The 267,270-nt window shown below is 39.0% G+C and overlaps 10 protein-coding genes, 1 long non-coding RNA gene and 1 pseudogene across 12 annotated transcripts; 9 read left to right on the top strand and 3 right to left on the bottom strand.

The window, feature by feature from the left end:
• The first annotated feature begins 24,106 nt into the window (after positions 1 to 24,106).
• Positions 24,107 to 28,039, top strand: LOC147218511 (arrestin domain-containing protein 3-like). The gene is made up of 6 exons (XM_086173942.1): positions 24,107 to 24,492; positions 24,793 to 24,850; positions 24,975 to 25,122; positions 25,995 to 26,091; positions 26,327 to 26,583; positions 26,854 to 28,039. Exons 1-6 carry the CDS (start codon positions 24,246 to 24,248, stop codon positions 27,436 to 27,438), a joined length of 1,392 nt encoding a protein of 463 aa, XP_086030068.1. The 5' UTR covers positions 24,107 to 24,245; the 3' UTR covers positions 27,439 to 28,039.
• Positions 28,040 to 28,490: 451 nt separating this feature from the next.
• On the top strand, positions 28,491 to 31,491 carry LOC147218510 (arrestin domain-containing protein 3-like). Its single transcript, XM_086174255.1, has 6 exons — positions 28,491 to 28,914; positions 29,329 to 29,386; positions 29,466 to 29,610; positions 29,923 to 30,019; positions 30,111 to 30,367; positions 30,784 to 31,491. Exons 1-6 carry the CDS (start codon positions 28,659 to 28,661, stop codon positions 31,207 to 31,209), a joined length of 1,239 nt encoding a protein of 412 aa, XP_086030381.1. The 5' UTR covers positions 28,491 to 28,658; the 3' UTR covers positions 31,210 to 31,491.
• Positions 31,492 to 32,050: 559 nt separating this feature from the next.
• LOC147218509 (uncharacterized) lies at positions 32,051 to 37,520 on the top strand. The gene is made up of 6 exons (XM_086174109.1): positions 32,051 to 32,176; positions 32,747 to 33,150; positions 33,997 to 34,156; positions 35,248 to 35,367; positions 36,264 to 36,354; positions 36,537 to 37,520. The coding sequence occupies exons 1-6, from the start codon at positions 32,128 to 32,130 to the stop codon at positions 36,733 to 36,735; spliced, it is 1,023 nt and encodes a 340-aa protein (XP_086030235.1). The 5' UTR covers positions 32,051 to 32,127; the 3' UTR covers positions 36,736 to 37,520.
• A 4,318-nt stretch (positions 37,521 to 41,838) lies between these two features.
• LOC147218508 (aquaporin-3-like) lies at positions 41,839 to 46,993 on the bottom strand. Its single transcript, XM_086173837.1, has 6 exons — positions 46,832 to 46,993; positions 44,791 to 44,917; positions 44,515 to 44,652; positions 44,240 to 44,355; positions 43,911 to 44,128; positions 41,839 to 43,827 (listed from the first exon to the last, which is right to left on the bottom strand). Exons 1-6 carry the CDS (start codon positions 46,937 to 46,939, stop codon positions 43,626 to 43,628), a joined length of 909 nt encoding a protein of 302 aa, XP_086029963.1. The 5' UTR covers positions 46,940 to 46,993; the 3' UTR covers positions 41,839 to 43,625.
• Positions 46,994 to 50,250: 3,257 nt separating this feature from the next.
• On the bottom strand, positions 50,251 to 64,804 carry nol6 (nucleolar protein 6 (RNA-associated)). Its single transcript, XM_086173836.1, has 26 exons — positions 64,657 to 64,804; positions 64,256 to 64,465; positions 64,043 to 64,159; positions 63,760 to 63,939; positions 62,895 to 63,063; positions 62,673 to 62,807; positions 62,381 to 62,544; positions 62,159 to 62,279; positions 61,968 to 62,026; positions 61,785 to 61,886; positions 61,581 to 61,696; positions 61,240 to 61,417; positions 60,241 to 60,363; positions 59,881 to 60,029; positions 57,343 to 57,418; positions 56,991 to 57,131; positions 56,729 to 56,846; positions 56,162 to 56,316; positions 55,874 to 56,037; positions 55,532 to 55,684; positions 55,305 to 55,402; positions 55,015 to 55,139; positions 51,780 to 51,869; positions 51,483 to 51,683; positions 50,740 to 50,841; positions 50,251 to 50,589 (listed from the first exon to the last, which is right to left on the bottom strand). The coding sequence occupies exons 1-26, from the start codon at positions 64,687 to 64,689 to the stop codon at positions 50,440 to 50,442; spliced, it is 3,429 nt and encodes a 1,142-aa protein (XP_086029962.1). The 5' UTR covers positions 64,690 to 64,804; the 3' UTR covers positions 50,251 to 50,439.
• LOC147218507 (cocaine- and amphetamine-regulated transcript protein-like) lies at positions 54,214 to 54,965 on the top strand. The gene is made up of 3 exons (XM_086174147.1): positions 54,214 to 54,437; positions 54,574 to 54,657; positions 54,753 to 54,965. Exons 1-3 carry the CDS (start codon positions 54,291 to 54,293, stop codon positions 54,858 to 54,860), a joined length of 339 nt encoding a protein of 112 aa, XP_086030273.1. The 5' UTR covers positions 54,214 to 54,290; the 3' UTR covers positions 54,861 to 54,965.
• Positions 64,805 to 66,472: 1,668 nt separating the features above from the next.
• Positions 66,473 to 69,236, bottom strand: c20h2orf81 (chromosome 20 C2orf81 homolog). The gene is made up of 4 exons (XM_086174157.1): positions 69,190 to 69,236; positions 68,535 to 68,794; positions 68,228 to 68,434; positions 66,473 to 68,148 (listed from the first exon to the last, which is right to left on the bottom strand). The coding sequence occupies exons 2-4, from the start codon at positions 68,787 to 68,789 to the stop codon at positions 67,381 to 67,383; spliced, it is 1,230 nt and encodes a 409-aa protein (XP_086030283.1). The 5' UTR covers positions 68,790 to 68,794; positions 69,190 to 69,236; the 3' UTR covers positions 66,473 to 67,380.
• Positions 69,237 to 69,296: 60 nt separating this feature from the next.
• Positions 69,297 to 74,002, top strand: wdr54 (WD repeat domain 54). Its single transcript, XM_086173708.1, has 9 exons — positions 69,297 to 69,884; positions 70,493 to 70,555; positions 70,684 to 70,750; positions 71,461 to 71,517; positions 72,448 to 72,575; positions 72,711 to 72,811; positions 73,139 to 73,301; positions 73,414 to 73,488; positions 73,572 to 74,002. The coding sequence occupies exons 1-9, from the start codon at positions 69,660 to 69,662 to the stop codon at positions 73,698 to 73,700; spliced, it is 1,008 nt and encodes a 335-aa protein (XP_086029834.1). The 5' UTR covers positions 69,297 to 69,659; the 3' UTR covers positions 73,701 to 74,002.
• A 3,196-nt stretch (positions 74,003 to 77,198) lies between these two features.
• Positions 77,199 to 85,403, top strand: LOC147218503 (uncharacterized; annotated as a pseudogene).
• Positions 85,404 to 88,653: 3,250 nt separating this feature from the next.
• On the top strand, positions 88,654 to 127,205 carry rhobtb4 (Rho related BTB domain containing 4). Of its 2 annotated transcripts, XM_086173707.1 has the most exons (12): positions 88,654 to 88,670; positions 89,273 to 89,382; positions 111,547 to 111,748; positions 111,992 to 112,095; positions 116,673 to 116,858; positions 117,061 to 117,880; positions 118,040 to 118,259; positions 119,124 to 119,242; positions 122,022 to 122,172; positions 122,319 to 122,407; positions 122,539 to 122,644; positions 124,028 to 127,205. In XM_086173707.1, exons 3-12 carry the CDS (start codon positions 111,557 to 111,559, stop codon positions 124,204 to 124,206), a joined length of 2,166 nt encoding a protein of 721 aa, XP_086029833.1. In that variant the 5' UTR covers positions 88,654 to 88,670; positions 89,273 to 89,382; positions 111,547 to 111,556; the 3' UTR covers positions 124,207 to 127,205. The 2 variants fall into 2 exon arrangements, with proteins under 2 accessions (XP_086029833.1, XP_086029832.1); XM_086173706.1 differs by lacking the exons at positions 88,654 to 88,670; positions 89,273 to 89,382 and adding an exon at positions 106,094 to 106,436.
• A 7,862-nt stretch (positions 127,206 to 135,067) lies between these two features.
• LOC147218501 (uncharacterized) lies at positions 135,068 to 137,026 on the top strand. The gene is made up of 3 exons (XR_015108785.1): positions 135,068 to 135,091; positions 136,705 to 136,794; positions 136,888 to 137,026. It is a non-coding gene; the product is annotated as an uncharacterized LOC147218501 (long non-coding RNA).
• Positions 137,027 to 137,154: 128 nt separating this feature from the next.
• LOC147218500 (uncharacterized) lies at positions 137,155 to 167,681 on the top strand. The gene is made up of 16 exons (XM_086173629.1): positions 137,155 to 137,411; positions 154,517 to 154,572; positions 154,780 to 154,892; positions 155,496 to 155,570; positions 158,826 to 158,969; positions 161,721 to 161,798; positions 161,917 to 162,068; positions 162,245 to 162,299; positions 163,281 to 163,355; positions 163,529 to 163,634; positions 164,394 to 164,921; positions 165,970 to 166,359; positions 166,441 to 166,539; positions 166,662 to 166,795; positions 167,230 to 167,281; positions 167,395 to 167,681. Exons 1-16 carry the CDS (start codon positions 137,317 to 137,319, stop codon positions 167,529 to 167,531), a joined length of 2,289 nt encoding a protein of 762 aa, XP_086029755.1. The 5' UTR covers positions 137,155 to 137,316; the 3' UTR covers positions 167,532 to 167,681.
• Positions 167,682 to 267,270: the final 99,589 nt, after the last annotated feature.

Below are 267,270 nucleotides of genomic sequence, written 5' to 3'. Positions count from 1 at the left end.
TTGTGGATGCAAAATGTTTATCTACAAGATGCGTGTGTGTGTGTGTGTGTGTGCGCGTGTGTGTGCGTGTGTGTGTGCGTGTGTGTGTGCGTGTGTGTGTGCGTGTGTGTGTGCGTGTGTGTGTGTGTGTGTGTGGGGCAGGAAAAAGTAAACACTGCTCCGATGACAAAACACTGATCACCCAGGAGAACTAGACCTTCCCTCCCTCCCTTTCTCCATCATTCTTTGTGACCTTTTCCACCTTAGCCTGCAGCCACAATCAGGTCCACAGTTTTGACCCACTGGGTCTCTGTGTCCTTCCCTGCGGTTGCATTAAGTTAAGCAGGACCAATAATAAATCTATGCATTTGGAGACATTTATACTTGTGGAAATTTAAGCTGAATCCTGCAGCATTGTGAAAGGAAGGGTTAAGGGAACATAAGCATCTAAGCAAGTGTTTAATATCAAGTGTGTGCGATGGAGTTTAATCAATACCAGGCCTCTTTTGTTCCCAGCCTGCTGAGGAGAGCAGCGGCCATTCACACCAGAAAGGTTAATGCTTGAGGTCAAGTGATTTCACACCCACACCAGGATCCTCCATGTCACCACAGCTACCACGCCTATAGCCGCCATGACAACAGCATCCTGATTTATGGGTTGTGAGAGGGTGATGGGAAGGAGTTGGGGGGGGCAAAGGAGAGGGAGGGAGGGAGACACAGCAGTGATAATGCTGTCCCCCCTGTATTCCCACAAATGAGAGGAATGAGAGAGGCAAGGGAAGAGAGCAAACGCAAACTTGCACTCCTCTTTTTCTCCTCTGTCTTCTCTTTGACGTGGTCCTTTAGTTACAGCCAACTGGCACTACATGCAGACAGAATGGTAATCTTTATGGTAATAATTGCTCTAAATTTGCGTGTCCGCTTGTAAAAGGGCAGTGACGCTTGGAGCAACAGCAGTAAGTCGTGATGGATTAGAATATCAATAATACCATTAGCAGAAGATTAAAAATCTGTGAGAACTGTTTATAATGCTTATCAACAAATCAGATGACACATTTTTGCTATTTGCCTTTGAATTAGGTGTGAAAAGAGAGGCTGTAAATATAAAATCTGAAGTCTCTTGCTCTGTGCGGCTAAATTCATATAATGGGGATGGCTTGGTTAAGAGGGTGCCAGCGAAGGAAGGGAGGCACAAGAAGAATTAACATAAGGACTTATCTCACATGGGCCATTATTTAAACCCTCACTATTCTAAACACACCACCCCTCCAATGAGAAGGACAATAAATAATCCTTGCAAATAAAATATATTCTCTGCAAATTCTCCAGGATACAGCCCATCATTATCAGTAGGAGGGGACAGACAGCAATTAATAACACAGCCACCCATCTCTCAGAGAGCATCCATCTTATTTTCATTTGGTCTATTGCTGCATGCATTCTTGTGCTTGCTGGCATGAGAGTGGTCTTATGCATGCAACTGTGTGTGAATTTGTTGCTGACTGATTATGCTCCACCATATAGCCCCTCCTCTGTAGTCAAGCCTTTGCTCTGTGAGCCTCCGTGCATGCTGTTTGAGATTTTTTTTTTTGTGATCCTTTAATATTTCCTAATACCTTATTAATGCTTTATCAGAGCTACCTTTGATATTCTTCTCTGGATTCCTTGCATTTTTATCACATGTTTGGAGGCAGTATTCTTTCCAAAAGGGCAAATGCACTGGGTCTCTAGGGTTGACAATAGCAATTAGCTTCAATGACGGAGCAATATGAGAGCCAGTTGATTGACAGTTCCCCCCAGAGAAGCGGCTGACTGAGGTGACAGCTGGGCTCTCAACTCTCCCTGGCTGCCCCAGGCTGTGGCCTGTGTCATCCCATGCACCAGCCAAACCCTTCCTCAGCACACAGTCACATGTCGAGTTACATCCTGTGTGGTGGCCAAACCCTTCCCCATCACTCAAGCTCATGCCTTGTTATATCCTGTGTGTCAGCTAAACCCTTCCCCCTTGGTCCATGCCTGTTTCTTGTTATTCTAACACTGCAGGTTGCGACACTACCCACTGACCTTTGGGTTTCCTATTCCTCCATCAGATTGTACATGCACATCCACAGTGTGTGCATCTGTAAGAGTGTATGTGTATGTTTCAGTCTTTTTTTATCATACAGTACAGCAAGATGGTTTGGTATCTCCTCCATGTCAAAGCAACAACTGCAGCAGCCCTGACACATCAGACAGTCTTTCTTCAGTAAAAGCCTTAGGAAATGAAGGGCTCTACATCTATTGATCCCCCTACACTCCACTGTGCATCAGGGAGACTTTGTTTTCACTGCCTAACAGAAACACAGCTCCATCAATACTGTACTGTTCAACTCAGCACAAGCTCCTCTCCAAACACAGTAGTGTCCCAGGAGGCCTGTGATAGACTCCACAAACTGTACACAAACTGTAAAGAGAGAGAGAGAACACAATATGTTTATCTGTGTTGTGATGCATTTGTCAAAGCACAGAGGGGGCCCTGGGATGGCAACAGCAATTTAAGGAGTATAAAAGACATATTGGCAAAAATGCTTTGTGAATGATGTATTATGTAATCTGCCCCAGGAGTATATGTCTTCTAGTCCATCTCCCCTTCTGTCGTTCTAGATGTTTTTCCCATTTTTATCTTCTCTGTTCTATGCGTGTGTGTGTGTATGTGTATGTGTGTGTGTGTGTGAGTGTGCAAGTTTGTGTTTGTGGGAGGCTTTTAAGACTCACTTCCACATGCATCAAAATAAGTGCCAATAAACAAATCACTGCACTAAACTGCATCAAGGTCACATCAATCTGACACCTACTATGTTGACTGGTTTCAGCAGAGTCGATTAGAAAACAAGCAAGTGCCGGCCTATTGTGTGTGTGTGTGTGTGTTTGTCTGTGTGGGTCTCTGCTCGTGTGCAGGAGACCCCTGTCACCACTGATAGAGCCTTCCCTTTCTTATTTATGGCCTGCCGGACTCCATGTTCAGCATTCAGCTTGTAAATGGGACACTGGAGTGGAGCTTTGCCAAAAACAGATGGGGATTGAGAACTGGTTCAATTTGTAAAACGTTTCCAAATTGGCCAATCCATCAGAATTGTGTGCTTCAAGTTCACATGTTTCAATTCTCCTTTATTTTTATCTATTATACTTTATTAATCCCTTGCGGGGAAATTCCTTCTCTGCATTTAACCCATCATGGGTGAACCATGAGCAGCTGGCTGCCATCTAGCGGCACCAGGGGAGCAGTTAGGGGTTCAGTGTCTTGCTCAACAACACTTCGACACACTAGGAGGAGCTGGGAATCAAACCAGGACTGTTCAGTTCTAAGGACAATCACTCTAGCCCCTGCGCCATGCCGCCCCTGGAAAAAAAGGTGGTGCCTCCCAATCGGGGGATCTTCTTATAAATTGCATCAATGCATCTATGATATTATCACAAAAAACCTTTGACAAAGAAATAAGCAATGCAAGAAATTATATGGTGGTGTGCAAGTGTGTGTGTGTGTGTGTGTGTGTGTGTGTGTGTGTGTGTGTGTGTGTGTTTATCACAGACACTCTGACCCTGGACAACACAGCAGGAGATCTAAAACTTTGACACCAGAGAAAATATCCAAAACACAGCTTTCATTTTTCAGAGGGATTAAGGTTGAGAATGAGTTGTGGCAAAAAAGTGGAAATAAAAATCTGTGCAAGGGTGAGATGGGAGTAAAAAAAAAGGACCTTATGAAAGGACAAGCTTATCCAGGGATTGCGCTAATTGTGCACTGCAAGTGACTGCTAATTTGCTGGGAAAAAATGCATCCCCAAAGCAAAGCAGACTCCTGCTTGAACTTTGCCTCAGAAGCACCTACCGGTAATTCATCGGTGACTCCAGCTGTGCCCCTCTTCTGGACTGCAACACTATTAAATTACAGTGCCTCGACCATCAGTTTAATAAGCACTGGAGCAGATCATTTGAATAAGGACAGTATTAGTATTCTAGTGGAGCACAACTAAGAGCAGCTGACCTTTTTCTACCAGCGAGAAGATCCTTGAACACATCCAGCTGAATCAGAGAACATGGTGATAAACCAGTCAATGTTTAACAGTGTCAAAGGGAAGTCTTTTTTTTAACGCTATTCTCCAGACCGTCACCGACATCCTCATGTGAAAGTAAAGTAACTATTGTGATCCATCAAGTCCACAATTTACAGTGTAAGGGTGGTCCAGAGGAAAGTAAGGAAGAGATAAAAACACATTTACAATATAAGGAGAGAGATTTATGATTAAATGCTCTGTGGTCTGAACATGGGTCCCATTTGTGCGTGTGTGCACTCATACACCCTTTTAACCCCATGTATACCTTCTTTCTTGATGCTCAATTGATTTATGTTTATGTTTGGGTGCGGAATTGATCAGTACACATCAAAATTCACCATGAACTCCCCCATAACAAATCAGATCCTGACCTTTGGCCTCTGCATCTTTAGCTGCTGATGCACACCTGGTGACAGCCTGTTAGGTATTATTTTCACACATACTGTAGGTGTTTTGAACAGTATCAGGGTGACATGGCAGAATAATGAAACTTGAACTTTAACAGTGCACTGTGTTGTGACACCAATCTGCAGAGTGGTAACAGGTCCTGTCAGACAAAATTAACCACTTTCTATGTAAAGTACCAACCTTTTTGGTGATATTTAAGAAACACTCAAATGGAGCACCCAGGTTCATTATTAGTTTGTGGACATTTCAATTGGAAACAAATATAGAAATTATTTCTTGCTTTTCCATTGAAAAATAAGCTACCAAGCATTTTACATAATCAATATAGAACAAAGAGTAAAACATACCAGGCGCCAGGGGTAACATGGTAAACAAGGTTGGGACCGGTCTGCTACTTGGACTTTTTCCATACCCATAAATAAACAAAATGGCATGTTGTTGAATCACCAATCTGCACTTAAATGCTCAGGACAGTAAGGATCCATAAATAATGTGGAAATTAGAAGATGGCAGATATAGCTTTGAGCTGGGAAACTGACTTCTGGTTAATGGCAATAGTTGCAATGTTGATGAATATTTGCCACTTTGGAATCATAGCTTAATGTCGAACCACAATTTGCAGCAATTTGTCAGTTGATTTATAGGAATACCCAAGCCAAGTGTATGGTAACAATTAACACAGTGTTCTGTAGGCTTTTTATTAATGGAGTGTCACATGAGGGGAAGGTTTCAACCAATGCAAACACATTTGTCGACCACTCGGTGTGTGGCTCCATCAGCAGCAGAGACGGAAGACAGACTAACACAGGCGAACCAGGCCAACCATGTGGAGGCGCTTTTAATGTGGGTGTTACATTGTACATGCAGCTCACGTACTGTACTTGATCTATCAACAACATTTCACATTTGCACTCTTTAAAGTAATATGAATAATATATGTTCAGGTTGTCAAATGCCTCGTGGTTTTCCCAGTCAAAGAAATCAATCCAAAAATGTTTGTGTGACCTACCAAAATGCATTTCCTTAACATAGTCAAAATCAATTAATTTTCTTATCAAATGTCATGAATTATTCATTCCCAAAAAATAATTTATACTTTTTAATAAGCAACATTTGGCCTTTGAATAGTTTTTACACTATGCAGTGAGACAAACAGTTAAAAAGGAACCAAACAGATGTTCTGTCTGGCAATAACAGGGTTCAAGTGGAGCGATGTGCCCCTAAACGGCTAATAAACGGCACAAAATGAGCCTGCAATTAAATTTATACACTTGATTGCACTGCTGTCATGTCCACTACAGGCTTATCGAACACCTGGGATCTATTTCCTAATAGAACCTTGGGGAGGGTGGGGAAGAGAGAAACAGAGGGGAAAGAAATGAACAAAGCAATCTCTTTTTCCTTGGTATTTTTGGAAGCACACTCGAATGTTTGTAGAGGATCCTCCTCACTGTTGCAGAGGTTTTGAGGTTTTGACAAAGATAGGCAAAATAAGACTTGCTTTATTGGGTGGTGTTTCATGGTATCAACAATGTTAAACAGAAAAATTATTTTATATAGCTAACAATACTTATGTCATCCCACACCATAGCTCATTTTATTATTTGGAAAGAAAATTGTCATAAATCAATCATTTTGTACCGCATTTAGAAATCTTACATAACACACAACTTTTTAATTTTCCTGGTTTTGAGCATTTTTCGCTTGGTAGGCACCAAGCATAAATGTCCGCACATTTGCAGCCTGTCTCGTCAACTTACAACCAGTGTCATAATCATAAATAATGTTGTTGCAAATTTAATAAAATGGAATATTCTCTACTGACAACAGACTCCATAAGTGCTGTCAAAGAATATATATTCTAAAATAGAGGGTCGGCTCAGCCAATTTTACAGACTTTTCTTGTGTCTTTTTTTAGATCCTAACTTATCTCCGAGCACCTTGCAGACTGAAAAGAGAAGGGAACAAACTTCTTACTTTGTAGAATGTATATCAATCCATTGCCTAAAATTGCTGGCTATGATTACGTAAAAAAAAACATAGCTGTGTTTACTTTATACTCGACTGGAGACAACAAATGAAAGAGCAGATACTCAGCCCTACTAGGTTTTACAATTGCGATTAAGCCGCATTTAAAAAAAGAATAAATAAGAAATACAACTGATGCATACAGGAATACTTGCATGTATAAACTCTGTGTTATTAAGTAAGTAAAAGCTTTAAAGATCTAATGATGTTGTTTACTCAGCCTGTGCTCATTCGTTTACAAGATGGCTCCATCTATATCACTTTTATATAATATTGTTTGCAACTGAGGAGCACAGTGTTTTCCAAAAAACTGTTTTGGATACTCTTGAACGACGGCCTATCGCTGCTTCATTACATAAAGTATGTGGAAGGAAGTACCCAAAATAATTTTGCCCCCTTCCCCCCCAACACATATTTAAAATTGTGGGAGGATAATTCACGATGCCCAGCAGAGGATATTAGCAACTGAACCGCAACTGATAAGGGCGGCTTCCTCACCAACAAGAGGCACCTTGCAAGCAGTCTGAGACAGCACAAAACAAAACACTTATAAGGATGCTATATTAAAAACATCTGATAGTGTAACCTGTCACTGCTTGTACAAATAGATTTTTTTTTATTTTACTACATGCATAATTAAAAGGAGGATATCTCATGCAGTCTCACGTGTACTATTTCAGGATGGGAAAAAAAAACATATCTGTATTTATAGTATTTTTGGTTGTTTGTTTGTTCTTAGCTTGGCTACTTGCCTGACCTTGTCAAGTCATCATTTAGCAATCTCTGCCTATCTCTCTACTTACCTGGTTCACTGAGTCGCTAATGGTGTTTAAACCTGACCATATTAGGTAAGCTCCTTTGAAGTAGAAGCATCGTCATTGGTTCAACATGTTCCAGAGTCTGAAACTATACAAATCATTCTTTTAAGGAATTGTTAATTCATTCACAAGGTTTTATCACCAATGCATGCATTTAATACATATTCTCTGCTCTCTTACTCTTGCTTTAAATTGTCCATTTGACAGCTGACTAACAATCATCATTAGGGCTCAAAGTTACCTGTGAGAATGGCCATAAATCTTGTTAAAATAACCAAAACTGTCTCTTGTGCACCCTCCCAACCCCCCACAAGAAGCAACCTGCCTGTAAGTACACACCATCTGTACATAGTTAGAGTCGTATGCACACAGATGGTAGCCAAATACTCCCATAGTTGCTCCGTCCACGCGTCTAACCTTACAAAGCAAACTAATTAACAGTAAAATGGAGAGAAGGAAGGAGCAGTTTAAAAGAATTTGCAATGACTCTAATGAGGAGAGAGAGAGAGACAAAGAACAGTTATCTATATAGTAACGCTAGAGGGATGTAGGGACTACAACCCGGGCTCAAGGTTTATTGCCATCTTTAAAATCCACAGTAAATGAATGCTTCTCTGTCTCGAAACACACACGTTTAACAGCATGGTGCAGGGCATAGGGAACATCTTAAATGAGCATGGTGAAAGATGGTGGAGCTAAGGAAGGGGCATCAGTTCAAGATCTTGCCAGAGGCACGCTGTCATGTGAAAATACAGTGTGACAGAAAGCTCGGGACTGATCATTTTATTCTGTGTTCAGCAATGCAAAAGTTAGGCATATACTATTCTCCTTGAGGCTCTAACCTTTTTGTTAGTTTAAAGGCCAATTACCACTATTTCATGCTTTAATCCACCTGTTGTTGCCAAAATAAATATCTCTGTGCTGGTACAATTAAATCAACTATTTCTACTTCAAGCCACCAGTGAGGACTTGTGTATTGTTCTGGTTGTTGTGTTTTCACAAGTCTGTGCCCCTCACTTTCAGTGGCCCGTCATACTAATGAAAATCACTTGGTGAAAAGGAGGACAATTCCTTGGAAAGTTAATTAGTAGGAAACAAGTAGAGGAAAAAGCAGGAAACGAGAAATGACCTAGCTGCCAAAAGTAATAACATTTTCATTATTTATTTCATAATTCATTTATGGATGTGTTCAGACAGAATTAATAATAGAAATCCCTGAGAGAAAATATTTGCTCTGGAACCCCATTATGAGCAGGCCAAGTCCAGTGGCACAGTTAGTTAACATGCACAAATGTACTGCCCCCAACAAATAACATATCAAGTGGATCCCTGAATTATTTTGTGCCTCTCTCTTTCAATACTCTGCTTTTCATTTAATTATTTCGGTCAGGGTTAAGGTTGGATTTAAAGTACAACTCTGCTGCTACCTTCATACAAAATTAATACAAGTTAAGAAAAAGTTAAAGCAATAAAGCGCCTCCACATTTTGTCAGCACTGCATTTCAATAATCATCGTGGTAACCATTTAAATGTCCATTGCTCTGTTTTCATATCAAAGTGAGCTGTCTATTTCTCCAGGAGAAAACTAGAATGAAGCACAGAATCAATTAGAGGCCCCTTCGGAGAGCTGAAATTGTGCTGTTCCATTACACATTTGATCCTTTTACTACGAGCATTACTCTGCACTGTAGTCCCTGGCCTGTGTTTGCTTTTTCTCACTGTTTACTGCAACACTTTCAGGCCAACTCGCATTTGGTTTTCCCCACTGAGATCCCCAAACTCACTCCCAATACACGCTCTGGAGAAAATGAGGCCGGAAAGGAGTAGTGGCGAATCATTCAAGGCTGTCCAAAGATCTCTATAACAAAAGCAGGTTTTATTTTCCGCTTCCAACACAGACATCTCTTATAAAAAGCATGTCAAAGGCAATTGGGATGACTGTTTTTTCTCTTGGCATATTATTTTTCACTTATCAAATGTGCTTCCTTTACCAGCCGCCCAACCACAACCTACCCACCCAACTCCTGGCTTTACTATATAAAGGAAAATTGAGAACGGATGGCGAGGGACAGAGTATCTCATTGGATCAATCCATCTATCTTTAGAAGATAGGGTCGAGTTGGCGGTTGGGGGAGATGAGAGGTATAAAGAAAAAATAATGTTTAAATAAAAGAGAAGACGATCTTGGCTCCATGTCAGTTGAGCATTTTTACATTTGCCATATGGCAAAAGAATTTCTGTTTTTAATTTCTTTTCGCAGTTTAAAAACACCAGGGCCATGGCCATGTGTGAATAATCACACAAAAGGGCCTCGGCAGTGCCCTCACCGTCTTATAAGAGGTTGGGTGCAAGGGCAGATAGGGGAGGCACCAATTGAAGTAGTCTAGAGATGGGGGTTGTCATAAACGTTAACACATTTAGGATTTGGATATCCTCACAAGCTTGTCTCATTAGCTGCTAATTGGCAAGACTTTCCCCCATCTTTTGTTCTGCATAACTTTTGTCTTGGTGGTGGTGGTGGTAGAGGGGATTTAGGGGAGGAGAAGCAACAAATGCAAGGGAGATAGCAAACTGCATTTTTCAAGCACTGCATGCTATGTTTACAGCTCGAGAGAAACAAAAAAAAAAAAAACATTTAAAAAGCAGATGTGCAAAACTGGACCAGTTTGTCCAAGTAAATGACAAGATCAAGAGCATAAGAAGGATTGCTGTAATGTGACATGAATGAGGGCAAGAGGCAAGGATAGGTGTATTTTTACAGTCTTTCTGCTCCCAGTACCTTTAACAGGGGGCATTTTATAAAAACATTACCTGAACACCAGGGAATTACCAAAGCACTTTGAATTCCTAGTCCATAGAAGAATTATTTGAGTTGTCATGCAAGGGGATGGTCAGTAGTTTCCCAGAATTATTGCTTGGTCTGACAAACATTAAAGGAGACAATAAAATTCATAGGCAAATATACATTTGGCAACAAGCAAAAAAGGCTTGAAGCAGAGACAGGAAGAAAAAAATAAACTGAGGATGTAGTTATCTATATCAACAGCACAGTGGTGGATTATACATCAGCGAGGTAGCCACTTAAGTCGGCATGAACCCCATCTTTACAGCAGATCCTGCCAATAACTGTTGTTTCAAAGGGAAAATTGCGTGTGCATTTTTCTTTTCCGTTATCGTGACTACCTGTTTCTGACGCCATCTTACTAAAATGTCTTAATCTTTTTTTTTTTCCCTAAATTCATTCTATAGAAGTATAACTAGGTCCTGAAGGCGATTAATGTTTAACTAAATTGCAGGTCACTTTTGCATTCCTGTGAGTTTCAAAGGACTTTTTTTTTCTTTTTCTAAAAAGTTTCTTTGTCATTTAATTCAGGTACTGCTGTCTGTTCTTAAATGGATATCATTAAGCATGATGGATAATTACAGTACTTTATTGTGGAGGTACTTTTATGATAAATTGCAGATATCTATACTTTCTGAATGACAAACTGAATAACATCCACTTCCATTACTGATTCAGCTTCCATTACTGATGTCATTACATCAGTAAACCTAAATTGCTTCAGGTTGAGGAATGAGGGGGAATATTTAACTTATAAATGCTGGCATGCTTATCAATAGTATGCAGGAGGAATTTGCAAGGAAAATGTAGAAAAGTAACATGATGGTTAAAATTACGGCGAGAGAGGGGGGCTGTTTTACATTAAGAGAGATGTCAGAGGGTTGGGAGGCTGGGTCATGGACCTCATATGCTTTTTAACACCTAACACCACGCGCATATTCAAGGTTTATAACTCATGGAAAGAAGTGGCCAACTTCCACCAAACAAAACTGCAGTCAAAATTAAAAAAAATATATAAAAATATTTTTCAGTTAAATTAAAGCTATCATTTCTAGCCAAAGGCATCTGACTCTGAAGACTGTCCCTTGACTTAGTTTGAAAGAACGTTCAAGTAGAAAATCGCAGAAGGTCACAACCAGCCAGCACATGGCTTGCTTGGCTTATTCCAACATCCAGCAGATCAAGGGCCTTGAACTAAAGCAGTACTGACACTGACCTCAGTGAGACCCAGCAACTGAAACAGCCCTAACAAGGTATTAGCAGGCACCTCAGTATACCTTCCAACTCTCAGCCCCGGTCTAAAGAAACACAGCTGCACAGGGTGTTTTTCAGGGTGGAGGGCAAACCTGCAAGCAACATGGTGCCCCCGGCTAAGCTCAAGGGTGCAGCTGGAAGGTCAAGAATTTAAAGCAATGGGGGCCAAAGTTTACTGAGAATATTTTTTATGACATTTCTCTCTCAGGCATATAACTTACTTCACTAAATTCTTCTTATGAATTTTTGCTGTGTAAAAAAAGACCTTTTCATTCATGGGATTATATTAATGAATTTATATGATAGATTATATACATTTCCTGCAATAGCGTGCGAGTATAGTTTCCCCTTTTAAAGTGTGTTAAAACTGGTGTGTGTGTGTGTGTGTGTGTGTGTGTGTGTGTGTAGGCAAGTGTGGCAATTGTCTCTATGGGACTGTGGTCGTCTAGAGGAGAGAGAAGCCTCATCTGTTACCAGCCCAGCCTGCCCGGCCCGCCACATGAAGTAGAGCGACAGGGTGTCACCGTTGACGACAGTGATGGATGCCCTAAATTCAGTAGGCAACTTGGGCAATTGGACACATTAACAACAGGCACCTGTTTTCCCCCGTACAAATCTATTAAAAGATAACGGCAATGGCAGCTTCTGCACTATTAGTAAATTATAGCTCTGTCTGAGTGTGAGGTGAGTACTGTGTTCCCTTCTTCCATCTCCCACTTCGCTTTGCGCCACATTGTCATAGGTAGTCTCACAGTGCCACCCAGTGGCCAGAATTAAATGTTTTTCCTCCAAAAAGTCTTTGAAAAATGACGGGGAATGTATATATATTAATTTTCACAATGTAAAAAAATTGGTATTTAAGTTTAAAAAAAAAAAAAAGGACCCATCCCCTATCCTGGGTTTACTAGTTACATTTCAACAAGAATAAATAGTCGCCTAAAAGTTTGCATTTACCAAAGTATATCCCCTTTTAGCTCAATTCAAAAGTGAATTATGCAGTGTTACAAAGATAGTTGCTAATAAGCCAAAAACATAAATTTTTCCTGCTTCCCCAAAATATAATGATCACGTGTTGGGGGGGAAAAAGTAAATGAAAATAAAAACAAAAGGTCTCTAAAAAGAGCAAGCCATTAAGCCAGTCTTATTGTGTGATAATGATTGTCTTCTTAAGCATATACCTATTGAAACTCTCTTGTAAGCTACTTTTACACAAACAAGGTTTACCTTGCCTGACAGAATCCAGTGGGCAGTTAGTGCTGACAAAGTGGCAGATATGAAACAATTATGTTGTTCTCAAGACCTCCTCTATTAAAACGTTAATAGCAGACTAGCACTCTCAACACAACATCTTCAGGTAGGGCTCAGGTATGCCACATAAATGTGTATCACATAAATTCACCATGGATAAATATTTCTGTGGGGTCTTGAAGCATAGGGGGTTATGTGTTTGCAAGCTTGCTGAGAATAAAGGGAGGACAAGACCAGTAAATACTTTTACAGCAGGCAATTTGTCAGGATGTGTAAATGTCTCCAATTCCCACCAGGACTGGAGTAAAATTTACAGTCACTCAGGAAGTGACAATGTACAAAAAAGGACCACTTTTTACCCTCTCTCATCTCCCTCGGACCACTAAAACCTTCCAATAAATCTCCTCTGGTCCCCCCAGAACTCTGCTGTTGTCAAATATCATGCCTTGACAATGCCTTCTACTGTCATTGTCTTGACAGAAATATGATATGTGAAACTGCAATGTCACATCACTTAACATGATTTAGGCCAAGCTAGTCCGTACCATTTTAATCAATCAAAAATGTCAGCTTTTCCCTGTAATGATGGTAGAAGTATAGGATTCCTGTGTTAGCGGTGATCCATAAGACTTATCTAGCCTACTGATTTATGTCCCCTACCAGCTAATGTACTAAACGTGTCTGGTCTCTTCCTGTATTTAGGTTTGTTTGTTTTTTTGTTTTTTATATTAAATTAGAGAGCCAAGTAGCAAGAAAGAAGAATATAGATATAATGAATCTGCCCTGATGTGTAATAAACCTTTGCATTTTGACCAACAATTGATGTGTTTCTAGGCTCTTCATGTGGTCCATACAATGCAATTGGTTCAATAAATATGACAATATGTAGTTTTTGCAATCAGCTTTGTTTGATTATTCTTTGATTGACGGCCCCATAACCACATTTTTCCTGTTAAGATAGTCAAGATATGGTGAAATTATGTTGCCTTCAGAAAATCGACAGTGTGAATGTTAAGGCTAGAACAGAGTTGTTTTTATGGTTTACGCCAGTAACTCTAAACATTGGAAGACATAACAAGGTTTACCATTCTGGAAATTCACAAAATGCACAAGGAATGAATGCACAATGATGCAGAGTGATGAACTGCAAAAGCTATTAAGGTGAGCTGACAAAGAGGGACAAATGTGTCCTCTGTATTGAGGATATAACACATGCAGGCATTTTCTCCTAAACTCCTTGTTCAAGAACCAAGCCAAACGACCAAATTAAGATAAAATGCCTTCTTTTATTTTCAGCATAATAAAAGAATATAAGACATCTACTTAGTTCTAAATATATAACATTATTTAGGTGGACTGGAAACCATACCTGTGACCACAGTGGAGTGACTTGCTCAACATGCTGTTTTCACTCTGTCAAGCTACACTGCCAAACCCTGGCCTCCAGAAAGTCATTCAAATAGGCCTCCGCTGGGCCGTTGTTCACTGGGTTATCATGTACAGTTTGGCCCAGATCCCCAGATCCTGAGCAAAGAGAAGATACTGCTTTCCATGGTGCACGGCATGGTCTTAAACCTGAGCAGTTGGATTATTTATGCAACCTCAAAAGAGGAAGGCATTGGCCAGGGCTCTATAAACTTGAGCACTGGTTTATGCAAAAACAGGGGATGTGCAAACAGGGGATGTGCAAAATGTTCAATACCCTACAAATATTATATGTGTGACTAATATGATGATGTGTATGTAAGATCTGACGTCAAGCATTTTGTTAAAAAAACATTTTTTTTTTTTTAAATTAAAAACACCAATTTCATAATGCACAGAGCTTTCATCAAGCAAGTGTGGGGTACCTTGCCCTGTTAGTATGACCCATGAATCTGATTCAATTCACTAATATTCTTTTCAACATCTTCATATAAAATCTGCCTGCCGTGCACACACTAGCAACCATGCGCGCAGTCAAGGAGTTGACTGCATGCACATATTCCCATACACAAACATTCACACACCCCAAAGCAATATTACCAACACAGTTCCATCCGACTGATATTGGTATTTTCCGAAAGAGCAAACCAATAGATAACCCCTTACAAAACTATGAGAGATCAATACCTAATTTCTTTGCATTGATTACCACTTGGACATTTAACATTCACTCTGTGGCCACAATGTGTGTTCCACAAGCTTAGATCCCCATTGGCCCTCATGAGTATTAAAATTATCGATTCAGACAGAGGACTAAAAATGTCAAGCTGTTCATTAATCTTAATAAAGACTGGACTTGACCAAGGAACCCTTTCTCCCACTGCAGGGATACAACCTATCCAACCAGGAGCACATACATAGCATAGATTAATGAGCTTTTACTATGGGATGTGATTTAAGTCTTTTCGATAAATGAATAAATCGAAAAACAACAAGCATTCTATAATACTACTTCCTTACGCTGCCAAATGCAGCCTAAACATCTTGCCCTTTTTCTTGATTGTCCAAGATAAGATGAACCATGAATAAAAAAAGTCTAGGAAACAAAAAGCAGTTAATAATAATAAGGTCCTTTCTGTTATATAAAACAGAAATCGCTGACCCTGGAAGTGTTGCCGGGGTCTGTCAGTCCATGTCATATTCCGGTGACATTAAAAGCGTGCAAGTCTGTGCTTTGCTTAATGTTATGCCCCTTGCAAAGATTCTTTTGTACGTTTTGTACGTTTTTGGGGAATTCTGCAAACAGAAATCATGTAATGTCAAATTTAGATCTATAAATATCATTTGACTATCTTGCTGTATATAAGTTCCCAGGATAAGTACCAAATAAAGATAATATTCCTTAAAAAAAATAGCATAGCTGTTAGACATGGACATCCTTTCAACTGGACCTTCATTCTTGTCAACAGAAACAACATGTTCAATTAATTCATGCACAATTCATTCATTAATTTATTTATATGGCTTATTCTACGCTGCTGGGAAAGTTCTCTTTCAAAAAATCCATCATGAAAATATTTTTATTTCCATAATCTCAAAGAAAAATGTAAAGTAGATTGACATGTATAGTAGAAAACTGACACTGGTCTGTACAAAAATGACAATAAAAGAAATCAAACATTGCATTGTCTAGAATGGCTGACCCATATCTATAACCTATGATATTGAAACTTCCCTGTCAACCACAGGGGAAAATCCTAAATTACAAGAAACCAAACAGGAAACCAACACAACTAGCCTTTCACAAAGTTGGAAACCACTTTGTTGCAGATTTGTTTTATCTTGATGTCAGGTAAGCACGACTGCATATTGCAGTTGCTTTAGTCCCATTACACATGTGTGTCATAATATAATAATAATCCTGACAACAGTTTTCCCTCCACTACCTTTTCACGTTGACAGGGTAACTCCAACAGAATTTTCCACTAATAGGGCACAGTTGATAGAGCCAACATTTCTCCAACAGGGGGGTTGGCAGTCCAATTCCTCTTTAAACTCCTGTCTAAATGCTGAACTGCCCTCAAAGATGATGTGCAGAATTGTGGTAACTATAAAGGGATAAAGTCGATGAGCCACACAATGAACTTATTGGAAAGAGAAGTGGAAACTAGACTGGGTTGGATTGAGAGGGTTGATTCACTGTGGCAACCCCTTAAGGCAAAAGCAAAAAGAAAAAGAAGAGGTTGTATGTGAATTAGCACATGAAGTATGTGGATTAGTACATTCATGTTGCTAAGGTTCATGTTATGAGTCAAATTTAAACTACAAATGCCCCAAAAGTGACAATCAGCTTATTAATGACTGTACAAACATTTACAACCCCACAGTGCCAAGAACAATAGCCGAGAACAAGCCTAGCATTCCAGTAGGTTCGATTTGGGAATGTGGGAGCAAGTATCTCTTCAAGTAGAAGAAAACACCATTGTTAATCCTATATTGATGATTGACCCAAAATATTGGCAATGGCTGTTCAAGAAGTTAAAATCTTCTTCATAAAAATGTGCTTAAATCACCGTTACTATGAAATGTCAAATTGCCTCCACTTAAAAAGTACTTTCACCCATTCACACACACACACCAAAATTGGGAGTATTTTTTGGGTTCAGTGTCCTTGCCCAACAACACTTCAACATGCAGACAAGAGGAGCCAGTAGTCCAACCAACAACATTCTGATTGGAGACATTCCCACTCTACCAACTGAGATGCAGCCAACACCACCAGTTAGAATGCTGCAGTCTTGAGATGTTGTAAATGCTGATAAATCAGATGTCCGTGGCAGCTAAACTCCTGTGATTTGCACTCTTTCATTTCTCACTGCTATCTTCCTTAATAACTATGATGTGAATTCTTGTGCCGATTAGGATTAAATTGATAAATGTGATGCAACGTCAAAGGAGCAATATCTGAGATGAATAAAATGTGTTGTTTGAGCATAGCGATTAGAAACTGCTTCTATTTAAAACAAGCAGCGCTTAAGACAGAAACATGCCAAGAATTTGCCAGACCATGTCTTGTGTTCAGAAGAAATATAGCCGGCAGCACAGAGATGCATGTTAGGTTTGTTGATGGTGAAAGGGTTGGTTGAAAAGAACTTCCCTCGTTGAAACTGGTAATGCTACTTGAACTTCCTTGCCCCTGGCCGGAATGGGAGCATTCACTACTTATCGTAGTACAATGGTGAAATCCTCAACCCTGACTGCAATAAAAAGCCTTCTGTATAAATTGAGACTTCATGGATTATCAAGTTTGCTGATGAGTATCCTTGACAATCTGATAAGCCGGCCACAAGCAATATCTAAACACAGCCACAAATTCAAGTATAACTGTACTGGATGTTGGCTGAAGTGACTAATTCTTGAATACCTTCAGGGGAAGCCTAAACCCAACAATCTAACAGAAGATCAAGAGGATAAACCTGAAAAATTGCACACAGAATACTTTGAAAATAAATGAACAAGTGTCTCCAAAATTGCAGTTTGTACTCAACATAGTCTTAAAAAATGAGACTTATGAAACTATCTAGAATATATTAGGCTTTATGATCTTTAAAGGGCCAGAGAGCCTCAGGAAACCAGTTGACGCACATTACCTTTCTGAGTTTTAAATTAGGGTTAGAGCAAACACTGTCAATCGTCTCTTTAGAAAGGCATTCTTTAAGAACTGGCAAAATGCTGCAGGGGTTGTTCATTAGGTTTCCTTGCCAAATGAAAGCCTACAAGGAAGGGCCAAAAGTCAACCAGTTCTTTGGCCTTTAAAAAGTAGATCATGAAATTAGGCCTCCATGTGTCCAGCTAATGGTGTCCTGTGACCAAAGCCTTGCATCACTTTCTGACAGACTTGTTGCAAGCTCCTCTTCTATGGAGACATCTTACAAGCTTGATCTAGGGGGACAGACACACTCTCTTTGATTAAGAATAGAATGAAAATCTTTCTTTTTGAGAAAGTTTATATTTTAGGCTGGACTTGCCCTAGTTATGCAACCATAAACTTACTCTGCTGAGGGTTATATTTGTAAGACATCATTTGTGCCTGTCTCTCCTGGCCAACACACCGCCCTCTGTCTCTTTCACGCTCTTGCTTTCTATCCCTCCATCCTTCTCTCTTCCTCTCTCTCTCAACTGGTCGAGACAGAAGGCAGCCCCCATCTGTCCAAGGTTTCTCTCCAGTAAAAGGCAGGATTTCATTGTTGCCTGCTCATCAGGGGAATGTTGGGTTTCTGGAAATTATTTTAAAGGAGTGTGGTCCATATCTGCTCTATGTGTAAAGTGTCATGAAACAAGGGTGTCGTGATCCAGCGCTACATAAATGAAATTGTACTTGACAAAATGCAGCTTTAAGCGGCATAGCTAACAAATATTCAGTCACATTGGTGCAGCATTTGCTTGATCGGTTTCACCAATTTCCTGCGGTGGGTTCATGGATAACGGTAAAGTGAGAACACTGTTCCTTCCTGTAGATAAATGCACAAAGGAAAACTGAGCCTTGTAACATCCTCAGACTTCATTTTCTTTCCTAAATTGGACAATTTAAGAGGTCCTAAAATTTCACTCACCTAAAAAATTGATATGTGACAGTTATTTGCACATCACAGACTGCATTGTCAATACAGGTTGAGCAGCTTAGCACATATGTAGTGTTGGCTCAGAGCTATCTAAAGTGAGTTTGTAGTGTTAGTTGGGATATCACAGATGCTTAAAGAACCACTCAGCTGCCGTTGGGCAGGGACATGCGTTTTAATATACAAAGCAGTGACTCACAACAAGTATCACTGTTTTTTCAACACTGACAGTTTCACACAGGTAACAGTGAATCATTCACATGGGACACAGAAAGAAGAAGGATTTACACAATTGTGCCTTTAAATATATGTTCAGTGGTTTGTTCTACTGTGAGGAGCAATATAATATAGAAAAAAAAAACATTGTCATCCAATCATAAAATCAATTTGGAGTCAGAAAGCAAAAAACACTCACAAAATGCAGTGCGTGTGAGCGTGTGTGTGTCCTGTGAACTGCAAATAAAGTACTTTTCATCTTGTTTTCTAGGTGAAAACAGGAGTTTAATTCCAGTGTGTTGTCCAGGTAAGACGCACCGAAGAGTCAGTGACGTGCGGTGAGCTTCATGGCTGGTGAGGCACTGACGTCATCACAGTCAGATTTACAAACATATGAACCTTACAAAGTGGCTTATTCACCATTTTATCGGCAGCATTTAACGTGTTAGGTTTAAAATATCATATCAATATATTTTACATATACAAATTCTTGCGTAGAAAAAAAGCACATGAAAAAAACGTTATTATATCTTACCTTTACTTATATATGAAGTCCATGCGCCGCTCCTTCTGAAGAAAAGCACCGATAACTTGCTGATAGAAGTCTTCCTTATCTTTCTTCAGTTTTAAAAGTCTGTCAGTGAAATCACTGTCAGTGAAGACAGTCGTCCTTGATCACTCCTGTTCCGACTGTATGTTTTGAGTCTTTTCAGTGGTGAGAATGACAGCTCCACCGATGCTGGAACAGTGACCACCAGCTGGAGCAACTTGGTCGCTTCAGGAACCGTTTGAATAAAATCCTTCTGGGCCAAAAAGTTTAGAAGCTGCCCAGAAGATTTACATTCATCCCTCACCGTTTGTGAGCTATACAGCCCGACGAGATCGGGGAAAATTAACAGGATGGCTGCATTTGACTTGCTAACTGTTTACTGTAGCGTCCTATTGCTAATTCTACTATTCTGTAGCCGAGTAGTAAGAGGCATCCCTGGGATCAGCGGCGTCCCCCCCCAAGAGGCACTGTTACTGCGTGCCTCACTTAATGTCTCTTCGCAGTCGTTTTATGATAACAAGAAACACGTTACAGTTGTTGAACAAAATCATTATACACATATGTTTAAAGTGTTTGTAAATTTTTATAGTGACATACACAGAGACAGCAATACGGTAACAGTGCATAGCATGCCATCACAGTTAGCATAATCATTGTGCAATCCATAGTAGGCTCAGCTGGTTGCTGTGTCACTGCACATCTCTTCTTCATAGTTGAACGATAAGTGTACATTTTTTCAGCGATTTTGAAAAAAAAAAAAAAACTAAAAATGGTGTAGTTAAGTGGAAAATAACTTTATAGTACAAATCACTGAATAATATAACCATTGAATTTATGTTTTCATTTTATATTTTTTTCTTTTCATGATGACAGGTGAGGCTCGGCCTCCCCTGCCTCTACTGACTCCACGTTACTCCTAACCGTCATGTCTCAGTGTCAATAGCTGAAATACAGCTGACAAAGGTGGATGATGGCTGCATGTGATTAGGCTTCTGCTAGACAGGACTTCTGCCAAGCTTGTCAACTTCTGTTTTTTTCCCCAACATTGACTTTTTAATTCATGGACCTCGGCATTTTTCCATTTCTCCTCCCTTTCACTATTTGAGAGTTCTTTACTTTCAGTAAACTACCCTCTCCCTACTCCTAATGAACTGTTACCTGGCAGATAGTTCCAGGGCAAAAAAAGCATTTAGTCAGCCACTAATTGTGCAAGTTTTCCCAATTATAAAGATGAGACAGGCCTGTAATTTTTAGCATAGGTGCACTTCAACTATGAGACAGAATGCAAAAAAAAAATTCAGAAAAAAAAATCACATTATCTGATTTTTAAAGAATTTGCAAATTATGGTGGAAAATAAGTATTTGGTCAAGACCAAAAGTTCATCTCAGTACTTTGTTATATACCCTTTGCTGGCAATGACAGAGGTCAAGCATTTTCTTTAAGTCTTCACAAGGTTTTGCTGGTATTTTGACCCATTCCTCCATGCAGATCTCCTCTAGAGCAGTGCTATTTTTGGGCTGTTACTGGGCAACATGGACTTTCAACTCCCTCCAAAGATTTTCTATGTTCAGGAGACTTTCTAGGCCACTCCAGGACCTTGAAATGCTTCTTACGAAGCCACTCCTTCATTGCCCAGGCAGTGTGTTTGGGATCATTGTCATGTTTAAAGACCCAGCCACATTTCATCTTCAGTGCCCTTGCTGATGGGAGAAGGTTTTCACTCAAAATCTCATGATACATGGCCCCATTCATGCTTTCCTTTACACAGATCAGTCGTCCTGGTCCCTTTGCAGAAAAACAGCCCCAAAGCTTGTAGTTTCCACCGCCGTGCTTCACCATAGGTATGGTGTTATTTGGAACTCTGCATTCCTTCTCCTACAAACGCGACAAGTTTAGTTTTTACCAAAAAGTTCTATTTTGGGTTCATCTGACCATAAGACATTCTCCCAATCCTCCTCTGGATCATCCAAATGCTGCCTAGATAACTTCAGAGGGGCCTGGACACGTACTGGCACTGCAGGATTTGAGTCCCTGGCGCGTAGTGTGTTACTGATGGCAGCCTTTGTTACTTTGGTCCCAGCTCTCTGCAGGTCATTCACTAGGTCCACCCGTGTGGTTCTGGGATGTTTTGCTCACCGTTCTTGTGATCATTGTGACCCCACGGGGTGAGATCTTGTGTGGAGCCTCATATCAAGGGAGATTATTAGTGGTCTTGTATATCTGCCATTTTCTGATAATTGCTCCTCCCACAGTTGATTTCTTCACACTAAGCAGCTTACCTATTGCAAATTCAGTCTTCCCTGGCTGGTGCTGGTGTACAATTTTGTTTCTGGTGTCCTTTGACAGCTCTTTGGTCTTGGCCATTGTGGAGTTTGGAGTGTGACTGTTTGAGGTTTTGGACAGGTGTCTTTTATACTGATAACCAGTTCAAACAGTTGCCATTAATACAGGTAACATGTGGAGGACTAAAGCACCTCTTACAAAAGAAGTTACATGTCTGTGAGAAACAGAAATCTTGCTTGTTTGTAGGTGACCAAATACTTATTTTCCACCATAATTGGCAAATAAAATCTTTAACAATCAGATAATGTGATTTTCTGGATTTTTTTTTTTTTTGCATTCTGTCTCTCATAGTTGAGGTGCACCTATGATGAAAATTATAGGCCTCTCTCATATTTTTAAGTGGGAGAACTTACAAAATTTGTGGCTTACTAAAAACTTTTTTGGCCCCACTGTATCTATATCCAACATGCAGTTCGATGCCAGGATAGACCTCCTCTCATAAAGTAAAATGGAGTGGAAAAGCTTGATTTATATAGAACTCCCTCAGTTCCATGTGAAGTACCTGCAATAGTACGGCTCAAAAAAAATGATTATGCCCCTTTCAAAGTCCTACATGGCTGGTGAGGTTGGTCTACCCTGGTGGTTCAGAGTGGGTCAAATACCATCCACCGGTAGATCATCTTTGCCTTCAATAAGCATATTGAGCTTTAACTTGAGCTTTAAATTCCAAAACCCAGCAAACTAATGTCTATCCAAGTACGCTTTATTTTCAGGTGTCTCATACTTAGACATTTGAATTCACTCCTTCCCTCTCCATTTCACTGTGCAATGAATGCTTAAGGTATCTTGGGATAAATGTTAGACCAAAATCGGGTCTACATAATTCGCAATGGTGTAACTCGTGCATGAAATGGGATTTTCAGTGAGCACAAAGAGGGACTCCGCTTCCGGCAGATGACTGTGAAAACAGACGTTTAGTGTCAAACTCCCAAAAGACTGAACAGTGAAGCTAGAATACTAAACTGTAACTTCAAGAACATCAAAATACAACCTGCCAATACTTTAGCAGAGCATATGCTGATGCTAGTTCAGAGACATACTTTGAATCAGGTTTACCTTTTTCTTTTTTTCTTGGTAGTAAATCCTGAATGATTTGAAGCCGCTGTTTGGAGGACAGGATAGTAAAAAAGGAATTAAATGCTTTATCAAGGGCAACCAAATAAAAAGGATACCAGTGAAATTTCAAACTATTAGTGTCAGCTTTCATTATGACGCTATATTTTTCTAATTCTGATTGTGACATATTGAAAATGAAAATATGACCATTGTAGAGGAGATTGTGGCTGACTGCAAAATACAGAATATACAGTTTGGAAGAGCCAGTAACAATTAAATGCACACTGACTCAATACTCAAAGAAAAGCAGAAGTCAATATCTTACTTTTAGCACTTAAGGATTAATTAATTTGACCATAAAAATGGGGGTAAAAGGTTGAATTGAAAACGGAAGAATTTTGTGACCCTCCCCTGTGATCCAACAGATGATTTTCTTCAGGAAACCACTGGTTCAAAGCAGTTCTTGAAATGATTCTGTTTTGCAAGGCTTGGGCAAAGTTACGCCCTCATGCTTCTCTTCAAGTCATTCAATTTATCACTATTTTTTTTTTCATTTTAATTATTTCAAAATAAAAGGGCTGAACATTAAGGATTTTATAAAAGACATTACACAAAGTCTCCCTTTCTAGAACTTTATGTCTAATGAGAAGAGTTTTAATTCTATGATTGAGATATAGAAGCATCAATTTGGAGAACACAGAAGACATGCAATACAAAGGAACTTTGGAGTTTGGTTTGCTTCATTTGTTGAATTTGTTTGTTTATTTGTTGTTGTTTTTCCTTTCCCCTTTTATGCCGGAAAATAGTAAAAGGATTACAGGTCAAACTATCATTCCACAGCAGTTATCCAAAAGTTTAACATTTTGGCATGGTGAAAATGCTCCTTCAAAGATGTAATGTAAATGATTCAAACATTCAAACAAACAGCAACACTAAAATGAAAATAAATACGTAATCTCATCGCTGGTGATTCCCAACGCGTCCACCACACCAGTCGATGTGAAAGCTGCCACGTGGAAAAAAAAGAATCATTAGCGCAATGCAGATTCTAAATAATCTGTAATTAAACCAAAAAAGTAATGACTAATAAATAAAACTAACATTGGATTTGTGTTGTGCTCTTTCCAAGAGCATCTGCAATTCTCAATGTCAGCCGCCAGGATTCGCTGTCGGTCAGCGTCCAGCAGGATTCTCCCTCTGAACACCTGGCGGCGGCAGAGAGCTTCTAGGAAGCCCCTTCAGGGCGTGTCCTTCCCGGCAATCCAAGGAGTCCCGCTGTTTGTGGGTCATGATGCGACACTGGGGGACGTGAATTTGTTCCCCGCCCCACTCCAATCATCTGGTTTCCACGCGTCTCCGCGAAAATGCCCGCGATCAGAAGCTTCACGATCACTTACCATACGCTTAATGAGAGGGGGACGTTTTCAGAGGGGGATACGGTGACGGGTCAAATAATACTGGATCTTATAAAAGAAGTCACGGTTGAGAGTTTTTATCTGAAATTCAAAGGGGATGCAAACGTGCGTTGGAAGCTGTGGACCGGCAGAGGTGATGCCACGATATCCTCAGACCGGAGATACTTCAAATCCAAAACCATCCTAATGGAACGTGGTAGGCGGTACAGGTCTTGAGTATAACGCTGTTGCGTGTGTGTGTTGGTGTGTGGATGTGTGGGTGTGGGTGGGTGTGTGTGTGGGTGTGTGTAAGTGTGTGGGGGGGCGGGGGGTATAATAACAACTACCAGTAAATTATTTTTTTTATTTTTGTTTCTTTCTTTTTAACTGCTGTTGACCAGTGTGTTGCAGCTGCAGCGTGAATAAAGTAATGCCAATGTGAAATAACAGAAAGGTTACATGATCAGTGAGAACAGATGTCAACTGTTAATCTGATGAACATTCCTGTCTCTTACAGACACTGAAATTCCAGAAGGTTTCCATATCTATGACTTCAGTTTTACTTTGCCGCAAACGTGAGTAAGAAAAATCACCAGAACGTAATGTTGATTATCTGTAGCCTCCTCTTGTGCTCCCTTTCCCTCAGTAAATTGAGATTACAGAGTGCATCGGCATAAATCTTCTCCTCGTCCATTACAGGCGGATGCCCTCGTCCTTCACGGGAGATCTTGGAAGCATAGTCTACAAGCTGGAAGCCAAATTGACCAGGATTTGGAGATTAGACCGCATTATAGAAAAAGAGATACCCTTTGTCTCTAAGTATTTCTCAAACCCATATTCTCTGAGGGTGAGTGAGACGAATCGACTACTTCTAATGTGCCACTTTACTTTAAATGCACTCCATTTTTTTGCTTTCTGAGAAAATTGCATTTTGCTATGTAGCATCTTTCTACTGTGGATGGAAGTACGGCCCCTGCAATTTAAACTAAGACAGAACAGGACTATTGAAAAGTTATCAACACATGACATTATTTTCACTCTATTTTCATAAAATTAATTGCCAGTGTACAAAAATCATTCAAGTCCTTTAATTTCACCCTTTTTTTGGATTTGGTTTTGTGTGGGTTTTTTTTTTCCAGATTCACCATGAGCATAGTACTCTCCATATACATTTGTAAAACCCCTGAACTCAAAATGCCTCTTTTTTTAGACCAATGCAAATCTCAGTGATTCATTTGCTCAGGATATATTATAAAGATCCTTCAACTGCTATATTACCTAAAGAAAATACATGTCAAAGCACAGCAGATGAGATAAGAGTTAAGCAATAACCAATAATTAAGCAAATCACAAGCTCAACAGATGATAACATGAGACCATCATCTTTTTATGGCTCTGCCTCGTGGGCCCTCGTTCGATGATGTCAGCTTATCCCGGTATTGCTGGCTAACATTTAATCTATTCATATTTCCAGTCCTTTTTAGTACACGCTTATTCAAAGTCCATCTGCGCCCTGAAACCATTGTCAATCTCAACTCAGTGATTATATTAGTATATAAGCAGGATGGGCTGCGTGCCAGTTCAGTGAGTGAGTGGCTCTTTGGGGGAGTCATACAATGGCTTAACACAATTACCTAGTTTGAATTTTGTGATGGCGCTGCTGCATGGTCTCCCATCACTGCAAGGTAATTGCTGTGTCTTTGCTTCATTTTTTTCTAGTCACGTCATGTTGGCTCAAAAAACAAAGAGATGGGCTTCATCTCGAAAGGAAATGTGCACATGGGAGCAATGATTGAGAAGAAAGTTTATGTCCCAGGTAGCAAAATTCCCTTTTTCTAACATGGTTCATTCATATCTTGCGCTAAGTGTAATTAGTAAAAAAGTCATATATCTTTTTTGTTCTTGCGTTGGCACATATCGGTAAATACTGAAGTATTGGTGTTCGGTCTTCCCCAACGCACATTAATTTCCAATGTAATTTCCAATTGAATGTGAAAAAGTGCGGAGTGATGTTTGTTGATAACACTCAATTGTCTTTGTTCCTCACTTAGGAGAAACAATAGTGATAGTTGTAAAAATCACCAATTCTTCATCCAATGACCTGGTACCAAAGTTCGCTTTGGTCCAGAATGTGGTGTACCGTGCCCAGAGTCAAAGCAAAGAAGAGAGAAACATTATCCAAACTTTCATTGCAAAGCGCATCGGCCCAAAAACCGAGATGGATGTCAAGGGTGTAATAAACATCTCCCGTGATCAGGTGGCCACAATCCAGAACTGTGACATTATCTTGGTGGAGTACCATATAAAGGTATGTAATCAGGTGTCTTCATGATAACACTCAGTAAGTTGATAAGTAACTGATTCATTGTATTTTAGCAACAAAAAAATGTTAACCATTAATATGGAAAATTTTATGTTAGCCCTGAATAATCCGGCTTATAGAGGGGCGGCTGGCACAATGGGTAGAGCCTGCCATCTGCTCATAGTTCATCCATAATGGGTTAAATGCAGAGATCAATTTCCTGCAAGGGATTAATAAGGCACAATAAAATTAATTAGGTTTCTGTATTTTCCCCAGGTGTTCGCAGACACTGGCTCTTCTGTCAATCCTGCAATCACATTCCCTGTGATCATTATTCCACCTCAACTTGATCCTGGACTGCAGCCTTCTGCATCCAGAGCGCCTGAGGGTTCAAGTAGCGGTGCCTCGACACTGCCCACGCGTTCTTATCCTGCATCCCCTCGTTCATCCAGTCCTAGATCTCTGGAATTCCATCAAGCATTCCCTCCTGCATGCCCAGATTTTCAAACCATGTTAGCCCACCTTTCTGCCAGGACTAATTCTCATTACACAAATGTCAGAGGTTTTTACAGTAATCCTGTATCACTGCAGTCTTCTCCGCATGTGTCTCCATTCTCTTCCTCACCGTCTTCACCTGTGCTCCACCCTGATTCAAATTGCCTGTCATTTCATCCAATCCCTCAAGTAATTCCCCCATCCCCCTCTGCTCCACCACTTGACATATTACTGACTGATCCAGCAAACAACCTGCCATCCGCACCAGATATTGACACAAACTTCCTTGCCCAATCCGACGAAGCTCCTCCATCTTATTCATTTCTTTTCCCGTCTTCTCTTAATGAAAACCCTGATGCAGATTAGTGCATTGTTTATGACTGTCTTACTTAATAACCATGAAGTAAGTTTTAACAAGATACTACTGAAATGACCACATGTATATTTGAGCGGAAATATGAAATGCAATTATAATTGTCTGTGGGCATCTAAGCATTAATGAACTAAAGAAGGCCCCTGTGTCATGTCGGTTTTGTTTTCAAAAACAGCTTTGTTACTTAAGTCTGTCACTGTTGCTGTGTGTGTATGAATGGGTCAATGTCATCCAATGTAATGCATTTTGAAACTGCAAGGTGACGAAAGCGGTATTTAAGTGGAGACCATTTGCAGAAGCCTTGTAAGGTAACTGCTTTTTCTTATTTATTTTAGTACTTCTGTTTGCACTATTTTTAAAGCCATACATTCAATATGTATTCACTGTATCCGACTTTACCTCCCGGGTTCCACAATGCAATCAAAGGAAGTATGTGTGTATTTATTTGTTTGTTTATTTATTTACTTATTTATTTGTTTGTTTGTTTAAACTTTGCTTTGTGGATTCTTATATGGTGCTGCTGTTTATTTCATAACACAATAAACTGGTCTTTTTGCTAAATTCAGAAATGGTCTGTTTTGACTGGGCTGTGCATTTGAATCAAACACTGGCACTTATATTGATATAAACCTACATTGTTGAATTAGTGTTATTACGCCAAAAGGCAATGCTTTGGGACACCAACCCCCGTCCTTTAGCCTGGTATCTAATTTTGTAAACTTTACTGGCCCTGGTGCTTTTTTTGTTTCTACCCTGCTCGAGTTTATGGTCACGCAAGCGCAATCGGTGCGCACCCCGCCTCAAGAGGAAGTGTTATACGGAAATCGATAACTAGTTGTTGCGTAACGCGCGTTGCACGGTATCGTGCCCGATGCTTAGGTTTGCTCCGAGTGACTCACCAAAGTGAACTTTCACTAGCCGACCGGGGCGATTGTTGAAAATTTCCTGCGATCGAATACGACGGCGCTTTAAGAACTTGGAGCCAACACTCGTGGTTGGAGGTCGTTGGCCAAGGCGCACTTACTGGATTCGGGCTTTGTTCGGGGGGCTTGGGGAGGGGAGGGGGCGCAAAAAAGTAAATGTGGATTTGCCGAGGAATAGCAGCTCGACGGACTGGGATCTTCTGAGAAGTGATACGGGAACCTTTTTCCTGCTTTTGGGGTCCGTTCTTGTCAGCCGGAAAACCGCGGCTGTCAATCCAACCAAAGATCCAATGTCTCCCATAAAGGATTTGAACATATCAGTGGACGCTGTCAACGAGGAGCAGACTTTCTTCAACGGGGATCCGGTTGCCGGGACCGTTACCCTCTCTCTGAAAAAGAGCACCAAAATCAAGAGCTTTGTGGTGAAACTAAAAGGAGACGCGAACGTTCGCTGGACTCAAGGAACCGGGGACAACAAGAAGACCTACAGCGCCCACAGGAGATTCTTCAAAATCAAACATGACATCATCGCGGAGGGAGCTAATGGTGTGCACATAATTCGGTGCGGGGGAGGGAGGGAGTATCTCTGTCTCTCTTTATTGTTCCTCATAAAAATGCATGGTTTAAAATCTTGATTTGTGCTGAGTTGGAATGTGGTCACGTGATTTTTCGAAAGCCCCCATGTTTTGAGTGCATGACCTGCCCAGCCCTGCGCGGCGTCTCCGCCATCACTGCTTTTGGAAAGTCTCAAACATAATGATTGCTGGATGACAGACAGACAGATGGATGGATGAAAATCTTGTGTACTTTAGTCTTACTTTGTATTTTTAAATGTCGTGCACTTTTGTCTTACTTTGTATTTTTAAGCTTGGTACCTGTACAATACAGTGTTTTGTCAGTCACTGCCTGTGACCAGACATCTGTTTTTTTTTTTTAATGTGTATGCTTATATTTCTCCAGAAACTGAACTTCCCCAAGGGATACATGTATTCAAATTCCGCCTTACGATCCCTCAGGAGTAAGTGGCACTCAAGGCTCAAGTGTCAATGTTACACCTGTTACTTCTACAAAAAAGTTGACGTCTTGTCTTTTGACAGGGATATGCCATCATCGTTCAGGGCCTTACATGGAAAGATTGTCTACTTGGTGGAAGCAAAGGTGTCCAGAAGCTGGCACTTGCCCGATACAGTGTCAAGTGAAATCACATTTGTTTCAAATTCTTATCCCCGAGTTGGAAACACGGTAAGTAGGAGACTAAACATGGTCACGATGACATGTGTGAACCAGATAGTTAAGGTTTGGACTCCTGTTCAGTCTGAAGACTAAGTAACATAATAAACTTTCCATATTTATGTTGAAAATGAGTGGTGATGGTCAGAAGAATAGTCTTGTTAAATTTGAATATCATACTTATATTATTATGTTAATCATGCACAATTCTTGCTTGATAGAAAGGCATAGACTTCCATGCAATATTTTTTTTCCTGGAAATTGAATTTTGGATGAATACTTGAGATCATATGAAATAATGATAGCTGTTGGAATGTGTTCAAGACTCCACAGGTTGCCTCAGTGGATAAAGCATTAGGGTTATTTTCAAAAAAACAGGTCCACATGTCAGCCACCATTAACAGAAAATGCTGCAGTCCAGGTAAAGTCAGTACAATGCGCCCTTAAGATAACATCTAATCTGTATCGGATTTTGAAAAGAATTCAAATGTTATGATTGCATTTCTTTGTAGGTGAAACTTTATCTGTAGTTGCCAACATCAACAACTCATCTTCAAAAGAAATGAAGCCAAAATTCTGCTTGCACCAGAAAATAGTATACAGTGCCAACACCTCCAAGAAAACTTCTGACCTAAGTGTTTACAAAGTGGCCGGGGATACCATCTCACCAAAAACAGATAAACAAGTCTCCTGCCAATTCGAGGTTCCTCGAGGCACCAGCTGTACACTCCACAACTGTGATATTCTGTCAGTCACCTATTATGTTAAGGTATGTAATATTATAAACACTACATTGCAACATATAAACATGTATTGCTCTATAATGCTGGCAGATAAGGTAATCACAGCCAATTCGAGGTTCCTCGAGGCACCAGCTGTACACTCCACAATTGTGATATTCTGTCAGTCACCTATTATGTTAAGGTATGTAATAATATAAACACTACATTGCAACATATAAACATGTATTGCTCTATAATGCTGGCAGATAAGGTAATTACAGCATATTTGCATTTTAATTCAGGACGATTAATCTACGAACAGCAACAATACACATTCTAAAACCTATCCAAGCTAGTTCTCTGGTGCTGAAATTTTATGGAAAATCATTAAATAGTTCCATATATGGAGATCTGATTGTTTTTTATTATTCAACATACCTCTCAATTCTCGTGGTTTTCTTAGGTGTATCTGGACATCAGCTTCTCCTTTGACCCAGAGGTGGTGTTTCCACTGGTCATTCTTCCTCCGAGCTTTGCAGCTCATTTTAATGACGGGAACCTGGGACCCTACCCTTTCCAAGCTTCAGGGGCCCCTAACTACAGTGACTTCTCATCTGCTGCTTTTCCTCCTCCTGGAACCTCAGGAGCTGGTGCTTATGGATACCCAGCACCAGGTCCTGCTCAATATATGAACATTTCAGGAGGCTATGCAAGTCAGTTTACACAGCCAACAGCTCCATATGAATTTGAAAACACGGCTTTCTATCCTCCTCCTGTGCAGCATCAAACTCCCTCTGCTCCGCCTATGTTTCAAAGTGAAGAAGAACCTCCATCATATACGTCCCTTTTTCCAACCACTGAGAACAACCAGAGTAGCTCCAAGTTTTGAGATTCAAAAATACCAAATGCAAAAATTATTTTCTTTTCTTTTTGCTTCGGGTTTTATGCTTTCTAAGTATTTATTTATTGTGTTCCTTTTTAAACAAATTTCCTAAACATATAAGAAGGAATTCATAGACGTCTTTTATTGATTGGTGTGGAAAATGGATTGGAAATGGAAAACAAAACCACCTCTTTTGGTTGCTTTATTCCTGGCAGGCATGTAACATGGGAATTATGTTATTTGTTGCTTGAATATATAAAAATAAAACATGAATATGTATTTTACAAAGCCTCTCACATTCTTTGGTATTATCATGATAGGGAAAAACATCATGTGATCACTAAAGCCTTGAAAAACGGTCTCATTTATCACCAGAGTGAGAGGCCAGTCCCATTCATCCTGGATCACTGTTTTCTTGTAGTAGCAGATTTATGCTCTTTAAATCTAATTGGTAGTCCATGGACTTATCCACACTGTACTTGCCCTACCATGGAAGTAAACATGTGTATGGGTTGTAGGCATCATCAGCAAAGTATCCTGAGTAAGGAAAGACACAAACAGAAGCCATACAGTCAGAGGTAGAGCTTATTATTTATCCAATGCTGTCGAGTGATCAGACAGAATATGGGATCTTAATAGTTTTCGAAATACCAATAGCGGATCTTCCCAAAGCAATATATTTATTAATAAGTATACAGTAAACCATCAACACTGGTCAATTCCAAAACTTCCTCTTTAAAAATTATTCGACACTTTTGCAACCGTGCACGTACCCCTAGAGTTCTGAGCAGGAATGCAAGCCCACCCCCCTCCACCCATTCAAGTAATGAATGCAGGAGGGGGAATAGAGGGGGTCTGTACACTGTTCCAATCCACATACACTTGCTGTAGTTCCTGACACAGGAGAGCCAAACTATCATCGCAATGAGGAGAAGGCTGTCTGGTCTTTATTTTTTTGGCCTTATCTTGATGGGTGAGATAAATTGAAGTTTCTTTCTTTATCTAATTTTACCTCAAGCTTTGTCATTTTCAGATTTGACAGTTTAAAATATAGTCAAATTTCTGTTTAACTGCGACTGGTGGTTCTGGGCCAGCGAGAACAGTGACTGACCATTGTGAATTTGAAAATAACTCCAAAGTAGCCTTGACCGATTTACTGCTAGCTGCCCTAGAAGAGACCGAAGTGGTGTTTTCAGTAACTTTTGTTGATTTGGGATTTTCTGTCTCGTAAAACAATACATTAATGTATCATAACTCAACAGTCAGCTTAAGATCACAGTTCTTTAGTACTCGCTCAAGTTTTCAGCATCTTCTGCCTGAATCATGGCACTAACTTGGCTAACTTCTCAGCTGCAGGCACTCAGAAAGGGCTGTCATATTCTCCCTGATGAAATGGCCCCAAAAAGACTGAAGTCATCAGTTGACTAATTTGAAGGAACAAGAATTTATGGAATTGTATGGGTTATTACCCTTCAGTGGTGCGGATTTGTGACTTTTTTTTTTTTTTTTTTTCGGAAAAAATAACATCTTCTCCTTTGAACAGAGGTCTCTGGCTTCCAGGTTCGAAACAAGTTGCTGGGCAAATGTCTGCAAGGGCAGGAAGGAGCCTCTGGAGGAAGAGTCTCTCTGCAGGAGTGCGACCTGTATTTACCCTCACAAGAGTGGCTTTGGCTTCCAGGGAGCCAGGCTCTCAGCAGTGGCCTCACTGGAGATTGTCTGACCGCGCCAGGGGAGCTGTTCGAGGGTGTACACCTCCAACCCTGCACCTTTAACACAGACAGTGGCGGAACTGGGGCCGTGTCAGGATCGGTTGAGAAAGGCAGAGAGGCAAGGAACCAGAAGTGGTCCTGCTCCAAGAAAGGTCATCTGACTGTGGTAGGAAGGGGACTGCACCTTAGTGCTACACAAGAATCCAGTTTGGTCTTTCTGTCCAATGAACATAAACAGGTAAGAGGATATTTAAGGTTCCTTAAGGTTCATAAATGAAAACAAAGTGGGATACTTGAGTTTTCACTCAAGCATGCAACTTCTGTGCTAGCTAACATAACTTGCTTGAGTTAACTTTGCCAGATTGTCACACTGATTACTTAAATATTCTTGTCGTAATTTTCTTGTCTTGGCAACTGGACTTGAAGAAATTCAATTCATCATAACCTGGATGACTGAGAACCTCCACAGACATGTTACTAAAATATTGTTTTGTTTTTTATCAATTCAGCGTGACAGCTTTGAGATGAATAATTCTATTGAAGCAGTTATGGAAACTGGCCATAATAAAGTGCTGTGAGTCTTGACACCAGAAATTGGAAACCTGTTTACTCCTATATGTGAAATATGGTTTTAATCAAATGCAGAGTTGAAAATAGTCAGGAGGATGTTGACTGGAGGTTGAAACTATTCAAATGCAAAGTGGTTTGCTCACTGTATGATAGCTTAAGAATAAAACACACAGAGGTAGGCCCTCCTCTGACATCATAAAAATAGCTTGGAACACACAAGGCCTGGCAATGTTTGTTTTAGGACTGCTGACTGATGTGAAATGTACACAATGAAAGGAAAAAGTTGAACATGATTAATTTGAATTTGCAATATTAGTTTGGTTAGTGGTTCTAAGTTTGTATTCCCATTTCTTTTCAGTTAATGGCCCAACGGTAAACATTTATTTAACTGTAATTAATCTTGGATTCACATAAACAATTGTAAAAAGCCTTGAAATGAAAATTAATTGGTTTCTGAACTGATGCATTGCCACAAAACTCTGACCACCACTGTGATAGTCGATTCTTTTAACAGGGCAGCAGGTGGTGGACACTGGACAACCAGACACTGTGCAATGGGAAAGAAAGCACACACACACACCACCGAGATCAGCCTCACCCCTATCTCAAGAAATCGTTGGAACCTGCAGTTTTCCCAAATGCCTTCTCTAATATGGACAAAGGAGTGAAATCATGTAAGGATCACTTATTAGTGATATTTTACTGAAATGTGACCTTTCTACAATACATGATTGAAATGATTATTGTTTCACTTATAGAGGTGCTGAAGAGAAACCCGCTGACTTTGAAGATCAGCCAGCCATTCAGTTATTTAAAATCCTTTCCCATAGTTCTCCCTCTGCTGGTTATTATATTGGCCCTGATAGTGCACGGGTACCCTCTTGGTTCACCGAAATCCTTCTACAAACTAAAAACATCAAAAGATGGCTTTCAATTGTCTCTAGGTGTAAATGAGAGATTTTGTATGTCCTTGCAAATCTTAAAATTGTAGATAGAATATATGATGACGTTTTTTTATTGTAAATGAATTACCATGAAAATACTCGTCGGGGAAAACACCCACAAACACTTTTGACAGTACCTGCATTGAGAAATTTCTCAATTTTTTTTGCAATTTTTACATTTTTGTACTTGTGTCTGTTGAGGTTTGATCTATTAAGTTAGTGCTGGAATAGAATAACAATCATGGGTACACACACACACACACACACACACACACACACACACACACACACACACACACACACACACACACACACACACACACACACACACACATACACACATACACACACACACACACACACACACATACATACACATCTTCAGTTGAGTGGAATAAGTGGTTTGCACACCCATCCATGGTTTCTGATATTAGTTACAAACCACATTTTCCATGGCCTACAAATGGAATTATAAGATTACAATCCTTGGCTGGAGACTGGATCTAATTAACTTAAAGTGCCGTGATCAATTTTCCTCATGCCAGAAGCTAGAAAACTAGCCATAAAACACATTCACTGAATGTTGTCATGTAACCTTAATGTTTTTTCTTTGTATCAAGCAATGCTTTTTGTAAATACAGATACATTCCCTTTACAGGAAAAGAGATGGGAAAATACAAATATCTCTGTCCTTTGAACCTTAGTTTTCATTAAATAGTCAAGAGTCAGAGAAAAAAAATGTCATGTCAAAAAAATAACATGATAAAAACATGTTTTGGTACTCATGATGTGATTGTACCATTTTTCTTTCCTCCACTCAGTTGAAGGAATTATGGGCATAGATGTCACTGAATCCTATCCTGAAATAAATGGCTCTGATTCATCCTTGACCACTAAGTCTCCTGCAGACCCTACAATGATATTCTACAGTTTGGACTATGGTAAATATGAGAAACTTCAATCATTAAAATCCTCAATTATGACTGTATTCCACAACATATTGGCATGCTAAATGTTACTTTTTTGCCACACGAACGTTGTACCTCTGGTACCACTAGGTGGGGATCCATGAAAGGGAAGTTAGTGTTATTGGTAGATGTGTGTGTGTGTGTGTGTGTGTGTGTGTGTGTGTGTGTGTGTGTGTGTGTGTGTGTGTGTGTGTGTGCCCGTAAACCGTTACATGTGCATGCATGTCTGTGCTTTTGTGACATTTCAGTTTTTAGATTGAGAGGGGAATTGAGAGGTGAACAATTTTGGAAAAGAGAACTTTTATTAATCAACATGTGTAATTTAATATCAGTTTAATGGCAGTTTGAATTTCACTAATGAAAACAACTATATCGCCAATACATGCCATTACTTTAATGCGCAGATCACCGTAAGTTTGAATCAAACTTATTTAACTTAAGTCACTAATTGGTACCTGTTTCTATTCTAAAACAAGACCGGGAAACTGAGTAACCCTGATTGAGATGAATAACTAATAGTGTTTTAAGTGTTTAAGTTTTCCAGTGCTTCCATGAGATCCTGATATCAACTTTGTGAACCCCTTGTCTATTGTTTTGCAGGCTTTCGGCGAATGCCCTTCCCACTTTGGCTAAACTACTCAACTAGTTTACCAATAGCTTGTAGACACCACATGGATTTTTGTGTCACAATATCCACACAGCTTGTGTACTTAGTGACATGGACACACTTTGCGTTTAAAACAAAATGTTAAAAATAAAAAGGAAAAAAAAAAGAAAACAGTCTATCACACATGTGCACTTTATTTTACAAAAACAATTAAAAGGATGTTTTTGTGAATGTAATGATGTTTTGGTACCTTTGCCTGTAGGAATGAGCTGGAAAATAACCATGCTGGTGTTAAGCTCTTTGGCACTTGTCCTGGGAACTGTGATTCTTATTCTCAATGTTTATTCCAATAGGTGAGTATCTAAATGCAACCCACATGCTGACTTAGATTCGCACAACAATAGCCAAGGATTCCTCTCCAAAAGGGCATTTTGAGGCAACACAAAAAAATCTAAATATATTTTAATGTTTGAGATTGTTTGTTTTCATTAAATTAAAGTATGGTGTCTTGTCATTGTGCATGTTTCTATTTCAGAAGGAAGAAGGTGGTGTGTGTTCTGAAGTCATACAGTCCTAGGTCAGAGATGAGAGTTCCAGGGTCCCCAGTGCCCAGTGAAAGAGCCCCACTAACAGAACATGCCATGCGCCTCCCGCACTCCACCCCTACTTTGCAGCGAGGTGAAATACTCATTGAATGGAAGGATGGCACTGTTACACCTCTCTATGAAGCCTAAAGGTTTTTCCTGAGCAGTTCAAGGCTTTGATGGTTTTGTGAAAACATGCGTGTTGTCTGTCTTTGCTGCATCATCATCTGAGTGTATCGGGAAAGGAAATCAAAATTTAAGTGGAAAAGTATAGCTTGGGTTTTCTATGTTAGTATTATAAAAGTATGAAACAGTCCCTGTAAGAAAATTAAAAACAAAGAAAATGCTGAGTAGCTTTATTGTGAGTCTTTAGTGGATGTATCCTAATCTCAGGAACTAATCTTTGTATTTTTCTCAACTAATGCAAATATTTAATGTTTGTTTTTTACAAACATTAAATATTTGATGTTTGTTTTCAAGCACTGATTAGTATTAATAATGTATGAAGTAAAATTATAGTCCTACAGTCATTTTGTAGTTTAATTTTTGTTCAGTAGACAAAAGTAGAGTATGAGGAAATTAAGAAATTAAGACGTTTAAGATGTTTCAGAATAAAATAACCTCTAGTTTACATCTAAAGTTTTATGTTGATTGTCTTTTGTAATGCATTTTCTGATTTTTCTAACTTTCTAGTTTTACTTACATGTAGTATTTATGTAAAAAATGGTATGTTTTCTCACTATTTCTCACTGATATCTAGATATTAAAATTGGAGCACCATTACTGACTTGCTTTTCTGTGTTCATTGAAGAGGGATATATGTCTGTAATTAACAACCACTTTTACATGTTTCAGTGTGAGCAATAATAATGGTATGATCGGTATGCAATAATTGTTATGAATTCAATTTTCTCTGTTTCGTATTGATGGTGATTAAAAAAAAACAACAGATTTTAAGCTGTTACATGGAAAAACCTCAGTAGAACAAGTAATCTACTTTAGCTTGGATTTTGGTAATGTTTCTTTGAAAATAAAAGATTGTGTTTGGACACTGCCAGAAGAAAAGATATACGTCAAATACGTATTTAAGATCATTGTTTATCTATGCTCCTAACAGATGTTGTTGTTGTTGTTGTTGTTGTTTTCTGGCAACAGTAACCCCCCGGAAGCGTTTATTCTAATAACAAGGCACATGTAATGAGCAAGGTATGGCATCTCACACCCTTCAAAACCACATCCACATGCTATATAAGTAAACAAAAAACAAATTTTCTAAAATCCAGCATGCTTTTAGTCAAATAAATTTTCACATGTCGATTTCCAATTTTTTTAACAACAATGCATTTTATTTGTACAGACATGTCTTGGTACAGGGTGGGGGTGAAACAATAAGAGGTGTGTTTATAAAAATGCTGACTCACTCGACTGAGCCTATATCCAGTTTCGGTCTCCGTCAGGGGAGTTATGCTGGTTTACCATTCAGTCTCTTCTTGAGACAATTGTAATAGTAATCACTTATAAGCTCATCAAAAAGCATAAAAACAGACAGCATGAAACAAACACAGCAACTGATTTTCAACTCCAAGCACTGCCATGAGAAGAAAAATTAGTTTTCGCCCAACATGGTGCAGAAACAGTTCAAAAGATTAAATTTGAATGCTGGCATGCCAGAATATTTCTTATATTTGTAGTAGGCATGTAACAACACAGTCCAGTCTGGATTTGTTGAGAGAACAGAAGGTTTACAGAGACACATTCTACATTCTATTTCAACATTCAAGGAAGAAAATGGCAAAAAATTATAATCCTGTAGTTTTTATGTCTTTCTTTAAATGGGAGCAGTCATTTCTCCTTCAATCAGGGTATACATCCTAATGTTCTATACAAAATAATTCATTGATTATTTTTGTCATTGCCTTTTAAGAAACAATTACCCTATTCTATCATGAGACATGCTTTTCAGCTTCACAGTACCTATTTGCATATTTTTTAGCTTAATAAGGTAACAAATGAAAACTCTTTCTAGTTGTTGGTTTCAGGAACTTTTATAAAAAAGCATATTCAGGCTAAATGTAAATATCTGAAAGAAACTCAAAATGCTAGTTAGTCGGTAAACTAGACCAGGTCATATTTCTTATTTTTGTAGATGCATGTTGACTGTAGTTGTTTATATGTTTTTTCTAATTGTTTGACACTTTGCTAACTTTCCAAAACATTTAATTATCAGGGAAATCGGGCAATCGTTAGTTTGTAGTTTTGTCAATATTGATGAAAAAACAGTGACTGAGGAAGAAAAATAATTTCTCATTGTGAAGTTAAGAAGGAAATATAAGCGCTGTGATTCTGTGAAAAGCAGAGTAGACAAAAAGTGGGATTTGAAGTTACAATAAACAGATGTGCACTTTGGGCATCCTCTATTTTCCCCTCAGCGATGTACGATGGTGCCTCTTCAATGTAATTCCAAATTCCTGAAAGAAAACATGCCAACATCTTGTGAGCACCTGTTGTTGTTGAGAAATGTATCCTTAAGGCTGTCATTGTTTGATATGTTTAGAATTAAGGAAAACCCTACTTAAGGAAAAGTAGATTTTCAAAAGCACAAAAAATGGCAAAACATCTGCTGCAATTGTAGATATAACAGTCAAATATTTTGTCGATTAGTTTAAAAAAGGTCTTTGGGAGATTGCTGGCTGATTCACAGTGAACTTTCTTTGAAATTATTTTATATGATATTACTTATATTATATATATTGTTTAAATTATAATGCAAAACGTATTAAAGGTTTTATGGGTGATTTATGGTATTGGTTTTGAGTCTAGTCCTTTTAAGCATTGAATAATTGCGTGTACTGAATATATATAGAGCAACATTTTACTTGTATTCACCCTGGCCCCAGAACTTCATGGGTGATGCAGTTTTCATCACACACAGTCTGCAACGTCTTCCGCATTAGATTGCTCAATTCCCCTCAGTGCTTCATAACACCTTCATTGTAAACTTATTTTTCCCCTTTTACTGTTCTTTTCTTTTCATCATTGCCTCAGTTACCACAACTAATACAATGTTATGACCCACTGATGATCTGTCCAGGTTCAAATGCTTTGGAGTCAAAAAAATGAATAAAAAAATAGCCTGAGGGATACAATGGAGATTGGACAGGTATATAACCAGTACCAGGTTTTGAGAAAAGAATATAGTTGGTATGTAAGTTCCTATATTGAAGGTATTATACAGTTTGACCATGAAAGCATTCTATTTTCAGTGGAGGTGTTTTTGCTTTGGAGATGTGATCTCCTTTCAGCAGATCTATTGTTCGAAGTTCATGTGATTTGTGATAACGATCAACTTCATTGTGTTTCTTGTCAACTTGAAGACTGGCTTTAACATGGTTTTTACGATTACTAAGAAGTGGTTGACATGTCTTGGCATGGCATATCTGCGGTAATATTTAATACTCAATCTTACACAGGCTAAAGACAAATACCAATTCCAATGAAGTTGATTAAGTTCAGATATTGTGTAAAGTGTGAATAAAAACAGAATACAATAGTTTGCAAATCCTTTTTGACCTTTATTCAATTAAATGAACTGAGGCTAAAAACCAACATACTTCGATCTCTCAGGCATCACTGCGTTAAAACCAACATAGTTCTGCAAAGGACATTACCACATTTCAGCTAAAGCATTGTCAGCTAATATAGTTTGTCTTTACATCGATAACTGCAGGTTAAAACTCTACCACATAAAGGGGTAACCAAAGACGATTCACCAGTCTATTCACCATCCCTCCTCTGTACATGCCCAAACCTTCTCTCCAAAACATCTAACATGTGCTGTCCCTCTGATAGACTCATTCTATACATCTTTGTCACTTCCAAAGAGAATCTCAACATCTTCATCTCTGCTACCTCCAGCTCTGCTTTCTGTCTTTTCTTAAATGTCACTTTTTCCAAACAATACATTATTGCTGGTCTCACAACTGCTTTTGTACCTTTCCTTTCATTCTTGCTGATATTCTTCTATTGCATAGTACCCCTGACCCTTTTCTCCACCTGTGCCAGATGCTTGAACCAGTTTCTTCACCTCTATCTCCCACTCAAAGTGTGTGGCCCATTATGAATCACAATCTATGGCAACAGATATCTGTTGAGCAACAAAGTTGCACATTAAGCAAGAATGGGAAAGAATAATGCCTACAAAGCTAGAAAATGTATTGCCCTAGGGTCCCGAACACTTGTGTGTAGATCAAGGGAAAGGTGATGTAACACAGTGGTAAAAATGCCTGAATCCCAGCTTTTTGGGACATGTTGGAAGGCATTATTTTCAAATTCTAATCACAATTTGGCAGTTGCCTGTTTATCAGTACGGATATACTTTCCTGTGCGGTTAAAAGTTATGACCATTTTATTGACTGATATCTGCAGACAGTATCAAGCTTGACCTGGCTTCAGTCCTTGAGTGGGGACAATTTTCCTGCTGACCTCCAAGTTAAATAAACAATATAAATCAGAGACACATAGCAACAGAAACAATTCCACACAGCCAGAAATTGAACCCCTTAGATGTGAAACACATTTTTATCTCTTTGAATGGAGTCAAAGTGGCTTGCCTCCTGGCCATCACAAAATAGAGAAGAAAAACACCATGTTTATATCTTCATTGGCTTTTAAGAAATTAATAAAAACAGACAAATTGGTGTTGTTTATTGACCTTACAGAATGTTAGTCATTTTCAAACATCACAAAAGCAAGTTCTTAAATGTAAGGGTTGGGACTGCTGCCCGTGAAGTTTTGACTTGAAAGCAATGGTGATGCACAATGGGTGTGAGAGGAGAAAATAATGATGTACAACCCTGAGGGAGGGTTGGGTCATAATTCTTCATGGAGAAAACACCCCAGTTATATCCAAGTCATCCTTTGAGAGGACAATAGCATTATAAATAGGGGTTTTAACCAGTATGTTCCAACTTGATTCTCAATTTCTTGTACCTTTTTATGTTTTGCCAAAATGCCAGGACTAGGAACTGTAATGCTTTCCGTGCAGAACCTATTGTGACTTGACGGGAATAATTCCATCATACTCCTAGCTCCCCTTTGGCCTGGCAAAATCTGAACCCTGCCGGAACAAGTTAGCTTTCGCCTATGTCTCTTGAAAAGAATAAAAAGGGAAAAAAGGACAAAGGGTCACTTTCTCCATTATCATTTATAATAATCCATTCAATCTGTCATTCAAACTTTATTTGCAAAGCCATTTTCATACTATAATAACCATGTGGGTTAAAGTGCTTGACACAATAAAAACAAGTAAAATAAACCAGAAGCAAAATCCAAAGCCACCCACACCAACATGCACATACTCATACATTCACACCCACATGTGCGCTCTTTCTCTTACACATAACACATAAATCCTTCAGGGAAAGTAACTAAAGTACTCTCCTAACCACAGGGAGAACACACCAGACAGGACCAAACCTATTTTACAGAAGCTAAGTAATTAAGAAGGTAAATAAAATACATTGTTCACCAGAGAAAATAATGATTACAACTATAATAATGACAATTGAAAGGAATGACGACTTTATCAAAAAATCTGTTAATACCATTATTGAAGCACCTGCATTAATATGAGGATAATATCATTTATACAAAAAATCAGCATGAATGGTCAGAGCTTACCATGTTTGTGAAAATTATAAAGCCTTTAAAAAACTTTTAAATACAGCTTAGGATTACTCAACGGAGTAGTTGGTTTTCATTTTTGGAATCTAAAATTATGTTTGATTTTTGTTACACTTTGGAAAATTCCACATCCTTATTTCTGGACTGGTCTTATGAAATAAAGGTCACAAGTCAGTGGGGTTGAATTATGAAGTGTTGTGATGATGCAACAATAAAAACATATCTTTATTGTATTGATACAAAAGCATTTCTCCTCAGCATACATCCATAAAATCAAAAACAGCTCACAGTCTTATAGCACCTAGAAACAGATGATTTTCAAGCAATGTCACCCTCTATGTGCTGGTATGATTGAGATATACAGTAGCAGGAATCAAACCTCTAAAAAAAAAACATTTATTTCATTCCACAGAGAAAATCAAATGTAGTTAATTATTCTCTCTATGAATAGATAATGTTCCTAAAATTAAAAAGAAACCTTTTGGCAGGAGAAAATATTGTGGAACCAGGAGTTTTTGGGAGTCTGTTGACAGAGTGTCTTCACCAATCAAATTGTAGATTGTTTTGTCTCAAAGCAGTAACGGTCCCCAGTGAGAACAACTAAGGGAGGAGGCATTTGTTAAATTATTATCTATTGATCTGACAGTGATGTAATTGGTTTATTAATTCAGAAGAATTATATGTAAGTAAAAAACAAATTTTACATGCCATGGATGTCATGACAACAGCTCAACTGAACTCAACTTAACTCGTTTCTTAAGCTGCCAGTTGCAGCACACACTATTACAGTGAAATGGAAGACTGAGTCTTGGCCTGAATATAAACCGTCAACACCCAAGCTCCCAGATTATGGCCTTTCCTCCAATAGGCCTTTCTTGTAATATGGATCCTGTGAATTAATTATTTTTTATAATACAGAGCATATATAAAACACATTTGAACAACATAATCATAGTTAAGTTCACATACTAAAGTATATCACTCACACCTTAACTTTGAAACAGTTTGGACTGTACAGAAACCTTCTGAGGAAGAGATCACTGTCTGGGTGAATGTATAGAAAATATATATACTATAATAAGCTAAAACAACTACATATAATACTGTTTAATGTCATGACTACACACACAAAAAGAATTAATGTAATTCTGTTTCTGATGTTGTGTTTCTCTTCTCTACACAGTCATTCCTCTGATGTTGAATGGACACGTTAAAAAACATGGTCCGATTCTATAAACACAATAAAAATTGGGTGTAAGCCAAAGAGAAAGTTATAGAGATAGTTTACAAAAAATGCCTTGGCAGAAAAAAGTTAGGTTGGTATTTTCGAATGCATATGATACGTAACCCTAACTCAATCACTGCATTTCTTTGCCGCCCTCTTTAGAATTGTCTTTGGTAGTGACATTGGTGAGTCGTGTATTCTCCATTTCTGTCCCCATTTGGTCACGGACTTCTCCCTCCACATGGAAGCCAACCATCAACTGGTAGATAATCACACCAATGATGGTGCCAAGAAATGGGGCGCAAACAGGCACCAGGAACCAGCAATTACGCGCACTGGGGAGAATTTTTTTTTTTTTTTAATTTGACAAAAGAGATAAACAAATAATTGATCAGAATTCCTTGAAATCTGTACTTACGTGAAAACTTCAAAGCCCCATCCAGCCATAGCCGTAAAAATTCGTGGGCCAAGGTCTCTCGCAGGATTTACAGCATAGCCAGAGTTAAAGCCCATTGACAGTCCAATGACCAGAACCACAAACCCAACAGTGAAGGCCTCAAGGCCTTGAGGAATAGGATTGTTGTGTGGATCAACAATGGCCAAAATACAAACAATCAGGGCTGCTGTGCCAATTATCTACAGTAGAGAGAGATAGTTGGGAGAGTGGGTTAACACCTGAATTGTCAAACATGTAATCAAAACAATTACATTCTGTGAATTGAAACTGTTCTAACATCATAAAAGTACCTGATCAAAGAAGCCATTGACAAGAGTGAGGTGTTTCCCAGGATATGTGGCAAAGATTCTAGCGGTGGTATTTGGCCCAGTGACATTGAAACATCCCGGAGTGTCCCACAGGGCATCTAAAGATTGTCACATAGTTTCTTGTTAGATTTATCAAAGCACTGCACTCAGAATAGTCTGAAACCATCTGAAATAATCTAAAAGTTTCAAATTAAATCATTTTGGTTGAAACAAAAAACAAACCAAAACTTTGATCCACATCTGCATACATCACTTACCATAGTACATGCCAAATATGATAGCAGAACCAAAGAAAGCGCCTATTGTCTGAAAGAGGAAGTACGTAGGGAACTTTCTCCAGCGTTCACGACCAAGCAAACACAGGGCAAAGGTCACAGCAGGGTTCAGATGGCCTCCTGTGAGAGTGCATGATTAAAATGTTATAAACCACTGAACAAAGAGTAATGGTAATACCTCATATAGACAAATTTTCAAAATACACTCTTGGGGAAAACATTTTAACCTTGGCTTTATATGATATTGTAATTGTGTACCTGACACCTGGCCGCAGACCAGGATGCCCAAGGTAGCTGCGAAACCAAAGGCAAAGTTGACTGTTAGAAACAAGCCATGGGATCCCCCGCTCAACACCAACTGGGCCACAGCACCACATCCAAACATCTGGAGAAAGAAGTGGGAAAAATACACTTGATACTATTGCCATATTTGTCTGTCTTGAAAATAAAAACAACTAAACCAGAACCAACGCAGTGTCTAAGATTGCTGTAATGGCTGTGGAACTACGGAAGTCAGATTAACAATGTTCGTTCAAGAGGGGTTTAGTTATTATCTCAATGAATTAATCCACGGAATACAAGAAAAATGATGACCAAGGTAAGGGACAAAGGAAACTGTAGTGTGATTATGTTGAAAAAAACCCTGCTCAGCACATGCTTTGCTATAAACTCTAACATGCAAATATCTGGTTTAATGCATGTCTCCTAGACTCCTGTTTTTAAGGCTGATTTAAGAGGTGTGTGGTCCTCACTTGAAGCATTACTGCCAGATACAGAAGCTGAGGTTAGCTTCAAATGTCTAAACTTGGGAAATGGCACATGTCATCAGTGGGCTCAGTTTAAACTCCTTCTCACCCCATAATAAGACCAGACTTTACAAGGAGAACACCATTTAAATAATGTCACATGTTGGCACTAGATTGGGCTGGTCTGTCACTGTTTTTCGACATTTTCCAGGATGTGCTGTGATGAAAAATTCTTTGATGACCTTTCTCTCAAACATTATACTGGAATGACATTATAGAGTGATGGAAGGATGGATGCTTAGTTTTAATGCATAAATCTAGTTTGGTAAAGCATAGTGAAGCTACCCGGGGCCATCTGGTTAGGTACTGCCAGTTTATAGCACAGTCAAAGTCAGGAGGATAAGAAAAAACAAAATTATATTACACATTCAAACAAATTTAAACATAAATTCAGTATAAACCATTAACAATAAAATATTAAAAAACAATTGTAGAACTTAAATTTCGTATAATCTCCATCTTGAAACAAACAATAATCATTAATTGATTGGCATAAAACACACACACACATATATATATATGTGTATAAAATAAAGCTAAGGGAGACATAATAGGGAATTTACTGTGTGTGCTGATAAATACCATCACCACCAATATGCGTCATCATTACATCAAGCTCCACCACACCTTTTAGTGTCATCCATCATGAAAAAGCATGTGAAATATTTCTACTCTGTGCGATCAGTGGTTGTAAACTGTATTACTCAATGGCTTCATAATTCTGTACCCAAGGTCTTCATATTCAATTCATATTCCATAAATTGTTTGCGTTACGTTTCAATGTATTCAAAAATGAACAAACGCAGTAAATGATCTGCTCAAATGTTATGTGCGATACCAAAAAATGGCACTCTTCCCTCTGGCTCAGATCCTTTGTATCTGTGTGTGGATTCTGACAGGTTTCAATCTAGAACACCTGACTGGAGCTGGATGAAGAGAACTATTTCAAGCAGTTTTTCTCTTGGCCTGTTGCAGTGCGGCAAGTGCTTACTGATGTTTTTAAAAAATGGACCATATGCTGATAATGCAGGAATCGTTTGGCATCTGTAACCCCACAAAGAATTGTTTTTTTTATGTCTCCAGGGCAGTTAAGCCTCAAGATCCTAGATCCCATCTTTAAGTGAAAATACAATGTACGCAAGATGTAACTCCCACAAAAACACAATGGAGTTATTTTTCCCCGGTATGTTGATATGAACATAAGTGGGAAACAAATGTATGAATGAATATTTGATTTCACTGTGGTCTAAATTAAGCAATCTTGTTCCTTTATCTCTGGAAAGTATTGAGATTGTTAATGTGATTTAATGTCTGGAGCATCACAGTACCTTATGAGGCGTCATACTTTACCCTTACCAAAAATCTGCAATTCCTGCAACTTTGATGTTAAAGGTCAGACACAGTATACAGTGAGATAACCCATAGGTTTCAATCAGTTGCTTCCAAATATAGTGCATATTCATGCATAAACACTCACAAAAACCAGCACTTACCACAAGAATGAGGGTGCCAAGACATTCTGCCAGAGCTTGCCGGAGCAGCAGGTTACGGATCTGGAAGGTCTGTGATAGTTTGTCCAAATATGTCTTTTGTCTGCCCATTTTTTTATTGCAAGAGGCTTGACTCACAGACAAAGGCACAGAGGGCAGTTAAGTTTAAATCTATTATGAAACTGGGAGAACTGGAGCCTACTTATAGAGGCACGATGGAGCTCTGCTCCACCCACTGCACCCGCAGATTCCTGTTCATCGAGATGTGATTCTTACACTCTCCTTTCTTTAGGATTTACTGAAATGAGATTCTCTCTGTAGATTATTTTTCAAAGTTGAGATTTTGAGTGCTTCTATAAAACCTTTATGAAAGTAGTAACTTTTAAAATTATAATGATCTTGAATTGCTATTTTTCTGATGGGTATATGCTGTCATTTAAAGTAAATTTGAACTCATGTTTACAGCCCACAACAAATACCTATGGCTCACAAAAACAACCTAATGTAAATTGTAAATGACAAACACCATAGCACATGTTTAAGATATAGACGTCATAGATAAAACTTCATGAACAGAAAGAAGCACTGTAACACCTTCCCACGTGTTACATAAATCTCTGTGTATTGGATGATACATGCCAGCACAACTCTAATGATACATTTAATAGGACGAGTATTCATTCTAATGTAACCTAATGTGATTGCCATAAAATGTCCCTAAACAATTTAGGTTTTTCACCCATTACCCACTAATTCCCACCCCTCCTCACAGATCTTACTTGTCTCTCACCTCATTCTTTTGTTCCTCCTCTGAAATTCCATCACCATCTATTGTGTTCTTTTTGTCTCCTTTCAATAGAGCTGTGAGAATATTTCCATTTTAAAAGCCCACAGCCGCAGCTCTATCAGTGGCAATCAGTGTACCATTTCTGTACTTGGTGTAGAATTCTTGCGTATCAACTATGACCATTTCGTCATGATAGTGTAAAATATTCACTTACATTACATGAATATTAGACTACAATACAGTATTGTGGTAAAATCTTCACCTCGTAACATTAGTTTATAGCAGATTTGCATTACTATCAATTTGTGACCCATGACTCTGAAACACAGCTTTGAGACAATTATATAAGACAGGTATTTATAACTGTATACAAGGAACTGCTGTACTAAAGAACATCTTGTGATTCAAGTGGGAACAAGCCAGGTGGATATTAGATATCAGTAGTTTTGGATGAAACCATATACCCACTACTTTTGAGAAAGCATGTCAGTGTTGTAGAGTGACCTCTATTATTCTTGAAGGGTCAGTTCAAACAAGTTCATACCATAACATTATTCCTGCAAACAGATAGTTCCCTTCATTTTTACACTACAGACACAGATATAAGGTTCCACATGAATAAATGGGAAATATGCTTAGGATGTTTGGCATTACAAAGGTTATTATACAGTGTATTAATAAGAGCAGAGGAGCTGTTCCATAAGACAACAGATTTATTCTGTGTTAATTCCAATTTAAAGGACACCTCAGTGTATGATTTGTTTTTGCTATTACTGCGAATGCATGTGCCTACTTCCTCTTTATTCAGTCAACAATGCCTGAGACAATCACCTACTGCAAAAAGTGATGGGGAGCTCTGGTGTTAAGAATGTGGTCAGCTCCATCTTTTTTAAATATCAGACAGCACTTTGCCTTTGCAAGGAAACCAGGGGTGCATAGGAGTTCCACACTTTCCTTCCTACAATAATATAATAAATATAAAAAATTGTACAATGTATCTATTTTCATAGTGAAAGTACAAACTTTTTTTTTCAAATCCATAAACTATATTTTAATATTACCAATATTTAGGCATGATGAACATTTCCAGTTTGGTGTCAGAACAAGTATTACTTTCGTCCTAGAGTTTTACTCTGTGATGAGGCAGGATTTCATAAACTATTACTCCTTTCATGAAATTACATTGGTGCTTCCTCAGCATTTCTGAAGAAAAGGGTGTTGTTTACGAGTATTCCCAATACTCCTAATTCCCTAATGTTAATGTATTCACATGGAGAAGGAGACTATTGGTCTTGGTGGTGTTAAACTCTTCAATGCAATTTTTTCATGTATCTGGTTTGGCAGAAGAGACACATTTTTAGCCAAAATGGTTTTATGATAATATTCTTGGAATAAAAACAGAACAGTGAAAGGCAAAGATGGAAAAGTGTAATACTTATAAATAATAAAGAAAGCTGTTGAAACCAGACACTTGTGTCAGCGTCAAACATGTCCAAACAATCAACTGTTCCTGTTTGACGTATAGTGTTTTTTCATGTAAGGAATGGAATCAAGCACTGTTTATGGCTGGTGGCCATATTTATCATATGTCTACCAGATGTGTTTGTCTGCAAGTTGTTTTCCATTAACTTCTCGTAGACAGGATAGACGGCACAGGTTGGCACACAGCCTGAAGCCCAGAGGCAGAGGTAGTGTATAAGGAACACATTATTAGTTTAGTTTGGTCTACATGTCAATGGTTCTTACACAACAGCTGCAAACTTCCTGAGAATGTGGAGGTGACAGCAGTCTAAACTATGAAAAGGTGAAATCCACGGTATGATAACTGTGATTCATTATGTGTTGTCATCAGACTGCAGAGTCACAGTCATAGAGAGCCTACAGGTATATTCCTCACTAACGTTGTACACCTGGTTCTACGTACGATTATGAGACATTGATATGCTATTATCCCCAGGTTTGGGATAATGTTGCGGATTCAGATCCCTCCCATTATACAAACATTGCTTTAACTTTATATTCCAGACCCTTGTTACTTTCTTACTTGTATACAATTAACAACATCTTTTATGTGTTTACTTCTGTTTATAGCCAATAAACTTTGTGTCTGGTACATGTCCGCTTTCTCTATAATTATGCTGAGCCAAATCATGCTTTCCCTTTTAACAGCTGCAGACATTTACTCCTGACAGCATGGAAGAGTGTCAGTTTGGAGAGCTGGAAGTACAATTTTTCGATGCGGCAAACTTCAATCAGTAATGCTCCTTTTTCCTAATTTCTTCTAAAAATTAAATAAAATTAAATTACATGGAATGTTATTGGACGAAGCCAGCTATGTTCACTTTATATAAATACAACTCAAATGTAAATCCATGCATGAAAAAAGAAGAGTATTCTCTTGCATTTGGCCTATGAAGTAAAGGGTATACAACAAGGCAGCAAAGCTCACTCTGTGACTCATTGAAATTCTTCATTTCATAAAACATGTGCTTATCACAAAACCGAAATGTTGCACTTATTTTTACTACTAAATCAGTTGCACAACACTGACGTGATGAGATTTCCCAAAAACTAGGAGTCATCTTTCTTCATATAGGCTGATAAGGGACATTTTTGAGTTGAAAAAAGGTTGATAAAAAAGTACCTCCTTTATTAGAAATCATACAGCATTATGAAGACAAATGCAGAGCTCTACTACCAAAACAATGTATGAAATTCCACACTTCTGAATAATGTTTTTTTGAGTTCGGTCATAACGACACATATGTTCATACTAGGGATAAGCCAAATCTGTTGAAATTAGGATTACTGTACATTTCTGTAGCTAAAAAGACCATTTTTCAGTTCTGGCCTCTATAGATTTTACCAGGCCTCTCCCAATGATCCGGAAGTCCTCCAGTATTGCTTCAACATTAGGAAAAGTAGTTGCCTGTTCACTAATGACCTCCACCCTCCTTGCAGACATCTGTGACGTCTGTTGGACAAATGAGAAACATCAGAGCAGGTCAGTGGATCTAAAGAAATTACAAGTATTTAAGGAGACACATTACTGCTTTTTCAAATATTGATCATTTAACTGGTTTTTGTCTTGACATTTATACTAAGAATAACTTTCAGGCTTGACCTTGAAGGGCACTGGGGTGAATGCCTTTGGCTTCCATAGAACTGCAATTACTGTTCCACCATAAGGATCACAGAAGAAGAGGGCCAGGTCTCCAAACGACTCCTGAAAAATAAAGGGAAGAACCCGAGCATAAGTAACAAATTTGACTACGTAAACCAAAGCTCAGAGGGGTAACAACACAAAAACTCTGGTGCCATCTATATTTCTTAGCACAATGATTTACTTGATCCTACAGTTACGGTTCACTACCAAGAGCCTCTAGCAATTTATGTCAAAGAAAGACATGTTAAAACATGTTATGATCATATGAACTACATTATACTATAACCAATCTCAAGAGTAGATTACAAATCTTTACAACCCCTTATTAACTCCTTGTTAAGTTTTGGATTGTTGTTGAGGTGTTTGGCATGCACATGTATCACCAACATGTCACAACACCAGTATCTTTCACTGTATCCATGGAACAAAAAAGGCATGACATTCACCATCAAAGTTGAAATGTCAGATTTTGTATAAAGTTTATATTGAAAAGACCTCAACCTTTGAGGAGTGTTTTTTCTACACTTAGTTTTCTAAGTACTTGTCTTCTCAGTAGCGCTTTTTATTGTTGCTCATTTATTGCTTGTGTAAGTTGTATCAATTGACCTTACTTGCTACAGTTTCAATGCATTATTTCCTTTACAGTTATAGATTACTCCAAATATTTTAGTCAAATATTTAATGGATTCCTGAAGACTCACTCTGAGTTCTGTTAGATAGAGGGACACTGGGTTGTAGTCTATGACAGGCAGGAGGCCTCCAATTTGGGGTACGTAGCCAGCTGTGATACCCCTGCTGAATATGACAGAGGGAGGGTCCACTGCCTGGCTGTGCAGCGGAACTTGCTTGGGGTTCAAGTGGATCAACACATCATAAACATCCAGAGGAGGACGCATGGCCACCTACATGTACCAAAAATAAATATGAAACACAAAAGGCAGTACATCAGATATCAATCAGATAGTAGAAATAGCATTCAATTGCTTCTTTATGCTTACCCTAACATCTTGATTCTGACTGCCATCAGTGAGCTGACATTCCAGTGCCTTGAGGCTCTCTGCAGCCACAATCACAACTCGCTGCAGCATCTAAAACACAAAACACACACAAGCAACATAAGTTCATGAATGTTGTGTAACTCCTGGCCAACTGCTGGCACAATGGGGCAAAAAATGCCACTTACAAAATTAAAGAGCAGAAAGTTCTTTTGCAGACAGGCAATACTTTTGGCCATATAGTGTATCCAAAAGTATTCGCTCACCTGCCTTGACTTGCATGTAAACTTAAGTGACATCCCATTCCTAATCCATCCCTTTGTAGCGATAACAGCTTTAATTCTTCTTGGAAGGGTGACCACAAGGTTCTGGAGTGCATTGATCGGAATTTTTTACCATTCTTCCAGAACCGCATTTGTGAGGTCACACACTGATGTTGGACAAGAGGGCCCGCCTCTCAGTCTCCGCTCTAGTTCCTTCTAAAGGTGTTCTATCGGGTTGAGGTCAGGACTCTGTGCAGGTCAGTCAAGTTCATCCACACCAGACTGTCATCCATGTCTTATGGACCTTGCTTTGTGCACTGGTGCAGTCATGTTAGAAAAGGAAGGGGCCAGCTCCAAACTGTTCCCACAAAATTGGGAGCATGGAATTGTCCAAGATGTGTTGGTATGCTGAAGCTTTCAGAGTTCCTTTCACTGGAACTAAGGGGCCAGGCCCAGCTTCTGAAAAACAACCTCACACCATAATCCCCCCTCCACAAACTTCACACTCACACAATGCAGTCAGACAAGTACCGTTCTCTTAGCAACTGCCACACCCAGAACTGGCCATCAGATTGCCAGATGGAGAAGCGTGATTCGTCACTCGAGAGAATGCATCTCCACTGTCCTGTAGCGGCGTGCTTCAATTGACACCATTTCATCCGAAACTTTGCATTGCACTTAGAGATGTGTGGCTTGGATGCAGCTGCTCAGCTATAGAAACTCATTCTATGAAGCTCTCTGCGATTAGCAAAGACCTTCATAGATTAGTTCTGTTCTCGAGCTAATCTGAAGGCCACATGAAGTTTGGAGGTCTGTAGTGATGGACTCTGCAGAAAGCTGGCGACCTCTGTGCACTATGCACCTCAGCTTTTGCTGACCACACTCCAGCCTACCACTTCGTGGCTGAGTTGCTGTCGTTCCAAAACACTTCCATGTTCTTATAAGACAGCTGACAGTTGACTGTAGAATATTTAGGAGCGAGGACATTTCACGACTGGAATTGTTACACAGGTGGCATCCTATCACAGTTCCATGCTGGGATTCACTGAGCTCCTGAGAGCATCCAATTCCTTCACAAATGTTTGTAAAAACAGTCTGCATGCCTAGGTGCTTGATTTTATACACCTGAGGCCATGAAAGTGATTGGAACACCTGATCCCAATTATCTGGAAGGTTGAGCAAATACTTTTGGCCATATAGTATATTTTAAGTCCATCAATGATTCACAAACTTCTTTTCTTTCCTTTAAGATTACAGATGAACGAAAACTTTCAAGATGACTCAATTTTCAATTATCGCGAATTGTAGTGGCTTGATTTGAGTTCTGTACCAAACTGAAAACTTATAATGTATTTTGTAAATTACTTTTTGAATCCTCCCTGTAATTTATTATTGTACGGCAGTGTATGGAGGTTACAACTATAGGCTTTAATCCTACTCAAAAAAACGAACTAACTAACAAAAAACCCTAGAATAGAAAACATGATAGCAGTGTTTTTCTTGAAATTATACAAAGCCAATTCAAGCATACATTTAGTGTCGCTTCAGTCATATTTTACGATTAGTTAGGCCTGCATATCATTTGTTTTTTCACTGTTACACAGATAGAAAATAGTTTTGTTTTGATACGCTTTTAAAAATAGCCAGCTTTAGTGAAATAACTATTTGAGTGAAATAAATTACTGAAAAGGATGGAGAATTATTTGGTTTCAAGAGCTGACTGATGTTCTTCCCTCATTTGTAAACAAGGACTGCATAGTGAGAAATTTGCCACAATGATGCACGGGCTGCTGAGAGAATCATCAACTTTAGAGGTTTTCTTGGTAGAAAGCACTGTGTTTGTCTAATGATCGTCTTAGAATATTAAATTGCTCATTGCTCATATGAAACATCCTATCACAGTCTACTCCTGAGCTGTCATACAGTCATGTTGAGGTCAATGCAAAAAGTAAACAATGATCATTCAAATTTGGTTGTTATTTACAGATCGGAGGCTGGCATGGGAAAATAAAAATCAATTGGTATTTGATCAATATAATGATGAGGCAAAATGGAATTTATTCTGAAATCTATTTGGCGATATTGATCAAGCCCGTGATGACGTCCCTATCAGGACGTCACAGAGCATTAGATCCTGCCCTCTGCCAATGTTATAAAAGGAGGATGCTGGGAGACTTGGTGTTGTTAACACCGGGCTACTTGGGGGGAGTGAGGTGGAGTACAGGAAGCTAATCTGGGTCAGCGAGGCACCATGGGAAGCTGGTGTGTGTACTTTTTCTTTACACTTATGTTTGCCACTGGAGGCCTCTACTGCTATGGTTACGTCCACACCGAGGAATACCAGTCTAAATACTTACGATATTTCAGTGCGGCAGAGGACAGCAACGAAAAACAATTGGTGAGCTGCATGCAATGATGTAGATGTAATTATACAAGTAAATATTTTTGTAAGGTAAAATTCTTTCATGTGGTTTGATACGGTCATTGCACATTAATGTTTATTAAAGTTAAAAAGAAATATCTTAAATTTCCAGATCAATGATTTGCACGAGGTTTTGGAGAGGCTCCAGAAAAATCAATTTTCAGCACTGAGAAAAAAGCACGGTCATCTGCCTTTGGTATGTGGTGAAGCAACCCAGTCCATTTGGAAGCATCTCCATTTACAAATATCAGTATATAAATTGTATTATTAATCAAAACTTTATGTTTTCAGTGTGATCCAGGCGATCAATGTGCACTTAGGAAAGGCTCCAGGATTGGTAAACTGTGTGACTGCTCACTGCCAAGGACATGCAACTCTTTTCTACATCGCTGTTTATGACTGTTAGTGTAACAATTGAGAAGTGTGAAGCTGTAAAACTTTTATATATGTATAAGATATTTTTTCCATGTTATTTGAATGAATTTCATTTTGTTTTTTGTAACAAACTAATGTGCAAACATTTTGAATACTATTAAGTCACTTAACCACTGACCTGTACACTTGGGGCTCGCTTGGTCCAGATAGATCGTTTTTTGTCCTTAGGCGTAGCTATAAACATGACAGGCAGAGACTCTCTAGAGGCCATGAAGTCATTCTTGATCTCTGTGTAGTCGGCAGCTACACGTGACAAGAGGAGAATAACAATCAGACTTGGGATTGAAAACAGAAATTCAACGAGCAGGATGTTAAAGTATGTCAGGTGTGTAAATAGAAAGAGGTCATGGGGGATTTGTTTGTGGGACACAGGGAGGAAAAGGAATGTGTGTGTGAGAGAGGGCTTGCCTGTGAGCTGGTTGTTGAAGTTGACAATCAGCGGGTTGTTCCTCCAGTCAAAGAAGGAAAGCAGATGAAGGAACCGAAGGAAGCCCACCTGAGGAGAACTGAGGAAGACCAAAAAAAAAAAAAAAAGTATTAACATTATCTTCTGAAGAACACGAGAGGGGTTAAACAGAAACTCAAATAGGACTCATGGAATTGGTAAGCTACTATAAATTGAAGGCAGAATTTACCCAGGAGGAGTGAAAGGTGCAGGCTGCAGGAAGATTGATGCCACAAGGAGGTCAGCTGTGTCCTCTGTGATTTCTTCACTAAAGAGCTGAGCGCCCAGCCAACGTTTGGCCAAGCGACAAACAGCCCCAAAACATGAGTACTGCTGCTGGAGCCTGAAAATAATTAAATAAAATGCTGAAACGAAAAATATAGAGGGAAGTACAAAAAAACAAAACAAACAAAAAAAAAAAAAAAACTGAAATGTTGACAAATAAATTAAATTTCCCTGGTATTTACTTTGTCAGTATATGTCTAAAAAGACAGAGAGAAATGCTTCAAACACAAAGTCTTTGTGTTTTTACCCATGCAGCGTGCTTGTAAGCAGAGGCTTGTGTATGGTTGCCATCTCTAGGGTCTGAGCCTCCTCGTTGTCCCTTACAACAAGTAGCCCCTCATTGTTGACACTCTCCCTCAGTATTTGGGGTTCGCGATGGTAGGCCACTTGGATACGAAATAAGAACCCATCCTAGGACATTAAGTAAAATAAAATGAATAATTTGAATACCAACATACAAGAAAAAAAATGTTTTATGGCACCCATAACACAGTAAAAATAACAGTCGTGTGTCAATGTGTATAGTTAAATATACCTTCCAGACATCTAGGTGGGTGGGACTAGGCCTGCTTATATAATTATGATGTTTGTTAAGCAACTCTCCAAGGCGAATATGGAAGGCAGCACGAATGTGACAGATGGCAAGAAGGTCAGTAGGCCACTGCCCACTCCCCTCCATGTGACAGATAACTGCAAGAAATTAGACAGTTTCTTCATAAATACACTTTATTAACTACTATAGGACATTCAAGTGAAATTTAGGTAATTCTGCTTAGAAAAGTAAAAGCAGACAGCTCAATGTCTAAACAAAGGCAAAGATGGCTGGTCGAATATGGACTACATTGTTTCTTTTCTGGAAGACTATTTGTATTTTAAATTATAAGCTTCTCTCTTCTCCCTCTGTATTCTTTGGCAAAATAGACAGGACTTTTTATTTTTGGAATCTAAAAAAAAAAAAAACATGTTGTTTCTATTTTATGTAAGAAAATGATTCAACAGTTAGTGTGGCATTTCTGATCAAGACTGTGCCCTTTCAATTACATTTTCGAACTTCTTTTCAAAATAATATAGCCTTTCAAAAAGCTGCACATTGGCAACAAACCTGTGATAGGATTGATGTAAGCAGGGCAGGGTTTATCCTCCTTTGGCACTAGTGAACGGGACTGCTTGTCTTTGTCAAAGAAGGAGTAGTCGAACGTCAGCTGCTGTGGGGGGAAAACCTGCCGAACATAGTCCACAGTTCTGTAAAACTGAAATTATCACCTCAATTCACAACATTTTCAGCACTAAATAATAGAACCTAGAATCAAAGTTTAGCAGAACGTACACCTACTCTTACCATAGTTTATAACTAGGGAGTCTACCTGAGTGTAGCAGAGCGCAGGGTGGGCTCCTTGCACTGATGTGATGGAAAGAGGAAGACCCTCCAGTGCCCAAAGTTTTCTGCTCAGGTCATCGTAGGACTGGACCACCTGTAAACTCTGCTCCTCTCCAGTGCCCCTCAACTAAACAGTTTGGTTAAAACAGGTATGTGTTAGCTTAATCTGAGTCATTGTTTCAGCAATAAATAAACACCAACACCTATATCTTTATCAGTTAACCCTGAGAGCGTTTTATAAATGTTTTTTTAAAACGCTTAAGAAAATGAATTGCCTTTTTTTTTTAAAGACATCGACCAACACAAAACAACAAATTAATAAGAACAATCAAACACACCTTTTTTCCCATTTTGATGACATCATCCACCATCGTCCCCACATATCGCACACAGGATTCGGGGATACCTGCGTGCCTGTTGGGGGGGACATATTCAAAATTTGAAATACCTATCTTTGAAAAGCCAGTAGTGCATTTTTACCAGGAATGAAGCCGGCACGGGTTGGCTTTTTAAGTTCCTTCACAAACATATTTAGCACAGTCGGCGTGAAAAATCTTTGCTAGCGTATCAGCAAACGCGGGGGACTGGGAGACGAAGCACCGCTTGACGAGGACAGCTGTGTGTAAAATTTGATGTACAGTGAATAACAGTATCGTAGTTCCAACATCGTGCCAGTTGCTGTAACGTCGCCCGAGACGAATACCAGCCCCTCTGACTTCGGGGGGGGGGGAAGGAAAGCACTTTTAGCGCTACTTTGTTTGGGACACGCTGTTCAAATTGGACGACCAGGTTCACTGCAGGAGGTATCGTGAAGCTACCGCACTGCGTCAAGCATCCGCACTGTGCGCCTCGCGACAGCACTGGGCTGCCAGACCTGGCGCACTAAGTGGTGACTGGACGTATTACTAGAACGATGGAGAAGGACCGTTGCCTATCACTGGGTAACTAAGGGTGGGGGTGGAATTTCGTCAGTTCCTTGCATACACTGAATAACTCTAAAATGCCACCTAGTGGCGATATAGTGCACCATATTGAGGACAAGGCAGAGATTATGACACGGATGAGTTCAGTGGAAAAGGTAATTTCTGGACAGCTCTACCATTTCAAAAGGGACGTTGAATTTTCCTTTTGAGTGCTACAGAGGTAGCATTTTCTTTAAAAATGCTGATAGAGAAGTACAGAGGAAGTCAGGGAGCTGCATTATGCATTTGTAGACCTAGAAAAATCAAACACCAGGGTACCAAGAGAAGCTATGGTACTGTATGAGGAAGTCTGGGGTGACAGGGAAGTATGTCAAGACTTGTGCAGGACATGTATGCAAGCTGTGAGACAGTTGGAGGTGGTACTACATCAGGGGTTAGCTCGGAGCCACTTGTTTGCTGTGGTAATGGACAGGTGTGGTTGCACAGGAATCTTGATTGGACCATGACGTTTGATAGATGTCATTGTGATCTCTAGTGAGAGTGGGCAGGAGGGGAAGGAAAATCTAGAAAGGTGGAGGTATGCCTTTTAAAGGAGAAGAATGAAGGAATGAAGCAATGAAGAATGTGGAAAAGAGGAGAAGAAACATGTTCAACCAGGTTGGAACCGGAGAACGGAAAAGGTATACAGAGCAGTGGCAAGCCCAGCATTGTTTTATGATTTAGAGACACTGGCATTGATGAAAAGACAGGAATCAGAGTTTGAGGTTGCAGAGATGAAGATGTTGAGGCCCTCCGGGAGTGACGAGGATTGGGTAAGATTAAGAATGAGTCCACCAGCACTACGTGTTAGATGTTTTGCAGATAAGGTCAGAGAGGCTAGACAGACATGGTTTGGTCATGTACAGAGGAGTGTTAGTGAATATATTGGAAGAAGAATGCTGAGGCTAGAACTAGGCAGGAGGCCTAGAAGAAGAACAAACACAAGATTTATGAATGTTGTGACAGAGGACATGACATTAGTTGGTGTGAGCATAGAGGATAGAGAGAATAGGGTTAGATAGAGGAGGTGGATTCAACGTGGTGACCCCAGAAGGGAGCAGTCGAATGGAAAAGAAAATTTAATAGAGGACTGGCAGGATAAATCTGCTGTGCTGCAGATGCTCAAGCTATCATCAAACAGCAAGGCTGCACCACATCATTCAACTGCGGGGTATTGCTGGGAAAGTGAAGGAATGTGTCCAGCACTCAGAACATATCAGAAGGTCATGCATGCCTGAACACCACCCAGGATTATGCCATTTGTTTTGCAAGAATTTTGTAGATGGCTGTTCATGATGGGCTGGGTGATGACCTTTGTATCATTGCTGCTGTGTGGAAAATGGTCAAACATTTAAATCACAAGGTGCTGGGTATGTTGTAGGAGCAATTCAGATGTGCTTGCCACGGCACTAACAAGATCAGATCAGAAAAAAAAAAACTATTTATCCCCCAGGGGCAATTGGGAATCCAGTTAAACAAAACAAAACTAATCCAGTCAAACAAAACTAAATGTTTGAAATGCTTCATGAGCAATGGTTGGCAATTATGACACTCACTTATGCTATTGGATGCAACAATCACAACTAGACAAGAGGCCCAGAATCTCAATTTCCAAGACTACTAAAGGCAAATAATTTAGACTTTTTCCCCAGTGCTGGCAACTTATAAATGGGCAACAAGAACTATATCACGTACTCCTGAGGTGTCTATTTCAAATATCTACCCAATTACTTCCAGGCTTATTCAGATACAACTTTTATCAAAAGTGGATGATGTAACACATTTGTGATTTCAAGCTGAGTACAGAAGTCACTTGGCCATAAAATGGAATTGCTGTTTGGAGAATACTGATTATTTGAGAAAAATAATTTAATCCTGTTTTATCTTTATGATATAAAGAGATTCTATACGTACAGTTGTAGGAGGTATGTAATGATCTGTTGGGGTATTTGGCGTTTTTGGAACACACTCTCTCCATCCCACAGGACAGCCTCAGTGATCGCACCATCCTGGAAGCGACGCAGCTCAGAGCGTGGACCCCACAGCTGACGAAACTCTGCTGCCTAAGGGTGGACATGTTACGTTCTTATTTGCATGCTCAAAAAAGCTTAACCAAGAGGCATGCATTTTTCGATAACATATTAAAATCAGATTTGATGAACTGAAGTATATTTGTGTATTGAATATACTTATTTTTGTGTTTTGTGGAACATGCACATGTACACTTACTGAGTAAAATAAACCTTGTATGGCAGAGTAGACAGGTAATATTACCTCAGGGCTATCTGCAGGTGGCCCTCTTTCCAGGGCAGAGGCTGCAAGCTCTGGCCTCAACAGCAAACCAAAGGAGAGTGGATTTTGGGCCTTATGCTTTGGGACATCACTGTCAAGGGACCACTGTCATAAGAAAAAAAAAAAAAAAAAAAAAAAAAAAATATATATATATATATATATATATATATATATATATATATACTTGCGATACACCAAATCAATTTGGGGAGCATTGGCCACTTAAACATCACAGTTAATTATTGTGTTAGTTGGAGTCTACAGTTTTAATAATTGTGTTAGTTGGAGTCAGCACCAGACTCCTTGTCTGCCTATGTCAGCTCTGTGGGTTATAATCTTGGAAAAAGATGTTTGTAAGGCTTGCTCGTTACAGATATTGCATTATGGTATTTGAGAAGCCAAATCTCCTCTGTGCATGTGCCCTTCCTCATCACCTGACATAGACCTTGGACAGTTATAATTATAAGTTATAAATAGAACTTCAGACAATGTTGTGTTTAAGATTTTCAGTTAAGTTTTAGTTTTCTTTTACTTTCCATCCCTAAACTCTGGTCAATGGCTCTCCCATTACCTTACTATGTTTACAGTAAGTAATTATAGATGTTTGTTTTTTTTTTTGCATCACTGAATGTCCTTATGCATAGACAAAGACATTATGTTGCGGAACTGCTTCGCAAAACATAATAAAAGATAACCGCACATCATGGGAACAATTTGAAAGGAAGGGAACTCAGTTAAGATCTGACAGAAAAAAGTTAAACATTCTGACCCATCTGAAGAGTTAGTTGGATGTGATTGGCTGCAGGTAAAATGGGATATAATTAAACAACAGAAGTCTGTAAAGAGCTTTTTTGCTCAGTGTTTTTGAAATATGTCCAAAAACAAATGTGTCCATCAAAAATTGGTCAGTGAGGACTGCATTGAAACATCAGTGAGCAGATAATAAGAGGTATACAGTTTTTGAATGGATATTTTACCCACCTCAGTGTCTTGAGAAAGGGAATGTGTGAGAAGACTGATCCTTTGGCCCAGGCCACGCTGAAGCAGTAACAGAATAAAGGGAAGTACTGTGTGGACATAATCTCCACTGTGATCCATCAGCTCACTGAGGAGATTCAGTTTCTTACAGGTGGACTGAAGCTTTGCAAGCTCGCATAGTCTGAGTGTGGGAGCATTGAAAGAAAGATTGAATTGTTAGAAGTCATTACATTGCAGCTACTTGCATGGCAAGTACAGGATATGCAAGTTGGTATAAGTGCTGCATATGTAGTGAATAGACTGATGGATTTGTCTGTTGCATTAGATGTTAAAAAGAAACCTACTGGAAAAAGTGGTCACTTGTCCTTATCATAGGTTTTGGGGTCATAAGGAGGCTGTGGAACCCATCCACTGTAGGGTCATCCCAGAATTGCATTGACACAGATGCTTCATGCTGCAGCTGCAAAAGCAATTCAGAAGGTAAGATCCTGTAGTAAAATCCCACCTTATAAAACTGCAGAAAGAGGTGACGGTTTTCCAGTATGTACCTGTTTGTAGGTAAAAGCAGTCATGTCTGAACATATATTTAGGTGTCCAGAAGGGTCAACAAATACCACTTGAAAAACATTGTGAAATTCTGCAAGCGAAGGCTGTAAGATGACAGAAAAAGGCGTGAACTGGTGAACTGTATCTTGAGCATTATGCTTTTAAATTTGAGCAAAATTACATACAGCTGTTGAGTCAGGTTCTCTGGCAAGGGTTATTCCGTTCACGGTTAGGTCTGTAGATGCTGTTAGATTGAATCAAAGGTGTATGTCAAGTTGCAAGAAAGCCAAATACACTCCCTCAACATTTTATATATTATGATATTTGTGTATAACCCCTTTTTAAAATATTGTTTTGGAGGATATTATTTGCTTACACAGAAAGTTCAAGGTGTTTCGAAGCAACTGGTAGGCTGTCATCGTGTTACTGATTCTGTGACTGGTCAGCAGAAATGCCAGAAGCATTGAAGCCATAAAGCCATTAAAACATCCAGTGCCCTAAATTGAAAGACAGCAGAAGTCTTGTGAGATAAATCTGAGAAAGGACTTAATATAGATTGCAAAAACCTGAACAGCCCAAACCCATTAGTGTGTCCTACCTGACCAAGCTCTCGCTGTCGGAGCCAGACTTTAAACAGAGCCACCCCGTCTGCAAAAGCTGGGCACTGAGAGCTGATCGCAGACAGGAACTGATGATGGGCCCTCGGCAGAAGATCTCCAAGGAGAGAGGTATTGTAGTGTGGAGTTGGAGGTTCACTGCCCTCTGTTACAAATCAGTGAAGAAAAACATGATCAATAAAGGTGCTGAGGTTGAAGAAAACATGATCAATAAAGGTGCTGAGGTTGAAGAATTTAACAACAGTAATAAGCAATGCAAATTAGCTATTTTACCAGGCACTGGATTCTGCAACCCTGTGTACCATTGTGTCCTGATGTTGTTTCTCTCAGGGTGAAATCTGCCAGGCTTGAAATATCCAGGGGGTGGACAGGCATGAACTTGCACTTTGAAGTTGGAAGAATCTTTACCTAGGTGATGTGCAAGGTCTATATTTAAAATCAATACCAATTATTACGCTGTTGATGCTTTTGTATAGCATGAACAAAGTTGCAGACCTGGGGGGCTCAGCTGGAGAACTGGGCGTAGACGATTCCCATGCAAACAAGAATAGGACATGGCCCCAATGTCAGAAGATGCTGCCAGATGTTGAGCCAGACCTGCCAGATAAAGAGCTCTTTTTCGAGGATACCTCTGGTTCAAGAAGTCTTTGGGGTGAAGTATATCCTAAAAAAAGGGGAAAGACAAATGGAGCTGTTGTGGAATTGTCAGGATTATCACACTGAAGTAATGCTATGGGTTGTGTTCATTTGGTAATTTGGTTTATTTTGTCAATAGGTAGATAGAACTTTTTTAAAGTTTAGAAACAACTTTTTTTTTTTAAATTAACCACTTGGCAGTCGTTTATTTTGTATATTTGCTTTTTCCCTTTTTGAGACATTTTATCTGATTTACGGTAATATCTGCAGAACTTACCACGAAGAAAGCGTGCTATGTAATGCTAGAGAAATTTGCCACAATCCTGTTTGTCAGACAAACTTGTTGATGTGGACAGTATCTTGGGAAAGAAATTCTATGTAATGGATTTGATCGCGCACGCACACACACACACACACAAAATCAAGCCCGGTCTTCATGTTGCCCTGTTTTTAAGTGCTATTATTGTTGCTCTTGAATATACTAAAATCAAACTAGACCAAAAAAAGGAAGATGTAAAAACAAAGGACACAAAGCTCTTAACCAATTTGGCATCATTTAAGTAATAACAGACAAAACTGACAAGGATTTGTGTTGATATTTTCAAGTTAAAATCAAGCACACAGAAATCTACATTTTTAACAACTGTTGTTATATTATTCTTTTTAATCTCCTAATATACTACTAGGCTCTGCTTTTGAGACAAAAAAAAAAAACTGAACTTACAGCTGGAATAGTGACAGCCAGGTCAATCTTGATGGACGGTTTGGTGCAGGTACCAAGAGGAAAGCTCCCAATCAGATCGATAGATGCAGGAGGCGCCATGTGAAACTTGCCTTTTTGGGTTTCAGGTACTAGGAGAATTGGGATCTTTATTCCTGCAGACATCCGAGACAGGTCCTTTACCTGTGCAATGAAAGGGTAGACTTCAAAATTAGTTTTTTATTTGTGACTCAACGGAGATCAAAATAGGAAAGAGTTGAGTCATTCACCATCAAGGACTACATACCTCAACCTCCAGGGTCTTCGGGACACTCTGGAGCAGCTTGGTGACTGTTTGAATGAACGATTCTATCTGCTTTTTAGTACGTTCATTCAAGGCCACTTCTTTCAGCAGCTCTTCCATCTGATGTTGGTGACAGAGTGACTTGTCAACATACAGTTTACTTTTCTGCTCGGTCTCCTCTGTCATGCTCGTGTAGCCAGCCTAACAAAGTCTTACCTGCATTTTGAGGAGGCTGCAATGAAACAAGCTCTCGGCTTCCTTGAGCTGGTTGAGTTCTTCGGCAGTAGGAGGTCTGTAGAGATCACTTCGGGACATCTTAACCGGATGAAAAAAAGCCTCGTCCTGAGCAGTTTCTTCTGGTCTGGTCCTTTTTTCGATTTTGGAGGCAGCATTACGCTCTTCATCTTGGGATGCGTCCGGTATCATCTGCATATTAATATTCAAAACAAAATATCAACGACGGGGTAATTCGGCGGGGAATATGAACTCTTGTGATTTGCTCCAAATTATCATTTGACGGTTGGAAGAACGTGTCCCACAGATATTCTCCGCTGGATAAAAGCTTACTAAATATCAAAACCGACAGGCAACGCAGCATTTGATACCACCGTTCTTACCTCTGCTTCTGTAATCTTTTTTTTCGTTTTCATTTCCTAAATTAAAGTGACCCTTAAATTTGATATATCAAATAAAATGAGAACATTTAGCACAACCTCGTTTCCACATGGACACAGGGTTAGTTAAGCATGCTAGCAAAAAATGTTTCTGATCGGTCAGTAGGAAGTGAGCGTGAGTGATGATTGGTTAGTTGGTTCTGTAATTTTCATCAAGATAGGTTGAGCAGTCAGACGAATTGTGCGGGTTTGGTGCTATAGCGCCGCTTATGGATCAGGAGTTTTCAGTTGTGCGTTCTCTCTTTCACGCGTATTCATGTGGAGTAGAGCACAATATACTCACCATCGCTCTTTTCCATTCCTTAGGCATCTTCTCACTCTCTAAGATCCTTTTGAATAATCTAACCTGAAACTCTCTTAGACACTTCCATTCCTCCACGGGTATATCATCAGGACTAACTAACTTTCCACTCTTCATCCTCTTCAATGCCTTCTTAGATTTGATTCGCATATTTGGTTTGGGCACAAATTTTACGCCGGATGCCCTTCCTGACGCAACCCTCTGCATTTATCCGGGCTTGGGACTGGCTCAGAGAGATACAGGTTTGTGCCCCCCTGAGGCTGCATTAGACAATATACATATGCACTAACTCACAGTTTTCTATTTGTAAATGTAGCTTTCCTGTCTCAATATTTATCTTTCCCTCTATCTTTTATATATTTTTTTTAACATTTTTATAGTTGATCTCAACTGTACTGTTATGCTGTTGCAACCACAATTTCCTTGAGGGAGTCTCCCAAGAGATCAATAAAGTGCAAACCTATGCTCCCCTATCCTTAAACCGGCATTTGATTTTGTATGACCACAAGCCCTTCATTAGACATTTATTCAGCAGGAATCCCTTGTGGCTACAGTGTCTTCCTTAACCCTCTTATTATGTTAAGGGTCAATTTGACCCATTTCACCCATTGACCCAATGGGTCAAATTGACCCTTAACATAATATGAGGGTTAATTTGAGTTTCAAGGTTCTGTGCTGTAACTCTCATGGACAAACTTATCTGATGTTTTTCATGGTATTTGCTGGAGCCACTCTCCCAGTTAGGGGATCACAGCTCTCACTGTCCCAATCCAAACCCTGGCAGAGGGTCTGCCTGGGTGGTCGGACTCTCCCTCAGAGAAATGGTGTAAAGTTTGGCCATCCAGGAGGGGCTCAGAGGGGCTGCAGCTCTGCATAGAGAGAAGTCAGATGAGTTGGCTCGGGTATCTGGTCCGGATGCCTCCTGGATGCCTCCTGAGGGAAGTAGTCCGGGCATCTCCATTTGGGAGATCACGGGGAAGACCCAGGACACGCTGGAAAGACTACGTCTTTAGGCTGGCCTGGGAACGCCCTGGGATCCCGCCAGAAGAGCTGGACCATGTGGCTGGGGAGAGGGAAGTCTGCTCCAGCTGCTGTCCCAGTGACGCAACCTCGGGTTAAGCGGCGGAAGATGGATGGATAGAAATTCAGACCTGAAATCTATCAAATGTTATAAATATTCATAGGCCAGGTTGAAAGCTGGGTTTTATTTGAGTATGAGTACAAACTGGTTTGGACATTCACATATCACAGGGGGAAAGGGCAGAAATCATCCTTTATACTAGATTGCTGGAATACAATCTAATATGAGACCATTATTATGAGACCATTCACTAAGTGAATGAATTGTTAAAACAGATGGAAGAAGCAAAGGAAGGGTGGGTGATTTTTTTAAATGCTAAAACTGCTTATCTCATGAATAATGTACAACATATCCATGTTATAAATGTCCACAAAAATCTTTGAAATACCATTGCAAAAAAAAAAATCCCTGTATTATTTATTATTATCATTATTTATTATTATTCATTATTATTCCATCTATTATTTCATCATATGCTAATATTTGTGATTCCACAAGTACAACTGAGGGTTACAAGATGCCTCCTACATCAATAAAGTTTCTCTGCAATTACTCAATATTCCAGAGTATATTCTTATCAAAATGTTCTTGTCATGACAAGTGGACTTGGATTTCTTCATCCCTTATCCAAGTGGCTTCTTCAGTACTGAGTATATTCCAGACTATAAGCTTCCAAATGAAATGTGATGTCACAGATGTTGTCGTAGTTTTGACTCTCAAACTATACAATCATTATACTGGAAAGGAGACTTTCAGTGTCAAAGGTCTGCAGAAAATCCTCTGCACAATTAACCTCAAAGATGTGACTTAGGAATAAGAGGAAACTTGTTTTGAATGCACAGGGCCTTTAATAATTTCAAATAGAAAACAAAATTTGATTTAAATCTACGGAGAAATAATAATAAATAAAACAGAAATTTACTTTTGATATTCTCTATTTTTTGTAAAAGTTGTGACATCCATGCTGCAGTTTTGGACAATTTCTGACTGTTATATATGTTTAGATGTACATGAGAACAAGTACTTTAATTATTCATTAATTACCAGTCACCAGCTGATCACAGAGCCACATATAGAGACATAAAACTATTCACTCTCATTCAAATGTCTGTACTATTTAGGGTATCAAATAATACTATTGCACATTTTTTGGCTGTGATTGGAGATTAGAAATTTGGAGGAAACCTACTGCGGACCAGGGGGGAACCCGCAAACCCAACATAGAGAGAACGAAACCAGGGACTTTCCTGCTGCCAGGCATAGTCTCTATAATCAGTAATTGGTATTATAACTGAAATAATGGGGTGGCTGGTGGCTGAGGAGCTGTTAGGAGCCGATCCACAGAAAATGTTGGCACAGCTCCCTCACTTTTTATGGGCTTCAGTTTGGTAGACTGAGCATGGGGTTTAAATTTGAGTGTATTCCTTTCCATGGCTTGATAATCCAGGTGAGAAATTCCTTGGGTTGAACTTGCAGAAGAAGATGTTGTATCCCAGCTTCTGTATTTGGATGGGAATGATCTCCTCAGCCAAAAATCTGCCTCATTTCTCATTTGATCCCTATAGCTGGATAACGGCTGCAATGAAGTTAATGAAATCACTGCCCCCTCTGTTTGCTGTTTGGGTTGGGTTCCACTTGGTTTCTTCAACATAACTTTTGCGTAACTGTCGTTTAAAATCTCAAAGTGGGGAATGACCCAGTTTTTAGGCAAGAGGGTGGAATCAAGTTTTGGCAAGAAATGATTGTCCTTTGGTACGTTAGAAATTTCGGTTTTATGGCCAGAAACAGAACGGGTTCTCTTCACACTCTGTTTTTGTGTTTTCTCCTCCAAACACAAAGAAGGTGGCAATTTTTTTTCTGTTATTAGCTTCAGAGGAACATCCTGTTTAATTTTCTTACGACTCGTGTTTGGTGGGGTGGGATGACAGAGGGGTCTTCCGAGACTTGTTTCGATTTCAGTTTGCTTTTGAGAGATATTTTTGCTTGCCTTAACATTGCATTTCCGGTTGACTCTTGTCTGTGTTTGGTCGTGCACCATGTCCTTTTCAGCCTCCTGTTAAAAGCAAATGCAGATATATGAACATACAATATATTGATAATCTGATAAATGCAAACAGATAATTAAACAGCACCTGTGGTGCAAAAGGTCCAGGAGACAGGTTAGCATGTACAACACTAAAACACCCCTGAGCCCACACATCTGGATTTGCTGGCATTGGCTCTGAGTCTTCTGTTTTAAATGCTTCCTCTGGATATGTAACCTCATCTTTGCACAGGAAATGCTGCTCCACAATCCTCACAAGGTGTCTTTTGGCCCAGGATGTAGTAAAATAAATTACCTCAAAAGAGAAAGACAATTAAAAATCAATCGCAATTGTATATCAGTAATATTACATACACTGAAGGGAAATTATATTCAGGTTTTGACTTACAATTTACCTGTTTTTTATTGAAAATGTCAAGGCAGATATTCATGATGCGATCCATCAGGTCCTCCATAATCTGACCCACCACCCCTTCTACTTCCTCCTGTCTCAACATGTCTGTCCATTGGAACAGAGTTAAATGACCAGGAATTATATCTGAATCGTTTGTGTCATAGTCTTGAGGCGTGTTTCCTCTGGGTGTTGTTACGTGTATGGAGGGCCTTCGCCCTCCTTTGTCAGCTTGGAACCTCGCTGCAGATCGGGACATCTTGCCTTATTGTAAAATAAGATATATAATCCCACAAGAATGAGAGACATTATATTCAGATGGAAAACATTAAAAGAATAAAGACAAACAAGGCATGATGTAAACATTAGCACACTCTGTTGGATACGTTCAAACTGACAGCATGTACGTTTTGTGCAGCGACTAACGAGAAAGAGAACGCGTGTTTTACAAGACTTCCTTAAATCAATTTTCAATAAAAAGGGAAGAGAATCTGTGACATGATACCATTCCAGCGTAACATTAGTATGCTTTACGTTTCATGTAAGGCCAAGCAACACACGCGTTCTCTAACTTTAAAATAACCAATTCAACTAATAACATAATTACAGGTGTATCCGTTTTGTATAACTTAACAATAAAAACAAAACAAAACTCTTACCTAAAATTGTCGGACAGAAGCGAGTAAAAAATTAAGTGCGGTTCTCTGCATCCCCTGGCTCATGTGGACATCGGTTGCTCGGCAACCAAGTACGCATGAACGACGTAGTACGTCGCTTTAGCGGTAGCGTTGTCTCTATGGCTGCGGCGGACGCGAGGCAATCCTGTCGCTAATTCCGGCCAGGAGCTTCGTCCATGGTAATAACAGTGATATTGTCAGAGTCAGTTTTTTCGTGTCTAATACTTATCAATTGAATACATGCGCGTTTTGTATTACAACAGCCACGGTGCCACTTTTCTGTTTGTTATCATTTGTCTTCGTAACCGCATAGGGCTCCTCGCTAACATAGCTTGTGGCTAACATTGAATGATAACCATATGCTGTGTGGGAAAGATATTCGATTTGACGACATTTGTAATTAAACCCAAGCAGGAGTTCATAATTCATCTACAACCTCTGAAAACTGCTCAATGTATCACAAAGAAAAAAACATCCAGATCAAAAACAGTGCGTCTGCACTGTACAATAATCTAAGCGTGCTGCGCATCGCCCCGCGCCGCCTCACCTACTTTACGGTAGTCCATGCTAATGTGGTCAACATTGTCAGCGCGTCCTGGGACGGCCTCAACTACTCCCATCGCCAGCTGCAGTCCAAGGAGCCCAATGTGGCAACGAGCCCATCGCTTATTATGCAGGTTAGGTAAACTCCTGTTTTAACAATATAACTTTCAAAATGATGTCTGTCCAATTTTCTTCACATTTTCATGCACATACGTTTTTTCAACTCAATAAAATTGATGAATCTAATGAGCTGGAATTAGATGAAAGTACAGGAAATCCCGCTACATAAAGTGTATCTCACCTCATCACATGGTAGCTATACAATATATATATATTCCTTTAATACCTTGCTTTGCTGATTTGCAATGACAAATATTTTCTGTTTAAACAAATTAGTATCCACTTTAGTTGCCTTTTCAACTTTAAATGATTGTCCTTCTGTTCAGTTAAATTTTAGATGCAACAAAATCACTTAGTATGCCTGTCAACAGAACAAAGTTGGCCATAATTTTTGTATGAGTTGTTGTCCAAGTAGCAGTCCAAGTAGTAGTACAGAATTAAGTACTGCACTGTACTACGTACAGTAATAATATCTACAACACAGGCAAAAAAAACAAAAACAAATTGCAATTTGGTACTTAAAAAATATTGAAGGTTTAATTTTAAACATCTAACATGCCACACACGAGCTTGGCTGCTTATGGAGGGTGTAAAGTAGTATGTGTTTTTTTTTTGGCAATAGGCTGCTTTTTGTGTTTTGCCAAACCGTGACCTGCTGGTGGTGACTTCTCAGAAAGGCATCCAGGTAAGTGTCTGGACTTTTTTCTGTCTCTTTTCATGTGGATTTGCAATACCAACATTGTGTTGCTCAGTAAGTGTAAAAAAAGATGGATTAAACCAGCAGTTGTGTGTTGCTCATCTTGTTTTTTTTAGATGTATGAATCTGATGGTTCCATCATGGTGTATTGGCATGCACTGGATACTGCAGAAACTCCTACAGGTAAAAAGAAAACAAAATAACTATTGGTTTAGCTAATGAAATTCTCAGATATGTTCTTGTATGATGCAGTATCATTAGATTCTATATCAATGTGATATTAGATAAGATAACATTTTATTAATCATGGAAATTAATCGGGGAAATTCATGTGTGGCAGCAGCACAGGGCAGAGGATAGGTAACACGAGACATTAAACAACAACAATAAATAAAAATCACATTAAAAGCGACATAGACAAAAAAGTAGAGGGATAAAAATATATAAACTGCTATATACGCACGGGAGTAAAGTGACATGAGTGACAGTTGCAGGTAGTGACTAGTGGTACAGATGCAACTCCGGACGGTTAGAGTTGTATGCTGTCCAGACTGCTGTTGCACAGTCTAATAGCCAGGGGCACAAAGAAATGTCTGATATGAAACATATACAGATGTATGATATCTATGTTAGTTATTTAATTGACTATGAATATACAGAATTTATATAATAATGTATAAAAGTAGTGTAGATAATCCATTACAAATATTACTGTATGCATCTACAGTATTTGCTTTTTCAACTTGTGAATAATGTTTCTGGCCCTCTAATTGATAGTTGTGCAGGGTTTTATCTATGGAACACAAATAATTCACAATGATAACATGACTATAGCTGGTTCAGTTATTCATTCAGTGTTGTGTACGTCTCACTAAACCTTCTTGTGTTGACAGCTCAGGCCAAGTTTGCACGTGGGATAGCAGCTGTGTGGGAGAATTACATATGTGTGGGTGAGTACAATACTAATTAGATGCTAATATTTTTAAATGCTTGCCACGGTGTCCAAAGGGAGAGCCTAGGAAAGTCCTGAATGAGATTGTTTTATGTCATGATACATAATACATAATTATAATTCATAAGTTTGTCTCTATCTGGGATTCAGGTGATTTAAACGTAATTAGCGTGGCTGTTTCTCACAAAAGTTATATCTGATGAAAACCAACAGGATTTCGCATTTAGACTGCAAATACAATGTTTGATGTCTGACATACTGAATATTTTTTTGTGTGGCAAAGTAATTGGATTTTTTCTAATTCTGAAAAAAATCATGATATTCATGGCTGTTCCACATCATGAAAACAAACAAACCAAAAAAGATGATAGTTATTGCCTAAATGTGATTTAAGAAAAATAAATTGGTAAAATGTTATTTATTAATAAATGTTACCAAAAATGTTTTGCATTTTTTTTCCATAAAATCTACCGCAAATTCTAAAAAGCCAAAAGATATCACATTTGATATGTTTACACTCAATACAAAAATGTATAAAAATTTGAAGGATTAACAAATGTTTAGAAGAAATGATCAGCACAGTAACAAAAACAGCAACATTAAAAAATAAAAAGTCAAACATTACATGGCCTACAATAAACAGTTATAATAAACATTTCACCTTCATTTTGAAGAAACATAGGCATTTGAATAAAAATTGGGGGACACTGAGCTAATTCTGGCATATGGAAAGCACTTACTTGGATTTTTTTTGATAAAACATAGCTTCTGTGCCCTCCAAATGAAGAACCTGATCTGAGATATACCACTCGTACAGTGGCTTCTATTCTTCAATTCATTCCTGAATCTTTTTTTCCAATATTGGTTTGTTATCCTTGTAAAGCTGGCTTGAGTTAAAATGTAATAATTTCCAATACTATAATTTCAGGGGTGTCCTCTTGTGGGATTCTCATATTTGATGTACCTGGTAAAGGCAGTAATATTACCCTGTCAGAAGTTCTGGAGGAACACAAGGAATCTATCACTGACATGGCCTCAGAGTGCTCCGGCAGCCAGGTTGGCTGTTTGTTTGTGCAATCTGCATTCAGTGTATAATGTGACGCTTATGATCGAAATAAACTATCAATAAGTGCAATTTTTGCATAAAAATGTCCACCCCGTCCGAGTCAGCTGATGTAACTCTTCCCTCAGGAGTGCATAGCTGATCTGGTCAGTGCAGATGATGGTGGTAACCTATGTATATGGAAAGCTGGAGAGGAATTTCAGCTTCTGAACAAGATCACTGGATTTGAGTAAGCCATTAGTGTACCCTAGAGTAATAATACCACTCTTTACCTTTTATTGTATGGGGTTCATAGAAAACTTTCCTGTAATGGCTGTTAAGATTTGTCCTGCTCAATGTTCATCTGCAGGACAGCCCATCGCTTAGCTCATATTTCCTTTTTATTTCTTACCTGCCATATTCCTCCTGTTTCTTATGCAGAGCATTGTTTTTGTCTGTACTTATCTGTGTTCCTCTTTTTTCCATCCCAAAGTAACCCCCTCACTGTAATATATTCTCATTTCCTCTCTTCATATTTGTAAAGTTCCTCTGTAACGATCCTCTATCCCTCTCCTAGTATGAGCTGCTCATCTGTTAAGCTGTGGAAAGGCACAGTGGCAGCAGGTTATGGAACAGGCCAGATTAGACTCTTTGAGGCAGTAACTGGAATTCTACATGCAGAGATCAATGCTCATGCCCGCTGGATCTACTCACTGGACATTGCTCCTTTTTCTGGACTGGTTAGTTACATAAGATATAGAATTAAAAAAACTTCTTTCCTCGCTCTTCACTTTTAAGCATTTACTGATTTGTCTTAGCAAAGACCCTTAACACACTGTTAATGTGCTTTAGCTTTTGTCTGCTGCTGAGGACTCTTTTGTCAGGGTCTGGCACCTGACAGTAACCCCAGAGACCAACAGTGTGGAGGTAAACAACAAAGCCACCGCAAGTCCTGAATTTCAGAAGAGATTTTTGTTTTCTAATATATGTCATTGTTTACTTCCCCATAGGTTGCTCATTTGCACAACGAGTGTGTGACAGACACACAAATATGTGGTGCAAAGTTCTGTGATGGAGATGGCTATGCTTTCGCTGTAACAGGCTATGACCTGAATGAAATTATTCGTTACTCACAGTAATAGGAGATTGCCTACACTAATGCTGAGGGATTACATGTTCTTATATTGGTAGTATTTTTATAAAAATGATCTAATGCAGCTGTAACAGAGACAACAATTCTAATGACGAAATTGTTTTAGAATCTCTCTGTTAAAGGTATATCTGTTTTTTGATCTGAAAAGTCTAGAGGCAGGCTATTATGAATATCAGAGTATTACAAATTTATCTTGCATATTTCCATGACTTTTAAATCAGAATGTGTACATGTTTGTGGAAGTAACTTCTATACGTAAATAAATGGTCTATTTTTCTCTGGCATGGACTTCTTTTGAAGCGCTACAACTCCTTATGCACCTCATTGATACAACAGCAGATGGCGCTTGCTGTTAATTTATTTTCTGTCTGAAAATATCCGCTTAGTACAAAAAGAGTCACTAGCGAGAGGAATAGCTTTGCCTAAACTGTTGCTCACACATCATGAAGTATTCAAATCAAATATTTGTAGTAACCACAGAAAATGCCTGCTGGTCAATAAACAGCCTTATTTAGAATTAATACAACATGGACACTTTGCAGAGAGAGTTTTTAAAGCTTTGTGACATTTGTTGATTTTGAGGTGTCAAAGCTGTGATTGTAACTTGAAAATATTCATAATTTTCCCAACTGTTTACCTTTACAGCCCAACATCACATTGAGTGTAAGAGTTTTTTTGTCTTTTTTTCAAGTTTGTCTATGACACATTGCTTATCTCCTTTTTTGGTCTTGATTTTTTAAAATTTGTTTCCTTTTTTATTTCTTTACTATTGACAGATATTTAAGATGTGGTTATGATAGTTGTTCAGTCAAGGAATAATGCAAGTATCTCTTTTTCCTTTATTGAACACAAGCGACACCAAATTATTTTTCTCAAAATGTAATCCTGTGCAAGTGTAGCTATGACAAGATATAGCAAATATTTTACTTTTTTATTTTCCAATTTATTATTATTATTATTATTATTATTTATTATTAGGATTAGCTCAAAACTGATTTTTTATTTATTGTAAAACAGGTTTGGCCAACTCAATATTTATTGGGCATCTATTCCTGCATATATACCATCTGAGGTTTTCTTTCCTTCTTTCTTTTTTACCAAGAAGCCAGGTATCAGTAATCATCAGTAACCAGCTCAAAGTGATAAGATAAGAGAAATCAGGTCAGTGAGGAATTGTGTGCTGTGTGTCAGTCTTGGCATGAGTGTGCACTAAATCCCTAAGCTGAAGTCTGTTCTGGTTTGCAGTCAACACTGATCACATAACATCAAGTGACAAGACTGTTTTGAACCCGCACACATGACATATTATGTAACTTAAATTAGATAGGTGCCAGTCATGTTAGTGCTGATGGCTGGACAACATATAAATCCAGCATGCACTGCAGTGACACGAACACATATTTTGTTTTGAAAAGAATTAATACATTTTTATATGTCAGTTTGTCTCATATGTCCCAGCCGGGGTGGGGGTGGAGGGGCTAACTGCAGTGGCTGGAGAGGGACAGTAGAGGACTTAACGGTCAATATGAGGTCCCCAGTGACACAGACAGATTACATAACTAATTGGAACAGTGCAGAGGAAGGGACAGGTTGGTAAGAGGTGATACATTAAATAAGAGAAGGATTAAAGATCAGGGAATATTTCAATCTGATTAAAAAAGAATTTGCTTAACAGGATTGCGAAAAGAGATTATATATATTTAAAACAGAAAAATATATCAATTTGAAAGAAAAAGTGTGGAGACAAACAACTTTTGTCATTTAGTCCCTGTCTACTGAGTAAACAGTGCTGTACTCTTGTCCAGTACAAAACCCTGGGGCGAGTCATGCTGTGCACTGCTTGAGTACATGTCAATAGTTGATTCCTAGGTATTACACAAAGCTGGGCAGATATTCGACTGTTATGGATATCAATCATATGTATGGAATTGTCTTCAGTGGGTGATATGCCCTTTTTGCACAATAGGTTCTTTCATACCTTCATTTGGTAGAGAAACAAGAAAACCTTGATGCTGCAAGACTTACACTGGTTCTTGTGCAGTGATTTCTTAGTGTTACGGTAATCACAGTGAAATACAGTTAACATGATTGAATATTTGTAATGGTTGGAAGCATCTTGATTCCACCCGCCTATCCCGGATTTAAAGACTTTTGCCCTCAGTTTAATAATTCAATTATGACTGACAGGACAGGTTTGTTCAGTGTATCGCCCAAACTCGATAAAAATATCAGTATAATTTTCATGATGCATCACTGATGATCATGTCCAAGAGCAATGTCAACTTCTGTGTCATCACGTGTGGTAGCATGTACAGTATGTGAGTGTTCAGCTGTGAAAATCTGCAACATGCTTATGTTGTTCCGGTGGAGAAGGTACAATTCATCTCATGCTCATCTGGCCGTGTGGCAGCTTCCAGACCTATGTTACTATGACTGCTGGGATAGAGCCTCACCATGGGGGATGAAGAGCCTGAACCTTTTATGGCCTGCTGCTAAGTAACCAGGAAACATGCTCTTGTAGATATTCCCTTTCACAGAGATCTTTCAATTTCAAAAAATTACACTGGAAGGGTGGATTGTAGTTGTATCATAGTATTACCCTGGCATATTAGATCAAAATTGTAATGCAAATAAATTTTATTGTTAGAAATCCAGAACCTTTTTTTGCTGGTTAAATATGACTTTGAGAACACTGACGTCAAACTGCTCAGACTGATTACAAGCGCAATTTACTCACAACACCAGGATTTTCTGTGTTGCTTTAAACAATTTTTGTGTTGAAGATTATGTCAACCATTACACACATGAAAAAGTTTAATGGTGAACACATGGACACGTACAACTCTGAGATTTAATCATGGTAGCAATGATAATGTGAAGTAAATGACATGGCTTTAAGTCTTCTCAAGCCCATCCAGTCTGCAATTGTGCACTCATGACCAAAAATGGGCAGTTTGTGGTGTAGATCTGCCTCACTGTTGGCCAGGAGATTAAATTTAGCCTAGCCAGGCCACCCGCCTCCGTAGCCACAGCTGCTGTACGATGGAAAGCCACACCCACACATGTCCTGCTAGGACAATCCACCCTTCCTGCCTATGTGGGCTGGCCTTTAATTCAGAGGAAATATTTACTCATGATTGACTGACTCACTAAATCCTTTGAATTGTGTCTGAAGGGAAGATGGGTTTAGTCTAGATGGATGCGTAAAAAACATGTTTTTGCATACTGTTATGGAAAGATCTTTTAGTTGTCTTAACAATTGACATTGACTAAGCTCTTAACATATAGATCACTTGCAGCAGTATGTATGAGTTCGTCTGACATATATTGCCTGATTTTGAGAAATTGTAGAAATTATTTCATTAGTGTTGACTTTATGTCAGGTTTCTAAGAAAGGATGAGAGGAACAGCCTCCAGGGAGGAGCTCAAGGTAGAGGAGCTGCTCTTCCAAATCAAGAGGAGCTAGATAAGGGATGCCACCTCGATGCCACACTGGAGGGACTATGTCTCTCAGCTAGCTTGGGAATGCCTTGGGATTATCCTGGAAGAGCTGGATGAAGTGGCCAGGGTGAGGGAGGTCTAGGCTGCTCTGTTTAGGCTGCTGTCCCTATGACTCCAAGATTTTGTAAAATAACTTACATTTCAATTGTATCCTCACTCAATCTTGCCTCCTGCCCATTAAATTGCTGCTGGCAAAAGAGCTCAAATCATGATATGGATCATTCTCCAGCTCAAACAACATTACCAATAGTGACAACAAGAACTGGGTTAGGAACGTATCCAGCTGCCATCTTAACCCTGACAGGGTAGGCGTCAGAAACAGAAACAGCTATACGCAACAACCACATCTCCAATACAGAAGCTGAGCAAATCCGACTCAAGGCCTCAACAGCACTCTCCAGTGCCAAACCACCTTTGTCGAATCTGATACCTGAAGAGAAGACAGGGCTCTCCTCACTCCAGAAAGATGAGAGCATCACCATCCTCCCAGCCGACAAAGGTAGATGTACAGTGGTTCGGGATAAAAAGGATTACCAAGGAAAGATGGACAATTTCCTTGGGGACACAAAAATGTATGAAACCCTGAAATGGGACCCAACCAACGCATACAAGAAGAAAGTAATGATTTGTCTACAGCATCTAGAAAAGGATCCGGCCATAGACAAATCACTTTATTATCAACTATACCCAAGGAAAAACCATGCCTTGCATCTATGGACTCCCGAAGATTCACAAGGTTGGAGCTTCTCTCAGACTCATCGTCAACAGCATCAACTCCGTTACATGTAACATCGCCAAACGCACGGCTAAGATTTTTCACCTTTGGTTGGCAACACCAAACACCATATCTAGAATTTGCAGGACTTTGCCAGTAAGGTCAAGCAGATCAGGCTGGACCCGGATGAAACCATGGTGTCGTATGATGTAACATCACTGTTCACATGTATCCCTACATTGGGTGCGATCACAGCAGTGAGGGAAAGCCTCGTGAGGGACAGCACCTAAATAAACAGAACAAAACTCTCCACAGATCACATCTGCAGCCTACTGGACCTGTGTCTACAGACCACCTATTTCCAGTCCCAACACTGGTTTCTACCGGCAGAAAAATTGATGCACCTTGGGCTTACGTGTATCCCCCATAGTGGCGAGGAGGTTGAGACCAAGGCCCTTGCTTCGTTCAGGAGAATGCTGCCAACCCACTGTTTAGGTATGTAGATGACACATGGGTCAAGATGAAGAAGAATGAAGTAGAAGCGTTCACCACCCACCTCAACACGACTGATGCCCACATCAAATTCACACGGGAGGACATCATTGCTGACCTCATTTGACTTCTTGCACATCAAGATTTACAAGAAACCAACATACACTGACCAATATCTGCTTTTTTACTCACACCATCCCCTTTAGCACAAACTGGTGGTATTTAGAACTCTACACCACTGGGCTAAGAACATCCCATCAACCACTGAAGGAAGCAAGACCAAGGTACAACATGTTAGGAAAGCCTTGAGATCCCTTGGCTATCCCAATTGGTCCTTCAAATCAGAAACCACCAGATGCAGCAACGTGGAACAGGAGAAGACTACAACCAGCGAAATGACATCATTATACCGTATGTTGCTCATGTTTCTTTTTTGAAACTCCAAAGGGTGTTCAACAAACACCATGTAGTGATACATTTCAAACCCCACAACATCCTGAGGCAAAAACTGGTGCACCCCAAGGACAAAACACCCAGGCACAGGATAGAGAATGTGGTGTATGCTATCACTTGCACTGAGGATTGTGATGTCATCTACAGTGGAGAGACCAAAGAACCTCTGCACAAACAGAGCAGAACCTCTCCACTTCAGGACAGGACTCCGCAGTCCGCCCACACCTGAAGGACAAGGACCATTTGTTTGAAGACAGCATTCTTGCCAGAGAGGACAGATAGTTCGAGAGCGGAGTCAAAGAAGCCCTCTTTGTCAAAACAGAAAAATCATCTCTGAACAGAGGTGGGGGCCTCAGACACAACCCCTCACAAACATACAATGCCGTACTGGGATCAATACCAAGAAGGATTTGCACACACGGACCAGGCCCATCTGCACCCTCCAAACAACCAGGAAAGACCCACCACCAGAACCAGCCCCCCAGCAATGTCCACATGAGCTTCAGTTCATATAATCCAGCATGTTTCTCTCTTGTGTTTAGCTTTACGTGTCCACGTTCCAATCCAGGTAATCTCACTAAATTGGCCTTTTGTTCCAACGAATGAAATCACCATTAGCATAACAACCCCCCTCACAGCTAGTTTCTGTAGATCAACTCCTCCACTTACACAATAAGCCACCATAACTTAAACCCACCCAAAAACCTGGCACTTATATTCGGATACTCCTCATAGGTCATTAGAACTGAAGAAGCCTCTCGGATAAGAGGTATAACGTCTTCAAGTGAAGAAATTCAAGTCCAATTGCCAAGACAAGAATATTTCGACAAGAATTCTTTGGCTATGAATTAGCAGATGGAATGATATCCTATATTGAAAATTTGGGTATATTGACCTCTAATGGTTGGTATGACCGAACATCATTAAGCAGAAGCAGACCTAGAGAATGTAGTGAGCCATAAACAGCTAAGCTAGCTTTGGTTAAGGCAGAGTGTGCTTGGCTACTTGCGTCTACAAGGAGCTTTTTTCATGCAATTGTCTTCACTACAAAGAAGTGGATAGGGAAGGGTTGAAATATTCTATTCTTACACTGTAGCTGTAATAGAATAAATATAAGGGAATAACTATGTGCAGACACAAAACAGATAAAGCATCCTGGCACCAGAAGCAGCAATATTGTGCTGATATTCACAGACATGGCCAGTGTATAAGGTAGTGTTGCAGCAGAAAGTATCCTCAATGCATTAAGTTGCTTTAAACACAATTGAAATTTGATCAGGCTAAATCGGCAAATCCCATATTGAAAAGTTTCATTAATTACTCATCAACTTTGTGAATTTGCTGTGACCTCTGCACATACTCACACAAATGCTCTTAAATATTCAATTGACAATTCTCAATTATGTAATTTAGGCGGTAGGGTTAGGAAATGGGCTCTAAGTTTATCAGATTGGAGCAAAATAAACATGATCAGATCCTACCATCTGGGATGGTATGGTTGCCTAGCACCAAATACTGTTTACATTGTTCATGGTTGATGTACTGATAGTGTGGTGTACTTTGAGTGTGTTTATGGATAATTGCTTACGTGGCCATATGTGCAGTTGGCTGTATTCAAATGATGATGGATTCATGCTTTAGACAGTCTTCTAAATTTTAATCTTATCGTGTCAGATTTAAATTAGTATGTTTGTGTAACCCAGTGTTGGAGACATTACATTACATTACATTACATTACAGTCATTTAAATTAGCAGACACTTTTATCCAAAGTGACTTACAAAAATTGCAATTCAATAACCAAAGATCCAAAGCACCAGTAGCCGTTATTCAGAAGTCACCACTCTGCCAAATAGCCATCTCAAAACCATATACATACATACATTCATTTATTTTTTTGGGGGGGTGGGGGTGGGGGGCTAAGTGCGATTAGTGGGGTAGTGCTTGGTGAAGAGGTACGTTTTCAGCTCATGGCGGAAGATGGGCAGCAACCCCGCTGTTCTGACCTTTTCCGGGAGTTCATTCCACCACTGAGGAGCCAAGGCCGAGAAGAGAGAGAATGTTCCAAAAAGTTGTGTGGTTGTTTTTACATTTTACATTTCACATTTTACATTTTACATTTAGAATATGTGTTTCTTCCTCTTTTTTCAAAATTTCCTTTCTTTCTTCCGTGGAAACCCGAATTGTGTGATGTCAAGAAGACTGTTAATATGGTTAGTTTGAAAGGGATAAGTAAATGATCTCGGGACACAGTCCGAATTAATAAACATCACAGGTAAATATCAAGTTACGTGTCAGTTGTTTGCTCTTTCTTGGGGTTGGTTAGTGGGTTTTAGAGGATTAACTTGACATTCACCTCAGCACAAATACCATTTCTAATTAGCAGCTATGGATACGGCTCTTGCAAAGTAACACTGCAGCCATAAAAATCACATTGGTTACCCAGTGCACTGTTTGAAATGTTACCCTTAAAATGAATTAGTTTAATTATTTCAGTGTCGCTTGAATCAATAAGCATGCAGCCTTATATATGTGTCTGGGACAGACAAAAATCTGAACTTCTTTAAAACTTTTATTCTTATTATGTTGGGGTGCACATTGCCCTTAACCATAGCAATGTAGAGTCCTATTTCATATTGCACCTGCTACATTTCAACAGAGTCTTTGTTCTATTTATCTGTCATAGAAGCAGCGATGAGTTTACTGAAGTGGTTTCAGAGGGCTATCAATCACTGCAGGGTCTGTCTACACACTTAAGTTAAAACTCTTTAAAAGTGGAAGACAAAGACAGTCGTTCAAGTCAGAGCATAACAAATACGCCAGAATAGTCACATTGTTTTTTTGTACTTAGGCTATGGTTTCTTTAACTTCCCAACATTCAGAAGCCCTGATATATGGGAAAAAAGCATAAAAATTAGGAGGCACTCACACCAGTGGTCAGTATTAACAAATTGTTGTGCCAAAGGAATAAATAAATGAAATTCCAGAAGAGTTAGCACAACTTTATTTCTCAGTACTTGTTCAAACTGTACTCATTGGCTTTGTGATGTGACAAGTAATAAAACTCATCCCTATGATATAGACCAATATTCATGATTTTCTCAGAATTATTCCCCCATCAATGTACAAAGTCTCTCACCATGCTGTTTCAATTGACAAATTCTGTTTTCTACAAACACACGATCATATTCAAATGAGCTATGTTTTGATCATAAGGCAGAAAACACTGATTTACTTCAACTTTGAGAGATACTGTAACAGAAAACAGAATTTTCAAATCAGACAAGTTGCGGAGGTGTTGTGCTCCGCGAGTCCTATTTACACAAAACAAATGAGCACATTCCCAAGATGTTCTGTCACTCAACATTACTGGGAAAAATGAGCATTTACCTCCTCATAACCAGACAACAAGGTAAGAAGAGGCAGAGTGAAATGGAACTTGAGCTATGTCTGTTGTATGGTATGTCTGTTGAGGTTATCAGTCATCCAGGTCATGGTAAATTCTTCTCAAAATCTTCTTTTCGTGGAAACTGGAAACTCCCTGCAGGCCATTAGAACTGAAAAAGCTATTCGGATGAGAGGTGAAACATCCTAAAGTGAAGAAAATCAAGTCCAGTTGCCAAAACAAGAAGATTTTGACAAGGAGCTACTTTATGTTATTTACCGTACAAGCTTTATTTCACCTGACATCTTGAAATGAATGTCTACAGAAAATTTATATGATATGTCTCTGGACAATATATAAGGAACCCCTTAAAAAAGTGTCACTATATCATGGTACCAAACTCTACACTATATGAGGTAATGTGGCACTTTAAACAAGATGAGACTAATTTCTTCTCTTTCATTAGTCTTCACTCTATTTTTTCGTGTCAGTACTTCCTTGCACTCATGCTTTTCACTTTAAATTTTGTCATACATGATGCCATTGTATTTCCCTGTGACTGGCTATTCTGAACAACAGACACCCAAATAAATGGTGGGAAAGTTAATTTGTTGCATGTTGTGTACGGTAGGTTATGGTGGGAGTTTATAGCTGAGAAGTGATTTTATTTACTGATACATATTGGATATTTTCTTTCGCAATGTGTCAATGGAAAGAAGTTTGATGGCTACTAGTTGATGTCTTTAATGTTAGTTTTGGTTTGTTTAAGAAGAGCAAAGATGAGTTCTTTATTGAGACCTGTAGTTCCAAGGTAATGTACCACGTGGCATTCTAAATCTATTCTTGGGGCACAGAGGACAATCTAAATTTCCAGGTGGCACTTTTCACAGAACCTTTTCCATTCACCTTCATTACCCAACTTGCACCAGCCCTCCCAGCAGATCAGACAACCTGAGTGGGAGCTGTGTTTATCTTGGTAAGTGCCATTTCGTACACCTTAAACAGGAGTGCCAGTCTGTCTTTGTGTAATCTTCCTGTTGTTTTTTTCCCCCCTTTTTTCATCTCCAGGAGTGACCTGTAACACTAGCCAAATGTCAGATTGTCTCAGGTAATGAAAAACTTGGAAAGATGAAGAAACAGCGAGTATAACATCTGACCTTTGGTACAATTTTGTTTACTCTGTTGGTTTCTTTCCCCCATTTGGCTTTCTGCCTTCCCATTAAGATGCTGTAAATCACACGTGATTAAGCACTAAGAAGTAAATGGAGCATAAGAACAAACACTGCTTTTTTTCCAGAGAGAGGGGGAAATTGCAAATTTAAAAAGGAGTTAGAAGGGGTGACAGTCCTATTGCAATTGGAAGACAATAGAAACTCTGCTTTTGTTATTTGCTCATCAGTCAGGAAAACATGTGTACACGCAGACAGATACAGATTTCCCCAGCACCTTCTGCATATAAAACTTGCAAACCCTGACAAAAGTCAACAATTGATCCGTTCATTGGTGTATATATGTTCATTCTAATGATAAATAAAAATGATTTAATTGCTAATAGTCTAAGAGTTTGTTGGAATGAGTCACAAGTCGGCAGTTCCCCACTGAGCATCATATCTAATGTGAACAAGAAGCTGAAAAGGAAAGCGGAATTTGGAGAAGAAAGAACTGCGGGGAGAGATAAAACTAAAGAGAGAGAGAGGGCATGGTATCCGTGCTCTCCCTGTTTCCATGGCAACTTGAATGTGCTGTCAGTGCAGCGACGCCAGTCAGGAGCATTGCGCTGCGACCGTGCTGAAATGAGCCACACGTGCCAATGCCCAGCTGACAGCACTGAGCATACGCCAATGTCTATTCATAGCACATTGGTGACGCCTAACAGGGACACAGGCAGCATGTGGGTGGTTCAAGGAGGAAAGTCTCCCAAACCTGGGTGAGACCAGAACTGATACCATCGGACAAAGAAAGGAGAACTCATGCTCATGTTACCCTCCTTCTAAATCTTTGCCCAGAATTAAAAAGTGACACCTGGCACTGAAATAACAACAAATAACAATACAAATCCCCGTTTGTTGAAGCCACTTGCACAAAAGTTCACATCCTAGATTCCTGCTGAGTCAGGAACTGATGGGGTTGCAAGAACAACACAACTTGATATAGGTTAAGCAAATAGAAAAAATCAGGATTGTTAATATATGCTTAAGGAACAATTTGTGTTCGTGCACAGGAATAATTCATTGTGCAATTTTTGCACATAATTTGTATCTTATTCCCGGTATACCTGGTATCCCGGTATTACAGCTCACAAAAGAAAATGCATAACTTTTTGTTGGATGTCTTTGAGATCAGATTTCTAACTGTCCTGACCTTGACACAAATATACATGAATTAATTCCCCGAAATAATATTGTTGCTATTTTGATACATAGTCCGGTAAATATCTTAACTGTACGGTACATATCAATTTAAATGGTCAGGACACAATTTTTATAAAACTCACATACATTATCATTACTAATCTTACTAGAGATCTCTCTCTGTGATACCAGTGAGTCTCTGCAAACTACAGGCCAGAATTTTTTTAAAGTTGGCAAGTCACTGGAGACGTCAAGTCAGGGCCTCCATTATGAGCCATTGCTCAAGCTCAATTGGAACTTTAGTGATGCTTCTTTGTCCAAGAGATCAGTGGGAAGAATAGACGAGGCTCTGAGGCAAAGAGAGCCCCATTGTGCTCCATCAGCCCCAAAAGTTAGTTGCCATTGTAGTCATTTGGTGGCTTGTGTTAAAGACCATTGAGGCATCTGTCATCCGAAATTGGAGTTACTGTGTGAAATTGATCTAATTTGGACAATGGTCAGCCCTCTGTTCAGGTGCAATACGTGTTTTTGTATTATTTGTTTATGTGTGTGCATATATGTTTTGTGTCAGTCTGTGCTGACTGTGCAGCACACAGGCCAACTGTTTGTTTGTGGAAAGTCAGCAGACACAGGCCTTTTACACTCATGGTATCAGCAGTTTGCACACTCAGAAGAGAGACTAACAGGGAGAGGGGTGAACCGTGTGGACACCCCCATTATGCCCCTATTGTGCCAATGTGGCTGCATCAGTAGTGCTATAGCAGGGGTCATTGGCAATGGAAAAGTGCTGTAGAAGACACTTTGAGATAAAGGTGCAGTACACCTGTGTGTGCCATGAAGTAGGCACCAGACAAAGAGCTTAATGAGAGAGAAGTCATGCGCACACAGTCATATACCCTTTAGTGTCTCGTAAGTCAGCAGAACCAATGGAACATTGCATGTAGCACAAAAATGAGGATAATCAACAAAACAAATTTCAGCGTTAAATGCCAAAGTACGTATTATTATAATGGTAAGAGTGTGTATGTGTTTGTGTGTGTGAGCTTGTTGATTGGTATCCAGGACTTGAATGCACTCTGTGATAGGAGGAGCGTGTCTGGACAGGTCTCGCTATTCTCTTGATAGGACAAAGGCTGTTTCAGCTACTTGGCTGAACCAGAGTCTTGGAGGAATTTCGAGACTATCATTGCCCCTTTGTCAGTAGACATTTATGCTCAGTTCAATAGAACATCATTGTGGTTGTCATTTGTTGGTTCCTTTGTCCGTCATTATGCAAAAGTACTTGTCCCAGTTTTATAGTCGCTTTATTGGAAGGGTGAATTAAAGGTCAGGAACGAAGCCCTTAAATTGTGAAGGGAATTCAAATCAGAGGGGCGATTTTGTGCAGTGCCATTAACTTATTGATACAGAGGGGTACTGGAGGATTCAGCAGAAAGATCAAGTCACATCTTATGAAATTTGAGTTTTAACTTGCCACACTAAGGTCAAATTTGCACAAACATACTGCATGTGGTCACATGTGAATCAGGTGCCCATGATGTGCACATGGGCAGTGTGGTGTGCAATCATACAATGCAATCACATGGGAAAATGTTGAGAATTCATTTTTTAAGGTCATGCTTCCAGACATGTAATTTCAATATAACTTGAAACCACAAAATTCAGCCTTTCAGTCCCATCATGGTCATCATGTAATATTTTCAGCAATAGGCTGTTCTGGCTGTTCTGTGCTATGTTGGGTCCACAAGACATTGGAAAAAAGTGGGTTATGATATGTTGATCAAAACAATAAACAAAAATAATCTTTATATATTTTGTTTTTTTCTTTTTTGATGAGATTGTCTCAACTCAGTTCAGTGAAACATAACTGACTATGAGCCTCTCCACAAATGTGTTCCCTGCAGGTGACACCTGAACGAAGGGGTCATTTAAAAAGGACCATGATTAAATGTTCTTATTCATGTCAGCAAAATGCCAGGGGTACATAAATTCATTTCTAGAGTTAATTCAAAAGGGCCAGAGCTGACGAAAGAGCTGAATAAAAAGCAAAGTTTGAAACCCCAAAATAAAATATTCAATGAGGAAAAGAAGAGAATGCAATCAGACATACCATGACAAAAATAAACCAACAGCAATAGGAAGAGTGCCAAGTGTGATGACTGTTCCCTCCATGTCTCAAACTGAACACTGGCCATAGCAGCATCCTCCCTACGATGACTCACTGTGTACATACATATTCTACCAGCTTGTCAACAAGTGAATATGGGTGGGTACTCAATTTTGATAACTAAAAACAAAGGTGCAGAGAAGTAGCACAGTTCTATTTTAAACCCCAGAGGTATTTACTCTGTTCTTTTTTTAACTCTTTGTGTAAGAAGCCTAGATTGCCTCTCTTGTGTTTCAGGTTGGCCCAACCTAAAGTGTTTTCTCCTCTGTCTTAACCAGAGCCTAACAATGTTTTTTTCAAAACTTGTCTAAGGCAAAACACAATTATTTTATTTATCTATTTCAGAATTCAGATCATATTCATTTATTAATAGATGTCTAGGGAAATAATTTCATGACAATTCTGATTTTACTTTGGCAGTTGTGGTTCAACTGGTAGACTCAGTGCCCCTCCATTCAGAAAGATGGCAGTTTAATTCCTGACTCCTCCTTTCTGCATGTTGAAGTCACCGAACCCCAATTTACTTGAAATGGCCTGGTTAGCATGATGTACGGCTGCTTTACCATTGATGTGTTAGTGTGTGCATGAATCTGCTTTTTAGTGTAAAGTGCTATGTAAGTGAAGACCATTTACCTTGATTCTTGGTTTCCTGGGTAGGTGCTGCACCAGCTTGACTGTCAGTGTGGCCCCTTTTTGCATCTCCTCTGATAAGTGAGTAAAAATATAAAAAGTATTTAAGAGGTCTTAGCATTGCTGTCATCGCTTTAAAGCTCATTAGCTGCTGCACCTAGGGCACCTTAATGTAAGTCAGATATATAATTCAGCACAGTGGAAACAAGAGGCAACGCTTAGAAAGTAGGTACCATGAATTTGGGAGGAATTGTGGTTTTGTGGCAACAGTACAGAGCAAAAGAACATGTGGAAAAGGGGTGAAGAATCACATTCAAGCAGGTTGGAACAGGTGAAGAAAAGTACAAGGGGTAATGTGTGATAAAAAAAGTTATCAGCCAAAATGAAGCAAAAAGTTTAAAAAAAGAGTGGTGAAACCAGCAATGCTGTATTGTTTAGAGACAGAGGCACTGAAGTGAAGAGTGGGGGTAGCAGAGATGAAAATACTGTGGTTCTATTTAGGAGTGAAAGCATGGATAGGATCAGGAAAAAGTCCCCCAGAGGGACAACACATGTTTGATGTTTCGGAGATAAGGTCAGAGAAGCCAGACTGAGATGGTTTGGACAAGTACAGAGGAGGTATAGTGAATATATTGGTAGAAAGAGGTTGCATCTGCAAACAGGAGGCCAAGACCAGAAAAATTACTAATATAGTGAAAAGGGACATGAAGTTAGATTGTGTGAGAGAAGATGATACAAAAAGAAAAGAAGAATAAAGACATTCAAAACAGTGTCAATTTATCAACATTTCAACTGGTGCAGCTTGTCGAAGCGCACATGCCAGTGTGGTCACATGATCCGGAATCGTCGAGCACATGTTCATTTCCCCAGAACCACGACTCATGATCATGGACTGTAAACACACTGCAAAGTGTGGGGCCAAACAAGAATTCATGTGACCAAAACCCTTTACACTGACAGACCCGGAGGCCCGCGTCTGCTCGCTCCTGCGGCGCACTGCGCGCACGGAGGCTGGCACTCCGGACTTTATGAATGGATGGGTGTGGCGCCAGTGACTGACTGGCGGTGAGGCTGGCGGCTTAGAGCGCGTTGATAGGCGCTGGCGTGCCGCTGGTGAAGGCTGGTCCGGATAGAAACATAACTAGGCTCACCACCGCTGGGGAGAGAGAACGGACCAGCGAGGGGAAAAGAGAGGGAGGAGAGACACAGCTGTGTGAGACCCCCACCCACCCACCCCCACTCCCTGCGAGGACGAAACTTCTGGTGAGAGCAAGGACAAAACAATGAGAACAACAACGCGCAAAGGGACTAAAGTGATATTGTTTTTTTTTTGGAATGCAGCTTGAATCTTTCTTAAGAAAATAACCGAAAAAAGCGCAAGTGACATCAGACGGGATGAGACAGACGCGCCGGTGATGAAATCCACGCGCGCTCCCGCGGGAAATCCGTGTGCTTGTGATATAGAAGTCGGGAGGATACCAGACGTGCACAGAAGCACATGTTTGCAAACAGACAAAAGAAAGTCGAGGCTACCCCCACTCCACGCACTCTCCCTCCCACCTTTGCCTTGCCTCTTGCGCTTGCCTCCTTGTAGGTGTGACAGAGACAAAGGGATCGCGAAAAAAAAAAAAAACTCGCATCAGGACCACAGGCGGACGGCAGTCCACACAGATCACAGACAGAGCATGTCTACGAAACAACCTCCACGTAGCTACATCCCCCGCGGCTCCAGGCGGGAGCTTTCCTCAACCGAAGGGACGGCGAGGTCCAGTCCGGAGCGGAGCGGCTGCTGAAAGACGCGAACGCTATTCGATATTGTTGTCATCCAGTCTGAAAGGGCCGGCGTGTGCTTTGTGCGTTTGCAGACGCAGGACTTGCAAGACGGGCGAGGCGCGGACCGAGAGACGAAGGAGAAAGAGGGGAGGGGAGCGACGCAGAGCTGAAAAGAAGTGGAAGAAAGTGGGTCTTTGCGAAGGTGAGAGTCCGCTCCAAGCTGCTGCCTTGCGAACTTGAAAGATTTGCCAGTTGTGCGCAGATGGAGGTTGCGTAACAGTTCGGGTACTTTTTTTTTTTTTTGCGTCGTATGAAATCATGAGCTTTTAGACAAACCTGAGGGTGAACTTCAACTTAAGCTTCTTAAGCGTTTGTCAAACTTCCTTTGGGGGGTTCAAGAATGTCGATGAGTAACTCCTTTATTACACTATTACAATTACTGAACGCATGAATTTTAATGAGGAAAAAAAATCTGACCAGGGTAAAACTTCACTAAAAAATACGTGATGTTTCAGTCACTTAGAATCCACCTAAGATTGAACATTTCAAGACATTTTGCTATCCTAAACTGAACTTTTGCTGTTGCATTTATTAATTGGGAAAACATGCATGCAATACAAAATATGTAAAATGCACTGACTGAAATGGCAAACTGTCCATCTGTGACACACATTTACTGTATGGAAACTGATTATGGATTTGGACTCAAAGCTCTATTTGAATTGCAGCGTCATTATCAGCTACCTATTGACTCCACATATTCATGCACTGGATTTTGAATTACTTGATATTCTACCAAGAGACAGGCAAGACCAGTGTGTTTTGCTGAGCTTGAAATACTAGATCGAATCCCTTCACCACCTGCAGCCTGTTTGCGCGAGTCCAACTTGAAGAAATAGTTGAGGAGTGGCGTCACTGAACTGTAGTGTACTGTATGGGCTAAAGCACCCCCTCCACACACGCAGAGGCCAGAGGAGGGAAGGATTTTATAAAAAATTTGAGACCACAGTTACCATTTCATTCCTTACATTGTATATTTCCCAGATAGCAGATAGGCATGGCATTTTTTTCTTTGCTCTGTCCCACTTCTATGTTTTTCTATTAGCTGTGGAATTTGAACCACTCTTCCTCTGGGTTGAGGCTGTTCCTCTGTCTGCCTCTGCTCAGAGGAATAGGTTGTCTCCCGGGATTGTGTGTGTGTGTGTGTGTGTGTGTGTGTGTGTGTGTGTATGTATGGGTTAATGGGGGTTTCCAGTAGGGCTGCACATTGAACATTCCTGGCTGCTGGATTGCTGACTTGAGGGAGAAATGAAACATGTTGTTTTGATGTGCTAGTCAGGCTTTATTGTAGACGGTTACATATTGTACAGTTACATGGACTCACACATACACACACACACACACACACACACACACACACACACATACTCATACTGACAAATGCTTGACTTGAGAGCCCTCTATGGTATGATAGCTGAACGAGTGTTTGTGTATGTTTACGTGCATAGGTATGTGCTTGCAAGAGTGGAACACGATGAAAACTTTGTAACACAGAATAATTAAGTTGTAAAAGTTTCACACTGATGTGAATAATCTAGGAAAACCACTCAAATGCATGAACATGCATGGTGATATTAAACCCTAAGATAATAGCGATTTCACTCGAAAACAGAAGTGATCACTGCATGTGAGCCAGGGGCTGAGAGATAGATATGCAAGTGGTGGCGATTGCAGCACTTCAGTTTGTCTCCCTCTCATTGGCTGTCTACTGGGTTGAGGCTGAAACAAATGACTGTGAGTATGAGGGCAAAAGAGAAAGTGAGACAGTGTGGAAAAGCTTAGGGAAAAACAAGAGCAGAGAGGAGGTGTTGATGAAAATTATTTTGTGCGTAGTCGAAAGAAGTGGGACTTTCAAGGAAGACGGGCACTTAGTTTTGGCAGAGGGGGGGAGTTGCGTGTTAGGCAATAGTTTGCATATGGCAGTCACCAAGATAAAACTGAGGGCAAAACATTCTGCTCAAAACCTCTTTCACTCTCGGTCCTTCTCCACAGCCAATAAAAATAATTAAAAAAAACAAAAAAACAAACAAGAATAGAATACACTAAGAGGAGGAAATGCACAGCAAAAAAAAAAGCTTATTTCCAGATAATGTTCTGAGGGGTCTTGACATAACTTCTTGTTATGTAGCAAGCTGCTGTCCTACCTTTATGCGTGATAAGAAGTGCATTTATTTTTAGTTTGATCTGCCAGAGATAACACAGAGCAAAGTCATCATTCTTGTCTGATTATCAATTATAAAAAAAATGAAAATAAAATAGATCCCTACATGAAGAGATAAAAATACATGTACCCACATTATAGGGCCAAACATATTATGTATTAGAAAATTAGCTGTATGAGTGTCTATCTGTCTGTCTGCATGGTGAGAGACCTTAGATAAGAAAGTGTTGCCAGCGACGACAGGAAAGGGCAGGGTAGGATCAAGAGGTGAGGGAAGATAAGAGAGTCAGTTGGGGTAAAAGTGGAATCGTTCATCCGCTGGCCTGTCCTGGAGTGTGGCCAGAGTCTGACAGGGGGTTGTATCTAGAGACACATGGCCATGACTGAGAGGAAAACATATTACGCAATTTTGCTGTTGAAAGAATATGGTGGACGAGAGTTCTCAGGGCAAAGTCTATGTGCAGTTTGAAATGTTCAATGTTTTCTTGTGATCCAGATCCCTTTACCAATACTGGAAGAATACAGTTTCTTTGATTCAAAATCACAAAAAAATGATATTTCTATTTCAGCCAGAATTGTGCTCCTTTTTTCAGTACACCATCACCTTTAGGGATATTTACTTTAGTACATGCTTGACATTGCCCAGCTTCAAATGACAGACAAGCCATAGGCAAGACCAGGCCAGGGTCAAGTACAATACCAACTTCAGTGTGAAGAACCCCCCCCCCGAAAAAAAAATCCGGAGAAAAGAAGGACAACAAAAAAACAAAAAGCAGCTGGTGCATAATGCACATATTTTGTTGTCTCTTTTGATTCATGTGTTTACATTGCTGTAGGCCTGTCTTAAGCCCTCTTGTTGTTTTTATTTCTTTGCATGTTTTGCAAAGAAGACCTTGCTTGTGACTACATAACTCCACATATCAACTAAACCATCCAAATATCCTTGTGTTATTAAACATTACTATTTTGGTTGGGGAGAAAAGCTATGAGAAAATTGATCCATTCTCTTCCAGTTTTCTGTGGAAAAGCTGATCCTCATGAGTAGATCCGTTTTAATTCATGAAAACAGATATCCCAGATAAATGTTCTGCTGTACATGATAGGTCACCTGTATGTTTTACACACATTTCTGCTACTTGGTAGGCCTTAAATTTTCAATGTGTCTTTTGGTGTCCGCCCTTTATTATATATTATATCTCAATTGCCAGTGTATCCACCTGCCTTCTTGTAATGATAACATCACCATGCCATTTAACTTCTATGGTTTCTATTAATTTGGAACCATCAAGGCCAAATTCGTACATTCAGCTGTAGGGATTTGGTTTGATTCAGTGAGAGAGAATGCAACAGAATTCAGGGAGAGGTCATTCACTTTATTTTATCCCCATCTGTTAACAAGAGAGTGAATAAAAGTGCCACAGTTTTTTCTGTAGAAATTCACCACATATCATTTTAGTAGCACTGTCAAAGAATAGCCAATGTATTGATGAATTAAATGTAGCCTGAACCACCTAGCCATTACATCAGGGCATATTAAGTGTGTAGTTTTTGTCAAGACGTTTTCTTTGCCCAAGACTCTGTTGTGGAATTCAGTTCCTAATTGTATATTCAGAAATCATTTGATTTGCACAGAGTATCTTCTCTTCAGAGTTTTCTTACCAGATTACGTTCCCCCATGGGTTTCCTTTGCACAAAACAGCACCACTTAGAATTTGTAAATAACTATAAGAAGGCATATGCAGAAATGAAATCTCTTGCAGAAAAGTATATGAATGCCTATCATCTTTACAAAATATATATTTTTTAATGGACATAAAAATATTGGTTCACATGTGTTTATCCCCTAAGCCTGGCCAAGTTTCACTCAGAGAAACTGCTCTATTCATCCCGTAAGCTTTAGCCTGATCTGTAGTGAAAGAAAAACCCTAGGCAGGGTGTTATTACCACTAATCAGGGTCAGACCGAATTAATTATTAGCTAAGTCATTCATGATTTTGTTCATTCACTTGTAAGATTACGTTTCTTCTCACATACAGTTCAACAGATACACATTGCTGTGTTTTTGGGTTACACCATTATTGTCGGCTGGTGGACAGGTGGACATAACCTGACATCCTTGGTGGTCTCCCTGACACACACACACACACACACACACACACACACACACACACACACACACACACACACACACACACACACACACACACACACACACACACAGATGAATCACACATGATAACTAAGGGTGGCAACTTGCAAATGACATCTATATCTCTGACTCCAGTGTCTATAGTTTTATCCCACATCGAAATCTGAAAATGGACTCACAAAGCAACATTGAATGGTTTGATTGGCCTTTTTTCATTTAATCATTGCCTTCCCCTCCATAAACACAATCAGAGGACAAAGATGCATAATTTGAATTCAAATTTCTTTTTTGTTTTCACTCAATTTGCAAACAAAACAGTGTGCATCATGCAAACACAAAAGGATAATGCAGTATGAATCACATTTGATCAGTGTACAAGTTGCTGTTTACTTCTGAAGCTGATATCCAGTTAAATTACTGGATACAGTATTTCCTGCAAGGCATCCTCACAGGACAGATCAATGGAACAATCGCATTTGCCCCCCCCCCCCCCCCCATCTCTGTATCTCTCAGTATTACATCATTCTCATTTTGCTCTAAATATTTTATCAGTTGCATCAGTATCGCTTCTATTTATGAACTGAATGCTGTTGGACTTTTAGAGAGGTCACTTTATGCAGACTTATTGAGTTCCTGTGTGTTTTATGATCCATTATTGTTGTAATGGTTTTCTGTCCAATTGCCTTTTACTTTCACCATGATACAATGATTAGTAATACAGTAGGGACAAAATGTTCAGTGAAGCTCAATAGTAACTAAATTGTCCTTTTGAAATGAGTAAGTTTTACTTTGCTTACATAGTATTGGTTCTTAAGAACATTAAAATGGCTTGTATAACATCTGTTCACAAACACTAGATATTTACCAAGAGCAATAGTAATGTCCCATGCAAAACAGTTTGAAGTTTTCTATTTGAACTTATTTTAATCATAAACACTTGTGAGGCCATGCTGTAGCTTGGTAAGGAAAAGACATGTGATCATAGCTGTGACTGTATGCCACTTGTATCACCAGGCTGCAGTGCAGCAGTGTGGAAATAACTGAACACCAGTATAGATTTTTCCATCTCACTATTTTAGGATGCCTACAGTGCATAGCTGCATCAGCTGCGTGTGTGTGTGTAAATACATGTGCCATCTTATTTCATGATATTTCTGCAAATAGAGTTCTGCGGTAACCTCCATTTCAGAAGATTTAAGCAGTATTTAGGATATTGTATTTCACTGGTGTCATATAAAAATTATATTCTTAAATTATGGTGATATTTTTGTTTTCAGGCCAGCTGAAGGATTATACTCTCATTCTGCTGCCTGAATTGACCTCTCAGTCTCAACACTGTGTGTGATTGAATAAAACTGGCAATCCCAGGGAGGTAATGCCTTTTTTTCCTCTCCCAAAACACCCAAACACCCCAAAACAAACAAACAAGATCTTCACAGAAGAGTATTGTGGTTTATGCAACTGAAATACAATGTCAGGAACTCCAGCAGAACATTACCAGAGTATGAAGAACATGCGAGCAATTTGAAGTAAACACGACCGAGGAACTTCCTCTTGTGTATTGTTCCCGATGGTTCGTTGCTTTTACTTTCACTCCTGTTCATTGCCTCCTCTCTATTTCTGCATATATGAGTAATAGCATATTGTAAATCCTGATTGACAACTCCCTGTTCCAACTTGATAGAACAACAAGATGCAAAATGTAGGGGCCTGGTTAGACAAGAAAAATATATGCTATCTAGATTTCATTTTGACACACAGCAGCAGGAGTTGGGACCCCTTGAGGAATCATAGAAAAAAAATTCAGGGGTCATTGTGTTATGACCCTTGCTGATAGTGCTTTTATGATATTCTAAATACAGCACTCATCATTTTCTAACTTTATAAGGACGGAAGTTTTAAACTTCGTGAGAAGCAATTTTTGTAAGTCGCTTTGGATAAAAGCGTCTGCTAAATGACTGTAATCTAATCTAAAAGTACAAGTGGCACAGGTATTTCTTATTTCTTGACATTTTGTCAAAAATTTTGAAATCATGGTTAGTACCCTTTACAAGCATGCTGACTTTCTGAATTAGCAGAGCACACTGATCTTCCTATTTTTTCACTTGGCTCAGACAAACACAACCGTAATGATAAATCAAATTTTCACTTCATTTAATTGGGTTTTTCCCCAACAGATGATGGGCAGGGTTCTGAAAAAGAAAAAAAAAAAAAAAAAAAAAAAAAACGAAAAGAAAAAAAACAACTGCTTGAAGGAATTTATGGCTCGGTTGATAGAGTGAGCACCTCTACTATCGCAAGCTCGGTGGTTTGAGTCTTCGGGCCGTCTGTCTTAATGCTGAATTGTCCATGGACAAGACACTGAACCCCTGGGTGCTCCTGATAGCCTGCTTAGTGCCTTGCATGGCAAGTCTGCCACCAGGCGTGGTGTGTGAATGGGTGAATGTAATCCAACGATTTCAAACATCAAGGGTGTGAAAGCGTTGTATGAATAGAGACTATTTACATGTTTTGAGCATATGAAGTTAGCTATTGTAGGAGAGGAAGTTACAGAGAATCGGGTTAGATGGAGGGAGATGACTTGCAGTTGCAACCCCTGAAAGGAGCAGCTGAAAGGAAAAAAACATTTAAATGTTCAGAGTGAGGCAAGTGTTACCAGTGAGGTACTCCTGAAACTGACCCATACGTGAAGACTCACACTGGAACAACATATGGGAGACTGTTAAATAGTAATATCAAGCAACTCATTGTCAAATCAAAAATGGAAGACATATGTTGGGTTTAAATGGGGCATACTTTCATTCCTGTTCCTTAACTTGTAATGGCAAAAAAAGAAAAATGCTTTGCTTTGAAATTAAAATACCACAAACCAAATATTAAAAAAAAAAACTTTGTACTGATGAAAATAAATATATAAATAAATACAAAATTAAGTGTGAAGATGAGTTGAACATAATTTTTAACACCTCTCCCACTCTGTGATTTCATTCTCTCAAAATACTTTGTATTCTGCTAATGTCCTGCCTCTCAGTATTGATAAAAATGAAAATCTTTGCATCCAACCTGTGATGTAGATGTGCTCAAGCATGAAAGGGGTGCCAATGCTTCATTTTTTTAACCAAATTTAAATGTGAAAAAAGAGCCATAATTATGCTAAGGGATAGACAAACCCCTGAATAAAGCAAATCTTAAAGCAAACAAATGCATGTAGTAAATGTTTTAGTTAAAAACACCACTTCTGGGGTTAAAGATCAAAATTGTTTCAACATTGCACAGCAAAAATCCAAGAGATTTGGCCAAATGTTGCATATGTTGCATCAATGTATTAGACTGTACGCAGTGCGACCATGGCAGAACTGCTGCTCTGCTTCCCCGTGCCAGACTGAAGTCCAGAGGTGTTTTACTTGGCTTCACACTGTTTGATCAGGCTGTTTCTGGAATTTTGACTGTATTGAGACCATTGCAGTCTGCAAAGCTTTCTCATGGTTGTGTTTTTATTTTATTTCATTTTATGCGTATTTCAGTGTTGATGCAATGCCAGATGAATACAATACCGAATTAAACCGCCTACATTATCTTTATGACCTATTTTAACGTGTATTCTACCTATCTTGGATCCCTGTTAGTTAACTATGAGTAGACAGCAGTGTTTAAGCAACCACTGTTCTAAGTTTAGGTAAGATTTTAACTTTAACCAGGAACACCACAGGAAGCAGTCAGATGTCAGTGGCCTTAGAAATGTGCTCCTTTCACAAATACAGTATAAATCTGTGATCATTTAGGCTTCCTCCAGATTGGCTTGATGTATGAAAGAAAATGTCAGAATCAGTTGTACTGGACATAAAACAGTTAACCAACCATATCCCCTGAGCAAAGTCTGAGATTCAGCCCATGTATGATACATCAACCCTCTCCAGTGGATTGACAGCAGAGTGAGAGTGTGTTGATGAATTTGTGACAGAACTGGAGTGAACGTTTTTTAAAGCTGCTGCTGTGAAAGTGAAATTCAAAAGGCAGAGGATGCCAGAGTTGGGGTATAAATTCTTTACATTCAACAACACTTCAACACACTAGGAGGAGCAGGCAATTTAACAAGGAATGTTCAGTTCCAGGAATGACCGCGCTATCCCCTGTGCCATGCCACCCACTTTTTTTTTTTTCATAATTACAAAGGACACGAAACATTTTAATGGGTAAAACTACAAAAACTACAAATTCATAATCTGAGGACATCATCAAGCAGATTACCAGAAAAGCAAGACTTGGATTATGAACAAATTATAGCTGGGTACAAAAGGCCGTTATTTTGGTAACATAGGGCACTGCATTGGGCATGACCTTCCCCACCTGAGAGATTAAGAATGAAGTATTGTTTACGTATTTCATGTGTTTGGTCGTATAAAATCTTGTAAGTTTGGAAGACTTGTATGATTAACTCATACATGATTGCATGATTACATCATTTTATTACTGTAAGTGTAGCTGAGTGTTAATCCCACTTTACACTGTTTCCAATACTTAGTATACTTTTAACATTTTCTTCAACCCATCCTACTCTGAAAAAAACAAATCAATGATGCCTTTTGAATAACTGATGTGTAATATGTCCACAGGACTGTCTCAGAAAATTAGAATATTGAGTTCTTTATCTTCTGTAATGTTAAAAAACAAAAATTACTTTTTCATTATATTCTAATATTTTGAGATAGGATTTTTTAGTTTTCTTAAGATGTGAGCCATAATCAGCGATATAAAAATAATAAAAGGCTTGCAATATTTCAGTTGATTTGTAATGAATCCAGAATGTATGACATTTTTGTTTTTGCAATTGCATTACAGTAGATAAAGAACTTTATCACAATATTCTATTTTTTCTGATACAGTCCTTTATATGCTGTCACTGATTGATATATGGCTACCCCCTGTCTGATTACTCCATTTTAATACCTTTAACCCAACAAAGAACTCAATCTTGCAGAGAAATAGAATTAGATGTTTAATTAACTTAGCATGAACAGTTGTCTTCATCTGCACCCATTAGATGTGCAATTCTGTTATTCTGCTTAATCCTTAAGTACTCCCAAGTCTAGACATGGATTTTCTAAAACCCATATGTTTAAGCAATACCACTGTTGCACCAAACTCCTCATTTTATCTGCAGTCTCTCAGCTACATGTTTCAACTTACTCCCTCCATGTTCGAGTGGATGCATACATGCCAAGAAGTGGAAAAAAACTCAATGTAGTAAGTTATTTTCATTTTTAAATTTTAGATGATCTTTGACTTTCATTTTCATAAAAAATGTTAGCCTTTGTTTTTATGACTAAAACTACCCCATCTCTCTCTGAAGCCAGAAATAGGTTCTACGGGATGTGATCCTACATAACATATCCCAAAAAAGGAGAAATACTGGCAAAAATGGGGAAGATGCAGGCATTGCTCTCAAAACATGCATATTTTGCTGAGATAAAGCATTTCTGAGAAAGTGGTCTGTAACACAGGGCCTGTGAGGAACTGTTGTGTGGGCTCAAATATGTTATACAGGACGTGACTCGACATGAATTGCCTGACTGTGTTTAAGAACACTACAACAGCTCATGCTTCTACTTACATGAGCTTTTCAGATTTTTTATCCAACAGACACATCACTAATCCCACAAAAATCTTTTTTGTCAAAGAGTACATCTCTCATTCATCATTTTTTTCATGAATTAACTAATATGTAGTATTTAAGCAATCACTCAAATTCCCAGGCCTGCTTGTATGTTTGACAGGTTCTCTTCATAGAACAACTACTTGCTCCTTCAAGCATTCACTGAATTACTGGAGTGATGTATCTTCACAACATTGCTTGCCATTAACTTTGTTACAGTATTGTCTTGTCTATCAGACAGCTCTGGATTGTTCCATTATCTATTGTCCTTTCATTATCAAATCGCACCGTCTGTCTAAAGTGTCTCTATTTTCCTCTGCTATACTGGCAGAGCTTGCTTATATTGAATTATGTGTTGAAAAGTTCAAGTGCTTTTGCGAAGTGTAAGTGCCTCGCTTCTATTTTCTCCTTTTTAGACACTTACCATTTCACCATAGCCTTTTTTCTTTTCCATCTGTGTTGCCCTTTCATTTTGCAATTGCTTTTTTTTTTTCGACAATAATACGGCTTGTTTTATTTTACCAGTAAGTGTTTTCTTTGTGAGTTTCTGGTTTCTTCCCACAATCCAAAAACATGGGATAAGTTAACTGAAAGTTATTTATTGCCCAAACACATGAATAACAGGGTGCATGGTTGTATGCCAAACATGTGGCCCTGTGATCAACCGGCCTCTGGTTCCTCTTGCTGGGATTGGCCATGCTGACCCTGTGGGATAAGAGGAATGAATTAAAGTATGACTAATCCACATCCATCAGTCTTGTTCAAACTGTCAGAACTCAATGATGTTAAAATACGGTTGTCTTCCTCTGTGCAGTTTTATGATGGTTGTTATCCAAACGATGGCGTTATGATCTCTTTTGACTCTCTAAATGTGCAAGCAATTTATCAAGTTCGATTGTCCTTAATAACTCAAAATGAATTGCCTTAAAATATTTATCCTAAACCTTACTAATCACTCTTGATCATTCCAGCCTTGCACATTCCTATTCCTACATGACACATAAGAGCACACACACAGACACACACATACAATACTTCAAACTATTAATATTGTTACTGAAGACAATGCTTCATCTAAGCTGTGAAAGAAAGACTGTAATTTTGGAAATTCCACAAAAGCGGTGGCACAATCTGATTTCACTGGCAATGAGATCTAAATCAGTTGTAGTAAAACTGTAAAAAAAATGGATCGTCAGTTGTAATTCAATGCCATACACTGTAGTTAAAACCACATATAAGGAAAATGTAGACAAATATAATTTCAAGTTACCTTTAACCAAAACAAAGGTGTCCCTACACTGGCAAAGCCAGTCAATCCAGCTAAACCCTCCCCATCTCAGTACCCATGTAACAATTAAATAAAGATGATTGGTTACTTAGTCCCACATGAGTTCCAATGAGTAAACAGTCCAAGTAATTATAAAGAACCATTAAGATTTGTAAATGTTAAAGTTCTTTTAAAAAGAAATGACTATTTTCCATTTACTATTCCAGTCACAAAGACCGGCCGGAGTGAACTGCACTCAAATGTAACGATATCTCCACCATCAAAAGGGAAACTCTCTGGCCCCCTAAAGACATGCTTAGATTAGAATAGTGGCCTTTTCCTAGCAAAGTGAAGTATCCCTTTAAGAATCTGGACCAGCAGATGAAGAGAGCCTTAATAAGATTAGCCCTGCCACTTGACAGCCACAGCTTTAGATGCACCTCTGCTGACCCTTGTGTCGTTCCAACAGAGTGTATTTGTTTGTCAGTGTGTATAATTGCAAGCTTTTGATGAGTCTTTCCTTAAATCTGAATATATTATTTCAAGACATACATTTGAAATGTTGTGAATATTATTGAAAACCTATGTTTTTCTCAACAAGAGTTGTGTAGGGGCATTAAGTCAGACAGTAGACGATATATTATTATTATTAACGTTTGTGCGAACTGTCTGTTATACCCCTTTTGTTTTTACTGTAATTAGTGTGTCTCGCCGAAGACATTAAAACATTCACTCATCCATCTCCTCAGCCTATTGGAAAAACTGGGCACACTGTTTACTCACATGCATTCACCTGTATATGGCCATAAAATACAAAACCAAATTGAAGAATAAAGCAAGAAAATAATGACAGAAAAAAACAAAAATGGAAAGACTGGATTTGCTTATCTTTTCACTTTTGCAGCCCACATGAGAAAATAATACCACAGACAACCATTGTGACTTGTCAATATTGTGGACTGCGGGATGGACTGACTTTGATTATTGTCAATGAACCAGATGCTACAAACTTCTAAATGGGAAGATTCAAAATGCAATCAGCTTCGGGAAGAGTATTATGGAAAACACACCACAGTGGCAGTAAAGGGTTGGCATTAAAATAAAAACCAGACATTGGTTTTCTATCTGACAGGACCACCTACACCATCTGAATAGTTATGTTTATTTTTCCATTCTCTCCTGCAGCTTGCATTCTATCTTTCTCTTATGCATCAAGCATGCGCCTCAGGAGGCACTTAACATTCCTTACATAGTCTGCCATCATAACCCATCATTGCAAACACTGACATCAGACAAACATACCTCATCAAATTGTCAGTGAACCATTAATGGCATTAAGGGAGATACAATGTCATCCCACTAACTGTGTTAATGATAACTTGAATTTAATGTTTTTACAGTTTACTTTTGGAAAAAAAACAAAACCTCCAAGTTTTAAAAATTAGGCCTTTGAAGATTAATTATTTTTGTTGCACTGCGCAACATATTAATTTTTCTGACTTATTCCACACTTCCCTGACTGCATAAATATTATCTATATTTGATCTTGGATGGTGAGAGGTTCATGATTACACAAAAGCTCTAAACTATGTTAAAACACATTGTGAATTTGCATTTCCCATTGGACTGGTTCAGCTGAAAAATATTTTTTGGCACATTATTACGATTTATGAAGGAAATAAAGAAAACAGAAGTGTCCATTTCCTGTGTTAGAAATGTTGAGCAAAAATATTTACGGTATAGAAAATACACATGTTGCGTTTGCTAATCTGTTACTACAAGGAATGAAAAGTGAAAAAAGCATAATGTACAAAAATCATTGTGTTATTTCAATTCTACAAATTGGAGAAATAAAGTTAAGTAAATTTATGAGGGAATAGGTCAACAGTCCAAAGCAACAGAGGGTGTGGAAAAGAGGTGAAGAGACGGGTTCAAGCAGGTTGGAATGGGTGGAGAATAGTGTCAGGGGTACTATATGATAGAAGACTATCAGCCAGAATGAAAGGAAAGGTGTACAATATAGTGGTGAGACCAGCGATGTTGTATGGCCTTGAAGCTGTTACAATGACAAAAAGACAGGAGGCAGAACTAGAGGTTGCAGAGATGAAGATGTTAAGGTTCTCTTTGGGAGTGACCAGAATGGATAGGATCAGGAATGAGTCTTATCAGATGTTAGATGTTTTGAAGAGAAGGTCAGAGAAGCCAGACTGAGATGGTTCGGTCATATACAAAGGAGGGATAGAGAATTTATTGGTAGATGGATGCTGGAATTGGAGCTGCCAGGCAAGAGGTTTAGAGGAAGACCAAAGAGAAGATTTATGGATGTAGTGAGAGAGGATATGAAGGTAGTTGGTGTGAGAGAGGAGGATACAGAGAATAGGGTTAGATGGAGAAAGTTGATTCCCTGTGGCGACCCCTGAAGGGAAAAGCCGAAAGAAGAAGAAGAATTTATGAGGGAATAATGAGGCAACAACAGCTCGTCACCCACATGGTGTTTTTCAAGTGACTTCAGATAAGACTATCTATACAGATAAACGAACAAGTAAACATTTTCAAAGACATCTCGCTCCCTCTATTCCAACTTATCCAATGTTGAATGTTTTTACACTTATACACAAGTAACTTGCCTCTCATCAATTGGAAAATAGGCAAACTGTTAAAAACACACTGGATTTCAATTCCTTTGAAAACCATTCAGGAACACATGTGTTGTTTTCTTTGTCCTTCCTTTCATTCACCAGTATCAGTTGTTGAATTCCCACACACACTTTCTTCACTTTAAAAACTCGTGGTCACCCTTGACTTTGACCAGATCATTTTATTGACATGCCTGCTTTCTTTCTACAAAGAAAAAAAAGCAAGCCAAAATCCATTTGTCCTTCTGAGAAAGAAATACCCCAAAACAACTAAAAAGAGAAAGAAAATAATAACGTATCTCACACTTTATGTATGATGTACTATCTGTACATCTGGAATATAATTTTGTGCATTTTGTGTTGGTGTGTATGTGTGTGTGTGACAGGGCTGAATTTAATCTTTGATACTGTTATCAGTTCCATGGTGGTGGAGAGCTGTTTAGAGTACCCACTGCAGCTCTGACCTACTTTTGTCTGTGTACAGGACTACATGTAGCACTTTTTCATTGAGTGTGTGAGGAAAGATATGGGTTTGTTCATGCTTTTGATTGTGTGTGCTTTTCATGAATTCTGGGATATGGGGGTGTGTGAGAAGCTGGGTGTTTTGACAGCTTTAGAGCAACTCCAGTCCAACGCTGGTGCATGGGGTGTGCAGGCCAGTTGGACATTCTGGGGTGAGAGAAGGGTCAGAAAAGCAATTGACAGAATAAAATGAGATGGGTGGATGATTTTCATTTTGGATTCACAACAACCGTTAGGTGATATGAAATAATGGCATGATGTTATCGAGCAATCCATTTGACTCAGAAAAGACAACATATATGGACTTATTTTAGGAGAGAAGATGTTGTTAAACTGCTGGGTTGGAAAATAAAACAATTTCTTCGTGTCACAATGATGGCCTACTAAATTCTTATTTAAACAGAATTGTTAGTTTGTGTGGCACATTCACTGCATATTTAACAAGGAAAGTAAAAACAAAGACCTAAGAGTTCCTAATTATTCATTTTATGGGGGTAATAATTTAAAAAATCTCAGAAAACAAACAACCTTAATTTCCATCATATTTTGTATATGTGATTTTTAAACTAATTTTCAGACTTTTTCGTGTTAATTACCTTTGTGAACAGGCAAATCCTGCCATAAAGTCATACTTGTTAAGTGAGTTTTCTTCATGGATAAATAGTGGCTTAAATCTAATCATGTCTAGCCTTTCTTGATTGATATTGCAGTCTAAACTCTGTGCTTAACCAAGCTGTTGGACACTCCTTCTGAAAGTAACCATGCCAAAGAATGATCTCACCTCTTTGTCCAAACTTAAATCTCACCAAAGTGTAAAATCAAAGTGAGTAGACTTCCCACACAGTTAATAAAAGAGCGATAAAGCTCATAAACAAAGCTGCACTGTCTGTGTTGTACTTCTATAGCTGAACAGTGGAGAAAATCCAGACTAGACATCAGACCAGACTGTGCAGCTTGAGAGTTCTCTCACAAATAACCTCTCCAACAAAGGGGATGCCTCTTCAGATTTCTAAGCCCACTCAGTACCAGTGCTGTTGAACCCCTGCTTTCTCCAGTAGCAGTCCAAGCCCATCTTTCATGCTGTTTCATTCTGTCCATGCCAGCCAGGTCAGAGTGCACTATTTTCTCAGGGCCCCACTGTTCAAATATATAAAAAAACACATCTCTACTTGATACACATTGAACCCCCGTGTAAATGTAGTGTTTCTCTCCTGCTGTGAGAAGATAGGTATGAAATTAGACATCTTTGCAAGTCTGCAGGGTGAAATGGAACATCAACAAACCTTTTAAAAGAGATGTACTTTTAAACTCTTGGTAATTTATCTTCATTTCTGAAGACATTTCTGCTTCTATTGCAGTTTGTGTCCCACAGATTTGACTTGCTGGCCTTAAATGACTGCACTGAAGGGTGATCAGTACCAAAGTCATCCAGTAGATGTCTGTCGTCAGTCTTTCACGTTTAACAAGGACGCTGGGTAGAGCAGTCACATATTGAACACGGCCTGAGAAGCCTCAATTCCCATTTAATGTTTTATTGAAGTGTTATGTAATACATATTTTCTCATCCCAAAAATACTGCAATGTATGTACATTGTAGAGAAAGTTAACCCAATAAATGTAGCTTCACTAAGTACCATGCTTGGGATAAATTTCCCACCCGCTGAAGGATTTTTGTTGGCAAATCTCAGAATTGAATATTCCAGAAATAAACTATCGAGGTCCTGGAAAAGACTTAGGGCACTGAGTCAGAGCATACTATTTACCACACCAGCCAGATGTCTGCTTTTGCTCCTTTTTGCGCAACACCTATCTCGAAGTGCCCTTCGTGCTGGAAAAGTGGGTTGAACCTTATTTCTGACAGTCCAAAGGATGGGGAATGAGAAAGAATTGTTACGTGAGGAACAAGACGTGCGTCTGAGCATGCACCGGCCTATTTGTTGTTATCTGACATCAAATGTTATAACACGTCGGACACTGCCGGGAGAGTGAACGCAACACTCCGCTGCTATTAATGCACAAAAGGCTATTTAGATTTTAACGGGTACGATTTGCTGATGTGCCGATTATTCTCCATTTCCGCACCACCAAGATCCGGCATTAATGGGCCATAAATCTTTGCCTAACGCACCGGTTACAGTTCATTATTCATTGTGACTCGAAAATAGCTCCCCAGGGCCTTTCATTGTTCCAGAAATAACCTGCGACGCGCTTAGAAAAACAACTCGATTTCTGTTTTGAGTGATGTCACCTCCTCTCGCCTCTAATTTGCTCTGCATTTCCCAATCCCATCGCAATATTTCACAGCGGCGAGGGCTGGGGTTGTTGTCGTGGAGGAGCCGCCTGCCCTACATATCTCCGCTTTCTGACGGCACCTGAACGTCTCACGGCTGGAGTTGGGTGAACCGCTGTGACGTTCCGTCGCGGGGGGCGTGTCTCGTGAAATCAGCTGGGTGAAACAACAACAGACGAGGAGGTTGGCTGAGGAAGAGGCAAATTATGACTCGACGTGTTCAGATTGTACGTCAAAAAGCGCCAGTGTGAGCTGAGAAGAGTAGTATTTAAGGTTTGGAGCGGACACCCGAGACCACTTGTAACACCTTGCTAGCTAGGAGGAGACGGTTGGAGGATGTGAACGGGCAGAGGTTCTTCGCGACGCCCGCAGTCATATATATTTATATATGTGCTCTTTGTCAAACAACGGAACCTTCTCGACCACCTCCTAATTCTCCACGCGTCCACGTCCGGTTTCAGAGACCGGCTGAACCACCAGCAGTGTGGCATGTGGGTCAATTCCGGAACCGTCGGAAGGTAGGGACCGCTCCTAAGAAACAGTCACATGCGACCAGGGTTTCGCTGCTTCGGCACGAGGTCGCCTTCAACACATTTATATAATCCTCCATCCCAGAGGTTCAGTAAAAGAAAAGATCACTGCATCTTCATTTAGGAATCCAAGTACAGCCTACTCTGTGGATTCTTAGTCTCATCCTATATTCTCCTCCTAAATGAATGCCTCATGGGATTAGATGGTAGTTTTAGGGAGGGGGGTTCTGTGTCCCAAGTGAACGTGCATTGTTTCACAGCTTGATGCTTGTGGGTGTTGTGGCGCGGTGGATGGGCTTGGCGTGTTACGCAAGACTTACCAGCGCACCGTGCATGGAAATAGGTTGATATCCGCTTGCATGTGATTGCATGTCAAATACGTCTTCTTGTTATGCTCAATTTTTGTGCCCAGCCCAGACCCTAAAGACGATATACACGGTTTAAATAGCGATTCTGCTGAATCGGGTTCCAAAAAAATCTGAATGAGTCAGGTGGCTATGAATGGAAGGGGAGGACGTAAGAGGTGCTTCATTGATAAGTGTGATATTACACCCCATCATTCACTCGACATTTAAACGGATTATAAATGTGCATGCATATGCGTGCATGTGAAATGACCCCTCCCCACCCCATAAAAAAAGTAAAGCTGATTCTGTGGCTATGACGTCACCACAAAGCTTGTGTTACACAGGTAGCTGCAGGGTGGTGAGGAAGCTCTCAAGAAATGAACAAATCTGTCATCACCAGCCAATGACATTATTATTATTATTATTATTATTATTGTTATTATTATTTGCAAGTACATATTAATTATCCTTGTCTTCAAAGCAAAAGGCTCACATTTTCCTGAATCTATAGCTACATATGACCCCTTTGCATGTGCTTCATCAGAATTTCATTTCTTATTGTATCAAATATTCTGTTGTAATTGTATCTCCGTTGTTTCTCCGTTAAGCCAGTATTTAGAGTCGGCCATTTAGGTTTCAGTTTCAAAGATACTTCATTTACTGCTTCATTCTTTGATGCCGTTGTTACTGCATATGCAGTCAGATGGATACAGAACAAAGCTACATATTGTTCTGTTAAGCAACACTTTTACTGTGTCAACAGCTTGGTGATAAAAGTGCAACACTGGTGGGCCAACATACAAGGATCAGCCAGTCTTACGTAGCTGATGTGAATGGTTTGACCCCTTTATCAAACTGTAGAGGGAGGTACACACTGATTATGGAGCTTGAAACTCTGTATGTCCTCATCAAACATAACACACAACATGGACAAAGAAAATATCCCCATGTCCATTTATAAAGGATATGTGGGTTATATTTGATCTCATCCCATATACAAAGTAATATTTTGGTGATTTATTCAAAGCTGTTTTTCCCATCAGAATTTGAAAGCAAAGACAGGTCAATTTCAAAATGGAATTGGACTTAAAAGTGAAAAGAATGCAATTTCACATCCCTGACAATGTTAATGATATATTTAACAAACTAGCAAGCACTCTGCTAATGTGGAAATGATAGTAGAAAGAAGAAGATTATTAATGGACAGAGCTGACATTGGCTTTGATAAACATTTTCTATTAGAGCCAAAGCTGGAAAAATGTTGTAAGGAACAAGCTAAGATTGCAAGATAGATAGGGAGGAGTAGGTGGCAAATATAGAGAGGAGGAAGGCAAGGAAGGATAAAGGAAATGAGGGCATCATGGAGTGAAAGTCTGCACTTACAAAGCTTTATTTCAATGAAGAGAGGAGTGGATGACTTGCTGTTCACAAAGACCCACTCATTCATTAGGATAAATGCATACATCTTACCATCTGCCACTGGTTGTACTTTAACATATGATTCATTTGAGTCAGCTGAGGCAAGTACATGTCGACATGTGTCTATGAGGTCTCTTGCCAGACATCCGGGGAGCCAAGCTGAGGCTACAGACCAGGTTATGTAACCAGTCTGTGCCAGCTGTGCCCATGGCAGTCACAGTCTCCGACACCTAGATCACACACACACACACACACACACACACACACACACACACACACACACACACACACACACACGCACACACACGCCTAGAAACAAAAAAGGACTACATTTAGTATTTTGCATGCTCTCATGCCTCTTTAAACGCAACGCTCATAAGTGTAGTGACTTATGAAAAAAATTCTCTTAAGTGTTGGACAATATATTATGTGGGTGATTTTCGAAGCTTTTTCTCCCTCTGTAGTTAGATCAGATGAATATTTGCAGTGAACAGATGCACCGAAAGCTTCAATTTGGCATTAGAATGAAATGCAGCACAAAGGAAACATGACCCCAAAGGTGGATGGGAGCTGTGGTGTTTTAAGATGAGTGGTTACTTCCAGTAGATAACAGAAGATGTTACATAACATCAGGCAGATGCAAAGTGTGGGGGATAGGTGTCTGCTTAATGCTATGTACCATCTAGAAATGTGCAAGGTCATAGATATGGCCACCAAGAAAGGGTTCAGGTGCTTTCTATTAAATTTGTGTGAGAACAATCATTGAAATAAGGCATATTAGCTGTAAACCCATTTTATTTTCAGTCTTTCTATTTATATTGATTTAGGCTGCTCACTCTGCATTAATATTTTTCCTTTGATGATCACAAAAGGATTATCTTATCTTATCTTATCTTATCTTATCTTATCTTATCTTATCTTATCTTATCTTATCTTATCTTATCTTATCTTATCTTGGGTGTCTTTAGCTTAGCTTATCTTAAACAAGAACTGGCTCATATAATCTTGAACAAGAATTGTGAATGATATTGAATATGCTATTAAGAGAGAATAGCTTAAAGCCAAAATCTGTGAGAGCTTGGATTTGCTGAGTGGGTAGTTCAGCTCCTAATATTGCTATACAGCCTAAACAGGCCGGATACCACTGTAATAGTCAGTGGCACTGCACATTTGCACAGAAAAGCTCAATGCACTCTCCATTGCTTCTTGCACAATTTTCAGTGAGGCTTCTGTACTCCCTTGCTTGGAAGAAGAGACTGACCAGCAGATGAAGTCTAGACGTCTGTGCAGTTCACAATCGGTCATTGGCCTAAAATGAAATCCGAGCCATAGAGATTCTCTTTCTCCTCTGAGGCTCATCAATCTACTCTTGTAGTCTCCAATTTCCCCACAATTCTTAGTCCAACAATTTGAAATACTTGTTGAAGTCTGTAAATGCTCATGAAGTCAAACTACAAGTCAGAGAAAGATAAATTGTTTTTAAAGTGCAGTGATGTGTATGTCGATTCTTGTTGACCAATCCATGAATTGACATGCTTCAGAGCTTGACATACAGTAGATGGAGTACCACATCTGATATTTTTCTTGATTCCCTTGAGAAACCATCCACACCACTACCAGTGCCCACTCCAGGTTATGTCACTGTTTGCATCATTCCAGGCCTCTCAGATGAGCCCTAAGCTCATTACAACATGCTCCACATATATTCTTGCGTGCACATATTCACTTTCAGCCTCCCACTTGCCAGTAGCAGATGATTCCTGAATCTTTATCTCTCTGTATTACTAAGGTCACTATTTAGTTAGATAAATGCATCATGAAAATTATATTAATTCACTTTTATTTCATTTATTTTTTAACTCCATTAGCCTTGGTTATAGTTAGTCTTGCCTTTTTTTGTTTGCATGACTGGCCGATTATAATGCTGGGCTGACAGTCCATCTATTTCTCTTTAAGACTTTAATAATCCCCCCTCTGTCTTGTCTCTCCTGAAATCCCATTTTGTTCATCTGGTGTTGCACGGGAAATGCTACCACTTAATAATATCTTTGCATCATCTCTGTATCACTTTCTGCCTTTTTTGTGCTTTTATGGATGGTACAGAAACTATTGTCATGTTGAGTAATAATGAATGTGTGTGCCTAAAAGGCAGTGATGGAAAGAAACAAAGTGCAATGACTGCAACCAACAATACAATAACTTTTTAACTAAATTTACCTCTTTTTTTGGCTGGCTGGCTGGCTGGGTTTAGTTCATATACACACCAATACTTAGTCATTGCTATTAGCTGGTGAAGTTATTTCTAGGAACAGGAGTATAACGAAAAGGTTTGAGGACACCAGAGCAGGTCATGACTGAATAGAAGGCTCATGTGTCCTGTGAATAGATGCCATTTTAAAATGGCTTTGTGAGTCAGTGTGGGACTAAAGACATCTACATCAACTGAATACTGAGCAGGAGCCTTAATCAATGTTTCATATGCTCTATTTATGAGGCCTTGGAGTGCTTCTTTTCAAATGTTTAAAGGATAAGGTCCAACTGTGTTGGTGTTCGCTATGCAATTGAGGCAGTTCTTTTAGAAATGTTTAAAAAATGGTATTATTATGTATTTTTAAAATTTCAGAAATGTTTTAAGCAGTTAGAAGGGATTTTGATAAGCTGTTTACAATGTGGTTGGGCAATACATCTGTTAACTACCCTCTTCTATTATTTCTTTTACTGGGTTTAGGGAGATGTTAACATGAAATAGATTATGCATATAGCTACATAGATCATGCGTATAGCTACATAGATCATGCATATAGCTGCAGAGATCAAGATCAAGAAGAATGACCACCCACCTCAACACAATCAACGCCCACATCAAATTCACACAGGAGGACTTCACTGCCGATCAACTCCCCCTCTTGGGCTGTTGCGTTCACATCCAACAGGACTTAAGCAAGACTAATAATGTGTTTTTCTTAAGATGCAGTTCTGACATTGAAATGGGGGAAAATATTGGGGAGTGAGCTCAGGGGATATCATTTTTTGTCATATAAATAGCGGCACAGACCCATTCCTCAGTCTGTGGTCCATGTGTTCTCCAAAGGAGTTTGGCAGAACCCTCTGTATGCTGGTTAGTACAGCTACAGGGGCAAAGAGCCATCACAAAGCTCCTCTTGCATGATTGGGCAAGAGTTAAAAGCTACTAAAATGGATTTCTGTAGCTTTGACTGTCAAAATGCAGTGTTAGTTCTTTTGCAAAGACTTATCAAAGTATTTTAAATTCTTCAGGAGCACTGACTTGACCTGTTTTCCTACTCTGTATGTTTCTCCAATTTTCTCTCCAGGGCCTTCTCCATGGATATAGACACAGACTATGAGCGACCCAATGTGGAAACCATTAAATGTGTGGTGGTTGGGGATAACGCTGTAGGAAAGACCAGGCTAATATGTGCCCGGGCCTGCAATGCCACCCTGACGCAGTATCAGCTGCTTGCTACGCATGTGCCAACTGTTTGGGCCATTGACCAGTACCGCGTATGCCAGGAGGTGGGCATTTATCTCTTCCACACATTCTGTCAGCAAAGTCAAGAAGCTAAAATTAGTTATTGGGCATATTAATGCAGGTAAAATGACTATTCTAAGAATGAATCAGGGATCAATTTAAATATTTAAATAAGACACTCATGCTGTTTAAACTGTGGGGAATGATTGTGAATATCAAAAAAACAAGCAGTACATTGCAGTTCAGAGCCTTTGGCTTGATAATAAGCGGATGCTTTTGCATTACAGGTGTTGGAGAGATCTCGTGATGTTGTTGATGAGGTCAGTGTGTCCTTGAGGCTTTGGGACACATTTGGGGATCATCACAAGGACAGACGATTTGCTTATGGCAGGTGAGAAAGTGGACACAAACATATACACATCTTAGCAGCTGTCTTTATTACGAGTGGCACTGACATTCATTAAGTCAAAAAAATTCAAAACATAACTCTGACCCAAAAGCTATTTGTATCTCACCTTTGACCTAAACAAGGACCTGACAAGTTATTTATCTATTTATTTACTTACTTCCTTACCTAATTTGAAACAATCCCCAACAGGTAAAAAAAATCCATAAAAACAAAAGCATATCCATTCATATTTCAGACAGTTTAGACTTTAACAGACACAGCTAGATCATACAAACCTACAAACACAAGTTCACAATTGGTTCAATCAAAGGATTGTATCCTATCTGTCTGTCTGTGTCTGTAAAGAAGTATTTTTCACTGTAGCTATGTCCCATCCTATTAATATCTTCCACCATCTAATAAGCCTTTTCAGTCCTTCCCAGCAAAAGGTCCACAACGACATACTGGTTATGTTCACATCACAGTGTGTGATTTGCTTTTTGATGATTGGTGGATCCACTCTGTGTAACATTTTACCTCTTCACAGTTTCACATGACAGACTATGTGTTTGTATTGGTTCAGGGTAATCCAGTTTCTTAACATTTCTCTCCTGTCTCTTGTGTTCTTCCTCACTTTGGTAATTGTATATCTGCAGAGTGATCTGCTTCTGTGTGTACATTCAAGTCTATCCAAATGTCTTGTATGCTTTGTCAGCCTGCTGTCAGCTGATAAGGACATAGTGCCAACTCAGCTGTTTCATGCCTTTTTACTGCCTTGGTGTCTGCAGCTGCAGGCATCAACTTCTCTTCTTACCTATTTAGCCCTGCTCATCCACTGGTTCATGCCCTCTCCTCTAACCAGTCTACCCCTCTCTTACCTCACCTCACCTCACCTCTCGCACCATCTTTCTCATTAGTTTTTTACTCCGCTTACATCATTTGCCTCCTCTGTGCCCTTGACACTTGGCTGCTCCTTCACTCTCTTGACACCTTGGGGCCTTTTGTTGATATAAAAACTCAAAACAACACATTGTCAGGCAATACACAGATTGTCACATGCTTTGTTAGGGTTAGAACATTGTAGTTGGAAAACAGTCTCTTCCAAAAATGGGTTAAGTGAGCTCAAATTATTTTACCCATTTTCATCCAATACCAACAGAAATTGATTAATGAATATTTTTTGATTTTTCTCATTTGGTCTTTTTTTTGCCTGTATATCAATATATCCTTATTTGCATCATATAATTCACATCAGATGTAGAGTGATGTTTGAAACATTAATGTTGCATTTTTTTGACAAAATGTCAAAGATAAATACTGTACATATCAGTTGGTGTGGACATGTTCCGTGCCAAATGTTCTGATGTACAACAAATTATGTGGCTGTTACAGACTATTTTCCACGAAAAAAACATCAGTACCTATAAGAAAGACGCTACTGCACATCATTTGCAGCATCTGCTCATTTGTTATTTGCATCTTTTTTTTACTTTTTATTCACTTTGACATGACCCAGATGCCACTGTTTCAATACAGTAGTCCAAGGACCATGTTTTGATTAATAATACGATAAACAGATATTTGCTACTGAGCTGTGACTTGGTTTGGTTTTCAAAAACACGAGTTGAGCTAAACAGTAATTAATTGATGTTATGGAAGCATGTTTCCTTTTACATAAGACATTAGATGACCACAAATGTGGTGGGATTTCTCAGAAATGCTGTTCTAGTGCTGAAGTCTTGTTGTCCTCAAAGGAAGTGGGACTCAGTGAACATGCATGAACATTTTTTGTGACTCCTGAGCAGGTACATCTCCTTTAAAATGTGATCCATTTGAGGTTAAAGAGGAAGGAGTAACACCTATTTCAGTCTCAGATTTTTCAACAACATAGATTTATATTAAAAGACATTGCATACTCTAATTGTTACCATCATTCTAGTAAGAGATATTTTTTCATAACAGTATTACAGACATGTAGTCTGGATCTGATGTTTTTTTTGATAGACTGTCTAAATGTGGAATCATTTGCTCAATATTGCCACATGAGGCCCATTGTTCCTGTTAATATGAGTGCATCCAAATGATGAGTCTGCTTGTACATAATCTGGCAACTGATCGTATATGCAAAACTAAAAATCGGGCTAAACCATTTATCATGCATTAAGCACAAAGTTGAGGTTAATTATTCATTTTGAGTTTTTTTTGTGTCACATTGACATAACATGGGTGAAAAAATGAAAGGGAACAGCTTTAATAAGTGCTGTAATTCTTTTATTATAATGTTAGCACCTTAAAAGCACCCACCTGATATTGTAGTCACAACAGTTTATGGCTTGGTATGATAACATTAATGTGCTGGCTAAAGCCATAGCAATAAGATCAAGGTCAGGGGTGGCTATCAAAATTCTCAAGCATCTAAATGATAATCTAGAACTTTTGTAGTGAGCTTGATTGATGCTAACAATGGCTTCATAAAAAGCTGAAAATTATATTTTGATTAATTGAGGTAGGTTATTGTAATGCCGCAACAAAATATGCCACTGGTCTGCATTTCAGAGCTCTAAGATGTTATTACAGAATTCTCAAATCCCTGCTCCTGGGTCTCATATTATTTTTAGAACCTTGACCAGGCTGTGACACCCAAACACTGTGTTGTAGCCCATGTAATGGAGTCCAGTCTCCTGCTTCTTCAAAAATGCAGCACAACGGTAGTGAACTAATATTCTGTCTGAGTGATCAATTTTGATAGCATCAACCTCCTGATCTAAACATGCCCACTTTGATATGGGTTCAATCCAGGCACTTTATCTTGAATCTGATTCAAAAGTCTTGAAAATATACCAAGTCATATTTGGGCAATCATTCCTGTCTAACACCCTATTGAACTTTCATCTTGTCTGGTGATGCATTACCTCTGCATATAAATCACTCCCTGTTGTTGCCTACATTCAATGATTTGAAGCCAAGGAGAAAAAATTGACATTGTTTGCTTTTGTTTGTAGCTAAAGTCCCTGCAATGTAAGCTTAGCTGGAGAAAAAAACAGATGCCTAATCTGCATCACTGAAGTTCTTGTACTTCTCTGCACGTTTAGTCATAAACTATTGATTACTTAAATAAAATGGTATGTACTCTCAAAACCCAGAATGTGGTCTTATCTTTGAATTTAGCTACTGAATAATTTAGAAGTTGATGTCTAGATAAAATGCATATTCTGTATCTTTTTTTCACATTTCTGTGATAGTGTGAAGGGACATTACAAAAGCAATGCAGTTGAATTATGTGATGACCATACAGAAATTTACACTGGATTTGCAATTGACTATTGACCTCAAGTGGGCCAAATTGGGAAAAGCCAATGGGTGGATGAGACCAGGGGCCCAAAAATACATCAGATCTGTTGTAACTTAATTTTTGTGCCCTCAACCATGAGAACAAATTAATATACACAGAATGTAACCTTGAAGTGACTAAGCCTATTCATCTTTTGACAAATACTTATTTGAATTCTCCTGTATATGAACAATGGAGAAGGGAGAAAGAGGAGGAGGAAGAGGAGGAGGTGGAGGAGGAAGGTGCGGGGGGGTTGCTGACTTGCTTTTGTAACCAAGGTGGACTATGGAACTTGTGGAACAAAATGTTTTCTTTAGTAAATCAGCTTGCTGCTTTCAGCCAGGGTATTAAAGTAAAATCAGACTTAAAGGTTAAATGCAAGATAGGATTGCTTTTGTCTTCACATTCAATCAGGCATTTCAAATGCAGGTCAAATACCTTGTCAGAGAGAAATGCAGCTAAATATGCATTGCTGCTTTAAGTTGTAAATCTGGTTGAATACCTTTTGTCTGATGTTAAAGAAAAGAGAAATATATATCAACCAATGGATACTAATGTTCCAGAAGTAATATATTTCAATACTGTCACTGATGTAAGTGCTGCAAAAAACAGTTTCTATTTGATGCCATTTGCTTCGAAAAGGGGGGTTCTTCAAGTATAAGCGTTCCTGTGGTACATTAAATGATCATTCTTTCTGATACTGAGAACATTATTTATAAAAACGTGATCTTGCAGAAACATGATTGATATAATCATTTAAACAGAATTCTCAATGTTAGAGATGATCTGAAAATGCGGCTGTCTGCTTACTGAGATATATTGACTGAAGAAAATAGTCTGTTCCTGTATCTTTATTTATTCTTGGCCTGCTTTTGTGGTGAGCTTTGGAGGCCTAAAAAGATTTCCAGGAAAGAAAAGCCGTTAGCCACGGGGATCAACAGGCCGAACGTACAAATATATACATTCATACAAAAACTGCACTTCATTAATCCATCTCATGACGCCCCAATGCCTTTGAATGCTCCCACGGTGTCTTGTAGCAGCCAAACAAATGTCTTCTATTCCCATATTGGCTTTATGTTAACATAAACTTATAATCTTCAGCAGGACAGTGGTTTTCATTTGTTCCTCCTCATCATTCCATCAAATGACACATCTTCCTTTTTTCTCTCCTTTGTAATTGTCTTTTTTATCTCTATTTAAATCTTTGAACATGGTCTATATCTTTTTCCCCTCTCTGTCTCTCTAGGTCTGATGTAGTTGTGCTTTGCTTCTCCCTGGCTAATCCCAATTCCCTGCGCCACGTTCGCACCATGTGGTTTCCAGAGATCAAGCACTTCTGTCCCCGGACACCCATCATCCTGGTTGGCTGCCAGCTGGATCTGCGATATGCTGATCTGGATGCAGTTAATCGTGCACGGCGACCCCTAGCCAAGTGAGAAACCTTGTACAGCTGGTATTGACAGATTCAGATAGAAATTGACATGACTTCCGCCCATTGTATTGTGTTGTGTCATTAAGATAATCCTCTTTATTTTACAATGCCCTCTACCCGCTATTTCCCTCTAGTTTGTATGTGTGTCAGTCTTTATCTTAATACCGTTGTTATTAATGTCGTAATTTTTTCCATCCCACAGACCCATCAAACCAACAGATATTCTCCCTCCAGAGAGAGGTCATGAGGTGGCAAAGGAGCTTGGCATTCCCTATTATGAAACTAGCATTGTTGCCCAGTTTGGTGTCAAAGATGTTTTTGACAATGCCATTCGAGCTGCACTCATCTCACGTCGTCACTTGCAATTTTGGAAGTCTCACCTTAAAAAAGTCCAGAGGCCCCTTCTCCAGGCTCCCTTCCTGCCTCCTCGTCCTCCGCGGCCTATAGTAGGAATCCCAGATCCCCCTCCAACAGATGGCAAGGGCCCTGACTCACTTTTCTGTCAGCCACTGTGTGCAGATGTACTTTTCCTCCTTCAGGGGGGAGGCACCCGTGTTTTTGCACACAAGGTATATTTGGCAACTTCCTGCTCCAAGTTCTATGATCTTTTCACCCTTGATCTTGGAGGATCCTGTATGGAGCAATGGAAGGAGGGCCACGAGAGTAGGGATAACTTGGAGAATGTGGAAGATGATGAGCAGAGCAGAAGAGGCGCCAAGGAGCAAGCTGGGCGCACTAAGAGTCTGGACATTGATAAAGATGGGGTCGATGGAGGGGTGCGGGGCCTGAATCGACCCCATCTGCTCCTGCATGGCTCTTTGAGGACTTCCCAGAGCGATAATGCACTTCCCTCTCGAGCCCAGTACTCTCTGGGAGCATATGGGACTGGTCGTGCACTTTCAAGCTGGGGAAGGGGGTTTCTGAGTGTTTGTTTGGAGCACATTGATGATCCCATGACTGGAAGACCACGATTAATGACTGTAGTAGTCATGGATACACTCATACAGGAAGAACCATTCAAGGTGATGGACATGAGAGCAGTAGGATTATATTAAAAATGTGTATTTTTTAATGTTTTTTTTTTTTTTTAAAGTGGGAAATTGAAAAATTTTTCAACAGGTTTTGCATTCATGGAAAGAATATCACAAACTACTTATTTTGCCCCTTTGCTCTTGTTTTAGGCTGTGCTTCAGTACCTGTACACAGGCAGTCTGGATGACGCTAGGGGGGACCTGATGCAGGTGGCTACCATTGCAGAGCTACTTGAGGTGTTTGACCTGAGGATGATGGTGGCTAACGTTCTGAACAGAGAGAGTTTCATGAACCAGGAGATAACCAAGGCTTTTCATGTCCGCAGAGCCAATCGCATCAAGGAGTGTCTCAATAAAGGGACCTTTGCTGGTAAACCACTGGGCCAATCTTTTAGGGTCTGAACATTCTTAAAAGCATTGCTGCCTTGCGGATGTTTATTTACATTTATTTATGTATTAATGAAAGTCATGTGCATTTGATACAGAGTGAAGAATTAGCTTATTCCATGTTTTTCTTTCAGAAATGTACATTCTGTGTACATTTGGACACATTATACATTTGTCATAATTTTACTGGAGAACATGCATTGTGCCTTGTAGTTTAAGTATATTTTGAAGTTTTTCAAAGTCATCAACTGACTTGATGACTTATGCTTCTCAATCTGCTCGATTGTCTTGTTGTCACCCTGTTGAGCTTACTGTGTCTTGTATCTATGTGGTTTCCGTCCTCTTACAATGTTCCGTATGCATGTTGTGAAATCATTTGCAATCATCTGACATGTCTAAACAAATGCTATCTGACATTCACCTCTTTCTATACTTTTCCCATTGTCCTAATCATATTAACTTAAAGATTATATTGATGAATTAGGCATGGGTACTTATTTCATCAACACTTGAAAAATTCAATTAAAATCATATACAGTATGCATTCATTATATTGCCACACTATTTGCACAATTTCCAGAAAAGGATTCATTTGATAATTATTCCCATTTCCTATACCTTATGTCTGTTCTTCCTTCCCTTACTCTGTGTCAGAAGCTATTTTGTCTCTCTGTCAATTTATCTCTCTGTCTATCTGCCTGTGTCTTTGTCTCTGTGTGTGTATGTTTGTCTTTTTCTTACTCTGCGTGTGTCTGGACGTCTGCCTTGTCTGTCTTTTCCCCCCTCTGTAGCTTGGGCTTCTGTGGCATTCCACGAGATGAATGCTCTTTTCCCACCCCGGTTTTAGATGTGGTGTTTCAACTTGACAATGGCTGCCTCCCGGCCCACAAGCCTCTGCTCATCTCCAGCTGTGACTGGATGGCTGCCATGTTCCGTGGCTCTTTCATGGAAAGCTACATTGAGGAGGTGAGTCCAAAAATGTTGGGAAAAGATTGAGGATAGAGTTAGATTTCAGCACTTAAAGGGATTTAGCTATTGTGTCCTGAATCTTAACCTTAATCCATTTAAGATATTTTCAACAATCAGGTCAGGCTTTTCAAGGGCAACCCAATCAGCATCTTTAGTCAGCACATATTCTGGGAGATGCATAAAGATTAACGCCTGAGGACAGTTTACTTGTTACTAGACTGAGGAACAAAGTGCTGCCTTATCTACTTTTCTGCATTTCACGTGTAATAATAATTAAGAAAGTCTCAGGTCAGGAAAACCACAACCTGGTGTGAGGGCTGTAATCTTGCTGTTAAAGGAGCGGGTTGAGAGAATTTTACATCGAGCAATCTCAAACAAAATCTCACAAAAAACTGCTTGAGCTTCCTGGCCTGTCATATATGCGTCAAATAACCTACATTAGAGGAGAGAGCAACAGCTTTCAGCAAAAAAAATGTTCTTTCTTCAATTCCCGGTATAATTGTATCTGTTTATTTCAGGTGTCACTAAAACACAATATTCATGCATTAGGCGAAAAATTCCAGCAATCCCCAACTGCGAGGAAAGTGCTGCTCTTTTTTCATTTTCATGTTACACTTCCCTCTAAGTAGTTTAGGCTCACACCTTCCAGTGTTCAAGCTGTTGTGTGCATAAATTGGCAGTTTGAGCTCTGAGCAGTACAGCTTGTTTCAAACAGATTTAAGACTACAGCAAGAAGCATTCTGGTTCGATTCCGCCTATGTGGTACACTTTGTGGGAGTTGCATGTTCTCCCCTTGTCTGGTTGTATGGTCCAGAGTATAGGCCGCCTGTTGACCCTGAGTAAAAACAGTTGCACCTTAGCAATAATTCTTTCTGGTGTAGGTGACTCTGGTGTAGGTTATTTTTTTCTGGCATTAATTCATCCTCAATTTGATGCTATACATATAATGTAAATGTCCCTTTTATGTATCATGAAAATGTAATTTTCCACTGCAGATGTTGTCTAATAGTTCTTAAATTTTTTTCATGCTAACTCATTGTTAGTCCATGCTTAATTGCTATGGATACGGACACAATCAGCAGAAAATTAATAACTGTCCTATACATACTGATAGAGCTGAAAACGGCTGTTGATACAGTGACTTTGCAATTATCTTGTATGTCTTGTCACAAAAGTATAGTAACATTAATTCTCCTTGGTCTCATTTAGGACATTGAGCTCTGGAGAGCACCCATGTCTCCGTGTTGTGATTTTTGGTGATTTCTTGTCAAAATAGTCTTGTCTCTGCAACTGGACTTGAATTTCTTCGCTTGAAGATGTTTCAACCCTCATCTGAGAGGCTTTGTCAGTTCTATGAGTTCCTATGGGAAGTTTCCAACTGCCAGATTTTTGGGCAGGTCTAGGTTATGGTGGCTTGGTGTTTAAATGGAAAAGTTGATATGCAGAAGCCAGGTGTAAGGGGGTTGTTATGCTAATGGAGCATCATTCATTGGAACAAAAGCACAACATACAGTAGTGGGATTATCTGGATTGAAATGTGAAAATGTAAAGCTAACAGACCCCACAACACTCTGGAGTAAAACCTGTTGGGTTGCATGACCTGAGGCTCATGTGGACGTTGCCGGGCAATGGTTCTGGTGGTGGGTCTTTCCTGGTTGTTTGGGGGGTGCAGATTGGTCTCGTCTGTGTGTGCAAATGCGTCTTGGTATTCGTCCCAGTTTGGCGTTGTGTGTTTGTGAAAGGTTGTGTCTGAGGCCCCTACCTCTGTTCAAAGATGATTTTTGTGTTTTGACAAAGAGGGCTTTTTTGGCTCCGCTCTCAAACCATCTGTCTTCTCTGGCCAGAATATGGACATTGCTGTCTTCAAACAAATGGCCCTTGTCCTTCAGGTGTAGGTGGACTGCGGTGTCCTGTCCTGAAGTGGAGAGGTTCTCTTAATTGGTTCTAGATGTGGAGTTTGGAGTGTCTTAGCAGGCATACTTGCAGTGGCTCCTGAATGGGTCAGGTCATCTTTCATTCTAGTTTTTTTTAATCTACTTTCCCACCTTGCTTCCTAGGCTTTGATTGTGCAGTCTTGCACATAGTTCCCTGAGGCCTTACTCGAAATTAACTTTAAAAAAAGGTTTTGCGCAATGGATTTGTTTGTATTCATTTGTTAAAGCAACTGAACCTGTGTGTCTAGTTCAGAAAAGCCTGTTTCTTTTGACATGTTAAAGATAATTGTTTATTTGTCCTTTCACACAATCTTCAAATGGAGTTTACCCTTTTTCCAGATAATTAGTGCCCACATTTTTATCTGCATGTCATCATCTCCACACTTGGGTATTTGTCTTTGTCTTTTACATGAAAATATTTAATTTCTCATTACAAGTAAATTATATGATGAACTGTCTGTCTAACTGTCACTTTTTTCACTGATGTGAATCTAGCTGTGATACACATCCACTATATGTCTGCACTGCCTTATTTACACTAAAGCACTTCCTGTATGCACTTTTAGATCTCTATCAGCAACTAGCAAGCAATCTGCACCTTTTTCTGCACTTTGAATTTTTAAAACGCGATGGCCTCTGTCTGTTACTCTCTAAAAGTCAGTGCATTGTTTGTCATAAAATCTCTTGGTTTCTTAGGACACCATCACTGTCATATTAAATATATACATACTATACATCATTCTGTACCTTACAATTATATGGAGTGATACTTATATTGAATAAATGTATATTTTTTATTGTTTGTGTGCTTTTGTTTCATCATTGTAATTTTTTATTTACAGGTATCCATTCCTAACACCACTGTGGCCTGTATGCGGGGTGTGCTAGAGTTCCTGTACTGTGGCCTCCTAACACCCTCTCCTGTTCTGGAGTGCATAGACTTAATTGTTCTGGCCAACCGTCTTTGTTTGCCCAGACTTGTTGCCCTCACAGGTAGAGTATTGATATTCTCTTTAGAGAAATTGTCATTCACCGCTTAATGCTTACAGAGTTAAATAATATTCCAAATTAAATGATGATGGACTGTAATACTTAAATATGGATACAGATCAAGGTCTATGTATTTTGTTCATCTTCAGAACAACATACTGTGGATGAACTCCTACAGTTGGCTGTCAAAGGAATTGACATTGATGGACAGGTATTAGCATACCTGGAAGTTGCACAGGTTTGTTCATTATTTTCACCTTGGAAATCTATATTTTAATATTAGAACTAATCCTCATATCAGTGACAACACCAGTATATTAATGTTGTTGCTTGTTAAACAGCTTTGAGTGTATCTTTTTTCTTTTGCAGTTCCATAATGCCAAGCAACTATCAGCTTGGTGTCTTCATCACATTTGCACTAATTATAATAGCATCTGTCGAAAATTTCCCAAAGACATGAAGGCCATGTCTTCAGGTAGGAATATGTCCCCTTTCTTGGAAGCAATACCTTGTCTTTTTTTTTGTATAGCACTTTTATCACCTGCGGTTCTAAAGCACTGGATATTATTTTGTATTCACCCACTCCCAGAATCATTCAAACACTAGTGTGGTATATTTAATATTTTATTATGATATAAATATGATCCTTACCCATATTCTGACTAATGAAAATGACGGAAATATAAATAATCTAAAAAATAAATGCACATATTCCGCTCATGTTGATTTGTAAATGAAGTGCGCAGTTACTGTATGACTTACCGTATTTTCCGCTCTATAAGGCGCACCTATAAGCCTTTAATTTTCTCAAAAACTGACAGTGCGCCTTGTAATCCGATGCGCCTTATATATGGATCAATATTGATTAATTATGGCTACCGTAGTCATGGGACATTGCCAAAGGAGCAGTGGTAAAAATGGTAAAGGGGAATTCCAGGCACCAGACACACTAACAACGCAGAGTTTAAACACAGGGCGATCAGTCACGCAGTAGAACAAGGGAATAGAGCAGCAGCGAGAGAATTAACATTAATGAATCAATGGTATGGAAGTGGAGGAAGCAACAAGATGACCTGCGCCAAGTAAAGAAGACTAAACAGAGTTTCCAAGGAAACAAAGCGAGATGGCTGAATAGAGATTGTTGAACAGAGAGCAGCATGTAGAAGCGTCTCTACAGTCACTATTCGAATGAAGGCTACAGCGCTAACTAGCGACATGATCAATTAATTTAGAGGTGGTCCTTCTTGGTGCTTCCGTTTTATGAAAAGCTTTGAAGTGTTACAAAAGGAGTTGGAAATACATTGTTTCCAACAAAGACGGGGCAAATACCGGTAAGAGCTACCGGTATGTACGGTGCCGTATTGTGAATAAGTGAATGGAGTTGTCAGAATGTTGGTTTGTATTCTATTAATGAAGTTTGACTGACTGACTTATCTGACTGCTTTGTTGACATTCCCTTTCGTGAAGCTTCATTTAGTGGATACATAACGCAACCCCAGCCACTACAGTACTTTCTATTCTATGTGCCTTATAATGCGGTGCGCCTTATATGTGTAGAACAATTTTAAAATAGGCCATTCATTGAAGGTGCACCTTATAATCCAATGCGCCTTATAGTGCGGAAAATACGGCACATTAATATTAAGTTCCACGTAAACTCTGTGTTCTAAACACTGGTATGTGTGCGGTTTTTAAAATAATCCAACCACTTTTTTGGTTCAATGACTTGCTCACTTGTCCGCTTATTTGCAAACTAATATCACCATGACTCAATATGTTTACCTGCCCTTTTGAAAATGTCAATTTTCCTGACCAGTTTTTCATTACATACAAAAAGCTCTGTGTTTTTTTTCTCCAGAGAACCAGAGGCACTTTGAGAAGCAGCGCTGGCCTCCTGTGTGGTTCCTAAAGGAAGAGGATCGCTATTTGCGATCTCAGAAGGAACGTGAGCATGAGGAAGAGATCTTGCGAAAGCAACACACCAAACGTGGCTGGTGTTTCTGGAGACATCCATCCTCTTCGCCGCACATCTCCTAAGCATTTTACTTACTGTTTTTTTTTTCATTTTTTTTCCTGAAATGGGTCATCCAACCAGGGATACACAACACCCTTGTAACAATGGTATAAAAGAGGTGGCTTTGAACCCTCTCATCAGTAGAGAGCTGTCAGTGTTAGTGTCAACATTTTAAGGGAGAATGTATGTGCCTCTTCAAAATTGCGGGCAACTTGATGAGTGGTTTTTGATATGCCTGTGTGAAAAGTGTGGACTTGTGGATGGGTGAGCATTAGTGTATGGTGATGATTGAATGAAGCTTCTGTGTTGAGTGCTTCCTAGAAGCCCCAATGTGCAAGGGTCTTCAGCGTGCTGCATCGTCCTTTGTTCCCTCCAAAGGAGCTCTGTCCCTCCACCAGCACTCGTAGTGTCCAAGCCTTTGAGTGACTGGACTGGGAGCAAGGGCCCTCTCTTTCTTTTTTTCATCTTTTACATGGACCTTAATGATTTTTACACGCTACCCACTTGCAGTTCTGTATGGGAGCTTACCTCTGCCTTCATTTCTGCACTGACTGTTAGCATGCACATAGGCCCGTGCATAAGATCCACCTTTCTAAAACCAGCACTGGATTTCCAGGAACTGACACAGTCTAACAGTCAATGTGACTAATTTCTTAGCACCTTCTAGGACACTGTCATCAGGTGAAATGGTGTAAACTACTCCCAGGAAGTGCTGAGGACCATGATGATCATCACAAAGGAACCACAAAGATGTGACTGATGGAAGAACTGATTGTGAGCTTGTGGACTCCTGTGGGGAGTCTTGATCGTAGCTTTCCACTTCCTTTTTATTTTGATGTGGTCCTCATTGTCTATCTCTAGTGATTGCCACTCCCTCTTCATCAACACCACATGAGCAAAAAAGCAACCCACAAGCTCTCCTTGATAAGTTGGTTTCACCAACCTGCACTTTACAGACATTCAAAGTGACCACTCAATAGAAAAGCTTGGTAAGGAGGGCTAGCCTTACTTGTTACCTCTTCAGCGGAAGACAGATGGACACAGTATTAAACACAAAAACGTCCATGACCACTAGGTAGCATGGAAGCACCTCAGCCTGCCTGCCTTTACACCCCTGCACCACTGGGGGAGCACTGCTCAGGGCCCCAGCATTACATACTAACAGGAGGTGTGATGCATGTGGTTTCTTCTCTGTAGTGTTAATGAATAAGATCAAGATCATCAATATCTTTATATCCTTGCAGCGATTTAAAGATAAAGCAAAAGCACATGCAAAATGTTATTCACCTCACTTTGAATACCAAAGCTGTGATTCTTTTTAATCTCTTTCTTCCTCACTTTCTTTATTTCTATTCCTCTGCCTCTGTGGTTCAAAGAAAGGATGGAAACAAATAGAGACGTTGGTTTGCAGGTGAAAAATAATAATAATAAAATAGCATATAGTGATGTTTGAATCCCACAGGGGGGTTTTGGTCTGCAGTGTCAGCAGAGTGTCACTAGTAGAAAATGCCTTCCATTCCTTTCATTGGAATTGGTGCTTAACCCATCAAGAGAGTGACCACATGACAGACACACACAGATACCTGCCCTCAGTATACATGTCTGTCTAGTCATCAAGTGTAACTTCCAGTCAATGTGCATAAGAATTTCAAAGATGCCACATGAGGGCACATTATACCTTAGGTCTGTAAATGGTCACTGAGATTGGAAGGGGTCTATTTCTGATCCGCTATACAGTGATTTTACACCTGTTTTGGTTTTTACTGCTTTTGCTATAATTGCTGTCATCAGTGTGACACATGATTCCATGTATATATGCATATAAGAGCAAATTGGATTTTTCCATAGAGGTGCAAATGTCTTTGGTCTTTTGGTATGAATGTGAAAAATACTTTCGGGAGAAGAGCTTCTATTAACACTATGCTCTATTTTTTGATTTGTAAACCACATTTTTACCCAGGGAACTGTAAGAGGGGGATTGTATGAGATGCGGTGTATTCTGCAGTTCCTCATGGGTGATGTGCTCAAGTAATTGTCAGCTTTGAAGATCCAGGTCCTGTGGGATCTCAAGAGACAGAAGTGAGAATTGAATAGATTCCACTGAGTGAAAGTCTCATCCAGCATTGCTTTCATGCTGAACTAAATTTGGGATATTAACCATTGGCATGATCACTTAAGCCTCTTCTTAATGTCCATGTGCCTTATAGTCAACCCAACAAAACATTGTTTAAATATTCTGACAACAGCACCACTCAGCCCCTACTGGAGCTGATGTGTTTGACATCAATCGATACACAAGACAATGGCCATGACAATGCATTTATTGTGAAATGATGTTTAGATTTCTTCCTTTATTCCTTTTATTGGGATCTTTGTGCCAACCTGAACGGGGCCTGTGGAGTACTTATATTTATTCAGACTAATGGCCTTGAGTTGACTTGCCCCTTGAATATCTTCAGTATGACACAACGGGTTGGTATAATGACTTGGCCTTAGGATAATATTCTGTCTGAACTAATTGGTTGAAAGTATATTCACTTCAAACTTTGGATTCTCTGCTCCAAAAGTGATTGTAGAGTCACGATACAAATGACTGGTAGATTCCTTCGATAAAACTTTAAAAGGACAGCCTAAAAGAAAGCAAAGGCTTTGAGTGACCACTGACAGGCTTGTGTGCTGAATACAACCACTTTTTGAATGAAATTAGTGGCCTAATTTCTGTAGAATTGTCATTAATAATGACACTTTGTATAGCACTTTCGTTTTCTTTTGTGTTGTCAAGGACTTGAGCTCAGCATGAATGGTTCATAGCGTCTTTCTAAACCTGGTGATAGTAGCACCCCACCCTCTTATTTTTATCTCCAAATTTTCCATAACTTACTCAGTGCAGAGTTCACTGACATCAACTATATAGGTTCATCCTGAAATTTTTGATGGCACTGACTGCCAGTAGCTCTCCTTTTTTATTCAATGACAATATACTGATACAGTTGTTATTAAATTAGAAAAAAAAAAAAAAAAATCAGTATAAAGTAGCATAACCTTATACATTTTTAGACATATTGCTTCAGCATTCATAGAGCTTGCTTCACAAACCTTTTTCAGAAGTAGTGGTTGCTCTTGCACCATGCTAAAGCAGTTTTATTTGGTTAGTACAGGTAATAAGATAATTAAAGCACATGTTTTGAAGTTTGGTATGGATATTGAGCTCAAAAGCTTTGACAAAAAAAAAATTAACTAAAGGATTTAATTAAATATTTTTGTGAATTTCTCAAACAGCAGAAAGCCATGGATAATGATTGGATTTCGGTTGCATGAAACATTAAAGAAAGCATGATGCATGTTTCCGGGCTCAGATATTGGCAATTATTTACAGAAAAATACTTTACTTTGCAGTTGGGCTTCTGCTGTTATGGCAAAATTAAATAAATATTCAACTATTTATTATGGCATAATTGATTGAACAGCTGAGCTGTGAGGAGTAGAAATAATGCCAAGCTGGAAAAGCAAAAAAAAATCAAATAAAAAATACAAACAAACCGAGGGCAATATTGGTCGTTAAAGTATTTAAAAAATTAAGCTTTTGTGAGCACTGACTATTTACTCAGCAGTTATCTGCAAGAGCTATACTCAACAAGGTCACACTTATGTAGCTTTTTAACCATTGAACGTGTCACGTTCTGTTTTATTAAATTATACTTTACCAGTTTTTTTTTTGTACTTTTCCTAATTGTAGGCCTGACCTTCCTTTTTGTATACAAGGCCCTGGTGACTGAGAGAACACCTTATTGTGTCTTGGTGTCTCCTTTCATGTGCCTTCAGTGAAATCTCACTCTCTTAGCTTTGAACAGGTGTACAATACTGCACGTGCAGCCTTCTGAGCTCGATTTAATGTTAATAAGCCAAGAATTACACACATGTAAGCACAGGAAAAAAGGTATACAGCTTTGTTTAATGTACAATATCTTAATGCTTGTGTGAATTGGCTCTTGCGAATTTTATTCTTTTGAGGCATAAGAAGTTCCTGGCATAATCATAACTTGATGTGATCATGTAAGATATAGGTCTTTTGACGTTCAATACGGATTCTGCTTAAGTTAAATTTTGAGATGTTCAGAAAACTCAATATACCAGCAGTTAACAAAATATGTCTCTTTCAGGTGCCTGCACTTACTATTATGTAGCCTAACTCAACTTTTGTGAAGTCTTTATAATTACCATTTAAAAAAAATCGAAATTGAAATTTCCTTTCCACTTTGTCTTTATCATTTTCTTCACCAAATTATTATATTACACCAGTATTATACCCTATTTCTTCCACTATTTGGCTGCAATTTTATTAACTTGCATATATGAATTGATAAGTTTAACGTAAGTTGGGGATAAAGATCTGTGAACGATTCATAGGATGAAGTAAGATATCAATTGTGACAATAACATATATTTTGCTTTAATTAACATAGCTGTTATCCAAGGTTAAGTACAATGTATACAATTTGAATTAAGTAGTAATTTGCAAGAATCCATAACCTTGTAACTGATGACCATGTTGAATCTATTGACTAAGCTGTTGCATACATTTGATTGTATCCACAAAGATGCCCAGGACAGGGAGTGTGTTAATATAGAGAGACATGGTGTGATTTTGTCTTTTCTGTAATTCTTTGGTGGATTGTGTAAACTGAATAGCATTGTTGTGCACTTTTGTTTCCTTTGATTCATAGGAGTTTTATTTACTTTTACTGCTCATGTTAAAAGGGTAAAAGGGTAAGAGTAAGATTATACCACCTTCACAATTATTAAGGGCTGTCAAAAAACACAACATACAACAATCAGAATGTTTGCTGCTGTTGCAAATTGTTTTTGAGACAAAAAAATATTTTTGAACCACTGATTTGTAAAAAAAAAAAAAAAAACCTGAAAAAAGAAAATTTGAAAAAATGTTTTTTTTTTTTGCCCTTTCAGTATTTTGATGTTTGATGGATTTAATTAAAACTCTTTCAAACGTGCCTAATTACTTTCTTTTACTGTATGTTTTGCAAATGGATACATGTATTGAACTCTGGAAAAGGTATAAAAAACAACTCATGAAAATTGACTTGCAACATCCATCCATCCATTATCCAATGCTTATCCTACACTCAGGGTTGAGGGGGATATTGTAGTCTATTCCAGCTGTACCGGTTGCAAGTCAATTGCAGGGCCATGTATAGAGGAATACAACCATTCACCTTCTCTTGACACTATAAGGCGATTTTCCTATTGTTTTCTAATTAACCTGCTTGTTTTGGACTGTGGCAAGAAACCGTAGAACAATCTAGCCTCAGAGGGGCACAAGCCAGTGTCTCTCTGAGCTGGTCCCAAGCCTGGATAAATGCAGAGGGTTGTGTCAGGAAGGGCTTCCGGTGTAAAACTTGTGCCAAAACCAAAAATGCGAAACAAACCTAAACATGTTATGCCGGATCAGTCAAAGCCAGAGTTATCAACAATCCCCTGTGGGACTAATAACCTACAGGGTACCAGTGGAAATTAGGCTTCTGTGGGTCAATGAAGGAGAGGAGGGGGCATTTTCGATAACAGAGAGAGAAGAGGAAAGGCAAGGGTCTGGGACTGAGATTTGGGACTTTGAATGTTGGACGATCACAGGAAAAGCTTGAGAGTTGGTTAACATAATGCAGAGAAGGAAGATAGCTATACTGTCTGTCTAAGACACAAGATGGAAATGTAGCAAGGCTGGAAGCTTAGGAGCAGAACAGGAAGAAAATTGGAGTTGGAATTATCTTGAAGGCGGAGTTTGTTAGGAATGTTCTAAAGGAGAAAAGAGTGTCAGATAGACTTATGAGTCAGAAACTGGAAATTGAGGGTGTGCTGCTCAATATTGTTAGTGGCTACATCCCACAGGTGGGATATGATTTAGAGGAGATGGAGAATTTCTGGAGTGAGTTAGATGAAGTGATGCAAAACATCCCCAGATGTGAAAAGAAGAAATACCTTTATTGTCAGTTATACACAAACCACAAAATCAGCAAAAACTGGTCACCATCATGGCCAAACCATGAACAGAGGGCAGCTGTTGACAACTGAACCCCTGACTGCTGACAGAGTCAGGGGTTCACAACAACAGTTCAGTAGACCACTCTAACCCCCTGCACCACAACATAACCACAACCAAGAGGGTGATAATTGGTGCAGTTACGTGTTGATGCAGGCAATAGAAGTGATAAAGAAGCCATTGGCAGTTTTGGTACCCTGGATAACAACAAAGAGGGAGAGATGGTGGTAGACTTGCAAAATTGATTGAAATAGTTGTAGTTGAATACTTTTTTTTCCAGAGGGACAGGAACATGGGGTAACTTATTAGAATGGAGGAAGGAGCACAGAGATTGACTACATCTTGTATAGATGATGAAGATTAGCGACTGCAAAGTAGTGATCGGTGAGAGTATAGTCAGACAAAATAGGATAGTGGTTTGTAGGATGACTCTGGTGACAAGAAAGATAAAGAGGACAATGGCAGAGCAGAGGACGAAGTGGTGGAAGCTTAAAAGGGAGGAGTTGAAAAAGAATCTGGATGGTCAGGGAGATCTTCCAGATGACTGGACAACTACAGCTAATGTGATCAGGGAGACAGGTAGAAAAGTACTTGGTGTGTGTTCTGGAAGGAAAGTAGATAAGGAGACTTGGTGATGGAATGAGGAACTGCAGGAGTATATAGAGAGAAAGGGGTTTGTAAAGAAGTGGGATACTGAGGGGACTTCAGAGAACAGACAGGATGACAAGGAGATGCAGCTCAAGGTAAAGGCAGAGGTAGCAAAGACCAAACAAAGGGTGTATGATGACTTGCATGCTAGGTTGGTCAATAAGGAGGGAGAGCGATTTATACAGCTTGGCAAAACAGAGAGAGAAAATGGAAAGGATATACAGCAGATTCGTCTGATGAAAGATAAGGATATACGAGATGTGAGACAGTGGTGAGATGTGTGGTAGGTGTGACAGAGAAGTTCAAGGTGGAAGTGGGACTGCATCAGGGATCAACTTTGAGCCCCTTCTTGTTTGCAGTGGTGAGGGACAGGCTGACAGATGAGGTTAGACAGCAATCTAGATGGACAATGATGTTTGCGGATGACATTTTGATCTGTAGTGAGAGCAGAGAACAGCTGGAGGAAAATCAAGAGAGGTTGAGTTATGCTCCGGAAAAGAGAGAAATAAATGTTAGTCGCAGCAAGACAGAATATATGTGTATGAATGAGAGGAACCCGGGTGGAATGGTGAGGCTACAGGGAGTGGAAATTAAGAAGTTGCAGGATTTCAGGTACTTGGGGTCAACAGTCCAGAGCACTGGAGAGCATGGAAAAGAGGTGAAGAAATGAGTTAAAGGAGGTTGGAACAGATGAAGAAAAGTATCAGTGGTCCGAGGTGTAGAAGAATATCGCCCAGAATGAAAGGAAAGGTGTGAGACCAGCAATGCTGTATGGTTTAGAGACAGTGGCATTGAAGAAAAGACAGAAAGCAGAGCTGGAAGAAGCAGAGATGATGTTGGGGTTCACTTTAGGAGATGAATAGGATCAGGAATGAGTCCATCAGAGGGACAGCACATGTTAGAAAATAAGCCAAACTAAGATGGTTCGGTCATGTTAAGAGGAGATAGTGAATATATTGGTAGAGGGAATGCTGAGTTTTCCTTCCAGGCAGGAAGTCTTGAGGAAGACCAAAGAGATGATTTATGGATATAGTGAAAGAGGACATTATGTTTGTGTGAGAGAAGAGGATACAGATAATAGGGTTGGATGGAGGTTGAATTTCTGTGGTGACCCCTGAAGGGAAAAACTAAAAGTAAAGGAAGAAGGAGAAGACCATAGAACCTGCGACTTCAAACAAATTGTGGGTAATATGAAAGAAAATAAACAGTAATTTCAAACTGAGGAAGGAACATTATGCAGACAAAAGAAGGACAATTGGAAAGCTGCAGCACAGCCTGGTGGACAAAGATGCCCCATATTTGTAAAGAAAGAAGGGGGGAAAGATCTCACATCTGTATGTCTGCTTTCCACATTGATATTTAAGATTTCACTTTGAATGAGCCTGGCTTTAAGGTTGAAGGGGAACATTTTAAATTGTATCGTTTGTGAAGAAAAGAAAAAAACATTTTTTTAACTCATAAACCTCATATGCATCTTGATCTGATTACAAAAAACTTGTTCTATAGGGCTTTAAATGGAGTGTTAGTGTGACATGAGTAAGGTAGGACTCAGGGGAATATGTTATGGACTATCAGCTGTATGTTAGGAAGACTCTGGATTAAGCTGCTATCAGGAGTAATCTGTACTGACTTGTGCAAAGCAGTGCAATTGCCAACCAAAACAACCACAGCAAACCAGTGTGCCCTAAGGACCAAAACCTTACCCAGGGTAGTGATATGTTCATAAGTCATCCCATTGCAGTGCCATAATGCATTTATGGACCTCTATGATCATAGTATTAATAAAGGAGTAAAATAGAAGAAATGCATTTTTGTCATCATTGTGTGAACGATAGAGCCAGCATGAAATGTCCCCTTACATTTTTTAATTGTAACACATTTTATAATACCGCCGCGTTCAAGTATTCTGTTATTCCTTGTTAATCTGAGCTGGGATTTTTAATCAACCAAGTCTAGTAAAGAATTACCACAAACCAATGTGGGACAGATCCAGGAGTTGCCATGGAGATTCTTAAATGATGTGGCTGACGATGCTTAACTTAAAATGGGTGGCAAGTGAAGGTTGTATGATCCAGTTAGTGGGATACTTGTGCCTCTGTCATTGAGGGTGGTGATTGTGGGCAGTAGAACATTTGTGCTGAGATACTGCTTTGGTGTGTGGGAGCATGTGTTTGAATCACATCACAAAAAAAAAGGCATATGCCAGGCTTCCTATACCACAGAAACATCAGACAAGCAATTATTTACATCGGTTTCCTTACTTTAGTGAACACTGGATGTAGCATGTGTTTGTGGCAATGACCTCAGCGATGACCAACAGCCTTGGTCTGTACAGTGGGTGATTACTGTCAGACCTCAATATCATGTCAACTGTTTTATGAGGGGGGTGTGTTCAAATTTCCACCAACCTCTTCTCTGATCCCACAGTACACAGCTCATGTGCTGACATTATCACATCTGGCTCTCATTTCCCAGAGATCCCTCAGGAAATCATAGAAGATCTGGAGTACAAAACATAGATTTGGATTTCAGAATAACAGTCTAGAAATGGTTCGAGCCCCTAATAGAAATCAGTTTTATATCGATCTAATCCTTTTCTTTTTGTTTCTTCAGTTTCATTGAGCATTTTGGTTCGGCCTGAGAGTCTGGCTGTTGTGACTGTGTATCTTTCAATATTAATATGCCCTTCTTCTGCCAGTGGGATTAAACCAGCCTCAGACAGAGGAACCCAAATGCAAACAGAAACTGAGCATTCATGATATTGATGAAAAATAAATCACATTGGGAATGTTACTTTACTCAACACATGCTTTTCTTCTTATGTCAGGCTTTCCTTTACTAGTTTTAACATTTTTTGGGGAACACAAGCTGGTAGTTGCACTATTCAAAATATCACATTGTAACAGGTATCACTGCAAGCATAGGATAAGTTAACACTGGAAATACTGTTGATAATTTGACCGATTCATGGATCGAGTAACTCCTTAGACTACTGTGACAAAGAGTCGTGCCTAGGTTCAGCTCTTTTTGAAATGTTGACAGGCTTCTCATCACACTAGCAACAGTACAACTCATTTAACTTTTATAGTTGTAAAAAGTGCTCTGACTCATCGAGGCAAACGTCACCATCTGGCAGCAGGCCCACTGGTTCCTCCAGTACCTCGTTTTTGGCACCAGCTTTGGGTGTGGTTTCCCTGGCAATGCGTATGAAAGATGTCAGGGGCTGAGACTGAGAAGCAGCGCATTGAGTAATAATACTCTCTGCCAGGCCACTGACTCTGCATTTCATACATACATTAGAATAAGTGTGCAAACATGCACGCCCCATGAGCATTTCAAAAAAGTCAGACCACCATCTTTCATGTGGACTGACTGCACACAAAGACACATTAGCACCTCAGTATAACAATAATCACAGCAAACTTTAGAAATGCCTAATCTTCGGTGGACTATAGACTATTTTCAGTATACTTTTTAGCAGTTAAGGAAAACAGACATGGGTACTTGAAGTCCTTTATTTCCCTCCTTGCATACCCTGACATTTGTAATATTTTACTGAAGCGAGACAAGACAAAGACAAAAGGCTTCTGTTAAGTAACAAAGGAGGAGATTGGAAAATCCTGTTTTTCATTACATGTGTTTGTATTTACTGAGCTTCGACTGTGATTTAAAAAAAGCACATTCACACAGATACATACTTGGACATACTCAGGAGGCTCAAGGGGAAGATATCTCAAGGTTGTTGTGAAGGCGCATAGCTGAGCAGTGACCTCACCTGGAAGTCTGAAGGGAGGACACCCATGCTCTCAGAGAATGTGAAACTTTCTCTCTCTTCTTTCCTTCTTATTGTCTCTTACACAAACTCATACACATGCCTACTCTGGGTATTTCTCAAAATGATACCTTTTGTATTCCACACAGGTACATATCTGTTTCCTTTTCTTATCATGGATTCCCGGCATCCTCACTTACCAAAATTGTAATTTCTGTTCAAATTATGGAGCTGCTTGCCCCCTGCTGCTGTAGCCGTCAAGTAAAGGTGTGTGTTCTCCACTGTGCCCAGTTCCAGCATCGCCGCTGACAAAATTCTCCTTCAGCCACTTTCGTTTCCATATCCGGGATGGCAATGACATGATGCCACTGCTGGGAAGAGGATTACCTCATATTGTGAAACTGCCAATTCACAAAGCTCTGCGAAAATAACACAGGTAAGACGGCGTTTGTGACAGCATGAACAAAAAAAGAACATCCTTATTTACTGCCCTTGAATAAGTCGAGTGCGAGTACATATAAAGTCAAATGACAACAGATGGATAGTGACCCAAGAACTAATCTTTGACCTGTCAGCACCGCCCTTCCTGTTGAGGGCACATAAAATTGTCATACACTCCTTAACATACCACAGGAAAACTACAGCTGGACCAATTCATGTTCACGATAAAGTGCTTTTTGTTTATTTTATGTTTTAAATACTCACAGAAAGTTTGGGTGTCAATACAAAGATCTTTTATAAGTTAAGGAATCACTTAAAGTCAACAAATGGTCAAGTAAAGTTGCTGATGACTATGTTAGTGTACAATTATTCACTGTCATGCTAACACAGGAAATACCCTTCACAAACAGGCAACAAGAGCACTCTACATTTCCAGAGTCTTAAAGGACAAGAGGGTCTGTAATGACAGGAAGTTGTATGTATGATCCTAGTCCCTGGCCTGCAAGCTTTGTTTATATAACAATATAACACAATCAGTATGTTTAACGTTTTTCCTTTTTCTACTTGTGTTATTTTTCCAAACAACAAAATGTGTATTATTATAATACTAATTCTAACACTTGTACTACTGCTACTCAAAATTATAACAACAATTACCATCACAACATTTTTTTCCCTTTCTTTTTATAAATATCTATTGATTGCAGACATGCAGTTTATTTCACAGTGGCGCAACGCTCTCTGATTTGCAATTAAAGTAACATAAAAAAGGTGTGGGGTTTTCTATTTAAAAAGAAACATATTTTAAGTACTTAAAGTACTTTTGAGCATTGGACCTGGTAACACTGAAACGTGCTGTAGCCCTTTTTAAAATCACAAAAAGAAAATGTCTGAAGAGTAAAGGGAATACAAAGACTGATACAGACAATAAGTGCCTTTAAAGGAATTAAATTTGGTAGGATGCATGGATGAATCCTATATCACAGGATTGTTCAGCCTTCATTATTTTTTTACTTTACTTTAATTCAGGTTGTTGTGATGATGTATGCTTTTATGTAGCTCTTAATGAAAGCAATCTGCCACATTGTTACATTTAAGGAGATGAAATCCAGCTCAAGTTTAATAAATTATAAAATAAATAAAAAAAGCCTATGACTTTTATCCTCTACATCTGTGCTAGATTATCTAAGAATGGCTGTTAAGTATATTACAGAGCTCAGGAAGGTTCCCATAATCCAAAACCCCTTGCCACTGACCCACACTTAAACACCAGTGCCTGTGTGATAGTGTGTGTGTGTGTGTGTGTGTGTGTGTGTCCTTGTGGAATGAGCATGTGTGTTTTCATGACTGGTGAGAGTTTGTCTGGAGTTCACCGCCCAAGTGTGCCCGTGGGGGCATGTCTGTATGTCTAAGAATGTGCATCAATGCATGGCCGTGTTTGTGAGGTCACTTTTCGACCTATGTATGTAATGTGTATGCGTGTGTGTGTGTGGACGTGTGTGTGTGTGTGTGTGTGTGTGTCACTGACGGGCAGCGATGGAACAGAGCCCCGTTCTTCACCACTGACACATTCTCCCCACTGTTTTCCCCCTGCATTGCTTGCTTCAGACTAAGTTCCCACTGAAGTCATCCTTCAGGGATGAGGAGGGTCTAAGTCAAGAGGAAGACTGGCAGTTTTTACAACCGCACTATTCCATGGTGCGCATGAAACAGTGCATGATCACTGATTTAAAACATACATTTACATGCACTAATGATGTTAAAACTTTTTTTTTTTTCATTTTCTTTCAGCTTTACGTAACCACTGAGGATGTGTTGCATGGAGGCGGAACACAACGCAAACTGGCGTTAAAATAAGGCAGCCGTGAGCGCAAAAGTTACTACCACTAGAATAAAAAAAAAAAAAGAAAAATGATACATGAGACTTGGTCAAATATACTGCTCAGTGAACACTTCTTCAAGTGTCCCAGCTGAGTGAAGTCATGACGCTTTACACTCTCTCAACAGGAGGTGGGGCTTTTTGGTGAAAACTTATTCCATCCCTTCGCACAAAGAGCAGTGTGCAGACGCAGTCTCCTCGCCGCAGAGCGCAGATCGCCCCACTTCGGAACTTGAGAGACTGTACCACTGTTTTTTTTTTTCTCTTCCCAGCAGATAGTTCGAAAACCCTGGGGATAGAGAGATTCTGCAGGGGCGGTCGAGAAACTTTTTTTTGCCATCATGAGCAACGGACGAACGGTCAACCTTGATACCTACGGCCTGTCGCTGCTCACAGCCAAAGAGGACGTCCTGAATCCCCGTTCGTCCACGAACTGGTAAACGCAAACAAACCGCCGCGTCTCCCTCAAAGCATGAGATTCACGTCTAACGCAAGACTTGTTTTTTTTCGTGGTTTGACACACATACACACACACACACACACACACACACACACACACACACACACACACACACACACACACGCACACACACGCCATTAATCCAATGGGTCGACCACACGCAACGTGGTCTATATTTACAACCGCTTAAAACTCCAGGTATCACCCATTGGCTCCGAGCGCGGCCCCGTGGCGGGATGCCCGTCGCGCCTCCGGGCCTATAATCCTCCTCCAGGTGATGTCAGGCGACGCGGATCGTTTTTCCTACCGATGCGCAATTGATCTTTGACAAGAGTGAGGTTGGAGGTTCTGTTTCAGTAAGAGGCACTTTAATTTGCCAGGCGGCTATCACAACTGTCTGGTAATAATGATCTTAAATGTTGCACAATAAGTTGGGCGGAGTGAATAAATGTCACTTGAAAGCAGATACTGAGCTGAGGGGTCGAGTTTCACTTGATGTTTCAGCAGCCCTGTGTCACTGAATGGGGTATTTTCATGCAGTGAGTATACACCTGACACCTGGTTTGTCACTCTGGTGGCCTTCCTTGTGTTTTAAGTTGCCGCTCTGACCTAATAGGGGTTGCGGCAAATAAAGTCATGTGCCATTCTTAGTTTATTGTCTAGAAAGGATTGCAAATTACAAACTGTTGCCAGAATAGGTTGGTCGAAGGCCCCCTAAAACATTTGTGCTCCTGTGGGACTCAAGGGTAGTTTGTGGGCATCATTGTTCTATCCTCTGGTATACATCCATTACTCCTTATTTTTTCTGTATCCTATCTTGATAATTCTTGATAGATGAAAAAATGAAGTTTTAAACAGTGTAGAAAAAAAAAATGTCTTTGGAAAAAAAAAAAGGTTTTCATGTCGCTGCCTCCATTACTGATCAAATTCAATTAAACACATAAAGATATATCTACCACATTTCCCCGTGATTGTTAGGGATGGATTGGAAACCAAAGTGAGAGAAAAGGAGATAGACTATTTTACTGTGCGTAGTAGCACAGATTTAAGTGACTAGATACTTAATAAAGGACATGATTATGTAATTATTCCCATTCTGAAACCACAGAGAATAGCACTCAATGTGCGTGTGTGAAGTTTCATGTGAATGTCGTGTTTTTTGAATGTGCGCCTGGATCCCACAGCGACTATCAAAGGGAGTCGGAGAGCATTGAGACATTTTCATGGAGACAGTTAGGAGGATTGTTTTGCTGAATAATCCTGCCCCCACCATGTGGCCTTGAGGTCCCGATGTGTATTATCTAATGACATTGGGTCCTGAATGGGAAACAGACCCTTTATGTTGAGGGTCTGAAGAATGGAGGAGAGATTTGAAAGCTTCCTCCATTCAGCCCCTCTCAGCTGAGCTCACAACCTTGGATATTTCTCCTCAGTTTCCAAGCCAAAGCTTGAAAAGTGTATCGTTGTGTTGTGTTCTTTTTTTTGTGCCCATGAGACATATTTTCCAGCATCTTTTTAAATCACCTTCTAAGAATGTAGCACCTACAGGTAACCTCTTGTTTTGTTTTTTGATTGTTATACATGATTATATGGAACACAATTTAGAATATCTTGTTTTGTCTAGATTTGCGATATGTAAAAATTTTGCCAGATTATTTTTTCAAAACTTTTGGCCCTGAATGGCAGTATTAGCTCAGGATAAATAAAGGCAGTAGCCTGGATTCAGCGGTAGAGCCAGCATATATGTGCTATATTTGGCACAAGTTAAATCCTGTTCATTGCATTTGGAACACAGTTGCCCAGTGAAACACTTTCCAGTGCTATAGCTGAGCCATAAATGCCAAAAAAGTCCCAAAAGTAGCCGAAATGTACTATTCTATGTGTGTCGCATTTACTTGGCATTTAAATTCATTTTCACCTCGGTCATAGAGACAATATAAATCCCAGCAGTTCTTTAAAAGAAGCAAATTAAGGTTTATGACTACCAAATATCAAACACATTACAGCATCGGTGCAGCCAAATAGTGAAAGACATTGGGAGGAAGCACTTCACAAGAAAGGTGTCTTCATCATTTTTGTCTCATGGAATGTCATCAGATAAAGATTTCTATGAAGATGAGTTTAAATATGTCTTTCAAGACATCTTTCATGCCTTAAGAAATGGGTGTGGTGAGCATTTGGGGCTTAAATACTATCTGAACACATCTTGTTCAGTCTACAAGGTTTAATGTGTTTTGTCAATTGTTACTGTCTGTTGGTGAGGTACAAAAAAATGTCTGACTTCTTGCTAATAATGTTGATATTTGCCCAGTTTGATGCCTCTAGATACCATTCTTCTTGATCTGAAAAACAACACAGGACATATTATCATTTCTAGATTGAATATTATATGTTTATAAACAGTATATTTTGCTTTTTCTTGTGAGAATTAAGTCATTAATTCACGGTGAGTACATTTTAGTGGGATCAGGAGATTCGTCATTGGTTTGATATTTAAGGTGAATGTCCTGTTAAACAATATAAGGACTTCATTGGCATTCAATACAAAAGAATAACCATTTTTCAAATTGAAAGTCATCCGAGATAATAGCTTTCTCAACAGCTCTTAGTGACTGACATCCAAGACTTTCCATCAGATGTAATAAAACACTCTTTGGTGTGATAAAAGAGGTAATTCAGTTTACCTGATCCATTAATTCTATGTTTTGTGCTGCATTATTTTTCCTTTTATCTCCATGTTTCACTCCTTTGATTTTGTCAGTTTGTTGAAATCCAAGTAATCATTTTCATATTTTGTGGAAGAATACCCACGGTGATGAAAAATAAGGGAGCCACTGTATCATGTCAGCCCAGGGCTTTTGTATTGCTGCCGCTTGCCATGTTTTTCCACGTGCTCATGCATGATTAATGAAGTCCGAAAGAGTTTTTGAGTCAGAAGTTATATGGTAGATAAAATACACTTGTGGTTGTGGCGTGACGATGGGAAAAGGTAAAATGCATTGCTGGCGGTGCGTTTCTGTACACACACCTAGTTGCCTTTGATTTTTTACTCCTCAATTCACAAAGAGATTAGAACTGGGGTTTAAGCAAGTCTGTTATTTGGAGTATAAACTGTCATCATAGTACTGTTTTTAAGGATTTACTGCCCGGGCATGTATACCCTCTTGCTTCTATTTAAGCTCTTTGGAAGACAGATGTAGCACCTGTATGCTTATGAAGTCATCCCAATTTGAGAAAGAAAAAAAAATAACTTATTAAATCACAGCCAGGTCAGAAATCCTACTTTTCAATATATTATATTGACTATTTTGCTTTTTTATTTTAGATTTTAATGTTTTTAATGTAATCATTCAGAAGGTTAAGTGTGATTGGGTTGATCTCCATTACATTTAATGGTTTTTCTCTATTCCACTTTTGATAATTTAACAATCAGTTATATACATGGCATTGAGCTATGACAAAGAGTAACTAGCAAAGAAGAGTATTAGATTCTAAAGGTATAGTCATGCTGTAATGGACATGACCACGGGTTACCTGCATACATATGTAATACAAACAAACCTATGTATAACTTTTTTATTCTTTATTTTTTTTTCTATATTTGGTGGTAAGGTCAAAACCTTTGAGAGCATTCAGCATGCCTGGAACAAGACTGACTGATTTATCTTTCATGTGAAAAGAAAAGCCATTCACTTGTTTGAATGCTGTTTACGCTTGAAGCATACAGTAGGTAGATCCTGTCAAGCTGCAATACTGCCTAGCCGAATGTTCTGCATGTGAGTGATATTAAAATGCTCACAATGTGTTTGTGTGTGTGGCTTTTTCAGATACATGATGATTCTTTTCATGTGCACCTTTGAAAACCATTTCACAATTTGCCAATGACGCATTGATTTGTTTTTATAGGATATTTATGCTGTTTATTTTGCTATATTTCCATGTGCCTCACAAACTTCTTAGCTGCATGGCTAGTTCTGAAATCATGCAACTAATGATTGATGGACTATTGATGGTCAGATCTAGATGAATTGTCATGTTTTCCTCTGCAGGTATGAGCTATTGTACCTTGCAGTTGGACCTCAGAGAACATATGAACATAGCGTGAACATACGCTGTTCACGCTTAAAGTGGTTCTTGTTTGTCTCTGTCAAGTTTTGATGAACAGTTATACATTGATCATAAATTTCAACTGCATCTACTCAGCATTTCTTTTATGGATGCATAAATGATTGTGCTTAAATGATCCCCTAAGTTTGCCTATCTGCTTCTTTGAGCCTTTCTGTGGGTGACTGCTTGGGAGGTGACAGTGATGGCTGTAATGGCTGTTATTTGTTGTTTTGTTTAGGAATAAAGAGAAGACATGGAGCAGTGATCACTAATGAACTGCTTTCTACTGGTTTAAATATCATTTACCTTCATATGGGATTCACTGTGAAAACGGAGTGTAATTGTAAGTGTGCGAGATGTGATGGAACGCGCTTGCAAGTTATACTGATTTGCTTTACTTCTCAGCACACAGTCAGCCAGTTGTAACACTATAAATGGGGGCTGTGTTAAACCACTGGAATAGCTCCTTCATAAACCAAATTGTAGGTGATAAATGTTTTACGGTTTTCTGACACACCAGTGCTGTCATTGTTCTCAGTGTCACCGAGCTGCTGTCTTTACGCAAGTCCTCTCTCAATGTAAACCAGATGTCCAATGTACGTCGTTCCAACTGCAAACTTCTCCTTTTCCTGCCAGCATTTTTTTTTTTGACGAGACAAACACTTTATTGTTTGCTTTTACGGTTTGGAAAATCTTAGCTGAAGAATGATGCAGCCATATTTTTATTTTCACGTAAAGTCTATAGTGAAACATTGTTTCAGTCATGTTTCATCTAACTGTGCTTAAAGCATTTGAGTGTGTGGACGTACGTGTATATTTGTGCTTGAACAGTTATTCCTGTCTGGACCAATTTAAGTTCCAAACCATCGTTTGGACATATTTCTCCCCTCAGTTTCTGAGCCAACTAGACCGTCCTGCAAGATAAGTTATGGACTGGTTTGGAGTTTATTTTTGGTAAGAATTGGGATTCAGTACATACAGTAGGGTTGGAGGCAAAGGTCTGGATGTTGATCATTGTCCCCACTGTGATAGCTCTGCAAACACATGTGTGTGTACATGCATACAATTCCAAGATATCAGGCCAAAAATCTATAGTGTCTTAACATGTGCAATGTTTTCTCAATGATTAGATCTGTGAAACCAAACTTTCAGCACTAAAATACTTTGAATAAAAAATATTATTGTACAGTTGCAGATGTGACAAGAGCAAGCTATTTTAATTATGTTTCCATCTTTGGATTGCACAATGTTGATGGAGGCGATACAAAGAAATGGTTCATAACTGTTCTGTTGCTTCATAAGAAGCAGAGTATGTTTCACATGGAGCTCATCCTTTGCAAAACCTGATTGACAGCAGATGCGAATGAATAAAACGTGAATAGAAATATTTTTTTGTGTAATAGTAATCTCTTACAAACTATTTCAAATTTTAAATCTTTTCTTAACAATAGGTTTTATTGAAAATCAACTCATGTGTTTATGTTGGCAGTGTAGTTAATGAAAGAATTAGTGACTGAAAAAAATCAGTATGGTTAGCATTGTGATTCTATCGATATCCAGACAAATTACAAAATTATATTGATTTGTATTGAGGAGGGGGTGACTGAATATTTTGTTTTTTTTCTTTCAATAATACCTGCCTAGTACGACATATGAACAAAGATTACTCTCGATATGACTATTTTCTTTTATACTTTTGTGAAGTGTAATCACATGCATGCTGGGACATTTCTTTGTCTTTGTTGCTGTGGTTTGTTGCTTGGTGATCAAGTCAACTGAAGCGCAGAAAATACCTGAGATAAAGAGATCCTTTTACACATGGTAACGCACTACTTGTTATTTTGCTTGTAATTAAAGCTGAAAAGATTCATAAATTCCATGCAGGTGTTCATAGCCTAGTGTACACACACAGTTTGGGATGTTCGAATTTCCAAAGATATTTTCATCTTTTGCTCTTTTCAGTTATATTTGCACAGTTACTTGATTTATCTCATGTCAAAATGGTTTCAAAGATCACCATGGCTTTCGAAAGGTAAAGTACTGGTGAAGTACAACAACGTCTCACGGGATACAGAGTGCCAAATGGGAACTCCAAACCAAACTCCTGGTATGTTTGTTTCCTTGCTGGTGGGATTGGGTTTAGGGTGTGCGTAGAGAGTTGGGGGGCTGTGTTGTCCTGGCGACCTTTGTGGGAAAGCTTGATTGTTTGTCAGGAGAGACTGAATGAAATTGAGGGTGAGTGGAGGTGGACTGAGGAGGCTGCAAATGACTGGACAACTACATTTCCAGTGAAAAATATAGAGAAAGAGATGAGAATGGATAACATGTGAGAAGAAAGAAGGGATTGCGAAACTTGCGTTCATCATGATGGTACAATGGGCTGGTGAAAGGCTGAGTGACTTCAGGATATTGTAAAAAGCAAAATAAAGGAAGGCAGGTAGGGACTGGATAGAGAGGGACGCAGTTCTTAGTAGGCTAGAAGTATGAAAGACATGTGGTATTTAAGAGTTTGCTGTGTTTATAAGGAAACAGTTTAAGATAAGATGTCACTACTTTATAACAATCCCATAATAACTGTGACATAGAGAGGGGAGGACATTCTTGCGTGTGTTTATGCCTCAGCGTGTCTGTAGCAGTGTGGGACAACATGAACAGGAAATGCCAAAGGGATCTCAGTAGACCATGGTTTATCAAGCCTCCATTCTTTCTCCTCTCATTTTGTCCTTTCTTCTTTTCTTTGCACATATATATATGTATATATACATATATATATATGTACATATATATATATATGTAAGGCAGCGATAGATAGATAGATAGATAGATAGATAGATAGATAGATAGATAGATAGATAGATAGATAGATAGATAGATAGATAGATAGATAGATAGATAGATAGATAGATAGATAAATAGATTCTGCAAAACTTGTGCACATTATCTACAGTGCAATGGATCTGCATTGCATTTGTCAAAAAAAATTCTCCTACATACAAAAAGTTTTTCAAGCAAGTGCATGAAACTGTTCTCAGAAGGGTCTGTGGATTAGTTTGGAAAAGAGAAAAAAACCTGGCTGGGATTTCTGGAGACATTTCAGCTGAGCTTTTCCAAATGTAATTCACAAATTGAATCCTGTTCTCCTTCCTTTTCAGAGAAGTTTAATATTATATTGCTTATATCACTTCTGTGTCAGACCCAGTTTAGGAAAGATTTCAGCGGAAGAATGTTTGAATTAGTAAATCACTTCTGTTCCAAAATATGTAGGCCTACTTATAATTGAAAACTCTCTCATTCAAAATAACTTCATATCATACTTACATTATATTTAAAGGACGCTTGTACTTTTCTTATTATACTACAACTGAAGCTCATCAACATACATACTGTACTTTTTAAAAATCAATCAGATGCAGTATAGGTGATTCAGATTATTATGGTCTGTTTTAAACTTCTGATTTACTTTTAGTTGGACAACTGCTGATAACTGACAATAGAAATTCCTTCCCTGTATATTTGATCATCTTTGTTTTTGGAATCAGAATACATTTGTTGAATCTTTTGTGTCTATGTGTTTACAAAAAAAAATTCCAAATGCAAACCCCAAATGCGAAGTTCATCATTGTTATGAGATATGGCTTTTTAATTGTGTTGTTATTGAGCAAGAGATTTTTCAATTGGGTTGAGAAATCTATCATAGTATAAAGACCGAACCAACAGTGTCAAAAATAAAGATGTAAATAGAGCATAAACAGAAAGGCTTGTGCTTAAAAGAGTTTACATCCATTCATGTTAGCAGCTACGGGGTCGGAACCAGCTCATTTGAAAATTGAAAACGACTGCAAACTTCCCCGCATCCTAACATCATGTTTTCAGTTCTTTTATTTTATGCTCAGCAGGGAAGTCTAGACTGCTTCCTCCTTTGGAACAAATGTTTTTCATCACTTTGAATGTAGATATTCTCTTTGTCTTAACCTCTTTCAATCCTTTACGACAAGAGTTTGTTGTTCATGAGTAAATACATTTGTAAATTTTCCACTCACCATCCGTCTCAAGACAAAATATCCCCGCCATCCACTTTGTTTTTTGGTATTAGGATTTTATTCAAGAAAGGCGTTAACTGAGTAATTAGTGCATATGCAGTTTTATTCACATAATGACTAGCAGGTTTTAAATGTGGATTACCTCATGGCTGTAACATGAGGGCAGCTGTTCTTCATGCAATCCATCACTGCATAGTCCTCCAGTTCATCACCTGACATTGTTCACAATCTCAGAATGACTTATATGCCCCATCTGTATTATAACACTTGTGCCGAATGCTTCCAGTATGTTTTCCAGAAACACAGTTTGTGCCTCTCTTTGTCTATCCCACGCTCTTCTCCGTCTTCCTCAGCACAGAGAAGATTGTTTGCTCTCAGTGGCTGTTGGTACTGCTTTAATCACTTATTTGTTTAGTTTGCCATATTCTAAACATCTCTGGCTCCGTGTTTTGCTGAGAACAAACACTTTTTTCTTTCTTCCCCTCCTCCTTTCAGCATTCCAGCCATTCTCCACCTCTGCCCTTCACTCCTTCACTCTGGACTGCCTGATATTGCATGTTTTCTATAAATCCCCCCCACCACCTCCAATGTTGGAACACATTCTGTTCTTTCTTATAATTTGGCTCTCTGTCATTGCTGTAATTTTGCTTACTATTTGCCATTCTCCTAAGGCCAAATAGCTTCAGTTGTCTGTAATAGTCTCTAGGGGAGTGCTCCACCCAGTTAAATATTACACATTATCACTCAGTCTTCCTTGGTGGGTTAATTTGAGCCAGTTGTTCAAACGGTCTAACAATTCACATGTATTTCAGATTGACTACAGCTATGTAGTATGTACAAGATACTTGAACATCATAAATCCATGTTGCAATAAATAAGGAAAATAAACAAAGACTGCTCAAATCATGAACAATATTCATCATTATGTTATGTATTTATTTACTTGTGAGCTTAAAACAGACAAACAATATACACAGTCAAAGAGAAGTACTTCAAAATCAAAGATGATGTGACCACATAGGTCTCAGCATCTGCACTCTGGCAAACCAAGGTTTTAGTATTTAATACCCCTGTTTAGTAAGGTTTTAGTATTTAATACCCCTGTTGAATCCAAACAAATCTACCAGGTTTACCAACATTTTATTGGTGGGCTGTTTGATAAGTAACAGAGTTTGAAATAGGACAGGTGTTTAATTTCTGGTCTGTCAATAAATGGCAACTCATAATGGTTCACTTTGTGTTGGACTATTTGCACACACTTTATACCTCTCCCACAAGGTTGATTTTTACCATAACATGATCCGTTTTAAAGGTTTTTAAATTATTTCAAACACTTTTATTTTCCTTAACTGGAAAATGTATCAAAGGATCCCCTCTGAAATGCAAAGTATCACCTTATAAACTACCTAAAATATTGTCAAAATTGTTTTTCTGTACACAGTGTGTATGTGTACACCTCTCTTTGTGTGTGGATTTGAAAAAATCATTAAGTAAGCCCAATACAAAATAAGATGAAATAAAATAAACTTTATTGATCCCCAAAGGGAAAATGCTTTTGTCAAGCATTGTCAATTGTGGCCTAGAAATATTGGATCAAGATTTCCCATTATTTCAGACTCTGAATGATGAGATTTTGCCAACATTGTACTTAAAAACCTTTTCTTGACTTAATAGAATAGAATAGAATAGAATAGAATAGAATAGAATAGAACAGAACAGAACAGAATAGAATAGAATAGAATAGAATAGAATAGAATAGAATAGAGTAGAATAGAATAGAATAGAATAAATCTTTGCTTCGGCCTCAGAGATTCAATTCTGAGTAGACTTTTCTGTGTGGAGTGTCTGTGTTCTTCCAGTGTTTGCATGGGTTTCCTCCCGCAGTCCAAAAACATGCAGCAGGTTAATCCGAAAAATTTGGAAAATTGCCCAGATGTGTGAATGAGAGAGTGATTGGTCGTCTGTCCATGTATGCGCGATTGACTGGTGACCAGTTCAGACTGTACCCTGTCTCTTGCCCAACGGCAGCTGGGATAAGCTCCATCATCCCCTGCAACCCTGAATAGGATAAGCAGTGGACAATGGATAGATGGATTATTATATTGTTTTTTTTTCAAGTCGGAACATGGAAAATGTCTCCTAGTAGTTTTTGGTACTACTTTAGGTAAAAAAAGTATATATCTCAACTCCAAAAAAGGTAGTACAAATTATGTATCGCTGTCTGCAACTTTGCATTGACAACATTATTTGCATGTTGTTACTTCTCCGCTTAAATAGATCTGTTGGTTTCATGTTTAAGGTTTGGAGTTAAAAAAAAAACAAAACTCTCAAATAACTTCACTGCTACCCTAAATAGCAGACTGCTAGTATATGGCAATGATGTAACGAAAAGTAAGTGTCCACATAGCTACCACTTTATAAGGAGTGCTCTGTAATGAAACCAAACCAGCATGTTTAGCATTTGTTTACAAGGGCATGAAACCAACACAGTGGAAAAGCCCTGTTTTCTAGTTTTATATAGCGATGGAGGCAGCTCTCCTGCAGACTCTATGGTGGTAGATGCTCTATAGAAAAGGCAGTGTGCTTTTGATGATCTTCTCTGCAGTCTTTATCACTCAATGCAAGTGTCCGCAGTCCAGAGCAGTGGTGCTTCTGTACTACTCCGTGATGCGGCTGGTTAAGATGCTGAGGATCTTTGACCTAGCCCAGTTTCCATTAGTACCCTGTGGGTCATTGATACCAATGGCGGTCATTGTTAACCCGGGCCTCGACCGATCTTGTATTAGATTATTAGGTTTGATTCTTATGTTGGCAAAAGTTTTAGGCGGGATGCCCTTCCTGACGCAACCCTTTGCATTTATCTGGGCTTGGGACTGGCTCAGGGAGACGCTGGCCCATGCCGCCCTGAGGCTGCATTCAGAGATGCCAATGTTATTTTTCTTGTTATAGTTTGTATTATATTGGTCTCCCGTCCTCCATTTTTCTCCATCTTTGTCTAACACAAAGCACAGCCTCTATTGTTGAAAAGTGCAAACATCCTTTAAGCCTTTGATTCTAACCCTTATAAAAACAATATATTTTTGTTTACCATTGAGTTAAAATACCAAATATGACCTGCAATTCTTTACTGGTATCAATCATATTAATATCATCATTTATGTTTCTCTCCTTCAATTTCTCTCTCATTTAAGCTCCTCTTATTAAGGGGCCCTGCTGACTTGTGGGGATTATTTTGGATTCTTCCCTTTCTATGGGGCACCTGACTTAATATTGTGCTGCAAACCTCCTGTATTTGGGTTAACATTCTGTTTTCTCTGCATCTTTGCCCGCCTTCTCTCAATAACACTGATTCTCTTTCACTCCTTGCATTACAGAAGACACTGTCACTTTCTTTGTGTTTGTTGTTAATGTACGCCCTTAAAGCAAAATGACCATATAGACCACATCAAAATTCAGCATCACTCTCTGTCATCTTTAGCTTCATGTATTATCAGAATCCTAATTTCCATCACGTCCTCTCCTTTGGTCACGGTTCTGAAACTCCACCCTTGAACTCCTAATGTCGCCACATGTCTCTGTCGTCCAGACGGAGAGAGGAATGCATGTACCACCAAGGTCGCCACATGGACTCTATATGACTAACAAGCTGGACAAAGGGAAAAATGACTTTTCAGTAGTTGAGTCTGGCTTTTGCCCATGTTTGGAGAGAGGAAATGAGTGGTGTGTGCTATGGGGATGTCTCTGAGCTCCCCACTCTTACTCAGACTAAGAGACATGCTAAATATAGTCCTGGAAGCCCTGGTCAGCTCTAAACCAGGATTGTGGCGGCTGTAGATGGGGGGCTGTAGGGTAACATATGTAAGTAAAATGAGTTGAACAGAAGCATGTGTCCTCGTAGATGTAATGAGAATACAAATGAAAGACAACTGACTTCATGGAATGTGACTGGATTGCACTGTTAGGATCCTAAATCTTGGTAAATGCCTTGTCATAGCCAAAGCATTGAAATATAATGAGAAACAGTTTGACCTCTGAGGATGTGTGTACAGCCTGTGCAGAGCAGCGGGAGTGAAAGAATGAGGCGATGCTGCTGGATGTCTGATTGCGAGTTTAATGAATACACTAAATCCAGGTGAGAGCTTTCAGTATCTCCTCCTTTTCCTCATGTTTTCAGTTATTCGTTATGTGTGGAGCTCATCATAGTGTAACAGCGTGCATAACTAGAAATGTGGCCTATTTCCCCTGCTAGCGAAGGTAAAACCAACTTACAAGCCAGGAGTGCATAAGACGTTTGAAACACCGAAGTTTATGAAGAAGTCCTATTGTTTTATTTTAGGAGGGGTGCCACAGGAATGGAAAACATCCCAAAATAATCTACTCAAGTAGAAGTACTGTTAGTTGAAAAAAGTGCCATTTATTGATGCAAAATTGTTGATATTGAAATAGGTGAAACAGTTGACAATTTCAAATGTGAAGAGTAAATTTTCCACTTTTTAAAATTTGTTCTCTGAACCAGTACATTTATTGACAGTTTTTTTTATTAGCCTTCATATAATGAAGAACTGCTATTCTGGAAATGCCTTACAATTCCCAAGATTCAATATTTATCGCAGAATGCCTGGATAAGTTGGCAATTGAGTCCTTTTGCAAAAAACTCACCATCTCTTTTCAGTACATCCATCTTGAAATGGTCCAGTGTGCATGTTTGGCAGTATTACATGGAGTTAGGGAGTCCAAACTAAACCATTTCTATTGTTACTGGCCGGAGCTTACGTTGTATTGTGTATACATCGGCTTGTGTCTGCGTTTATGTTCTTTTTCACATCTTGGAATGTAAGCTTGTTTATCTGTTCACAGCTCGACCATGGTAGCATTATTTTATCTCCCTGAAGATAATAGCATCACTTTATATTCCTGCATCTCTATGCTCTTCTATTTCTTCCCTTCTTCTTCTCTCCTCCCCTTCTCTCAAAGTTGAGGTCATAACTGGCAGAGTTTGGCGGTGGGCTGGAATACAGAGATGAGTCTGTTTTTCTCATCAGCCAGTGAAACTCTCAAGAAACCTATATGTGCAAACTAGTGGGGCGCTGTTAGTTGCCCTGTTAGTGAATATTGTAAGAGAAGTCCCTCAAAAGTGGTCCATAGAAATCACGACGATCATGATGCTGTAAACTTATGGGTTTTGATATGGAAATAAACAGCTTAAAAGTAAGGTTGATTTGTGTAACTATGTTGACATGGGCTTCATCTGTCCATCCATCTTCTTCTGTTTATTGTGCACTCAGGGTCGCGGGGGATACTGGCAAAAAACAACCATTCACTTGCTCAATCATTCAGGGCAATTTGTGCTTTATGTATAACCGAATGTGACAATAAAGGTATTTCTTCTTCTAAAGTGATGAGAGGAAAATGCCTTCTTACCTAACTTCCCTTAGCCTTATTGCTGCCATCCTTGGCTTGACCATCAGCATTTTCTGACTTTTTTTCATATAAATATGCATTTCAGTGACTGAGTGATCTAGCTCTACACTTTAGGAAATCACTTTCAGCATAAAAAAGGAATCAAAGTTCATAGGCTTCTGTTTGGGGGAGGAATGGAGGGACTGGCACAGATTTGACACTGTGTGGCACCTGGATCATATCTATGACTCAAGTATTCATATTGCATTTAAAAAGAAAAAAATACTAGAATGACAAAAAATAACCAGGGAGGGCATTTAGAAGACTTATGCCCAGTAGAGTAGTTATTAAACAGATGACAAATGGCCCTTTAGTCAATGGTCTAAAGCATTGTAACAGATCTGTTTCAATAGATTTCATGACCCCCAGAGCCTTGTATCCAAGTCAGGAATTAAATTCACTGGAAGAAAAGAATCAATCATATCAAAGTATCTATCGTGGCAAAAGCTTTTACTGAACAAAAAGTCTCCCATGACCCACCTCATGTACAAGCCTGTTCACTTTGGTTGGAGAATTTGCCCTTGTAATTAAGACTCCCTCGGAGACATGATGACCTTTGACCATGACAACTTGTGAACACTGACCTTTAGGAATGAGTAGAAAAGCAAGAATCTGTAGATGTGGGCTGGTATCTACACTCTGGAAGCTGAAAGGACTAATGCCTTAGTGAACTTTTTTTTATCTTTATATTTTGACTAGACTGCCTCTGAAAATTTATAGGAATGATCCAGATGACAGCTGTCATAATGTCAAGGTGATATATTTTTTAAATGGTCTGGATGACAGCTCTCTCACTGCATCAAGGTTTTTTTTTTTTCCAGCCAATGGATTTAATTCTAAATCTTAAACTAGAGTAGATTCATTGACATATTTTAGCAGCAATTTATGATGCTGTTGCAATACAATGAGCCATGCTGATATTTTTTAAGTTGTTATTTTTTTCCATAGATATTATTTTTTTTATAATTATATTGAAAAATATGATTATAAATAACATTTAAAAACTATAAAATGCAATCATATACGTATTTTCTGTGCACCCTGGAACACATCACCGAAAGAAATTCAATCAATTGCTGACTTAAAACGGTTAATGCAAAGGTAAGGTGCTGGCTAATGGAAAAAAAAAGAGCTTTTCCCATTAACTCTCTGCATCTCCTGCATTTGATTGGTAGGACTTGTATGGTTTTAAGAATTATATGTTTTGTGTTTTTTTACTGCATACATTTTGATGTGGTTTCATTGTGTTTATGATTTATAGGTCTATAGTGATGATTGTGTTTGTACAATTTTATTTTATTTAATGGCATACTATTAACATGTTGATCATTTAAAATTTAAATGATCAACACGTTACAGTGGTCGGGAACCTATAGCTTGCTAGCCATATATGGCTCCTCCGGTGACGGGATATGACTCCCGGACAAGTTTGAGTTAAAAAAAAAAAAAAAAGGGGTTGGAACTGATTTTAAAATACGTGTGATATTTCTTCATAATACTGTGTCGTTTCAAAGTAAACAGAAATTAGTTTTGAAGATTAATTTCACGGGTCACCCGTTGGTCGGATCGGGAACCAATGGCTTCCGAACATGTCCGGGTCATTGTAAAGGTGAAGAAATCAATTTTATCAGATAGCCAACTAGTTTATCCGCTTCAACCTTGGTAACGGAACAGATGGCGAAAAGAAAACAAAACGACGATTACCGTGGATTCCAGGCTGCGTGGACAGAGGAATTTACATTTGGATCTACGGTATGACTTATGTGCAATGCTAAAATTGGATCGATGAAACGGTCAGCACTTCTAACAAATCCACGCGGCACCAGAGGTCGCATTAAAAGTAAGACATATTTAATTTGTTAAACGTTAAGATACTATTAGGCTCTCAATGAAATATATTTCGAAATATTTGTCTTTTATGGCTCTCCCAGTTAAAAACGTTCCTGACCCCTGATTTAAATTCTGCTGTGTTGTTTGATAACGTACATATAAAAGCCCAACTGGGGACAGGAGTTGAAAATTAGCAGTAGCTATAAACTCTGCACAGTACCTCATTTGAATTCATTTTTTTATTAAACTGTATCGCCCCCCCAACTAAATAAAATTCTATTATGTTCTTTATCCTTTGAATAAATTATGTGAACACATAAATTTGGCACTTATATGTTTTCATAGTAAATATTTTTTAAATTGGTCAGTACATAGGGAAGTTGAGGACCTGTAACACTTGTCAATCTGTACAAGGAGCTTACACAATATTTCAATCAATAAGGTAATTGTTTTCTCAGCAAAATAACACATATACTAAGACTGACTTTTCTATTTGTTCTCTGGACTCACAGAGAATTACTGTATCAGGATATTAGCTGTGTAGTCTAGGCTATGCTTGAGTACCTGCTTCTTTTATTTGTTTTTGATGAATGCATTTATTACCTCCATTTTATTTTATTTTGTTTTATTTCTTTAAAGTATATTTTTGCAAAATACAGCATATTTTGTTTTCGTAAAAGGCTGTGTATTATAAACTCAGACCCTTTCCCTTCTGTCTCATCCTCACTATTCCACTTTTGGCACACATCCACATCCACTGCACACCCAGAGCACTTACCTTGGAACAGTTGTTATAGCTGCACATGGCATTACATGCTCACAAAGCGGGTCCAGATGGTATTGACACACTCTGGTTAAGGAAAGACATATTTGTGCACGCAGGCATGGCAACAAACCTACACACACACACATAAACACACATATGCACAGCTGTGCGGCTAAAACATATAATCTCTTTCGTTCTCCTGTTTCATGTCAGACACACATTTCCCTTTTTTGTGCTTTAAACTTGTAGAACAATTAGTTAAATATAAAAAATAAATATCTATAACTATAGTTATAGTTATCAATGAATGAATTTATGTGGTGTATGGAGATTTAGCTTACCCAAACAGCCAAATCAATAAATTACCTTTAAGTCCTTTCCACATGAGTTACTGAGTTGCCACACTGCCTTCTGAACTTTTAGTTCAGGAACTGAAGGTTGCAGGGGAACAGGTTTTTACCTGCTCATTGTCAAAACACTTGACATCTGACATAAACTAGCTTTATTTGTCACATTCTGGAATCATGTATGTATGAAACAAATGCCATCATTGCAGCTTTTTAAGCCAAATGTGCACATGAAAAAGCCATGCGCACTCCCACAAGTGTCTGCGGCTCGCGTGTTTTGTACTGCAGGGGAGCTTGGTATGTACATGACACCGTATGCTTTGTAATTACATCTACCCTTGTGTCTGCATGCCTTTGTGTGTCTGCTTTGTATGCGGATGGCTAAATACCTGGCTAACCCAGTTGTCCACATGGTCGTGCTGGACTTAATGTTTTGGACAGTCTTCAGTCTAGAAGAAAAAAAAAAGAAGTTTAGTTCAGAATTTCAGCTTGCCCTGATGCTGACCTATGCATGTGTCTCTATGTCCACAGGGCATTGTTTGCATATGATGGAGTCAGCAACAAGCTCAAACTGGCTGACTCGGGAGGTAAGTTTTGCTGTCATATGTAATGTATTGGTCAAACATGCTCATTTTTAAATTCCTAAGCACCATAATTACCATTAGCCTCTGCCTGAAATAATGACTTGTGTTAGTGGCTTATCACAGTTTTCTGTTTAGAGAGGACAATTATGCTATCACCCCCCCGCCTCATATCTTACTCCTTCTATCCACTTCCTGTCCTTCACATATCAGTTGGTGGTGTTGCAGAGTTGGCAGGCAAGTTCCACATATCAAAGCCCCAATATGGACTCTGCAGGGTGGGAAGTGCTGAAACAGGAGGCCACCGGATTGCCATGATCACCTGGGTAAGAAAAAAAAGACAAGGCTCGTGGAAAGAGACTAATGACGGGGAAACACATTCCAGCACATTATCAACAGTGCGCTTAAGTTCTTGCCAGCCTTAACTAATTTATAGCAGAGCATACCATTTACCATCATAATAAGCTTAACATCTTAGCATCCAGTTTTATCAAAGTACCTATTAGCCTAATGAATTCTTTGGGGAAAATCCTTAAACGCAAGCACAGTGAATTAAGCGTCCAACTTTGTCTAAAATGCACTGAATAAAACTTTATTGTTTACAGCTAAGCAACGTTTGATTAAGAAAATAAATACGAAACAGCACAATGAATAGTCATTTGTGGATGGCATTGATCTTATATAGTAGTAAGGGTATATATTTTTTCATTTCAAAAATCAAGCATTAGGTTCCCTCAAACCCCAAAGTTTCAGCTTTGTTATAAAATCCAGCATTGCCATGGATTTGTGATAATGAGACAAGACTTAGTCTCAGTTATAACATTGTCATTCCTATTGTTCCTCAGTCTCCCCTCTTCCTCTAATTTTAGTCTCCTCAGGATAGAGGAATGATACTAATGCCCATGTCTGCATCCTGTGTTTGTCTACAGGTTGGTGAAAATGTAGATGACTACCGCAGGACAGAATGTGCTCGCCATATTCCGGTCATCAAAAACTACTTCAAGGTTCTGTAAATCTACTTATTTGTAAACACTGAACATTAATATGTGATGGTAACAATTTAAATTTACATTTAATGTATTTAGTTTTTTTGTTACTATCAGCTCTCTTTCCAAAGTAATCCTTTTGAAGGAGACTGCACATTAAGGACAGGCAACAAAATCTGACATAAATGATTATTAATTAATTATCGACACATATCCAAATGCACTGCGGACAGCTAAGTGTACAGGTAAAAGCGTTTGTACACTGTACATATGACAATATATGTTTTGAATCTTGAAATTATATCACTTTACTTTTGTGGCTCTTTTGAATGGCATGAAATAAAATAAAATACAAACACGGTTTCAGAAAAAAAAAAAAATGCTAGTACCAGAGGCTTTGTTTATTTGCATTCTATATTTATACACATCAGTTTACCTTGCATTGTTTTGCAAGTTTCCTGCTTTCAGTCTACTTCCTGTCTCAGTTCTGTGCTGGTCTTGTGTACGATCCATTTATATGCCATTTTAATTTGAAGGGAAGGAGTTTGTGTTTAAGGCTCCATTGTTAATCGTGTCACATAAAGGCCAGTGATGACAGAGGAGACAGGAAGCAGAGGGGAAGTGGAAGGAGTGTTAGAAGAAAAATGATCAAGACTCAGTAATTATACATTTTCATGAATGAGACATAGTTGATAGACTCATCTCCTGCTGGACGTGTCCTCGGCTATTTAGCATTTCAATCAAAGCAAATATTCGCTGACCCCTAGGCTCAATTGTTTCCATATAAAGACATCACCCAGCCAATGGCCATAGAATCTGTGGAATGTTTGTTGTTGTTGTTGTCGTCTGTTTTTTAACAGAGAATGTTAAGTCTGGGGCTTTGAGTGCAACTGTTATGCCCATGCCGTGTGTGTGTGTGTGTGTGTGTGTGTGTGTGTGTGTGTGTGTGTGTGTGTGTGTGTGTGTGTGTGTGTGTGTGTGTGTGTGTGTGTGTGTGTGTGTGTGTGTGTGTGTGTGTGTGTGTGTGTGAGAAAAGCTTTCGGGCTCAAATCTATTTCCATGAGAAATTTCAAAATAGTCAGGAAATAATCGTATGGTCTAGAGGGACCTCCAGTGAAAACATGTATATACTATGTGATATGTGGGAGAATTACAACCTCCAACCTCAGCAAACACATGCACCAGTCCTGCACAGTATAGCACATTGTAAAGGGGGATCACAGTTATCTCTTGATGGAACGCTGCCTGTCTTGACTTGGGTTATCTGTGTAAACACTATAAACTTTAGTGAAATTTGATAAATGATAAGCAAGTCTCACCTCTGCTGAAATCAATGATGGCCAGGTTGATAATGCCATGTATTCCTAAGCTGCTCCCTCTGTCTTTACAGTGCAATTGACCTTGGTAAACCCCCTTCGTACACACCACGAACATCTGTTTTCCAATGAGGATATGCAATAATTGAACACTTTTCCCATCACTCAACATTTCCACTGTCACCTTCATATTAAATAGCACATCAGTGCTTCGTATAATTTCATTCACCCATTGCTTACAGTCATAACTTGGTGGAGGCTGCAATGCAATGCTCGATCTAGGATAGCTAAACACTATAACTCTATTTTGCAATAAAAAGAGGCAAAAGAAGCAATCTTATAAATCTAAAATGACGAATTGAAGTAAAACTTTTTTTGTCTTTTTTGGTTGATAAAGTTGCAAAAGGGCAACTTTCTCCCTTTCCTTCTTCACTTTCTTTTTCTATCTTTTTCCTTCTGTCTTCCGTTCTTTTGTATTCCCCCTGTTTGCTTGGCTGCATGTTTTAGCTGGCTATGACTACTAGGGGGTTTGTGAAGGTGCGTCTGCTGCCAGCAGATCTGGGTGTGTTACGTTCTGCAGTGTTGAAGTTACGAATATGAATAGAATTCAGATGTTTCCATTGTTCTCTGCATTTTCCACTGATATAATAACTGAATGAAACCTTCTTATTTGGTAACTTACTGGGCCACTTAACATAGTAACAAAAGAAGTGCATGTACTATGAACAGGGTTGGAGCAGTATTTTTAACATTCATCAACAAATATTTGAAGCACCTTAAAAGGGAGAATTAACATTTTTTACAAGTTATATATTGTTAACAGTGTAAGATTTACTCTCAATCTTGATGAGTGAGGGAATATATTTTTTATATAACTGTACTCAAAATGCTAACTACAACTTGCATATTTGCACAGAATAGTTGACTGCTTACTCAGTGTCATCTACTTCTAACTGTAAATCTGCTAGCATTATACAATATTGTTTTATCAGAGCAGTCAGAATTAAATGTCCATTGTGTATCCAGGCACGATTACACCACCACAAACTGCATATGTAATCCAGCTTAACAGCTTTTCAGAGGGATGCAAAGTGCATGAAACCAATTTTTCTCTTGATCTGACAGCTTTATAAAGCTCATTTCATTATTCTTGTCTGTCAGCCCTCTTATACACAGCTGCCTTAACAATGTCTTAAACAGCACATAACATTGCCTGTATTAATGTGTGAAGATACAGAGTACTCTGTATAATTTGATTGGTGGTTTATAACAGTACTGACAGTGTTACAGCTTTTGTATTTAACAAATCACACAAGGCGCTGCCTCTGTCAGTATGCAAACATAGTCATTTTTATTGTACTTGTACTTGGTGGCATACTATTGCTGATTGTAGCCCCGTTTGTTACCATACATATAAAAGTGCATAAAAGTGGCCGCTCGTCTGCATGACTGCTTGTTTGCCTTCTTAGAATGTGCAGTTGGCAATGGATACATACATTGGTATGTATTACAATGCATGGCATTATAGGGTACATTGAATGTCCTGCTCATTGATAGTGTTGTGGCAGGGATTTACCAGGCCTCAGAGATCTATATGCGGAAAATATGAGGTTGATAAATCATTAAAAAGTCTTCTCTAATCTTATTTGCTAATAGAAAATTATTTTGTGATTAGCTCCCTCTATTCTTATACCTCTGTTTCTGACTTAAAATCAGTGCCTCTTTAGTGTGTTACTAGTAAACACAATACATAATATAAATTGTTATAGCCAAGGAAGTTTTCTTCCCCGTCTTTCTTTTGTTCTTCACCATACCCGTAGTGAAGCAGTTGCACAATTGTTTGGCTACGAGTCTGTGTAACTGCAAATCAGAATGAAACTGTGTGGGCTGTGTTGTTGAATATCCAAGGTTGGATTATTTAATCACCGATTTTAATTCCCTGGCCTCCATATTTCAGGAAGCACAGGCCTTCATTAGTGCTGTTAAAGTGGATGATGTCACAGAAGAGAAGATAAGAAATGAACTCAGCAAGTCCCAAGCCCATGGCCCTTCTCAGTGGGTAAGACGGAGCTCCAGGTCGGTGGATAAAGAGGATATAGTGGTGAGTTTCCCGCATTACCTCAAATGACCACATGATGGAGCCAAACTCATGTGTGTGTATGTGTGTGTATATGTGTGTGTGTGTGTATGTGTGTGTGTGTGTGTGTGTGTGTGTGTGTGTGTGTGTGTGTGTGTGTGTGTGTGTATGTGTGTGTGTGTGTGTGTGTGTGTGTGTGTATATGTGTGTGTGTTTGTGTATATGTGTGTGTGTGTGTGTGTGTGTGTGTGTGTGTGTATATGTGTGTGTGTGTGTATGTGTGTGTGTGTGTGTGTGTGCGCGGGCATTAATATTATTATACTATTAAAATATGTATGTATATGTACAGTATGTATGTATAATGGACATGGAGTTATCTTGAAAGGAGGAGTTTGTTGAATGTCAGACACACTTTTGCATCTGAAACTGGAAATTTAAAGTGTGATGCTCAGTGTTGCTATGCCCCGCAGGTGGGATGTGAGTTTGAGGAGAAGAAGTTCTGGAATGAGTTAGATGAAGTGATGCACAATATCTCTATAGATGAGAGTGGTAATTGGTGCAGACTTCAAGGACATGTTGGTGCAGGCAATAGAGGGGATGAAGAAGTGATGGGCAGATTTTGTATACAGGATACACTGAGGGACAGATGGTGGTAGATTTTGCAGAAGGATGGAAAGGCTGTAGTAAACATTTTTTCCTGAAAAGACAGGAACATAGGGTAACTTACAAGAGCAGAGTTAAGAGCATGCAGGTAGACTACATCTTGTATAGATGAGGAAACCTGAAAGAGATCAGTGACTGCAAAGTAGTTGTAGGTGAGAGTAGCCAGACAGCATAGTATGGTGGTTTGTAGGATGACTCTGGGGACAAAGAAGATCAAGAGGACAAAGGCAGGGCAGAGGACAAAGTGGTGGAAGCTGAAAAGGGAGGCATGTTTAGGGAGGAGTTGAGAAAGGCTCTGGGTGGACAGGAAGAGCTTCCAGATGATTGGACAACTACGGCTAATGTTATCAGGGAGACAAGTAGGAGAGTACTTGATGTATCATATGGAAGGAAAGTAGATAAGGAGACTTGGTGGTGGAATGAGGAAGTGCAGGAGTATATACAGAGCAAGCAGTTAGCAAAGAAGAAGTGGGCCACTGAGGGGACTGAAGAGAACAGACAGGAGTACAGGAAGATGCAGCGTAAGGTAAAGATAGAGGTAGGGAAGGCAAAGCAAAGGTATACAATGCTTTGTATGCTTGGTTTGACAGCAAGGAGGACGAGAATGTTCTGGCAATTTTGTTGAAACAGAGCGATAAAGATTGAAAGGATGTACAACAGGTCTAGGTGATTAAGGATAGAGAGAGAAATGTATTTACGGGTGCTAGAAGAGTGATGGGAAGATGGAAAGAGTACTTTGAAGAGCGGACGAATGAGGAAAAAAAGGGAGGTGAGGGTAGAAGCGGTGACTATTGTAGCCGACTAAGTAGCAGAGATTAGTAAAAGTCAAGTGAGGAAGATATTGAAGAGGCAGAGAAGTATGTTAGACTGGTGCAGGACATGTATGCAGGCTGTAAGAAAGTGGTGTGATGTGCTGTAGGGGTAACAGAGAAGTTCAAAGTGGAGGTGGGACTACATCAGGGATCAGCTCTTGGCCCCTTCTTGTTTGCAGTTGTGATGGACAGACTGACAGATGAGGTTAGACAGCAATCTAGATCGACCATGATGTTTGCAGATGACATTGTGATCTATAGTGAGAGCAGAGAGCAGGTTGAGGAAAATCTAGAGAGTTGAGGAATGTGCTGGAAAGGAGAGGAATGAAGATAAGTCGCAGCAAGACAGAGTATATGTGTGAATGAGAGGAATCTGGGTGGAATGGTGAGGCTACAGGGAGTGGAGATCAAGAAGTTGCAGGGTTTCAGGTACTTGGGATCAACAGTCCAGAGCATTGGAGAGTGTTGAGAAGAGGTGAAGAGATGGGTTCAAGGAGGTTGGAATGGGTGGAGAAACATGTCAGGGGTACTATGCGATAGAAGAATATCACCCAGTACAGAGGAGGGATAGTGAATATATTGGTAGACGAATGCTGGAATTGGAGCTGCCAGGCAGGAGGTCTCAAGGAAGACCAAAGAGGAGATTTATGGATGTCGTGAGAGAGGATATGAAGGTAGTTGGTGTGAGAGAGGAGGATACAGAGAACAGGGTTAGATGGAGAAGGTTGAATTGCGCTGGTAACCCCTGAAGGGAAAAGCCCTTCAGGAGAAGTTATATATACACTGCTCAAAAAAATAAAGGGAACACTTAAAAAACACATCCTAGATCTAAATGAATGAAATATTCTCATGAAATACTTTGCTCTTTACACAGTTGAATGTGCTGACAACAAAATCACACAAAAATGATCAATGGAAATCAAATGTATTAACCCATGGAGGTCTGGATTAGGAATCACACTCAAAATTAAAGTGTAAAAACACACTCCAGGCTGATCCAACTTTGATGTAATGTCCTTAAAACAAGTCAAAATGAATCTGTGTTGCTTTCTGAGTAGACACTATGATTTCACAGAAGTGTGATTGACTTGGAGTTACATTGTGTTGTTCAAGTGTTCCCTTTATTTTTTTGAGCACTATATATATATATGTGTATATATATAGTTACAGCCTTCTGTAATTTTGTTTTAATTTGTATTTCAAAAATGCAAGTGTATGTATAGAAGAAATGGACTCTTAAAGAATGGATAATTAAAGGTTGAATAATGTATAGCTCTGCTTGATTTTATAATCGATACAGGGAACGAACTATAGGAAAACCAATGCTGCAATGGAGATGAGACTAATAAACAGAGACTCCTTCTGGGCTCGTGCAGAGGTATGAAGTCTTGGACACATCTGGGCGTTCTTTGTTGGATGCTTTAGTTTTGTTTTGAAGCGAAAATGCTGATTACATAAAAGTAATGCATCGAACAATACTTTTCATTGTTAATTAGCGTGAGGAAGAACAGAGGAAGGATGAGGAGAGGAGACGTGCAGCAGAAGAGAGGCGGCGCCTTGAGAGAGAAAGAGTTTTGAAAGAACGAAAGGATGCAGAGGAAAGAGACCGAAAAATGAACGAGAAGCTTCAGATAATTGCGGAGCAGAGGTTTGTGCAATACCGCTTTTCTCTGGTTGTGAACCATGTAATCAATTAATTAATTTATGTTTTCCGTGAAATCCCATTCCAAAAAAGCATTTCAAATTGGCCCCAAACATTTGTAATAAAAAGTAACATTCATAACTATCTATACCTAATACTTTTTGTGTTGTGCATATGTGCAGACGAAAACAGGCAGAGAAAGAAGAAGAACTACACAGACAGGAGAAGCTCAGATGGGTGAGTGAGGAGATGAGTTGTGTAATTAATGATGATATTAATTAACTCAAAGATATAGCTCTGGAAGGTGTTAGAATCAAGAGTGTTCTGCTTATCACAATTCAATACACAGTCACAGAGACAATCTATTCATTAATGTTCAGATGCTACAAATTTTTGCTCCATACAATTGTACATACGCAGATATTAGAAATACAAATCTTTTAAGTCACTACTTTTTTATATGAGCCAAGCTGTATATCCTCAACCAAATATCCATTATATCTGCATATTTGGAAATAAGGATGCTTATTACTGATACATTACATTACATTTATGTATTTATTTATGTGTTTATTGTTTCATCTATTATTATCTATGTGGTTTTTTTTATGATACAATAAAGACTTTGTGTCAGCCATTGTATATTATTCTATTTCGCTTTAAAAAGGCATATGCGGACAACCACGATTATTAACATATTAGATATCTATTTTTTGTTTACTTCACAGAAGAAAATTGTGAAAACTACAGAAGAGCATTTTAGTACCCAACTATCAATAATTTATTTCTAATAGGTTTTGAAAAAGACAACAGTGAACTGACTTTAGTCACAAAAGTGGGTGAACAGTTTGTTAATTTATAAATAGTCTTTTCATGTTGAGTCATAAATTATCTATAACTAAATACTTTCACTTGCTCAATGGTCATCATGCATATAAATTACTTGATAAAGCAGACATGGTTATGCCAGGGCAAACCTAATTACAGTCTTTTTTTTAAATTATCTTGTCCGATTGTGACTGCCATAGCTAAACAGAATATATTATGTGTTGCTTATCCTATGCTGTACTGGCTGTCAATCAATGCAATGAAAAATTCAAGCAAGAGTTCCTGTATTCTGTCATGATATTCAACTTGTAATTTGTATTACATTGTCAGACAAATAAATTGAAATATGTGTTAAGATATTCAAATGAGTCGCTGGTTCTGCACTAACAGGAGAAGCAACAGAGAGAACATGAGGACGATATGAGGGCTCGTCTGAGAAGGAGTGAGTCCATAGAGAAAGCAGCAGTAAGTCATTATTAACTTAACCAACAACAAAGCAAATAATAACATTTTATTTCGAAAGAGTGATCATAATATGACATAAGTTACGAATTTATATTTCTTATCCTTAACATTAAATTGATAGTCCTCAAATCAATTCTTACTTTTATGCTATACTGATATTGTTTTACCTCTAGGAGGCTGCAGTTTTAGTTTCCCAACGCACCATGAACCCTAGGGAATTCTTTAGACAGCTGTCATCGACATCACAGAGTCCAACCAGCCCTGGATCCTCTAGAACTGGTAAGAATACAATTTGAAAGTTCTGAACATAGAGAAGGGTCAACCTCAGACCTATATTTGATTTGCACAAGCACAAAGCCCAATGCAGACTAAGGAGCAGGGGTTTTAACTTAGATGATGATTGTCAAAAACAAAACATTTAACAATGCTGCGACACTGCGTGCATACAAGGGGTCACTCATTGAGACAAAGCGGAAAGCCAACGGCTCAATAACTACAAATTCAAATGTATCTCAGTAACACTTCATTTGCAGCATAGTCATATCAACCAGCAATGAACTACAACTACACACCCTATCCACAAAAATTGATCATGTAGTCCTGTACTTCACATTTAGGATTGCAGTGAACACAGGTATATTTGATACCATCAGATATGGTCATGTTACATTGAGATGCTTCAAAGTAATGTAAGCGTATACACTGTGCAATGGATGATACCTAAATTATAATGTAATCACAAGTGGTTTTACCCTTTAGTATGTTTATTTTACTTTGATTAGTTAAAATATTTTGAGTAAATGAAAATTTTGGATTGCAGTGACCTTTATCTAAGGGAATTAGTGCAGTGATCTTGCTGCACTGTAGGTGGAGCAACAACTCTTTTATTTGCCAAATATCTGATTGCAACCCTGAACATAGTCCTTAGAGCTGCTTCAAATGTAGCTACTGTGCATCCAGAGGTCCTAATGACCTCAAATAACACAAGTGTGTTGTCCTGAATTACACCGTGCTTCTCTTTGTTTTTCTTCTCTTCAGGCAAACCATTAAGGCGCTACCAGCGCAGCCTCACAGACACAGCTTTCATCTTTTCTAAGGCAGAAGAGAACATGGCGCCCTCTCCGCGCAGTTCTCCGCTGGTATCCCCCTACTTCCGGGCTTCTCCCTCCCCTTTTCATGCCACGTCCCCTCCGACAAGCCCTGATTTCCGTCCCGTCTACTCTCCACAAAGGCCAAGAATCCCTATTTCACCACCCGGATCACCCCTCTCCCCTACTCCTAAAGTTTCAGCCCTGCCTTTTGTCCCAAACCCTAACCAGATTGATCAGCTGAATGTCAAGCCCAAAGCTCCATCACCTACAGAACCTTCAGCTCCTCCAGCCTCTCCAGATCTCTTGGCTTCCCTGTCCTCGAATATTGAAAAACACATCCCCCCTCAGTCACGTTCGATGGGTCCGCCTGCCTCACCCCCAAATACCCCAACGCAGCCAGAGAACTCCGCTTTCTCCTTTGAGCCTGATTTACCTCCACAGACTCCAATTCCTGATATTCCCCTCACTAATCCTGGTGGGTGGACCAAGGACACAATCATTTTGGGATTATAGTCTATCACATTTTTTTATTTTTTTATTGATTGCATGTTTGTTTTCTTTATTTGCACATAAGAATTTTTGTCATCATGGCGCATGATCACTGTGCCCTCATGAACAAGATTTCGGCTGAAAAACTAATGCATGAGGTGTTTTTCAAATTTGGCCCCAAATTTAACCTTACATAACGGATGAAATGTTTTTAGGTTTGAATGTCACCGCAACTCAACATATAATAATAATTACCTTCAAAAAATTCTTACTTAAATGATGCAATGGCATTTTATCACCAAAGTAAAAGGTAATTTTTTCAGGTGACATCTTTTGCAAAGCTATGTGGCCATTTCCCAACATCATCTCAGGCCATATCTTGAGAGAATGATGATGCATTAGGATGTGCCATAAAACTCATAACGTAGTTAATTCCTCTTAGCCTGTAGTGTATAGAGTCTGGGCACATGTAACTTGCAACTAGACCAGCTGGCAGTTGCATAAAACCCAAGTTGTGGTAATTGTAGTTTAACTTTAGCTCCAGTTTATGATCTACAGAGAAATTGTTATGATTGCACCAACCCAATCTCTTTTTCCATTGATAATGGAATGTGAAGAGGCGCACATAACTTTTGCTACTTTACATACTTTTTATAAGTGTGCCAAATAATCGGTTTGCATTATTATTGTTAGTTTTCTTTATTGAAGGTTTAAGTTGTTTGGTTATTTTTGCCAAGTCTACTCCACAAGATTCCAGACTTTAAGTGAAGCCAAGGACCATATGAATCAGAGGCCTGTTACAAAGAGCTATTTTTTAACTGCCCAGTCATATTAGATATTCCTGTGGAGTCTTAAATTAACCGCACATAATAAGAGTCATGACAGGCTTGACTGCAGTGAGCCTCCATAAAGTTTGGCTTTTTCTTTTTTTTACATAATTAAGAAACTGAGTTTATTATAGTTTAACTACATAAAATGTGAATAATTTGCACTTGTGTTTACATTTTTCATGTTTTGATGTTTCCAATCGACAGACCTCCATACAGGCATTCATGTGCAAACTGAGCTGGTCTCAGACACTGGATACAAAGCACAAGCTGTACTGATTGAGGTGGATGAGGAAGATGATATGGAAGAGAATGAGGAGGCTGACACACAATCGCAGATGTGTGCCCTAACTACAGAGCCGGTCCTTATTGAGGCTGAGGAGCAAGAGCAGGTGGAGGAGAAGGATGAGCGGGAGGAGAGGGAGGAGAAAGCAGAACAAGACGTTGAATGTGAATCCCTCGAGGCACCTGGGGAAGTGGTGCCAGAGAAAGCTGAAGTAAAGGAAAATAGAGGACAGAATGACCAATATGGAGAGAATTACACTCCCTCTAAACCTGCAGAGCTTTCAGAAAAAGAGGAAGAGTCAGCATGTACAGGTAGAATATTATTAGATCTACGCACTCAATATGTTTATAAAGGATACATGAGTCAAAAAGTTTCAAAAACCATTGTTACAGATGCAGAATCGGTTTGTCTGAAAATTATACAAGAGACAGTGGATCAGCCAACCAATGGTGTCACAAATGAAGATGGGACACAGGCACATAATGGCAGAGGTTTGATCATATCACCCTCTTAAAATATATCCACAATTTCAATATATTATACCATATGTATTGTTGTAATGTCTCTTTGCTGGTTGAGATTTAATTAATGATTTTCTTGTGGGTTTCCTCAGAGGGGTCTCTAAGCCCATCTGACACTGAAACCACCTCCCCAGACCTGGCACTGTGCTATGACGTACACAGCCCAGAAGAAAAAGATGATGTAACAGAGAAAAATGAAGAGGAGTTCTCTAACAATGGGCACGAGGTACTGTACCTATATTTATAGGCTCATTAAAACGCACACATTGGTAAATGTTGTAATGAACAATCTTCTAGCATGAAAGAACTTTTGAAAGCCGCATAAAAGTTTCAAGATCAAGATCCTAAAAACATGTTTGCTGGACCTGCCTATTTGGACAATGTGACATTTTTGATTTCAACAGAGGCTTAAGATTTTTATGCAGATTTGTTGAATTATGCTGCCTTGATGTAGAATCTCAAGACCGAATACTGTACTTAGAACTGAAATGATTACAAATGAAATACATTTCACCCCTTGGTGTTTCTGAGATTAAGACCAAAAAATCCATGACCTTCAACCTACAATTATAAAAATGATTTAAATGAGTGTAATTTCATAATCTTTTCCATTTAGTCTGACTTGTGATTGAAGTTGCTGTTACATTTTCTTCACTTCAGGTTTTGCTTGAGCAACAAATGTGTGTCCGCGCTCTCTATGACTACCAAGCAGGTAAGACAACATTTAGAGGATAATCACCCTGCCTATGAGCATAAAGTGCCACCACTTACAGTAATGCCATTTGATTAGAGGGTTATCACTATATTATCGCTTGGTTCTTTTAGAGGATGAATCGGAGATCTCCTTTGAACCTGGCGACATCATTAGGGACGTGGAAACCGTGGACAAAGCCTGGTGGAGGGGATTGGACAAAGATGGCCGTCAAGGCTTATTCCCTGCCAATTATGTGGAGACCATATAGGCAAAAAAAAACCCCAAAAAACAAACAAAAAAAAAAAAAAACACACACACAAATACTCTCTCAGGGATGCCATCTTCCCTTCTCTTAGACCCCCCCAAGGACCATAAATAAAAGTATGAATGTATCTTAATATTGAAGGGGTTAAAAACATAACAAACAAAACAAATTTATATTCCAACAAATATGCAGACACTACACAGACATTTTTTCTTATGATTAAGACATCTTTCTTTCAAATTCACTTCTTTTCGTCTTGAGATACACATGAGATACTGAATGAATAAATGTGGGAGGGATCAGCTCACATTAACAACTCATCACAAACTCTTGTAGACTTTTTCTCGTGAATAATTGTCTCTTTTCCCTCAGATACGATAAACCAGAAATAAAAAAGGAACTAAATCCTGTTCAAAATGTACATCATGAGCTAAAATATTAGTACAAGAATATTTCATAGCACTGTTTTTTACTGACAGTCTTTCATTATATAACCCACTAAAAAAACAGCACAGTAATACATAAGTATAAAAAAAAGCACTAAACCAGCACATGTATGTTCCTGACTATCTGAGACAATGTTGTACTCCTTACATTCCTTCTCCTTATAATGTCATTGTAGCAAAATGTCAACAGATGATATATCACAATCTTTCTCAAAATTCTAATCCTCTGTAGTGTCTTTTTATGTTACACTGTATATACAGATGTATAGAGACATCAGCTATAATTTCATTTTCTATACTTATATGTCTGTTTTGTGCTTATTTGATTCATTTCCTTTTTGATCGTTTTTTTTTTTGTTTTGTTTTTTTACTCCCAGCTGACAAATAAATAGCTTTTACAAACACAAAAGGTTAATGTTATTTCTTTATCCCCCGTTGTCTTTAATATTGTCTTTTTCAAATATAAGGTAATATAATGCACTCCTGTAGTGACATTTTTTTATTTACAATATCATTTAAAAGGTCTTTATTATATATGATGTAATGGAATAAAACTTGCTACTATAGTTGTTTAAATAATAAAGAAAACATATTACATACTATTAAATGCGCAGTACATTTCTTATATTTTACCACTGTATGTGTGACATACATTTTCAAATGAAAAAGTCAGGGTTGGTGGATTTAATATATCTTGTGACACACCATCATTGACTATTTCATTTAGATTAGATTAGACTAGTTTATTTCTGCTTTTTTTTTTTTTTAAAGAAAAAAAAATCCATATTCTTACAGCCATAAGGACACAGAGGCAAAACAGCAATATCACAACAAATACCTGCCACCAGACAAATATACATATTTAATGTAATGCAATCTTTTCCATGAACTGTTCACTTCAGTTTGGATATTGCTCTTGGGATGAAACTTTTACTAAATTTAACTTCCTTCCACATTATCAACCTGTAGCCGCGGCCTGATGGAAGGAGCATGTGTTCAAGGGGTTGACTGGGGTCAAATACGATGAAGTGTACTCTGCATGCCTTGGCTGTGCTGTTGGCATCTGACACATTAGGGGAAGGGATCTTGGCAGCGATATTTGTGAGTTGTGTATCGGTAAATTTTTTTGTTTATTTGGGGGTGCTGACAGCATGCTGAAGAAGTGGGGGGTACAGTAAAGGATGGGTTGAACAATGCTTACCAGTAGCAACGGACGGTGGGGGGAAGCTGAAAATGCTGCAGATGGCTGCGTCTTTGTTGGCTTTGTTTATGGATCTCAGTACGGTGCTGTTGGAAGCTTAATTTATCGCTAACAATTGTGGGTTGAGTGAGGGACTGACCTGTTTGAAGAGCTGAAGACCAGTTTTTTCATTTAATTTCAGGTGATTGTTCGTCCACTGCTGTGTGAGATGAGAGATGGAGCTATGATAGTTTCTTACTGAGTTAATGTTAAAGGTAGTGTGAACAAATGGTTACTACTCAGAGAAACTTTATTTTATAATAATCAGACAGAAAAAACTAACTTCTCAATGGCGTGTTTATTGTTTGTCTTTAGCAGGACATTATGGCATGAATACTAATTTTAGTTTGTGCAGTGAAGTTAAAGAGATCATACTTTCTTCTCTGATTATATCCATATATAATTACCTGTGCTTTACATATGAGTTTTAGCAAACAAGTTCATTAATTGTAGTGCTACATTTCTTCCAATAGGTGGAGACAACGTCTTTTACAATGCATCTGACAGGAGCATGGCTTCAAGACGAACAGATTCCTCAGGACAAAATGCTAAATATTTTGACAGCCAAAAAGCAGGTTCATTGTTACACACATTTTAGAAGTGGAATATCTAGACATTTTCAAAGCTAAAAATTGCTAATGCTGCTACACCTCAAATAGGATTTTCCCCTTGGGTAGTAATGATTGATTCAATATGACATTAATATTTCGTAACCATACCCCTTAAATATTTAGGGGGGCAAGGTTACGCTCTTGTTGTGCCAGTTCAATAACAGTGTTTGGCAGATGTGCCTGTGTTCTGAAATAGAGAGGTAATATTTGACATGGGTGTCATCCTGCCTGAACTGATGCCTTTGACAAACTGAATAAATACATCCAGGAGACTATTTTGTCAAGGTTATCCCAGGAGGCTAATAATCAGAGAGAAGAGTGAGGAGGTGATGAGCCTCTTATTAAATACTAATTGGTTTTGCCAGGAGATCACCATGAAAACCTTGTATAAATAAGATTGAGGGATAGAATGAATATTGTTTATTCTAGTTTTTTTATTCCAGCTGGGGCAAAGTGAAAATAATGTCTGGGTAGTTTTTTTTTCTCCTTATGTTTTTCTCACAAAAAGTCATGGATTAGGTGTTAGAGATTACCGGGACAGAAAATGCAAGAGCAAATTGGTCTCAACAGCAGCGTTGCCTTTCTCTTGCTTCACCATATCCCTGTCATATGGTCATCTTCGTTGCCAAAGAAACCACTTGTCTCTTCAGTTTAAAAACAGTGATAGGAGAACCAAGCAAATATGTCAGTTAGGTTTGCCTCGTCTTTGTCTCTAGGCTGTGTCTTTCTTCCGTGACCCTTATCTACAACAAAGCCCGTCAAATGGGGCATTAAAACAACGGAAAACGCCCTCTGCAATCCTGGTTCTCCCTGTATCTCCGACTCAAATGACAAACCCTATCTGACCAGCAGAGGACTGACAAGTGAAAGCGGACCGATGTGAAGTGGTGGTAGGGAGGTGCCACTCATTGCAGTGCTATCAGCACATAGGGCAACCATGACAACCCAATCTGACCCGGCTGCTGAGGACTGGAGACCAAATGGATACATTCTGTCTCTAAAACAGGTCCAGATAGATTTGCATCGGTTAAGCTCATGTAGAATGCTTACACACACAAATGCAAACTATTCTTTGCTCATATTTCCGATCGAACTGCTTACCAGTCTCTAACCTCCACCCCGAGGTTCCTCATGGATTTAGTTCTGCATGGATGTCTCTTGGGAGAAGTGTCAGTTAGCAGGAGATAAAATACTTAATAAGACCAGTCTCCCAAGTCTTGGGCCTATTTTTTTATAGGCCAGCAGCCTCAAGTTCTGCTTGTATGTCAGAGTGAGACATATTTCCGTTGTTGCCCATCTTCCTGTATGTACAGAGACCATTATCGTAGAATATTCCCTCAAATATTCAGTTTACTTCAGATGACATGTCAAATGATTGTCACGGTCATTGTTCTCTATGGGAAATGTTGAACATGGGCAGGATTTCATCCACTGGCTCAAACACTGCAGGACTGTTTCAAGTTGTGGTGGTATGTGAAAATATGATCCCACCACTGATTTTATTTGCTTTTGACACAAATGCAAGTCTCTGTACCAGTTATCTGCAAAGAAAGTCCCTAAACTATTATACTTCTTCAACATAAATCTGCTTTAGCTCAGCGATAATTCCAATAGCCATAGGACTTGATTAAACCTTTGCTTTAAGACACCTCCCTTGTTCTTGACATTGTCATTTTTCTGTTTTCCTTTTAAAGATTATCCTCAAAACGGCTGAAATAGATAAGGCCCCTCTTAGCGCTCTTGCCAAGATTTTCCTGTCAGCATAGAAATCGGTCCATTAACTTCTGAAGCCCTCTTTGGCAACACTCCCTTTCCCCTCTACTGCCATCAAAAATGCTATTTTCCTTGGCCAGTTTCACATAACCCTAACAATGAACAGAAAACTGTAACGTCTCCCTTTATTAAGGTAAGAAAAAAACCTCTTTTACCGGTTTGGTAAAGACTGGTTGGCAGCATATCCTCATCTGGATTTTTCCTGACATGATTCCCAAATGGCGTTTTTCTGCTTTCATGACAATTTCTGTACTTACAATCAGCCAACATGTGGCGTTGAGATCCAATCTAAGGATTTATTTCCCTTCAGTGCATCAATGGTTAAATCTCCCAGTCTATTGTGAAGAAATCTTCAAAGTCGTCAGAAACCACAGGGGTACATTGGTTGTTGTTAATTAATACAACAGACTCTGTGCAAATGCTTTATTTTCCCGATTCTAAAGATGAAAACAAAACAAAAAAAATTGTGCTTTAAATCCATCAACAGGCATATCCAAACCTCTTTCCTCATCATCAAGCCGTTACCCAGGACAATGAGATTGCTGTTGCTTCCCTGAAAAACACAAATGACTTCTATCAACTCTGAAGTGATTCCAGAATTCTCTTCTTGTTTAAGCTTTATTGTTTTTTTTTCCATTTTGTAAATTGAGGTAAATTGTGATTTGGTAAAATGGTCTTTTTTTTGGGGGTGGGGGGGAGATTATGACTATTACTACTATGGCATTTGAAAGAGTTGGAAAGCATGGTAGGGTCTGCGGTAAGCAACAAAAGGCAAATTAAGCAAAATTATAGATGATAGCTAGTTCACAGATTACATTCATACTGTAAATTACAATAAAGGGGGGTTTGAATAGTCTTTTTACATATTTTATATGTTTTTAATGATCAGAAATTTTCAGGCTGTGCCAAAATAAACAATTAACCAAGACGGTGGACTAAATCTGTCTCAGCAGTCAACATGTGATTATAAGTAAGGTCCTTCTATGGAGAATGGTGGATCATCCTCATGGGTATATGCCTTCATCTTCTTTACTCATTGAGTTTCACACACAGTGCCTTTGGCATTACAGACTTTCTGTCATGCAATTCATTTAACATGTATCTCTGAAGGCACAATTCCAATGGCATTTTGGGCTTTGGGCTTTTTAAGGGTGGGTGGGGGAGCATGTGTTTTTGTGAATGATGGGGGTATGCCAGTGGCAGTGTTTGAGTGGGACTCATATGAGATGAAATGTCGTTGACTCTAATTCACAGCCTAACCCAAGGACACCAAGCAAGATAATGTGAGACATCTTTTCTCACACCATTTAGATTAAGCCTATGGGGACAGATCTATATATTTTTTTTATTTTGATCTGTATTTCTACAGACTTTATATTTGTCTTAAAAGCAAAATACAAATCAACAGCGGAGTAAGAAATTAAAGTGAATTATCCGTATTTCCTTAACATGATAGTTAAAATATCAGTTTCTGTTTTTCAACGTAACACATTGGATTTGTCTCGCATTAGAACACGTACGACATCCACGAGGTTCACACTGCTGTGGTGATTGTGATTTTAACTGTGCAGATTTATAGTGGTTAAGACACCAGGAGTCAGCCCTTGGCAGGCCAGGCATGGTGCCTCTCCCAGGGGAGGGACATGATGAAGAGCAAACAGCTAATAATTAATACGATGATTACAGAGGCTACAACAACATGGGGGGGACAAACCTTCAAACACCTAGGCAGGGACCTGAGCAAGACTAATGGCATAAGAATGTGCTGGTACAAATGCAAAGGCACAGGTTAGCGTTCACTCACAGTCCCCCCCCAACACACACACACACACACTACACACACACTCGCACTTGCACACTACTTTATACCAGAGCATCTCTTCTCACCCAAAGCTCATTAAAAATAATTTCAAGCTACAGTGGAGAATTACTGAAATAAAAAAAATGAACATTGAAGTCTTTCATCACATAAATATGGGCGGCACAATGGTGCAGTCATCTGCACTCCCGTCTCAGCAAGAAGGTTCTTGGTTTGATTCCAACTGGGACCTTTGTGTGTGGAGTTTGCATATTTTCCCCATATCTTGTGTGTCTTTGGGTACTCCCACAGCCCTAACAGTTTAATTTGAAGACTCTAAGACATCCATAGGTGTGTATGACAGAGTTACTGGTTGTATGTTTTTATACATGGCTGCGTGATCCACTGGCAGCTGATGTAGGGTGATCCCCAGCTTGCGCCCACTGTCAGCTGGGATTCAGTAAATGAATGAATCACATAAATGCTGACTTTGTGCTCCAAGTATTATTGTATACTTTGCTCAGATGAACTGCCTGCTTTTGTCTTTCCACTGTAAACAGTGCACCATTCCTCCGTCATTTTTAATACAGTAAAACATTAAAAATAAATAAATCTTACTCACCAACCACCAACCCCTACCTGCCATATGTACAACTGATACTATAATTCAAACTTTAAAACACCATAAAGTGTGTTTAGATTGTAACAATACTGCCTGGACCCCCTATGTGTGTATGTGTATGAAACCTCCCATCCTATGAAGCCATTAGGTAAGCCACATACTAGGATAACAACATAAAAATGTCATGGACACCCTCATTAGCAACTGGGCTGGAGTTGCTTTCATTTGTATGTGCATGCACGAGGTCTGCAATAGCTTCCATATGGACACCCCTTCAGTTTTTAATATAAGCAGCTTCATATTACTATGAGATGAGGTGATCCCAATTTCTTCGAAACCTCAAGTATGTTTCTAAATGTGCTTGACATGTCCAGGATTTCCTACCATTTGAAGGGATGCAGGAGCTATGTGTGTTTTCACTACGGTGCGGCTTTCCTCCCTCATAATGGTGCATGCATGTGTGTCAAATTCTGAAGCAGGTTGTGTGCATTTATGAGTGTGTGTGAATAGAAGAGGGCGAGAGAGAGAAAGGAGGAGAAAAAGAGTTACCAACTGTGGAGCGACCGTGCAGGGCTCTCTGCCCACAACTCCTGGCCACCGCTTCCTTTCGTCTATGCAATATTGACTGTTTCCATTACCACAATGGATGGAACAATAAAGAACCGATGTGTGGTCTGCTAGCACAGCAGATGCCTGGACAGCTCAGGAGTGACTGGACAAAGGTAGCAAAACCTAGAGACTTTAACATCATGTACAGTATGTTTGTCCAACAGTTACGTTGCGGGGAATGGCTCCCTTTTTGAGAACAGAAACCCCACATAGAGTAAAACTAAAAAAAGGCTGATAAGAAAATAAAAATTAATGTGAGAAAAATGTTAACAACTCTGTTTGTATGGCCATACATTATGGGTTCTACCTGATGACAACTTGTTACACAAAGGAGAAGAAAAATATACGGCTTAATATATGGCTTTAAAAAGATAATTTAAACTTAAAATATTATCCAAATACAATTCAAATGATGTGTTAGCTGAGATATTTTTTTTTTCAGGGCCAACCTATTTACATCCTGCAATATATGTTGTGACTTATGTGTTTCTGTCTTTCTGTTTATTACTCTTTCACGACATAAATGAAAATATGGGCCAGATTCAGAACAGCGATATATTGATTTAATCTTGGGGAAGAATAAGCATTGTGTGTCCTTTTTTATTGTTCGTAAGCAGAGTATTTTTCAGTGTTTTCCCTCTTGAGTAAAATATCAGATATATATTCAGACAGAATAAAATCCAATTTAAACTGGTTTCAAATTAAAGCTGTCTACATTGTATTTGTTAAGAGTGTGGTTTATGCGAAGTCAATCAAGGAATTAGAACAGAAACTTGCCAATGACATTTCTGAAAGAAATTTGTTTAAGAAGATGAAACACATTTCACCCTGTCTCCCAGGATGTAATGTCAGCTTCCTCAAGCCTTTTCAATCTGACAGCTTACAGCCTGCAAGGCAAAGGATCATGGGTGCTGTATCAGACACAGAGGGGAGGTCGGAGAAAGGCAAGCTAAGTGTACGACGTGTGTTTCTGTGTGCAGAAATGTTAATATGTTTGTGTATGATTTTAGATGTGACCATATGTGTGTGCATGTGTGTCAGTTTGGAGGGATGGATGTATGCCAAAGGCAAGCGCAACACCATGTCAGACTGATAGCAGACGATGCCCATTTCAAATACACTAATTCAAACAGTCAGCTCCACCATGAAACCATATCCTCCTCTGATTCATCCACTCCCTTCCTTTCTGCTTCATGGGTGTCACCAGGGAATTACATTGTATATTAAGTTTTACCTTAGTCTTGGTGAGTTTATTATTGTGCTCAACTGGAGTCAAAGTTTGTTCATTCCTGTCAGGCCCACAATGCAACAGAAATTGGATCATAATCTACATCCCCTTATGTATATATATATATATATATATATAAACACACACACACACACACACACATAATTATGCCATAATATGTATATGTACTGTATGCACACAGAACAAAAACAGCATATTAAACAAATTTAAGAAAGCCTAATTTTTTTTTTGTATTATCACTCTGGATACTCATAGAATGAATCAGAGTTGATGCCACTGTTTAACTAATTATTTGAATGATATGGAATTCATCACAAATTAGTAAACATAAATATGCTTAGTGTGTCATCAAATGTGTCATATGGTAGTGGGCCTTTTTTTATGTTTACAAAGACAGCTGGGAGGGGAACAATGTGCCCTGACTGCCTTGCACTGAAGAAAAAAAAGAAGATTCTGGATTCTTTTTTCACTTGATTTTTAGCCTGTTGTCTTAGTAGTGATTGGGGTATGATGATGGGATGATGAGATGAGATGCACTTTTATGATCCCATGCTTGGGAAATTGTTTAAATTGTATGGAGCTATGGTATCAAGTTTCTTCTTAAATATGTTACTGTTAAAAACAAGCTTTAATGGCAATGTAGTATTGTTGGAAACCAAGCCTCTACATTCTTCTCTTCTTCAAAAATGACATCATACATCCATATATTTGGAACTGTAGAACATCCATTATAAAACAAAACAAAAACAAAACAAAGCAAAACAAAAACATCTGAAAAATGTAAAACCTGATGTCATGAAGGCAGGTCCTGTGGAAGGCCCTCTCAGCTGAGCCGCTTCGATCAATACAGTATTCATTTACCTCCAGCAGGGGATATGTTTGATAATTTATGTACCCTGGCATCATTAGGTTTTTCAGTCTGTTTAAACAAATCATACATCAGGGCCTGTTGCTTTCAGATTTGGGCCCATCGATTCAATAATCTTTTTTCAATTCGTCTGACATAAAACCCAGACTATGAATGACTTACCTTCATGCAATATATGTCTTCCCCAATAGATATTATACCAATTCCTTTTGAAAAAATATGCAGCTGATGAGACGGTGATACAGACTAATGATTCAGTCATTAACATAATATCTAAATAAGGTAATTTTTTTGACAGAGTATATTACATTCTGTTTTTTTTCCCCTCCTTTAAATATAATTGGTGTGAAGTACAATTGTTGTCAGTAATTTGAAATCACACTTCATCTTTTTTGATTAGCAGAAATGTGCTTAGAAATTAACTTAAGATACATCAAGGTATGAACGGAGTATTTTGGATTGCTTACATTTAATGAGGACGGACATCTCTCTCTCTAAAGTCCTTGAGGCAGTGAATTGATAGCTTTCTCCATGGACATCCTGTGAAAGTACTGGTAATGACTGTATTGATGGACGCATGGGGGCGGGTCAGTACATTTCTTGACTATGTTTGAATGAAACTCTGCAGAGGTATATTTGCACGCTCACATTGGTGTCACGCAGGTGACATTAGTTACTAAATTATATTGACTAATCAAATGAATGCAGTAAAAATCAGCTTCAGTCAATAGTTTTTATGCTCTAGAAATTTTCATTCCTCATATATGTGTCTTTGTGAAACATGTGAAACATTATTCCACAGATCTTAAGAATAATTTGCAGCTCTAGATGATATTCTACATTTAATCAAGGAAATGTGGTTGTAAATATGCATATATTGTGTTATAATAGGGCATATAAATAAAGGTTTCTAATTTACGTATTCACGCATTTATGATTGACGGTCCATTCTTAAATCAAAAAGCATGAATCAAACATTTGCATAACTATCAGCTTAATATATACATACACATACAAAAGAGGAAAAAAAGACAATTATTTCTTTATGCAAGTTGTTGACACATGCCTGTTTCGTTAAGTCTTCCTTTACCATTTGGTTTGTTGATGTGTGATGAAGATGAAGTTTTTTGTGTCGTGGCAAATGTGGCAATTTGAGGAAATGTGCGGAAATGCACAGTGATGCAATATGCAAATAGGAATGTGACAAACAGTCATTGCCATGGTAGTGAAGGTATTAAACAGAGAAGTGACCGGGTCTACAGTGTAATTGCACATTAGATCCTGGAACATTGCACGATTGACCAACAAAGGACATTCTGTAGCTTAAACCAGTGAGCAATCACAGAGACTTGCATAGAGAACCAGTATGGAAATTGTTATGATGATATGAATAGAAGGCCCATAATAGTTGTGGCTTTGCCTGAATGATCCCTTTTGAACAGTTGGTAATAGCATTGCCTTCAAATCACTTAAACTGTCCACCACTGTCAGGCAAAATACATACCAACTACTCTCTATGTTTTAGTCAAGCTATAATGCCTTCCACAGGTGTAGAAGTCTTGGGGTAATTGGTAATGGGCAGTGACAACAGGGTCCCCTGTGAAACTTGGAGACTCACACTACCCCTGCAAACAAGTACCTTTTTACTACTCCAGGACCCACCCCAAATCACAGAGACATGCACACACAGTAGTCATAGTGTGGAAGCAGAAGGAAGCAAAAGGAGCAAAAACTGGCTCACAATGTGGATATATAAATAGTCCTCACACTGCACAACATGTTCTGTTTTGATGTAATTATGGTGCAGGAAGAGCTTGGTTTAGCAGGGAGGGCTCTTGGGCAATTGTTGTTCAGTCTTAAACAAGGGATTTGGTAAGGCAAATGCTTGCACCTGGCCCAGCTTGGCTTATTCTGGACAAAAGGCTAGGGAAAGGAAAAGCAGAGAGACACAAGGGTAGACACAGAGCCACACATATACCCATTGTGTGAGAGACTGCGAGGTCCCTCCCTAACATTGCTCCACACACACATACACACACAGACACACAAACCCACACATGTACGCACATGCACACAAACACACACATGCATGATATGATTACCAACCTAGACTTAGACACTTGTTGAGGGAGTTGAGGGAACACCTCCGCAAACTCTACATTTAAGCCAGTTAAGCTTGTAAAGTGGAAAATAAAGTTGACTGAAAGTTATCACTTGTCTTGTTGTAGATGTGGGCCCTTTTAATCATATTCAAACTGATCATTTATTCCTCTCGTGTTGCTTCGTGCGACTGGCCAACACGTGAAATTCTCAATTTCAACAAATCTCATCCTACCAAGGACATACAGTTAAGTAATCTTGCAAAGCAAGGTGCAATTTGAATAATGTAAAATTAAGGATGCTGAAATTGTGAAATATAATTTTAACACTATACTGTCATAATGCATACAATCCCAACGTCTAAGATCAAACTGAAGCTGGGGTATGAATACCGAACACAAGGGGGAGCACTTAGCCTTTCCTGCATGGACCTAGGCTGTACGTCCTGTCATTACTTCAGAGAAGCCATCTTTTCCAGTCCATTGTTCTGTCTCATAAATCATGAAGTCTTACGTGTGTGTGTGTGTGTGTGTTGTAAGCGAACAGAGCCTATCAATTTAATCACACTAGTTACAACTAACCATCCCAACCTACCCATACTAGCAAACCAACAACTCTTCCTCAAACACAAAATATATACATGGAAAATACATGGAAACTTAACAAAATAATAAAAAGGACAACTAAACAAAATAGTGCACATTCTGAAAACAATTTTCTCATTTCAAACAGAAACAGTTAATTACAACACAAATGATAAATGATAAAATGAAAAGCAGTAATTAATCTAGGACATGTTAAGAAACTGTTGTAATTCCAAAACAGAGTAGTGCTCAACACGCCTCTTCTGAACACTTGTTCAGGCCTGTGGCATTGAATGATTTGAATTCTTACTCTGGTGAGTTTCCCCCCTCCGTGAATTAATTAGTCTCTGCCAAAGCAGGCCACATTTGTCATTCGAATTTATGCTAATGAGAGCCAAGATCTCGTGGAAGAGCTGATAGGCCGGAGCAGCTGCTCTGTCCTTGCGGGGCCCAACTGTCTCCCTCTCTTTAACTGCTCCATCTCTCTATCTTCACTTCTGTCTGGTTCCTCATCCAATTTTTCTCATGTATTGTCTGTCTGTCTGTCCCATCCCCCTTTTCCTCTCCCTCTCAATTCCACTCCTTTTGCTTGTCTTGCCTTGCATGGCCTTATCATCACACCTTTTGCCTTTACTCTACCTCCTGCTGGGGCTGGGCTCCATGACCTGTCAGTTCAGAGGAGTTTGCCCATGTCCCGGGCTGATAAGGCAACTAATTATCCAATACTTCACACACACCAGGGGAAGTGGATCAGTAAGCAGCCGGCCACAGAAAAAAACAAAAAAAACAACGAAACAGTAAGGGCTACAAAAAAACCTAATGCGACCACCGTTCCAATAATACAACCAGCCGGAACAGATATGCGGACATGTTTGCAAAAAACAGTGTAGTTGTAAAGCAAAGGCAAATCTTGGCAACGCTTAGAGTAGCCGGGTACTCAATTCCAGCCTCACAGACTACCCATTTGATGGAGCAGAAATGAGCACTTTTGTGCTCTTTCCGCAGCATTCAATTGCAGGGAGGGAGAAGTCTGTATACTGTAATGCTCTATTTTGAAGCATGCTTCAAGCAGTGGTCAAGTGGTTGAGACAGTCTGTTAGAGGACAATCCAACTGGGCAGTGTTATACAGTTTCCTCTTCTGTCCTTCTACGTAGAAAATATAAATCTGTTATAGCAGTTTTGGTCAGACGTGCAAGTTGTACAATACAGAATGGCATTAAAATTGGACACGCCGAAGGAACTTTTAAGAACTTTGTTCCTGTCTTACCAGTCCCGACAACTTCAGGGTTTCTAAAAAGCGACCAAACACAGAATGGCAGGAAGTTTAACAGGAGTTCGTATTAAAAGAATACCTTATGTCTGCTGAGGAAGTAGAGACAAACTATCACATGGGCCAAAATTCACTTACTGTAGAGCGTCTAATTGGCTTAGCATGGAATGCAGAGCAGACTCCATATTTATACTTTTTAGACTTAATCAAATTACATTGGGAACTTTATTTGTTTATCGCATCGTTCCCAACACCCTAGAGTGTCTTCAGTAATTTGGCTCAGATACATTCCACCTACTCAAAGAGGAGAGTGAGGACTAATGTCATTTCGAGGGGATTATTGTGATCTTTCAACACATCTTTAGGGAGTTAAGCATGTTGTTAAAGAGATGACAGGAAGAGCAAGAAAAGTGATAAAACCACACCATAGAGCCTCTGTTTTAACTTTCATATTTTCTCCCCCCTCTCTCTTCCAATCTCTCATTTTCTCCCTCAGAGCACCAAAAGCCATATTATGTGCTTGTCAAGATGGATAAACCCCTCAGCCAAATGTTCAGATGAAAACAAATAAGTAGGAGACGTTCATGTAATCGCTTCTGCCAGAGAAAGGCTTTAAGAAGAACATAAACACTTTCTGGAAATGTGCCTCACATGTACTAATACCCTCCCGCTTTTGTCTGAGTCTCATTCAACTTCAGGACCATTTTATACTGTGCTGTGATGAGATGTCACCATCTGAGACACGCTTAAAAGTACTTTGCAACATGGTTAAAATCACTGAACATAAATATGAGATCATACCTTGGTGTTTACAATGCTGTCACGATTATATAGGGGGTGGGGGGGGATTCTTTAATTAACCTGGCTGTGGTTTGAAACGCGGGGAAAGCAGTGCAGGGGGGGACTGCTGTGAGTTTTTAAAGTGATCAAACTCAGATGGGGATTTTTATAGCTTTTTATGGTACTTTGTTTGTTTGTCGTGGTGTATTTTCTGATGTGATGACTGGGCCATCTTCACATGAGAAAAATCCCCTTACTTAGGCTGCGCAATCGTTCCCTCCGACATTCTCAAAGAGATCCCATGGTGGTCATCTTTGGACAGCTCACAGATGAGTGTTCGTCCCTCCTTCGTCAAATAAGCACACTCTTGAAAATGTCACGCAACAGTGCGTCTGAAAATTTTATGAAAAATAGTCAACAAAGAAAAAAAATGACAATACATTTTTTGTTTTTTCTTTTTTAAATAAATAGATTACTTGGCTTTTTGTATGTATTATGAATAAAAAAACCAAAGTAAACCATATAGTAATGATAAAAAAATATAGTATTCACTTGAGTAGTGAAGTTTCAATATTTTGTTAGTTAAAGCGAAAGTAGATAAAAGTAGATTTTGAAATGAACAGCGGTTGAAACGCCCCTTTTTTTTGTCTAGCTGCATTGCATGTATTGTAACAACGACCATAAGAAAGGGGAAGAGAGCGGCAGAAAGATAGACAGAGACCGAGACAGAGACAGATGACTTTACGGAAAATGGTGACCAGAACTCATGAAGTTCCAGTTGGGAAAAAAAAATCTCAACCCTTGTTAAATATTGAAGTGAGAGGACACGCAACAACCAACAACCTCTGAGTTCCTGCACTCAGTGTACGCGCTGCAGAGAGAACCCACTCCTTGACTAAATTGTGGCCTTAAACTAAAAGGTCTGTGTCTTTAGCCTTCTGCCTCAGTGGCCACAGTTAAGCTTTAAAGCAATGTCTGTTTCAGCTAAATGTCACATCTATATCAACAAACCATTTAAATTCTACCTGATCGTTAAACATTAAATATATGAACGCTCTGTTCTATGCCATATTGTCAAATGGGGTAATTCTTCTCAGTAGTTGTTAGGCTGTCTCTGTGATGTGGTTAAGGAGAACTGTAAAGTGTGCTTGGGTAAATCACAAAAACTAACATATGGGATTTTTAAAAGGAAGCATTGAGAAGTAATTTTTCTTAGGAATAGAGTGATTTCAAAGTGATGTAATGCACACAGAGCTCAAATAGCAAATGGAAGAAGGTCTGTTACCATGACCCCTGTGTCTAGGGAACACATTTTCATAGTAACTAAACACCAACAAAATGTCTTCCCTGGAATAAGCCAGGCCAGAGCAAGACCAACCAATAAAGAGGTTTGGGAAATATAAAAATGCCGAACAGGAAATGATATTGGGTACGTAAAATAAACATCTTTAAATTTCCTTGACTTCCATTTATTTGTTACAATAAATCTACTTCACATATTCTGGTATTTATGAGAATAAAAATAAGGCATATGTCTGCTTTGTTATTTAACTGAGCGATTATAAAAAGGTTTTGCTGCTTTTTGAAGATTAGTTTGCTGCATTTAACCCCTTGAACTCCAAATTTCCTGCAGTTAATATTCTCCATATGACAGCCAAAAACCGTAGTTGTGGACATCCATGTAAGTCTGGTTTAAGGCCTGAGGCATGTTAACAGATAAACAGGCAGAGCATGTCAAGCCTTTGGGCCAGCTGGCAGGGCTCAAGTGTTTGTGTTGTGCTAGTTGGGATGTCAGTGCTACTGTGAGCTAAGGGGGTTTTAGGGGCTGCAGGAGGACCAGGCCTCCTCCAGACTTGGCTGCTTCAAGTAAATGAACTAGATCAATCACATTGGATGGCCCTATGACAGTGAGTTAAGGATCTGTGGCACGGCACAGAGCTTTTGGACACAACAGCCCTTTGCAAGGCTAGCCGGCAAGCTGGCAGACGCGAGCAACCATTCCTCTCGGTTTCCTTGAGCTCACCAAGCAGATGGTGGTGGCACGGACGGAGGCAGCAAGCCTGCTGTCAGTCCCAAGCTTCCATCCATCCAGAGACACAGTTGATGAGAGAGGGTGTGGGAGATGTGGATCATGGGGAGGTGATGATGTACATAGAGGGTGAATTTGAGTCAGCTGGGTCTGGGTTGGATCATACACAGCTGGGCAGGACTGATCTAGCCTGAGGCTGGGTCTACAAGGCGTGGCTCTGGACAGTGGTTTGGGGATACTGCGGCAATGGAGGTTCCAGACAGTGGTGCATGCAGCATGGTAACATGTCTGAGGCCTCCTTGGCACAGCTTCACTCAGAATATGTGTGTGTGTGTGTGTGTGTGTGTGTGTGTGTGGGTCTGTGTGTGTGTTTATGTCTGTGTGTTGTCCCATAAGGTAATGCCAGCACTGTATTTGGTGGCATTTAGAGATGCGCCAGATCTAGCTTCATGCTGAGATACACAAGAGGCAGAGTTGGAGGAAAGTATGACCTAAATTACCATAAGGGAGAGAGGATGCATGGATATGCCTTTTGTGCAGCTGTGTACTTTCTTTGTGTACTTTAGAAAAAAAAATATAACATGGATTCCTTATAAGCCTTTTTGTACTGTCATCAACTACTTCTCATTTATGCATTTCTTTTAATTATTATTTTCACTATTATTCTGTTTACAAAGTAAAGCATCGCTGAATTTCTGTCAAGTTTTTTAGGCCATTGCACATTAATATCAATTTCACAAATTTCATTTATGATCTTGCACTGAGCACCAATAAAAACTATGACTCAGCATCACCTGATTGTCAATAAAAGTGTCAAGAAGATTACATGTTTATTAAGAGTAATATAGACTATTTAATATATTAAAATTAAACCAAATTGTGAGTAACTCCCCTGGTGAGACTTGCAATCCATAATGTGGGAGGGTGAATTTAAAATGCCACAGGCGTTTTATTCTTAATCCATATCTGATCTGATTCTTCATTGTTTTACAAAAACAGTGGGGATGGGTATTGGCTTGTTACACTGCTTTGTTTGCTTCTGACAAAGAATCCTCCCACTTATTTTTATGAAAGTGGCAATAAGTATTTATGTGTTGAGAAGCCGAATTCCAAAGCCTTTTCTATCTCCATCACCAATGTTTCTGTTGAAACCTGCCATCTTGTCACCACAGTATGTAAGAGGATTTTCCGTATTTGTTGATTTAGCTCAAGCAATATTATCAGAATTGGTTTTAATTGTTTTCATTTTAAATGGGTATCAATCCAATTTAACCGAGCCATTGATCCTCTGTTATTTTTACAATACATGGTCTTAGGTCATTAAATGACCCAAAAGAAGCTGAAAGGAACCCCCCCGATATTTTAAGCACAGACAATTTTCAAGCATAGCAACACCATAGCAAAGCCATAGCAACACCTGTGCAGACTTTATACATAGGCTATGAACATCTTTTTCTTTAAAAAAACAAACTCATATTGCTTTATTCTACCTCTGTGTGGTTTTGAATCCAATTGAGACCCTATGGGAAAATGTTAAACTTATCTCCTCCAATAATCCTGGATGATGACCAGCGCAAACCAACGGCTCCTACAACACATTACAAATATTTATCAGTCACAGTGGCCTGTGTTTTGCCTGTGCTCTGGACACTGTTACTAATTGGAGATCCTTTTTTGTTATCACTCCTCTCTTGGTGGTTGAAATGTAAACAGTGTTATGAAAGTGCCCTTATGGCATGGAGGGAAGCAAGCGAAGCCACTCTGGCACTTACACGGCATGCCTTATAAATAAGTAATGGTACTGGACGTGTAGCGGTTAGTCATAGAGAAGGAAGGTCGGCGCATCAACCCCACCTCTGTTTGCCTTGTACATATTTCATAAGATTCTGGGGTGGGGGGGAGTGTGGAGTTGTGGGGTATATGGGAGGGTGGTTGAAATAAAAGGCAGCACACACAGGCTCCTCTCTGTTCGCTGTCATGGGTCTGCTACTATTAATAATACCAAGTGTCCTCTCTCCCTCTCTCCCTCTCCCTCCCTTTTGGTCCCTCTCTCGGCTGATACAAGTTCATGGTGTTTTTCCCCTCCCTGCCTTCCTGTGTTTGACAACAAAATAGAACCAGCTGCCGTTGTGCCCGCTCAACCCGGGCAGGACACAGTACAGGTTGCAGTGTTAGTTTTAACAATTAAGAAAGTTTTCTTTACAGGATCCAGATGACCATATCCTCGATGACTCTGATCAAAGTTGCCATGGAAAACAGTGCTTGGGTTTTGATACTTTAGTTGGAGAAATTAACCAGTGTAGTTTGTATAACTATGAACGTGTTCAATGATGTCAGTCAGTGTTGGCCTGTGCTTGATCTTTCGCCTTACTTCTAAAAACATTTTGAACTCTGCCACTATATTAGTTACACTATCTGTGAGTCTCGGTTGAGATAAAATGCATCCAGGGGAAATTGGACAGCTAGTTCATCTGCCTATGCTTTCATCTCAAACCTTTCACTTTTGAGGAAAGAGGCGCAGATGAATCAGCTTGACAGCTGCTAATGATGCACCACCAATCAATGACCTTCATATAGATATGATGTCATAATGGAGGTCATGTTATTTATTTCTGGATCCTGTTTACTGTTTACTCACCACTGAAACAACACCTTGAATTATTGATTAAATGACAGGAAGACATCCTTCTTGGTTTCATTACAAAAGACAATATGTATCTTTATCTATATGTGTGCGTTTTATATGCATTATTACTAACATAAGTGTAACTTAACTGTATATACATAGATTAGTTTATCAGTATAAGAATACATGTTTATCAGAGCTCCTATGTCTTTCAAGTTTGTGTTTGAGTATTATGCTAAACATAATGTATACGGTACATGTACATAGATATGGATATATATATATGATAGCATACTCTAAACGTGCCCATTAATGCTGCATGCTCAATATAAAACAGGCCACTCTTACAAATACATGTATTATACGTTTATTGATACAACTGTGCTTGTTTCCTTTTCCGTTTCCTTTTCTTTTTACTCTGGGTTGATGTCTTAAGTATTTAACCTCCTGTTTACCACCTGCCTTTATTCTACAGACTTATGAAAATTTAGCCATTTGGACTCAGCCAACAAAACTACTTACAGAGCTTGCCTGACTTTGTCAGCTTTGTTGCACAGGCAATTGTCTTCTTTAGGTACACAATAAGTGGAGTGTACCTACCTAACTTGTTGCCAGGTTACAGATGGCCTACAAGCTTTCCCTCTCAAGATAGAACAAAGATACAGCAGATACCCAGCAGAGCACACCCCTAAAAATGAAATATCATGATATTCTCCTCTAGCCCTCCTCTTCAAATAGGGGTAATAAGTAAACCAAAGAAACCATGCATCTGGATGCCCTTTGTCTTTGGTTGCTATTTACAAGTGTGCAGTATATTCTGTGTGCGTTTTACATCATATTTCCAAAAACTAAGCCACTTTACATGACGGTTTGGATATAAAAACACCCACAAAGCTAAAAACTGTAAGCATACTGTACTTCACTCTGTTTATTGTCTCTTCGGCTGCATGGGTCACATGAAGACAGTCCAAGTCTGCACTTAAGTTTCTCCAGCTAAGTGTGAATAAGATATCAGTCGAAGACACATTTGAATACATGTTTATCAGAGCTCCTATGTCCTTCAAAGCTTGTGTTTGAGTATTATGCTGAACATAATGTACTCTTGCACCGCATTTTACCTGGCATTACTTTATGTGGGTCAGCCATTGTGTTCCTTGGGATAAATTCCAGGCTGCTGAGTCAACTTTTCTAGTTCACTCTCTGGGACCGGGATATGGTGCTTTGTTCTGCTATGACTAAGCGACTGACCTCAGTGCTGCGAGCACGTACTGAGCCGTTGTGCACTCTCTAATTTAAGTCTAGCTCCCCTTTTAGTACATGTAGTTAGGACAATGCATATATACTTCATAGTGCTGTCCTGTAAAGATGACATGCAAAACACAAAACAGTGGATGAACACTCACACCTTAGTTTTATTTTGGGATGTATATTGTTCTATAAATACTCTGACCATTCAGTGCTGATTTTTACTTACATTGTAAAGAATTAAATTGATTCTAATTAGAAGGCAGTATGTCTCCTTTCTGTGGCAACTGGAATCTTCTGTCATTTTGAGTGATGAGAGGTGAAGGAAAATTTGTATTTTTTTTGTTCAAGATACTGAAAATTCTCCTTTACCACACACACATGCACAGACACACTTTAACATCTACAGTAAAAGCGAGCGTTGATCTCAAGGTTGCAGAGATTTGAAAGGTGTGCGGCAAAGGACTGATATATATGTCTCAATTCTTAATGCAGGGCTGACAGAGGGCTGAGATGTCAGGATGATGCAAATGGATATATTGTGTTCAGTCATACACGCTGCCAACTTTGTGATAAATAATAAAGTTCCATTCATTTTTTCCATCTCTATTTCAATGTGACGAAATGTCTGAGATATTTCTGAGGAATCAGCAGCATTGATGTAAGAGAGAAGAAATTTTATGGCAGCCATATTATGAACCAAATGCATGTGGAAAGGGGTAATCTTGAAATCTATGGCAATGTTGCAGAGCATATACATATTAAAATAAAAGAATACAAGAATTTCAATAACCAATTATGCTAATTCTAAAGAAATCTCTTCTCAAATCTAAATTGATTCCTCCTTTATAACTTCCCTTCAGAAAGGTTGTTGAGGATACAGGACTATTACTTAATCGCTTAGCTCGTGCACTGCTGACAGCCCTTATAATTACTTAATTTCGACAATTTCATTCGTTGCACTTGTTCAGCTGTGATTTGAATAATTTCTCAGCCTGATAGAGCGCATTGAATGTGTGGCTGTGTTGTGGGTCATTGTGATTAAGAGCTAGTGAATCATTGTGGGAGCTTTTGGAGTCAATTGAGGTTGATAGCAGTTGCTGTTGCAGGCCATCTGTCTTTGTGACTGAATCAACACAGTGGTTATGATGGGCATAAGGGAATCATAGGGTTATTAAGTCTGAGGCACTTATTTAGAGTGAATAATTTACTGAGCCAAAATCGTCTTGTAGGGACACTGACAGAGCATAAAATAAACAGACCAATTTTCTCCCCCTCATGGAAAAGGGGTCCTCACTAGTACACAAAAGATTTTCCTCTGCACTTTCAGATGAAAGAAAACACTGCTGCAAGTCTACCACGGTGCGTTTCATCAAGTCTTCGATCAAAATGTGATGAAAGGAATTAGGAAAACAGCAAGCAGTAACAGCAGCATTTCATGTCATTTCATTTCTCAAATGTTACTCTATCATCATGCCTTTGTGTGCCCCTGAACATCGCTTTGTGTGGCTTCACTGTTGCATCCTTTTTTTTCTCTTTTTTGAGGGTTTGTGTATGTGTGTGTGTGTGTGTGTGTGTGTGTGTGTGTGTGTGTGTGTGTGTGTGTGTGTGTGTGTGTGTGTGTGTCTGTGTGTGTTTGTGTGCGTGCGTGCGCTTGGTACTGTATGTCTACAGATCACATTTCACCAGTCGTCTGCTTTCACAGTAACTCCTGATGACACTGCCTTGTTACACAAATTACACATGCGTTTTATTTTACCAACCACCCCGCAGAAATTATGATTTGTTTTGCCCAAGATAAACACAATGCTGGGAGAAGGGCTCATTATGAGGTGACCAGATTTATTTTGTGTTCAACAGAAAAACACGATTAGAAGATTTAAAATGACAGCTCCTTTTAGGATTAACATTTTTCTTTGATGCAGTGCTGTTTTTTATATATGATATGCACTGTTCTGTTCTTTATACATATTCCTGATTATTGGTGGTGAAAAATTTTCTTATCAGTTCACACATTTCACAAGAGATGCAGGTCTTTAAGCACATGATTGAGCTCTTGATTATGCACTAAGTAAATACATATAATTTCAATAAAAGATGGGTGTACAATATGTATGTACACGGTGTAACACTAAATAGTTCTCCATAGCCTACAGCAAGTGTTTTCTCAATGTCCCTAGGTGTGTTGAGTTAAAAAAAAAAAAAAAAACCATTAATAACACCATCTCTGAGCCTTTAAAATCTTTTACACAAGGCTAGTCTGGAGACAAGAGGACAGGCTGTGTGCTATTACAACTATTGAGTGAAGATTTTATTTTAGAAAGGATACAGTGCATCATGCCAAAGTGAAGACTTCCTGACCCACAATCCACTTAGGTCTTAACAAAGGGCGCTGTGAATTATGGCTCCCTGCTGTAAGGTGCCATGGAGACCTGCACAAAGGAATAGAGGTGCATGGCAATTGATTTCGCCTCCTGGAATCCAACACACGCCGTCGTTTTACTGATTTCCCTCTTCTACTACTCTCTTTTGCCCTCTCTTTTATTCTCATTTTCACACTTCATCCATCTTTATGTGTTTTCTCACCTTATTCATATCTGTCTATGGGCTGCACACCTAGTGGAGTCACTCAAAAGTATGACCTTCCTTAAATCCATCAGTCTCAGCTTTGATACTCTGCTTTGACCCGGGCCCAATTAAACACAATTAGATACATCTCACGGGGCCCCAATATAATCCTCTGGTCCACAGTGGGAGCAAGAGAGAAGACAAGTAAGGGGACTTGCCAGGTGATGGGACAACACACCCGAGAGGACCAAAGCCCAGCAAAGCGTCTAATGTATTAAACACATGTATTAGTGGTTAGAAGCGTGAACCGGGGTTGCATTGGACCCTGTGGTTTCTAGCTTTCTTGGACATTGGCTTGGCCCAGGAAAAGACAGGGGACCTGGATGGTCTTGTGGGAGGCTGGCAATCCATTTACACATGTATAAATTGACAACTGTATAGCGATAAGTACATAGAAAATGAATCTGCTCTGGACAATATATTCATCTTTGGGTTGACAGGTGCTGTGATTATCAATTTTTCACACCCATGAAACCAGAATCTGAATGAAAAATGGAGAGAGGAGAAAATTGAGAAATAAAAAGCATGCCCTGAACAGAAACTCTCTTGTAATTCAGCATTATCTGAAAAATAATATCCATGTTTGTTATTTTGCGTCTTACTCTTCGAGTGGGCAAATACATCAAATCAGAATTAAATACACCAGAATGAGAATTAATTTCCATTAAATGAAACGTTATTTTGGTGTTATGTAAGTATTATCATGGTCTTACAAGCACTTTAAAATAATCTTAGGCGGAACATTTGGACAACAAATTGGTCTTGTAGAACTGTGAACTTTTTCATATCGCAGTCTCACTTCTCTTATTGTATTACAAAGGCTGCAATATTTTCATAACCATGGAAACATAATCTTGCACTTGACTCATGGTATTGAGTCATTTCAACAGACCCACTTTTGGCCATGTATTATTCACGGGTATTCAAGCCCCACTCCGGCCCAGGGAGGAAGTGCTCTCTCCCAGTCTCCGTCACAGGATATCAGCCCCTAATTCATTATTCAACATGCTGGAGAAGGGCCACTCAGTCTAACTCACATGCTGCCTGGGCAGCGGAGGATAGTTAGGGACCACAGAAGTTGGTTTCAGGCCTTCAGAGATTTCTTGCCTTTTCTCTCCAGACACCGAAGTTGGGGTTGGGTTTAATCTTGGTTTGAGATCTAGTCACGGAATTTTAAGCTGTGTCTTATCCAGAAAGGATTGCTGCTTATTCACTGAATGATGCGAGGAATTAAACTATTAAATTTGTGACTTGATATGGAACTACTGGAATATGAAAAGAAATGTACAATTTTCATTTAAGTTTCATGTAGCTCATATAGCCATGGCTATAAATGCTCAAATTAATGGTTTTTGCAGAACTTTGACACTGGAACTGTTTTGTTGATTAACCTATCAATCAACTTCGGCGAATATATTGAAATCTTAGTGGAATGTAGTTGTTCAATTTTGTACAAATATATCATTATGGTGAGGGTTTGTCCAAGAAGGGGAAGACAGGGGAATTGGAACAAGAATACTTTATTTTGTGATGAATATGCCATAAACAAAATATGCCACAAAAATAAAACATTTTCTGAATTCAGCCACATGCTATTTCTATTTCAAGTATATTGAAGGATAAGGAGAAAGATTTGACTTAATTGATCCCAAAATATATACATATGTATACCGTAGTCCAGTGCAAATTTTTTAAAACAGGTTTCTTAAACTGGAAAAGTATTGTAGAAGTGACAGTGGGAAATATGGGGTGGGGGGGTCGGGGTGTTAAAGATTGCTATAACCTTAAACCTTGTTTTACAATAACCCAGAATTACATTCTACTTAATTTTTAAAGCACTACCGGTAGTATAATGTCCTCTATATCTTGTTGTGGAATGATGTGGGTTTTGTATAAGTCTAAAAATAATTTAGGAATAGATAATCATATGTCAGGTGTTGATCAGTTAGTGAAATGCATCTAATCGGTTAAAGAATTTTTGACACAAGATAGAAAAGATGGTTGAGAGGTCATATTTAAAAATTTGGAAGACGATCATTCAGTGATAATTAGGTTAGTGGACTGGAGGTCTTGGGAGGTGTATGACAGTGGGGGAAATACATGTTTTGGGTCATCAGTACTCCTGACAGTCAGTTACAGACAACTGCACAAACAACTGACCCCCATCATTCCTTCACTTCATTCCTGAGTTTTGCCTTTTTTTGCTTGATCTTACACAGCATTGCTCTGCTATATCACCATCATTACTTAATTACTCCCTTATTCTCTCTCCTCCTGTTCTCATTTCTCTTTATGCTCCATTATAATCACCCCCTGCATATTTTACTCACTCTCAGCTAAAACCATTAAACCTCCTTTGTCCTTTGTTTCAACAATAAATTAAATCGGTTCAGCAATACATCAGTGTATTTCACTCAGTGTTATATTTCAAGGTTGGAGTCATGTTGGGTTTGCCTGCTTTTTTTTTTTTTTTCAACATTTTTTATGTGTTCTCAGAAAATTTGCAGTGATGAATGTTCAATATAAACAGCAAAAGAAGAGTGGATATAAATAGAATAAGTACTATGGAGCAACTTTTTGTTTGAAATGTTTTGTATGATTCTAGCATTTATGCATAGATATGCATAGCTTTGAAATGGTGACACATACAAAGGGGCTTGAGCAACCCAGCAATGTTCAAGCCAATGAACATTGAGCTTTAGTTCATGCTCACTGATTTTTTTTTCTGCTTTATTCACTCCTCCACTACCTAGGAGGAATGGAACTACCAATGAATCATAGATAAAACTGAGATGTCACCTTGCCCATTTGGAGTAAAAATAATTCACTTGCTACATCTGACTTCACATTTTGTCCCTTGAAATTGTATGGTATTATTAGTCCAGAGACGATCATCATCCGAAGACCAGAGCAAGTCTGGTGAGAAACAGATGCAGCATAAAAATGGGTCCAAAAAGTTACAATTTACAATTGATATTATTTTTCTATTTTTCTACCAGTGGACGTCCTCACTTCACCACAATGAGTTTGGCTCACAATGCTGAAGGGTGGCCTCATTGTATCAAGAAACGACAAGTGTGCTCAAGGTCAAGCTTCATTGATAACATGTTTAAGCCTACCACCAGTCTATCTACATCTGCCAATACCACGAAAAACCTGGAAAATGTGAAGAATGACGAGGTGTGGGAAATTTTAGTTGCTGCTTATGCCAGCAAAATAATTAAATTTTGGTTGAATTGAATTGATTGAAAATGGAAACCACTCTAAGTGCACACGTGACATGTCTCACCGATTTCACAAAACAGAACTGAATCAACAATTTCAGACAAGAATGAAAGGTACAGATAAAATGTTTTTATTAGTTATGGCTTGTTAGGCTGTAGTCCTGTAAGAGCTCTTGTTTGGACATATCTACAGAAGAGTACCGTACTTCAAAAACATCCCAATGTATATGAAACACTGGTGCATTTCGGAAGAGGGGGGAAGTTACCACACATAAACCATAGACAACCCATCTTTGTTACTGGTATGGACACGATTCTGCACTTTTCGTTCATATCATTCATGGCTTATTATGTCCAAAGAGTGCACTGGGCATCTGCTGTTCATTTGATTGTCAGTTTTTGCAAACTTCATTATCGCTCACACTACATTTTATTTGAGGCACTTTAATCTTTTACCTTAACAAATATATTTAATCCATGGTGTTAAAAATGTATTGTGCAGGGGATAATTTAAATTACAATGGTGTTCTACCTATTTATTCATACAAATGATCAGAGGGTTGTGGCCAGTGACATATTTTTAGACTGACATTGTAGGTCACAAAAGTAGTGTTATCTTAATAAATAATTTTGCAGCTCAAAATCTTGAGGATGATAAAAGAGTGATGGATCAAGCTGAGACTCGGGTCAACAGCTGCCAGCATGGTCTTTTTACCAGACCTCTTCAGGTGGAGAAAATCTGATAATTAGGCTCATGCAACACACAAAGACACTTGCACTGAAGCAACAAAGCAGTGAGGAGTCAGGGTAAATTGTAAGTAAATAAAATGCATTGGTTTGAAAAGGCTTTTGTTAACTTCTCAATTAAATGTTTCCAGAACATGCTAGTCCAAAACTCAAAGAGTGCTTTGCTTAATTTGCTCCACTTTAACATTCAGTGATTATTTGTAATGTCTTATAATCAGAGGGTGTAAAAACATTAACTTCCCACATATATTTATTCATGTTCATTTATGTATAAATAATAAATCACAGAGAAATAAATATGAGCAAATGACTGAGCCCATGTCCACCAGTGCGCTTGATTACTTCTTCAGCATTAGTAATGAAAACAAATGAATCTTATGAAATTTGATTTATTTCAAAACATTTTTAAACAATTCATATGATGCCTTCAACACCAGTACTGCTGCAATCGATCCAAACCCTTTTGTTGTTAGGTTTGATGTAATAAAAAAAAAGGAAATCAATGGCTAATTGGATTGTCAGCACTTAATGTTTATACATATTCAGAAATTATTACAATCAGAGAGCCGGTTAATTTTTGTAACATGAGCTTAAAAAAAAAAGAACAAAAAAATAAAGAAAGTACACATACAAATAGGAAATATGTTTTACAAAATAATAAATCGTAGAATGTGTTCAGTATTCAATATTTCAAACATTTGCAAATTACTTTCAATTACCTTAAAATTATCTTCAATCAATCACGCTTATGGTTTTGTAATGCCCTAATAAAATTCATATTAACAAATATCTTTTGGACTAAACTTTGCCCATTTTCACAGTGCTGAAAAAAATAATCATCAGTCTGATATTTTTGCAAACAGCATCTTCAATTAAGTGCAAATAGACTGTGAAATCAAATATTTTGTATTTTTCTACACATGATAATTAGATACATCAGCCATACATTAATTCATTGTTTACTTGCCTTAGCAGGTTCCTTATTGTGATAATAGGGCATGGCAGATTTTGCTTGTTAATAATTCTGCCTGTTGCCTGCTAGAGATGATGGATGGGGTGCAAACAGCTGTGTTATCAACATGCATTTCATGTAAAACAGGGACGTGAAGACGTGTGGCGTGTGTGTCTGTGTTTGCACTGTGCGTTGTTCGGCACATTTTCACGGAGGGGTGTATGTTATCCTTGTCTTTTGGAGTCAGACCCGAGGCTATGTCTAATTGGAGTCTTCACACTTTCAGGCTTGACTCACACTGACACGCTCGACCTTGGCTCTCTTCTCTATGCCGTGAAAAGGGAAAACAGTGACACAGAAACATGCCATCTTCTTTGCTGAGAAGAGAAACTTTGACTCTACTTAATTCTCTTTTGTTTCATTTTTGCTCTTGCTGTCTTTCTTTTGCTCTTTTCCTCTGCCATCTACAGATGTCTACCCTCTTTTCTCTATTTGAAGATATGAACTTTTCAACCACAGATGCAAGATCTAAAAGACATACAGGAAGGTCACAACTGTCTCTCAGCAGAATTACTGCTGGACTGACTTTTTGTCTTAATTACAAATTATTTGCATGCATATACTGCTAGCAAAACTGTATTGTAAAAAGGGAAAGTGCTAGAGGGTCAAACTCCTCTACTTCTCGGAACATAGACATCAATATACCTCTCACCGTTAATTTCAATGCTTGGTCCCTCAGGTCGCACTCCCTTTTTAGCATCCAAGGGCCTGTTTATGGGCTTGATTTTCTCTTCCCATCAGGCAGCATTGATCAACTGCACTCTTTAGAGTTTTTCAAGGTGGACATTACTACTGATGGCAACCAGCACAGCCAACTGTGGTGTAAAAACTATGGCCATTATATACCTGATTGGCCTCTCCTCCATCTCTCAGTGGTGGGCATTTCATGATTTGGTAGGTATTTATATCCCCTACCTGACCAACCCCCCTCACAGTGTCAGCAGTGAAGTGCATGCTTTCTGGTGATATCAATTTAGTTATAGTCCTGAGGAAGGACAAGGGGGGGTTTGATGATTGTAATGACGTGTTATAGGTCGGCTTGGAACTACTTTGGATTTCATGGGTCAGGCTTACAATGTGGCTCTTGAGACCGTCATGTTGTCATCATTGTTACACTGTGAATAAAACTCTAAGTCTAATAACATAATGCTTTTACATAAAACTGATTTAAGAATTAAACCTGCCACAAAATACATTGCAGAATTTCACTGAATACTAAAATCATTGGACTGAACACATTGTTAAAGCCCTGCATTGCTCTTTCTCAAGAGTAAAAACTGAGGACTAATACTATTGTATAAAATTCACCCCTACAGGTATCCTTCAAATACTAATACACCATAGCCAGATATGTGACTTTTGTTTTATTGACGCATTTTCCCAAACTTGCAATCATTAAGGGCTCCTGCAACAAACACTTATTCAGTTGTACTTGATTAGACTGTAGTTGTGATGATAATTTAGGTGATTAAAACAATTAAATTTTAGAACATGTGGTTACCAAGGAGATTGTGACATTTAAATCCCACCCCAGTGGCAGTAAGTTTGTCTCTGTGCAGGAAAACAATATTCCTTTGCACCCTGTGCCTACACTGACGCTAGTCCCATTGGGCATACTCATTTCGTCTGCGTGGGCAGATGCACTCTGTAAATAAAGGAGCAACATACAGATGTAAAAGTCTTCATATTAAACACAGAAGCAATGGTGGTTACAGAACATTGAGTTTCTTATGTGGCCCCCAGGCCTGCAGCTTAACATCATAGTCAAGGTATCATATGTGAGAGAGATTGACAGACAAGCAGCTTCAAACCAGCAGCTTCCTCCTCAAGCAATTCACATGCATACATCATATGATACCCTCAAAACACACACACACACACACACACACACACACACACACACACACACACACACACACACAAGCATGCTCAAGCACACATCCGTCTATGTAACATTAAATTACTTGTTGATGAAAGAAGAAAGGTACACATAAAAACAAGGATCTGTATTGTATGCTTGCAACAATTCATACATGTGTACTGAGAAAAAATCCATATTTGCCCATTCTAGCCATGGTCTCTTTCTTCCATGCTTCAGCATAGTATATATATAAAATGCATACATGGTGGACACTAGATCCTTATCTGTTTTGGTGACTACTCCCAAATTTCAGTCAACTTTTACCTGTAGTTCAATTATGGTCGTATTATTGGTCATGATTACATTTTAAGCTGTTGTAGTCTCTAATAACAATATATAATATTTGTTATGTAATGCAATGCCCTTTCATATTTCACACAGAATGGTGGTCGCATACTGGTGTGAGGATGTACCCTCAGCAGACGGAAGTGATGACAACTGACTTACAGGTACAGTTGAAGGCCTTTTTTCAGTTTTTTGCCCACCATCTGCAATGATTTGATTCTTCACAGGAAGAGAGTCGATATGTCCCTTTCACCATGTAACCAGGAAATGGCATAATAGAATGGCCTCATTTGTTTCTCAGGCTTTCAGTGACATAGTTCACCCTGACCTCAGCCTTGACAATATGTGCCAGTGCCTTGAACTGTTCTTTATATCAGAGCTGGCTTTGAAGGGTGCCCAATTAAATCTTTTCAGAGGGCACAGTGACACATATTAACAAAGTGATTCTTTGTGATGTGAATCCCTCTCAGTTTTTGTTGATACAGAAAAGGCTGGGTAAATGTCAGAACATATACTGTATACATTGAATCGGGGTTATGACAAGAGAACCTCTTCAACACCTAGACAGATGAGGGAGAAGCAGAAACCTTTTTGGTTGCATGCGCATGTGTGCGAATGCATAAGCACACACATAAAGAACAAAACAAAAAACATTACATCATGGTAAAATGTTCTCACTTCAAGTTGTATTGGATGTGACGGGTTTTCACACATGTTGTAAAATTAAACAAAATTAACGAGAAGTAACAATATGCAATTTTATAGAAAAGCTCCTAGGTTTCTTCAGAAAACTGTAGAAAATGAGTCAACAGTGTCCCTTCATATTTACCCTACAACCAAAGGAAGGGGGTCTTTTGGAGTCTGATCCATGGATGAAGACAAGTGCTCTTGTTTAGTTATACTGTATCTCTGAGATGAACAGAGAAAAGGTCCTTAAGAATATTTTCTCTGCACTTGGACAGGAGGCGCAATTATGCCTGCCACGATTTCAGCAGATATGCACAGATACCCGTCATGTTGAGTGGGTTGCAGGCTGTAGGCGGCGTGCCAGGGGAAGGTCAGAGTGCCCATCTTGTATCCAGATCTGTCAGCTCTGCTCCTACATGTGTTGTGTCAGTACAGTGTAGTCCAGAGAAACCCTGAAAAAAAAGTGTTGATTGCTATGATTTGGTTGCTGCTTCACACGAAAGTAATTCTCAAGGGATTTGGAGATATGTCAAATGTCTTCCAATTATCTCACCTTATCTCTGATACAGAAGAATTTGAATATTACCATTCAACCATGGATTACACAGTTTGACTGTTTTGTTAAAAAAAAAAAAATTATTACTGGCAAACTTCCTCTGCAGATGCTACAAAAAATAAGATAAGGCAAAGAAGAAAAGTAACAGCTCCATCTTTGAGTTACCACGTAGAACGTAACAGTCTTTGTTCTGATAGCTTTACACAATCTGTGTATTCATAATTCATACAGAGTAGGACACTAAACACACTTTGAATGTGGGTCCCAGAATGAGGAGGGTACTCCCAGAGGAATTCCTGTTCTCATTTGTAACTTATCCATACCTTTTCTCTGGTCCCATCTGTTTGCCTGCTCAAATCCCTCTGGCCTGTGCTAAACACAGTGGTGTGCTCTCCCTCGTGATCCAAGAGGGAGAAATGAATGGGCAATATTTGGTATTTAAATGTGGTCTCTGTGATGCATGGTATTGCTTTTGTGAAGCTATATCCCCAGAGTAACATTTAGCTACTGCTGAGCTAGTTACACATGCGGCTGGGTGAGTTAGCAGCACCCACACACAGCAAGTTGAACATACTGGGAAATGAATTGCAGAGGATGTTGAGAGGGAATAAGTAATGCTTCACCAGCAGGCTCTACTTGTTGTGCTTATGAGTTACTTTGTAAAACAGCTATTTCTCTGAGGATGCTCATTTCCTCATGACTCAGTTCACTTTGTCAGGCAATTACCCCACCAAAATCCAAAACATAATGTTTTCGACTTTACACCACACAGAACACAGACAAATCGCAGTGGTTATGTCCAAATGAATGACTTATTCCAGCGTTGAAAGAGAAGTGAAGACAATAACCGAGCATACACACCTTGGTAGATGGATTTGCAAAACCTTCTCCGCTGTGCCGGGTGGAACTGCAGAGTTAAATTTTGCTTTATACTTGGTGTTGATGTTGGACAAGACATCCTACCCTCTGATCCCACACACTGCCCCCAGCCCACCTGAAGGATGTCATACCCATGAGTAACAAGTATTTTCTCTCCTCGAGCAGCTGTCATGACCAACTCACTAATACAAGCTGTATGTTGTTTCACATCAGTCGAAATGAGGGAACCCTGTCCCTTACTTCTATCTTTCTTTCTTTCTTTGAATTTCTATATTTCTTTTGCGTCTTTTTTGCATTGCTTTAGGGTCTGTGTCTTTGCGTCCTATAACAAAGTTGTTATGAAATGGAAATTGCAAGCACCTGAGAAATAGATCAGGTTCACATTGTTGCCAACTTAGCTTGCTTGTGAAATACACATTCTTGAGCCTGTTGTTTCTTTAGCTATATGAGGAGTTAATGGATTTAAAACAGATTTTTATCTTTTGTTATGAGGCTGTTCTAAATATTTTTAGTGGTTGACTATTTTGCAATTTTATAGTTATATTGGACCTTTATCACAGATATATTTTTAATTTCTAACATCAGTATTTGAAAACAAATAATGTTCTGACATGGTATTTCTGTAAATATAGATCGATTTTAATTGCAATCAATTTTGCAGATGATAAATGTCAATCCTAGGTAGAAACATTGACATTTTATTAACATATTTTAACAACCGGAGCAGAAATGATAAAAGAGTTAAGAGATCAGACTGCCTACTGAGTTCAGTCAAATAACTCACTCACGGAAACTGAGGAACTCCCATCACAGTGAGACACAATCAAAATGTATATGCAGAGACACTCTTTATTAAAAGATAGACCAACTCTTTCTGACTAAAAACACAATTCCCTGAACATGGCAGGCCTGATAGATCTTATTTTCTTTTTAGGGAGCAATTATCCTCATGTCTTTCTCTCAGCTGATTCCCACTGATGCATTTCTATGGGCTGTTCCCAGTTATTGGAGGCTAATGAGAAGGAGAAATGGGGTTTCTTCCCATCTTTTCAATCTGCCTGCTCGCCTGCCTGTCTCAGATGCTCGGGACTGTCACGCTGCTCTGAGTTCCTGATGTGGCGTATTAGGCAGGACAATCGTTATTAAGCACATTTCAGGCTCAATTACCACCCAAATGCATAGCCATCAAGGCTACACCACAGGCTCCAAACAGATGGTTGTGGTCTCAGATAGACAGGACCAGTCATGTCTTCTCCAGGTTGGATGGGCAACCATCTTTGCACCAAAGCAGGCTAAGTGATTTGAGCAGGTGACTGTAATATTATTTTTTCTCTTCATTTTCTCCAGGCCCTGATTGGTGACATCAGTGCCTCAATTTCTTAGAAATCCCAAACAATTTTTGTACCTCTCTGTAAACATTTAGATTTCCCTCAACTAACCAAAGATTGTTTTATTCATTTATCAAGATACAGGTTCATAGGACATTTTGAATAAATCCATACACACATTTCTAAAAAAAAAAAAAAGCATTTAAATACAAACTTCAAAAGAAAAAATAAGATGTCTGTAGAGGTTCTCAGTCATCCACATCATGGTAAATTCTTGACGAAATCTTCTTGCAGGAACTGGACTTGAATTTCTTCACTTGAAGAGGTCTCACCCCTCATCTGAGAGGCTTCTTCAGTTCTGAAGTGTTCTGAAATGAACTGAAGAAGCCTCTCGGAAGATTTGGACAAAAAACAAGATGGTTATGCTTTTTTTGTTGTTTGTGTAAAACATATGGTTGCTATTAAAACATTGACTTTGATATAGAATTATATATACATATGTGTGTCTGTGTGTGTGTATATATATATATATATATATATATATCATAGTTGTATATATGATTATATTTATAGAATTTTTATTGTCCTTTCTTTGGTTCAAGAAAGGGTTACCCCACTAAAACTAATGATAACAATGAATATTTGAACGAACAAACCAATAATTAAATAAATAACATTGCTCAATGTCAGTGGCCAAGTGGTGTCTCTCTGTGTGGAGTCTTCTTGTTGTCCCTGTGCCTACGTGGGTTCTCTGAAGTGTTCGCAGGTGTGTCTCTAAATATGGCCCTGTGATTGACTGGATCCCAGTCCAGGGTGTATCCCTGCTCGAGCCCGATGACAGCTTGTGACCTTGTGTATGCATTACAGATAATAAATAAATGAAGACATTAGGCGGCAAGGAGGCACAGTGGTTAGCGCTTCTGCCACATAGCAAGAAGCTCTCCGGTTTTATTCCAACAGAAGGCCTTTCTGTGAGGAATTTGCTGGTGTCTGCATGTCCTCCCACAGTTCAAAAACATGCAGCAGATTCAATAGACACTTTAAATTCCCAGAGGTGTGAATTAAAGAGCTAATAGTTGTTATTCTCTATATGTTGCCTTGTGATCGGCAGGGCCACATCTTGTCCCGTGGCAGCTCGGATAGGATCTGTCAGGGTCCGCTACCCCGACTGCAGGATAATTGCTATTGATAATGAAGAAAGAATACATAGAAAATATGTCCCCTGTAATGTATTTCATATAACATTATATCAGTTCATATTTTTATATTTCACACTGCTCTCATTCTTCCAAATTATCTGGTGGACAGAGATTTGCATCAAAGTTTCGGTAACAAAAATGAAGATCAAAATAAACCCATCTAAGCTATTAAAGGCTTAACAAGATAATACAGCAATTTCCCTTTTTGAAATATGATGGGTACAAGGGAAGACAAACAGAGGAAAATGGCATTTCAATATAAGGCAAAAATGACCGTACAAGAGTTTTAATTAGTCTTTTTCGCAATAATTTTCCTACAACAAACCACTGTCTCTCTTATTCGCTTCACTTAAGGAAACGCTGTCTTTTCAAGGTAAAATAGTCCAGCCAGTGCCTAGTGTGTTTTGTGGTTAAGAGAAGAGACTTACATAGCCCTCAGATAGTGACTCACTCACAGCCAAATTATATAAAGATAATCACATTCAAAGATAAGCCAGTTGCAGTTTCCCTGGGTGCATGCAATGTTACTTAGTCACTTTAGCCTGTCAGGGAGAATTATCTTTGGGTTGTATTAAACTCTAAATCTATAGGCTAACTTAGGGCAAAATTTAAAACCTCTTAATGGAGTGGAAAGAAATTTTCTCCGTTAGCATTTGTGCGCCTACAGCATGGGGGTTATCATATCTCCAAAGACCACAAGATCTTGTCAACTTTATGCCTGATGATTCTAGCTTTGTGTTTTAATTTGCCTGTTTTTGTTTTCTTTATTTCCATTTTGTTTTGAAGCTTTACAGCCCCCAGATTAATTTAAAGAAATTAAAACACTGAAATTATACACTTCCATTCCAAAACACTTTCTGTGATGTGGCAAATATGAAAATAACTCAGAGAGCTGCATGGTTTAGATAATTATGATAATGTTGATCTGCTAATGTCATTTTGATTCTAAGACTGAGGCTGCGATCATTCTAAGTAACCGTCATTCTAGCAAATCAAATCGAGAGCTTTGGTTTGTCTCCAAAACAACCTTGAGATATGAGAGCAACAATCTTTGAACTGCAAATATAATTTGAAAGCCATTCGTGTCTCTAATTTGCTGTATTTCAGCTACTTATCGGAATATCTGTGTGAAAGTGAGTGTTGGAGAAGCTACAGCTAGCCTATTTAACCACCCACCTGGGCCCATACCACCCACCTTAACATCTGAGTCACGCTCAGCCTTCTCTTTCAGATGGGCTGAGCAGGAGAATCAACAGTGCAGTACAGGATAGCTCAGCTCGACATACATGTGTGGGAGGATCAGCCTTATGGCTTCAGTCATTCAACCAACCATGATGGCATCAAAGAGACTGAGGGAGAGAGAGAGAGGACAGAGAGAGGGAGGGAGAGAACAGCAACTTAAAATGAGATGTCAAACAGGGAATATGAAAATATGAGGGGGAGGTGAGAATCCATAGACAGAAAGCAAAATAAGAAAGCCAAGAAGGAGCAGGACAGACAGGCCAGACACCAGAGGAGGGAGCATATAGAGAGCAGAATGCATTGCAAACAAAGGAAGCATGACAATGATCCCCTTCTCTTTGCTATTGCCTGACACACAGGATGCCACTGTTGAGAACAGTAATATTACCTCTGCCACGACTCAACTCATCTACTCACGAACTTCCTCCTGTTGGCTCGCTGGCATGAGCACTGAGGCTTTTGTTCTGCCAAATAACATTAGGAGGTAGGCAGGCAGAAGAGACAGGCCGGCAAAAAAATGTGTGAGACCAGTTAAACACGAGAGGAGGAATTGTACAGAAGTGACAGAAGTGACATTTCTCCAAGTTTCCCGTGGTGGACCCTAATGCTATTGAGATCCTGTAATGCATTCTAAATACATTTTCAGGCTGTCAGCATTGTTTCAGGAGTTTTACTCAAGAATGTTATATTGGAAAGACATTGTCTTCAGGTATTCATACCACACAGCAGACGTGATTAAGGTAATAAGTAGGTGATTTCTCAAGGTGTTCCAGTCAAGTGCCTTCATGCTTGCTATATTTCAAGAGTTTCGAGTGAAATTATAGATGTAGGCCACAGTGCATTCCCTTTTCTCCCCCTTTGTATACTTGCCTAAAAAATGCATAATTTTTGAATGCATTAACTCCTTTCTCCTTTGGCAGTGATCACTATAGTTCCAAGGAGCCTTCCACCACTAAGCCCCTCAACACATTGAGCTTCTCAATTCTCGAGATTGGTCTTACTTTAAATCAAACCTTGACTAACTGTCAGCAGATACAGCCTCTTTCTCTGTTTTGTATTATTTCTGCGAGAATCGTCTTTTCATTTACGATTTCCTCCAGCACTAAACAGATGATACATCTTTCAGCAAGCTGTGGGACCAGTACTTCTCAATAGCTCTCCCTGATCCAATCAAGGAATCTTTGTTTTTACTGCTGACGCTATAATGCTACTGTCTGAGCAAAAAGCGGATGGATTCATAAGCCACAGAGAGAATGCATGTTGTTCCTTCCTCATGATTGGACGAGTGTTGTGTGTTAATGTGATTAGTGAGACATTAACGCCTCCATGCTCAACCAGGCAGATGCAAAAACAGGCTTCATTTGAACATCTCTCTCTCTCTCTCTCTCTCTCTCTCTCTCTCTCTCTCTCTTTCTCTCACTCTGTACTTTCTTCTCTTCTTTTTCTCATTCTCAATGGGGGCTGTTTCCAACCCCTGTGGTTCTTTAAAAATCACGGTTTGTTGATGTTAATCCTTGGTGATCCTTCGAAAGGAATGCATCAAGTAAAGTCAACTAAATTGCTGTGCCATATTAATATTTGTTCATATGATATGAAACCTTGTTTATTCAGCATAAACTCCTTGGTTTGTGGTTTCTTCCTACTGGAGCCATGACATATCTTTCTATAAATATACTGAAAAAAAGGAAAACAAATCAAAAAAATGTATAATTTTGGGGGGGGGGGTTCAATTTAATAAGAAATACTTCATCGTATCTTACAGTATCAATCATGCTCAGCTCTGCACTGAGATTATACAAATGTGATCTGTGATGTTACATGGCATTGTGCACTCTGTACAATTACTTTACTGTGAATGTAAGACAAATCCCTCTGTTTGAAGAATTTTTTTGCAGTGTATGTGAGAGAATAAAAGGCAGAGTGATGATGCTGCTGGAATAAAGGAGTTTTATCTTGAACACACTTCCTTGGAGAAACAGTTTTAAGTTTCTCTACACTCCTCTGGGGGCCATGTACTTACAGCACCCTATCCTCCCACTCCTCTATGTACACCATCCCGCCTTCCTTTTTTCTTCACACTGCTCTGCCTTCTCTTCCTTTTACAGCCCCCTCAACCTTCTTCACTACACTAGCACCCAAATGCTCTTCATCAGGATATGCCAGAGAAAAAAATTGATAGGAGATGCTGGTTGAAGGAAGTGCAGAATGACAGGCAATGCAGAGTGGTCTGCTGGGTTTAAAGTATTTTGTATGTAATAGGTGGGAAAAGAGTCTTAATATGCAAAGTCGGGGGTCATTGTGTTGTTTATCGTTTCGGTGCCACTGTTGCTACGGGATGGGATTGGAGTGACAGCCAGGGGCCATAGCAAAGTGGGACATCACAGTTGGACTACCATCAATTCTCTATCAAAGCAAGATTGAAACCAGCACTACTGAGCATTGTCTTTGAATGTGTGGGTAAATGTGGGCATGTACAAATTCCATTATGTTGAGAGAAGTTTTTATGTATGTTTTAGAATTCATGCAGGGGAAAGGGTTAAAGGATTACAGCTGTCTTTTGGCTGTGGGAAGGAGCTCAGCAATGCTTCCCATTGGTCATTCCCATGAACCCTTGCTCTTTAAGGGGCACAGGGGGAGGCAACAGTGAGGACAGGGGAGTGTATCACCACTGAGTGACCATAGCTAAACTGCCAGCTCAACATTGGGAAACATTCTTGAGCCGGAGAACATGGGGAATATATCTCCATAGATAAATGTGTGTGTGTGTGTGCATATATATATATGTATGTGTATATATACACTTCATTTGTTATTCCTTAGCATGGGCCAAAGATTAAATGTGGAGCCTCATCCCTGCCAAAACATCAGCCACTTATCAACAGGTTTAGCTGGTTGTGAGGCCTGCCAGCCTCTCTCTGCAGAGGGCATGATTAGGACAAGACACCCGAGAAACCAGCCAGGAAGAAAAGACCCACACGGTGATAAGGGCAAAGAATCGCAAGCACGTCATGGATTTTACGAGTGTCATGGTTTACTCCCATCCCTTCGAGCAAAGAACATTTACTGTGAAGGAAACAGCACAAATAATCATGTTGCTTTTGCCCTAACTGTATCAAAATGTTATTTGAGGAGCTTCAAGTGACAGCTCAACTTCCCAGTCCCTTTGTGTCACAGCTAGAAATGACGACTTCACAGAAGTTTTTCTGAAGGAGGACTATCTTGGCTGCGTGTTTCACTTACTGGCACTCACTAGCCAGATGTCTGACTTAAACCGTACAATCCGTGAAAGAAAAAATGTTTCTGTAATTTATTTGATCACATTAAAATTGGGAACAGATTTGTTTGCTGTGACAATGTTTACTGAGTTAGGCACAGCCAGACTGTCTCCTACAGTGGTCTGTTGGATGTGTATGAAGCTAAAGACAAGCTGTCTGCAAGCCTATGTAAACACTGCATTTACCTTACCCAGTGCTGTCAAGGAATTAGTTCATATGGGTTTAGGAAAACATCACAGAATTTTCCAAACCTCAACATTAAATGTTATATGTGTTAACCCACTCAATTATGATTATTAATACTTTTCATGCTAGCAATAGAGCAACCAAGACCATAAAAAGCTCAGTTTCTTCTGTTGTCTTGCAAACATTCCCCTTGTTTGAGTAAATTGTTAACATAATGATCAGAGGGCTCTTTGTCTCTTAATTACCTTACAAGTGGTTGACTGGTAAAGTCAGATGAGTTATCTGTGCCCAGGTGTATGATAACTGGCAGGTAGCAGTTTTCTATGTATTCAACTTGCGCTGAGTACCAGGAAAGATGAAAGCAAACCATCAAGGACAAAACCTTTTTATTTGAATTTATTTTAATTCACAGTCAATACTTTTCACTGACCAAGGAACACATTTGCTATTATTGCAACTGATACGGGAGCATATTTATTGATGTATCCACTATGACTTTCAAAAGGTCTATGGATAATAAGATGTTCTTTAGTTGGAACCTTGTACTTTATTCTACACTTTCTTTTAATTGAAACAAACACAAAATGCTGCATTTCATACATTTAAAAGGCCAATTAGTTTACTTAAAAAAATGACCGCAGTTCCTTTGGATAGATCATTCCAAAGATCTACAACTATTAGATGCATTCAGTTAGTTGCCTGTTGAGCAAAATCAAATTTAGAATAATTTTTGCATTGCCTAAAATGGCCTAAAATCTAAAAGGAGGGGCGTTTTATATCTATTGAGCTTTTTCAGTGGTATCAGTATTAGAGATGAAGCAATAAGGTGTATTTTTCATATCTTTTTATGCTGAGGGCAATTTTACCTTAAAACCTGCCAGCATTTGTTCAGAACTTTTTTTGCCCTCTTTATTGTTGTAGATACATCATACAGTAAGTATTTAGTAATATAATGGATTTGCTTGTGTTTAAAGTTATTTTTGATATGTTTTGGGTTTACTATCCTAGATGGTGCAAACAATTTTTTTCATATTTTTTTTTATTTATACCTGGCAGAATATTTTATATCATCAATCCAAAAATTGTTTGTCACAGGTCTTGAATACTCTTTCTTGAAAAAGAAATTATTGAAAGGGATCATCAAGACTTTTTTTTAGATATTTTTATATGGTGCATTCCAATATGTGGCGGCAAGAATTGCAGTCTGAAGAAATGTAAATGAACCAGGCCTTGGAAGACTTTGAAATAAGGCCATGATACACTGAAGTGTGGACAATGAAATGTAAACACATGAAATAAATTATCCCACAATATGTTTCTCACACTTAGTGTGTGAGAAACATGCTGGAGAGAAGTTTCTCACACTCACAAGTTTGAGTGTGAGAAATACGCTAGAAAGCAGTTATTTTGCTGTAATTAGGGTTAAAACAACATCTTTGTCATCTTTAACTTCCCAGTTGATAACTTTTTTTCCCCTTTTAGCCTACACATTCATTGAAATAAGAGTGCTTACCCTAAGTTAATGACAATATAATAAAAAGGACTCCCTGCAACATTGCCCTAATATTGCCTTACCAAAACATTTTCGTATTACAATGATTTGTCTCAAGCAAGGTTATCTAACTCAAGGCCCGTGGGTCGGATCAGGCCAACAAATGAAAGCTATAGGATACCAGGTTTCAGGGGTGAATTGTACAATAGGTACATTAGCAGTAGTTAATATGTAATGATTTTACTCATCCAACACACTTGAAAATAGATTTCCCTCCATGTGGCCCCTGAGCTAAAATGTAGTTTGACACCCCTGGTCTAAAGTATCACAAAAAGACCATATTTGGTAATATGCCTTGTGCAGTATTTGGAGGACAGATGTATTCATTAACATCCAAAACTGAATGGTAAGGGGTGGAAATAGAGCTAAAGATTAATATAAAAGCTGGGTGTTTCTATCAGGTCTTTAACTGATTTTCTGATATTTTCAATTATCAACCATTCTCCTGCAAGACTATGCCATATGGGTATGCGATTGTTCTTGACATACGTTATCTTGAAATGTCACCTTTGTTTCTCACCATCCGTCAGGCTATTGGGAGAGAGCACAAGGTGTCAAATTGTCACCTTTTATACTCAACCTTAGGTTCATTGAGTAGAAACCTCAAATGGCAAGTCTGAAAAAAAAAATTCTATTCTCTCTCTTGGTAAGAATTTTCATGGTGGCCAGCTTGTGCTCATAGCAAACACCTTAAGGACCTTTCTTCCTTCAGTTTGTACATCTGAAACAGTTATTGTTTCTGTAGTACAAATTTCACCACAAGAGAGTGAATCGCACCACTGTTCTTGGACAGTACGACTCCACGTATCAAGCTGCCTGCTTCAACAAGCAGGTTCAACAAACTTCTCGTCAAACCCTGGGAAGCCATGTTTTGGTTTAGGAGCAGCTGGTCAGAATTAGTTCCATCAAATCTGACTAAGTTAACTGCACACATGGGGAATGAAGGAAGTAAATGGAGCCCCACAGGAGGATTTTGCTGCTCAGCCTTCAAGAATAGGTTAGCACTTGGTCTCTTGAAAGGATTAAGGTGATTGTCAAAGCTTTGACTCAGGAAGAATCATTTGGAATCTGTCTAGGTAATCAAACAGTCGAGACTGATGAAGCATCTTAGAGGGTTTATGCGGGTACACACATCCTGTCTCCATGTGCGGTCACATGCCTTATGGAGAAGGTGTCCCACATTGCATGCTGTGGGGGATTTGGTCGTATGGGTTCAAGGGGTCATTATTACAAGCCATCCAATCTCTGTCTAAATGTTGTAAGAGCAATGTCCTCGTTCTTGAGACTGCCTCAAACACTTTTCCAGTGGGTGTTGGGCTTCGTCAGGGCCGCGCTTTGTCACTATTTCTATTTGTGATCTTCATCGACACAATTTCTCAGTGCAATTATGGGGAGGAGAGTGGGAATCTTGGGATCACTTCTCAGCTTTTTGCTAAAGATGAGTTCCTGTTGGCCTTGTCAATACATAATCTGCTGCAGGCAGTTGAGATGAGTCAGCCCCTGCCAGGCAGACACCATGTTTCTGTCTTGGAAATCAATTGATTGTCCTCTGCAGATCAAAGTGAAGGAGATCTAGTCTGTTTTGGGGTTTTCATGAGTTCATAACTTCATGGGTTCATTAGTAAAGGTAAAATGGAGTGTGTTGAACAGGTAAGATCAGTTGATTGTCTGCAGTCATGAAGGCAGTGCTTTTGTCTGTTGTGATGAAGATGTAGCTAAGCCAGAAATTAAAGATATTAGTATCCTTAGTATCCTTTAGTAGTAGCCTTACCTTAGAGATCGGGTGAGTTGCACATACATCCACTGAGAGTTGTTTGAGGTGATTGGACACCCGATAAGGAATTCCCCCAGTTACAGTTGTGTTGGGTACCTCCATCTGGTTCGAGGCTCAATAGTTGGCCCAGAATGTGCTGGAGCAATTATCTCACCCTCACTGGGAAGGCTTTGGTGTGACCTCGGAGTTGCTTGAATGTTACACAGGAGAGAGGGATTTCCGATTTGACCTATTCAGTCAACTGCAACAATGACCTGGCCCTAAAAACAGTTAATGGAAGGGTAATGATGACAACGAAAATAAAATAGGTAAACATTGACAACAATAGCAACAACAATATTCAGTCCATGGGTTTGCCTGAAATTGCTTGAAAAAAATCAGTAATTATTATTAATTCAACATTAGCTAATGTGGTTATTCTACATTCAAATTGCCAAAAGTTTGACGCCCCCCCCCAAAAAAAAACCAGTCAGACTGGTAGAGCCAAATGTTTTAAAAAGCCTTTTTGTTGCTGCTCATCTTATATCCACCACAGAGTGCAATATCACACATTCTCAGCATTACTGCTCCTCAGAGCCACACCTGTCGTACTAACAGACTGGTGGTATTTATAAAAAAAAAAAAAAAGAGAGAAAAAAAAAACCTGACATCAGTAGTGGAAAAATGAACAAACGCCTCATGTCACACTTTCAACCCCAGGGTGAAAAAGTGCAAATGAACAAATGATCTGTCATCTGTGTAGGGTAACTTCCAATGTATATAGCTGCTATGGCTTTTACAAATATTCAAACACTGACTACTCTTGCCAAAATACCAAAAATAAATTTCTCTCACAGTGCCCTTACCTCTTTCTCTCTATTCCTCCTTTTCTTTTTTTTCTCCTATTACCTGGTACATGTCCTGACACACCTCTTGACAGATTGTACAATGAAAGCCCTGCAGGTACTTTTGACACTTAATAAAACATAACAGTTAAACCAATTACAGTCAGTAAGGTGACGGAGCAGCAGAAAGTTTGTTTTAAATGGTGATTTCAGCAATACACACACACACACACACACACACAATATACATATATACATACATACACACATACATGTGCACACACACACAAACACACACACACCGGGACTTACAGAAAATGACACCTGTCCACAACCAAAAACAGTCACGCTACAAACTCCACCAGGCCCATATGATCTTTGTTAGAGAGGATATGGATGATTCAGAAGAGGATGAGGAGAATGTCCGATGGTCAGATTAAACCAAAATAGAACTTTTTGGTAAAAACTTTGTTTGGAGGAGGAATGCTGAGTTACATCAAAATAACACCAGATCAACTGTGAAGCATGGGGGTGGAAACATCATATTTTGGAGCTGTTTTTCTGCAAAGGGCCCAGGATGACTGATCCGTCTTAAGGAAAGGTCCTGGAGTAGCCTAGCCAGTCTCCAGATCTCAACCACATAGAAAATCTTTGGATAGAGTTGACTGTCCGTGTTGCCCAGCGACAGCCCCCATAACATCACTGATCTAGAGGAGATCTGCATGGAATGTCTGTGAGAGCCTGAAATCTTGCTTGTAGGTGATCAAATATTTATTTCAGAGGAATTTACCATTTAATTCATTAAAAGTCCTACAATGTATTTCCTGGATCATTTCTCCCATTCTATCTCATAGTTGAAGTGTATGATAATTACAGGCCTCATCTTTCAAGGCCTCAAGTCTTTAAAAATCAGACCTTATTTTTCCTCATTCTGTCTCTTATTGTTGAAGTGACCAGTGATGAAAATTACAGGACTGTCACCTTTTTAAGTGGGAAAACTTGCACGATTGGTGGCTGACTAAATACTTTGTTGCCCACTGCAAATGGATTTGGTTCAAATGTTGCAGACGTAAAAGCCCTGTCCCCTTTGGAGTTGATGCACTTATTTATTTTCGTTTTATTGACTTCAGTCGCAAGGTTTCCTTTTTAGAGTCAAATCATTTTAAAATAAGCCTAAGAAATCTGTGTACATGTTTTATTAACTTTTTCTCAATGACACTTAAGCTTCTGTAAAAAGAGCCAAAACTATTCATGAGAATAACTGATTAAATCACACCTCAACTCACTGCCCCTTTTGCTTTAGCAAATTTAACCTCAAAATTCCTTTATCAAATAGCGACATTAACAGTCTTTAGTTCCATCTAAATGTCAAACAAATACAGGAGAAATTATTTGCTTGACTATATTATCATGTGACATCGTTTAATTACTTTATGTATCTTTCATGTTGCAGCATGAAATACCTTCACAAAAAATATTTGGGGAAGTTAGTCTGACTCAGGTTTGCATCCACATTACTCTTCTGCTGTGTTCTGCTCCAATGAGCAACAGTCACCCAAATGATTCTGACTCAGCTTGATCTGGGACAATATTCTCTCACTAGGTCCAGTTCCACCTCAATGGGTGCACATTGCCACTTATGCACTTAATAGTAGCATGCTTCCACAATTCCTCTCCCCTCTCCATCCTTTCTACCTCAGTCTTGCAGTTGTCTCAACATTTTTTGCATCTTCCACTCCTCCCATTACTTCCCCTTTTTGGACTCTCCTTTTTACTGTCCGTTACTCCAGGTCTGCTGATTTGTGCTCATAAATTATTTACAAATGGAAGCAGAGGTTCTCCGGCTTGTTTTTCCTTACTTTTTTCCCCAATCAGAGCAGAGATCTATAGATAGCTTGCAGCTACTGATAATTTTGGTATTGAGCATTCTCCAAATTATTCCACTGAAGAATCAAACCATCAAATACACTGATACAAAAGAAAAGGAACCTTGCTTGGGGACAAAAAGAAAAGTAGTACACTTTTCTATGGGGGAAAACTGACACTAGTTTTAAAACACCCTAATGGTGCAGCTTGGACACATCTTCAGTGATGAACCCAGGGTCACGGCGTCTTTTGGGTCTTTATCAGACAACCCTCACCTGGTCGACCTAGCCGTGGTTGATCAGACCTTGACTTGTCTCCAAGCAGCGCACTACACCATACCTCACCCCTCTTGATCCACAGCCACCTAGAGGCTTTCTCTGCTGCCTTACTGGTGGTCTTGGTAGCCGCCCTCTCCTCTAACCCCCTGATTCCAAGGAGCCTGAGGAGCCTGAGCAGCCGATCTCGATTGCCACGCAGCTGGCCCGCCACCCATTCAGTCTACAGTCTTGTGCCAGCCCCAGGTATTTTGCCTTCCTCTGCTCATGAGCCTCCTAAATCCAGTCTTCCCACAAGACTGTTAGCTCCGGTAGCACCACTTGCTTTGTACTCTCAGATGTTAGGACCATGTCTGGCCTGAGTGTTGTGCTTGTGATGTGCTCTGGGAACTCCAACTGCCTTCCCAGGTCCACCTTCAGCTGACAGTCACGTGCTGAGGATAACAGCCCAGATGGGACCTTTGTCTGAGACTGAGGTTTCTCTCTAGCCCTGACAAATGCAATGTTCAGTCTTCCTGAGGGCTAGTGCCTACTTTGCTGGATTCCAGTGCAGATGGTGTCCATTACTGCCTTCAGCACTTGGTTGTGGCACCATCTGTACCTCCGCTCTCCCAGTGCCTTTGGGCTGCAGCTCAGAATGTGCTCCAAAGATCCTCTTGCAGGGCGCAGTGGACATTCTGGTGTTGCTGTTGGCCTCCAGCAATGTAGGTTTGATTGACTTGGGAAGACATCATGCACTGACTGAATAAGGAAGTAGAGTCTTGCTGGTTCTGACCTCCAGTCAGCACATGGTCCCTATTGTCCAAGCTCCTTGCTGGCGCATGGCGACTGTTCTGCTTCAGCCCTCCTCCTCCACTTTTGCCTGGACCTCACCCTGGTTCACCTGTCACTTCTCTCTCCCCTGGGCTCTGTCGTAGTGTGGTCTTGTGTGGCCAAGCCCGGCTCTTCCAAGCGCTACTGAGCCCACCAAAGCGCCATGACGTAACCTTGCTTCTGCCTGCAGGACCGCCTGCTGTGTCCACCACTTCCCTCCAGTCCGACCTCTATGTCTGCGGAGGAGACGCAGGCATAGCACCTCTATGGCTATTGAGACTTCAGATTCCTCTGTCAGGGCAGAGAAAGGAAGCTGCAGTTTGCTGGTATGCTCATAAAGGGCAATGCAGCTCAGACTCTTTGGCTGGCCCAGCCGGGAAGAATTGGGTGAGGTTACACTCTAAGGTCTCCTGTTGTTATTGGGACTTGATACATCAACAATGGCAACAAAAGTCTTGGAAAGATGCCATGTTGATACATCCACAACTCATTCTTCCCTGGCAGGCCTGATTTCGTGCAACCAGTGATGATGCCTGTTTCCAGGTAATGCCAATGCGGATGTTGTTGGGCCCTCATGCTGAAACCTTTGTTGTAGTCCCGAATGAGCTGTGTGACTTCTGTTAAACATGGTGGATTGACAAGGCTTTAGTCACCAGCTTATGGGGATGGATCTGTAGGCATTTGCCAGGTCAAGCCAGATGACTGATAAATCTCCTTGCTTTTCCAGAGCCTCGGGCAGCAACAACGTCTTTGTCAAGTTGGCACCACTCAGTCTCCTTGTGTGCAGCAGGTTGATCTTAGAGGTTTTGGGCACTGTGGGTTGACTCTGTGCATTGCTCAGCTTGGTTCTTCCTTATGCACCCCATTTTGGTCCTGTAGATCTTCAGACCCTTAAGGTTCTTGCAGCCTTTGCCGCACCAACAGGTTACTCTCATCTATGATAATCCATTGCTTATGTTTCTTGACAGAAAGTCTGTCCATCTGAGGTGCTCACCCACTCCCCTCCCGGGCACCTGCTGGGGGTATCTTTCCATAGGGCTTTCTGTAGCCTGGATAGGTGCTCCCTTGCGGGCACTTGCTGCCCCTCCAAGCTGGCCATTGTCTCTCCAGTCGTCACTACATTGTTTGTAGTCGTCATCCAGCCTTTCCTGGTGGTCACAGGCTATGCCAGATGTAGATAGTTTTAAGAAAACACCCTAATAGTGCAGTTTGGATACATCTTCAGCGATGAACTCCAGGTCATGGTGTCAAAACTTCATATCAATAACTGTAAACTAAACACTTCATCCTTATCTTTCTTAGTATGTACAAACAAATGCTTCCATGATCACATACACATCCAAGCCAAATATCAAGTAATAAAGGTATGATTATATCAGTCTGATACAGCACAGTAGGTACTGTTTAGACAGTTGAATTCTTCTTCATAGGCTTATTAGTTGGCAACACATTCAATAAGACGTACAAGTATATTGGCCACTCATACACCTCATTAGACCATCTAATGGACAACAATTACGAAACATCCCACACAAATTATACTCTGGCTACAGACCCGGCTCACAGAGAGTCATCACCGACTGTTTTTCCCCATTTCCTTTCTGCGTGTATGTGGCTCTTGCGAATTGATTACTGAGCAGAGTACATGCAAGAAATAGAGCTCTGTGTATTCAAATAGACTGAATGAAAGTTTGACATCTAAAATCTGTAACCGTTCTTCATTTTTGCTCAAGTTACTCAAGATATTGTCTTGACATGCATGCTTAACAATTATGTGTGATTGCCTGTTACAGGTAATAAACAAAGGAAGAAGTTTTATGAAAAGCAAAGCTTCTGCATGCTTACGCAGTGCATTCACGCATACACATTAATAGACCACCTTGACCTAATGAAGACACATCAACTGTTCTAGCCCTCATGGCTCCAATAAGGACCACAGTGGCAAAGTCATTGTATCTCTGGCTAATGGCACTAATATTTGTGTTGGCCATAAATAATACTAACAAACAACTATGTAAAATAATTAATGAAAGCAAACAGAAGTGGAGCACAGAGATGCATGGTTATACAGAGTAGCGACAAATTACCCTGGGGGGGGAGAGTTGGTGGGATGAGGGGGCTTCAGTACAGTCATTACTCTGTACAGAGAGTGCGGTCTGGCTAACACCTGTGTTTCCCTCCAATCTGCCTCACCCTAATTAGCCCACACACCCTGGGGATTCTCTGACACCAGCATTGCATTGGAGGGGGCTGCATACAAGAAGTGAAAGAGGGGGAAAACAAAGCATAGGTGCAAAGAAAGATAAAAAGCAAAATTAAAAAAAAATAAAAAAAATTGAAAAAATGGGACCTACTGATAATCAGTAAATATTTTACTTTACGCATATGGTTGAAGCACATGATTGTGGGTTAGTGTAATTTTCTAAAGGACAACGTAGTGATTTCAGTCGTATCATCCTCTTTCTTAAACATTTATGTTGGTGTCTAGGTGTAAATGACCCATTAGATATGGATGTTTTCCCTTGACTGGTTTTGATCCAGTCGTAGGATTTGATTGTCATTGCACTCAGCGGACATTCATTGATGAATGTACTTTTATTCACTCATGGGCTATGCTGGGCATTTGTTGGACTTTTCAAGTGAGCTTTTAAAATAAAGTCTTTTATATGGCCCATCTTCTCAATTAAAAACTTTTGTCAATTAGACTCAACTGGGAAAAAAAAGTCAAAATCTGGAATTCAGGTTTATGTTGCATCTGGGACCTTCAATGACAAATTGAGAGGGTGAGCAGTGCAGGCAGAAGTTACCTGACATCTGCTGACAGCAGTGGGAACTGGAGGTTGAGAGGTGGAGGTGTCATCCTTGCACTGTCATCAGTTACATTTGCACTCACCCCATGTCACATAAGTGTTGAATAGAATGATGGTGAAATTCAAATAATACATTTTACTCTTTCTCAGAGCACCTAGAACCACACCATCTCTACATGAACAGGAATCCAACTGTCCTCTTTCACTCAATAGTTGAAGCTTCAAGTGTCAAACAGTCAATAAATTCAACTTTCACCTCAGCTTTATTTTTTTGGATCACTTTATACAATATGTCCACACCACATATTTAGTTGTGAGTTGATTGATGTTCAGGTACTAGTGATATCAATATCTACAAATATATTGGATAAGGAATACATAAAACAACTGTATTTCCACTGTAAACATTTTGCGTTCATTTTTTTCTCTCCTCTATCTATATGATCCGTGCTCTCTTATACCCCCACAGCCTTTTTTTCAAATTGGAGGAGACAAACAGTTGAAAGAATACAATCATAGTGATTCGGTTACATCTCAATGAAGTATTGATCTGAATTTACCCAGAGGACTCAGAGAGCTAAAGATGTAATCCCATCATAGAGCCGAAGTCCATTGACCCCACTGAACTCTAAATACAATGCAAACAAGTTATATCACATATATTACATGACCATCAGCAATCTTTTTGAAGCGGTTTAAAATGCACTCAATCATTATGCCCAATATCTGTGCTCATTTATTTGTACTTTTCTGCGGTTTTCTGCTATGTTCCAAGTTAAAATGGCCATATTCTAGGTTTTGTAAGTCATATTACAAAGAACTACTGACTGTAATGTTCTACAGTTACAGTTGTGGGAAAGGATCGCTGCACAGACATCTAGAATTGCATAAGCTTCCTTTCCCTCTCACAACCCCCTTTCATTCAACAAACTGATCCTTGCAGACAGATTAAGGCCTATATGAAAAAGCGCATTTACATTAATGTAAAAAATCAATGTAAACCCTCAAAAATATTTCAACATTGCATTGCTTCCATAATTGCATAATTGCATACTCCAACTACTAATGGAGGTAACCCAATTGTATAATTATTTTCCCCAACGTGATTGATTGCTTGAACCTTATTGTTTGAAGGTGAGAGGCTACTCTATAATTCACACTGTGCTCCATCTGATCAGTGTTTCTCCTGATACATGAGGGAACAAGGTTTTTTTTAATTGTATTTATTTTTTGCCATATTAAAATTTTAGAATTTAACACCTTTCTATTTCACATCACAAAAAATAAATGTCAGATGTTACATTTTTTAATGTTTTGACCACATTTGGTATTACTGTAGAGGAAATTTTAATGGAGCAGTAAACCAAATTTGTGTGTGTGTATATATATATATATATATATATATATATGTGTGTGTGTGTGTGTGTGTGTGTGTGTGTGTGTATGTTTGTGTATATAAAATGTATATATTCTTAATTATTTTGGATATGTCTGAAGGGTGACCCACCCTTCAAAGCACTACTTGGGTCAAAGTGTTAACCACACCTTATGATTTTTTGGTGCTTCAATGTGGAGGGTATGTTAATAAGATCATCAGTACACATGTTCGGCCTTTTTTTTTTTAACTAATCTCTCCTCCCCTGTCCTCTCTTCTTCTCCCCTCTCTGCTTCTTTCCTCTCCCCTCACCATTGAGACAGATCTGAGACTACTCTGCTGGTGACAGAAGTAGGCTGCACACACCACAGCGCTGCCCCGATCAGTGACGATCTGCATGGTAATGTGTGGCAGGGGCGGGGTAATGAAGTTCCCAGCTTGCCGGCTGGAAGGCTATCCTCTGGTGTGCTTAGTGATTTATCTCCTCTGTCAAGAGTCAGGACAGCCAGGACTTGTCCTTCCCCATGGTCCCTGGGAACAAGAGTTGAACACAGCCAGATAAGAGATGGAGATGCAGTGGGTTCAGCTTGCTCAGTAAAAATTGAGGTAGCAAACATACAGTGCAAGGAGAGTAATAGTTAAAATGAAGCATTTTCAGCAAACTGTACAGTTTTAAAGATAAAACATACATTTTTTTAACCACAATTGTGAAATGATTTGTGGAGTCTATGACATTCACTGTGTTTCATTCTTTTCTCCCATACATTGAAGGCTTATCCATCACTCTAATCCGGCCTGAAGCAAGTTGACAAAATGCAAAAAAAGTATCATTCATGATTTACAAGTCGACGATGATGTAGCTATGAACAAAACTCAATGTTGTTGTTGCCTGTTATGATTAATATTCACATATTGACAGGAGTCCCAAGATAGTTTTCAAAACATTTGTGGTGCTGTCTACCTCACCTGCTGTACTCGGCTTAACCAGTTATGATATAGTAAAGGAGGAGACGCATACTATTAACTGATGTGCCAGTCAACTCACTATGTGCTGGTACTTAATGCTGAATGGAGGTCTATTCACATCAAATACTCATAAGTAGAAATGTTAGGTAATACCCTTGCATCAAGCAATTGCACTGCATTAGTTGTTTCCTTAAAGGTATCTCAAAGTACTTCTTATATAATTCTGGGGAAAAAATGTAATTGTGATCCAAGTGAGCACAATATTATTTTGGAAAAGACAGGAAATGATTCAAACCAAAATTCTTTTAATCACATTATGATTAATAATAAAGATAATGGTGATACTGTTTAAAAAAACATTGGGCTGATGATGAACAATAGGAACAGGCATATACACATACGTGTGTGTGTGTGTGTGTGTGTGTGTGTGTGTGTGTGTGTGTGTGTGTATGTGTTTGTATCTCCTACAGATCCAGGTAAGAGTATCTTCTTCTTTTCGTATTACAGACATGTAATTAATATTTTGATTGATGGGAAGTATGATCAAAACAACTCAATCAGCATATAGTATAATTAAAATAATTAAGCTTTTTTCATGCAACACCATTGGCATCTTGAGGTGGGCTTTTAACTTTTCATCCTTATTCTTATTTCAATAAGATACTGTTGTTCATCTTTAATCTTGTTTCCCCTTGTGAAGTGAAATCTAAAATGTAATGTTCATGTTATTTTATGAATTACTAGACCTTATAAAATACAAAAGTCACTAATCTAGAGTATATTCTTATCCTTCATATCTTTAATATTTTACTGGTGAAAACTTCATGACAGCAAAGCAATTCTGATCTAGTGATTAAGCTCTCACCAGGTCATGTGACTTGCGGGTTTCTTTTTCTTTTTTTTTTCAGTTTCTATTTTAACCTTTCATCATTTTCATCACCTTTCATTTCTTTTTTCAGCCTTTTTCACTCAACTTGGAGTGCTCGCACATCCATACACACACACACGCAAACACACACAAATTGATGTGTTTTCTCAGCAATGGCAAGGTGAATGCAGTTAACACATTTCAAATGCTGCAACAGTGTTAATACATAAACCTGACCTACAAAAACAAAAAAACAAAACAAAAATCAAAATTTAACAAAATAAAATGCACACACTCAAACACACAATCACACATTAAACCTCAATCCACTGATGATAACGAATAAAAAATCTCAGTAATAATAATAATTTCTTCTTTATTAATCCCACTTTGAGAAATTTGTTCTCTGCAATTTACTCATCATGGATGAACCATGAGCAGTAGGCTGCCATCCACCAGCACCAGGGGAGCAGTTAGGAGTTCAGTGTCTTGCTCAACAACACTTCGACACACTAGCAGGAGCTGGAAATCGCACCAGAAGTGTTTGGTTCCAGAGACGATTGCTCTTCCTCCTGCGCCGCGCCGCCCCCATAATCATTGCATGACCTGGTGTCAGCTGAATAAGCAGCTTCTGCTTTCTCTGTGCTATTGTAAAGCAGAATCGGGACGTGAATTTGAGCAAATCCTAAGAGTGGAGACCACATGTAAAGGGCCATCGGCCACGTTGTGCAGCTGTTAGATAGATATTCCGGGCAAAAAGGAGAATGAGAGTAGGCCGACCACCTCACTAACTTGCTAAGCAATCAGAGACTTAGCTGAGCTTTGTTAAGGAAAGGCGAGGAGCAACAAAGACCAATGTCAGGATCTGATAAAGTCACAGTACTTTAGACATCATCCGGGAAAATGCAGTGGAACTATAGTTTGAGTAACAGGGCACCTGCCAAGACAGAGTGCATAAAGGAAATGCCCTGTGATCAATATGTCAAAGGATTAATTAAGCCAGGTTCACTGGAAATCTACATTTTTTTTCTCCCTTTCGATGGGTTGTAAAGTGTTATGAATCAAATAATGTACGTACATCAACAAATAGGAAGAGCACAATGATCCATAACTCTATGTTTGTGTTGATTTTGAAAGTTTGAAGCCCCTCTGAAGGATTCAGGGGATGAGCCACTGTATGCCAGTCGAAGCACTTGACTGGGTAGGACATTTCTTTATTTTCCTGATACTGCATCTTCTGCATCCAAATCAAAGATAAACATATTTTTACTCAAGAAGCACATGCTAAATTCATTCATTCATTCATTATCTACACCACTTATTCTGCAGTCCAGTTCAGTGGGGGACAGTAGCCTATCCTATCGACTGGTAGCCAGACGGCCACATACAGCAACATACGACCATTCGGTCACTCACACAGGAGCAATTTTGGGTCTCCCGTTAACCTACTGCACGTTTTTGGACTGCTGAAGAAAGAGAACCCAGAGGAAAACCATGTAGAACCTGGGAGAACTTCTTGGTGTGAGGCAGGCCCCTCATGCCAAATTGTTAGGGTAAAGTAGATTTTAATTTCTATTTGTTTTATTTGACAATCACTGCTGTGGAAATACAGTTCAGGAGTGATGCAGGGTTTTATGAACAAGTAAAGAGGAATAGACAGCTAAAGTTCCTCCGGTTGTCTCAATCTCTGTCTGTCTCTGCTTCTATCTCTTTGTGATTTGGGTGGCATTATGTCTCATTTACCGCCTTTTTGTGAAAACCTGAGCTCGTAACTAAATGACATTTGATCTGCTTATGTGATGCTTTCATTAGTCTTAATTAGTACTGATAATAATTTGTTTATTATGAGTGTCAGTCATTGGTTTTTATTAAAGACTTTACTGAATCATTCAAAAAACTTCCATGCTACCAGTGTATAACAATTTAAAATAATAACATAGCCTTGGTCCACACTCGCATAAGGTGTAACTTGGAAGGATAGGATGTGCTGCTCGCTTAGTCACTTGTGAGAAAATGTGTGGTTTCAGTTCATCAATGTACTCAACTTGATAATAATCTAAATTCTTCTAAAATTTCTTTCACAAAGATGTCAGCTCTCACCCCTTTTCATTTCTTTCCCAGCAAGCAACATAAATAGAAGACTGAGGCGATAACTGAGATAAGAGAGGGCAGGCAACTACACCAAAACTAAATAGAATGAAATACAACTAAGCAAAACAACAAACAAAACCTACAAAGACATGCTATCAAATGCTAAAATCTAGGGAAGACATGCTGTTAAATTTCAATATACATCCGTAGTGGACTCACACAAAAATACCAATTTAAAACCATTTGAATACATGTCAAGTTTACTGAGGGCCCATTACGCTGAGCAAAGATTGAACCATCAAATACATTCTTTGTCTGTCATTACTACTTTAGAGAAGGACAAACATGTAGATGTTTTCATTTAATCCCCCTCCTTTAAGCATGATGAAAGTGAAATCTCATGAAAAATTACGTATGGTGTCAGGCAAAGTGATGCGCAAGCCTTGCTTATGGCTACTGATTTTACAGCAAAACTTTGGGAATCATGATAGGTTCTTTTGGGGACATATTGGAGACATGAAGGAATCAATTTTTCAGTCACAAACAGTGAAATATGTCTTCTATTTTTTTTTTTTAAGTGGTGTTGAGAGGATAATTTCATGATCCCATTGTTTACCTTTTCATCTTCTTCTTATTATTATCATTATTAATAATAAAAATAAAATATATAATTACATTTATGATTAATAATAATAATGTTTTTATCATCATTATCAATGTTATTATTATTGTTATGCCAGTGTTACTCAACACTTCCAGTTAAAGTTGTTAGAGTTCTAATAAAATAGCCTCAGCTTGAAAAGATATGTAAATTGTCTGAGGAAAAATATTTTCTCATCTTTCATCCGAACAGCCTGAAAAAAGCACAAGACCTCATCAGATGAACCATGAACTTACAATTTAAGATAAGTAACACTTTGTGGCAATGGTTCACAACATAAAACCACATTTTAAAATTTTAATTCACAGAAAGTTATGCACAAATGTTAAAAAAAGCAGAAAAAAAACATGCCGTAGTAGATAACTATGGCCTGGTATAGGCTGAGACGGTGTGTGTCTGAGCAGGCTCCTTGGAAGCAGGGGAAGGTGACAGCATCAGCTTGGCTCTCCTAATGAATGTCTCACTTCCCACAGCACACTCCCTTCACTTTTTCCTTGCAGCCACCAAGCATCCCTTTGCCTACAGGCCCCACATCTCACCAGTCGACAGCTAGTGCCATCGTTGGTATGACCTCATGGCCTTCCAACCTCGCCTGTGGTGCCAGTGTCACTTTGGTTTTGGCAAAGTGTGGGTTTCTGGGGGTGGTGTCAGGGCACTGTGAAGGGTAAATAGATTAATAGAAGCTAATGAGAAACAAAGGGGCATTGCAGCCAATAAAGACAAATTAGTTTTCGTCTTTATATGTGCTGTTAAACGGCTTCAGGGCACAACAGGAGGGCAGCATTGCAGATTGCACACTGTATTTAACGAATATTCTGTTGCACTGGAGCATTTCCATTAAAAAATGTTTAATCTTCTTAATTGTATATATGCAATTACCACAGCCTTTATATTGTCACATTGTCCTTTACCTTTATTTTCAGATATAAAGCTTGATCATCATAAAACTTAAAAAAAGACAACAAATCATCCATACCTTTTTACCCCAAAGTATCAAATTATTCTGTAGTTGATAAATGAATCAAAAACGAAACAAAACAAAACCAAAATAAAATAAACCAAAAAAAAAGAATAGAAAAACATTTAAAAAAATATTGCATTCATGTCCTTCTCATGCATGAACACTTTGGATGAATGGAAAACGCAACATTTCTAATAATTTATTTCACTCAGTAGCATTACAAATTAATCCTGTACGCTTAAGACAATTATCCACTTGTCTGAAAAGGAATGACGATAGATAGAAAGAGTGAGTAAGATTAAAAACATGATTTTCAATTTTCTTGTAAGTGACAAATTGTTTAATCATGACTCCTCAACCTTAGTGCATTGATACACTCAGTGTAAATCACATCATAATAAAATATCAGAAAGCTGAGATTTTGAAACGTGACCGGAATTCCCTCTAAGGTTTTGAAAACTTAATTGCAGTGTACATAGACATACTATATATTTTGGTCATCTTAAAAATGGATGCCGATTAACAAATTGTATGGAGAAATAAATGTGGTTATTCACATTCATCTGATTATTATGATTAATAATTTATGATCAATTGAATAATCTTGTTTGCCAAATTGACAGAGTTAAATTGTTATGTAATGTATTGTAGACAATGTACCTTCAGTATGTAATGCATGCATGAGGTTTGTAATGTATGATTTTACAGTCATGCTCATCTTTGGCATTCGGATGCATTTATGGCTCAATGTTGCATGAAGGAACATATCCATTCTATGTCCGTTTGGTGTGTTCACTGACAAATCAAAACACTATCAGTGTAATTCACACACAAATAATTGACATGCAATGATTGTCTCTCTGTGGATGTTTCCATGTTATGCACACACAGACTTTGTTGAAAGTGCACCACACATGAGATCATACATATTCTGTATTTTGTGGCACCTGTGTTGATCACAGGTGTTTCGATTTAAGAACACTATTTTTTTCAAGTAGTTCTGCATCCTGTCTTATAACTTTCTGTGTTTCCCTTTTCTTTGATTGCAGGTTTTCAGTGTGGTTGTCCAATGCGTATCCCTCTCCCATCCCCTACTTGTGCAAGGTGACAATTATAGGGTTTCCAAGCTGAGAGGAGACTCTCATCAACATCTATAATCTGTGGGGACCCCTGACACACATACACACACACACACGCACACACACACACACACACAATACTTACTGCCCCCACATGTCCCCCTGCTGTTCCTCACTCAGAGAGGCGAAGGAAGCAAATCCAGAGGCCTGACAGACAGACAGACTCACAGACATATCATTATCCCAGCCTCTCCATCAGAGTGGGCTGTCTGATAGCAGGGCTGAGGACCGCAGCTTTCAGTCCCATGATACTCTAACACAACTCTCTGCATAGTAACAAATGCTCGGACACCCACTCATTCAGTAAAGCCTGCCTGTATCTTTCATCTTCCCCTTTACTACCTGTAATACTAGTCTTTTTTCAATTAATTATTTCATCCAAAGTTGGGAGCGTTTGTACAAGAATTGGCACAAAACATTTGTTCAATTTTAATGAACGCCATCTTGCCTTGAGTGTAAAAAAATATTGTCATTCAAGTGAAAAACTGTGTCCAACTTTAGCATGGGAGGAAATTAATGGATAACAGTATATACCAACAAATTCCTTGTTAAAGGACAAGTGTTTAATGAGACCATCTGTCGTAAGAATAAGTCACATTTGACCATTTTTTTTTTTTTACCAGAAACCAGGGCTTCGGCTTAGCTTGTGGAGTGGCGCCCCTCCATTTGGCCCCCCCCACCCCCCCACCCCCCCGCCCCATCTACATATTGTCACTGTCCTTAGGCAAGACACTGTAGTTAAGTTTTTTCAGATTATTTGGTGCTTCGCATGGCAGCTCTCTGCCGCCATTGGCTTTGAATGGGTGAACTTAATCCAGTGTAAAGCGCTTCAAAACTGCAAGGTGATGAAAGCGCTATTTAAGTGGGGACCATTTACCTACTCAGTGATCCATTAGCAATAAACCGGCTTTATCAAGCTTATTCCACTGCAAATTAGACGACTGCCACTTTGTGGTTAAACCAGTTATTTTGTGTTTGTCATGACAACTAATTCCAGCATGGAAGGATCCTAACTGATGTCTGTTGACATTTATTATCAGCCATTAACATATGATAGCAAGATGTTATCAAAAATGTTTGGTGGTTTCACATCTTTACTCTGCTGCTTTCTGTCCAGCTTCTTAGAACAATTAGAATATTCATATAATCTCAGCTGTTCTTGCCTCACAAGTTGCTAAAGATTTACCTGCTATCGAAACATATGCTCATCCAGTTGGTTTTATACAGGATTTTAATTTTTTGGATGTGAGGAAAAGTCCCTTTTGGGAGAGGTAATGAATGTTTCTCTATAATATGCTTCATGACATTATTGTGACTATAAAGACTTCAATGTACTTGCATCAGTTTTTTGATTTCCATTTTCCTTTCAGTGAATAATGGTTCCGTGTTTTCATTTTACATATTCAGAGAAAAGATTAATTCAATATCGATCAGGTATATATTGACATCTAATTAACCCAAATCTTTAACCCTGTAAAGCCTAGAGTGCAATACACTTGAACATGTATCTCCTTTCAGAATTTTGTCAATATGCAAGGGAGGAAAAAGACTATTGAAGCTCTGCACTCAGATAAGCACATAAAGAAGAACATTCAAATTTGTTTTCTACTGTGATCCTCAAATCGTGCTTGATATCTTCCCTTTCTCCCCCTGTCCCCTTTTCCCCTCTCTTGGTGTGGACCTTGTCTGGACTTAAACAGGAAGGGTGTGGCGCTGAGGTGGCACACCAGGGTCACGACCTGGCCTCCCTCCCGTCATTAGAGTCTCCAGCTAGGCCAGGACTTCCGTTGATGTGGTCCACCAAGGATGGGAGGCAGGGGAGGGACATCCCCTTAATTGTACCCTAGGTCATAGCAAAAGGAATGTCTGAGGTCTGAGGCCTTGTTATACACACACACACACACACACACACACACACACACACACACACACACACACACACACACAAACGATATGCTGCTGCTGTTTCGCTTCTGTCTCTCGTTCTTCTCCACCTCCCATACACCCACCCCTGCGGAGAAGGCCACTAATTGGCACATTGGCTGCCAGTGTGGGTGTGGAGGGAATGTCAGAGCACCACGCCATAGCTAGGAACCCACAGACATCTTCAGAGCAATATGAAGACCCTGGGGAGAAACACATGAAGATGAAGAACACCCAACTCACATCTTCTTTTGACCACTACATAATAACAAGCAGGTAAAGAGATGCAATGCAGCACAGCAGCTTTGCATATTTTGGTTTTTCAGTCTCATTAATGAATATATTTTGGTCCTTTATTTTAAAAAAATATTTGCTCTAAAAAGGCTTTTGGTTTTAAATTTAATTGTTACTACCCGTGTACAGGTAAGAATGAGCAAGCAAGTAACAGTTTTGGTTCATTTAGAGATTCTGTCCTCAGGCAAAATGATGTGGAGAAAGATTTGGGTTAACCACAAACAGGTGGATAATTGTTTAACAGGGTTTGCTGTATTAGCTATTCTTTTTCTTGATGATTATTTTTAGCCTTTATCTCAATTTACTCACTGTATTTACAGGAAAAAGTCCTTAAACAAATGTCTGACGCACATTACCTCATAAAACTGCCCAAGAGGTTTACTTTCACACAGCAGCAGCTGAAGGTCAGCATGAAACAATGGCAATTCTTCAATTTGAGACTAAGAGCAGGGTGGTTGGTGGAAGGACTGATGTAAAGTCAAAAATAGATTGGTGATGAAGGCTAGTTAGAGTGGGTGGTTGGCTCCATAGATATTGGTGCATTTGGACATGTGGTGTGCTGAGATGCAGGGGGTCCAAAAAAGAAGGGGCTGGGGGGGGACTCAGGGACTGATAGCTCGCATGGTAAGTGGAACCTTTGCCCATATAACATGCAGCCAACTTTCCAGTCAACACATGAGTCAGTCAGCAGAGATGCGACCAAAATAAATGGCTTCCCTGTTCAAGGCGGAACCACACCCTCTCGTGGTTTCTTGGAGGGTAGCGTGGGCAGGCTAGGCGACCGCCCCTCTGGGGTTTCTGGGGTAGAGAACGGGAAAGAGGGAGTGGGTGGTGAGTAGGGGCTGAGAGGAGAATGGGGGTGTTTTTGAGTTCCTAAAATGGCAACATTAGGGTGCGGAGCTGGCAGTCTCTCAGTCTTTTCATTGTTTATTGTTTACCCGCATTGTGGACAGTAAACAATGACACGCCCTCTCTTCGGGCATTCTGCGGCAGATACAGGCCCTGAAGCTGACCCAGGAGATGAGGCTGTTGGCAGGGTTTTCTTTAACTTCCAGCTACACTGTTCCATTGCTTCAAATCCATGAGCTCTATTGTGATGCTCTAAACCATGGTGGATTTTCATTTAGTCACAAACGTTCAGTAACCCACCACCATACCATTGGTTTAACTGGTATTTCCACAGTTTCCTCACCATTTTATGCATTTGTGTTTGGTGCCAAAACACCAATAAAACAATTCTCATTGAGAATTTTGAAAAACAGTTGCACTAATGGCACAGGTGTCTGAGACATGCTCAATACACTAAATGTGCAAGTTGTGACCCTTTAAATATTTTTTGTGCATGATTAATAATTCAATCACACTCCTTCACATATGGGCAATAAAAATAAACAAACAAACTTATTAAAAAAAAGTACAGGTAAGTGTACAATAAAATATGTTGTGAGTCTTGCCTTTCTTGTGTCTGTGTGTGTTTGTGTGTGTTTGTCAAATGCTGGTAAAAGTATTCGGGGTTCAGCTGATGCTGAAATGGTTTTTCTGAAATGAGCAGTGCCCAAAAGAAATGTGCCCAATCACATTTCATTTTCAGACCAACATGAGTACCGGTGCTATGAGAGTTTAAGTTGCTTTTATTAACTGAGTGAGAAGTTGCACGACAGTATACCATAATTTACTTTTCCTGTTGTTTTCATTGACTCATTCCATCTATGAAAGCTCAGGATGTACGGCAGGCATCTGCTGCTAAATGCACTCCACTTAATGGACCAACATGTTTCTAAACCCTGGGGTTAGTTACCCGACTGACATTTAGCCCATTTTTATGTTTTGTTTACTTTCTATTACTTTTTTCTTCTCCTCCTCCTTATCTCTGTTTCTTTCTCTGTATCTGCGTATGTCCTTTCTCATGATGGGTCTCGTTAACTGTCAAGTGTCATCTTTATTAGCGCTCCTGGTGCGTCAGAGGAGTGACAAGAGAGAGCTGGAAGTCGGTCTTTCATTACCCCTGGCAACGGAAGTGTCATTCTCTCCATCTATTATTCATATTCCCTTTAATTTAACCAGGTAGAAGTGGCCCTGTAGCCCAGCTCTCTCAGATACAGTGATTCAGCCCGGCAAGACAGTCATAGACATTTTTTAAATTTTATTTTAAACAGTCCCAGTGAGGCAATTCACATGCTGTCACATAACAAGCGATTATATGTTCAGCTCAAGAAACAAGACTTCAAGCATGGACTGACATTTTTGGCCCACCAGCTAAAGAGATTGTGCATTGTTACAAATTAACTTATGAGAATTATACTGTGTTGGATGGTTGTCAGATGAAACTTTAAAGGATTGTTTTGATTTTTTGTATTAATACAAAGTGCTTTTATTACTACTGTTCATGCATGAAAAGAGAACATGCTAATCATCGCACAATTAATTAAATGAATATGATATAATATATATTTTTCTTTTGTCTGTTATTCATTTTTTGTTGTTGTTTTTATAACCATTTCTTAAATTTGCTCCGGGAAAAATAAATCTTCAGGGATTACCACCTTGCATGCATTAGAGGAAAAAAAAGATCAAACTGAAAGCATAGACTGTTCAACACACAGACACACACACACGCACACACACACACACGCACGTGTGTATGTGTATGCACACTCACACACACACAGGAGATCAGAAATACTTATGCTCGCACACACCATACACTCACACAATCATACACTCCAAATCCAGTTGAAACCACCCAAAACACATCGACTAAAGCCCCAACTTCTCAAAGTTGAAATGATAGGGAGTACAAGGGGAGCAGAAAGCTGTGAGACAAAGGAAGGGGGAAAGAGAGAGTGAAAAAACATTACAGATGCATGCCCAGAATTAGAGCGTGAATGTATTGTCACTCATGTGAATGTTGCAAACTCCAGAATCCCTCAAAAACAAGGATGTCTTCCTCACTGCCTTTCCCCCCCGAGGACTGGGTGCGTTTGGGGAGATAATTGACAAGTCCCTTGGCATGTAGAGAGAACGAGCACCTCACAGCCACAGAAGGCTTGGCTCAGTGTGTGTAGATCACTGCAGACTCCAAGAGAGTGTGTGTATGTTTATGTGTGTGCATTTATGTGCCCATGTGCACCTATGCGCATTGTGTGTTTATCAGAGGAGCGGGAGGAGAAAAGGGTGATTATTCCTTTATTTGTGTCACATAATTCATTTCCGCTAAGCTTGAGAGAGCACCCAGGAGTAATGAGAGATGAACCTGAAAGACTCAGTGAATCCAGCTCTATGGAAGGACTGAGCGCTCTGTTTTTTTTTCCCGTTCATTCCTCTGTTTCTCCATGCCTCTGTCTGTCTTTCATTTTTTTCTGTCTCCATCCTTGTGCCTGCGGAACACTCCCGTGTTTGACAAACAACTGTTGTGTCAATGCTTCAACTTTTCTATTTTCTCAGTCTGCAAGATGCTATGCCACATTCAATGTGGTAAAACAAGAAGAAAAAAGAGAGAATTGCTCCTTATTCTGTCTTTTTTCTTTCTTCACATTTTCTTTTTAATCGAAGGGGAAGATGACTAGGCCAGACGTATCACTGCAATGCACAGGAAGAGAAGTTTAACTTTGAGGCAAAAGTTTTTTTATTTTTTTTATTGGTTTATTAGCAATAAAGTTAAATTTTCAACAAGTCTCATGTTGGAAAAACAAAGTCCATTTCGTCATATACTTTGTTCTTTTAATTTACTTCAGTTAGGGAACACAATCATAGTCAGACATTCGATTTGTTTTTTTACTTTGCAGTTCAGACTCTGAAACCCACCAAAAATTGTTCACACAAAAGAAAATTGCCAACTAATTTTTCAACGCCCTTACTTAAAGCAGCATGTCTATTGTTTCATTATCGAAACCATCTGTTTTAATCTTTCAACATGCAGAGTATATTGCAAATACAAGTTGACAAATTCACAAAGTAACACTACGGTTGAAAAGTGCATCTAGGAACACCATCTTCCTCCAGATTACAGAAAATGTTCAATTAAAAGCTCTGGGGTTCATGTAAACGTTGCCAAACTCATGCTATAAATACTTGCAGGCCAGTCTGCTCGTCTGCCTGTTTACTCGGTCAACATCTCAGCACAAGACTTATTTATTCATTTAGTTTTTGTTTTTTTTTTCAATTCTGAGGAAGTCATGCAGAATAAAACTGTCTGCTTTCACACAGTGCTTGATTCATAAGATACTACTACTTTACTATTTCTTTCTTTTTGTTCAGTGCATTTTTTTTATCCATTTGTTCGTTTGTCTGTCATTCTGCAATGTTGGCTGCATTTCATGTTGAAAGACACATCACAAATACATGTGCTTTGTCGTAAATCATAGTTTAGTACTCATAGCTGGAAAAATTCAGTCAGACATGACAGAAAAATGACGCATGGCCAAGTTCCCTAATATTCTGATAGGAGCTGTAAATATTTCCAGTGTTCACATATTGAGGAAGCTGTCATCTCCAAATTTGCCAGAGGACAAATGTGTGCATTGGAAAATAAGAAACAATGGTCTTTATGCAACGATAATGCGTCTCATTGACAGACAGACGGTCCAGTAGCTGAAAGGCATTATCTCGGAAAAATTTAAAATAAAGAATAACATTTTGGAAACTTCTGTTCATTATTATAATATCTTATAAAGTATTTGTGTGCCAAATATATTCAGATATTTTTATGATGTTGGCTGATTCTGTGTGAATGTATACATGTGTGCTCTCCAACATATGCATGTGTATGTGTTAAGAATAAGTACATGCCAGGAGAAGATTCTACAACTAGCAGTAGACTCACACAGTCAGATTGTCCCTGCTGCGTGCACTCCTACCCAACGCCTCCATTCCCGACCCCCTGCAGAGGCCTCTGATTGCCGTGGAAACCGCTCTTAGAGAGAAAATTAGTATTGCCTCCTCTCTAATTTAAAAGTATAGCTTAATTGGTTTCATTTATTACAGAAGGAAATGCAAAATAAAAGTTGTACTGTCTGATTACCTAGGTGTAAGATAAGAGATGAAAACAGAATCATTTAAAAAGAGTGAGATTCCTGCAAGTAAAAAAAAAAAAGAAAGTGGTAGCAATTCACAAACACACAATCACGCAACACATACAGCACATACACAAACACACAGAATGATATTGCACTTGTCCAAGTACAAACATCCTTCAAGGTAGACTCAAGTGAGCTGAGTGCAAGTGTGGAAAATTACTGCTCTGATCCAACCACCCCTTGCACAATCAAGACTCCAAGTCCAGTGGTCTCCAGGTATATTCCAGGTATATTCGCAGGTATTTTTATCTCTTGTGGAGAAAAGGGGAATGTAAAAAACAACAAAAAAAAAATATAAAAAGAAAAATACATTTATACAGAATACAGATAGTAAAAAGAATATTTCTTTACAAATGCACTGTGAAAATAGAAGATACTCAATATATAGCCATACAGACATGTTAACAATTGGAACACAATCATAGAAACAGTGAGACAATTGAAATATAATGTGGACTCGATTTTTCCGGACATCTCTCATCCTTACATTCCAATGTTCTCTGGAACAGGGGTGTCCCACGAGTGGGTGACAGCGGTCAGTGGTCACCTCTCACTCACTGACTGGTTCTGTGTTGAACCATAACCACATCGTCGCCACATGGCATCCTGGGGCCAGGTGAGCATGCCACTATCCAGGGCACAACACAAATATCACTCCAGTCTTGTCTCTGTACACAAACACACGGGGGGCAAGCAATGGGGCATGGGCGGTTAAAGTTTATTTCTAGATGTATTCATTACACAGTGAAAGGGTTGCAGTTGGGGCTAGGCAATTGTGGCGCCAGCGTGTGATTGTGGCAAGACAGCCTGACCGCTCAAAAATGGCTGAGCTAACAGGGACAGAAAAAAAAGACATGCTTCTCACTTGTACTCAGTCGCCTTTGGCAAGTTTAAGGTGCGTCGCCCTCTGACCAATACACCTTAAGATAATTCATCCCACTCAAACCACGAAACATTGCAAATGTTTGTTGATGGAGGAGAGAAAAAAAAAAAAGAGTCAGAGACAGCACTAAAGGGCAAAGAAATAAGAAACAGGGAGATCAAAAGCAGAGAAGGGAAGTTATCTGCCTTTCAGTTCAAACTAAAAACTTCAGAAGACAGCCACCAAGTGTTCCTGGGAATCTCATACTCCTCTACAAAAAATAATGAACTGCAACTGGAAGGGAAATGAGGAGAAAAAAGAACTATGGTTGGGGAAAAGTGAGAAATGAGGAGTTGAGAAAAATTACTTTTTTGGAGAAGTTGTAGTGCACAACCTCCAAAGGATGAGTGAGGGAAAGCGGACAATTTCTTTGATCGCTCAGTATTTTTGAGATGAACCTCCTCCCGGTACCTTTGCCTTGTATGGCCCATGCTGCTGAGAGTGTTTCATTCCAAGATGTCAGATAGATGTTTTGTGATCGGAACACCCCAAGGGAGACTCAGCAGGACACAGGGTGTTAGGGTTCAGCTGTGTTTGCTTGCTTACAACCCGAGGAGAAAAAAAAAAGAGAGACATAAAATCAATGATGAGAGTGTTTGTTGAGGTTTAAAAGGGAGCATTTACAGAGGATCCCTGGGTGGAAGGTGATGTAGTTGCACTTTGTAAAAAAGTATGTGATCCAATTCATGGTGCAGAGAGAGGGAGGGGCAAGTAAGCGTATATGTGAAACCACACTAGGAGTGACTGATGCAGAGGAAGAGTGATCTTGAACACACATGTTGATCTGAATTTGAAACATTAATGTGAGGTGAGGGGGAGATTGGGAGTTTCTGTTCATGTGTGTGTGTGTGTGTGTGTGTGCATACTGGCGCATATGTGTGTATGCACATATGTGAACAAATGCTTGCACTTTGATTATCAGTGCTTCGTGTGGTTTAGGATGATAAATAACATCCCATCCCTTAACAGAGACAGCTTCTTGTGGCAGCAACTCTGATGCTGGTCTCTCAAAGCAAGACATGTGGTTGAACGGAGGCTGTGAGATCTAAGGTTTGCAGTGCCTTTTAAAGGGAATGTCTGAATGGGCCTTTTGATAGGAAAACAGCTTGAAGCCATCCCACACAGACTTGAAAACAGCATGCACCTCCCGCGTGTGAGCCAAACAGATTGGTGGGGATGCAATGCTGGATCTTTTCCTATTACCCAACGAGCCAAGTGTGCAGAGTGATTGACAACGATTAAGTGTGAGAGGGTATGCTAGTGTCATTCCTTGAAACATATTTCTGATGTGCCGGTGTGTAGGAGAGCCGGGCAGAGCCTGTCTGTCAAAATAGGCAAGTTGAATAGATGGGCTCTATTATTTGCAGACATTATCACTCTGAATCAAATTACTGTCCAACACAAACCCTGACTTTATTGTGTTGCTAGTTTTATCTATATATATATATATATATATAAATGATGTTAAGTCAGGGCAGCAAAGATAGATGTATCGTATGAAACATAGTGTAACATAAGAAACAATCTCCTATCATTAAATATTACCCATTAAAGTTTCAACTTGAAATCTGTTGAAGAGTCCCTGCCAAGTTTCAGGAAAACGGATCTTGATAAGTCAGTTGAACCGTGATCAAGGCACCTGGCACATGGAGAACCTGAAACAGACGCCATTTGGTAGTTCACGAGGTCACTTGCTCAGTATCCAGGAAAGGCTGTCTGCCAGATTCTCCTTTCAATCATGTCATACATGTGAAGATTTAACCTATTTTTTTCACATTGATTTCAGACAAGATATCATACAAAAACCTTATAAGTGTCAGATTATTCAGTGCAGTTTCTTTTTAATACGCCATTGAGGTTTCATTATCACCACCTTGTAGTCAGGGCTGAGTTGCTTTATGTGGAATTAGTGGCCTGCTGAGTTCATTGCGTGTAACGCTTTTCCTAATTGCTACTGCATTGCAAAATACCAGCACCAAATTGTAATTTAACGCTAATAAAAACCAACATATTTATGTTGATTACAACTCATGAAGACTAAACTAAATTATTTTCTCTGATGAAATACCCTCTCAACTGGCTTTTAAGTGATTTAATCATACAAAGCGGGTTGCAGAAAAAAAAATCTGGTTTGTAGTACCTGCTCTTGGTGTTTTTCCTCACATGTTTTTCAATTTTATTTTTTAAGTATTTCATGATATTATTATGTTATACAAGTTACTTTTTACTTGCTGTGGTTTGCCCCTTTAGGATTTTTCCACCATAAAAACAAAAAGCCACAGTCATAGGTTCTGATTTTGTGGCCATGAAATTAGGAACTTTTTGAATATTTGTTTATCTAAGTTTCAATACTGCTCTTTGTGATATTTTAACACAAGTCGTTTCTGGTTTTCTTTTTTCTGCACCACACATGAATATGTTACTCCTCATGCAGTTGTCAACAAATGGCCCCAGCACACCATCTAAATTTGATTTGGAGGATACATCATCAAGAGTTATTCCTTCTGAATCTCTGCAGAACAAAGACTTTCATGTATGCGCTATTTAATTAGCAATAAAAAAGAAAATACACCATTCAGGGAGCATCACAGGGAGAGTGAGAAAGAAACAGAAACAGACGAGAGAAAGGAGGATCCTGAAGGGAGTAACAACAGTTGCAGACAGCACAATTTTTTTTTCTCCAGGAGCTTCCTCTCAGGTACACTGAGATGCGGCATGCAGCAACAGCAACAGCAGCATGTCTTTGGCTGACCTATTTAGGTAATTGCACTCTTCATTAAAAAAACTCCATCTGCAAGAGAAATTACACTTCCCCAATGGTATCTAGGTAACATAATCTCCCTCCGGCGGACTAATTGCATGGCATGATAACCTCGTAGGCTCGGCCTGTTTAATTTTTCATCTCTTTTCAAATAATTATGGATCAGTAGAGAGAGCTATTGATTTGATTCATTAACTTCTTCCACCGAGCCAAGGTTAACGATTACACAGATCCCCAATTACATGCTAAAAATCCACCGGTCTATTTGCTTTGATTGGCTTCCACTTCAGCATTGGCAAAAGTTGTTAAAATAAAGCATATTTTTTTGCCTTTTTTTAGTTAAAGATGTAGATGCACCGTAAATGCACTGTGTCTTGAGGCTGTCAACACAATCTTGAGAGGTAAAATAAATGTAGATCAACAGTCCTTATCCTAATATTATATATATATATATATATATATATATATATATATATATATATATATAATATAAGTTCATATATTATATAATTTTTACATTTCATCCATGATGGTTCTTTATTTCCTTCCATCTTTTGGTCATGCCTAGCGGGAAAAAAAACACTGTATGTTCTAATACTAATGTTCTTTTTTCCCCGTTTTGTTTCTCTCTGCTGTTTTGTTTTGTTCTGATTTTGAGGAAAAAAGAGCACTTCAATAAATGTCTCACAGAAGCAATAGGAGCCATGTATCCACCATACACTTGCACCATATACCTGCTATACTCCACTTGTGAACAACCAAGTCTTTAGAAAATTCAAGGCCTTAGGCAGGGTGAGGAGGCAGAGGCAGCAGTTCAGGCTTTGACATCAGGACATCTTATTTAATGTGTAAAAGAAAGGTTTGAGGGCATATACTGTATAAAAGAGACCATATAGAATCAATCTCATATCATGGAGATCCCGTTAGATAACATATTTGGAGTATAATATAGTGATATTTTCTCCAGATCCCAAAGTTGCACAAAAACATCATTGTTTTTTTGGTGACCACATATTCCCACAGATATTGACCATATATTCTCACCGATATTGAGCATACTTTAATCCCACGCCAAAGGGTAAAAAGGTAGCCTGACTACTTTTTAAATCGAACAAGTTTCAGTATAGTGACACCCACCATTTTTTACAGTCTGTCTGCAGTTTGATTTGAAACTGACATTAAAATGAAGCCGATTTCCTCCCATTAAGTTCTCTCCCGTCTCCTTCAATAATCATTTCTCTTATTTCCGCCACCTTATTCTGGTAAAGGAGAGGAAGCTCATCTCCACACATTGGCAGAAGAATTATATTTCTCCTTCATCACATGAAGGATGAAGAAATAATAAGAAAGGAAACTGTTATAGAAAATATTTCACGTTAGTTTGGGTCATTCTCAATACTCAGAATGTCAGCTGGATTTAAGGGAAACTCAAGGGACATTATTATGCAGATATTTTTCTTGATTCTCCCTGATCAAAGAACAGGGTATGGGCTAATCTACCCCCTGCCATTGGCTCACCTCTTGGTTTTAAACCAAGACCACTTCATTTATGTGGTCACTGCCTAAAATCAAACCAAAGCATTTTTTTTTCCCTTTTTTATAATAGTACAAGGCTGTATGGAAGTAAAGATTTTGAAACTGACCTTGAATCTATAATAAGAATACCTAAATGTCTGAGTCAATATTTTAATGTGAGCATTTTTTTTATTTTCCCTAAACAAACTGTCACTATATTAAGCATTTACAGAGATACATCAGATCAAGAAGATACTCCATTATAGTCAGACTTTTAAACACATATGTGAAGGATAATGGACAAAAAGAGGTAGATTGGGCATATATCTATATATGCTACTATTTAATCCACATAGGTTATGATGGATCCATAACTGTGGGTAAACTTGCACCCAGGGACATTGAGACAATGAAAAGCCACTTCTCTGTGTCAATAGCAGCCGGTCTGTACCTGGTGGTGATAATTTTACATTTGAAGTAAAAACACAATTAATAGCAAGAAATAGGAAACTGGCAGGTTAATTTTATTCATTGATTAAACTCATGCATGACAGCTACCTAGATGTTTTTGCTCATTTACGTGTGGTCTTCACACAGATGGGGTCGTTTTCATATGCCCCTGGAGTCAGCATTGCTGCCACAAATGCTGTCCGAGACAGGCAAGATCTTACTTATAGCCATGTACACCTTCCCTCAGAGATAGCGTCAGAAAACATTAATCTGTCCTTAAACATTAGGCATATCTGAATAATTTTTTGGTTATATCCCTTCCTGTTTAAACCGAAGTAATACAGCCTGTGCTTTTATAAAAAAAAAAATCATGCATGGCCTTCACTAACCACAGTAGATGCTATGTAACATAACTCAAAATGCAATTAAAACATGAACTGGTTTGTCCATTTATGTGGATGCCTCACCTCATGTTAGCTATATTGCTCTAGGTAACTATGTGCTATCAGTATCAGTAGCAGTAACTATCTGGTAACTTTGTGCTGCCTCTCTTATTATAACCTGACATACACTAATTTACTTGGAAAACATAAAAAATAGACCAGAATGACAAATAACTCACAATTGCTAAAATGTCACAACAGATAGCATTGAGTGCCTATGGAAGCAAATTCACTCTATACATCATAAAAGCAGACACATAAGTCAATACTTTTGTGTTTTCTCTTAGATGACATTCGCCTTATTTCCTGTAATGATCAATCTTCACAACTCAAGCCTCAAAAAAGGATCTACAAATCCCCTGTGTAGTCATAGTTTATTCACTTTCTATTCATTTCCATATATTTGCTGTCTGCAATCTAGCTATCAAAATAAGTTGTAGAGGATCTGTCTTGGCTGCCCCACATCACTGGATGAGGTAAAACTCAGATCCCACTCAGAGGCCCTGTGACTCGTGATAACTTTTATTCTTGTGTTTTGACTTTTCACATCATGATTCTCCTGTTTCTCTTCCTTTTTATCTTTAGTCCCTGTTTTTATTGTTCTTTTTTTTCCCAAGCCTGTCTCTCAGCTGGCAATGCAAAAATCTCAGACATCCAAGACTTTCCATGGGGATCCTGGATTTTGGAACCTATAGGGGCTGAAAAGGGAAACTTGCCAACTCTTCCTCTAGTCTCTGCCATAAAGGTTCATGTTGCTTTTTGCCATCCATCTGTGGGTAGGGGGAGAGTGCAGACAGGCCAGCCAGCTTTTATTTGCCCAGTATTTCCATTTGGGGTGATGAGGCCTGCCAAGGTTTCACAGGTACTGGTAATGTAAGCCCTGCTTTTGGGGTCTCAGTAGTCTAATTTAGGAGGTTTAGACGGCAGGTCAGGGGCGTTGGAGTGGTTTGGTTGAATGGCTCTGACTTAGGTTGGTCTATCTCTCAATCAAACCCTTCATGAAGCAGGCAGGGGGAGGAGGAAAGTGGCGGATGCTGCTTCCACTATACAGTTATTTCTCTCTATTACTCCCAATACATCGCCCCTCCAGTTCCACTGTACACATTGTGTGGTAGCTGTCCCAGAAGGGTTGTTCTCAAGCTGTTGACATTTTAGAAAAAAAGTCTTCTTTTTAACAAGTATTTAAAGAGCATTACTTGGGATATGGGTTTATGACTGAAATTTTGGGGGTGTTAACTGGCTCAGCTAAGCTTATGAATGGGGTTCAAAGTGGCGCATTGGGAAAAGTCTGGTCATCATGGCTTACTGATTTTCCACAGGGGCCTCGCTTACATTTACATTACTGAAACAAAGTTGAGGTCTGTGTAAGGGGTCATATATTTCTAACAGCGTAGATTGATAACTATAAAAATTAGCATTTTAATTGACCTTGCTTTCTGATTGAGGTCTCTAAAATTATGAGAAATAAAGTACAGATGCATTGCCTGAGGTAGTGTCTGTTTGGGAAAATTGGGCAATTTTAAAAATCACCCCTGCAGGTAACTTTGCAATTTCATTGGTGTGGGGGACAATAAAAATAACTAAGGGAAAACATTGCAAAAATAATTCCTGTTTTAAGTAACAACCAAATCACGCCGAGGCAGACCCAGAGAGACTCTTGGATGGGGTTAATTTGAATAATGAAAGTAAATACTCTCTACGGACTGCTCAGTAACAATCCACTTATTGCCCACTTTGTAGGTTTTATTTCAGTAATTGCATAAGTTTTGTATCTTAGCGAGAGTAAATTTTATTATCAAGTAATTTTCATCACCCTCATTTTCTCTGATGTCTATGCTTAATGAGCCATCCCATATTTTTTGATTGCATGTGTCAATTCTCATTCACTGAAGCAGTTTCAAAGCATAAAAGGTGGATTTACAACTGTATGGTATCAAAGTAAATATGGACAACACAATACAGACCAGAACTAGTAAAACATCACAAATTATACCAGAAGTTTATTTTTGTCTATATTGTAAGCCTCAAGTTACTCATTGATCTGATTCAGGGCTCTCATAGTTCAGAACCATTGCAGTTACGTCCCTCTCAAGATCTGTAAGAATCTGTCTAGGTTACTCACTGCACCCCTAAAACCATCCTTTAAATCATACGAATGACATCTTCCTATCATTGGTTTGTTGCCAATTTACCTCATGGCAAAATCCCATCTGAGTTATATCCCACCTATCCCCCTTCGTACCTCCCAATTCAAACATTTGACAGCCTCTGGAAAGGTGTAGTTCAAGCTGTTTTCACTCAGGCATTTCTCAAATGCAATGTTAACAAACAGTATGAAAAATGCCCCGAAGACACATATCAATTTTGGCTAAAAACAGGGTGTCAGGAGGAAAACACACAGGGCCTCTTGTGAACCACTGTGTTTTCAAATCTCTGGAGATGTGATGCTGCTGATCTGTATCTGTTTCCTGATTCTGAAAATTACCTTATCCTGAATTTAATCATGGAAGAAATGCTTCTGTCAGTGCACAGGCATAGGTATGAAGGTTAGATTACATATTCACGGGATCTGTGGATAAGCTTTTGCGCAACAAATCAACTTAACAAAACCACATCAGGTTTTCTTTCCCCTTGCCTCTGTATTTGCTTTTCAAAGATTCTCCTCATGTTAGTTCTTTGGGATGTGTCATACTATCAACTTTTTTGTAAATGTGCAGCTAAATTTCTTAATATTTTTTCTTGACACAAATGATATAGTTATCGTTCACATATGTATCTGCCCAGATATTCTTACTGCAAATTGGAAAACAATGATCCATCACGGGTATCCGGTTTTCAAGTTTCATGTTGCATGCTGAGTAGTGAGCTCAGCTTTTCAGGGCTCATCTGTGCATTCATATTACATACTTTGAGGAGATACATGTACATCTGAATTTTTCCTGATACACATCTGACATCAGTATGATAGTTTTATGGTGAAACTGAGGTAGCTTAAAATTGTAAAGGAGCAAAGAAGAAGAACCTGTCAAAACAGAGAGGCGGAACTTGTTGAAGGAAATGTTCCTAATTTGAAGTAGATGTGGAAAATGTCCAATTCTAAAAATCTGTCAGTTGGCAAATCCCCTGAAACCCAACCCACACAATCCCTTAACACATACACAAAACCAAAAACACACATACAAAGACCTGTGTGCGCAAACTCAAACACAACAAGAGAGAGAGTCAATCAGGCATGCAATCATATTAAAACAGAGTAAACAGGACCAATTACAAAGCATTTTGCTGAATGTTATTAGTGCATCATACCCCCAGGCGACTGTGATAAAAACAGAAACAGTTGATGTCCTTCCTTCACTTCGACTGCCCAACTGGATGAAGGATGACAAGTCAGCATGCGTAATCTGTAAAAGGTAAAATAACAAATACCAAGTGCCACTTTGGTTCCCCTTCCCCCTGGCGACCATTTCTAACCCTAGCGGGCAATTTGGACCAAGATTTATTAGATATAATTAACCGACTGTTTTGCTCCTATCGTAGGCACAATATTTTATTTGCCTACTAGGACAAAAGACACTCAGATGAGGATTGTATGGTTGCTATGCCTTTTGTTAGACATAGACATCTAGTTTTCTGACTTTAATAACACATACTGTGAAAAAAATACCAAAAAATGGAATGTAGAAGCGTAGAGATATTTTATATTAGATATGCTTGCACTGTTTTGATGTGACAATAGGTAATGCATCTGATGCAATCATATCAAATTGAACTTTGTGTGCAGAGAATGACAAAATGAAATTCGAATTGCTATGAATTCGCTCCTAATGGTTTGATAAGATAGATGTATCAATAAACTATGGATATTCCTGGAGGGCTAACCAGACTGGGATGTTCTTATTCTTTGGTTATACTCTATATATTGCTTTAAAAAGTGTGTTAGAATAGTCTTCATAATTTCAGTTCTGATCTGATTTATTGTGAAAAAACATTAAGTAACATTGTATATAAATAAAGCAGTTTCATTTGTTGAAACTTTAGTTTCCCTTTTGCTTAGCCTACAATCAGCTCTGACTGATTGTGAGAGCGCCCAAAGACATTCACACCATTCAGTGTTGTCTTCCCTCATGTTAGTCCTTTAACCCAATGATTCTTTCAGTCAGAAAAAATAGTAACACCTAGGTACAGGAAAGGCCATCATGCTGGACCTTAACATGCACAGATCCTGACTCACGTCCTCTTATAGTAAGATTCTGAATCTTTATCATCGCAGTATATTTTTAGTTATATTTACAGTTAGTAGCGGTGGTACATCATAAATGACACAGAATTGCGGTCTGATTTAAATATAAACTATCAAAATCATGAACATAGTTTAGTTAATTTTTGATAACTTTGGGTTTTTGTTTGTGGTGCTGATAAACTAGTGCTGTCATGTTGGAATATGTGGCATATTTGCCTTGTAATAAGCTATGTGCTACACATATTTAGGCATGTCAATACAGTGAGGATAAAAGCAAAGGCCACATAAGAGAGATGTGTGTGTGTGTGTGTGTATGTATGTGTGTGTGTGTGTATGTGTGTGTGTGTGTTTGTGTGAGTATGCACACATACGTGAACACAAATGTGTAATGATGAGAATGAGACAAGGAATGCCCTGCAGCTGCTTGTTCCATCTGATGAGGCAGAGTCAAGCTCTGATAGAGTCTATCTACCTTGCCTTAACCTTAATTTGCCAGGATGTGGCACGTCAAACAGCCTTAGGACCAATGGAATCTGTCAGCCAACTTCAAAATGTTTTTCATTTCTTTCTCTGCCGTAACAAAGGGGTTCAAATGTGCATTCACTCAAGCAGCAAGAGATCTGCTATCCTCTCTTGTTTGCATGTCTCCTTTATAAAGCTCTTTGGGAAGAGTGCAAAGTATTTCGCTCCAAGGCATTGATGTTGAGATTTGAATCCGAAAAGCGGTTTTAGGTGTTTTTTTAATAAAAGAGATATAAGTTCATTCTGTATTCATACAATGTCCAGTGTTTTCATACCTGGAAAAAATCCAAAATAACATTTAAATGTTATAAAAGGTTAGAAAGACTAAAGAAATTTCTTCCACTTATTCTGGTTACTGTAATGCAGACACATATGATACTGCACATGTGACATTAGCATGCAGTGATGTGATGACGATGAGCTTCACTGTCAAGCAGACAGTTTTATCAATACCCCATATATTTGACTTTTACTTGCAAAGCATTCTTGATTGATTGTGATTCGTGCAATTGTGATTGGTCTGAAATGTTTGCTTCAAGTCTGATCTAATATGCAAAGTTCTGAAATCCATTTCCGAGAGTCATACCACAGACTCAGTTCCACATTTTAGACCTTTTTTTTACCAGTTACTTTCACACTGATAATGTAGCTTGAGTTTGATCTGTTTCTGAATGCATATCTTTACTTTTAAAAAGATTTGATTTTGTGTATTTCTGACATTTTTGTATGTGTTATATTATGTGTTTAACATTCCAACTTCCATACAAGTTTACATACTTGTGGGTCGGCATACAGCTGTTTGACTTTTTTTTTCCACAGAGCCCCTTTGTGGTTGTCGTGCTGGTTCTCAATGCCGGAAGTCCCCTACCAGTCACATGTGACATTGCTTCCTGACACCCTTGTGTTTACAGAGAGCACAGACAAATGCTGTCCCTCCAGAAACATTTGTCCTCAGTAAAAGAGGAGGTGTTTGTCATTCTCAGCCTGTTGGGAAATTGTCCATGGCTCACATTCAGCCGCTCCAGACCACACTGAAAACACAGCCCTGTCCACAACAGATGTTTGTTTTGCATCAACTTCACTCTGTTGTGCTTCAAGCATAAGAATAGAACTCTTGTGAAGGCTGTTGTCCACATGCACTCCTTTTCTGTGGAAGCAGTGGTTGTTGGACACTATCAACAGAAAAACATGTTCTGAAATCATTGTTTGGAGATATTTTCCTTTACCAAAAGATTTCACACATAAAGAAACTCTTACAGAAGACAATACCTAAACATACCCAAAAGCCTACTGACATAGAGGAAAATATTTCAAGACAATGGCATCCGTGACTTCCTGTTTATAGCAAAGTTTTTTATGACATTTTATGATAAGTCTTTGCATTATCTCGAATCTGAGATGGGTTTAAAAAGAGAAAGAAAAGAGGAAGGAAGAGTGGGAAATATAGCCATGAACATTACCACCAGCCGGGTCATTAATGAGCATTGCTCATGCTGTCATGGCAACTATTATCACAGTGATGTCGCTAATGGCATCAGAGACAGGGCATGAGAAATATGTGAAAATTATTGTCAGATTCAATTAGGATCCTTTCATTTGAACTCAGCTGGTCCTCCTCCAGGCCCCTCATTGATTAGCTATCAAACTGAATGAGGAATGGTAATGTTGGAACACAGACACCCTGATGCAAGTCATCACAAGATCCTGACACACACTGATAGAAGAAGGCTGACCCTATATTGCAACCTTAATCAGCTTCATTGCTGACATATTTCTATTAATTCTTGTGCAAAGTATCATCTAGTCACACAAAATAATTGTTCTGACAATTACTGAGATGGTTGGTCTTTCAGTGCAGGAACTTCAGCTTTCAGGTGATTGCATATGTACAAAAATAATTGCTGAACAAACATCAAACTTTCTCTTTTGATTTGACGTATTGGATTTTTAATTAGGTCAGGGGCTGTACAGAGACAATTCTGATAAATCAATACAAAAGAGCATAGCTTAAGGAAATGGGGTACTAAGAATGATGGCAGTTTAATGAGAACCATATTGTCCTGATGGGCAGGTGATTTGGTGAAAGGGAACAAGTGAAAAAATGTGCAGATATTTAAGAGCAGAGTGCTGGAATAATCTGGATTGATGAGTCCCATTTGGTCAACATGTTTGTGTGCTCTGGAATGCATGAGGTTGTGGTGGCAGCCCACATTACAGAGACCGGTCTGGATGGCCAGATTCCTGTGGTCAGACAACGACAGAGGCTGTTGCCCCTGTTTCAGAAAAAACTAAAACCTCACTCATGTTTGCTGGCCTCCTGTCTGTAATAAACTCTCAACTGAAAGCACATTGAACCAGCTTTTGAATATCCTGCATTTCTAACAGGGACATTGTGTATATTCCTATAGAGCAAGCAAGGAGTATTATTTTTCTTAAACAGATTCGGTCCCTAAAAAGCCAGAGATGTGAAATCATCACATTGATACATTTGAGATTTTTTTTGTTGCTTCTGTCTGAACAGCCATATGACTGGATCACTTGTATATTTAGAACAATATCTCAACAAATCTTCGTTGTGACTCTGAATAGCATACTACATCGTAACAATTCTAAAACCAACATTTTAATTTGTATCAATATGGCAATCCCTTTCAAGACAGGAAGGAAGTAAAGATTGCAGGTTTCGTATCCATTACTTTTTAGGATTAAAAAATTCTAAACTCAGTGTGGTCCATGCTTGAAATCACATTTCAAAGTAATGTTTGTTTTCATAAAAAAAAATTGTATTTGACCATAAACACACATAGTCAAGTAGCTGTTTAGCAGTGATGAAAGTTGGTATGATTTAATTTGGAAAACTATAAGCAATGTGGTTACAATGTTGACTCGGTGTGTAAATATCTAGATCCACACGACCTCAGAAAGACCACGATTATCTTAGCTGCACAGTTGCAAAGGGGTCACTCCTTGGCTGTGGGTCCCAGTTTTAATGGCTTTGCCTTTTTTTTGTCTATCAGGGGAACAAAACTAACTGCTTTGTGGCAAAGACTTGATCAAGGTCAGAAGTTATCTAAGCAGTGAACCTTGGATGTAACACCGCATTATGTTTCCTTCTCATGTCTTTCCCTCGTGTTTATAAATTAGATTATTTTGCTTATTTTATGTAAACAGCATAATTAAAAACAAATGTCTGCTTACAACTCAAGGCCGTCGGTAAAAATATGAAAAACGTTTGCTTGTAAGCAGTGCCTGGTTCTGCAAACAATTTAACAGCATATGGATTTATTTATTATTTGTTTGTTTATTTATTCATCAGCAGGGAAACTATGGGGTTGGAGCTTATTCCAGCTGTCATTCGGCGAGAAGCAGGGTACACCCTGGATCAGCTGGTCATATAGACTTATAGCCCTATAGACATATAGAGAATTACAACCAATCACACGTCTTGGCAATTTAGGATCTCTTGTGAATCTGCTGTATGTTTTTTGGACAGCAAGAGGAAACTATAGAACCCAGAGGAAACTCAAGGAGACACAGAAAGAACAGGTATACTCCATACAGAAATTCCCCCAGTTGAAATCAACGAGTTTCAAACTCGACTCAGTTGACTTTTTTGATTCGGCACTCATCCCTAACTGGGCAGTGGATGTGTGTGGTTTTTTTTTTTTTTCAAGCCCTGTCGAAATCAAACCAGGGACCTTCTTGCTGTGAGGCGGAAGCACGAACCACTGCGCAACCATGTGGCTGCTATTTATCAATTTAAGTTATTTTTATTTATATTTGTCATTCAATAGATTTTGCTTTGATAGCTGGGCAGTCAGTCGATGCTCACATTATGCACATTATGACTTGCATTTTATTATGGGCCAAGCAAAAAAAACAAACACAAATGTAGGCAAAAATATAAATCATCGATTTACTTTCTGTTAAAAGTACTAAAAAGCTATCATTCTATCATCTCTCAATCATCACCTAAAATTTTAAGCAGATAGCTAAGGTCACAGGGATCTGCTGACCATGACAAAATCCCTTTGCTGATGGAGTAATTACCAATTATTTCATTAAATTTCAGGAAAAGTTTAGTTCCAGACAATTAATGCTTTAATACATTGCCTAATCAAAAACAAAAGAAAATAAGAATTAGTATAGAGGACCGTGACATGTTTCAAGGGAGGAACCATAGACGGGGACATCTCATCGCTAAGTTTAATTTCATTATAGATAAAGAAAGAGGATACACAATGAATCCTGCATTCTATTATCCCATTATGAAACTCTAGCCCGTGGCATAGTTCTTTGGAAACTTTTAGACTTTACTGTTTACTCAGCAGCTATTAATAAATTTGTCTTTAACCATGTCTTGAGCAGACAGTAAATGTCATGATGAGAGAGAGACATGGAGAGGAAAGTTGACTTGACCAGAAACACTGGCCACAGCTCTATTACTTTTTACACTATAATTACACCCAGTCCTCTTGTTCAGGGACAGACAGTCTTTTTTTTGGATGGCTGGAGCTTCGACATTACCACCTTCTTACTGCTTCCATTACATGTCCTCGCTGCCAACTCCGCCCCTGGTCTTTCTTCATGTACCAGCCCATTGCCACACCATTGAGCCGCCTCTGGCAGTGCTGGCTTCCGCATTAGTCTCACAGCCCACTTTCCTGTCCGGTTTCAATGGCGCTAACCACAGTACACCCACCCTAGCCCTGATGGCCTATGAATAAAATGTATTTTGCACGTTCAAAAAGAGGAGATGCTCATTCATGGACAAATTAATAGATTTACTATGGTATTAAATAAGTCTTTTTTGAAAGGCATAGTTGTAATGTAAAATACTTATAGACTGATGTGCAACACACTCCAGCATCCCTGGTTTGTTTAAAAAATAACCTCAGTGGACTAATGTCCTAATTATTAAGGCAAACTGTGGTTTTAAATTCTATTATAATCACAGTGAGCTGAATGCTCCCTCTCTACATGTGTTTGTTTTACAAGCTTCCATTCAAGTGCCACTAACAATTTCCCCTCGGGGACAGATGTAGCCATCAAACTAGTTCGGATAGAGGAATTCCATCCTCCATCTCCACCAGAGATGCTTATGCTCATAGCTTCATAGTATAAAATGAAATGATACACATTCCAAGGTGCCGACTGCAGCTGCCCTTTGAGGATTTTAATCTGTTGTAGCTACTACCTGATGAGGTGTTCATAGCTAAACATTAATTAAATGAATTTATTCAGTAAAGAAATATTTTGCTTAAGTTGATTCTTAATCCAAGGGCCTTTGATCCCAGGATGAGAAAGACAGAAAAATCATCAATAGACACGGCATCTGCTATGCATATGGTGATCAAACGTCATTGCTGAGTAAAGAAAAATGGCAGAATAGTGAGGGAGAATATGCATTTGGCTACAAACTCACACAGTTTTTGCACAGATGCTTGTATCTTTGAATGGTTGTATACCTCACCCACAAGTGCAGCTCTCAAGGTACTAACAATAGAACACACCTGTTGGACATTACTGCAGAGACACCAGACACCATGAAGAGACTCCAGACTTACTCCCTAAAATCCCCCCAAAGGGAGACTCAAAGGCTGCTGACACATACAGTAGCAGGTGGAGAGAGACACTTTCCGGACAGATATATACACATATACAACCACACACATGGCTGCACACAATAGTGAAGACATGCAAAATGATTGACACATTATTACAACAGCCACAGCTCTCAGATATTACATAATTTGTGCCTTTTTATTTGCAGACTGCATTTGGTAGAAACACCAAAATGGATCTTCAATGTATGAGAGTGTAAAATTTGTGATGCGCTGATAAGACAAAATATAAGTTAGAAACTCAACAGCATACTTGAACCAATGGACTGATGACATGTTGTATTTGAACACTTCTATAGTCACTGGATGTACAAATGATATATTTCCATTGTATCTTCTTATTCTCTGATCCCTGCTATTGGCACACAGATTTTAGGGGATATGGAGAATGGACAATGAAAACCCCATTGTAAACACAATTAGTGAAATCTAATCTGCAGGGCAAACAGGAAAGTAGAAAGAAAAATAAATAGATAAATTAATAAACAACTAGGTTGATGCTGGAGGGCAACAGCGTTACACTTTATTGTGTTTCTCTGCAGATTCAGGTCTCACATAGACACTTATATATTACAGCATAGCGAGTCAAAAGAATTACCTTGTTGTACTTTAGTAGTATATAAGTAAACTATAATGAATTCAAGATTTGTCCAGAGAATTGGTTGCTTTGAAGGAAAAATGGAATAGAGAACAGAAACAGTAATAGAAATAGTTAAGCAAAGTGACCAAATGCTATGATGTAAGTCCCCGGTAACAGCATGTTAATATTTTATTTGTTTTGTTCATGCTCGCAGCAGTACTCTGGGGCACATCTTCATTCTACTGTTTGGTCTGTCTGTCCATTTGTGTTGTTGTCAAAGATATTGCCAACCCTCATAGGCATGAATCACAGACATTGACAGAGGCACATCTTTCTAATAAAACCTGTCAGCTGGTTACTAGCATTCGAAAAGAAAAGTCAGACCTTTCCGAATTTCGGAAAGTGTTCATGGTTCAAAAAATAAAAAAAATTGCTTCTCAACATCTCCCAATGAATGGTCAAGTAATGAATTTTGCAATACGATAATCAAATTCTCATGCAATCGAGGTCCCTTACCATAACTGTGAAGGGTCATGGCAAGAGAACATATTATTGGAAGGGAAAATGTGAAGCAATAACATCAATTTTTTCCATTTCCATCATGACTGATGTGGATAATAGAGTTGTTGGAAGGACACTGGTGCTGATCATCACACAACCCAGGATCTCGCACAGAAGATACGGCGGCAAGTTTTGTATTGTCTGTTTGTTTGTTTTATTGACAACTCAATATACTTACTGAGGTTTTCATTTCCTTGCAAAAACAATGTAACTCCCATCTAATACGGTCCGGCTATAATAACCCTAAAATTTCAGCCCTCACTGAACAACTTCACTGAAAAACTTTCTCTCACAATTTGGGTCCTTTACAGGCCTCTTGTATCGCCTATTCTGCCAAAAATATAAGCACATTGAATGCACAGATGGGGAATGTGAGTAGCTAAGAAAAATCAGAGCAACATGCTTGATTGCCTATGAACATTTGTCAACTTAGTGTTCACAATTAATTTACAGTCCATCCACTTACAAAAAACAAACAAACCCCATCCCCTTTTGTTATCCACAGAAATCAATTTAACAGCCACAGAATGGCCTCTCTGGCCCACTCATTATCCGAGCATACGATGTTGCATTTATGATTCTCATGTAATCAAAATTGTCATTGATGTGTGCTCTCGTCCCTCTGGCAAGGCAATTCATGAAACATAGAGGTAATCACAATGACTGCATAGTGACAGAATATGCTGATTATGTGATTAAGTATGCATGTAATTGGCATTATTGTTATTTTTAGCTAGAAGTTAATTGCTAATGGAGATTCTAGTAATTGGATCACCGAATGGCAACACTGCAAATCTATTAGCTATTGCTGCAAAGTGAGAACAGAAAGAGTGGGTGGAAGGTATTTATGAGGAAATAAGTAGCTGTCTCTGTTGATAGAAGGGGTATACCATGTTTGTCAATTTTTACTTTATACTTGGGTTGATGAATAGTAAAATTTGAAAGTGTGAACTCTGCCATTTTAGTATATTAGTTTTAGAAAAATAACAAATGAATTAATATGTTGTTTTTGCACAAATGACTTGGAAAGCGTTGAACTTAGCAATCCTAGAACCATGAATAGGAATGGGAAAGACTTCCGCAGATGGTGCTTAAATCCAAGAACAGAGAAATTGGTAGATTGACAAATAGGTAAAGATCCAACAGAGAAACAGAGAGAAAAAACGGTGCCTGTGCTTTATCACCTGGCAGTGGACCTCTGTAGTGCTATCAGATAGAGGTGTCAGAGTCATCAGTCTCTCTCTCTCTCTCTCTCTCTCTCTTTCCCTCTCTCTATCTTTCTTTCTCTCTCCCTCTCTCTCCCTCGCTCCTTCTATCTGTCTCTAACTCCCTTGTCTCCTTTTAGAGAAGGGACAGTCACTTGCTGATAGAAAAGGCCCATTAGGATCCTGCTATCACCTTCCATAGTGGGGAGATTGAAAGGGCCTGATATCTTCCCTGAGATCCCCACAGTCCTGGGAATATCACTCCATATCAGTCATTGTAACCTCATGCCAGAGACAGGAGGAAGAGATGGAATAACGAAGCAGACAAAAGGGCAGGTTAGACACCTACTAAAACTAAAAGATGAAAATGCAGAGAGGAGAAAACAGAGTGAATAACAGACACTGTCAATGAGGGGAAAAACTTTTGGGAAAGCCAACAAAAAGGAAGATGTGCACATGGAAGATGTGAGTCTTTCCCTGACTGTCTACATGCTGTTTACCAGAGGAGACGGATGGAGATATTGGAAAGAGCACATGAGCGGTTTTAAAGTCAAAGTTAATACCATTTGACAGGAAAGAATGTTATCCCCCAACAGAAAGTGTCAAGAATTTATAAATCTCTGGGTGACAGGAAATACAGAATCCTGATACAGGCAGCAGTGTGCTTTCATGCAGCACATTCTTACTCTGTTCACCTGCAATGATGTCGTCTTACCTCCCTATTGGGAAGTCCAGTCCTTTAGGTTGCAGGGCAGGTCAGCCTTAAAGCAGAGTGGAGTCCAGGGTAACATGGGAATAGGGTATGAAGACATGCCCTTATATGGGCAGACACTTGACTGGCATGGCAGAGGCCAGGTCAATAGTGTGTAAGGTCCTCTATCAGCGGAGACTGAGGGGCAGTCAGATCCAGGACATTAAGTGGATAAGTTCCAGAGAACAGACCTGGATAAACTTTGTGCGTATCTCATGGTGTGCAATGTGGAAACAATCATTTGCCACTGGCATTAGTTTTCAGAGCTGTTTGCGAGTTTGTCTCCTTTTTTTTGTGTCTGAACAACACCTTGCGTAAATTGAATGAAAAACCAGGATTAATCTAAATCACACTAATGCGGTGAAGACATTGGACGTGTACAAATGGCTGATTGACTCATGTAAGGCTAGAGCCACTGAGTCAAACTGGCAGAGCTGCCTATCTCAGTGACTCATATTTATTGAAAGAGCTTGTGGTCCCTCCACTTGAGCCCAGAAAATCTGGACATGACAAAGTTGCATGTCTGTTTCTGGCTGGGGTTTGCTGTCCTCTTTGTAACTAGGTAAAGGGAAAATGCGGTATCTTAAGGGATCATGGTTGCTCTTGTCATTGAGAGGTTAATGAAGCATGACAGCTCTCTTCATTTTTAGAGGCCGCCACCACCACAGAGTACACAACTTGAAATACATTTGTAAATTGAAAACAGAGAAAAATTGTGGGAACTCAAGGGAAAATGAAAACTTTATCTGAATAGCTAATCTTCCTTTGACTGTGAGAGTTGGTTAGTTTGTGATACGTAGACATTAGGATGCTTGCTGTACTGCCTGGAGCGGGTTGTTGGGGGAGGTGATGTTACATAATTGTTAAGCCTCTGTTTAAAAGATGCATCTTATGCACCCAGGTCAAGTGCAATTCCAGCCAAAGCAAAAGTTTCATAGAGCAATAGATTTCTATTAATTAAATCATAATAGGGTTTTATATATTTATTTGGTGGGGACATTGGTAAAGAGAAGAGTAAGATTGGGCAGAGATTTGCATGTAAAATGTACGAGCTTCATTACACCACCTTGGCAAAGACAGAATAATTTGCCTGCCTGCGGGGCACACAGATGGCTCTTTATGTTTTCTAATTTGCTCTCCTTTCAAGGTCATTAGTTCTGTTTGGTGAATAATCAAAAGTTTATTTGAGGTGGATAAGTTCCTGAAATGTTTGCAATGTGACAGCTCTTTTGTTGTAGGGCTCAGGACTTGGAGAAGCATCATTAACTCAGAACAATGCCAAGCTCACCTAAAAGCTTCTAACATGGGCCAATGTATATGAATAAAGAATAAAAGGTTAATTATATACAGGACTGTCTCAGAAAATTAGTATATTGTGATAAAGTTCTTTATCTTTTGTAATGCAATTACAAAAACAAAAATGTAATACATTCTGGATTCATTACAAATCAACTGAAATATTGCAAGCCTTTCATTATCTTAATATTACTGATCATGGCTTCCATCTTAAGAAAACTCAAAAAACCTATCTCAAAATATTAGAATATCATGTAAAAGTCATTTTTGTTTTTAATTTTTTTTTAACTGCATTACAGAAGATAAAGAACTTTATCACAGTATTCTAATTTTCTGAGACAGTCCTGTAAATACATATATGGACACACACACACACACACACACATACAGATATACAAATATTTGTGTGAAATACATGAGAGGTACTAAGAGATAGAAAAAAAAATCCATTCAGGTACAATGTGAATGAAATCTAATTACACCATGTCTTATAGGTCACATGTGTCAAAATCAGGCCCGCGGGCAAGATTTGGCCCGCAGTGTGATTATAAATGTGATTATAATTTGCCCATATCAAATGTGCATTAAAGTTGACCCCCCGCATGGACCGCTAATACTACAAAACCCACAATGCTTTGCGGGTATGTTGGCGCGCAGTCGAACCTGCAACTGCTTCTTTTTTTCTGTTGACAGTCACTAACAACCATGCCCCAGTCACATTGGGCAAATTAATTTCACCCTCCACAAAAATGGCCAAACGAAAGATGGACAACAGAAGCTTTCAAGACAGGTGGGATCCAGATTATCTGTTAACGAATATAAAGCACAAACCTGTTAGCGCACAGTTTGCTGAAAAAAATCCACGACCTCAGCACCGCGATTTGCCGAATTTGACGCTCAGAAAGGGGGATATGAACTGCACATTAACCCTTTAGCGATCGACGCAGAAAGCGCACCAACCTGTCTCGTATTTGGAGCTAACTGAACTCCAATGTAATGAAATGCTCAAATCAAAATATGACTGTTGGTGCTGCGCGATTTCCTTGCTTCCTCCCCGACACAATGCCCCAATTGCGCATCCAAGCTGCTCAAATGCTCTCAATATTCGGCAGCACATATCTATGTGAACAACTCTTCTCAATGATATAGATGAACAAAACACCCCAGAGAAGTCGACGCACTTCGGAACACCTTCACTCCGTCCGGAGTGCATCTCAATTAGAGTGACGTAAACTGAGCTTGAATATATGTTTCTTATGCACTTTTTCTACTGCAAGGCATGGTCTTTTAATAGTTGAAATGTTGGATTTTTATTGAATGAAATTCTTTTTTTTGGTTATTTTGTTGTTTGCTTTGAAAAAGATTTACCATTGATGGGTCTTTTATGTCAAATTTAATTTCTCATGTGTTTGGAATATCAAACTTTGATTGTTCCAGATTCTGTGTTTAAGCAAAGCTGAAGTTTGTTCCCATATAAACAGGTTAAACATTACATACCAGTTACAGTTAATTTTTCAATAAATATTGGGTTTGGCCCGTGACTTAATTTCACTGCTTAATTTCGGCCAGCTGTGAATTTGAGTTTGACACCCCTGTTACAGGTTTTGATCACATGTATGTCGGTCCTTTTTTTGTTTGTATGTCTTGGATTTCCCTAATTTGCAGATTTGTTTTGATTGCAATAGTAATTGCTACTGAATAGACGTCATGTGCTTTTTGGGTAATTTCTTAACTTTGTCTTGCCACATCATTGCTGAGCTTGTTACCTGGCAATGATCTGGGACACCAAATCAATTTCTCAAAGAACAATATTCAGTATTTTCTTCTGCCTCTTTAGACAGGTCCTGTTTAGTTTTCATCTGGAGGAAATTAGTTTTGGCATAATGGATTTTTCTTGCCCAGTATTGGATAAATCGTAAGAGCACTGGCTTGGTGGAGGCTGTCAATGCTTTTTTTTTTTTTTTTGGCCAAAAGACCTACCAGCTCCTTCTGCTTTCACATCTGATTGAAAAAAAGCTCCTCACATTTTATTTCACAATCAATATTTACAAGAACCTTTTTATCAGTGAATTCTACCATTTTTGGTAATCCATTGTCCTGTCAGTCAGCCGCGTTCATATGCTACTACTGATATTCATATGTACCAGAAACTTGAGCAGCGAATGAGTTGCTCAACCTAGATAAAAAATTGACAGGCACATGGCTTGTAACTCCACTGCGTTTCCTTTGTATTGTGAGTCCATTTCATTGATGAGCCGTCTTTGATGACTGCTATCATTTCCAATAACATCGCAAAGAGAAAAAAAGGGATCTAAGATAAACCATCCTAAAAATGTCTGATTCCACAAAAATCAAAGCCGTGTCAGCGCATTGTTTCGTTTGAATTAAATATGTAGGTATGCGGTGCTAGACTGGTTACAACTTGTCAGTGGAATAGATTTAAAAACCCAAGAACACAATGAGCTTTATTAACAAGACAATAAGAAAGATAGTTCTGAGTATATAGCTTTTGAGCATATGTGCAAGTGTAAGTGTGATAACTCACAATTAGCATGTCAATTTCTCCGTCTTCTGAGATAGGCAATAGCACTATGTCTTATACGGATGTGTTTCATTTAATTATGAAATAGACGAGTGAAAAAGTTTAATCAGCCTGGGTATTATTCAGAATATAGTGCAGCCAATATTGCATACCAGACACTGAATCAAAAGAATCACTTTTATTACTATCTAACTGCAATTAGTTTAACCCTTTTATCTCTCACCATTTGTTTCGCTATTTTTACTATTTTACAGAGCCTGGTAGTAAGAGTAAAATTGATATCACTTGGAAGATACCATCAGCCCAGAGGGAAGGGTCGGGTGGGGGAAGTGGGAAGCCCTTCTTATTTCACAGTCTGTCCCCCTGCCTTTTATCTGTTTAACCAGTAGCCATACTTGTATCTATCATTTATTCATATAAAACTGTCCCTTCAAAGCTGATCTGTTATTTGTTGTCTGCACTTCCCAGTCTTCACATAACTATCACAAATGTATGCTTGACCTTTATTGCAAAATGTGCCTGTGGTTGACAGGCCTTAATCAATTAAATAAATAAAATCTCCTGTTCCTCTTTATGAGACTCGGGAGATCGAAATTAAAATATTCCCCTTCCAAATAGTAATGTGACTAAGACATTTCATTTGCATTCAGTGCAGGAAAGAAATCTTTAATGAAGGTATCAGAAGGATCTTGTTGTCTGGGGATTAACACTTTTTTTTTCTTAAAAGCCATTATTCAACATTGACTAATGAATGTATTGTATTTATTTGTGTTATTTTTGGTCTTTTCTTCATGTTAATTGGTTGTTTTCATCTTCTTTAAATAGGCCATTGCAATTACTTAATTTTTCATTGTTTCATTATAGGTTATGTTTATTAAGATTATTTTGATACAACCTTAAACCAGAGATTGACAGCCATTGTCATCATGCTGGCTGAATTTTCAGTGACCCTTTCAAGACCTAAAATGAATAAATGACACCAGACCAAAACACAAAAACAGATAGATTATATCACACAAGTCATACATCCAGTATGAGCAGCCAAAAAACAAACAAATATACAGTATGTGATTATTATTTGGGATGCTTTTAGTACTTGTACATATTCAGTGCACCACACTTTCATACTGAGATCACCAATACAAATGGCTTTAGGTGCAGAGAATGTACTATATACAGTTAGCAAATAACCGATTAAAAAGCAAAACATGCAACTGATATTCTGAACATCTATACAAACACACATCCAGAAAAAAAGAAACAGTTAAATATTTAGAATGGTACACGTCTGTCAGTTTAGATACTCATGGCTTAAAGGGTGGAAAATGTCCATGTATTTGACATGTATTTTTTTATGGTTGTTAGTATATATGACAGATACACCAAGTGCCATGTACCATGTTCTGGGTTGGCGACTCCAGGCCTTTATGTCATATAACAAAAACAGTCTGAAGTACTAAAGTGTCAGGGTAATAACAGATTATCTCCAGGTTATATGAAAGTTCAATTTAAAAAACATATAAAACATAAAGAGCATCAGGAATACAATTTAAGAGTCTTCATTGCAGGCATAGGGAGTCGTACCGGTTGTTTTTTTTTTCCTCTTTGCATTTAAGTTTGTGTTCTCTGCAGCTGACAGGTTAAACGCTTTTGCGCCATTACTTTAGCTGATAGTAACACATCCTCCACAATTTTCACCTTTTAAGTGATGGAGATGTAGACATACACAATAAATCAACCTGTCTAGCCCTGGCAAAAGAGAGTACTGTCATTGTCCACACCGGGGAACAATTAAGTTTGATTACTGAACAGAACACAGCACTATTTCCTTGTTTGCCATAGATATGGGAAACTGTGACAAGAAGGTAACTCAGCCAAGATCAAATTTGACCAGGCAGAAACCGAAGGTGTGAGATTTAGACATCTAAGGGCATATCACAAATGAATAGACTCCAAACTATTTAACAGAGGGAGGCGATTGTGTTTTGATGATTGCCAGTGAAAATGAGTGGGGCCCAGTGCCACATGGCTAAAGACAGTGAGTCAACTGTTGGCAGGATACAAGGAGATGGCCTTTTTCCAATCGACAGCCAGGACTCTGTGTCTCCAAAAGCTTGCTCCATGCCCGTAAAAAAAAAAGAAAACATTTTGAATTCATAACTCACTCTCATTTTGAAAATGAACCTAATTTTCAAATATATTTAACATACTCACTGGAGGACCAAAGCACAGACACTAAGGGAATTCAGACATGCTTCAAAGTGAACATTTACATGTGTAGCAACAAATATTACTGAAAGGGAAAGAATAGGGCTCAATAAGAAAAACAGTACACAGAAGTGTACTGTTAAGACTCATCTTGCGAAAAAAAGAAAGTTAGTTTGATTTATCTAGACATAGTGTACAAAGCAATATATTCAAATTAATGTACATAAAATGCTTATTACTTTTTAATGAATATAGGAATAGCATATACTTACCCTTTTTCTAACCCTAAGATAGACATGAATGACTGGATTTTGTGTCGTACCATGTGTTATTAACCTCTTCTTGGTAATGACTTCACAGTGTATTTACCACAGCTGGACTCTGGGATTTGCCCCAAAACTGCATACTTGCTTCCAACCTTTCGTATGTTTTTAAACATTTTTCATCTTCAAAGTTTTGTTTTTCCATGTAGATATTCAAGCACTTTGCAGGCATGCAATTTATCGCAGTAAATTGTCTGTCAGATGAAATTAAACACAATTTGATAACGTTTACAAGAAATCAATCTTTGTCACTGCACCAAAAGACAAGGAAATGTCCAATTAATTTAAGTATCCTCATCATTTTTTACCATGCAATCAATTCACAACTGATAGATAATACATTTTGTAGTTCAACAAAACCTACCACCAGTAGCCAGTAACAGAGGGTTATTATATGCAGTTCTTAAGTGGAAGAAGTTGATGTAGCACTACTAATCTGTGAATGTAAAGCATTTATTTATCAACTAAAAGGATATTGTCAATGCCTACAATCTAACTACTACAGTGGGTTTATGTGTTTTTGTGTGTGCGACTGGGGGTGCTACTGGGAGGATGTTTGTGCCTTGATGCACTTGTTTGGAGATAAACATGAGAATGGAGCAGGATATTAGCTGCAAATCTCTATAATTTATCCCCTTATTTCGATTTTATACTATATAACTACGTTGCAAAACCTATGGCAAAACTTTTCTTACTTTATGCTTTGTGTGCTTGTTTCTTGGTTGCCATGCGCTATCTGGAGCTTAAAGCAAACATCCGTTGTACTGTGTGGATGGAATGTCTTCATTGCATGTTTCTATACACTAGACAGGAGCTGAACTGCTGACATCACTGTTGCAGCGATTTGGAAAGCATGTTGGACAGTCTAGATTTGCAGGAGAAGGTGTGTCGTGCACCATTAACTGAGGAGAGAATGGGGTACGTCATAAAAGAAAAACTACATGTCTTTTAAGTGTTTAAGTCAATGAAAGATGTCAGGTTGCCGAAATCTCTGACTATTAGTTTATGTTGAGCAGTTGACGTCATTTAGAAGGTATCTCAGTTAACAAGGCCTTGTTCCTACCGTATGTTTGACTAAGGAAGAAGTCATTCTTTGAATGAAGGAGTGTTGATCACAATATCTAACATCAAATTGCCTTTACTATTGTGCTTGAGTGATGCTTTTTGTTCTTATTCAAAAAAAATAATGCCAAATACAAGGAGAGGTCTGCATGCTCTTCCGTATGCATTAATGTAACATGCAGACTTATTGGCCATCTCTATACAATGGATAAGACAAGCACTGTCTATTTTAAGTTGTTGTACTTCCTTATCTACCGTAATTTTGCTCAAACATGCAAGGGTGATTTGCATGTGGGAAATTCTGTCCAACATTTATTGAAATCCAAACTGTTGATGGTCAGGACATGCAGGCATTAGGTACCTTGTTAGGGAAGAATTTAATTACGCTAAACAAGCTCATTTAATTCAAACTTATTATGGCTGGCTGGGAGGCTGCTTGGCAGATTCGTTGTATCTGTAACTGCAGAAGAAAATGGGTATTACAAAACCGAATGTAGCCTACACTGTTGATTAGTCACTGCTATTTAAGTTAACAATGGGCTGCACATAAATTGGTTTGCTGCCTGTTACTTGTTTTACATGAAGTTTACCTTGTCAGTTAAAACGTACACAACTTGAAACACAAGGCAGTAACAGCGATTGATCAATTTCTACATGGTAACACATGTTGGAGCACGTAGTGTTACCTCTGTGTTGGTAGCATACTATAGTGGTGTCACAAAATGTTATCTGCTCAGGCTGAAATGTCTGAATAGATTGAAGTTTACTGTTTTCACAGTCACAGACAAATGATGAACATTGTACTCAAATGGTTTGGAAAATTATTTGTGACACAGAGACTTGAATGATAAAAATTGATTTTTTTTTTTTACTGATTCACATCAACAATTAAAATAGGGTTGTTTGCAGTTGACCTGCAAAGACTGGAAGTAGATTTCAGCTTAAGTTTATTGTAAGTAGGATAAACTAAATTCACTACAAATATGCAGTATTGGTGAAATACAGAGCCTCCTCCTCCTCCTCATCATACATTTTAACTATTCAGTTTATCTGTGGATAAACCAGGGGATATTTTTATTTTAATGTATGTCACCTATATATTTTACAAAGACCATGACAATAATACAGCAAAAAAAAACTATCCCCAAGCCACTGCCTGTAACAGAAGCTGATAGTTAATTTATTTGACGAAGGAGACTTTACATAGCAATGTGATATAATAAAAAATCAGACCTGTAATATCACGGCTTGAAAGTAAATTTTGTTATCATTCAACAAGACAATACAGTATCGTCAACACCCCTAGCAGTTTTTTAGTTTGTTTATTTAATTCCATGCTTTTATTTTCTAATTAGTTCTTTTACTGTTGACTTTTTGAGTAGGCAATGGCAACAGCCTTTCATGCCTCCTCTGGCAAAGGAAGCTGATGATGTAAAACCTACAAACAAATCATTTGTAATTTTTCATCATTGAATTGTTACAGTGGTTCAGTGGCACATCATTACCGAATTCAACGTACAATTCAAAAGCAGTTTCCACTGGCAGTAATATCTTCAGCTTCACAGAAGTCAGCCAAACCATCGGTAATGAATACACCACATCAGCATGAGTAAAAGTTGTATTCAAAGCTGGCTTTGCAATGTGAAATGCCCTTTAGCCTAATGTGATAAACCACAGCTGTCTATTGAAATAATTCAGTTTTTCACATTTGATCAACAGTTACCACATATCTGTTCACAATTGAAAATGACATGTCAAAAATAGAGGGCTTCCTTATAAAAATTTTGTTTTGGAGAAATTCCCCCTTGTTGACACCGGGGAAGATGAAGCCTTAGATTTATTTTTGTCTGTGGTCAAATGTTCAACATTACACAAATCTGCTGGTTTGCAAGTGAACCACAAACCTGTTTCCCGGACAATGATTATTACATTGTATTATACTTAATACACTAACTGTGTGATAATTCAAATAGTTTGATAGACACTTGTGCGTGTGTGTGTGCGCGTGCTCGCACATGTGTGTGTGTGTGTGTGTGTGTGTGTGTGTGTGTGTGTGTGTGTGTGTGTGTGTGTGTGTGTGTGTGTGTGTGTGTGTGTGTGTGTGTGTGTGTGTGTTTGTGCATGTGTGTGTTTGACAGCAAGAGCCAGCAGAGCTTTTATAGCTTTGTGAGTGAGATAGGCCAGACTGTACTGCCCTGACAGCAAAAAGAGGAAAAGAGGATAACAGGGAGATGAGTAGCTGGGAGAAAAAGAAAGAGAGAAAGAGGGAGAGACTGAAGCACTCAGACACTCATTAGCCACCAGACACTATCTGGAGTGTGTCAATAGAATCATGTTAGTGGAGTGTTAAAGCATTGACCAAGATACACTGAGAGATGCAGAGAAAGGCAGGGGCATTAGGGGAATGGGGAGGAAGGCAAGAACTCCCCCACTATTGCAGCACCTGTCACACCTTGAGATAATCATCCATCATGGCTTGCCAGTAACAGCAGAGTGTGTGGTCCTTTTTATTGGCCGCCATTGACACGATTCGTCTTCCCCGCCACCCACAGCCTGTCACCAAATTGCTACTGTAGCAGCAGGCATACATTTTATTGCACCTGTTCTGAGATGAGATATGTACGTTCTTGACTCTTCGACACTTTGCCTGGAAAAGTGTCTTTTCTATGTGCACAGGAAAAGGAGGCAGATAGTTCTTGATCAACAATAGCGCAAATCTAGAGGGCTTCAAATGACATAAGTAACTAACAGTGTATAAAAAGTCAATAATAGCAAATGAATTACATTTTCATCCTGCTAAAATCAATATTGTGTTCCCTTTTACTTTGTCAATGTCTAGTCAAATAAATAGAACATATTTAAGATCATGTGAATATATGTTTTTCCACTCATGTTCGGCACACGGCTGATTATCATGCCATAGCTATTCCATCGAGACATCTAGTGGAGCTGCACACAACAGATGAGCACTAGAAGAGGTCAACGTGCCAAAGTCAAATCTGACTGGGCGATAACTTGTCTAAACACATGTTTAGTGCTTGTAAAATAGTGGTTTATGTGTTCCCATCATGTATAGCATTATTGTAAGAATTCATCACACACTAGGAGTTACTTGCTTGGCTTCATGGGTCTTCTCAAGGAAACTGCGGTAAGGTGAGCTCAGAAATTGGAAGAGGCGTTAATAGTGCATCTATCATGACTAGATGTCCCATGGTGCAGCTGGGCACGCGAACGGAAGAGGCTTAGCAAATGGGAGGACCTCAGCAGGAGGGTGGCACGCACCCAGAGCCTCTGGCGGCCCTTTAATAGAGGACCACAGAGATGCCTGCCTGCTGTGGTTTCTGGGTTTCAGATGATTCTAGTTTCAGGTGACATGCCTCATGCTCTATTAGCAGACTCTTCCGACCACAGTTTTCTTTGGCAGCCACACGGGTCCAGACTGCAGGAGCTCTAAGCAAGTCTACTTTTCCACATGCCACCTTTCTCCTCCTCCATCATATATACACATACACACAAATAAACATATGCACACATACCCACATCCATGGGAATACCAACACATCCAAATCCAAATCTGTATTTCATTAATACATATACAGTGAGACACATAATCAAACATAATCATGTGCAGACATTGACAGACAAGTCTTGCCATCAGTCTCGCCGGTAAACAGTGGTCTCCTTTCGTATATAGATCAGAATCAGGTCAGAAGTCCGGCACACAGACACATATACATTTTGTCTGGCCTAATACTGTAGGTTGGCCTTGAGATGGTGGCAGTGAAGGTTGTAGGCTCCAGCAATGTTTGTAAAGTATAGAGCTGTGCCCAAACATCCCACTCATTCCTGTGAAGTGGTTGAATGCTGGTCCCTCTTGGTACCTTTTTTCAGTACACTGGCATATGCGATCTGGGTGGCATCGGGAATCAGTCTCCAGTCAAATGGTTTTCTCCTTGGCTTAAGCTTGTTTCTCTCCTTCACTTTCCCTGACCATGTCTCTCACTGCTTTCACCAGTCATGCAGATGGGATGATTCTTTTTTTTGTCATTATTTCAGATAATCCTGTGAGAGCAGACAATGATATGATACAAAGCAAATATGTCATCTCCAGTGATTTGCCACCAAATCTACAAAGACATATGAAGTGGAATTTTCCCTTCTGATAGAATCCTGACTACATCATTGTCAGTGTGACAACTATATTATAGTACCATATTTTATTCAAACAAAGGCACTCGTACTGTTCAAATCACAGTTACAAAAGTTATTGTTCAGTGATATTGCCATGTGTTCTGCTCCTCTCTGAAGTTACATTTATCATCTTAGTTAGATACCCGACTCCACTGAATCCAAAGCAGCTGTTTTGTCTTGAAATATTCAAGTCATTCAAGTGTATTGAAAAGAGGGAAAAAAAAAGAAAATTACTAAACCAAAGTCATCATTTATCAAAAGAGCAACATTTTCAAAGAATGAATTGCAGAGTGCTTGAAATTTAATCTGTGTTTGCTTTCGGTGTGCGGTATGAGTCTTATTCTGGAGGAAACGACATGACAGAAATTTCTTCATAAGGCCAACATGAATGGAAAGCCCTCTTGGAAAGGATAATGACAAATTATCTCATGGAGGTGCAGTGGTCCTACTTTCATGTACATCAAGGAAAGGTATGGTTGATAACCATTAGAAATGTGAAAACTATATGAAGTACCATAAGGTAAATGTGAGGACATTTCATTGGCTCATTCATCAAGAATTCATATAAATTGTGTTTGTGGTAATTCTGAACAAGTGGCAAGTCACACACTGAAACACTATAATTTTTAACATTAAAATGAAAATGAGACTTGAAGTTTATATTTTTTCTGTTTGCGAACATGCCAAAGTAGTCCGATCCTGATTCTCATTCTGACTCTTATGATTCTAGAGGATCTCAAGCTCAGCTCCAACTTGACTATGATTATGGTTATATTTAAAGTAATAATAGACCTTATCATTATCATATTCACAATCATGCAAAAGACATTGGTTACCTTAGATGTTCAGACTTTAAGGACATTTAAAAATGAATCTACTAACATGCTGTGCGTTTATGTTTTGTATTCACTGTTCAATCTGTAATTCAGATTTTTTCTTGCTGGGGGGGGGTTGAATTATAGATTCTATTAGTAGCAAAATTGTGTACATTCAATGTACACTATACAGTCTGGCTTTAGGAGAACTGGCAGAGATCGGACCTTTGATTCACAGGTAAGACAAAACATTGAGAGAAGTAATTTGTCGACACGTGCTGTACCATACACTAAAAATTTAGAATATGGGCCGTTTTAGTTAAGCTGTGCATTTAACGTGAAAAGATAGATGATAAAACATAGCACAGCAGTGATTTATCTTTGTAACTATAATTGGACTTAAGTCTTTAACTAAATCATAAATAGCGCAAGCTTTGCTCAAAGAGTCAGTTTTCCACTTCAAGTATAACCAAGCATATTTCCTTTGCATATTTCCTGACGGCAACTGACCAAAGAGGAGCTTAACTAGCTGGCACACGAGACCGATGTAGTCTATGTTATTTACATTCAGCTCAGAGTGTGCTGTTTGCTAAGAGGGATAATTTGACAGTCAGATAAACAGACAGACAGACAGACAGACGGATAAACAGAGTGTTGGCCACTGACAGAGATCTCACTGTCAGTCTCACTGCCACTCTGTTCCTCTCTCAAGCCCAACAGCCACGGGGCAATATTTGAGCAGACAGTCACCAAGTCGTCCAAATATTGAACAACATGCAGTAGCTGTTTTTTTCAAGTGATTTTTGGACTTGATGCCTCTGTTTTTGTATTCTTCTTTGGGTGGTGCAATGCCGGGAGAACATGGGTGGTAGAGTGTCGGATTCTTCCTCTCCTCCCACTGTCATGTTTCTTCCTGGCATCTATTGAAAATTCATCTAAAATAATCATCCTATGTAATGAGCTTTCACGCATTCAGCTCTGAATATTTTTAGTTTCATTGCTGAATTATAATTTTTTTTCCTTTTAGAATTTTGATATTTTTTCACAGAAATTTGATAAGACTATGTATTATGGCATCAAATTCATCTTCTAATGTGCCTTTTGTCTGTTCTGTGTGGGCGTAACAGTGCAGACAATATCAGATGGTGTCATTGCCTTGCTTTGCAGTATCTATCTTCAGTATGTGTAGCCATTATGTGTCCTGTACGTGTTTTTGTAGAAGTGTACGCAAATGTGTGTTATGTGCCTGCTGTATCCAGTGACGTTATCACACCTCTCCTGGTGTCCTGTTATGTTTCCCGAGGCGTCCTGAGGTCCTGGATGCTGTCTCGGTAACGCTGCTGAGGATGGTGGGCGTCTGGCAAAGATAACACTCTGATAGCTCTGATGGACAGCCGGGAAACTTTTTTTCCCCCTCATACCACAGAACCCCCCCCCCCCCCCCGCACACCCGAGTGCCATGACAATATACAGTAAATGTAGCTCATCAGAAGTGGATGTGTCTTAGTTTGCAGACATCCAGGCTAGCATTTAATGAAGCATTATTGGTGAAAAGTGGGACTTTATCTGAAACTACATTATTTTAATCATGTCTGAATGAACACTCCCTGAAAATCAAGACTGCAGAACGTCATAAAAAGCCATACATGAAACAAAGCACATTTTTAAAAAGGAATAAGAATTAATATCCCCCTCTCTGTTTTCCTTTGTATTAGCAGTTTTCTTTCAATTAAATCACAACTTACATAACTATTCTCTAAGTTTTAGTGACTGTTTGGTTATTCACAAATGTCATTGGCATTCTTTTATTCTCCCCTTATGTTGGCCTGTGGGGGAAAGGCTAATATCTTGTGTGTCAATTCACAGCAGGAAACTTTTAGATCTATATAAGGTTACTCATGGCAAAACTTATTTTCTAAGAGAAAAAGAAATAAATTATTTATGAACATATTCCCAGTCCATGGCTAATTGTTTATTTTCTTCACAATTGCTTTGATGTATCCAGCCAGACACTTATAGAAGTCTGCTCGAAAGCTGAATATTTTCCATTATGCTTTTTAATATATAATTTTTGTGTGTCATTGCACTAAGAGTTTATTTTAGTTCAATGCTCTCCATATGTGGAACTGAGTACATTTAGCAGACAATGTGTGTGTTCCTAAACTGTGTGATCACTCTTTTCTTAAGCATATTCCATTTTTTTAATCGTTGAACAGATATCTATTTTTTTGGCACTGCAGGGCAATAATACTATCTTTTTCTTAATAACATGTCCCAATTTACATACTTTCTGAGGTCTGACCTGAATAACAAAACTGTAATTTCTCACCCATCACTAAATGAAATAACGGAAACTGCAAACTGCTTTATGAGCAGGGTATAAGGCAGCATGTTGTACACAGGGCTCTCTGTAATAAGACAGGTTGCATTTTTTTGGTGCGCATAATATCTCCGGCCACTTAAAGCAGATACTCAAGATTGAGAAGTAATCAAGCGGTCATTTTGTAATTTTTAAATCCAACAAAGAGGACTGAGGAAAATGCATTTTCGTTGCTTTCCATGTTGCAGTTTTCATTCTATCGTTTGAGAGAAAACTATTACAACGGGGAGATTACAACGGGGAATGAGAACAAATTTAAATTTATCGACAGCATAGATATGTTTTAAACAGGGTGGGTTTAATGTGCCATAAAAGCCATTTTGGGAAATATTTTGCATTTTCGGGTCCCCAAAGTTGCGCTGTTACAATGTCCAAAAAAATTTCTCAGGTACAACCACTGCTGCACCTGCCTTTTCCACCTACCTGCTCCCCCTGTCTGCTCCACCTGTCTAGACTTTTCATTCCCAGCTGGAAGGCTATAGGGAAATGGCCCACTCATTGAGCTTTTTCACCCAAGCCATGTCGTTCAAATGCCAGGGTGCCCAGTGGCAGGATCTGTAGCTCTGTTCTGGATATCAGCTTTCATAGGATCAAAGCACTGGCAGCGATATCCTCCCCCCTCATCAGCCGAGCAGCAGTGCGCAGACACAAGGGATGCGATCGGCAGAGGGGAGGAGGGGAGCGAAAAGGGGGAGTGAAAGACTGACAGATAGACAGACAAGAGAGAAAAGGGGGGGGATGATGGGGAATTGTTATGCCGGTGAAGAGGGGGAGGTTTTAAGGGATAGGGAGATGAGAGCTAGGTTAAGGGCCTGCAGGGCTGGGAAGGATGGGAGAGGGTGAGAGAGTGTAGGAGAAGAGGGTTGTTAGGGATGTTTGAAGACAGTGGGGGGATGTGCTGATGGGAGAGGGATGCAAGCGGTGAAGGGTTGGGGATAAGGGTGCTGGGCGATGTGTGTGTAAACTAGACAGATGCAGAAGGCTTATCAACATATAGGGCCTGGGTCTGTAGATGGAGCCCTGGCAGCTAAGTTTCCCCCAGTCCAACAACATCTGTGCATCTT

Source organism: Fistularia commersonii, chromosome 26, assembly GCF_037954325.1.
Source record: "Fistularia commersonii isolate RoL2024-O1a breed Wild chromosome 26, RoL_Fcom_v1.0, whole genome shotgun sequence".
In the NCBI taxonomy this organism is placed as follows: domain Eukaryota; kingdom Metazoa; phylum Chordata; class Actinopteri; order Syngnathiformes; family Fistulariidae; genus Fistularia; species Fistularia commersonii.
This window is presented reverse-complemented; position numbering and strand designations above follow the sequence as displayed.

Excerpts from the sequence above, each read along its gene's own strand:
- LOC147218511 (XM_086173942.1), top strand. The coding sequence starts at position 24,246 with ATGCCCGCGATCAGAAGCTTCACGATCACTTACCATACGCTTAATGAG. Across the intron at positions 24,493-24,792 it reads AACCATCCTAATGGAACGTG|ACACTGAAATTCCAGAAGGT; the intron begins GTAGGCGGTACA and ends TGTCTCTTACAG. Across the intron at positions 24,851-24,974 it reads AGTTTTACTTTGCCGCAAAC|GCGGATGCCCTCGTCCTTCA; the intron begins GTGAGTAAGAAA and ends CGTCCATTACAG.
- LOC147218510 (XM_086174255.1), top strand. The coding sequence starts at position 28,659 with ATGTCTCCCATAAAGGATTTGAACATATCAGTGGACGCTGTCAACGAG. Across the intron at positions 30,020-30,110 it reads CAGAAAATGCTGCAGTCCAG|GTGAAACTTTATCTGTAGTT; the intron begins GTAAAGTCAGTA and ends ATTTCTTTGTAG. Across the intron at positions 30,368-30,783 it reads CAGTCACCTATTATGTTAAG|GTGTATCTGGACATCAGCTT; the intron begins GTATGTAATATT and ends TGGTTTTCTTAG.
- LOC147218509 (XM_086174109.1), top strand. The coding sequence starts at position 32,128 with ATGAGGAGAAGGCTGTCTGGTCTTTATTTTTTTGGCCTTATCTTGATG. Across the intron at positions 34,157-35,247 it reads GGACAAAGGAGTGAAATCAT|TTGAAGGAATTATGGGCATA; the intron begins GTAAGGATCACT and ends TCCTCCACTCAG. Across the intron at positions 36,355-36,536 it reads CTCAATGTTTATTCCAATAG|AAGGAAGAAGGTGGTGTGTG; the intron begins GTGAGTATCTAA and ends TTTCTATTTCAG.
- LOC147218508 (XM_086173837.1), bottom strand. The coding sequence starts at position 46,939 with ATGGGCAGACAAAAGACATATTTGGACAAACTATCACAGACCTTCCAG. Across the intron at positions 44,653-44,790 it reads GGTCTGCGGCCAGGTGTCAG|GAGGCCATCTGAACCCTGCT; the intron begins GTACACAATTAC and ends GCACTCTCACAG. Across the intron at positions 44,129-44,239 it reads TCAATGGCTTCTTTGATCAG|ATAATTGGCACAGCAGCCCT; the intron begins GTACTTTTATGA and ends TCTCTACTGTAG.
- LOC147218507 (XM_086174147.1), top strand. The coding sequence starts at position 54,291 with ATGGGAAGCTGGTGTGTGTACTTTTTCTTTACACTTATGTTTGCCACT. Across the intron at positions 54,438-54,573 it reads ACAGCAACGAAAAACAATTG|ATCAATGATTTGCACGAGGT; the intron begins GTGAGCTGCATG and ends TTAAATTTCCAG. Across the intron at positions 54,658-54,752 it reads AGCACGGTCATCTGCCTTTG|TGTGATCCAGGCGATCAATG; the intron begins GTATGTGGTGAA and ends TTATGTTTTCAG.
- nol6 (XM_086173836.1), bottom strand. The coding sequence starts at position 64,689 with ATGAAAACGAAAAAAAAGATTACAGAAGCAGAG. Across the intron at positions 62,280-62,380 it reads GACAGCGAGAGCTTGGTCAG|GGCACTGGATGTTTTAATGG; the intron begins GTAGGACACACT and ends CTTTCAATTTAG. Across the intron at positions 60,030-60,240 it reads CACCTGCAGATAGCCCTGAG|GCAGCAGAGTTTCGTCAGCT; the intron begins GTAATATTACCT and ends GTCCACCCTTAG.
- c20h2orf81 (XM_086174157.1), bottom strand. The coding sequence starts at position 68,789 with ATGTCCCGATCTGCAGCGAGGTTCCAAGCTGACAAAGGAGGGCGAAGG. Across the intron at positions 68,435-68,534 it reads ACATTTTCAATAAAAAACAG|GTAATTTATTTTACTACATC; the intron begins GTAAATTGTAAG and ends TTCTCTTTTGAG. Across the intron at positions 68,149-68,227 it reads CTGGACCTTTTGCACCACAG|GAGGCTGAAAAGGACATGGT; the intron begins GTGCTGTTTAAT and ends TGCTTTTAACAG.
- wdr54 (XM_086173708.1), top strand. The coding sequence starts at position 69,660 with ATGTATCACAAAGAAAAAAACATCCAGATCAAAAACAGTGCGTCTGCA. Across the intron at positions 70,751-71,460 it reads TACTGCAGAAACTCCTACAG|CTCAGGCCAAGTTTGCACGT; the intron begins GTAAAAAGAAAA and ends TTGTGTTGACAG. Across the intron at positions 71,518-72,447 it reads GGAGAATTACATATGTGTGG|GGGTGTCCTCTTGTGGGATT; the intron begins GTGAGTACAATA and ends CTATAATTTCAG.
- rhobtb4 (XM_086173706.1), top strand. The coding sequence starts at position 106,408 with ATGTGGGTCAATTCCGGAACCGTCGGAAG. Across the intron at positions 112,096-116,672 it reads AGACGATTTGCTTATGGCAG|GTCTGATGTAGTTGTGCTTT; the intron begins GTGAGAAAGTGG and ends CTGTCTCTCTAG. Across the intron at positions 122,408-122,538 it reads CATACCTGGAAGTTGCACAG|TTCCATAATGCCAAGCAACT; the intron begins GTTTGTTCATTA and ends TTTCTTTTGCAG.
- LOC147218500 (XM_086173629.1), top strand. The coding sequence starts at position 137,317 with ATGAGCAACGGACGAACGGTCAACCTTGATACCTACGGCCTGTCGCTG. Across the intron at positions 164,922-165,969 it reads TATTCCCCTCACTAATCCTG|ACCTCCATACAGGCATTCAT; the intron begins GTGGGTGGACCA and ends TCCAATCGACAG. Across the intron at positions 166,796-167,229 it reads TCTCTAACAATGGGCACGAG|GTTTTGCTTGAGCAACAAAT; the intron begins GTACTGTACCTA and ends TCTTCACTTCAG.